This window comes from Stegodyphus dumicola, chromosome X1 (genome assembly GCF_044657685.1).
Source record: "Stegodyphus dumicola isolate Sdum_Otavi_A_Nest chromosome X1, ASM4465768v1".
In the NCBI taxonomy this organism is placed as follows: Eukaryota; Metazoa; Arthropoda; class Arachnida; order Araneae; family Eresidae; genus Stegodyphus; species Stegodyphus dumicola.
The window spans coordinates 237,112,458-237,400,815 of NC_140780.1; the positions used below are offsets into that span (position 1 = coordinate 237,112,458).

Consider the following 288,358-nt stretch of genomic DNA (forward strand, 5'->3'; position numbering starts at 1 on the left):
TCTTGTAGTCATCGATGGAATCTTTTCGCTCCTAAGATCTTGAGGCAAGTCTTTACGAATATCAGGATCGCAGTACTGTTCATCTGATGATGTTAACTCCAAAGGATACAAACGCTTGGTTGGTCGCAAAATTTCTCCAAGCTTAGTCTTGACCTTAGCTAAACGCACATGTCCATCCCGAGATTTGAAAATCTCGGTTACCTTCGCCAATAACCAGTCTGTTCGCTTCTTATTATCATCGGACACTAAAACAAGATCTCCTACTTTCAGAGGTTGTGAGGCTTTTACATGTTCATAGTTTTGCCGTAAATGTCCAAGATATTCGATTCGAAATCTTTTGCGTAGATTTTGTAAAAGTTTTTGTCGATAAATAAGCCTTTTGTTTAAAGATTTCGCATCTATATTATCCAGATCAGGAACTCCAATTTGTCGAATCTCATGGAGAAACATGGAAGGTGTGATCGGAGATAAATCTTCAACATCTTCCGAGACATACGTCAATGGACGATTATTCATTATTGCTTCCCAGTCACACAAAATTATTATAATTTCTTCATGATTCAGAGATGATCGTCCTAAAACTTTGCGAAGGATTCTTTTAAGGACTCATATTAATCGCTCCCACCATCCTCCCCACCAAGGAGCTGATGGCGGAAGAAATTTCCATGTGATCCTGTGGATACTAGCATGTTCTAAGATTTTATCCCAATTTAAGCTTTTGAATAATATATCACTTCCTTTGAAATTCGTTCCATTGTCGGAGTAGAGGGTGTGGGGTCTTCCACGTCTAGCAATGAAACGTCTCAGCGCTTGCAGAAAACTTTCAGTTGATAGCGAGAAAATCAATTCCAAATATACTGCGCTAAAAACAACACAGGTAAAAATCACAATTCATTATTTTTGATTTCCCTTCAATATCAACGGTCTAGTCAAGTCAACACCTGCAATCTCAAAGACTGCTGCTTCTCTTACTCGGTCTTCAGGGAGAGGAGCAATGAGTGTTTTCGAAGAACTAGTATCGAACTTCTGACATACAACACAGCTTCTTATGACTTTCTTGACAGTCTTTCGTGTTTTCAAAATCCAATATTGTTCTCGTAAAGCGGATATTAAAAATTGTACTCCTGCATGATTGTTCATTTCATGTTTATCTCTAATTAATTTTGCTACAATAGGATGATCTGAAGGAAGAATAATAGGAAATCGAAAATTTTCGGTATCATCTCTTCTCAGAATTCTGGTTTTAACCCGAAGGATTCCGTTAGAATCAATCATTAGTTGAAGTACATGTAATCTTTCGTCATCTAATTCAGAAAATGATTCACTCTGCACTAATCTCAAAAGAGTTAATTCGGCTCCTTTAATTTCCTCCGCTGTGATTGTTCCAAACGTTCTTTCATTAGGATTTAGTCTGACATTTTTAAAGAAACGGAAGATCCAAGATATTATCTTTAGAATGGTATTGTGCGAAGAAATCTTATCAAAATTAACTTCAGTCATAGCATTCGAATTAACTGCAGAAATTATGGTCTTCTTTCTTTCAGCATTTATAATGTAAAAATTCGGTACAATTTCAGAGGTAGGCCATTTTTCTGGATCATTTCTCAACCAGTGGGGACCCTCCCACCATTTCGATTTGACTAAAGTTTCCGGACTGCATCCTCGGGAAAGGATGTCCGCTGGATTTTGCGTTTCAGGAATATAATTCCAGTCGTTTGGATTACTTAGAGTATGGATTTCTTTCACTCTATTGTGAACGAAAACGGCCCAGTTTTTCCTTCTTTTTGATCCAAAATAATGCATTCATGGAATCACTCCAATAATAAATAGGCAAGGTTTCTAGTCTCAAATCTTCCTTAACACGATGTGCCAGTCTAGCGCCAATCGTACAAGCTACGAGCTCTAATCGTGGTATGGAAATCGGCTTGATAGGAGCCACTCTGGATCGAGCTGAGATGATCTGACATGTAACGGAATTTTCATTACAGCTTCGCATAAATATGCACATGGCATAAGCAGATTTACTCGCGTCACAAAACACGTGTAAAGATAAATCGGAAATTCTTGCGAAGTCAGCAAATATTCTTCTGGGTATGGCTATTTTTTTCCAAATTGTGCAATTTATTTTTCCAACTTTCGAATTTGTCAAATGCTTTTAGGTAAATTGTTATCCCAGGAAATATTCTGTTTCCAGCATTCTTGAAGCATTAGCTTTGGAATCTGAGTAACAGGAGCTGTAAACCCAATCGGGTCGAAAATCCTGTGTACTATTATGTGGTAGGTAATGACAATTTTCGGTATTTTTATCTTCAACAGATTCTATAATACCTTCTTCAGCCCATTCGTTAAAAATATTTTCATATTCATTAAGACAGTTTTTTGACTGAAGATTAACGTCTGTGTCATACGTTTTACCAAATATTGATTCAATGAAGGTCTATCGAGAAGATGTTCAAAACTCTAATTGTAAATATAGGATTTCGGTTTTTCTTAGTATATAAAGATGTTGTTAAAACTTCAAGTATAGGAATATATTTGTTAAAATTTATTGAATTCTGATTGCAAAGTCAAAGACTTTCAAGTTTACTTCGATACAGAAGTTACAATATTATAGGTTGATGTTGTTTGGAAACATATAAGCAAACAATGTCACAAAACGTTTGGCGAAAATTATGGCCAAATGTCGTCAAGCAAAATTCTGTCGAAAAAAGTGAAAATATTGTCAATCCAATCACTAACCGCTTTCAGTTACCGAAAAGCATTTCTCCTAATAATGGTGATAATGCTCTAGAGAATACTGGAGCTCGTCTCCTGTACTTCTCGTTTTTTATTTATATAACCGAACTTCTATCCGGTGACACTGAAGCCGTAAATAAGATAAACGCGAGCACTTTTTTTTTCATGAAACTGAACCATAATTTCAGCAGAATGTTCTTCTAATCTCGAAGCATTTTATTTTAATAATAAGTATGACTTAAAAATACATCCTAATTTTAAAACACGTCTTTCTTACTCGGAAAAACAAATCCTTGGATAGAAGCTCAAAAGCTTAACTCCAGAAAAGCCTTCATTCAAAAACTGAAACTTTACTTTCCGGGAAGGGCAATAAATTTTATACTATATATTTTATAGTAGTTTTCCCAATAGTGTTAATTAGAGTGGCTGAATCTCATAGAAACTGAGCCAATAACCGTCTGTTTAGGAAACGAATTTTGGGAATATGTTGAATAGTGAATTTGGCCTCTACTGTCAGCATATTGTTTTAATGGCCGGTGCTTTATTTAATAACCTTGCGCCACTATAAGGGCAGAAAGCCGTCGCTATTTCATTATGGAAGCACCTAGTAGGTGGCCACCGTTACCTCCTATGAAGGTACGGACATTTACAACCATGCCTTCTCCAGGATCCGAATTCGGGCCCATCCTTACTGTAGCATCTGATTTCGAGAGTATCAGTACTCTTATACCCGAGAACCTCTGTGAGCGAGAGTAGAGTAGAATGTAGTGTAACTGCGTAAATAGTGCATCGCTGCTGTCTTATGAGTTAGTTAGAAATAAATGTTTGTGCCGTGAACTAGTCTGTTTTGGTTGCGTCATGCATTTCACTGAACCCACACCGCTAGACACAACAAGTTGGCGACGAGGCTGTGTGAGAAGAAAATCGTTCCTGACTCGGCGCACTCGGTTACATGCGTAAGTAGTAGCAAAACTGAAACTTGGATTTAGGGAATTCCCCGAAAACTGCAAAAGGTAGGAAAGTTATTTGATTTTAATTTGAAAGGATGGAGAAGTTAATTGAAGAATTGATAAAGCAGAATGAAGCTTTAATGGCCACATTCCAAGAGAAATCGGAACAAAAATAAGACAAAAGTTCTGTTTCTTTTGATAAGTTCGATGAAACGGTAGAAAATTTTGATTCGTTCATAGAACGATTTGAGGCTTTTTTGGACATTCAAAATGTTCCAGAGGCAAAACGTGGGAAAGTTCTGATCTCAAGCTTGAATGCGAAATTGTATAATTTATTGAAAAATTTACTCTCTCCGGATAATCCTTCAGATAAAAATTTTACCGAACTAAAAAAGGTTCTTAAGGATAATTAAATCCTAAAGCTTTAATAATACCTAGTCGGCACATGTTTATTAATAGAAAACAGCATGAGGGGGAATCAATTAGTAGTTATGTCACTGAATTACGCTCGTTAGCGATTCCTTGTGAATATAAAGATTACATGCTAAATATAATGTTAAGGGATGTTTTCCTTAGCGGTCTACGAGATCTTAATATCTTAGATCGATTATTTCAGGAAGATGATATCGATTTAGAGAAAACATTAAAGATAGCCTTGGCGATGGAAAAGGCGGTTAAGGGTGCAAATGAGATTATAGGAAATTCCGTAGAACTGAAGGTACTTAAAACCAAGAAAAATGAGTCCAAACCGCGGAAACAAAACTTTGTTGCTAAGAATAATAAAGGTAAAAATGAAACTAGTTCGCGTTGCTTAGGAGCAAATCACAATAAAAACAACTGTAGATTTGCAACAAGTGAATGCCGCTTTTGTAAAAAAATTGGAAATATCGAAAAGGCGTGTTATTTGTCTAAAAAAATCGACAGGTTAAACAAAAGAAAGTTGAGGCAAATGATGATTATGATTCGAAAAATGAGGTCCCCATCTATGGAACTCCAGAACGCGCATGTTAAGAGAGGAAGAGCCAAAAAGACCGCCAATAATGGTTCAAGTTAAAATTGAAAACAAACCAGTTAGCATGGAACTTGATACTGGGGGAACAGTTTCGGTAATGTCTATAAATAAATTTAGAAAAATTTCCAATAAAAAGATTCAGCCTACAAATTTAGTTTTTAAAACTTACAGGGGTGATAAAGAAATGAAAGACACCGAATATGACAACCTGGTCCAGCAATGTTATTCTTAAAAAGAGAAATTAGAACTCGAATTGATTTAGTTGTTCCGAATCTTAAACGAAGAGTGGAAGAACGCATCCGAAGGAATACTTATGATTTCAAAGACAGAAATTTTGAGATCGGAGAAAAGGTTGCTATTCGGGATTATAAATCGGCAAATTCCCGCTGGAAACTTGGCAGAGTGACAAATAAGGATGGAGCGCTGCATTATACCATTGACGTTCAAGGAACTTTACTGCGCCGGCACGTCGATCAGATCAGATCAGATCAGTAGGGAGCGAGGTTCCGTCTGCACCGATAATCTATGAACCTCATATGGCTGCTACTTCAGATGGAAATGTGAAGCCACAGGCTCCCGACAAGGTCATTGAACAAAGAAGTGAAGCTGTGCAAACTTCAGCCGGACTTGAAACATCGTCAGTTCCAAGGAAAACTGAGCCAGTCATTCCAGTGAATCCTGATAAAGAGTTGCAGCAACCTCAGCCAGGACTTAGACGATCTTCGCGCATCCGCAAAGCTCCTCAGAGATTAAATCTCTAAATAAGTGGGGAGGGATGTAGCATTTGATTTCGAGAGTATCAGTACTCTTATACCCGAAAACCTCTGTGAGCGAGAGTAGAGTAGAATGTAATGTAACTGCGTAAATAGCGCATCGCTGCTGTCTTATGAGTTAGTTAGAAATAAATGTTTGTGCCGTGAACTAGTCTGTTTTGGTTGCGTCATGCATTTCACTGAACCCACACCGCTAGACAATTACGGCAGTCAGGGTCGCTAACCACTATACCGCCTAGTCGGCCATAGTAAACATATTTTACCTTCAACTGAATGTCAAAAGTTTGCGTAATCAGCGAACTTGAATCAAAGTAATTTAATTTTGTTGGACCAACTTACTAAAGTATATAAAGTGAAAACTGGGTCTAGTTTCTTGAGCGACCTATTTATTAGCCCAAGAAATAGGATCGTCGATAAAAAGTTGCATCTCATTTCAGAACGGATATTAGCAAAAAACGTCTGAAGGAAGCCATTTACATCTCAACTCTACTGTTCCAGTCATGTGATAAGAAAATCTCTTTTTTTGTTGCAGAAAATGCGAAAGCAAAACAAACCGAAAAGCAGCAACAGTAGAAGCAAGTCGATTGTCTGTGTTGTGTAGGATGCGCGCGCTTTAGAATTTCATAGTTGGTTCAGTAATGTTTAGCAATTGATGCAGTTTCTAGCTCTGATCCTTAGCGCCGAGGCGATGATTATGAATATGAGATAGATTTTTAATATCAGATTATAATTTTCTACCGGGATTATGCTTTATGTGAATGTTTTTAAGTTCCTGTTTGTGGTGTAGTGTATTCTACTGTTAACCGCGTCAAAATATGTGTGTAAAGTGAATTATTTTTATGGTAAGTTAATCATTTATTTTTAATTCAGGTATTTTTTCCATTTACTAATACTGTGAAATTTCTAATTTGAGACATTTTTAATATTTTACCAAGTTGTCATTTCTAATGCTTTCAGTTTGGATCTTTTATTAGATATTAGTTGCTCATAGACTAAAGTGACCACATTTTCATTGAGACAAAGCGGGACAAATGGAATGAAATGAGAATTGTAATTTAGTTATGAAAGCAGACCAATAATTTAAAAAAAATGTATTTTATTGTATATATTCATTTACTTATCTATAAATATACAAAAATATATTTATTATTAACTATTGGTAACTATAAAAATATTTGTAAAAAACTATAATTTGAATATTATGTTTTTTAATTCAATAAAAATTTTATTAAAAAAAATTTATGGTTTTCTTTCACGGTCATATTTTTATTCGAGTGAACACTTTGCGATAGATTCAGATCATTTATTAAAATGTAGAGAAATTTCTTACATGAATTGATCAAATTATATTTTATGCTTATTTTTAAGTTTTTAATGTTCAACTGCATTTTTTTTAAGCTGTCCATATTTTATTGATACTAGAAAAAACACGCTTTATTGCTGCATTTCTTCCTGGAAGGGAGAACGCGTGTTCTACAATTTTAAAAATATTTTCATAAGCAATATTATTCTGTTTAAAATGAAGGAATAACTCCATCCATTTTTTTGTCTGTTTCCACATTTGCAGACAATGAACATTTAATTTTTTCTTCAGTAACGTATATTTTTAAAAATTACACCTCATCAAAAAGATCATTTTCGCAAATATTATTTTTCGGAAAATGGTTACTAATATATTAAAAAGATTTTTTCACATATTCCCATAAAATCTCCATTTTTAATGTCACCCAATGAAACTTTTTAATATCCTCGAATTGAACTGTCTGTTCTTCAAGATATTCCAAGCAGTTATTATAAAAATTTCAGACTTCTTTCGGAAAATCAGGTTGTTTAACGGCACCTTGTTCTTCCAACCTAGTGATGTCCTTTCGAATAACTAAAGGAACGTAATCATTATCAATTCTTTCTCGCAATTTTGTTTTTAAATTATTGATTTCGTTTGACACTTCCATAATTGGAATTTTGTCCCCTTCAATAATTTTCACAGCATTGTGAAATGATGTAGCTTGGTTGTGGATGAACTGATGCCAAATTTGTGATGTGTCATTTTCAATAAAGAGCTGCAATATTCTTGGACATTTATCTTGTGATAAAAAGTATGATTTTAATGGTTCGTATATTTAAAAAATATTTTCTACAGCTAAAAGAGCTAGCCATCGTGTTTTGCTGTAACCAATAATTCTTTTATATTCGATTTCTGCACTTCCACAAAAATCCTTCAAACTTTCAACACACACAGTGTATATATATATATAAATACGAATAAATTTTTGCATTAATATTTTCAAGATCCACTAGAAGTAAGTCAGGTGCTGTTTGAATAGTACTGTGTAGAATGTGCGCTGCACAACCTACCCCAATAGTTGATTGGTTCAACTGTTCGTTAAGTTTCATAAAAACGTTATTGATGCCTCTTCTAGCTTTTCCACCAAAATTTGCATTAGTGTTATCCCAACAATAGGCAATACTTTTATTGTTCAAATTATTATTTTTTTAAATAGTACTTATTGAATCAAAAATTATTTGTGAAGTTTCACCCGGCAATGAAACAAAATCTAATATTCTAATTTTAATTCCGGTTTCTGGACCAAAAAGTCAAACAGTTGTGGGGAATAATATTAAATCTTTGTGGTTGGAAGCATCATAATATATGGATATAAATGTGCATTTATCTAATTCTTTCTGCAATTGTGAAAAAGAATATAGGGAAAAAACATTACAAATAATTGCTTCGGTTTGTCCTTGCACATGCAAATTTTTTGTCGTACGATGATCATTTGTGACATACAATCAATTGATCTGAAACTTTGATTGTGGTTTATGGTGTGGAAAGCAAATAACCCTTCAGCTAATGCTTGCTGTTCCTCCGTTAATAATACATATTGCTTGACAAGACGTAATGTTAATGATCGAACACCACCGAGTAAATCTAACTTGTTACATCACCTAATTTAGTTAACTCTGCATGCATTTTATGTGTTTATTTCTTTATATTCACTATAATAATTAATAAATAATAGGTAATATATTTTTACAGTACATTTAAAATAAGAAAAGCATATGTTTTCTAAAAAGCGGGACTGTCCCGCCAAAATCGGGATGTGTGGTCACTTTATCATAGACATATAGTTATTTAATTGCTGGTGCACATATTCAAATAGATAGTAATGAACAGTAAAATAAAAACATCAAATTTTGCAAAAGTGTATATCGCAATAAAAGGATTCGTATAATTTAGTGCTGAAATGTATAAATAACATTTTGTATAAAATAATACTTTTCACCAAAATTTTCGTCTGTAATTTTGAAATATTTTCATCTTATTTTAGTATATCTTGTATAGTGAGGTATTGTAATTGGACTAGAGTACATAATTTTGTGATATACGTGATCATATTTTGATTTAGGAAAGCAGTAGTTAAATATTTATTATTTATTTGAAATAACTGTTTCTTTTTAATTATATTGGGCAGTCATTTCTTTTAAGAAGTATGATAGCTTAGGTTTAAATTCAAAATTTATGTATATTGTCCTGTAAATGTGTAATTACACTGGATCAATTCTTAACTTTTGTATATTCAGAAAGCAAAATTTGAGGTAGTTGCCATTGAAAATATACTTCTAACGTTGACACAACAATTTATTTAGTTGTAATATTATTTATGTGATTATTTCTTCCCCCCCCCCAATTGTAAAGCATTAAAAAAGTCTAAAATTTAATTTATTTCAGTGTCAGCAAATGTACTTTTTTTTTTTTTTTTTAAATATATAGGTAGTTTTTCTTTAAAAATAGGCTAAGTAAATAATTGGTAATGGCAAAGTATGTAGGTTGTATCTGTGTTTGGAGATCTGTTATCATGCTAGATATTTCAAAGGAATAAAAAATTCCCATTGTACTAACCCATGCTTACTTGGAATAAAAATCCCAATTAAAATTTTTATTCAGTTTTGTAATCAAAATTTTGATGTGCAGAAAATTTTTATTGATGGAATTTATTTCATATCCATATTTGTGCTTTACTTTTTATCTAGCAATAGAAAATTATAGATATTAATTCATTAATGATATATTATGTAATTACAAGTTCTTCCCTCCCCCAGCACACGCATTAGAAGAACCACGTTTCAAATTTTTTTATTCTAATTTTGGTCAGAAATGCTTAAACTTCAGGAAAGACTTGATCTAAAAAACTTAATAAAGAAAATGACTGTCTATGATGAGAAACATCTAAGAAAGGAAGCCCCGTGAAAGCATTTACAATAGCACCGATACCACAACATTTGTAGGAATTGTGAAGAATTTCAAATGGCAAGCAGTTTGAGACAGAAAAATTTTAGCTTCTAGTATTGTTTATTGCTTTAGTTTGAAGAACTAAACTTTGGTTGTTACTATCTCACTGCTAACTGTCATAATCTCTTCACATGATGCTGTCAAATGCACATCTCTCTTTTACTCTACTTTTTGGTAAAATTTGGTACCCCTTTTGAAACAACAGCATTCTGTAATATCTCCAGAAGAAAACCAGTTAATGAGGTTAGTGTTATTGATGGAATATCATTCTCAAGAATTGTAGAAAAAAGGATGATGATTGTAGGAGATTGATGAATTATCTATCTCATAATGAGATAAAGAATGAACAGTGGTAAAAGTAATCTCTATAGAAAGTGTATTAGTTAAAATAAAAATTATTAATATATATTAAATAAATTATTATTATTGTATTAAAGCAAATTATACAAGTATATAGTGATAATCATGTGTTATTCAAAGATGATGCAGTAGTAGTCATTTTAAATCCTAAATTGAATTTTTATCATTTATTAAACAAAAAATTAAAAAAATATTACCTGTATAAATGATAAACAGATTTCGGAATGGTTAGAGAAACAAAGGATATGCCTTTACCCACATTTTGCAGCAATTCCTCTTTTTGTTTAATGGACTTCGAAACATACTTTCGCTTTGTAGATCCTTTACATATTAGTAAATATATATCGGAAATTCTATTTGACATAATTGAAAGTTCAAGCTTACTTTTATAAAATTGCTCTAACAGTCTGCAAAAAATAATAAGCCGGATCCAATTTGAAGATTAAGGAACAATGCAATCTGCAACATTAACTGAAATAGATAATTTTAGCTTAGCTTATACCGTTTGTTATACATTAAACGCTCATGCATAAACGTATTATGTGCATGCGCACACACATGTTTGCAGCCGTAAAGGTCTTGCGCGCATGCGTCAAAGCGATGCATGCGCAGAAAGTTTGTAGCTTTGAGGTTCGGATTATAGATCATTCCAGATTATGGGTGTCCGAATTAACGTCTTTTGACTGTATAATGTTTCATGGTTGTACAAATGAGAACATGTACAGTAAATTTGGCTTCTGTTGTTAGTTTTGTTTCCTTTAAAGTATCCCCAAAATGTTATAGATGCGCAACTGAGACCATAGGGTTGCGGCACTGGTAGCTGATGAGTACATTGTCATAAAATAGCTTCAGATGTTGTTTGCACATGCTTTATAATGATCACTTACTTGAGAACTAACTTTTTGTACCATTTTCCTTTCCATTGTTTAAACCTGAAATTAGTGCATCAAATTTTTCACACACCATAAGAATGCTTTCATGAGGATGAACTAAAATTTGCCTCTAAAGGTTAATCCTTTATTTGGCACGCTTGCTCATATGTGTTCATCATTTTCCAATTAAAAGGGGGGACGGTAAATTAATTTTGCTTAGGAGAATCACAAGAAACTATGACCTACTGCAAGTAGATAGTATGCTTACAACAGCGATGGAAAGCGGTAAAAGTGACCTAATAATTCGCAATGTAGAGCTAACTCAATTCAAGCTCCTTCCCTTTCTTGCAAAAACCTGACTACACTCAAATGGTGCATCATTTCAAAGGAAGTAAAATGATATTCCTTTTAATGCATTTGAATGTTAGCTAAAATATGCTTAAAATATTGATTTATAAAATTTGAGGTGACTAACATATAGTGCCTGTAGTACACAGATGGGATACAGCTGGTATGCATTAATAGCTGTGTTTACATTCTGAGGGTGATGTGAATTTCGTTACAACTCATTTACATTCATAGCAAGAGTGTTCAAAATAACAAAGGTGATTTATATCATCTTGTTGATAAGAAAAATGGCCCACCAGTGGGCGAGCCGATAAAGTTGTTGAACACTGGTAGTTCAGTCTGGGATTTAGATCCTGGTGAATGGGCTGGCTGCATGGGCATTTTCATGGCTTTCCCCATGTGTGACATCTTTAAGATCCAGTTTCGCTTAGAAAGGTCCTCCACAAAGTCATCCCTTCCCTTAGGCAGATAGCTCTTGTGTGCTTAGCCGTAATCAACTAAATTATAAGAAAAATGAATACATTTCAAAATTAAAAATATCACTTAGGTATAAATACTCAGTTATGATAAAGCATTAAGGTCAACAGTTTAAAAACATTACCTTTATTATTGGTTTCTTCAGAGAAACTGCCCACCAGCGGCTGAGCGGTAAAGTCGTTGAACACTGGTAGTTCGGTCCGTGGTTCGAATCCCGCGAATGGGCTGGCTGCATGGGCGTTTTCATGGTTTTCCCCATGTGCAACATGTATACGAGCCAGTTTCCCTTAGAAAGTCCTCCACGAAGGCATCCCTCCCCTTAGGCAGATAGCCGTAATTAAGTAAACCAAACCAAACCTCAAAGAAACTATCTTATTTTTGTACTATACATGAAACTGTTAGGTGAATTATTTACTTAAATCATAGAAAACTATCTGGCGAAAAGCAGTGGTTTAAAGTTTCCATGAAGGTAGCTCATCCTACTGAGAATTAAACAAGCATCAAAAATATCCATTTCAGTTAATTATTATTTACTTGGCTATTATCAGCTTATACTAGTTATATGTGATAATTTAAATGGTACATCATGAGTTATAATATATATAACTCTAGGACTCATTTTAAAATCATGTGATAATTCAAATGGATTGTAACTTAAGGTCCTCCAATATCCATAGAAGTAAATTGTAAGAAACTTTGGCTACATTGCAGCCTGAAAGCAGTTAAGTTTAATGCTGCAAATAAAACCAAAAATGTCTATGAATTCTTCTTTGAATAATGTTTCTCTATTATTACTTCTTGTATGAATAATGTTTATTTAATTACTTCTATTGATCTGATGGAAATTATCTCTGAATCCTGAAATTTGATCTGGTTTTGAATACTGGAAAATGGTCATGTGGGAGTTTTCGTAGTTTCTCCCATGCATAACACAAATACAAAACAGTTTCAGTTAGAAAGTCTTCCATGAAAATATCTCTTTCCTTAGGCAGACAGTCCTAGTGTGCTTTGTGAAATTCAACTAAACAAACAATACTTCCATGAATAATGCTTCTTTACTTTCATCTTCTTTTATAGTTAAAAGATTCATAGAAAGGAAAAATTCAAAATTCAGAGTCATAATTCATCCATTTATTCAGAATTTTAAAATACCCATGCTTTGAAGTGTATTAATATTCTTGTAGTGTATTAGCATATATGGTTGTTCCAGATGTGCTGATTCACTAGGTATAGTTTGATATTTGACTTTTGGCAGTGTTTCAGAAACTGTACTTTTTTTATTGGTATTGTGTGGTTGCTAACAGTGATGGATTTTTGAATCAAATAATTGAATCCTTCATTTTAAGCAGTCTTACAGTTTTAGGTAAGAATGAAATCTGGCTTCTAAATCAGACATGAATTTAAATGAGTCCCTTGTGCTACTGAATATATCAAGAGATTTTTACAGAAAAGTTGCATTATCTATTTCACTGCTATGCTAAAAATAAGGAATAATCTTCCAATGTTCAATGGTGTAATTTTTTCTCCTCCTAGTCTGTAGACTAAGAAAAGTATATACACAAATACATATACTATATATTACACAGCAGACCATAATTTTTTTAGCAGTTACAGTATCAGTGATTTGTTATGTGTAAAACAGCAGGGAACAAGTATAAGAATTTTATCGAGACCTTAAGAGAATTTCAGAAGGCAATAGAAATTACACCCTAGAAATGGCACACATAAGAATGATTACATTAATTTCTCATAAATTTCTGTGTAACAGTTTTAAATCCATCATTCTCAGAAGGTCCGTAATTTTATTTTTAGTGACATGTGGCCAAGAATACTGTGAGAATTTTCTTTTCTTTTCTTTTTTTTAATGTGTTTTAGTGTTCCCATGGTATTTCAGTAAACTTTGTTAATACTTTGTATTTCAAATGTAAGTAGTTTTGTAGTTCTTTCTGCAAAGAACGAGTATATAACTAGTTGAAAATAAGTTTAGTGCTGTTGCAAAATTTAATTTTTTGTGTTAAACTATATTTTTCTCAATAAATTAGTTTTTTAAAAATAAAATTCAGATAGGTATAATAAAAGTGAATTTCACATTTGCATTGTAATAGTATTCAAGCTCATCGTTTTCGTTCTCGATTTCTTTGAAAGTTTATTCCTTCCTTTTTTTTGTGTTCTGTTATGTAAATAATTAAATACGCATAAAATTGTTTTTTAACAACTTCAGTAATATGTACTAAAAAGTTAAATTTTGTTTAACCTAACATTACATTCTTGGTCACATACGATTAAAAAATAAAATCTTTGAATGACTATTTTAAATTGCAGCCGAAATGGCCTGATTGTCTTTTCTCACAGTATGCTTGGGATTGTAAACTTTTAAAACCTCTGCCAAAAAAAGTTGTAAAAACGGTATTGCCAGAATACAGTTTTTATATGGAAGTCCTAGGATTTTTTTGGTATCCATAGAAACTAATTTCCACGGAGATAATGTGATAGCGGGAAAATGAAGTGCTTTCAGTTGAAGTTCTCTCTTGCAGTGAAGTTCTTTTCACGATATAGTAGGGGTGGCAATGCTGAAAATGAATTAATATTTTTTTTGTTATTCTGGTGTAAATGAGGAAAGGTTTTTGTCAAAGACGCATTTTTATGCAGTGAAATGTTTAAATAAAAAGTGTGCAATAATGGAAGAAAATCAAGTGATTTTTGAAAAATTACCAAACATCGATAATTGTGTTAAAGATTCAGGATAAACTTATTTTAGAAGGTATTTTTCTGCTCTATGCGGTAGTTACCGGGTAATGCAATATTCAAATTTAAAATCAAATAAATCTTTACTAGCAACTTCTGGTGGTTTGTTACAAACTTAAAATGATAACTTAAACGGTATTTACGTATTACCGAAATCACCTTGAGGCAATTTGGCGAATTTTTATAGATTGAAAGATAAATTTACTTATCGGGAGCAAGCTGGCGATTTTCGTGAATTCTTTTAAAAACATTGAATCGTAATTTGTTTATCGTAAATGAGCAGATATTATCAAAAGAAAACACACTTTGCTAATTTAAAATGTTAATTTTAGTTATTAAGTAAGGACTTTATAATACATGAAAAAATAAAACACTGACTAATACTAACTAAGGACTGGCTGTCCTCTAAATCTTTCTATAATGTTTTATTCTGTTCTTCTTAACATTGATTTGTTTTCGCTTAAAAAAAAAAAAAAAAAAAAAGATCGGAAAATTCTAGAAACTCGGCGTTACGCACCGACTATCCACTAAACGTATTTCATCCTTATTTCCTACAGCGATTTTGTGACAAAATACTGTGTTCCTATAGATATATTACCTAAGTTTCTACCATTGCTGTCAAGTTCCAAAGTTATATATTTTAAAATTGAGTTTAAGGGAAAAAAAAATGTTGGTATTAAGTGTGTGAATTTTTTAGAAGATATAAAAGGTTTAATATATATATATATATATATATAAAAAAGAATTGAAAGGTTTCAGATTTTAAATTACGTCCAAAAGGGCGTTTTTTTAACGTTTTGTGTGTTACCTTTATTTATTAAATATCATGTTCTTTGCACTTAAACCATAAAATTTAGTTCAATAGCAGTGTCGCAAAATAATTTTTAAATGGGCATATCTTTAGAATTTCCGATACACAGTTCGACAGTTCCGCGCGCTGGAGAAAAAAAGTCCCCTGCCCCCCGTAGAGTGTTCTCGTTGCTCGTTTTGAAATCCTTGAGTTTGTTAATCAAAAATTCGTTAAAGTTTTACAAAATATGAAATCGATAATAAAACTAATTTCAAATTTGGGCTTTCACATGCCCATATTCGCAGTAGAATTACGTCATTCAAAATTCGATGGCTCTATGTACCGTTGTTTTATAACAATGCGATAAATATACATACATTTATGCAGAATTTTCATTTTTAATTTCTTCAAATATAATGCAGGACTGTAAAATTTGGTGGCAACAGTTTGAAAAGTGAAACGGACATTTATAGTGATTCAACGCAAAATCGCAAAACGAAAACAATAGCTCTTCAGGGACAAAGCCCCTTTAGACTAAAAATTACAATTTCTCTATAAAAACTGTTGGAGGCCTTCATAAAGGATTTTCTAAGGGAAACGGCCTCGTATACACATTACACATGGGAAAACCACGAAAACGACCATGCAACCAGCCCGTTTGCTGGATTCGAATCTCGGTCCGAACTACCAGTGTTCAGCGAATTTACCGATCTGTTGCTGGTGAACCACATTTTTATTAATAATTCCAGTACCTTAACAACTAAGTATTATATTTTAGACTGATATTTATTTCAAATAATTGTAACATATTTAATTAATCATTAAATTGTGTAACTTTAATTAAAAACAAACAAATAACGAAAACTCTTAAGTTTTCTGAGAAATTTTCCAAGTGGAATGAAACTTGAGAATAAATAATGACAACTTAGTCTGTTTGTGTTATTTATTAAATTTTCATGTGACGTGTTATTTATTAAATTTTCATGTGGCGCATAAATTTGATGCCGTTTCGATTCTGAAGTTTGAAGACTTGGAGAGAAATTGCTAAGATTTATCTTCATCGCGGATTGTATGCTCATCGTGAGTTCGGGTTATTTTAACTTTCAACTGCGAAAAAAGCAGTTCACCTGTAAATGTATTCCCAAATAAGCTATTCTTCTTAGTGCAAAAATCCATAACTGAACTTACTTATTTTTTGACATGTGCGTGCAAAAGGTAATATAATCTGTATCTGCAAATCTCTTAGTGATTGATATCACACTGTATAATAATTAGCTCCTTTTATAGATTTTCTGATACCCCGTTCATGTTCGTTTTTAATGGTAATAAAAATAATGTAAATTCGGACTTCAAATAACTGAAATCTTGAAATCAAATCAACAATTACATAATTAAAATGTGATCACGGTGCGCATGCTACCAGTTTGAGACCACTGGGTGTAAATCAAAACTGCCTGTTAATGAAAATAAATAATGATTGTTTCACTTCTGTATTAAAAAAATTACAAGGTAATTTTAAAATCATTTGGAGAAACAAAATAACACACACTGGTATCCAAAGTTAAGATTACAAACCCAAAACGTGATATCTCTGAAAATAATTTGTTTGTTATAATTTATTTCTTTACATGCCCGATACTTTGAAACAGCCGATAATAGGGTAACAAAATAAAGAGGAGACAAATGTTTCACGATATGCAAATGGAACCCAAAATGGCTAAAACATGACCTTTTATTCGCAGAATAGTCCTATTAATAATGAATGTGGCCTTGCGCAACTTGGCATGCCTCACAACGGGTGTACATACTGTGAATAAACTGTTGGTCATAGCTTGGGACAACATATCCCATTCTTCTAGAGGCCAAGATTTTAAGAGAGGCTTGAGAGGTCTTCGGAGGGTGTTGGCGTCATGCAGTGTTTCCTAGAGCATCCCATACCTGATATGTAGGATTAAGTTTCGGCGACTTAGCTGGCCGAGCCATAGGGCGAATATCTCTTTCCTTCAAAAAAGGGTCGACTGGGTTGAACTCTGTGTGATCTCATATTATCATTCATTAAAATGAAAATCCCTCCAGTAGTTCCATAGGAAAGCATCACGTTAGATTCAAGAATTTCATCTCTATGACGCCGTGCGGTCATAGGGCTCTCGTCGAAGACATGAAGTGGTATTCGTCTGTTCAGTATGATGCCTCCGTTTCCGCCGAAGTGACTGATTTTCGTCATGTTGGAGGAATGATGGTGGATTCCAGGTTTTCTCCATATGGACTCATCGAGAATCATCCAGACTCTTGATTAATCACTAAAGAGGACATGACCCCAGTTGTGTTGTCTCGAAGAATGATATGCCTTAACCCACAAAAGACAAGCTCTCTTCTGTGATCTGTTGAGAGGGAACGTTGATAGTTGAGAGTAAAGGACGTGTTTTACTAAGCATCGGCATGGAGTTTGTTGGAAAATTGTTGTTCCAGACACTACGAGATGCCGAGAGTGCTGTTTGGCCTACATCTCTCTGTGCCGTCGTCATTTAATGTCACGTTTTGCTCCTTTGCAGTTGCTGTAATTCTTGGACGACCTTGGCCTGTCGTACTGGTTTTGGCATCCATAGTTTGAAATAGGTACTGTAACATGTATTCATCATTCGTGACACTTGTAACTTTCGAACGAACTCAACCTGCTACCGATGGTTCTGATTTCAGTTCATCATTTGAATGATTGCGAAAACGTATTTTAGCTGTCACTCTTATGATTCCCCTCCCCCAAGAAATACCTATAGACGAATTTCTCATATTTGGAAACTGGTCACTTTCATATTTTCTTAAAAATTATGCCCCTTTAAACTTTTAACAACTACTGGATGCATACATTACATTTAACGTTCTCCAAATTACATATAGCATCAAATTTTAAAATATTAATAATATGTATTTTGAATTGTTCCGAAGTATGTGTTTTTATTTTTTATTTTGGACACCATTGTAGTTCCATAGTGAAATAGATGAGCAATCAAAAATTTGATCATTTAATTGTTTAATAGGGTACACTGGGTTTCAAAAGCTAAGCACACAATGCGGATTAGAAGTTTTCGAAAACGTAGTTGAGTCTGAGCGACTGGACATCGCTGCTGATGTAGATGGCAATATGCAAATATCGTGTGTATTATCACGATTGACTGTCCGAATCATCTTTGAAGACGCCAACATTAAAGATTTCAAAAGGTTCATTTAAATACTGATACGAAATATTTATACCTTGCTAGTACAATTTTCGGTGATATTTTTGTTTCTATGGCTGAAAGAAGACGAATATAAAGCGACCTTTACAACTGTTACATCCATGACTGCGCTTAGTAAGACACTTGGGAAGACAGTGATGTGTTCCGAAGGCTTTATATTAAGGGACTGCGCCCGAGAACCTAGTGTTTTTATTTCACTGATCGCCCAATCCAGAATGTCAATATTAAAGTGGAATTTTTAACATCTCAATTGGACTGTTTCAGGTTGGTGCAAGATCCTGCTCACGGAGCATGGTAGATTTGTCCTGGAGTTATGATAAACGTGTAAGGGTTTGGGGACAGCAAGACACGGGAAATCGGTCTAGAACATCGTCGAACATGACGCATTCAGAGGTGTAACAAGACACACGGAATCGGGCATAGAGCGTCGTCGCACTCAGCTGCACATCTTTAAAGAGGGTTCTGTGACGGCTGTAAGATATCGGGATGAAGTCCTACATGGCATTGTGAAACTCTTTGCTGCAGCAGTTAGTCCTGATTTCTTCCGTTTGGATTACTATACTGCCCATCCGCGTCGAGCCACCATGGTTAACGTGTATCTGGAGAACATTTCTCGTATGAGTGGCCGCTATATTTTCCTAGCTTTAATCCCATTGACAATCTTAGTTATGCCCTCGAGCGTGCTTACTCTGCAGATAAACTTCTTTCAGACAGTTGGAAACTACCCTAATTGAGGAATGGGCATTGTTTGCATCTGCGGTGGTTGATCACCTCATTGAAAGCATGGATAATCGCCGCAAAGTTTGCTTTAAGGTCTGGGATAGTCACATACCGTATTAACATAAGTTTTTGCTTGTTTCTTTTTAGCTTTAAACATTCATTTTGAAAAATGTTTCATAACAATTTGTACAAAAGCGTTATTTAATCTAAATCCGATGTTTGCCAGCTGCTTAATATCAGAATATTGCATTTGAAATGAAATGTATGGAAATTGCAAAGAAAAATTATCACATCAGTTTTGCAATAAATCTTTCTTTAATATGGTAACTTCTGTCAGGAAGACAAACTTTGTCTTGATTTCATTCTGAAGGATTATTGATCAAGTCACCAGATTATTGATCAGTTCACTAGATTATTGATCAAATCGTGTCAAATTGCACGCCATTTTTCTGAAAGTGCACTTTTCAGTTCATATAGTTTAGGAGAGCTATCTTGCACCCTGCTGTTGAACGGCCGAAGGAATCTCACACATGCGCACTCAGCTTCAAGTACAGATTAGTAAGCTGGCTCATCTCTTTGAGAGATATCTTTTGTTTTTAAGTATTCTTTACCAGAAATGCTCGATGCCAACGAGCACTTTTATTCACTAAAAAAAAAATTCTGAGCCAACAGTACCCGTAAACAGCTTTACGACGTGGAGTTCCGAGATTTTGGTCACACATATGTGATTGGTTACAGAATCGTCATCAAAGACATGCAACTGTTCGACCATTTTTAATGATTACATCCCAGATTGTTAAACCGCTTCTGTGGAAACTTGTCTTTCATGAACAAGGAAGGGCAGGTGTCTTGTTCTTCACTCTGTCCAGATCAAAGCACGTCCAGAATGTCATTTCTAGCTATATCTGAACTTGTCAGTGCATGGTCCCATTCCTCTCAGCTGTATTGAACTTGAAGACGACATTGCCTTAAAAGGACATCCTTGGATGATGAAGTGAGTGGGACACAAATCAAAAATGGTTTTCTCGCCATAATGTCCATTTTCATGAATCCTTCATGTAAAAGTGGAATGGCTGATTCGAATTTCCCATGAGAGCCTAAAGTTCTAAACCAACGCACGGCTTTTTGCATCACGGTTTCTTAGAGCCGAAAATCATCTTTAGATGCAATCGCGCAGTTAGCTGGCCTTGACTAGGCTGTTTACTAGCTTAAAAATAGGCTCCAAGCTCTTGATATATATTTGAGTGATATTCAAATCTTACGTGACCTCCATTTGTATTTGCTCCCCTCCTTGTAGTCTTATCAATTTACCGCCTTTTTTGTCCGCGTAAAGATGCATCTGAATCAACTAATGAATACTGTTCATTTTAGAAACTACAGTAACTGTAAACAATTCTACAGACCATAATTCCAACATGGGTCCGTTACACAACACGTGTTCTGTCACCTAATTTACAAGTTACATGCGTTAACCTATGCACAGAAGTGCAGTTTTGCATTCATTTGCAGTTAACTAACACTAATAATAACCCCGTTATATTGGTGGAAAACTTTAAGCATTGAACATATCTTTTTGATATTATTCTTTGATTTTGACGTCAGTACATTTTAACAGAAAATATAAAAATCAGTTGAAAGTAAAAATGCTGATTATATTTTATGGGAGTAACCCCCTCACCCATCCAAAAAAAAAAAAAAAATTGTGCTTTCAAATTCAACCAATCATTATCTTTCCTCGTGTGTAAAAGTTAGTTAATACCGGTCTAATTTCGGAAATATTGGTAATTTCACATTATTTTTAAAACTAAGACATTCAATAAATGAAGCTCATTAATGTCAGTCCTTCAAAATTCTGTTTACGTCAGTATTTAAAGAAATAAAGCATGTAACCACCTTTTCCCAATACACTGCGTGTCGTAACTTATTAGGTTAAACTCAGTTTTGCTTACCTAAAATTTATTTAAGCTTTTAAGTCAGAAAGATTAATTTTCATCGCGCCTTCATTTACAATCTGAGAACAAACACTCAATGAATACTGTAGTATCACAAAATAAAACAATTAAAATTTATTATAGTTTTCAAATTGAAATACGAAAAAACCTTAACACAAATTCATTTCCGCTTCTTGTGGGGAATAACAGATAACATGTAAAATCTAATTATGAAAAAAATCATGTAATTCTGATTATCTACAGTTCAGAATTTATCCTCTCTCGATAAATTTCGCGAAGTATGCAACAGCAAAAAGGAAAACGCACCAAATCGGGGATTTCACTCTTTTATGGGGTGCAAGCAGAAGAGTTTCTTTTAGGTTACGAGCGACGTCTAGCCTCCTTTCTTAGATTCTTACTGATTCTTACTGTATTAAAAACTCTTCTTATTTACATATTCTGGTGAAGTAGACGAAACAGAAGGAATATTGAGCTGATTTCAGTGTGAGCAAAAACGTGTATAAATAAAGTAAAAACTTCAACTCTGCGATATGAGAAACGCACTTTTAATTTTGCCGATTGCGCGACTAGAAAAAGGAGGCAGAAAACTATCTTCCTCCCCTTACAAATGTACAGGTATATATTTACATCTTTGTGTATCAAAGGTAGGCAAAGGGATATTGCATGCAAAAACAAGTGAAATGTGTACATTTAAGAATGAATTTTTGAATGATTTTATACATACTTTCTACGTTTTAGAAAACCATGAAAGCGCCAGTGCTGTCAAAAAATGTCCTTCGAAGGATTGTTTTAAAGCGATAGAATATTCTTAGTTTCACTATGCAGCTTCAGTAACTGAATAACTGGTAGAATGGGCTGATCGCATTTACGTTTTTATTCCTCATTTGTAACACAAAGACGCTTAGCTCTAATCTTTCTCTAAATTCACAGCTCATCATGGATTTTGTCAGCAAGTTCCGTAAATTTCAGAAGCCGGAATCTTCATTTATACTAGAGCAAACTAACCTGTGAATAGTGATATGCGAAATAAAATTAAAGTATAACAAAACAATAAAAATATTTATTCAAATTAATAATAATCTGAAACAAATACACACAATACTTACGCAAAATTTTATCGACTTATTGTATTAGAAAACCGGGGAAAATATTGATGGTACTTTATTGCGGGTCACCTGAATTATTATATTCCACCATAAATAATCTGTGTTCGTATGTTGTAAAGTCGTTAGATATTTTGAAGCCGGAACGTGAAAAATAAGCTATGCCATCACCGAGATTTGAACTTCGGACGTTTCGATTGTCAGCTGAACATGCTTTCCACAAGGCATGCGGTAAGGAAGTGGGAAAAAATCTTATATTCACCTTCACTTAAAGGGCGACTGGGAAGGCCGGGACCCAATAATCAACCCTAATGGGGACGAATTACCGTCCATTACCTTTCGGTTCGGTCGCCTGGTGTAGAATCATGATGATTTTTTTTAAATTTAGAAACATGGAAAATGAGTTACGTCCTTGTAGGAATTCGAATTCCGGGCCTTCAGTCTGCTAGCTGGACGTGCTTTCCAGTTGCTCCACGAAAATACGCTTTAAGGAGGGAGAACACCTTACTGTTTAAAAAAGTAAAACTATTTTTATAGTTTTTTAAGCGACCTAAAAGTGCATAACCGTACATATTATTGTGTCAGTTAAATAATTTTTTTTTTCTTTACAGATTTAAAGACATGTACTGACATTCAGGATGCAGTCAAATAAGTCTATCTCGGATATTGAAGGTAAGTTAAGAGTTTTTTTTAATAAATATCTCATGATACTGAAGGTAGACTAAGATTGTGTGCATCGCCTTAATAATAAAATATAGGCTGGTTTTTCGCAATAAAGTGTTTTGTTGTTCAACTTGTTTATTCTAAGTACAGGGTGGTATAGAAACTTTCCCGATATATGAACTCCAAGCGGCGTATCGATTCAGCCAGTCGAAATGAAATTTCAGATATTGTTATCTCAAGGTATACTCTCGATATTGTAATGATTTGAAACAAAAGAGCCCTTACGGTTGTGGTAACAGTGAAAAGTTTCGGAATTTGCGAGTGGCAGCACCCAATTTTCTCCTACGGAAAAAAACATGAATGGCTTTGGAACGATACACAATATGATGGAAACTGCCGGCATAAAACATTTGCAAAGAAGAAAATTGTAAAGGCTAACAACACAGAGAGAATGTGCATAGACACAGTTTGCGTAGTTCACAGGGGCAGACAGTAGAAGCACCAATTACAGAACACCATGTGCAAAGCATTGTTAGTGAAAAACCTTTAATAAGCAGTATGGGAAGCTTCTTTCTTCAATCAGGTGTCCAAATGTGGTAACAAGATGGCACTCACAGGGAAACGAGGTAAATTGATAAAGCTGTTTTATCTGAACTGGGAAATTTCTGCCGAAGCAGTGCGAGTTTATCGGCGAAGTCATAAGCTAAGACGAAGCAGTAAAAACTGTACGTAATTTGGTAAAAAAAAAAAATTGAAGAAATTGTATGCACATGTGATAGACCACGATTCGGACGATCATGTGTTTCTTTTGAAGTTGCTGCGGAAGTGCATAATACGATTACTGCAGAGCTGTTGCATACTGCAACACTTCAGGTCTGTTGCCCGCAGTCTGAATGTGCCGAAAACATCAGTTTTCAAGCTTCTGCGCTTTGTTCGGATGTTTTCTTATCGATTCCGGCGCGTCCATTTGTCACAACCCGGAGACGAGCAAGAGCATATAGACTTTGCGAATTTTTCCATAAGATATGACGAAGATAGCAGGTGGTCGCTGTGGATATTATGGGCGGATGAGGCTCATTTTTACTGCAAACGTAAACTCCCAGAACTTCATTCACTGGCCTGACGAAAATCATAACGATGTGACACTAGTGCCTTTACACGCAGCTAAAGTGACTGCGCGGTGCGGTATCGCAAGCACATTCGTTCTTGGTCCATACTTCTTTGAAGAGGCTACTTCCACAGGTAAGACAACTTGCTGCATCACGAGTGCTCTGTACACAACAGTTTCAGAATTACGTAATTCGAGAATTGCAGCAACGCAATGTCGCTAATGACATTGTATGGATGCAAGATGGTGCTCCTTCACACGGCGCCACATGTGTTCAGCAAGTTCTGCAACCGCACTTTGGAGATATTATTCATCTCCCATAACTTTGCAGTTTGATTGTGATCCTCCGACCTCACTCCGATGGATTATTGGCTTCTGGGGTCATCTGAAATCTAGGATGTACACACGAAATCCACGAGGTATGCCAGACTTGAAAGATGCTGCGATAAAACGTGAGGTTATACAGATTCCTCTTGCTGTTTTACGTTCTTCATTGTTGTCAACCATCTCCCGCATGCAGTGCGTTATCATCTGCAAAGGTGGGCACGTTGAAAACTTGCAATTCCAAGTTTTTTTTTTTTTTTCACTCTCCTGTCCTGTTATGTGTTGTCATTGGTCCTTTACAATGCTCGTTGCAAATGTTTTGCGCCGCTAGTTTTTATCATATGTGTATCGTTCCAACGCTTTTTAGGGTTTTTTAATGAGCTGATCAATTGCGCAGGAAAGAAATGGGTGTTACTATTCGAAAATTTCGAAATTTTTTCATTGTCGCCGTAACCGTGAGTGCTCAATTGTTTTAAATCATCACAATCTCGAGTGCATACTTTTAAACAGCAATATCTGAAATTTCATTTCTCCGCTCAACCAATAGGATAGACCGCTGAAGGTTCATAAAACAGGGAAGTTTTTTCATGACCACCGTGTATAAAAGATCTGAAATTCCGTATTTCATAATAAACCCAAGTCTGTAATTATTTTTAATGATGAAGGAAGATTTATTTGTCTTCAGAAAAGTTTGTTGTCCATTAATTAATCTTTTTGATAAAAGTTTTCTTCACGTTTAAAAACTTCTGTCATTTCATTTAGTTTTCTTGGATAATAATCTCTGTTTTTTTCTAAAATCCTGAATAGCTGGCTGTCCCAGTTTAGGGTACTTGGCTGGTAATGCCTAATCTGCTTTTAAAGTACTGTATATCATGTCGGCATCCCAACAAAATATCCCATTACAAAATGGCCTAAATAAAAGCCTTGTGAACTGGATGCTGCGAACAATTTTTGAATTTTATTATCTAAATATATGCAGGCGATATAAAAGCCTGCCACGGCTTATGTCGATAATGACATCTTGCTCGCAAATGCGTTAGAAAAAATATAGACGCTCAAATTTTATATTGTACACATATTTTAATATACTGTCTTACTAAATAGGCGTATTTACTAAAATAAGTTTCACAACTGTTTGTCAAGTAGGTTGTCGTAGTTATAACTTTCACATGCAGGTTACCGCGGCATTCAAAAGTTTGGTATGCTCTGGGCTTATGTTCTGAATTATAATTGTTATATAGAAAATATTTTTATTTTTAGATGCTAAAGCTTTATGCGAATTTTGTCGATTGATATAAAAACTCAGTATTCGCCTAAAAAGTTTTTAGAATTGAAACTAGAAGTAGGGTATTTATATATTTAGGCTCATCTGTTAAGGGCTATTGTGTCGCAGGTCATTTTGTCGGGGCTATTTTGGCGTGTCACGTATCGTGTCGTGGGCTGCATAAACTCACAAAACAGATACTTAGCACTTGCTAGCATGATAAATTTGCTAGTTATTTTATCATTATTATTATTTCTTTAAATTCCTACTGATGGCTGTTGATTAATTTAAGCTGAATAAAACAGCATGCAAAACTAGGTTCTGCATTTTTACAACAAAGATAAGGAGAAAATGCTGAAAATATCTAAATAGAAAAATACTGCTCTTCCTCCCGCTCCCCTCCCCCCAAAAAAGGAAAATTGATAGATGCTTTTTTTTTTACATTATGTCCTGCCTATCTAGTTCTGTTTTTTAAAGAATGCATTTGATTTTTTATGACATTTCAAATCCAACTGCTTGCTTTCGTACTGGGTAAATTGAAAATTCCTAATATTGAGATGACCTAGATAATTTAAAAATACAAACACTTATTGTCCCTGGAGCTCTTTATTTAAAAGCCTTTAACCACAGCTGCCGTCTCTTCCCAGTTTTCATGACATCTCTCGGTCTCCTGGTAGATCACTGAATTACCTGGTTTTTAATTTTTAGCTTTTACTAAGTAAAATGTTTCCCAGGACTTAATGAAATTTATTGAATCAATGAAACTTTAATTGTGCAAATCCCGTTCCCCACTCCTAGGGGGTTTTAGCATAATTTCTCGTATCAAATTTTCTTTGATCCGAATTGTCTTAATCTACAACTGACATTTATTCAAGCAATATTTAATCTGTTAATATTTGTGTTTAGCTTTGTTTTTCACCAATATATGGTAAGTTATTCAATTTATCCACGCAGTAGTATGTATATTAATTATTGCCCACCAGCGACCGAGCGGTAAAATCGCTGAACACTGGTAGTTCTGACCGCAGTTCGAATCCAGGCGAATGGGCTGGCTGCATGAGCGTTTTCGTGGTTTTTCCTCATGTGCAACGTGTACAAACCAGTTTCCCTCAGAATGTGCCCCACCGAAAGCATCCTTCCCTTTAGGCAGGTAGCTCTAGTGTGCTTGCTTTGCCGTAATAAACTGAACCAAACCAAGCCAAACATTGTTACTTTTATTTTATCATATTAAAAAAAATTTTGATACATAAAAGCTTTCCTTTCCTACTCAAGTTTTTCTCGTTATTGCAAAGTGAAATTAAATGTGCGTGTGAGGTAAATGTGAGTCGATATGGATTTCTTTTGAAATGCTCGAGAAGCTTCCGGAAACTTTTGGTTTTCATATTTCAAGGTTGGCAGCTAAGCTTTAATTCTTATTTTTGAAATGAGGCTGTGTTTAAACTGTGGAAGAATATTTAAAACGGAATGTTTTACAGCTTTTTTTCTTTGGAAGATAAATTGTGTTGTCAAACTCGTCTGTTGTTTGAGTAGTTTTTCTTATCACATTTTCTCTTACTCTGATAAATTGTTGGATGACTTGCTTTCCTTGTACCAAACCAGTTACACACTTGGCCTCTGATTATATAATTTTAAATTCAGTGTGTGATGTTTTACGTTTTTACACTGACGTTATGTCGTTCTTTTCATCGGGAAAAGAGAAAATTTTTCTGAATGCGCTAAAAATATTGGCAGACACCATAGCTGCGGTTAAAAAATTATTAATTGAAAGAAAACCATTGCATCTAAATAAAGAGGAGGGCTATCTGCTCAACGTATTAGTGAAGTGGTATTATTATGCCGTTTCAGAGAGACGTTATTTGATCGGTAAACGGACGAAACGCCTGTCTGCAGCGATTATGTATGACTAAGATATAAATTCTAACATGAGTTTTAAAAAGTGTAAGCAAATTCCTTCAGTTCAGAAAAGCTGAAGACGTTATAAGCTACAGATTTAAAGAAGTTAGAATTTAAAAATAATAGAGATACGATGATTATGTTAAGATATTCAGAATAAATTTTGTTGGGGGAATTATTTTCCGATATATTCGTTGGCAATTCTACGATATTTAGTTCAATCGATGAGCGTGGATATGGGCGAAAAATATTTAAAAAATCATTCCGATGTTAAGTAATCGCAATAATAATAAAAGTCTGCATCGAACTTAAAATCGCATTGTGGTGCGCATGGAACCACCCAACAATCCTGATCAATCCACGGACCGAATTTCGTAACTCTGTCCCTAACCATCTGTCCGCTATGCGATGCACACACAGGCAGAGAGATAACTCTTTCTTTCGTCATTGTAAGGTACTAAGCGTTTCAGATTTGCCTTTTGTTCTGTACTGCCAACACCTTCTTAAACAGAGAGGGTGTTGGTATTACGCTCTGTTCGGTTGTTAGTTTTTAATTTCGTGGGCTTTGCTTTCTGTTGAAACTCTCATTCAGACGAAAATTTTACTGCACTGTAATTTTAAAATTCTACTTACGTCTTAATTTTTGGAATTATAGTTTCAAATTTTAATTCTTAACAGCCCCGGAAATCTCGCTTTTAATTTGGTTATGTCCCCCATTCTAGTCTTAAAAACAGTAAAATGCTTCTTATAAATCTTTCTGTAGGGCATTATTCCAGAATGAATGGCAGTTGTATGGTTCCTATATAATGCAGGTGATTTACGCAATAGTATCAAACCGAAACTTTTATCAGCCAAATACAGCGATATTATGCCTTTCTATCGAGAAATAAAGCAACTTTACCGTTTCTTAATTTATCACAGAAGCATAATCTTTTTTTCTTCTAACCTTAGGACCAAAATTCAAACATAATATTTTATTTGGAAAATATTGGTTGTTCCAAGCACTTACAGACGTTAAAAGGGTGTTGGATGAATTTACGCTGAATTCGTAATTATTTTGACCGATTCCTGACTTTTTCTTTGTATCTGCTGAATAGTCTGACTTTTCTTTATATCTACTGATGACTTTTAAAGATCTCTCACCTACCAATATTCGCTGCCAGATTGTTATTGAAGGCGATCTCGTGAGTCACACTGAAACGGTGATCATTTGAGGCCCTCTAGCGTCAAAATTCCTGTCTATTTTATATCATAGTTAGAATACACAATAAATAATTGCTGCATAAAAGACTAATAGCTTATTTAAAATTATCGTACGTGTAAAGCCATGTAAATATGCTTCCAAAAAAGGGATGTTGGCCTTTAGTGGTTAATGCTTGCCTTCGCTTTGTAAACATATAATGTGCTAGTTGTAAAAATTGAAACAAGCTTCTGTTACACTTCTTGCTTTAATTCAGCTCGATTATTATGTGATTATGCTATTATGGGCTGCAAATGAAAAGAAAGTTAAAAAATCGCGACTACCTCTTCATTGGGGAAAAAAATCTTCTCCCAGCTCTTTATCGTCATCATCATCTATGTTATATCCAAAATTTTATCGTATACATATATGTGTGCATTTATATGAATAGAAAAATTTGATAAATCAGCGAACATTGGTTTGAATATGCTAAATTCGTAGGTAACTAATATAAACTTTTCTCCCTTTAAATTTACTGCTCGTGCTATCAGCACACAGTTGATAAGATCTGCGAACAGTAATAACTGAGTTCCCACCTTGGAGTTTTCATGATTTTCTCTCATTCGAGGCAATTTTTCTTAGAAAGTATTCCATAAAGGCATCTTTCCTAAGGTAGATAGCCTTCCATTTTGCCATAATCTGTTAACCCACTTTAACATACTGATCAATTTATTATTTATTTTACTCCTCTTAAAATGAAATAGTATATTCAAATTCTTCAATAATTCTTGAAAAAAACTAAATTTCTTGAAATTTACTCCATATTAATTTCTTAGTTTCTGAATGTGTGATGTTATTGTATTTACGGGAAGATTGCAGTGTGAATATAAATATGCCACAAAATGTATTCTGATCACTTTTTACATCTAGACAGTGTATCCTGAAATGTGCCTTACAAGGAAACCGATTTACAATTCACTCGAATCAAGGAATGCATAATTCTTTCAATGATGGGGAGACTTCTCCGTAGTCGAATTAGAAAAAATTATGCTTTACTACAGATTTCGTAACGTATTATTGTTTCTTTGTTATGAATAAAGGTTAGACCTGTAAATATTCCTTTTATTTAAAACTAGGCTTGAAAATTTCCGCACAAATTAAGAACCCTTCTGTATTAACAAATCTAAAATAGAAATTGTAAAAAGTTTAAATTGTAAATATTTTATTTTTTAAAATAAAAAAGTCAGGAACATGCAGTTACAGTAGGAACACTAGGAAGTAAAACTCTAAAAAATGATGAATTTAATAACTAACAAATATTTTTTTTATTCTTTAAAGAGTCGTACTGAAAGGATACAGCAGTAGAAGTTGTGAAAGTTCTTCTTAACATGATTTCATCGGGTAACTTTGTACAATCTTTCTTATCAACTAGCGGGCAAGCCCGCCTATCATTGTTCGTTTTTAAGAGTTCGTTTATTCCCATATTAAAATTCGCCGGTATTCGAAAGTAAGACCGAAATACCAGTGTTCAGCGGATTTGCGCGGGCTGCGCCAGCTTTATTCACTTATGCATCTAGAAGATACAGCATACACGATACACATGCGTAAAATCACGAAAACACCCATGGAGCCAGCCCGTTCGCCGGGATTCGAAAGTTGGACCGAGCTACCAGTGTTCAGAGGTTTTGCGCGGGCTAAGCCCGCTTTATTCAGATATGTATCCAGAGCATACTGCATATCAATTACACCAGGGTTTTTCAAACTATGGGTCGCAACCCCCAAGGGTGTCGTGGGGCCTGCAGCAGGGGGTCGCCAAAAATTTTAACAGTTTTGATATTTCTTTAACTTATTATAGTATTTTTACAATTGCCAAATATTTTTACACAATGTATCTGAAAATGGATAAAGATAAGACAATACAGACAAAGGAAAAAACGAGAATGTTTCGACGCATTCTTTTTATAATATAAACATTCATTTTCCTTGCTTTGCACGTGACGCTGTCATTTCGTCTCTTACTTATTGAAAATTTTCACATTGTTCTATGTCTTAAAATTAGAAATTAAAGTTAATGACCTAAAACTGCAATAGTATATTACAGTACATGTGAAAAAATTGACAGTTTTCTCGCGCGTGTGTCGGATTTGCACAATACTTATGGGGTCCCACAAAATTTTTGTAAATATTATGTGGTCCTGGGGGTCGCGAAAAAAATCTCAGTGATAAAAAAAGGGGTCGTGACTGAAAAAAGTTTAAGAAACCTTGAATTACACTGTCATCGATATTTTTAGGGAAAATGAATATTTAGGGTGGTTAAGATTAAGTGTTTAAGGTTAATGAATGGTGCTACCCTTTCCACGTAATAATAATTATGATTTTGTAGTTTAACTTTTCACTGAGAATCATAAAATGACAAAATCATTCATAAGCACGATCCGTGTAATTCAATTTCTTCAGACACGTTAAATTTATCAGGAAAAACTCATCTGCAGGTAATTTGTGCAATAATATATATTTTCGTTTTCATCATCAGATGAACTTCTTGCAGTTTTCTCTTTGTGGCTTTTAAAAATAAGAACAACTATTTGTTTTATATGCTAACTACTTATCTTACGGTTCTTCCAATTCTTCCATGAGCTTTCTTTTAATTAGATGTACTAGTCAAAGTAGTACTTTATTTAGCCTTTTTCTAGGTAACTCTTTTTTTTTTTTCTTTCTCTAATAACCAATGTACTGTATTCTGCCTAAATATTTGATATTGTCTGTAATTAGTTTGAAATGTTTCTTCTCCTTTGAATGTAAATTTTTTTACATAACTTTTTTTAATTAATAACAGCGTAGCATTTCCTAATGTACAACTAAACAAAACGTAAATTGTAATATAAATAATAATATGTTTATGTAAACAAAGTATTTATTTAAAAATTATCTAAAAGTATTACAAGTTTTACACAGATAAATTCCATCAGGTTAAAATGCTATCGATTATGCTTTATATCCATTATAAGGATTTAAATCTATATTATTATATTAAGCTTCATTTCATGCAAAATTATCCAGTAAAATCCAAATTAATTATGCTTTTATTATGTGGTGCTTGTTTATATTATTACTTAATCCTTAGAATCAAAGAACGAGATGAGATATTTAGTTCGTGCATTTTAAAGAAAAACTATTTTACATAGTTAAATGAGCCAAAATAATTCACTTATAGAAATTGTATTAAAACGGCCAAAGTATCTATTTTAAAATACAGTACAACCAGTTTAAAGAATTCCGGTTTGAGAAGTTTTCCCACTTAAGAAATTTTATTTCAGTCCTAAATATTTTGTACTGTTTTGACAATGTTACATTTTCTGACGTGAAACGTTTTGTCTTGGAAGGTTTTCGGGCTTAAGAAGTTAGCACTTATCTTTTGGGAAAGAGATTTTTTTCTTTATTTTTTTAAGAAATTGGTATTGAAAGACTGTGTTTTCCCAGTCGTAATTAGAAACGGAAGTCATCAATATTATTTTTAGAACAGCGATGTAATTTTTCTACTATTGTCAGTGCTTCGCTTCTCGACTGACCGCATATTATTCGCTGTTGTCATATTGATTAACGAGATTTCTGGTTCAATCATCCATCTTTTACAATAATGGAGTATTGGAAAAGAGGAAATCTCAGAATAGGGGGGAATGCTATTACTCTGCTTTTCTGTCTTTTTATATACATATAAAATTATCGCTCATGGTTGGGTATTAGATATTTTTTAAATTAATTAATTAATATGTTTTAATTAAGAAATAAAAGTTTTCATAATGAGATATTTGAAGGAAAACACGTTAAAAGTTTATAAAAAAATGCAGGTAATTTTGTTCCATTTTCCATAATAAGTAAAATTTAAGATATTCTAAGATAATTAATTGGAAATTTAAAGAATTTAATTCTAAAATAGTAGTTTAAACCATAATTTTGAAAAAATGATATTCCTGTTTAAGAATTTTTTTTTAATGTATGTCCCTTGGAAAACTTTTTATCGAGTCCTGATGTATTAAAATTTTTTTTTTTGAAATTATAAATAGTAGAAAATTAAGCCATCTACAGAGGCTGTTCGCACATTTTTTAGACGATTTTGGTAAGCGGTAATAAAAACTCGTTTGCTGCAAAAGAAGTAATTGCAATTGTACTATGTTTTTAAAAGTCAAAATTATCGTCTGTGGCTTGAAAGTTTTGTTTTTATTCAAAATGGCGAATTTAACAAAGCAGTGGTTCGAAGGCTACATTTGCGCTCTTTCCGAAGAGAAATATGCATACATCGTTATCCAAAAACGATGTGCTAAAGCGTCGATAGGTAATATCATCAACAAGAAAGGAAAATAACGTCAAATTGGAGCCTCAAGTGGGATAAAAATTCCAAACAAGTATCCAAGGAAAAAACGGACATCTTCGACTATTGCAAAGGTACGTTGTTTAATGTTAAAAGAAAATCCCCCTAGTCAAAGGACAGTTGCAAAATCATTAAAATGCTCGGTGTCCACTGTAAACAAAATGATAAACGTTGATTTAAATCTTAAGAAAGCGAATTCTATATGAGAAACACTTATCCAAAGAAAAATGGAAAACAATTGTCACAATTGATGAAGCATGAGTGTATTTAAATGATTGTAACATAAAAAGAGCCATTTATTATCATAAAAGGGGAGGAAAAAATTTAAGTACATGGTTCAAAGAATCGAAAGAAAGTTTTTCTAAGGGATTCATGATTGTTGCTGGTTTTTCTTATAATGACAAGTTAAAAATAAAGGGAGTGCAAAAAAATGTCAAGATTAACTCCAAATACTATCAGGAACATATTTTGTCGCCAATTTTTCTGAATGAAATACCATCGCTTTACCCGCAGTGCCATCAATCTGTGAGACTCCATCAGGACAAAGTTAGCAGTCACACATCAAAATCCACTGTAAATTTCCTAAAAGAAATGGAACAAAAACTAGTATAAAGGCCATGCCCTTCACTGATATCCCTACTAAATCTCCCGATGTGTCACCTATGGATTTTTGTGCTTTCGGACTTTTAAAAACTGCGTTATCCAAACTTTGTCCCAAAACCCTAACAGGACTCTGTAAAACTGTTCGGGAGGAATGGGATAGAATACCTCTTCTGCCACTTCAAAAGGCATTATTAACCTGGAAATTGCGGTGTCGAAAGATAGTTCAGAATAAGGGATGTCAAATAGAACATTTAAAACACAAGAATTTTATGTAATTTAGTTTTGTGAATACAATATACATCGTCTAAAAAATGTGTGAACAGCCTCTGTACATATTTAGTTTTTAAGAAAGTTGAAGTTGCCATATTTACAAAATCGCTTCTCATGCTAAACCAAAATTGTTGAAATGGATAAAATCTCTGCAGTTTTCCCAGAAAGATGTACTATTGGATGCATTACTAGATTCAAAACTCTCCTGATTTTCGTGTTTTTTGCTTAATGACAAAATATTTTTAGTAACCAAATATCCACAGTCTCTCGCCAAACTACACGCAAAAAAAAAAAAAAAAAAAAAAAAAAATTGCTAATGATTCTGTATGTTTAAAAGTACACAATGTTAAAAATGATTAACGGTAAAATCGATGTAAAATAGTTAACAATATGTAAATATGTTTGGCGATGTTGCAGAGTTTCTCACTTTCTGAAATTTAAAAATATTGCCAAATTTTGTCAAAACTCATACCATGGCAGTCAGTAGCTTCATATTTAATACTTTTTCCTGGATTATCTGTAGGGATTTGTCAGCCAGTTTTAAATGATAACGCTTTTTTTGAATTTACAGAATTAGATATAATTTTTATCCAAAGCACTCTGGAGTTGGTTTGGTTGTATTGGTTCAAATAAGTCTGTATTTGTATAAATGCCAGGTTAATTGTGAAAATTTTCTCTTTAAAATACAATATGTAAATGTATTTAATTATTCCAGATTGCATTCGGGATCTGCAAAGATGCTTCTCTGCCGAAGATACTTTAATTGATCATAAACTTGCAGCACTTCTTCGTTTCGAAGAGAAACTAGATTTAGTGCTACAATATGGATTAAAAGGTAATATTTTTGGTATTAATATGTGTGTGATATAGAAGTAGCGCATATTTTGTCATTCAATTATGATTTAATTTCAGTTGTTCATTTATTATTGAATCATTTATTATTAGACTGTAATGGTAAAATATTAGCGTATGTAAATTTAGTACGAAATTATATGCATCCATAGAGCGCTCGAAAAGTGTAGGTAAAGGCTTTATTTTCTCAAATATTAGTCATAGACTTGTACTTAAGGTTACTAAGCTTCAAAATGAGGTGGAGGATTTTATTGAAAGCAGTTTCATCACCGGGGATAGAGAGATGTTATAAATGTGAAATTTAGCTTTTGATGTGCTTCCTGCAGCTTGGAGCTGTCAACCTGTCGGTCGCGAAGCATCCATCTATAAGGTAATGAAAATCTTTCTTGCATTTCATGGTCGTCAGAAGCGTGCATGTTGCCATCAGCAGGAAACTCTCTTTGCCAACATTCCTGCAGATGTACACTGCTAAAAAAAGGGGGGGGGGACAGTACTATATCTCCCGTTCTACTGGGCCGATTGACAAAATTCAAACTACGTTTTTCATGTCTCGAAAGGGCGACTTAGGATATATATTAGATTTATATGTAGCACTATTCTAACATAGGTATTTTGACACAAATCGCACTTTTTCTGAAATAACATACCAATTTTTTTCCATATTTCGATTCTGCGACTCAAATTATGCCAGAATGCCAAGTTTTGTAAAATTCGTACGAGTAGTTTTTAAAATATTAGCTCTCAAAATTTTAGCTCCTCAGTGTTAATTGAATTTGGCAAATATTTATTAATATATCTTTTTTTATTAAACGTTTTTGATTTTTCCTTTCACATTTCGAAATTTAGGTTCATTCCAAATAAAATGTACCCATTTTTTGTGTTTTATTTTTTTAATTTCTATTTTTAAATAATTTTTATAAATTTTTCGAAAAAAATTTTGAATTATAACCTATAAAATTTTTGTCATCATCTTAAGGTAGGTGTATTTCTAAGCATACCTGCAAAAAATTAAACTTTTTTATTCAAAATTTTCTAAGATATACACGAATTTACATATTTTCGCGTTTTGAAATTTGGCATCTTTTTTTTTTTGAGTGATAATAACGCCAAATGTGGTTTATGGATTTTTGTTACAGTGAATTGCCACAGCTATTTTTTAACCTTAAATTTCAAATAAAATTTTACGGAGAATTAATTATATGAATTTTTTTCCCTCAATGATGCGTAATAAATATTTATTAATACTATGTGAAAAGCTATTTTTTTAAATTATAGATGATATTATTCAAATTTTTAACTATTTTTTTTTTAAATTTCTCTCTTTCTTCCTTTTTGTTTTTAAAAAAATATTTGTAAGAGCAAATTTTTACCTTCGGCGTTTTATCGTCTGCTACTTTACTTTAACTTCGTTTAAATCGAATTGTCAAAAACTGAGAACTTTCGTTTGATGTTTACTTGAATTTTATGACATTAACTGCATAATTTATTTCTAAACAAGCTGTTGCTTATAAAGTGGCTGAAAAAGCGGCTGATACTATCATCCATATTTTTAAAGCACAGTATATTTTTATAGAAACATAAGATTTAAAATAATCATTTTTATAAAAGTCAAATTATGATATAAACATACAACCCTCTAGAAACCGAATTAATGGAAGTTCAATGGTTATGTAGAAATGATCTGCAGCTACTTAATGGCTGGATAAGTCAGCAGGTTCTGTGGACTAGTAAGAATAATTATATAAACGACACCCAACATTCTGGATTCAATTAACAACGAGGGTGCGATGTTTATTAAATGAATTTAAGAAGTTTTTAAACATAAAAAATCAACTCATTTTTTATCCTAAAATGTATTTTTGTGCGTAGCGTATTTTCATTATATCCTTAAAATTCTAATTTAGAATGTAATTGTCAAGAACTGAATCCTAATCATCAGTAATATAATAAGTAATTATTACAGTTATTAATAAATCCTTCTTATAAAGTAACTGCAAATATTTCAAAAAACTTTCTGTCTGAATGCAAATATTTCTAATTTTATATTAATCAAGATTGCACACGATATTATTTTTTTGCACTTCAGTTCTATAGTAGAAGTTATAAATCAGTTATATTTAATTAAGGAATGACCATCTAAGTCTAGAAACAGTGTACCGTAGCAGCAATTCAATTATTGGCGCCTTATCTTTCATGTTACTCCCGATTGACCAGCTACTTGATTTTTAATGAGTATTCGGGTTTTGCTAGTAACTTCACTTGGAAATCGCGCTTTAACTAGGTTAGTTTGTTATTTGAACATAGAAAGAACATGGAAGCTATTTCGTTAAGATGCTTTCATAGAGAACCTTTGTAAAGAGAACTTAGAAAACTACGAAAACCAATCATGCAGCCTGGGTTAGACTTCGCAACAAACAATTAGTATTTAATAATCTTAAAACGCTAGGCAACTGGTGAGGCTACAATTAAATCTCCAGTTTAATATTTTATTTGTAAATATTTAAAATATTGTTGCATTCTTAGACACAAAAAGAAGAATTTAAGATTTGTTTATGAGCTAAAGAAGGAACGTTCTCGGAAGATTAAAGAAGTGTTTAAATCCTGTGATATTAGGTTTGTCTTACAAGCTCCGGATCAAAACGATTCTGCAATTGCCCGAGTAGTTGACTTGTAAATGGCTGTGAATTAAGCAGATGACTTTTAATCTTACGTTATTCAGTCAGAAAACGTATTCAAAATGTTTTGTATTTGCATGACAACGCATCTTTTCATTATTCAATAACCAATCGGAGAACCGCTTGTGTTCCGATAATAAGTATGTGTACTCAATCGTCCTGCATGTTCTTCAAATTTGTCTTCTTGTGATTTTTTTTTCTCTCCCAAAAACTAAAGTTGCTTCTCAAAGGAAAGTTTTTTGACATTGAAGAGACAAAAGGAGTATGACATCTACTTTAAGAGGCATGTCAAAAACAGATCTCTACAAACCTTTTCTTCCATTACATGTTGTGCATTCAGACAAAAAGTTGCATCAGCGTAAATTCTATAATCTATTTTTATTACACTCTGATTACTTTATTAACATACAGTGAATATATACTAAAACTTTTACTTCAGCTTCAGTAATTCGGAATTTTTGACGGAATTGTTGTCGGAACTAGGACTTAAAAGATAAGTCAAATTAAATATTTGGATAACCCAATAAATTCAAGGTCGAAGTTTCAATATTTTATTTTGGGAGGGAGGGGACATTTTTTCAGTTTTGGTCCATTATCCAAGTATATTTGCTTTGATTCTTTATTTTTTCCATAAAAGCGAAAATTTTACGCATGGTATACATATAACGCAAAGCTTCAAATTAAAATTTAGTAATATACAGGGTGGTTATAACTAAAGTTCCACATTGAAACGGTCATAAAAGGAAAACTACTGGATCAAATGTTATCAAACTTGGTAATCGTGTAAAGGAGGTCATGGGAATTTATTTTCCCCGAAAAAAATGAAGTTTGAAACCTCACCACCAGGGGGAAATGGCGCTGTATTCAATATTGTTAAACGAAATATGGTTCGGAATCTAACTTAACCTTTTGTTACACGGGTTTAATATGTTGTATACCCTTAAGAAACTTTGAAGTAAGCAACTTACCATTTAAAGGCGTTAAATTCGATAAAAGTCGAGTGCGCCATCCGTGTAAGTGAGAAATTCGTCCGTGAAAATTACGAATTAGTGATTAGAAAATGTGAGATCGCAAATCACTCGCACAAGTGCGTACAATCTGGAAATCGTTTTCTGACAGATCGCTAATTTGTAATTTTTTAAGCCTGAATTCGGTCCTAAAACATGAAGATACTGATTCAAAACGCTTTTATCGATTTGGGCAAAAGAAATCCCTCATGTTATCTACCTAGTTCCATTGCATTCTCCTAATGCATTCGATTGCATAGCAGTCATTCCACACCGTTTGGTATAGAATGACAGCTAGTTTCATAACTGAACAATTTTTCTCTGAAGAGCAGTCAACAGCTGGACCACTGTGATTGCAGCTCACTTAGAGTCAATGTTAAAATGTTTCGTGATATATGAACTGCGGTAACGTGGCATTTTAGATACTACGATTTTTATGCAGGGCTGGGCCCCACCTCATATGTGTCGCACAGTTGCTCAGGCAACATTTCACGAATGAACGTTTTATAGGCCGACACCCCCCTCTTCCCACCAGACCTCAACCTCTGTCACTTTTGGCTATGGGGTTATCTCAAAAGCACTGTTTATGGTGATAACCTAAACAAAATGAAAAGTGTGATACACCGACATGTCCGTAATATTCCTCCTGATATGCTAAGAGCTTCTGTTGAGAATGAAATAACAGGATTTAACTTGTTTTCGGAAAATGCTGGACGCTACATTGAACATGCTTTGTAACACGTTTCGGAAACTATTAAACACATTTTAAACAGATGTTTTCATGTCTTATTTCATTTAACAATATTGAATACAGTCATTTTCCCCCTGGTGGTGAGTTTTTGAACTCTTTTTTTTTTTTTTTTTTTTTTTTTTTTTGTGCCCTCGAAAAATAAATTCCCATAACCTCCTTTACACGATTCCCAAGTTTGATAACATTTGGTCCGGTAGTTTTCCTTTTATGACCATTTCAAAGTGGAACTGTAATTATAACCACCATGTAAATTAAACTTTAAAAGTTCGACAGTTTGGTTCAAGTCTCAGCTTAAAAATGTATATAAATATAATTTTTATATTAATCCTCTTAGAAAGCATGTTTTAAGAAGCTAATTTTTCTCTTGCGTTATAGATTGTATAAAAAAACATGATCTTTAATATGATTTAGATTGTTTCAGCCGATATAAGAATCGGGTCACTCGCTGGTACAGAATAAACACTGCTGGACTGTTTTATTTCTTTGTCATTTAGCAAAAATCTTTTAATTAAAATATTTATCCTTTAGACTTCGCTTTAAACTTTATTTATAGTTAAAATGACTAGAAAATGAAAAGCTGTCTTCAGCTGAAACACAATTCATGTAATTGATATTTTAAAAAAATTGACAAGAATGCAAAATTTATGGAAGGTCTAGCAATCGAAAAATCTTAATTTTCTTGTGCGAGCACTGAAAATAACTGTAGAAGGAAAGAAGAAAATTAGGGAGAAAAGTAAGCAAAAATTTGCAGGGAAATTTGTCTGTCAGACATACCAAGATGTTTCAAAAAGTTGGATGCTTTTGAATATACTTTCAGGATACTTCAAAGAACTCAAGTGTTCACAGAGAAAACACTTGAACGTGTACACCAGCAAATACCATCAATTGAGCATGTGTTAACAGAAAAGGTGGTGTATGGTGGTGTATTTAATTATGGCAAAGCACACGAGGGCTATCTGCCTAAAGGGAGGGATGCCTTTCGTGGAGGACTTTCTAAGGGAAACTGGCTCGTATACACGTTACACATGGGGAAAACCACGAAAACGCCCATGCAGCCAGCCCGTTCGCGGGATTCGAACCTCAGATCGAACTACCAGTGTTCAGCGTCTTTACCGCTCGGCCGCTGGTGGGCGCTGTTAACAGAAAAGACAAAAACGATATCATTGCAGATTAAAGTGAAGAGCGACTGGTTTTAGACTATATGGTTGTATAAATTTAAATTACGTTATAGAACATCATATCGTATCATAAATGGAGAATCTAATGATTTCTCAGTCGAATTATTTGAAAATTCAAGAGTTTATCCAGTGATGTATGTGGATGTCACCTAAAAATGTTTTTTTTTTTTCCTCCTGAAGAAACAGCGGCCGAGCGGTAAAGCCGCTGAACACTGGTAGTTTGGCCCGAGGTTTGAATCTCGCGAACGGGCTGGTTGCATGGACGTTTTCGTGATTTTCCCTATGTGTAACGTGTATATGAGCTAGTTTCCCTTAGAAAGCCCTCCACGAAGGCATGCCTCCCCTTAGGCAGACAGCCCTAGTGTGCTTTGTCATAATTAAATAAACCAAAACTTCTTGATGAAACTAACCTTTCCTTTCATCTCATACCTTCAAAATGCTTAGCCTGTATAGACGGATAAAGGCTCTGACCAAATACTGATGAAATGGATTGATTTGAATTATTAAGTTATGGCAAAGCAGGGCTATCTGCCTAAAAGGACCTCCGTGAAGAACGTTCTAAGGGAAACCGGCTGGCATACACATTACACATAAGAAAATCGATGAAAACGCCCATGCAACAAGCCCGTTTACCGGGATTCGAACCCCGGAGTGAACTACCAGTGTTCAGCGGCTTTACCGCCCGGCCGTTTGTGGGCCTTTATGAAATGGAAGGCGATAACTTTATTTAAAATGATTGTCAGAAATATCAAGATATTTCGAAAAGTTGGATGCTTTTTAATATACTTGCAGAATGCCTAAAGAAAAAGAGCAAGAATGAAGCAGAATGCCTGAAGAAAAAGAGAAGAAAAAATAAATTTTTGCGTAAAATTTAGTATTTGTATTTTTTTTTTAATTTGAAACTTTTTAATCTTATGATAATTGATCCTTGCGATTTCAAAAATAAAATATTTGACTAAAATATGAATAAATAGCATTTTAAGAAACCAAATGTAGGATAAAATTGTGTAAAGCAATGGGCACAATGATAAAACTGTTTAAAGCAGTGTATGCAAGTAATCCTAAGTTAAAATGTCGGTCATACATCTCTCTTATTTATATATATCATTTCTGAACGGAACATTGAAAGGCGTGTTAACTTTGCTTTACTGTATTTTCTCTTTTAATGTATGCAGTTTTCAAACGCATCGTAGTCTGGGTTACAAAGTATTCTTCCAAAAGAAACGCAATCCTAATAAATAAAATCAAATTCTGGAAAATTTATATTAATAAATATATTTAAAATGCTCAGTTCGAATGAATAAATAGAAAATTTTAAAATAATTATGTAAAGAGACAATGCAACACTAAAAATTAAAATAAAAGTCTAAAAATTTAAAAATTACCTAAAATAGTAACTTTGACTAAAAATATAGTATAAAGAAAACTTTAAAAAAAAAAAAAAATAAACGATGCACCTTTGATTTAAACTACGCAGTTTGTATGAGTAAATAGACATTTTTAAAACAGTTATTCGAAAGAAACCATGCAACTTAAACAATTAAAATAAAATTCGAAAAAGAAAAAAATTGCTTAAAATTAATAAAAATTATAATTAAAAATATAATATAAAGAACATTATTTGAAAGAAGGAACGATTGTCTTTTTTTTTCCTTTCACGCACTATGCAAAAATGGAAATGAAAATAGGTTGCCACATATTAAGAAGTTCGCCAAGTGAGCTAATTTTAGCGCAGACTGAATAAAAAGCGCCAATATAAATTGTTGAATTTCTCCGTAAATTTCGCACCAAATTTAACAAAATTTAATATTTAGGCATAATTTGAGTCGTAGAATCGAAATATGGAAAAAAAAAAAAAAAAATTGGTATGTTATTTCAGAAAAAGTCTGATTTCATGTCAAAATAACTATGTTAGTGTAGAGCTATATATAAATCTAATATATATCCTAAGTCGCGCTTTTGAGACATGAAGAACGCAATTTGAATTTTGTCAATCGGCCCAGTAGTACGAGAGATATAGAACTGTCCCCCCCTTTTTTTTAAGCAGTGTACAATGTACTATCGATAAAACTCGTTGGTCTTGGACTCGAAGAAATCCATGAGATCATGCCGCAGGTCTGCTTCATTGTTGAAGGACTTCCTACGAAGCTGGTTGTCCAGGGAATAGAACAGGTGGTAATTTGCAGGCTGTAGGTTATGCGAACACAGTATCTCCCAGACAAATCTCTAAATGGTATTCCTGGTCGGCTCATTCTACTGCAGTGTATGTTGCATGTGTTGAAATTGCGGCGAGGTCCTCAGTTATGGTGTGGCCTTGGTGTTAGTAACTCATAGTGCTCCACTTGGCGACTACTCCAGCAGATACAGAATATGATCTTCCTTAGTTGCAGAAGCAATCTTGAGGTGGGAGGTACAGGGTCACGTCGTGAATACAAGTGTCTAGAACGCTTAGGAGTGTCCAACTGGACCCACTTTTTGTCATTCCTGAGCACTCGACCAAATATTGGTGTGTTGCGGTGTGGACCCTCTCCCCCTGGTGATGAATGTGATATATTTATGCATGAAATGTGAGTTATAGAATTTCGATTAGCCTATAAAATGACTAGTTGACTAGTTCAAGTTTAGTTGATATTTTAACACTTATTCCCGTGACTATCAGGAATTCGATCCACAAGCGATCCCCTAACTAAAATTAGTCTTGGGAAAATACAAACTGAATTATTTGAGATATTTATTGCTTGAGATACGTATTCCGTCGCTTTAAAAGTTGGCACGGAACTTTGCAAGAATTGTCCCTCGAATGGGATTTTGAGTTAATAGTTGCTTATGTTAATTTACATATAGTAAACATATAATTGCACTTGCAAAACGGAATTGGCGTTCAGCAGGTTGTAAAAATATTATCGAAAGAATTTCCATTCATCAGAAGAAAACACCATTCTGTATTTTCAGTAACACATATTTGTTCTCCTGAAAAAGTAGTGCAAAACGGGTCTTAACATGGCGGTATAATTAAAATTAGAAAAGCAATGATAATTTAACATTTTAAACTGCAAGAAAAAGAAAATCATTGTGAAAAAAACTTCTTTTAAAGGGGAAACTTAGTTTGTCACCACTTTGAAATCAAAGAGCTGCTAAGGATGATATACTTCACTTTCTAACTTATAAATAGAATGTTTCAGCAGAAAATAATTTATTAGTAGATAAAAATGTAAGAACCGCATATAATTGAAATTGACAAATTTGATGGGAAAAAAGACACGAAATCCTCAGTCATTTTTCTCGATCTACATGGGAATTTTCAGGTGGAAGACACTAATGTCCAGTGCTCTGATTAATTATAGAGTGAATATTCAGAGTCGAATATGTAAGTGTACACTTGCGTGTCTATGGAGCTGCAATTGTGGAGGTGATATAAGTACGTGAGGGATCTTCGGCGATTTGTGGGCTCGTACTCGTTCATGACATTCGCCGTGTTTCTCTCAACTGATCAATTTTATATGGTATTGAGTAAAATGAGTAGCCATGAACGGTTACAGCCGAAAACATCGCGGCAAAAACATCGCAGACGAAAACGTCGCGGAGAAAACAACGCAAAGAGAAAACGTCGTGCTACAAAACATCGTGGGAGAAAACATCGCAAAGAGAAAACATCGCAGTTCTAAAACATCGTGGTACAAAACATCGACTTCGAAAATAAAGCGGTTCAAAAACTTCGCAGTTTAAAAACATCGTCGTCGAAAATATCGTGATAAAAAATAAAGTATCTACAAATCATCGCATGACGATAACATCGCAGACGTACTTTTTTCAGGTTTTAATAATTGTAAATGGATATTCCCGTAATGATTTGTGAGCGCAAGATGGAAAGAAGGATAATTTTTACTTTCATATTTTTTATTAATCAATAAATTTTTTGCTGAGAAAATAAAAAGGAAACTTAAGCATAGAAAATTAATGCAACTTATAGCACTTAATAGAATTTTAAACCGACATAGTTAACTAACAAAGGCCATTAATAAATCGTTTTTTATAAAGTTTTTACTGGTAATTTTTCATGAAAACTATAATCTATAAGTTGCATTTAATTTTCTATGCTTAAGTTTCCTTCTTACTTTTTCAGCAAAAATTTATTAGTTAATAAAAAAATGTGAAAGTAAAAATTCTCCTTCTTAACATCTTGCGCTCACAAATCATTATGGGAATATCCATTTACAATTATTAAAACCTGAAAAAAGTATGTCTGCGATGTTATCGTCATGCGATGATTTGTAGATACTTTATTTTTTACCACGATATTTTCGACGACGATGTTTTTAAACTGCGAAGTTTTTGAACCGCTTTATTTTCGACGGCGATATTTTGTACCGCGATGATTTAGAACTGCGATGTTTTCGCCCACGATGTTTTGTAGCACGACGTTTTCGCCTTGCGTTGTTTTCTCCGCGACGTTTTCGTACGCGATGTTTTTGCCGCGATGTTATCGGCGGACACCGCCATGAACATATGGATGACACAGTGAGATTGAGATTTGTCAGTAGATTTGAGGCAGGCTAATCACAAGCGCAGGTAGATAGAGAGCTCAACGTAACGCCCAGTGTCGTCTGCAGTTTGTGCAAACATTTTCAGGATATTGGATCCATATTAAGAAGACCTTGAAAGGTCGACAAAAATGCACAGCGATGAATAGGGATCGTTATTTGGCACTTTTCAGCATAGCGACACAGGACTGCTACAGCTTTACAGCTCTGGTGTGAGCTGTATGCTGGCACTCGAACCCGAGTTTTATGATGTACAGTTGCCCAAAGGTTTCCTGAGATACAGCTGTATGCTAGAAGACCCGCTGTTTGCGTCTCGTTCACTGCAGCACACAAGAGAGCGCATTAAGCATGATGTTGATAGCATGCTCCTTAGACCAGACCTTCAATGGAGTACCATGCTTTTTGTCGATGAGTCGAGATTCAGCCTGGGCATTTGTTCTCGACATACTTGTATTTGGAGAATTCCTGGAACTTGATACCATCCCTCACTCATTAGGGAAAAGGATGATTACGGTGGTGGAGGTATAATGGTTTGGGTAGGAATTATGTTGGATGGCCGTATACCACTACATGTGTTTGATAAAGGCTTCTTGACTGCTACAAAGTGTAGAGAGAACTTCAGAGTCCTGTGTTCAACTTTTCAGGGGTGCAGTTAGTCCTGGGTTCCTGTCAATGGATGACTGTGTTTTGCCATATAAGGCTGAGATGGTCAACGATTATCTGGAAAGTGAGGATATTTGCCACATGGATTGGCCAGTGAGATTTCCAGACCTTAACTCTATAGAGACTTGACACTCTTTGGAGGGCAGATTTTTCATCTGCAACCCCCCCTCCGAGAACAATCCTGGAGTTGTAAACTGCCTTGATGCAGGAGTGGGATCGACTGCCACAGGAATTCCTCAACTGCCTTCTGTCTTATATGCCTCATACTGCGTGACCTTTCTGGCTGTGAGAAGGGACCCATACCCCATATTAAGTTCATTTTCAGTTTGATTATCACAACACCGATTTTGGACGTTCCTTGCAATGTAAGCTCTACTGATAATTATGCATATGTTACTGTGAAAGACCGAAATTGGAGAATGTCGACATTCACCAGTGAATGTCAACACGTACTAAATAAGTCGGTTAAAGACCGGATATTTGGTTATATTCTTGTACATTCGGACCATCACCGGTGTATGTCGACAATCACAGATATACTGTAGTGGAGGTTGAAAAGAGAAGTCGAGTTCAACAGAGGGGCGACTGTCTGTCGCAAAATCCTTTGTTCTGCTTTGATTGAAGTTATGTAGCATGTATTTGTTATACTCTGGAACACTGTTTGTCAGTCTTATGCGAGGTTTGATGGTACGTGCAACGTTTTCCTAAATTTTATTTTTTTAATCCGATATCCTAATTTATGTTGAATGGATACTGCAGTGAATCGTAAACTTTTCTGTGAAAAGTTAAATGCATTAATTGCGAGTAAACGAGAAGACAGATGTTTTTATTTTTCAAACACATCTCTCCTCACCGGTATTGATTACTCCTTATGAAGCTATGTTTGGCATTAAACTAAGAAGAGGTATAGCATCGTCTTTTTTGCCTTGCGATTAAATCGCAAATATTGAAACCAAAGAACAACTCGAAGAAATTGCTAATACTTTTGAAACTGAAGAACAGCTTGAAAAAACTGTTAATACTTTTGAAGAAAATTTTAGCAGTGGCCATACCAAAAACCATATTAAAAAAAAAAAAAATTAAGAGGGCCTGCAACCTACCACATCTTCATATCAAGCCGTGACTGAACAACACGAGTTAATTTCTATAAAAAGATCAGCCGCGAAAGAGAATCTTCTACTGCAAGCAACGAAAATGTTATGAACCTCAAAAAAACTTTCACAAATTGGTGATACCATACAAATACAAGTTCCTGATGTTGACCGCGGATGTGCAGATGGCCGAAATGTGTTGGCAGTTGTTGCTGGAATAAGACTCCGGCTTTTATAAACTAGCAAATAAAAATGACATCTTCAAGCAGCTTTATACCCATAATCAATTCGTAATTTGTAAAGAAAAGTTACTTTCCATAGATAAGATTCCTTCTCAAGTAATGTCGCTGAGAGAAGCAGTTGCAGCTAATTCGAGAAGTAGATGGCAAGGCTATACATGCTATCACTGCAAAAAGTTCCACAACTAAGTTGTAAAAGCAAGGGACTCTTGTGTAATTCAAAACGTCGTAAAAGTTTATGTTGCAATAAATAAGATTTCAATCACATAATTAAGTTTTTTGTATTATTTTCTTCTCATTTAGAATGTATTGTTTATGTTCAAAAGTTCATTTACATGTGCTGTTACTTAAGCTTTTCATATTTTGACATATAAGTTATAAATGAAAAAGTAAAAAAAAAAAAAAAAGTTATTTATTGGCTAAATTTAAAACTAAATGCTTAACGTTTATCCAAGCACAACCGCCGTCATTATAAGAAGTCAAATAATATCGAGAAGCCCTTTTCGCATTAGAATCAAAAGCTGCTTGTCACATAGTGAAAACGCCTCTATAGAGTTACGAACAACTCTTCTCACCAGGGATTGGTTACTCCTCTTAGCAGGACAGGCGAAAGCATTATGTCACCCTTGAAGTTTTATAGCCCCTGAAACACGGAGAACAAAATGCAAATTTCCGACGTATTCAGCATTCACCATTAGTGCATGGTGAATATCGACATTTGCCGGTGTAAGTCAGAAATAAGAATATTTGGCAAATATTTTGGACATGCACCAAGCGACTATGTGAATGTCAACATTCTCCAAATCTTGGTCTTTCACAGTAACACAGACGTAAAATGACTTTTGAATAGTACATCTCTTTCACTGTTATAAATGTACATTCATATTAAATTACATTAAAATTTATCCATGCTTTTCAGAAGTTCGACATAATGTGCAAATTCTCCTGATTTTGCACACATGTGTATTTTGTGCTGATTGTTATTATACTTAAAGTGATGGTCACAATCTTATCAGTGAAAGAATATTTAATAATAATGAAAGTAATCATCACAGTCTCATTAATGAAATAATATTTAATAGTAAGGGAATTGATTAAAATCAAAAAGTGGTCATGCTTGAGTGTGTGAGTGTTGTTTGATTTATGCTGCAGTTTCAAGTATAATACAGTCAAAAATCGTTAATCCGGACACCCATAATCCGGAATGATCTATAATCCGGACCACAAAGCTGCAAACTTTATGCGCATGCTTCAACGCATAATGCGTTCACGCATGCGCATAGGCGTGTACGCAAGCGCGTAATACTTGTACGCATGCACGTTTAATGTATAACGGACGGTATAAGCTAAGCCAAAATTATCTTATTATCTATTTCAGTTAATGTTACAGATTGCGTTGTTCCTTAATCTTTGAATTGGATCCGGCTTATTATTTTTTGCAGATTATTAGAGCAATTTTATAAAAGTAAGCTTGAACTTTCGATTATGTCAATTAGAATTTCCGATGCTGGAGCTGCCAAAGGATCTACAAAGCCAAAGTATATTTCGATGTCCATCAAACAAAAAGTGGAATTGCTGCAAAAAATGGATAAAAGCATATCCCTTGTTTCTCTAACCATTCCGAAATCTGTTTATCAATTTCACGCTGCTCTGCGGGGGGGGGGGGAGGAACGTTGCGGTGCGCAATGAACTGGAAGTTGATTTGTCAGCACTATCCTTATCTTCAGGGTAGATGCTTTTATTTTATTCAGCTTATAATTCCTTACTAAATGTAGTATTTCATCTCGATGTATTAAGTCTTTGATATGATTTAAATCAAATTCCTCGTCATTATAAATATCACGAGTACACATCAAATAGTTTTCTGGTTGCAATTTTCTAATTTCGACTATGCGTAATGTATGCTTTACGCATGCGCACGTTGAAAGAAATGTTTAATAATAAAGTAAACAAATAAATATTAAGTTTTTTTTTGTAAATTTGGTACCCTTTAGATCATAATTGCTCTTTATGTCATAAATTACCGTTTCATATTTTTAATTTTATAATTTCTGCATGCCATCTTACCAGATTAATACTGATGATCTATAATCCAGAATCGCCGAAGCCCCAACGAGTCCGGATTAAAGATTTTTGACTGTACCAGGTATTGATGAAATTGTGGCTGGAAAAAATATAACGCATTGAAATGCTGGGGGGGGGAATCTTTTTTTAAAAAAAAACGAGGAAATAGTAAATTTAAGCCAATATTCTTGCAGAAAAGCCGGGTCTTCTCGGTCTGAGGAAGTCATTTTGGGATTATGTATGCACTTGTTTTTCTGTGTCTAAGAGAGCACATGATGGTATTCAGCATGTGAAAGCTATGCCAGAGGTAAGAGCTCAAATTGACTTTTTTTTAATACATTAATGTTATAATGGAACTCTGACCTTTGTGAATGAAATAAATGTTAAAATTGGTATTTTAGTTGAAAACTTCTTTGGGGAAAGGACGGGCATTTGTTAGATTTTGTGTAATGCAGAGATGTCTTGCTGATACGCTGCAAAGTTGTTTCATAGATCATAAAATCACTAGGTAAGCTGCTTTTCCCCCTATATTACTTTAAACCTAAAAAGAATTTAAGTGTGATTTTTTTTTTTTTAATTTCCATTTATGTGTGATTTTATTTTAATTTTAGTTTACTGTAATTAGCTGAGTTAGCATTTCTGGAAAATTGCTGATCCATGCATAATTTTTTATTATTGTGATTTTTTTTATCTGTTAAAGGAAGTAAATAAGCTTCATAGTTAATTTTTAGAATTTGAGAAATCAAAATTATATCAGCCAGTATCAAAGCTTCATGCAGTGTTTTACTCATCTTCTGTTAACACTGATTTATATAATTTTCTTCTTCGATGTTTCAAAGCTTTATTATAATTTGCTCAAGCAAACCAACAAATTGTTAATAAATTAAAAGAATTCTAACATCAAATTTTAGAAAATGGCCTTATATTTTTCATATTTGAAATAGCTTTATTTATACTGATGCGCATCTTAAATGTAACCAAATATTTCTGTTTTTATTAGTTACAGGTAGTGATAGAAGTATTTTTAGGTCTTTGTATGAAAATCTCTTTCTTATTTTGCACAACTTTTGATTCATTTTGTGTATTATACATTATTGCAAGATTTATGTGTTATCTTTTGGATGAATAAACTTAATTTATTTTTAATTTTCATTCAGATATTTTGATACTTTAAAATTTTATTTATTGCAGAGAGTTTTATTATAATAAATCTATCCCGGCTCAGACAAAGCTTTGGTCACCATTAATCAAATCTCTGTATGATTTGAATGAACTTAACTTTGATATACCTCAGAATTCAGAATTTGATCTCCCTTCATTTGCCCGGTAAGTGTTGTATTTGAATCAATAAATTGTAATTTACTGTTTTATCTTGTTAGAAAAAGTTTGAAATTCATCCTCATTGGCCTATATCTTAACAATCATGTATTTTTATTATTTTCCAGGAAACCATTTCTTTCTTCAGAAGATCATATAATGCCAAACAGAAAACTCAGTTCTTCCTCTCTTTCTTCTGAGGTTGGTTACTTGCATGCGTATTTTAGCTATATGTTTTTTAGTACTCACAACTGTATTTTGAGACCATTTTGAATGATCTGTTATCTTCATATTTTTGTTTCAAATATGTACAGCTGCCTCGTGAGTCATCAGTTAATGACTTTAAGAAAGACCAAGACAGAAGTTCTGAAACATGTGATGCTACTTCACAGGTTAATGCATTTTTTTATATTTATTGGATAAAATTATTGTTATGTTTAAGTTGATACATGTTAAGCACTGATTCATGAAATAAGGTGTGGGAGGGAGAGGGAGTTTGAATTCATTTTGGAAAAATTTATTATGTACTGTTTTGTTTCAAAGTTGTGTTTAGTATGTAGTTTGGTATTTAATTTTATTTATTCAGATAAGCATATAAATAAATCTGAGTCATTGCAGTACATAGTTATTTTTTTTAAATTTATCTATTCAAAAATTTAAGTTTATTGATATCCAATTTGGTGTACATTCTAATCTCTTTTTTTAGCAATCATAAATGTTTTAACTCCATCTTTAACAGTATTATCTGCTGTATTATGTTAAAAAAGATACCCTTTTTAATTTTTATTGTATATGTTACCGCTAAAGTGCGAAAATCACTTGTTCTGCAGATTAGCTAGGGTGATCTATTAAAGTTCGGAAAACTGTTTCATTTCTCAAATTACCTAGGTAATTGGCACATTACCTACTAGGCACTCGTGAAAGGGGAAATAAGATCTTTGCTGGAACAATAGCAACATTTCTGTATGCTTAAAACAGCCGCCATTTACACTTTTAAATTGTTGATCGGACAGGGTTTCAGAAAATGTTACTGCAAATCTAAATGTACCACAAAGAGGTGTGCTTCTCGTAAAATCCATTTGCTGTGTAATTCAGAGTGTCACCAATCTTTAGATTGCCCTAATAATTGAGGATAATTTTATCACATGTTTTGAAAACTCATTTCCTTAATTGTAATGGTATTTTAAACTATTTATTCTTTGTATTATAGTTTTTTAATTCATTGATGATTGATTCTAGCTACTAATTTGTTGATTGATTATATTAACCTGATTTTTTAGATATCGAAAAATAAATAAATAACATTATGTTAATTTAAGCGCACAGAAACATTGCCGTTATTCCAGCAAAGATCTTATTTTCAGTTTAACGAGCATCTAATAGGCAATGTGCAGATTAGCGAGAGTGCCTAGTAGGTAATGTGCGAAGTGGAGGGAGAGGGAAAGGAAATGAAAGAAACATACTTTTGAATTTTAATGATACGGAAGCCATTAATGTGCACATTACCTAGGTAAAATGCAGAAAACTCTTGATTCTGCACTTTAACTGAGCAAATCAGTTAAATTTGCATATTAGTTAGGTAATGTGCACATTAACGACTTTCTCACTTTAGCGGTAACATATATATATATAAATGCGTTTTTGATTATGCCCTTGGTCTTCACTTTGTTAATATCATTTTGCTGTCTAATTTTATGTTAATATATAGTCTATATATGTAAACTTTGACATTTTATTCTTATATATAATACCTTTCTGATGCTTAAGAATGCCTTTTCTGATGAAATATATAATTAGTTATTTTTAAAGAAAAGTAAAGTTTTCTTTTCTTCAGTATTTTCAGTTTTTACTGCAGCATGTAGTTTAAATAAGCAAATTCATTATTTTAGGTTGAAATAGAAATGAAAAGGCTTTCAAAATTAAATGATGAACTTGTGGAACAAAACCAGTCTTTAAAACGAGAAATGCATATACTTTCAAGAGAAAATTCGAAATTGGAAGATGATGTTCAAAATTTAAAGTTAAAATGTCAGTTTCTACAAAATGAGTTAAGTGCTGCTGTGAATGAGGGTTATGAGCATATTTCAGAGGTAAAATATTTCATTGAAATATTTTGTGTTTTTTAATTTGCACTTATTTTCTGAAACTGGAAGCTGTTTATAAATTTCCCCACAGCTATACAAAAATTCATTTCACTACTCTCTTAAATTAGGCTTGTAAACATCTTGACTTCCCTGTAAAGAAAACCTGAAAATCATTAGCACGCAAGTAATTGCTTGGTCTCTTTTTAGAAAGAAGAGGCTTCAATAATCTGCCGCAATTATATCACCGCAGAAATCACCTGCATAATAGAAAACAAATATCTTAGTGTTTATATCGCTTTCTCAATAATCTTAGTGTGTTAAAATTAATATCTTAGTAGTTATATCACTTTCACAATAGTCGACTAAAAGTGATCCGCGGGTTTGCATCATATTCTGTACTTCTACATTTGGAACAAAAACAGGTGCTACCATAAATAACATCGGCCACCAACGCTTCAATTTCAATAAATTGATTAGGGTTACATCTATATATAATTTTAATTCTACTAATACATATAACATGCATATACATATCTCTTGCTGCATATACATATCTCTACTAATACATATACATATCTCTTGCTGAGCCAAAAGAAAAATCTGACAGCCTTTCTTTTCTAATTGATTTTCATTTTAAGCAGTTTATAAGGGACTGTATACATTAACTTCTTTCTGAGCCATTATCACATAAAATGCACATTATATTCTTGAATTTTGTTTTATCAACACAGCTAGCATATGCACTGCAAGTGAATAATAGCACTGATGGTCTTGCTCCTGACATCGAAGAATTACACTGCGTTTGCATGGCATCAGCATTACCTGTTTCTGAAAGAATTTTACTTTCCTTAGGAAAATAAGCCATGATAATGTGCTTTCTCACAGAAACATTTCCTGGTTCTAACATTTTTTTCATTGCACTCTGGAGAAAAATCATTTGAAACTACGTTAATTTTGTTTAATAATTTCAACTCGCTCATTTACTGAAAACCTTTTAAAATTAGGACAATATTGCAATGTGGGATTTTGATTAGTTTTATACAAAATACATGTATGATTTTTTACTTCTACTACGTATACAGTTGAAACATTTATGTAATGAAAGTTACTATATTTAGTAACATAATTTCCCTTGCTTCTTTAATTATCGTTACCTGCAGATGATTTTGCAAAAAGAGATACTGGTTTCTGCTTACATTTTGATGATAAATAAATATCACATTCATGACCTAAAGCTTGAGGTTCGGAACATATTGCTCCCTGTTTAATTGCTGTATGGGACTTTAATTTATGGTCCAGTTCATGGAATATCTTATTTAAAACCTTAAGATCACACAATGATTTAAAATCTTTTACCCTTCTTAACTGATAATAATATTCAAAAAATTCACTTAACCTTGATATACATTGTATAAATTTCTGAGATGACTTTTTTTGCACAGAATGAAAATAATTTAATCACACTTGAGGGGTTGGCTGAAATTCCGTTAAAATCATAGACTTGAGTTTATTGTAATCATTAATACACTCTTGTTTCACATATACCATTAAATTAGTGACCTACTTTCTGAAAACATTTAGTAGGCTTCCCTGCTTATAAATCTTCAGATACTTTTTTTGTCATAAAAGCTGTTTCAAACCATTGGAAATAAGAGATGAAAGGATTCTGCTTTAGTAGGTCCTGAAATTGTTAATGTTTTTACCCTTTTAATTAAATTTTCTGTATTTCAATTTGAGGGGTCCATCTCAGCATTTAAATTTTGTGGCAAGTATTAGGTATACTACTTCACCTCTAACTGAGATAGTTTTATTTTATCTAATTTCATTTTCTGATTTTTGTCATTCAGTTTCTATTTTCTTTACTCTAGAATATTATCAATAACATTTGGCATAAATAACTTCTAAACTTTCTATTTAAAGTTTTCAAAGTAACTACTTTCACTCCATTTGAAATTATTTAACCTAACTTCTCTGCCACAAGTGCCAGTTTGTCTTTTTTTATGACTTAAATTAATTAAGGCTTATCCTCATTAATATGAGTAAATAAATAAATAAAATAACAACCCTGAACTAATGATTTGAACATAATGAGTTAAAAAAAGATATATCAAACTTAATATAGACACTGTCTACCCAAATTATCAAGTAACATCTCGATACACAGCTCAATGCCAAACACCTCACTGCACAACACTAATAAACAGGATTTAACACTAAACTTAGGTTTCATACAATCCTTACTAGTATTTAAAAGTCTTTAGATTTTTTGGAAACAGTTTTTAGTCCTTAAAAGTCTTAAAATTTTGGCCAAAATCTACAAAAGATCCTTAATTTTACTCATCTGAGATTTCTATCTATTTTTTTATGACTGCCATTATGAGTGTAAAATAACATTTAGGAGAAATATTTTTTGGTGATGCATTAATAAATATGTATTTGATGGGTAAATGTTTGAATTCTTTACTACTACATAATGTAAATGATGAAAATTCGAGTTTTAGATATGAAGTCCTGCCTCAGTTGAGACATAAGCATTTCAAAATAATTTCTTTTGCGAATGAATATTTCATAAAATATTACATCAAAAACTATGTTTCCCTTTTTGGGATATGAAATTTTTTAGTATGTGGTGCTAAATTTGGCGACTTACCAACATTTTGATGATTTCAAGATCAGTGTGTATTTAAATTTTTTTTTCAGAGATATAAGAAATAACATTAATATAAAACATTTTTAATATTTTCTCCTGCCATATTTTAAAGTGAAATAACTTACCATTCTGGTGACTTATGAACATTTTGATTCTGAAAAATAAATAAGTGCTATTAAACGCAGTTTCCGAAACTCTTCGTTGGGGGGGAAAAAACAGAAATACTATTTTAATTATTTAAAAATTAATTTCAGTTGTCTTTTATATTTTTTCATAGTAAAATATTTTCCCACATCTAATTGTTTCAGAATATTGAAATGTGTATCAGTTTTCTCTTGAAAATTCAGTTTAAACTTTTCCTTTCTGATTTTTTCTTTTCAAAAATCTTCTGATTTTTTGCACTTACAGAGTTGGCTGGGATAATTTTTCTGTCGGATTTTAGAGATTGCTACTTGGAAGGATTTGAAGGCAAGATTTGAGATCTACAATTTTCAGAAACATCTGACGAAATGGTATTAACATGTGTCTTCATAGTATTAACATGTAATGGGTGATTTAATAGGAAATTTGTGATGAACTTCTTATCTTTTTGAGAATTTTTGGGAAAACATGAAAACAAAACTATTTCAGTTTTTGTCATTTTCATCCCAGAAGTTTTTCTTTTAACATGTTTATCTTCCCTTAATTTCATATTTTTCCACTAGACACAAACATTGATGCAATCAAAAAAAAGCAAAGAAATTTGAAACTGATAACTTATTAAGATGTATCATATATGTCTCAGTGCCAGCTTTAAATTCTAAAAATTTTGCCATCCATAAGTTCTGTTGGTCTGGGCATCACAAATTCTGAAAATTCTGTCACACTGGTTCTAGCTCCAGCTCTGACTTTATATTATTTCATATTTATTCTCAATTCTGATATATTAAAGAAATAAAATTAGCAGTTTCTTCTGTTATTTTAAAGGACTGCTTGTACTTAGAATGTAACAGAAATCTTTAATCAAATCTGAAAATATCTGCAGTGATCCCACTGCAGATATTTATATGACAAATCACTAACATTTCCTCATCTTTAGTTATGGTTTATACTGAATGTGATTAAAAAAAGAATGCCATATTAACTTAGATATTACAAGCATGTCAAGCAATTTCGTGTCCTACTTAAATTTTAACCATCTTCAAGACCTCTAAATGCTAATCCTAATTCACGTGGTAACTTTTTAGTTGATGTTATTCAACTCTTTTGTTGTTTATCATCTGACTGTTGCTATAAATCAGTATCATTTTTGTAATCTTTTGTATAAAATACAAATAGATCCTATTAAAAGTAGTCAAAGTTGTGTAATACATAGATTTCAATTTGTTTGAAATAACAAGCTTTTCTTAATTTATAGGTTTTTCAATTTGATTCCAATGTTGAAAATATTTGCAAGTGTAACAATATACACACTTGTTTATTTTGAAAAATAAATAGGTTGATATATACTTTTTTTGGAACACAGAAAAAGGTAAGAGGATGAAGATAAAAGAATGATTTCATAATGGTGTTTTCCACTACTCTTGCATGAATGGAATATGCATCCTAATATTCTAAACAAAGATGATTTTAAGGGTTAATAATTTTCAATGAAAATTGGAAAAACTTCTGTAAAAAATATGAAAAACATAAAAAGCATTCATAAAGTTCATAAAATACATTTTTCATTCATTTGAAGTTTCTCTATTACCATATAAAATAATATTAAGTGTATAGCAAATTAGATGGGATAAAAAATTCGTTCATTATATCTGAGGGTTCATTAGAAGCTGGGTTTGCTATAGCATTGGATTGTATATAGTTACCATATATTGAATTATTTTTATGATCTGTTTAAATTCTTTGAGTAGCATGACTGCTTTTTATCTGCTTATGAATATTTTTGAAGTGTGTGTAATGTATACCAAGTGACCAAAATACTCACTACTAATGTTTACCAAGGTATACTAATATATATCAATTATATAACTAATAACTAATATATTACTTAGGTATACTAATATATACGTTGGTATATATTATATACCAGGTATTTTAGTAACTTCGTTACATATTAGGTTATAATTTAAGATACAGTACAAAGTTTGTAATCCAGATTCCATTATCCAGAATGATCTATAATCCAGACCTCAAAGCCACAAACTTACGCATGCACGTAATACGCTTATGCATGCGTCCACTACACTTGCGTGTAAAGCCAGTAAAGCGCTTACACATGCGCGCTTCCGATAGTGAAGAAAGTGACAGAGAGGTTATTGAAAACGACAAAATTTTGATTGACAAGTTAGTCGGTATTCTCAACACTGCAATTACAGGATTTGAACAGTGGAATTTTGTAACTGAGGAAGAAATTATGTCTGTTTATAGAAGAGAGAATTAAAGAGAAAGTATTAGCACAAAAAAACAAAGCAACTTAAACAACTTACATTGAAAGAAATGTTTAATAAAGTAAACAAATAAATATTGAGCTTTTTTTTTTTTTTTTTTTTTGTAAATTTTGATACCCTTTAGATCATAATTGCTCTTTATTTCATAAATTACAGTTTCATATTTTTAATTGTATAATTTCTGCATGTCATCTTACCAAATTTAAATTGATGATCTATAATCTGGAAAAACTCCTAATCCGGAATCGCGAAGTCCCAACGAGTCCAGATTACGGACTTTGTACTGTATTTTGCTTTCTTAATTATAAAAATTTAGCTAATAGAAGCTGTTTAAATACAGATCTTCGTGAGCACATCCAAAAGTTAGGCCACTCACAGTCTTAACATAGTATACTGAACTATCTAAATATTTTCTCTTAATTTTTTTCTTGCTACAGGTTCAGTTTGTCAAGCAAACTATTCCTGAAGCTGTGGAAGAGGATGTGTGTACAGTATTCCATAGTGATAGTCCTTCTTCTACAAATTGCTGTACTTTAGATGAGTTAGAAAGACCTCATTTTTATGACAAAAAGAGCGTTTGTGAGTTAGTATCTCACAGTTGTCTAGAAGGTAAAATTACATCTTTGCAGGATCAGAATAGTGAAACAGAACAAAAATCTGCCATCTGCTGTTATTCTAGCTGTAGATGTTTGGAACATATAGATCACAGATCATTTCAAATGCATAAGGAAAATAATTTTGTTTCGTCAGTCGTTCCAAAGGCAGGTGATGCTGAGTCAGATCTAGGTGTTTCATCTTTACTTCCTACTGAGAGATCAGATGTTGATTCTGAAACACTATTGAAGTATAAAATTGACTCTTTTGACACTTTTAAAAATGAAAAAGATACTTGTCAGTCAGCAGATTCAAAGGTGAATAGCTTATTAATGGAAATGAAAGCATTTGTTGACACTCTCATAAATCTTTTAGAGACATGTGATAAAACAACTACTGTCTCTCACCTTTCACACTTAAAAACTAAGAGAGATTCTCTGGAAACTCAATTTTCAACTGCATTTCAAAGATTTAAAGAATATGAAGATAAAAACATTTTTATTGAGAAGTATACACATTGTATCACAAATCTGGCCATGAAACAAGATAATATAATAAATTCCTTACAAGAAAGAGTCAGTTCTGCAATGAAGGGAAATACAAATTTGTATTCCACAATATGTGCATTAAAAGATTTGTTGCATTCTTATGGTTTCCTAAGAATTATTGATGCAAAAAGTGCTAAATTTCAAAACCAAAGTCTATCATTTAGTGTTCCTCCTTCACACCATCCTGAATCTGTAGTGAATAGTATAATCTGTGATAATGTAGATTTTGACTTTGCATCAAATGACTCTGAAGTATCAGTATTGCAAATTTTTAAAACAACTTTGTCAAAATTAACTGATCTGAGTACTCAAGTTATGGAACTACAGTTAGGATTAGATTCAACTCAGGAGTTGAATAATAATTTGATATGTAGGGTAAAAGACCAGGAAGTGCATCTAAAAGGGATTACAAAAGAGCTCGAAGAAGCTCAGCATCTTGTGTCTATGATGAAAGAGCAGCATCAAAAATTGCAGTCATCTGAAGGATTTCTGAAATATGATCTACAAGAAAAAAGGAAATTATTAACGAGGTTGAAACATCAGTTAGAAACTACTAGAGAGGACTGGAATCGTGTGAGATTAAAAAACTCAGAATCTGAAGCAGAATGGCAAAGCTTAAGAAAAGAATTTGTTGAGAGACACAAGCAGTCAAGTGAAGAAAGTGGGTTTGTTGATGACAGAGGAACTGATGAGCACAATAATGATGTAAGTAATTCTGTTCCTGAATGCAGCATTTCAGATACTCAGTGTAGCCAAAATAATTCTGATGATGAAAGTAAAGTTTCAGGTACTGAACCCGTAAAAAAGAGCCGATTGGAAATATTAGAAGAAGAGTGCCAACGCCTTTATTCTAGTCTTTTGCAGGGCTCTAAAAGAAGGCAAGATATTGACAGCCGGCTTGAGTCTATGTGTAAAGCAGTTAGTAAGCTTTCAACAGATGAAACTGATCGAAATGAAAGCTTATCTGATATTCTTCCTGATGCGAGTCAGAGTGAAGAAATTTTAATAGATAATACTAGTGAAGAAAATTGCAATGATTATGCTAGTAATGACCATTCATCTTCTGAAATTGGAAGCTTAAATTCTGACTGCAGTTCCTGTGTGCCTGTGACAAACACAGCAGCAGTTTCAACAGAGGCCTGTTCTTCATTTGACTTTTCTGCAGGAACTATCTGTAGCCCTTTCATTCCAAGTGACCTTTCTGTAGTATCTGAATGTCAATCTAAGGAATCTTATGAAAGTGATATTCCAGTATGTGTACCTGAATCCTCTTCACTAGGACCGCACGATTCTGGTTATGAAGACCTGATTGAACCTAGTCAGTTATTAGAGATTGTTAATGAAAATAGTGAGATAAAATGCACAACTTTGTCCCAAGTAGATTCTCTTTTGATCAAGAAAAAAGATTTAGAAGAAAGCTTGAAATGCATGGAATTGCAGAAGGAAACATTTTCTGGTGGAAATAGGTCAGTTTTATTGGGTATATAAGAAATCTTATTTTTTTGCTTTTTTAAAATTGATTTCTAACTTATTTTAGTTTGAATAAACTTAAACTAATATTTTAGTTACAATTTTAAGCATAGTTATTTTTTTTTCTAACTAACGGAAGTTAAGAATAGTATAATAAATTTTACTTGGGGGAATAGTAAGTAAGATATTCAAGATTGTTTAAATTAATGACAAAATAAATTATGAAAGAACATGAAAAGGATTTCTTAGATATGTTTCATATGTATTTTTAAATTTTTTATGGACCCACCAGCGGCCGAGTGGTAAAGTCGCTGAACACTTGTAGTTCGGTCCGAGGTTCAAAGCCCGCGAATGGGCTGGCTGCATGGGTGTTTTCGTGGTTTTCTCCATGTGTAACGTTTATACGAGCCAGTTTCACTTAGAAAGTTCTCCACGAAGGCATTCCTCCCCTTAGGCAGATAGGCCTCAAGGCTTTGCCATAATCACACACACACAGTTTTTTATGGTTACCTTTTACTGCTATATATTATTCTGGATGTGATTAATGTTTTCATTCTATTTACGAAGAAACTTAGTAGTTTGCTTTTGAGCCATTAGTAAGTAGTCTGTAACTTTTGTATCTGTTGAATAATGTTGATCTGCAAACATCTTTCTCAGTGGGCAGTGTCAAATCTGGGTTGTAAGGAGGACCTGGAACAAATGTAAATTTCAGGCTCATTGTTTTCATAATTTTTTTTCTGCCATGTAGCCCTTACATTGTCTCCATTTATGCATGGATATACAGAAGTATTACTTATGTGCTCTTTAATGTTTAAAAATACTTTTTTATATTAATTCCCTTTCAGGTTGGCAGAAATTCCCTAAAGCAGTGAAAAATGTTATTAGTGATCATTGCTTTGTATGTAACTCTGGGTTAGTGCTCATCTAATAATATTCTAATAATAATTGTTAATGCAACTGGTTCTATTATTTTCATAATGAATCTTACTCTCGTCTTGTAAATTTTAATTTTGTCTCCGGGTTGAACCTTACTTTTGTTTTGTCTTACTTTTCTCTTTTATATTTACTTTTCTACTTTTATACTTCTTTTATATATTTTTTTACTGTACTTTAACTTGTGTTATGCTTTTTCTTGTCTTGCTATTGTTTAAAATTGAATTGCATTTTCTCACCTTGTGTGAAGCATAAAATGTGTAAAAGTGTGATGTGATCAAAAATGTAATAAAAAGCATAAGTGTGTGATTATGAGAATTTTTTAAGCATTTGATTCACATATTTTATGTTACATAAGCTATGCATCCCCCTCCCCTTTTATGTTGGAGGATCCAACGAACTTGATACTTTTGTGAAAAAATTATGTTCGCTAACTATTACTGTGTTATTCTTAAAAAAAAGTTTTTTTTTAAAATTATTCTCTGCTTTTTTTATAAATGCTGAGCAGACTATCTCAGAAAATTTTTATTTGGATAATACAAAAATTTTTGCTTTTCCTAAAGTTTGTTGTTTGCACCCAAATGTCATTTGGCCGCATGATAGTTTTGCACAGTAAAGGTACTCAAAACTGGCAAATGGATGTGGCAGGATAATGTAATCTGTTGGCCATCTAGGTCTCCAGAAATTACACCCATTAATTTCTTCGTATCAAGTTATGTCAGAATTAATGTATTCTGAGTGATAAACATTGTGTACAAATCGAAATTTGGATAGTTTAGATAGTAATAACAGATTCACAATCAGTTATGGATTATGCTTTGACTGAAACTGAATATTGTTTACATGAGTTTTGAGCAGCAAAAGTGTCACATGTAGTGGATTGGTAGATGTGCAGTTAAAAAAGAAGGCTTTTTTTTAAATTACAGTAATGATATCTTTAAACTTAGTGTTTCAGTTGCTTATAGTTTTTACTATTAATTTTTATATCTCTTAAGAACTTTTGGGGTGTTTTGTATTTTAGTTTATAAATTAATCTTAATTTATTGCTGTAGGGAAGACCTTACTGCATGCATTGAAACTCTTCGGGATGAGAAAAAAATTCTGCAGAACAAAGTTCAAGAATTGGAAAAGAAAACACTAATTATCAGTACAGAATTAGATCAAACTACTCATCAACTGATTCTAAGCAAAGCTGCTAAAGAGCATGAAGTTGCAGCCTTACAGTTTCAACTTAATACTGAAGCTTTAAAGTATGAAAGAGCTTTAAAGGTATATTTTTATTTGTTAATTTATTTTCTAGTATTTTAGAACATTGGCATAAAAAAAGTAAAATAAAAAAGTTTTTCAGTCTACTTTGCAATTAGAATTGTAGTTCTTGCAACTGTTTTGGGAACCAGAATTTTGGTTAATTACCAAATTTGACAGCATATAAGACGCACTTTTTTTCCTAAATTTGGTCTCAAAAAGTTACCTGCGTCTTATACGTGAAGGACACAGGTTAACTTTCAATACTGAATGTTATTTATAGCCCGGATTAAGGTCTAGACACACATAACTTTTTCTACATCTGCCATAATTATTTTGCGCATGCGTGAAATATATGTTGCCAAAAAGCACCAAAGCTCGAAGCTGATGCCAAAGTTCGAACAGGTTCAACGATCACATTACGTCTATGGAGCCTTTCCTTCTTTACATAGACTTTCTTTGACTCAGCTGACACGTGTCGGTATCGGTGCTACACTGTATAAACGTGTCGGTATCAGTGCTTAAAACTATTTGTTTAAAAAAAATATCCTTGAAAATATGACTACAGGAAACAAGAGATTAAGCTATACAATTCAGTATAAACTAGGAGTTGTAAACTATGCCAAAGTGCATGGAAACAGAGCAGCAGCAAGGCATTTCGGTCCTCCACCTACCAAAAAAATGATACGTACTTGGCGACTGCAAGAAAATCAACTGAAGACTGCTAAAAAACAAAAGCATAACCTTCGATGCCCAGCTTCATCTTGGCCTGAACTTGAAAATGCCGTAAAAATGTGGGTGATAGATAAGAGGAAATCTAGGATAAGTGTTTCAATCAAAATGATAATTAATGAGGCCAAAGGATTTGCAGAAAAACATGGGAATCAGAACTTTTCAGGGTCTGAGGGATGGTGCTATAGGTTCATGAAAAGGCAAGGCTTATCAATGCGCACAAAAACAACTATTGCACAGAAAATGCCAGCAGATTATGAAGAAAAAATACTAGCATTTCATAGGCTTGTTACAAATACACGCAAGAAAACTTCTTTTGAGCTTGGTCAAATACGAAATATGGATGAAATTCCACTCACATTTGATGTACCATCCAACAAGACTGTGAGTATTAAAGGGTCTAAATCAATAACCATAAAAACAACAGGTCATGAAAAAACTCGATATACGGTAGTTCTAACATGTTGTGCTGATGGCACAAAACTACCGCCGTTTTTCATATTCAAAAGAAAAACTTATCCTATAGAAAAACTTTCAACGGGTGTAATTGCCATTTGTTAATTTTCCTTAATAAAAATATGTTTGGTAATTGCATTCAATGATTGTTTATTTGGCTTTTACGAAACGTGAGAACTAAAAGAAACCACATTTTAAGTTATTGTAAACTATTGAAACTTTTTTCCCTTGTGTGTGGCCTTCTAAATAAGGGTGCGTCTTATATGCTGTCAAATATGGTAATAGTTTGTTAATATTTCAGTGCAACCAATATGTGCTACAGAATTTTGTTTCAGCTGCATACAATAGATAGGAGTATATTGTTTACAATGATTTGAAATACTGTTAAGATACAAGATTTTGAAAATACTTTTCTATTATTATTAAGATTTTAATAGCTATTTTATTTTTAGCCTAATTAAATATACTTCTCCAACCTTTCCTAAGAAATTTCCAGTACTGTGAAACAAACCATCTGAGATTGTATGCATTATTTGCATCACTTCTTATAACAAAATGACCAATTCACATGTGGTGTGGTTGGTGATCCCAACCAAATTGTTTCATTGCACAGAGACAACAGACTATCATCTTGGCAAGCCTGCCTCATGTTAGCACATATGCATGGACGAATAGCACCTGAAGAAATCAATATGTGGTTAAGCATGTAATGGAGGGCATAAGAATAGCAATAATAACAACACAGCCTGAATTAATTCCTCCTGCACTGCAATTTGTATATTGTATTTTTATATACATTCTGTGTTTGTAATTATCTTCTCTGTTTTCATCAGCATGTTGTAAATAACATGTATTTACTCTTATTGATCTTCAGGCCATTCTGAAATTGATTATTCTGCCCAACAGGGCTGAAATGGGTTGATAAGCTACCACCCCAGTGGATCAACTGATTATTTCCGAGAAAATTATGAAGTGATATTACTTTGATACTGTTGGGTAGGCCTGTGTCAGCAGGAACTTTATCCCGCAATTACAGGCACCTCAGATACCACGATAAGGAAAAATCTCACATGGGTAACCTCAGATGTGAAGTGATATTGAACTTTAGCAACATTTATGCTGTCTTAGCCAACCTTCTCCTCAGAAGACCAAAATGACCTGGAACTATGGATGTTTGTTTTACTGTATGTTAGACATGGACAAAGTGTGGCTCTCTGACACCTTAACTCTGGCTCATGAGCTGCTTGCAACCCTTTGCTGTCTGAAATGTGACTTGTTTTGAATAAATATAGTTAAATTTTTTAATACAAATGGAATCTGAAATAGTAATCATGCAATGCCACGTTTCTTTATTAATCGCTAATTTCTGATATTATGTACATAAAAATTTGATAGATTTCAAACTGTCCACTGCTGGCTTATTGTCAGAGCAACAAATATGAAACATTATGAATAAGAGTGAAGCATATATTTATCATAGAGATTACAATGTTATAAATACTGAAAAATGAGACTGCATTTCATTGGTCATGATTACTGTAGGTTTTATATTTGTCTAATATAATTTTCAAATGCTGAAAGATATCTATTTACTGGAAATGATGAATTGATAAATTTGGTAATTTAAAATCATATAACTGGAATAGAAATAGATTTATAGAGCAGATAAAGTCAGCATTAAGCCTAGATTTTTCTGTGTGCCTTGAATGAAATGCATTCAAATATGTGATAAAGGTAGCGTTATTATAGTTGCTGTTTTTTATTATTCAGAGTATTTTACTTTCTCTTTGTTTGAATTATCTGATTATATTAATTTTACTATACTTAAGCTGTATCGTAGAGTGATGTGCAAAAATTAAAGATGAGGCTAAGAAAGCATAAGGGCAGAACAAGGCAAAAGAATGGACCAAAAGACCAACCAGGAGATAGACCTGGGATTGTACAGTGGGCATGCATATATATGGCACATGACTTGGAGGAGTTTCGGAAGGCATGCCCCACACAGGTAGTGTTCACTCAGCAATCCGCTGAAAGCCATTACACAATGTCTTATGATTTCAGTGACAGCGAATTGCTACTACAGTGTGGTATGGCCAATAGGAAATCCAGAAAACATCATCAGGATGTGTTTACCATGGAGGTAGGAAAGGAAGGAGGGGCCAACCAACATTAGAAGTGAAGCACTGCTTTGAAGCTTGGGTCACCAGATGGGGTGTTCTTTGTTTACATTCAGAAGCTCACTTGACAGGGTTCTGATAATATTTCGACACACGACAGTTCCATACAAATCGAAAAAGGGACACTTTCGCATGAAAGAAACATTCATAGTGTGATGGATAATAGCAATTTGTATAGTTTAGTGACATTTACGCAAAAATCACATCTTGGTCATTTTTCGATAACTAACAACAGCGATTTTGATTATGAATTTGTTTTATAAAATTCTAAGCTATTGAACTACAAAAATATAGATTTTAACAATAATGTTATGCTTGAAGAATGAAAAATACCTTATGGTACCTTTAAAATTGTATACGTCTTTCGATACCCTTCATAGAGTATTCGCTACTTTTATTTTATGTTCCAAACGCCAAAATGTTTTAAATAAATAATTTTTTTCACATCCATATATTATTGTAACATGTGCCTTTTAAAATTTTTTACACTAGAGGCTTTACTGCTGCTCATTTTAAACTCATCGTTTTAATTTTATATATCTGAAAAATAATCACTTTGGGCTTACACGTTTTACTTATTTGGATTAATTAAAAATAAAATTACCATCAAATGCTGCAATCCGTCATTCAAATTATATTCATATATATTTTTTATGTAAAACTTCGGGTGTATGCTAAATTAGTGTAAATTACTTTACTCGAAAAATATAGTGAATGCACAGAAATTAAAGATTTGCACATGCCGGAAATGAAAAATAGGAAATATGCATGTGCTTGCAAAAAGCATATATCTGCCTTTAACAAAATACATAAATATTGATTAAATTATTTATAAATGTATTTGAAATGAAGAATTTATTCATTTATAAACAACTGTGAAAGTACTGTGAAGAAATCTAATTATTAAATGTATCTAATTTATAATGATTATAAATGTTATCTAAATATATAATAACCTTAATATTGAAATCCTGTTGACAAATACGTTATAAAACTATTTAAGCAAGAATTGTTTGTATTGGAAAGCAATCTGTTAAAAGGTATTGTAAAGCAAATGTTATGAGATGCGCGCTTAAGAACGTAATAAAGAGTTTTGGAATATGTGTTGTTGAAATGAAGGGTAAAAAAAAAATCTGATAAGTATAATTAAAAGAATTATTCCGCTTACATTTTATAATAACTCAGTTACAAGTTTTAAATAAAACTTTTAAAAAAAAAAAACTTATTTTATTCCCTTTCAGAAATGTTCAGAGAAAGTCGAGTACTATTTAATACCTATTTAATTATTAGGAATTAGCGAAATACTTATTTAAAGTATTTCACTAATTCCTAATAATTCTCTAATTTAAAATGAACCGAATAGAGCATTAATTATAAATTGACTTACATTTTTCTATATAAAAGATGCCTCAGAAGCCAAAAAATCATGTCATATTTAAGAAAGTATTTTAGGAAGAAGCTCTATAAATAGAAAAGAAATAATGCATAATTTTAATATTAATAATACAATAAACTTTGATCTTAATTTTTGTACCTTAACTGAATAAAATCGAATTACCTTAATTTTTTTCTAATGTAATTAACGAAAACTTGTGAAAATATTTCATTCAAATTAAACCATTCTGAGAAAACTGTCCTGTGAAAAGTATAGCATTTAATTCCGTTCAGAATGAAATGTTGTTTCAAAAATATGTTGTTTTCATATACTTAGAACTCTGAAGTGTTGTAGAAAAAGAAAATATATACATTTATTTATATGTATATTTACGACGTAATTACAAAATATTTACATCCGAACGCGTCAAATCCCATTGAACTCAATGGTAAATGACCCAATGTTTTGGTCACCACGTAGGAATCGCCGGTGGTTCAGAGCAGGATACAGGAGAAACTTGTTTAGGGCTACTCCATCTTACTTCCTACCTCCATGGTGTTTACCAAAGGGCGAGTCATTGGGAAGCTGGAAGAATATCGAAGTGGGATAAGTATAGAGGAGGCGTTTTTAATAATTTACAGCATTGTTTCACAAGCCTGAAGAATGTTTCAAATGGCAGGGACAGCTATCCCATCTTTCAGCTATGATCGTCCGCTAGCAACAGCGGTGGTGGATGACCAGTATATTGTCCTTCTGCTGAAAAGAGATAGGCGGCAAACAGTGCCGAGATACAAGGCACATGCAGCAGATTACTGACATCTGATGTGTTTTAACATGGTCAGGAGGATGCACAATTGTTTTTTATATGTGTCATGACTAGTGTGATGTGTGTCATTATCACCTACTCATCAGAGATGCCAATGCTGGAAACACATGAAATGGAATGGGACTGAGTGCTGAGTATGGAGACAGCAATGTAGTCTTGCAAGCGATTTCGGCCATATACCCATCTGGAGAGGGAAGGGAGCACGCAGTCACACGTCCAACATAATCAAAAGGAACCGTTTTGGAAGTGAGAGAGTTCTGGTTTGGGCTGGTATCAGGCTTAGTACTGACCTCAACATCTCCGGAGGAGTTTAAGTCGCTGGTGTCCGCTATCGGACTGATGTTCTTTTGCCTCATGTGTGTTTGTTTAGAGGTGCAAGGCGGTCAAGACTTCCTCTACATGAACAGTAATGTTACACCTCATCGTACAGTAGCTGTCATAGAACTCAGGGAGAGAGAAAGTACACTCATGTCCATAAATTAAGGATAATGCAAAATCAGGCAGAGGAAGAGTTAGAAGCAAAACAAATTTGATTTATTTGTAAAGCTTATTTATTAAACAAAAGGTAAAGAGGTAAAAATGATGCTATATATTTGATATTATTAAAAAATTTAGCGATTTTTTTCTCCCTGGAGCAAATTACAAAAAAAAAAAAAAAAAAAAAAAAACAATATTACATGGTTGGTATGATTGTTAATACATTGTATGTCTCCCAGATGATGCAATACAGTCCGTACAACGCCTAGGCATGCTGAGTATCAAATTATCGATCTGATCTTGGGGGATATTACACCACTCTAAAAGCAATGCTCTCCGAAGTTCCGGTAGACATATAGGAGGAGGTTGACGGGCTGCAACTCGTCGCCCAAGTATGTCCCACATGTGCTCTACTGGATTCAAGTCCGGTGAGAATGCTGGCCAGTCCATAGGGGTGATATCCTCCGATTGAACGCATTCGCTTACGATGTTTGCACGGTGAGGACGGGCGTTGTCATCCATAAACACAAATTGTGCGCCCATGGTGCCCCGAAGCAAACGTACATGTTGTTCCAGAATGACGTCCCGATAAATTTGGCTTGTCATGGTTCCAATTTGAACATGCAGGTCAGTTCTGGAACCCAGAATAATTCCACCCCAAACGAGCACTCCTGCACCACCGTAACAGTGTCGTTCAATGATGTTTTCTTGGTGGTAACGGGTACCTGGAGCTCTCCATATGAAAGTCCGGCGAGAATCAGACTGCAAGCTAAACCCGGACTCGTCGGAAAACATCACACAAGCCCACTGTTGCGCTGTCCACAATGCATGCTCTCTACTCCAGGCTAACCGCAGGCAACAGTGAGTTGCAGTAAGTGGAACGCATCTGACAGGTCTACGAGCATATAGACCAATCTGCCCTAAGCGTCTGTACATGGTCTGCCTAGAAATTGTCATACCAGTGGCTGAAGAAAGCTGAGAAGACAAGTCTGAGGCTGTGCTTTGCCTGTTACTTTTGGCAGTAACTGCCAAATACCGGTCCTCATTCGGCATTGTAACTCTGAGGCGACCTGTGCTGTAACGTCTACTCACATTACCATCATCTTGGAATCGTTGCCAAAGCCTGGAGATGACACTCTGGGCAATTCCAAGTTCGTCTGATACTCACAGCTGGGTACGCCCACATTCCAGACTGCTGATAATTCTACCACGTAAAAAATCATCCAAATGCGTCCTTTGTGTCATAACTATTCGGTTATTGCACTGAAATGCTTAAAAAGCGCCTGTGAACAATTATACTTCTTTGCCTGTATTCCTCATATATCACTATCTTACACTCTCGTCATTGTGACGTACCATTGGTGTCATCTGGTTACTTCCTGAAATTTGCATATGATTCTTGAAGATGTGTGTAGTGATTTTACAGGTGATATATTAGTTTTAGAGTTCGATTTCCGCGTGACTCCGAATTATCCTTAATTTATGGACATGAGTGTATTTTTATGCATGGATTGGCATGCAAGGTCACCGGACCTAAATCTGATAGAGCACATGTGGGACCTTCTTGGAAGATACTTGGCAGCAGGTGATAAGATTCCGACAACTATTCTGCAGCTGAAATTGATGCTTAAAGAAGAATGAGCCATGATGCTTCAACAGCTGTTGTCAGCCTCATTTTTAGCATGGCCTACTGAGTGGTCGAGCGGTAAAATCGCTGAACACTGGTAGTTCTGACCTGAGTTCATTTTTAGGCGAAAGGGCTGTCTGCGTGGGCATTTTCATGGTTTTCCTCATGTGTAATGCATATACCAGCCAGTTTCGCATCCATGAAGTTATCCCTTCCCTTAGGCAGATAGCCCTGTTCCTCCGCTAAAGCATTCCTCCCATTACACAGATGTCCTGGTGTGCTTTGCTATAATCAACTAAACGAAATCTTAGCATGAACAGCCATTGTAATTTCTGCATTGCTATCAGGAGTGACTCCTCCTAAAGACTGGATTTTCATTACCAGATACCTGTCAAACAGATGTTTCTGTCTTATGTCTAGTTGTGATTGGAGCTATCTTTCCAGTAAAGTCTCTTTTTTATCTTTTTTATATTTGGTTTGGGTTTTAATCTGTTATCCCATATTTTCACATTTTGGGGATCTTATTGTATGATTTGGGTCGATGTAGAACACTTCTGGATGACGTTACATTCGAAAGCCCGTCTCGTCGCTAAATTTTGCACATCTGTGTATACCTAAGAAAAATTTATATTTAGTATTTAATTAAAGTATATAATGACATTTGACTTAAAGACTTTATCTTCTGATGTTTTACTGGTATGGTTATGCTGCTTTCACTGACTTCTGATTTCCTTCGTTTTAAGGAAAAGTCTTTTTATACTGTTTCCTGATCCATTAACATAGCTTTTATATCTAGCAATTCAGTAACCAAAATGATGGGCTAGAAAGTATGAAGCAGAAGATTAATGATCAAGAACAGCTTATAATTTCATTAGAGGAAGCTTTAACGGAAATAAAGCTTGAACGAGAAAATGAGAAAGAGCAGCAATGGAATGAGGTAATATGTTTCAGAAACTTCATATTTTTTTTAAGTTCATACTGGTAAAAGAAAGAACTGCTGAAACATCCAGGAAATTCAATACCTCAATGATATTTCCTGATCATTCAGTCTGTGATGATCATTAGACAAGTCGCACATAATTGTGATATTGAATAGTCATCTGAAACAGAAAAAATACGGGGATTTCACAACTTAAAGTATTAATATTCATTTCAATGATGCGAAAAGTGTAAATATAAAATTTAACACCAGCTTATATGAAAGTAAATTAAAATTTGATGCAGCAAAGAAAAAATGTGTTGTACATTGTCTTCACCCATGCTGGAGGATTTTGGATTCTATAAGTAAAAAGCAAAGACATTGCCTCTGCAAGTAACTTTTACTATTAAAACATGATGTTTTTAATGGCAAAACAAATTGCAGCTGGCTGTAGTTCATGGAGATTTCGTGGGAGCTGTTGGGAAAAAATCATATCAAGTTTGCATACGCAGTATTACATTGAATCTCCACTTGTAATGATTTGTCTATGAAAGTTTCAGAGAAGATTGAATTTCTTGATTATTTGCAGTTTGTTTCTTTTACTTTTAATACAAAAATCACTTTGAAAAGTCTTTAGAATTTGTAATAAAATAGGTAAATATCAAAATAATTCCTTCTGCATTTTATTGAAATATTTGCAATGCAACTTCTTATACTTTCAGGTTTTCGGTTAGATGTTACTATGAAAAAATGCTAGTACTTGGAAGTACCAAGAACTTGTGCCCCTGCAGCATTTAGAAAGTGAAATAGCTATTCTTTCTGAGATAGCTATTGCATTATCATGATGTAGTAGTATTGAGCATAATCCAGTTTCTGGTTGAGTAATTTTTTGTAACACATTAGGCGAGAATTTTGTGATGCACCTCTTGACAGTTTGTTTTCTTATAGAAAAGGAAGGGCGTGCTGTTTTTTTTTTTTTTTTTTTTTTTTTTTTTTTTTTTTTTTTTTTTACCTTGATAGGAGGATATTCAAGTCGAAAACCTGTATGGCAGACAGTTATTTCGTTTTGGGATTCTGTTGATGGAACTAAAATTCACATGTTATGAAGTTAAAAATCACTTTTTAGCATCCTTCTTCAAATCTTTGAAGCATTCCCCCCTCCCAACCTTTCTATTCAAGCCTATTTTTGTTTCACTGCTAGGGCATCAGGAATCCAGTGAATGCAAAGTCTTCTGATGTTGAACTTTTTGCGAAGAATTTTTCTAATTCTTTTTATCCGTGTATTTAAAGTGTCTTGACTTGAATGATAAATTATGTGATTGTCTTTAAACATCTTACCGCAGGCATGATATTTCAGCCAGTCCATAGAGACTCGGCCACAATGATCTTCAGCCAGTAAATACACTCTTTAACAAAAAAAAATCGACGCACCAAGAAGGAATCATCCGATTGCTTTGAAATTTCATATGCATAAATGTTTTGACAAAATATACAATGATTAAAATTTGGTGTCCAATGAATGAATAGTGTGGTCTCCAGCGCATCAGAACTGTGCATCTAGCAGATATATATAAGAAGCTCTTGTTAAACTGTTGTTAAAAATTTCTCTTGCATTGCAATTTAGGATACCTTTCAAACTATAGCAGTTATAGTTTGAAAGAGGTCGTATCATTGGATTGAAAGAGGCAGGTTGAGTGAATCGGAGAATCGCTCGTCATATGGGTCGAAGTAATGCAGGAATTAGAAGATGCTGGCAAGAATGGGTGGACAATGGCAGATTTCAGTGTCATGGATGTAGCAGTTGACCTAAGGCCACAAGAGATCAGGAAGACAGAGTGATTGTCAGATCAGCTGTCACAGCGCCTGATTCATTGCTATCAAGCATCAGATGTACGACCCGCACACGAGTGTCTACCATGAACATTCACAGAAGGCTGATAGAGCGAAATCTACACTCGTACCGATTGTTACACCACCTGCTACTCACGCCTGCACACTGTCGAGCAAGATTACAGTGGTGCTTGGCTCTATCAGGTTGGAATGATGCTGACTGGGGACATATAGTCTTTAGCGACGAATCCCACTTCCAACTATGTCGTGAGAATCATCGAAGACCTGTCTGGAGATGCCTGGAGCGGCATGTCGATCTTGCTTTCTACACAGGCCCTCATTCAGGAGATATGGTCTGGGGTGCTATTTCCCTTGATAGCCGGACTTCTTTGGTCGACATTAGAGGCACACTTACAGCACAGGGGTACGTCAATGACATTCTGAGACCTATTTTGCTACCGTTCCTTTTGCAATACCCTGGCCTTTTTTTTCAGCAAGATAATACCAGACCATATACGGCACATGTTGCTACAAACTGTCTTACAACTTGTCAAACACTTCCTTGGCCCACTAGAGCTCTCTCCCATCAAACATGTTTGGGATATGATTGAAAAGCGACTGCATCTACGAGGGAATGATGATGATCTAGCCTGACAATTAGAGCAAATTTGGCAAGAAATAGTGCAGGAGACCATCTGGAAGCTTTATCAGTTTATGCCACGCCATGTGGCAGCTTGCATCCTGGCTAGAGTTGGGTTAGCACCTTATTGATATCGTCGCTTTGTAATTATGTAACTCTGAAATAAATCATTCAATTGTTCTGAAATTTTAATCATTTTCTATTCTATAATCATATCTATAATCTTCCTATCCACCAATTTTTGTCTCCATCGTACAACTCCTTCTTGGTTCGTCGATTTTTTTTTTTTTTTTGTTTTAGAGTGTATATTGTTGCTTTGAACTACTTGTAAATTGTGGCTTGGAAAGGAAATAAATAACACAAAAACACCATGTAGATGTTTTGCGAAATTCATAATTTCCATAATCCTACTTTAAATTCATGATGCACAAGTGTTCAAAATTTAGCTCCCTAGTTTTTCAGAATTTTGTGTTAACTGGACAAAGATGAAAAAAACTGCAGTTGGAAGTGAGTATACAGCGCTATCAAGTGTTTCATTTGAATGAAACACAAGGGGTTTTATATGGCAGGTATTCTAGGCAGAGTGATTTCAAAACTTCCAGAGTTACCCAAGTATCAGTACTTAGTTTAAAGCTTTGTCTTTAATAATGTTATATTTTATAAATATTCAGATAATGTGATTGGGTTTGCTTATAAAAACGTTCGCAGTAGTAGTGCTTTTTGAATGTGTAAGGTTGATAATAGCCTATCTTGTTTTTTGATAATTACTACTTTTATATACTTGTCTTTTTGATAAAAGTCTTGTTTAAGTTATCACTTTTCTAATGCAGTATGTTAGGAGTGAATATAAGGATGTATTAGGATGCATGAATGCTACATAAAGAGTGAAAGATTTCTAAAATTCTAAAATTGATTTTTTTCATTAAATTAAATTTTCACTTAACTACTAAAATTGTTTCATTTTTTCATTGCTTCAATTTGTATTTGAGGAATCTAATTTATTTTTTATTAGTGATTTGTTTGAGGTGTCATTTTTGTGTCTGTTTTAATTAATAGTTACTTAAATCAGTTAACTTTTCATCCATTATAATCTTCATCTGTATAATCTTAGTTTAGTTGTACATTTTACTAATTTTATAGCTTCAAGAACTTCATGTTGCTCTAGCAGCACAAGAAGAAGAATGCTTTTCTTTAAGTGAAGACCTAGAAAAAGTAATATATTTCACAATTTCATTTCATAGTTTTTAACTATTTTCTTAAAATACATACATAAATATGTATATATAATATGCATTTTTAGGTTATTTAAGAAATATCATCTGACTAAATATTATTTGAATGATTGGATAGAATATGAAAATAGCACTTTTTAAATTGGATCCATGGTTGCAATTTAAAAATTGAATGGAATGAGGTAATTATGACTTTTACTAAAAATGCACAAAATTCGAATTTTAATTCCTGTCTTCTGCAAAAAAATTCCAATTATTAAGATGTCCTCATCTTGGGAGAGTAAGACATACCATAATATACAAAACTGGAATCTGAAAAAAAGTTCACCAAAATTGTGTGACTTATGCCACTTCATGGCAGCTGAAAATCACAAAGGAATTTTTGTGATTTTTCTCAGGTGTAATTTAAATATGTGCCAATTTCCATTCATAAATTCATTAGTGTTCTGTTTAGATTGGGCAGTTAGTGCTATTTTGCTGTGGGTGCCGTTATTTTCAAACTGTAAGAATGTTTGATTCTGATTAAAATGACGTCATTATATTCATTAAAAAAATAAAGAATATATGGCGGTTGAAATGTTAATTTTTAGTATTTATAAGAATTTATATTAGAGGTAAATCATTAAATATATTTATTAAACATAAGATCAAGTGCACATTTATGAGATCATACAATATGCATTGTAATTCATTGGAGCTAAATGCATATTTTCAGTGCTTAACCTTTGTTGAAGATGAAAGAAAGAAAAATGATATTCTGCTGTCTCAGTTTGAAGAATTCAAGGCATACAGTCGAAGAGATAAAAGTGTCTTGGAAGCAGAATTTATAAATTTGCAAAATGATTCTAGGCAGCTTCGTAAAAGGCTTATCAAGCTATTGAAGTGAGATTTAATAAATTTCTTTTTGTATACTTTTATATTCGATAATTAAGTGAAATTATAGTAAAAACATGTTGAAATGGTGTACCTTTGCATGCCTTTCTCTTTTTTATTGATATGATTAAACAAAATCTTGGGTGTTGAAAAAAGATATTTTAAAAATTTACTAAGTAACTATAAGGAAAATATCATCGAATTTTCACGAGAAAATGTGCAAAAACATATTTATTAAATGTGTTGCTCCATTTTTTTCACTTGATTAGCAGCCTTTCGTGGCTCACTGATTGAGATACGCAAGATTTACAAGCTGTGCTCTGCTAAGACAGTTTGAAACCTAAGAACCACGTTCTTCCAGGTCCTTTAATTTTCACCATCTTCATTTTCTGAGTGAAAAACAAGTTTTTGAGGAACTGCAGGAGGATTTCAGGGACCCTTTCAAAACTGTCACCCTAAGCCTGAGGCTTTTAGCCTTAGTGTTAACCTGACAGTTTAAAAGGATAATTTACTCTATATTTTCGCTTTATATAAGCCAATCCGTGTATCAGCCAAAAGTGCCTTTTTTTTTTGGTCTCAGAACTTCAAATTCAAAACTCATATGTAAGACGTAAGGGGGCCGGATGTTCCTGTAACATTCAATTATATCGCCAAGAGGGCAAAAATGTTGCTGAGCAGGTAAAATAGATGGAATATTTTCCAGTTAATTCGCTGTAAAGTAAACGCCAATGACGATTTTATCTCTGGTAACCGAGCACATTTATTCCATTTATTTATTGTCTTTTATGCGATCTGTGATTTGTGTGCTAGTGTTATTTTCTGTGCCTTTTTGCGTTTTGTCTGAGAGATGATCAGGAAGAGAAATTCTTGTACAGCAAATTTCAAACTGCAGATGATCACATTTGTTGAAAATTATAATAACAGTGTGGTAGCTTGACATTTATCCATAAATCAAAAACAAATTCATGAGTGAAGAAATCCAGGTGCAAATTTTGCCAACATCGGGTACTTGGTTTGGTGACTATGCAGCAAACCAGCATTATAAACAATTTTGAAAATAAAACAGTTCATTTTCATGAAACGAGAACTCATGTAATTTAAAATTACAAAATATAAAGTAAAGAAAAAAATGTACAAAATATAAAGTAAAGAAATAAAGTTTCTGTATAAGTGTGTGTCACATGTGAAGATATTATAATTTTCTTTTAGCTTTATCTCATGGGTAAGTCATGGTTTATCTTTTATCCAGCACACCAAAATCAAATCTTAATAGTCTCGTCCTTTAAGTTATTGCATACAGAACAGCCACAGTCATAATCAAATCTAAGTTATCTCTTTTCAGGTTATTGAAGTAGCAGTTTAAAAAAAATAGTTAAACTGACTACATCACTAAGTTTTTTTAATGATAAGCCTGTTGTTTATTGCTTGTTATTGTTTTTTTTTTTTTTTTTTTTTTTTTTTTTAGCTCATTTGCACTCCACAAATACAAAAATATGATTCTTTAGTGTATAACGGGGTAGATTAGAAGTTTTTTCCCCTTCTTTTTTAAAGCTTTTTGAATATGGAGTGCATTTTACAACCAGGAAATCTGGTACTCATTCAGATTCTCCTTCTGTTTCTGTTTTTAGCTTTTGTATTCCTATAAATGATTTTTTTTAAATTTGTGTCTGCTTTTACCATTTTATATTACAAATAATTTTTTTAATGTATTAATTCATTAGAGAAAAAGATGTGTTGTGGAAAAGGATTGATCATTTATCCCATTTACAAAAAATCAAAATTGATGATCGCTGGATGGATGATCGAGAAGCCACAAATTGTTTAGGATGCAATAATCACTTTTCATTTTTACTGAGAAAGGTATGCAAAATTATTTATATTATTCAAAACATGAGTAGCAATTGTGAAATATTTTTTCTATTAGCGTAAGAATAATTATTTAGTGGGAATAATAAATGAAAATAATTATACAGAATTGTCTATTCATTTGCTTTTTCTTTAGCTGTTGTCTTTTAATTCTATTATCTGATATTTTTCATTAAAAGAATTAAAGTGTGCGTATTAGAACCATTTTATTTGTATTTACTTTATCCTTATTGATCCAGTAATTCATCATAATTTAATTTTCATTCATAATAATTTTATTTAGCAAAAATTTGAATGCAAATATTGCTCTTGTATTTTATCTTAAATACAACAAAAGTTACATTCAGGGTCCTGAAAGTAAGATTCAGGGTTAGTCATTAATTAGCTCTCTTTCTTTTTACTTTGGGGTAGTGTAATTAATTTTTAGGAGCTTTTTTGAGTTGTTCTTTAGATTAGCAAAACAAATTGGTATATATTTGATAGTGAAAGGATGTTAGTTGAGTACATTTTTTTCAACAAAAATAGCAATAGTTTTGCTATTCCAGCTGAAGTTCATGAACTGAGCGATGAAGTAGGTGATAACTAATCAGAAATTCCGAGATATATCAGACAGCTGTGGTTATATGTGAAGATAATTAAAGCAGATAACAAACATAATTATATCAATTTTTCTAGTTCTGAGAAAAGGCAGGAAAATGACAAAAAAAAAAAAAAAAAAAATATGCCACAATACACAGAGTTGCTTCTAATGGAAAAATCTATCATTAAAAGTGAAATTGAAAAATTGAAATTTGAAAAGGCTTTGCAGTTAATAGATTTAAAAACTACTCACAAAATATATCGTTTAGTCATTAAAATCAATTAATTGTGCTAGAAGTCTACCCTACAAACACATTTTCAATATTTTCGCTTAAGCTATAAAAGTTTTCAGAGACTCTGAATATTCTTAGATTACTGTACCGTAATTACTGAATGAACATGATTATTAAATGAAGAAAGATGTGTCAAAACTACCCTTGTCCATTAGTAGGTGTTTCTTATAATAATCAAATCATGTATTTACTTTCAAGATAGTTCTAAAGCCAGTCGACAAATGAAATGGCAAATTATTTAATATAAAACCCTATTTCTTAGACTGTTAATGAACATTCAACAGTCATGAATTTTTGGCAGAATTCATCAGTCAAAATGTTTAATGTTATGTACAGAGCCAGAAGAAGAAGAAAGCAAGTGAGGTACTAGTTCTTCAGCTGAAGCAAGTGAGGCACTTGCCGCAGATGAATAACTAAAAGGGATGTCATATTAAATAGAAAAATTTTGAAATCCATTTTAAAACAGAAATTATGATCTTTAGCTTTTAACTTTGGAACACATCATGAAGTATTAAAATAATTTTGTGTTGTAAACTATCCAGAGGAATTATGAGAAAAATTAATAACAGTAATTTATTTTCTAAAGTTTTAAGCTTTTACAGTGCTGGACATTAAACAGCATTAATTATGCATGTCTGTTATTGAGCCAGTTACAGAGTAAAATTTTATTTTTGTTCATGCGCATTTTAGTAACTGTGGGAATTGTCAACAGCTGTGTATATTTTTTTATTTATTTCCTGCACTTCCACACTAACCAACATTCTTAGTTATCCATTCATCTTCAGTTCAGTATACAGCAGATTATATGAGTCTTTTTTTTTTTTTTTTTTTTTTTTTTTTTTTTTTTTTTGTTACTGGAAACGAAAGAAATCAAATTAATGGTTTTCAACTAATTGTTTAAATTCAAAAAATCAAGTCAGTTAAATTTTAAACTCCCCGAAACCGAAATTTTAAAGATTTAATTTTAGTGCAGGTTTGATCAAGCTGCCACATTTTATCAAATTGTCCTGTGATTGTTTCAACAAATACTTCCACATCTCATTATGTTTTAACATGCTGCAAGAACTCATGAAAAATAGAGACAATAAATTAAAATAAAAATTCTGTTATATTATTTTCGAGGAAAATTACAATGAAAGTAATATTTGTTACAGACTGACTGTTTGCATTCTGTGCAATAGTTTATTGTTGCTTAAATTTAATTTTTTGTAGACTTTAAAGGTAGTTTCCTTCTTCCCTTTGTTTCAATTGATTCATGTTAAGGATGATTTTGGACATTTTATTGTTTTCTTTAGCAATATAAACCATGCATGGGTGATGGATTGCCATCCAATAATGCAAAAATGGAGTGTTTTAAAATATCATTTGTATCTTAAGCATTCAGTCTTTTCTATTCTGCATTCAGATATCACTGAAAACTGTTCCTGTATTGAAATACTTATCTCATTTAAAGGATAAATAACAATATCTAAAATCTGATTTATTTTATTTTAAAATTTAATGAACTGCAGTGCCTAAAATGAAGAATTTAAATGAGAAACCTGCTAATTCTTGTTTGTTTTGCTAACTCTTTTCTTGTACTGGACTGCAAACAGTATTTAGGTGTTTTTTTATTATTATATTCTTTCTATGACATTTATAGTTCAATGTAACTTCTATCTTTTGCTAATTTTCATGAAACATCATGGTACCTAAATTACCATATTTGCCGGCATATAAGATGCACCCCTTTTTTTTATACACATTTTTTGAAGGATAAAACTTTATTACTGACCATTATAATGAATTTACAGTATTTTAAATATAAAGTAATATAAATACAAAGTGTTACATTCCGGAAATACCCAATCTACCTGGGAAAGAACACTTTTTAATCTTCTTTGTCAAAACCCAGACACTCATCTCCAGAGCTAAATGAAGAGTCACTTAAAACCTCTTCTAAATCAGCCTCTGAGTCCTCATATAACAAATTGCCCTCTGTACTATCCAGTGCATTACTAATGCCACACTTCTTAAATGATTTAACCACTGTCTCTGTTTTTACTTCATTCCATGAAGCTTTGACAAGGATAAAAATTGCGTAACTTCGAATAGAGGAAATTTGCAGAAATGAATGTTCTGAGTATCAATATATAAGACACAGTATCGACATATAATACACACCCCATTTTTCAGACCTATTTTCAAAGAAAAAAGTGTGTCTTATACGCTGGCAGATTCGGTAATTAATTGATGAACATTTTTTAAATTAACAATAAACAGCACAATAATTTCTAAAGCAATGTACCACAATATTTTGATGTTAGTAAATATTATTACACTTAGAATTTTATTTCCAAACTTCATTAAAAAAACAGCCAAATGACTATTTTATAATGTGTGATATCAGTATTGTGGTTCACATTATAAAATTAACAAGATTCCATATTACAGTTGATAATACCATACACTTTTATTTGTATTTCAGGAGTTACTTAAATGATGCAAAAAAAAAAAAAAAAAAAAAAGAGTTTTCTTCATGCATACTGATAGGCAATTAAAATGTTACTGCCTTCAGCAGTCACCAAGCCATGAGCAACTTGTACAATGACTCATAGCAACCCTGTTAGTTAGCTATGGAAAAGCTATCTTTTGTGAAATGTAACTGCAAGATGATTTCTGTTGTAAGATATTATACATTTTTATCATAACAAATGAATGCATTTTAAGTGCATAACAAATGAATGCATCTGAAGCTGGTAAATCTAGTAAACAGATATGTGACCATCTTTTATATCAAGATGTCCTGGTGGTATTGTTATTTATATATTGCTTAAAATATTAGTGAATATATATGGTTGTGTTTCATTTTATGCTCCATTTTAAAGTAAAACTTTCATTTTTGCCTTTGTGCTAAAATATTTGTTATATTTTGCATATTTATTACATTATAAAAGTAGACTTGTTTTCTAGCACCACTGCCGTCTCTGTGGAAGAATTTTCTGTCATTCTTGCTCTAATAACTGGTTACTAACACCATCTAGCAGGTATTATTTTTAGCTTTATGAAAGGTTTTAAATTTCCGATGTTTATAAAAAATGACTATGATCCAACTCCATACTGAAAATTTTTTTCCCTAATAGGAAACAAATACGGACCTGTAATGAATGTTTCGTACAACATGCAGAAATGAAAAAAGATTTAAATAATAGTAGTGAGGTACTTTGCATTGGAGAAGGCAGTGAGGATGAAGCTGTTGATGATGTCGACGTCTCAGTAAACCCAAATATTAGCAGCACCTTTAATTCCGGTAAAGGTCCTTGTTACTAATTAAAATTGTTGTTAGTGACAATGATAATGATGTAATTATTAGGTTGTTGGTGTTCAGCTATTTTGCTCATGTATTGTGTAGTCACACAACAGGTTTCTCAATGAAATTCAGACATGATGATAAAATTTTTAAAATATTAATGAATTAAAAACTGTGGAAAATATCATTAAAATCTTACAGGTGTGGCATCTGATTTGGGGAAAAAAGAATAGTTTGAACTGGGTTAGGGCAATTTGTGTGCACTTCTGTATGAAGTAAAGAGTGAATTCATAAGGGATTTTAATAAAAATTTTGAGGTATTTTAATTTTTTGGTTACTAGTGTTAACAACGGTTCTAGGAAAAAAGCCCACAGGCATAATGCTCACAGAATAATGCTCACAGGTATAAATGCTCACAGGAAAAAAGCCCACACAGAAATATGCCCACATAGAAAAAAGCTCACATGGAAAAATGCTCACTTAGAAATATGCTCACATGGAAAGAAGCCCACTGATAAATAATTCACAGAGAAATATCCTTACATTAATGAGTTAATAATTAATTGATTTGAACGTAACCATTGATTACGTTCAAATCAATTAATTATTAACGTTCTTGATCCTACTTGAATTTTCTAAAGAAAAATTATTTAAATTACCAAAACATTTATGGTATATATTTCAAAAACTTTGTAACTTATGTGTAGATTCAGTTTCTATATAAGATTAACAAATGGGCCATTTTGAACTAAGAAAAGGAGGGGAGAAAGGAAGTAAATATGAAACAGAATTATACAGTGAAAAATTATCCCAATTTTAATTGTTAAAAAAGTAATAAATATAAGTTACACATTTTATAATATAAACATTTAGAAGAATAATGAATAATGAATGAGAATTTAGAATGATTATTTTATTTAAATTACGTAAAATATTTATAATTTTATCATCAATTTCATCATAATTTCTTACATGATTCACGATTACCAAATGCAAGTTTTTGTGTTTTCTTTTTTTTTACTTCAGTACATCCTGTATTTACATTAGCTAATAACAAACGTTGAGAGGCTAAATCTTTTTTCTGCCTATCAAATAAAAAGCAGACACCGGGATGGCTACAATTAAATAATGAATTTAGTGCGTTATGAGAGCCTTTGCAACAATTTGTGGTTTTAGGAGATTTCTCGAAGGCTGCTTCATAATGTTCAACTGATAAGTATCATCAAAGTGCCTAAAAATGTTAATTTTATTTCTAAAATCATAAATTTCTGCAGAAATTTTACAACTTTTGTGGTTCCAAATTTGAATAACTACATTCAAACAGCAATTTCTATCGATTCACATCAAAAATGGAGTGAAGAAACAATAATTATTGGCAGTTACAGGAAAAAAATGTCATACAGAGGCAGTGGTATAAAATATTATAGTACATGTAAAATTTTACTACAGTTTTCATGCTTTTATTTTCCGCCCCTGAAAAGAACATATTTCATGTGAGCTTTTTTCCCTGTGAGCATATTTCTAAGTGAGCATTTTTCCATGTGAGCTTTTTTCTACGTGGGCATATTTCCTTGTGGGCTTTTTTCCTGTGAGCTTTTATACCTGTGAGCATTATTCTGTGAGCATTTTTCCTGTGAGCTTTTTCTCTGTGGGCATTTTTCCAGTCACCATTAACAACTTAAAAAGGCAAATATTACTAAGTGCACAGTCTCAGGAACAACAGCTGTCATTCACTTGTGCAAGCCTTTACAATGATTGTTTTATGTTTCATAGTTTTATCCAGTATATTGCATGAAATATTTTGTTTTTGCATTACCATTCTTTTTCAAAGAGTAACTTTTTTTTTATAAATTAAATGCAATTTCGGTATTGTATAGTATCTTGCAAGACATAGTAATCTCTGAGTTCAAAAGTAAGCAAGATCACAAAAAAAACGAATGAATAAAGTATTAATTACCAGGCTTCTGAAACAGCTTTATTTTATTCCACTTTCTTGATAGGACATGGTAGGTTCTATAAGCAGGACCATAGTGATCATGAAATGAATCTTGGTGATTATGTAGTATGCTAAGTTATAGGCGCATCTAATTGCAAGCACTTGTCTTAAACAGAAAATCTGATGTAGACACCACTACTTCCTTGTACGGCCTATTAAATTATGCACATTTTTGTTGCACTTCATTTAAAATTATTTCCTCAAATTACTCTAACTTAATCAACCAGTCTCTTAAGGCAAGTTGAAAATGACATCAGAAATTGCAAATTTTGAAATTAGATATTCTGGTCAATTTTTGTCATTTGGAAGTCAAACTTCTAATTTTATTTTTTAATAATGAGTATAAAACTTTTCCAAATATAAGTATGGGAACCGGAAGACTGCATTAAAAGTTAGATTTTGTTATTTGTCGATAATCGATTTATTTTTTTGAATTTGCCAAAACATGAATATTTTCATCATATAAAACAGTTCTGTAATTGGAAGTATATGACTACCACCAATGATTGTGAAAATAGTGGCTGGGTAAGGACTTAAAAGCCGGGTAGGAGGTTGGATGTATATGTATATATATATGGTATATGTTTAGTTCTGCAAACTGCTGTAAAAAAGGGAGATGCACAACTAGATGTTATAGCAGCCTCATTTAAAATTTCAATGTCTATGGCTAATCATTTTTGAATAATGCAGGGCTCATACATACATATGTACACACATACCCTTTTGAATCCATTTTAGTATCTATTTTGGAAAATCCAACCTTTATTCTGTCCATCTATTAAGATGTCGTGCCAAAAAAAAAATCCAAATAGAAATGGTCAAAATTTATATTTTGTTGAAATATGATACTCAAAATTTTTCAAGATTGAAATACTTTCTTTACTTCGTACAAGGAAATAAAAATATAGGTCTTTAAATCTCTATGATTTGTCAGTTACAGAAAAGAAGAAAATATTTAAGACCTTTTTTAGTACTATAAATATATTTAATATTTTAATTTACTGTACATGCACAAAAACTAAGCAAGTAGCATTCTCAGTGGTAAGATGATACCTTATAGAAGAGGAGGAGTGAAAAAAGTACCCCCCCTGAGGCTACTTGAGATGCTACTACTAGTACTAGATGGGATGCCATGGTAGAAGGCTATGTGATGGAAGCTGGCTCGGGTTCATGAGAAAGATATGAAAATTCAGTGCAGCTGCCAGAAATTTGACATAGTATGAATGGCTTTGTTCACTGGTCTTGATTGGTGGGCTGGAAGGTGGATAGAGGGAGATGTGGCTGAGGGGAATGGAGGAGAGGGAAAAGAATATGAAATTGACAAGTATAACAAGGTAGAGGAGGAAAAGTGGAACATTGTAGTATATGGCAAAACTAAGTTCTATATTTAGAAAGGTGAAGACTTGTTTGTAGAGATATTAGGATTTTTGATGCTGAGAGATGTGAAAAATGAGCAATGCCTTCGTAGAAACTTGAACCATGGACATCAAACGTGCTGAGCGTGCTGATCATTACACCATGAAAGTATGCTAAGAAGGCGGCCGAAATACCTTATAATTGTCTATGGCAAAACTGAGTTCTAAATTTACGTTGTAATAATGTAGTTGAAAACTCTGCAGTACATTAAATTGTATGCTTGATTTCCATTAGCTGTGGAGTTAAATCTGTGGCCGTTTTTTTCTGGATGTGTTTTCATGAGCATGTAATGCTGTAACTTAAAACATCATGTTTCAGAATAAGTTACGTAGGTACTTAGTTGCTGACTCAATTTTGTGCTTAGTCTTTGAGCAAGAAGATTTTATTCTTGATTATAGTATTTGTTTACTAATACTTGTTTCTTCTATCAGATTCTGCTCTTGACATCTGTTTGTTAACAAGTTATTAAAATGATGTATGGCCTGTGAATATTTTTGAAAGCCTGCTTTGAAAAGTACATATCAATGTTTAGTGCTTTACTAGTATCCCGATATTTTAGTCAACATCTATCTCAATAAAAATCAGACATGATGATGAAATTTTTAAAACGTTAAACAAAAACTGATTCTCAGCTTAGTGATCATAAATTTTCATTAAGACAAGGCAGCTATTTTCTTTACTGGAGAAAAAAAAGCTTCATATACAAGGCCTGTTTGCTAGGGAACATTTGTGTGTGTTCCTTGGGCTTGTTTACATCAGCCCAGTTGTGTTTGGCAAGAGTATGCCAAGCTGCATTGGCAAATGTGTTTGGTATCACATGGATGCATGGAACAGACGATATTGGAGCAAAGTTGTGTTCACATATGAATCCAGGTATTCTGCGCTGTGGCTTGATCATGTTACATGCTCAGGAATGGAAAAGAACATTATGCAAGAGCAGATTATAATGGAATCAATGTTATGTTCACAAATGAATCCAGGTATTTTACATGGGTCCATGATGCTTAACAAGCAACCATTTAGCTGACGAGACACTTAGCGAACAGGTATATTTAGCCGACATGAACGGTTAGCCAACACAGACATTTGACAAACAGGGCACTTAGCTGACATGGACATTTAGCTGACAGGGCGTTTTACTGACACAAACATTTAGCAATTAGCTGATAAGACACTTTAGCCAACAGCACGTTTAGTTGGCAACACAGACTAAAAAAAAAACGTTTTAGTAAAATTTATCCATATTTATCTAGAAAAAGGGCTGTTTTCCAGGGTACCCAACGAGAAAATTTATGAGTAAGTATCATATTTTTGACTTAAAGAATCTGTATATTTTAAAATTAAACTATAAAGTAATCTTATTTTTGCATAGATTTTTTAAATAAATTTCAAGAGTAATCAAACATAGATCTCTACAGTTTGGTTTGGTATATTTGATTATGATAAGAACTGGTGGGCTAAAGGAAGAGATGCCTTCATGAAGGACTTTCTAGGGAAAACTGGCTCATATACACATTATGCATGGGGAAAGCCAGGAAAACATCCATGCAGCCAGCACGTCCACTGGGATTTGAATGCGGGAATAAACTACCAGTGTTCAGTGATTTTACTGCTCGGTGGGTTCTGCTTTGTATTTCAGAAGAGGGATAGAAAATTCCAGCAGGTTCTGTAGGTAATGTGACTACTCAAGAACCTCTAGCTTAAAGCTAGTAATATAACATTTTGATATATTTCTAGTGTTATATATGTTTGTATATTCATATCACACATTCTATAAATATATTGGAAGTTAAGTATTTTATGATATATTGAAATAATTGATAGTAAATAAGTGAATTCCTAGTAGATCATAGAGAAAATGTAAAAAGAGTCGGAAAGAAAGCTGTGTTATTTTAAGTGTACCAGTTAAAACAATAACTAATGAATCTTAAAAGAAAATTCAAGAAATAAGGCAACTTGAAAATTTTAATTTCATTGGTTATATGTTGCTTTGTTTCTCTTCAAGTGTTAGACTTCGATGAAACAAATAAAGGCACTACATTTAAGTAAATTTAAATGTGATCATTAGGTATGTGTTCGTTTTTGGTTGTAAGCTGTTTCTAATAAATCCAAAATACTTTGATAGCAGAAACAGTCTGCATTGAATATTTCCAACTTGGCAAAACTTCTGACATCTCTCTTCAGGTTTTGATATATATGATGGTGCTAATGAAAGAATTATAATTCAGTGTATTTTTATGATGCATTATGTAGATGATATTTTTGTGGTATTTATTGTTTAGATATTTTCCAAGTCCTTGCAAGTATACAACGGTGGTACTCCCACCATTTATTATATTTAAGTATCGAAGTGTGTAAGTATAGTACTTTTTAAATATTTTGTGAATAGTGGCAGATGTGCTACCAAAGGCTGATATCTTGTTTGTGTAATAATTAATTTTTAAGGTGCTTTCTCTCTATATATGTATATTTATCTGCTTGAGGACATATCCCTATTAGTACTTTTGTATTCCATCAATCTTGCTTTAAAATGTAATATAACTTCTTGATATTTTCTTTCAGGAATACCTTCAGATATTGCAAATAGCAATATTTCACTTCCTGTAAAAGAAATTGCAACTTTTAAGCGAAGTACATGCATATCTCGTTTTGCCAGTGCTCCAGATCTGCTATCAGTTTTTAAATATGAAGAGAATTTATTAAACATGTACTTGCTTCCTAAACCTGTCAATATTTCAGCAAATTCTAGTGAGAGGTAATTTCTTTCCTTTATTTTTAAAACTGTAGAAAGATAAATTTCATCCATTTTAAACTGAATAAGTTTCTCCCGTACATTTATTAATGAAATGTTATAAAAATAAAAATTCTTTTAGCTAGAAGTAAAAACACTAAATCTGGAGTAGCCTAATGTGTCCAACATTTATTTGTTTTATTGGCAACTATGATATGAGCTCAGTGACTTACTCGAGGCATATATGCAATAATTCCAAAAAGAAGTCTTGATATGTTTAAGATGTAATTACACTTATTTTTATCAAGCATTTTACTCCTTTGTTTTTATGTATTGTTCCAAATATAGTTTTCTATTTCTGGAATGTGTCTTGGAACTGGTTTAGTGGAATAACACATGTTCCTTCGAGTTCTGTAATACAAAACTGATGTCATTTTGTGATAGATTGCAGTTCTTGGTACAAACAGAAATTTTCAGATAACAAACATCTGAAATAACCCTAGCTGAAGATCAGGCTGGCTGCAAGGCTAGGGTTATTTCAGATGTGAGGCATGGATTTCACCAAAGGAAATTAGGTATAAGAAAAGCTTATAATCCTTTCTAAGATGAAAACCCACTTTACCAGATGATTTTGGCCATATGTGTAAGAGGTCATCTTAGAGTGGTGAGGTTTAGTAGTACTTTATGTTCTTTGAAAAATTTGTCACTTTCAGAAGTGATCATCTTAGGGAGGTGATTACCATGACAGAGTTTACAGTGTGCATAATATGCTCTGATAAATTTGCGAAAATCGAATGAAGAGCGGAAATCAAAAGTATTCATGCAATAAATAAGTAAATGATTTGTAATTTAATGGAGGATGTAAAAATAAATTATTAGAATAAGTTTTCTCAGGAAAAACAGTAAGCCAGTAAAATGTTTCTTAGTTTTAGTGTCATTAATTGTTTTGAAATTGTATAATATTCCACTCTGGAACAAGGGAGTTTACTATAAACAAAAGTTTCATTTTTTGTAAAAGTAAGAACAAATAGAGTAGGTCTAATTTTCATGATTATTTTCTTATTTCTTTCAAAAACATAATATCCCAAAGGATACAGTCAACAGGTCGTCCTGTTTATATGACTCTGATACTGACAGCTGATCAGCATATTGTCACAAAGTGTCTCAAAGCCTTCATAGCTTGCTGGTGTGCACTCCTTAATGCTATCTTGTATGGGGACTGACACTTCTTAGTGCTTTCTTCTCTGTAGTTTAAACTCAGAATTACTGCATCAATATGCCGTGTTTCTCATATTTTACAAGAGTTCTTTCATAAACTTGAATTAAAATAAGAAATATAATATTAAAAATTAAAGTTTGCTTGTAAGAATCATTAGAAAATTTTAATTTCTTATGGCCTACTGTTGGTAGTTAACATGTATAAGGCAGTTATGGGAACAAATGAAATTAGCTAATCCTTCCTCACATAGATTTGATACAACATGAGCACATCCAGATCATGTGAAAATCCAACTATGCTGCTTGAATAGCATGTAAAGGTAAAATATTTCAAAAAAGGTAAAATAATTTTTCCTATAATGCTTTCTGACATTTTATTGAAAGTATTACTACTTCAAATGTTAAAGGACTAACTCTCTAAGCCACTGATGGAAGGCCAGTGATTCATCTCATGGTTTAGTTTAACTTAACATAGCATATCTCAAACTTTTTTTCCAAGTGTGACCACTCTGATAAATTAGAATATTCTGCATACTACCTTCTTTTTCTCTTTGAAAGCATAGCATCTGTTACTATTAATATACTTATATTTTTAAAACATAGTTCATTACAGTTTATTTAATGTTTTCTCAATAATTCAGTTAATAAAAAAAAGTTTATATGTGTTTTTAATAATTCAAGGCTATTAGCATTTAGACAACCTTTATCTTATTAACTACAAATTAAATGTTGGTATTCATCATAATTAAATGAGCATGCAATTTCTTGTTTAGCTGTTCTGTGTTTGGATGTATGCTGGTAAGCTAATGAATGGAACAAAGGAGTTTAATATAACTCTCTGGATTATTTCAGAAGTCTGAGATCAACAAATACATCAAGCTCATTTCCGCACATCTTTTATTTATTTATTTATTTATTTTTTGAGCTGGCGATGAAAACTTTTTCTTCCAAAGATATGCAGAGGTAAATTGAGTTATAATTTTAAAGCACAATTGCACAGTATATTACATTTTGTTTTCACTGGTAAAGAGGACAGCAGTGCCAGATTTGCAGGGAATAAAGGTGAAACCCACAGTTGTAGTGTTTAAAGTCCCTCTTTTGAAGCTAAGACTTGAGTGGAAAGTCTGTTGATAGAGTAACTGTAATAAATTTTATAAAATATTAGTCTTGGGGGAACATGATAGACTATTGCCAGGTGTAATTTGCAAACTCTGAGATTATCTTTCAGATGTAGTGTTGTTTCAGCTATGCTATTAAATTTTATTTTTTGTCTTTTCTGGAAATCTAGGAGGACTATAGGGACTTCAGAGACCACAGTTTTAGAAATGCTGACTTAACAGATAAAGAGAATGATTGAACTGATGTGTAGTAATGGTGCAGTATCCTGGTTTTGAATCTTCATTACTTAGGCATCTTTTGTCACACTGTCTTTCTCAAACAGCTCATGATATATTGCTTTTCTGATACAGTTCTTTACTGGAAGCTTTGGAGCTGAATTTGCTAAAGGTGGAAGAGAAAACGTTTTGTACTGTATGAAATGTACTTATTAATTGATATGGCTTTGCCAGTGAGGTGTCTCTTGAAAGCTACAGTTGAAACTTCTCTTTTATTATAGTGTTATTTTACATTAATTTAACTCTTTAATATTCATAATTTAGTGTTATATATGCAGATCGATTTAGCATATATTCTTAGGATATATGAGACCTAAATTCTAAATATGTTATCACAGAATGGATCAGCCCTACCATAGATACTTTGTCCTGATGAGAGAGATATTAAGTAATGATAACTTTCATTATATTCATTCAGCCCTCAATAAATTTGTTCCACAATTTGTGGGCCACCGGTAGCTAAGCAGTGACACCCGTGAAGACTAGTAGCTTGACCCAAATTCAAATCTAGGCAGAGTTGGCTGCATAGGAGTCTTAAGAGTTTTTGTTATGTGTAACTTGAATACAAGCCAGTTTATTGGAGGCCGTCTACAAAGGCATCTCTCCATTTAGGCAAAGCTCACAAGGACTTTGCCATAATTTGAATAATAATTATTTCTACGATTTTCTCTAGAAAAACAGTAACTACTCTGTAACTGTTTGCTGACGTAATTTGTAAACATACACATGCAAACACACACACACAGTCAGAGTGTGATAGGCAAGAGAAAATATATTCCACTATGAAAAGCATTAAGGGGCTGAGCCAGGATTTGACTTTCTCTGTATGTATTAGAAAGGTTTTTCATATATCATCTCCAAGGATATAAATTTAATTAAAGGGATGAATTATTGAAATAAATTTTAGTATTGTAAAGTTATTAAAATTTCTATTACAATAAAAATTTTTGATTTTTTTTAAAACTATAAAGAAATAATATTTTGAACTGTAAAAATTCTAAAAAGTAAAATTAAAAATCAAAATATTGAAAAGGTAGCTATTGTCAATGAATATAGATTGACTTTTCAAGGGTAACAAACCAATCCACTATCAGTTAACAATAACCAAATGTGTGTTTTGTCTTTTTTCCTAGTAAGGATGAAATTAGTAATTTGCTAGAGTTAAATCATAAGCTACAAGCAAAACTTAAAAATTAGAAAGATATTAGTCTGCTTGAACCAAAAGACTTGTCATAAACCAAAACTAAAAGAAAAATTAGTGAGAAATTCTTAACTTAAGGTTCTTGTTAACAGCAGAATTAAACTAGTAAAACGACATCCTCACTTTAGAAAAAAACATTCCGTGACACTCTCACAGTATTATAAAAACAATAAAAAATTACCAAAACTTGTAAAAATTAATACATACAGAAGAAATTAGAAAGCAGTAGCAAAATGTTCAAATGAATATGTAGTCATTTAATACCAATTAATGCATTCTGTTAGATCCAAATGCAAAATAAAATAAATGTAAAGCTTTTAAATACAAATTTATACATTCTTTTGTATTAATATGTTGCATCAAAAGTAGGGATTTAAGGTTCAGTGCCAGAAAGGAAATTAAGATTATCTTACTTGTTTAAAAAATTTGAAACAAAATGGCTGAGCTGGTGAAATAATCTTACTGTTAGCTCAAGTTGTCATCAGAGACTAGTTTCTTATTGAAAAAAAATTTTTTAACAAACGGAAAAAATTAATTTCTTCCTGGCCAATGGTCTAAAAAGCGTACAGAAGAAGGAGGTATCTTCACTGATAAAGGGCTATTAATCAAACTAAGAATATGAAATAGGCCCATGAGCCAGTAAAAGAATAGAATGTCAGGAAAAAAAAACTTGTGTTTTACATTTTATGCAAAAATTAATTAGAAAATTTACGAATCTTCAACTAATAGACATCCAACTTATTCCACCTCCCTTAATATTTGTTTTATGGCAGGAAAAATGATCCAGAAAAAAAATTTTTTTTTTACTTGAATATAGCTGCTGAATATTTCTTACTTTAGCAGTTTGGACAAGTTTATGACATTAAGCAAATGCCCTATCCATAACTAATAGCTTAGATTTAAAAAATCATTTAAGTCACATTTGATCATGAATGTTAATTAGAAAGCTCAAGTAACCAGAATATTTTAGAATTTTAGATTTTTTTACTGCATAAAATTATGCAAATCGGACACTTGCAAAAGTTATAAAGGCATGTTACATGAAATCCTGCTTATAACATCTAATATGTGAATATAATTATGTGGCTGAGTTTTAGAAGATGATTTTCTATTATGAGATTTAGGTGGACTTATAATTGAGTTGGCTGAATTTGCAAAATTTTGTAGTTTCAGTCTAGAGTTTTACAGATTAATTTCAAAAATTGTGAAATTTTTTAAAGTATTAGTCATTGTATCTTGCATATTGAATATATATCTTATGTTTATTTTCAGTTGCTAATTTTTTTTTTCCTGTTCCAGGTCAATGAATTTAAAAGCAAAAGAAATTCCATATGTCAGATTGGAAAGGAAAGATTCTACTGTATCAACAGAGAAGCCAAATAATATTTGCTGTGAGAAAAATGAGAATGGGCAAAATAATGAATTGTTGTATGAAGAGTAAGCTACCAAAATTTGAATTTTGATAACGTACTTTACCAGAAAAATATGTGGAGTTTTTTATGGTTTAAGACAAATAGTAGTATGTCCACTTTTAGTATTATTGTGAGTATTAGTGTATGATATGAATAATGGTAATGTGTAGTGCGTATTTGTCATTATTACTTGAAACTTTTCTCTGTAATATATACAGGATGTCTCATAAGCCTGTAAATATTTTTAAAATTCATAAAAATTTAAGGAACTGGTAGAATTAAATGTGGTTTGCAAAAAAGTTATTCTCATGAAGGGGAATTTTTTTTGGTAAAGAAAAATAAATAGTTAAAATTTTCATCGATAGAGGTACAGATGCTGTAACAAGAAATATGTAAATCAGTGGTCTATAGCAGGTTTTATGATTAATGGCTTATTTCTGATTTTCCTCCTACTTGTTCCTACATAAAGTTTTAATTTTGATACATCATTGGATAAAGCCTTATTAGTAAAGCTGTTATACCTTAGCCAAAAATCGCTGACTGAAGCTTTACGAAGGTTGCAGACACGGAAGGGATGGAAGAATGGTTCAGATCCAATCATTCTTGCTGGTCTGACTTCCTGATATGATGTTTCAAAGAAAGAAGTTTGTGTGATCGCCTTCATAGTAGTGCACCAAGTTTATCAGATGTCTGTACTTACGATTTAGCTTTGCAGATTAACACTGTAAAGGGAACAGTCAATGAATGTAGTAAGTAGTGCATGAGAAGAGGCACAGAACACTGGTATACGAAAGAGATCAGTATTCCTCATCCTTTACGGTGTTTTAAAATTATTCCCTTACAAGTTTCAATCTGTTCACCAGCTCTTATCAAATGACAAAGCTAAGTGATATGAATTTGCCAGTTGGGCTTTGCCGAACATTGATGACAATCTACAATAGCTTCTCAGTACCTTGTGCACACATTAGGCTCATTTTTCATTGCATGGAACAGTCAATACCCATAACTCTAGAATCTGGACAAAGGAGAACCAATTTGCCTATACTGAGGAGCCTCTTACATTCACTGCATGTAACTGTTTGGTGTGGTTTTACTATGTCCATTATTGTGAGCCCTTTTTACTTTGAAGAGCACTGTGCAAAAGCTGGCTGAAAGATCTGCTGAATTACTGGAAAACGCTACTTGCAACTGCTGCAGGAGAAAGTGATACGGATTTTACTGGAACATAATATCCTTGACACAATGATGTTAATGCAAGATGGGGGCATCTCCTCATATCACAACTGAAATGAAGACGTTCCTAAGAACTTTCACCGAAGAGCAATTAATTAGCTGTCACTGTAGAAATAAGTGCCCCCCTCATTTGACAAACTTAGCACCACTGGATTTTTGGCTTTGGGGTTATGTCAAGTCCAGAGTGTACTGCAATAGCCCATCTTATTTGGTGCAGTTATAATAACTATGCAGTGCACACAGAAAGGAAAATGTAATAAGAAATATCATAATGTAGATTTGTAGCCAGAAATGACAAATTTTAGAGAACTTATGAACTTTCTGTTTAATTATCTGTTAAAATGGTATTATGCATGCTGCTACTTTCAAGTACTTGTATATTAGCTGCTATCTCATGATACTTTGGAAAAAGCTCTTCCCCTGACTCATTCCTGTGAGTGTCTGGCAACAATAGAAGCTATTATGAATTCTTCTAGAAGAGGAGTTTGTTTATTTTTCTTTTTCTTTTGTGAATGTTCTTTCTCTTTTAGGTGTTATAAGGGAGGGTGGAGATTACTCCTTTTTTAAAATTTAATATCAAATAGAACAAGTGCACATTTGTGTTCATTAATTTTTTGGTAATCCTTTTCTCGTGAAAAATTCTCACAAGAACATTGGCTCATCTTATATTAATTTTTAGTGCATTTTGCATCATGCATTTACTAAAGCAGAAGCAATCCATTATTTCTTGGCATATAGTACTTGTAGTAAAATCATGAATGTTCTAATCCTCATCCATTGAAAATTGTAATGATAGAATATATATGATGGAAATGTAATGTCAACAATAGCTGGCAGAGTGGTAGAATAATTATAATAATAATATAGTTTTGAGAGATCATTTGCCTTTGTATTTATCATAGTTCATATGGGCACAGACACAAACTATGAAGAGTAATATTCTAATGCAATTTTGGAATGCAAATCCCAAATGGCATTGGTCAGAAATTTAAAAAAGAACTTTTTATCCATTAGCTGACATTGGAAATGTATTTTATTTCCAAATGGCACCAGTAGATTTTTCACAGTATATCAGTAGCTACCCCATATATCAGCAGGTGTAAAATTTTCTATAGAAAACTTATTTATTTAAAAAATGTATCTGTTATTGAACTGTATATATTTCAGTTGTATTGTTATGTTTCATCAGGATCATTGCCAGAGTCTAAGCAACTGCACGATGGACGAATTTAGGACACCCAAAGTTTGCATAAGACAGCAAAAAGCTTAGTCCCAGCCCTGTATATGATTTGACATTTTAGGTGTCAAATATTGATAGGATGAAAATGCTTTTTCTTTTGTGTACGTTCATGATTCTCGAATATCAACACATTGGTGACTTTGTGAGTTAAAAGAAATTGTTATTGTATTTAATGTTCAATACATAGTTATTAATTCAGAAGTCAAACAACAAAAATCAGCGTTATATTTTCAAAATTTTCACAGGACTAGTTTCGATGGTTTTACCGAACCACCATTCTCAGCTGCAAAACTGCAAATGAACAAGATAGAAAATAATGATTAGATAAGATAAGAAAACATGGACAAGAATAAGCAAGTGGCGCCATCTGTTGGTGAAACTAGAACTAAAACATAATTTCTTTAAAGGCCGAAGGCAAAGATGGATTGGAATTAGGATCGTTAACTGGAACAGAAAGATTTTTTTGAATGTGAAATGCCTCTAGAAAATCCAGTTCTCCAATGGAAGATGTTTTTTCAATAATTTTGGCAGCAGAAAAATTGAAAGTGTGATTTTTGGACCAACAATGTTGAGCAACAGAAGACTTCTGTGTTTCCTTTTTTCTAACATATGCCTCATGTTCCTTGACCCGAAAATTTAAGGCTCTCCTAGTTTGGCCAATGTAAATCAAACCACACTGGCAAGGAATCCTATAAATACCCCAAGAATTCATATCCGGAATGGGGTCCTTGAGTATGGAACTCGGAATTTTATTGCTGGGACAACAAACAACCCGAAAGTTAAATTTCTGCAAAATATGTGCAACTTTATAGCTAATTGATCGAAAGAAGGGAATGACAACAGAATTTTTATAATCCCCTAAAACAAGAGTGTGCCTTTTAGTGTGTTGAGATGAGAATTTTTTTAACTGCTTGATTAATAATGTTGGGTGAAAAGCCCCTGTCAATAGCTACTGCTTTTAAATAATTTAGTTCTTCATCAAGGGCTAGTTTGGAGGAGCAAACTTGAAGAGCACGGAAAACATAGGAATAAAATGAAGCCAACTTTTGTTTAGTCGGATGACGTGATTTAAAGTGTGGTGGAAGGCAAACCGATAAAGGTATACGGTAAACCATAGTACTGAAGTTGGATGTGTAACGTGTGAGCAGAATGTCGAGAAACAGAACAGTATTGCAAGTCTCAAGTTGAAAAGTGAACTGAATATCAGGATCAATAGAATTCATTGTTGAAAAACTTTATTACCTTTAAACAGGATAAAAGTATCGTCTACGTAGCGGAGCCATGCCGGGAAGTTTAAAGTTTCAAACAATTTTGACTCATAATAATGCATGTAGACAGATATCAGCCAGGATGAGGGGCTGATATCTGTCTGAGGGGGCTTTCCCTGTGCGATTAGCCATGGGAAGCCCCCTCAGTCCCATCCTGGCTGATATCTACATGCATTATTATGAGTCAAAATTGTTTGAAACTTTAAACTTCCCGGCATGGCTCCGCTACGTAGACGATACTTTTATCCTGTTTAAAGGTAATAAAGTTTTTCAACAATGAATTCTATTGATCCTGATATTCAGTTCACTTTTCAACTTGAGACTTGCAATACTGTTCTGTTTCTCGACATTCTGGTCACACGTTACACATCCAACTTCAGTGCTATGGTTTACCGTATACCTTTATCGGTTTACCTTCCACCACACTTTAAATCACGTCATCCGACTAAACAAAAGTTGGCTTTATTTTATTCATATGTTTTCCATGCTGTTCAAGTTTGCTCCTCCAAACTAGCCCTTGATGAAGAACTACATTATTTAAAAGCAATAGCTATTGACAGGGGCTTTTCACCCAACATTATTAATCAAGCAGTTAAAAAATTCTCATCTCAACACACTAAAAGGCACACTCTTGTTTTAGGAGATTATAAAAATTCTGTTGTCATTCCCTTCTTTCGATCAATTAGCTATAAAGTTGCACATATTTTGCAGAAATTTAACTTTCGGGTTGTTTGTTGTCCCAGCAATAAAATTCCGAGTTCCATACTCAAGGACCCCATTCCGGATATGAATTCTTGGGGTATTTATAGGATTCCTTGCCAGTGTGGTTTGATTTACATTGGCCAAACTAGGAGAGCCTTAAATTTTCGGGTCAAGGAACATGAGGCATATGTTAGAAAAAAGGAAACACAGAAGTCTTCTGTTGCTCAACATTGTTGGTCCGAAAATCACACTTTCAATTTTTCTGCTGCAAAAATTATTGAAAAAACATCTTCCATTGGAAAACTGGATTTTCTATAGGCATTTCACATTCAAGAAAATCTTTCTGTTCTAGTTAACGATTCTAATTCCAATCCATCTTTGCCTTCGGCCTTTAAAGAAATTATGTTTTAATTCTAGTTTCACCAACAGATGGTGCCACTTGCTTATTTCTTGTCCAGGATTTCTTATCTTATCTAATCATTATTTCCTATCTTGTTCATTTGCAGTTTTGCAGCTGAGGATGGTGGTTCGGTAAAACCATCGAAACTAGTCCTGTGAAAATTTTGAAAATATAACACCGATTTTTGTTATTTGACTTCTGAATTAGTATTTATTCGGCGTGTTATTGTGTCTTAAACATAGTTATTACTTTTTACCCATAAATAATAGTAAAAAAGCATTTTATGAGAAAAACAAAAACATACAATACGGTCAGTATTAAATTTTTACAGCCAGTTGGTAGTGTTCAGCTGTGGCTTTCAAAATTTATTTGAAATAGTCTTTCTCTTTTGTTTGCTTGATATTCCTTTGAATAAATTCAGAGAGATAGGTCAAAACATGATGCTGTGCTTTTCTTCAAAATTCCACGAAATTTGGTCAGTTATAACTTTATAGAATGTAAATATTTGTATTCTGTAATGTTGGCCAAAATATATTTTTTAAAAAAATCCATTACTTTGTCTCATCAGCCTGTAAACTCTGTAACAGTATTTACAATTCATTATAGAAAAATGCACTTGTCAGTAGTAAGCAAAATGGGAATTAAATGTTAATCTTGTAAATCTATTTGTATTGTACCAGCATGCGTGGGTTAGCAGTTGCTGTGTGAATACTCGAAAATATGCCAATTCTATTGAATGCTGAAACCCTGGGTGTGGATAATCAGAAAATACTAGATTTTAAACAATTGTTCTTCATTAAAAAAAAGTTTTTGCAGATATTGTTCTTTAATATCATATTTCATGTCTTTCAGGAATCTTTTAAATGATACTATTTTGGTAGAAGACATTATAGCATCTGAATATGGTATAAAAGGGAAATTATTAATTGGTGCTTGTGAGAAATCAGTTATTCCCATCTTATGTGAGAGATGTCCAATTGAACTACAGTGGTCTATTTCATCCGATTCTGGGGTATGTATATTTCAGAAGAAAAATATAATTTCAATATGTGTTATTCTACTGCATATTAGAAAATCTTTTATTGTAATATTTATATATTGGTAAGTTTTTAATGAAAGTTTTTGTGCCGAGTACATTTAAAAAATTTCATGGAAAATTTATAATTTAGAACCATTTGAGTTATTATATCTATATAGATGATGTAGAATTAATAACTTGATTCTACATCATCTATAGATTGTTTGTCTTATTGTTTTAATATTTACACAGAAACAACTATCATTTATAAATGAATTAATAAAACACCAGATGTTTGTGTCGCTATCCTTATTATTTGGTCCTTCAATTAGCATTCTGAATGTTAGCAATTGGATATGAAATAGATGAATGACAGTCTTTCACAGGAAATAGCTATTTTAAGCCATTCTTTTAAAAAAATCTCCTTTACTTCTACAAATGTTTGAAATGGAAAAAAAAAAAAAAAAAAAAAAAATCATGCTTTCACTTGCTACTGAAATGGCTTCCATATTTTTATGATTTTAAGGTGGTTAGCTGTGTAGCTGTTTTATTTCATTCTTATCAAACCAATTTGAGATGTAGTATGCTTTATGAACGTAATACAGAAATCTTTATACACAAGCATATGGGGGTAAATATCAGGAAATGTTTTCTATACTATTGAGTGCCCACAAACCTAGAGATTGCTCAGATTTATTTAAGTTTATTTATTCTTTAGAATGACTATTTAAGACCATTACAGTGTAAAAGACTTCACCAATATTCTTCACAGTTAGAACCAAGCAGTGAGGATTGTAAGTTTGTTTTGAAAATACCCATGCTAAGTGTTTTCTGCAGTTGGAAAGCAAGATGTATGACAATTTCCATTGCTAAATTTGAGTTTTTAACTATCGAAATTCGAATTTGGATGCTCTCAAAGCTATCATGTATGATTCTGAATGCACTCTCACTAAGTAATCAGTAATTTGTGTTTTGCTTATTTTGGCCATAAATATTTGATTTGTAAAGCTAAGAATGAACTCTTCCTCTTGAAAATGAGATCTCTGCTGATATTTAGTTTAATGTTACTTGCTTTGAAATGTTTTTATATTTTTGGCTTAATCCTGGTGTCTTCTGAAGTTTTAACATTTAAGCACAATGCTCTTTTTTTTCCAGTTGGTAGCCAGATTTGTTACTGTTTCTGTTACCATAAATGTAGCCTTTTTATTAATTGAACACTCTTGATAACCATGCCTTTTTGCAAGAAACTGAGCTCTGATATTTTCATTAAAACTGTATGAAAAGCTATTTATTTACTTGTGACCACAGTAGAGGTAACAGACAATATTTAACCTTATTCATCATGGGCAGTTTTCACACCACACTGAAAATGTACTAGGTGCAAAGGGAAGCCCTCCTTTTATTTAGTATGAGAGATCTCAAGCTGTATAGGTGTATCTTAAAAAATGAGCGTATTTATTCAAATGGACATGATTGCATTACTATTTACAAAATTTTGAAAAGTTAAGATATTAATTTTGTGTGAAAGCAATATAGAAATGGTCAATTAAATTTGTACAGCATCTTCTGTGAATTATTATGAATCCACATCTAGAAATGCAGTTATGCCAAGAATTGTACCAGTTATGTGTCATTAGATAAAAGTTTTGATTACGGAATGCATTGCTTTGATACAAGCGTAGTTCTGCATGAATTTCTATAATATTTGATATTTGTCATATGTAATACATATTATGCTTCATTTAAAGATTTCCACAAATATTAAGATTTTAATGTTTATGCCGTGAGTGACTAAGGTACATTGCAGATAGAGGGCTTGAATCATTCCAATACCCAAAAATCTAGGCATATCAAACCAAGGGCCATTGGTGCACAGCTGTGTGGCATTTGCAGTGTGGCATATGTAGTTTCATGGCATACTCTTCATTCATTCAGTAATGAGAATTCTTTATGATCTATGTAATTGCCATGCCAGAGATGCTTCCAAGGAGTGCGTCCAGTGTTTTCTGCACTGTCTGCTTTCAAATGAAAAACTATCTCCAGCACAATCTGTTTGCCTAGATGATTTAAGTATACTAACTGAGCAATGTTGTTTTAATATGCCTAGAGGCTGGAATATTTGAATGACTTAATGTGGTTCTCTGTCTTGAGCAATGGTATTGCTATTTTAAGCCTGAATGCAATGATGATAAGCAGGCACATACATTAACACCTCGGTGCATGTGGAAATTCTTAGCATGCACAGTATTCACATGACAATATTGTGAACTGTGACAGCAATTCTACTATAATCATGTTCTATCAAAGTAATAGATAATGTTTATTTGACACAAGCACAAGTGCTGTCCTTCCTAAGGACAAAGTGCAAATGGCCATTTGCCAAGTGATAAAGTGCAAGGGCTATCTGCCTAAGGCAAGGGATGCCTTCATAGATGATTTTATAAGAGAAACTGGCTCTTGTCCACATTTATACATGGAGAAAACTGCAAAAACTCCCAAAACTGGGACAATCGATTTATATCTGCTGACATATAGCTAGTAATCAAAGGGCTTTTATGCATTTCTAGATCTCATTTTATATTATTACTGACATGAAGCTGTTGAAGTATTTTTTGTTTTCTATAAATTGAAAATAGTGCATATATTTGTAGAAGGATTTTTTTTATTGTTATGGTATTTAGCTTACTTCGTTCAAATTAACTAGCAGTCTCTTATAAATGAAATGTATAAACTAGTAATTTTTCTCATTTCACAGTTTTCATGTTTATTTAAATTTATTGATTGTTTATATTTTTATTTGCATAATTTCTAAGCATTGTATATGCAATATTTCTGAATAATTATTAATTTGGTATATTTTATGTTTTAAGACTTTTTTTGTCTGTATCTTTTAAATATAGGTAGTTTTCATATCACTTGTACATGAAGTTGAAAACTCAGATGCTACGCCTACTGTACTATTTTCTAGTGAAAATGAAACAAAAAGTAGGATGCAGTTGTCTCTTCCAGGTTTATATTCCTTTTATTTGGATAATACATCTAGGTAATTGTCATTTTATTTCTTAAGTCTCCTGAATTGGAGGAAAATTTCACATAATGTTTGTGAGACTTGCAATTCTCAAAGTGTACAGTTATAAAATGAGTGAAATGAAAATTTATATTACTTGATAAATTTGAATGACTAATTGTTTCACAGACAACTTCAATATGGATTTGTAGGTCCATTCCGGTGAACTGCCCTACATATGTATGCAGTCACACTGAGACAGTGATAATCTGTTAATGAAAGGGAACAATAAATTAGGTTTTTTTTAATTTAAAATAAAAAGTGTAAAAAAATACAATTTATATGAAAAACAACATGGAGTCCAGATGCAAAAACCTAGTGCAAATATATTATTTTCGCAAATCATATCAAAATCATTACATCTTTATATGATTTTTTTCAATTGCATATTTTTTTTATTTATTTATTTTATAAACTTATTATGCAAGTATAAAATAAATTACTCTCTATAAAGAAAAATGCTACTAATTTAAGAAGATTAAAGTGAAAAACATCTGGTTTACATCATTCGTAGGTAAATATATGAAGTTATATCAAAATAAATTGAAAATTACTTTTATGTGTGAAATTTTTACTATAGTGAAGTTATTCCTAAAAAATATTTTTCATGTGTTAATTTTCATTCAAAAGAAAGTAACAACATTAAAAGAATTAACAACACTGATAAAGAAAAAGTGTCGGCAGCAACTGAATTCAAGCTAAGGCTTCTCATTGCATACTACCAATCAATATACTGACACTTACGAGAGAGAGGGGAATTTCCATAATACAATATTATTATGAACTTAAACATAGATTTTTCTCACTTATTTTTTAGAGATGCCTTCTTTTCCTTCACAGTTTTATTTTAACCTTCCAGCACGTGTGCTTGGCAATTTTACATGAGCACACACGTGTCGTATTTTTTACGACATCCATTATTTTACTGTTTTTGGCATGAAAAACTATATAAATGAGTGAATATTGATAACAAATTTGCTAAGAAATAAAATATTAATCTTATTATTGCAAAATACAAATGATATCACATTCATATATAAGTAAATTATTTTTAAGTTCTTATGTTGGTGTATATGAGTCAGTTCCCCTTAGAAAGTCCTCCACGAAGGCATTCCTTCCCTTAGGCAGATAGTCCTCGTGTGCTTTGCCATAACTCAACACAATCTTATGTTAGTGAGATGGAAATGCAATGATGTATTTCATTATAGAAAATTTTAAATTTATTATTTAATAATTATATTCTAAAATCGAAGCTAATTTTAATATTCATCAAAGACAAGTATAGACAATAAAAAAGAAACACCTTAATAGGAAAAAAAGTAAGTTTAGCATTACTTATTTCTGCAAGGGAATTTATTTCTTACTGGTTACAAAAACACACTTTAAATTAACTTTAATGTTTTTATTTATTTCTAAAAATAGAAATAAAAGAAAATAAGGAACGGAAATCACTATTGTTTTCCCATCCAAAGGTTTCCTTTTCTTCATCAGGTAATTCTTGAAGGATCCGAGCAAAATCAGCTGATTGCACATATTTTTTTGCCATGAAAACCGATATAAAATTTACAGAGCCAAATATTCAAAATAGAATAATACACTGCAATTAATAACAGAAAATTACAAAATACTTGAGAAAAAAAATATTTTCCGAATTTTAAAACATGACCACGCTAGTGTCGTAACTTTTATAAAAAAGCTTCCACATAGCACAAAAGCCCATTAAAAAAAAGTCAAATGGCTTCCTGTTGGCACATTCCATGATGTGGGGAAGGGTAGAAAGGGGGAATAGAAATGACCTTCAGATGTCTCAGCTTCGATATGCAAAAAATGTGCATTAAAAACTGAATTTGTCGTAATAAATTTTGCACATACGCACATGCTGGAAGGTTAGGATCCTTTACTCAAAATTTAGGTGAATCCTTGAGGTTATGTTCTTCTCTGAGTTGTTATATAATTCATATAAAATATAGAAAGTACCTACATATTTCTGTAGATTTTATCTGCTGTTTCCAATTTTTCTAATAATGCTTGCATGTATTACTACAATAAATGTATATTATATAATTATGTTTCTTAATTAATTCTAGTGGGGGCTTTTTAAAAAAAAATTTTGCCGAATGGCATTTTCTGAATCTGAGTGTTGGAATTTCTTCCTTTTTTCGTCTACCTCATCTTTATCCTACAGTAGTTGGAATTGCATTTTTTTAAAATTTATTTATTATTACTTATTTTTCTCAACTAATTAAAACCAGTCCAGTCCCACTTTTCTTGCATAGAAGGTGAAAAGTCGTTATCTTGCAGGAGAAAAAATCCTTTTCTCAAAGTAATTCTAGAAATTTGCTGTCAAACTGATAACAGAAAGTAAATGAATGATTACAATAAAAGATGGTTTATCTAGCTGGGCTTTTTGTGCAAAAGTTAATCGTTTTTCTGTAATCCAATAAGATTATGTAATGCTATTTGTCAGTCACATTAAACTGTAATCGCTGTTTTGGATGTAAGTAGAGCTTTAAATCTAAAAAGTTTTTATTTTGAAAACAGTAGTAAATTTTAGAAAACTTTAAACTATTTTAATTTAGTTTCTTTATATAAATATTGTAAACTGTTAGAATGAGTTATTCACATTTTATTTAACTTTTATAGTTTTTCATTTTTGTAATTATTCTTATTTCTTTCAGAATGAATTCAGTGATGATACATTATACCTTTATAGCCAAATATGCAGATACATGTGATTAATTACTTCCAGGTGTTTTGGTTCATATTTAGTTGTGAAACATCATAATTCATTCACTGTATTGTAATACTAGTCTATTTTATATGACTTTTGTATTTAGTGGTTTCATTTGTATTTATGTATTTACACAGATAAAAAAGTGCCTTTCAAATCTGTATATAAGTTAATAAATTTTTTTTATTTATATTATATTTTAGCTGTGATTTCTCAGATTTTAAAAAGTGTCTCAATATTTTATGCTAGGAAAGTTTAAGAAGTTAAAGTAGTATAACAGAATACGAATCATATAATCATTTACCTTAATCTTTTACAATGTGGAAGATTTATAGCCATCCATAACCATGTCAGAATCATTATTCATGGTTTCCATGTAACTAGAAAAATTGTGCTGAATTGGACATAAATCTTGCACTTCACACCATCTAAAAAGAGACAAGTATCTTGTAGTAATGAAAAATATTTCTGAAACTAGATATTTTAAAAACCCTGAAATTATTCTTACTGGTTATTCTAAATTTTAAAATTATATAAAAATTTAATTAGATGAATAGATTGTAAAGTTTTACCCTGTGAGCACATGTGTGGGGTCTATTTGCCACCACCTTCATAAAAAGAAATACTCTTAAACCATGATTCACTGTCACTTCATTTTTTTCAGTAGTTATCATCAAAGTCATGTTTTTTATTTCAGATCAAACTTCAAGTTTATTTTTTTGCTAAATAATAACTTTAAATATTATGGGGTCATATTTACCCCATATATCCTTGTGTTAAGTTTAATTTTTTCAACCCTTGTGCAGAATTTTTCATTAGATTTTCCTATCTTCATTTTTTGTATTCTACAAATTAAATGTAGTCATTTTCAAATTTAAAATGTGTAAAAATGTTATAATTTATCAGAAAGCAGAAATATTTGATAACATTTTATGAAATATTAACAAATTTTTCTAATATATTTATTGAATTTATTTTTCCTAAATTTCGGAATTTTTTTATTATTAAATTTTACAGAATTCTGTATTAATTAGATTGAAAATACAGTCAAAAGTCGTTAATTCGGACACCCATAATCCGGACCTCAAAGCTACAAACTTTCTGCGCATGCGTCGCTTTGACGCATGCGCGTAAGACATTTACATCTGTGCATATGTGTGTGCGCATGCACATAATACATTTACGCATGCGCGTTTAGCTTAGCTTATACCATCCGTTATACATTAAAGTTATCTAATTCAGTTAATGTTGCAGATTGCATTGTTCCTTAATCTTCGAATTGGATCCGGCTTATTATTTTTTGCAGACTCTTAGAGCAATTTTATGAAAGTAAGCTTGAACTTTCAATTATGTCAAATAGAATTTCCGATATATATTTACTAATATGTAAAGGATCTACAAAGCGAAAGTATGTTTCGAAGTCCATTAAACAAAAAGTGGAATTGCTGCAAAAAATGGATAAAGGCATATCCTTTGTTTCTCTAACCATTTCGAAACCTGTTTATCAATTTCATGCTGCTCTGCGGTGGGGGGGAAGGGGGAAATGCCGTGGCACGCAATGAATTGGAAGTTGATCTGTCAGCACTATCCTTATCTTCAGGACAGATGTTTTTATTTTATTTGGCTTATAATTCCTTACTAAATGTAGAATTTCATCTCGATGTACTCCGTCTTTGATATGATTTAAATCAAATTCCTCATCATTATAATTCGCTTCCAATAGTGAAGAGGTTATTGAAACAAAGAAATTTCGTTTGACAAATTAGTCGGTATTCTCGACACAGCAATTATAGGACTTGAAACAGAGGAACTTTGTAACTGAAGAAGAAATTATGTCTGTTTAGAGAATTAAAGAGAAAGTATTATCAGATAAAACAAAGCAAGTTAAACAACTTACATTGAAAGAAATGTTTAACCCCCTTCGCGCCGGGTAACGCAAACAGGCGCTTATCGCGGAGGCCGGCAGTGTCTTACGCGAGCGTCTGTCCAGGGCCGGGCATTTTCCTACTAAGCCTAAATCCATGAAATTTCCGAAGTATCAACACACTGTTTAATAATGCTCTATAGGGTATTTAAACGGCTTATGCTTTATAGATATTTTTATACTATATACTTTAATTACCTTATTTCTTGTTTAAATGCATATTTTACACATTTTATTTTCATTACTCACCATTTTACGACTTTTAACATTATACATCTGAAAACTAAATATATTACTTAAAATTCTCTTTTCGTATGAAAAAAATTTGAAAACAGGGATCTACACACAGTCCTATGTTACGTTCCTTGCACTCGTAATAACTCATTTGCTGTTTTGGAGGATTTTTCCAGGAATTTGAACAAACGAAGCATCGTCACTTATTTTTCTTATCAGTCTCTTTTGAACAAAGTTTTGGAAAATGTCTTTCAGTTAATTTTTCAGAATCAATACCAGAATTTCAGAATCAATATCTGAAATATTTTGCATCATTTCTGCTATTTCATGCTCTGTTAAACATTTTCAACGCTTCGACATCGCAATGGTAAAAACAGAAAGAATTCACATCTAACAAGATATAATTATTTTCCAAAAACTGAACTGCAAACCAAAATACCCAACGCTTTAGCACAAAAAAAAAAAAAAAAAAAAAAAAAAAAAAAAAAACTTCTCTACTTACAATAAACAACTACCACGTGCGAATAAAGTGGGATTTAAAGAGACGTCATAAATCACGCCATTCGGAAACATTTATTTCCCCGTTTGTTTATATAATCAAAAACACGTGTATGTGAGTCATGCTTCTCTCATTTCGAGTAGAAGGTCTAATGTACATGTATCTGAAATCATATGCACATACAGTGCCATCTTGTGGCAGAAATTATAGTTTTAAAAACGTTCCAGGAGACTGGCACAAATACGTGACAGTCGACGCTCAGCGTGAAAACGCTCTGGCACGCCTGCGTGTCGGTCGGGAGGTGAGCACGTAGACGTGACAGTCGGCGCGAAAGGGTTAATAAAGTAAACAAATAAATATTAAGCTTTTTTTTTTTATATAAATTTTGATATCCTTTAGATCATAATTGTTCTTTATTTCATAAATTACGGTTTCATATTTTTAATTTTATAATTTCTACATGCCATCTTACCAGATTTAAACTGATGATCTATAATCCGGAAAAATCGATAATCCGGAATCGCCGAAGTCCCAATGAGTCCGGATTAACGACTTTTGACTGTATTATAAGATTACATGAAAAGAAAGTAATGAGTAATTTATGTATAAAAAAAAGATAATGATTATAATAATATTCAAATGATGATTATAAAATATTATATTATTATAAATATTATTCTAAAATAATAGCGTTCTGATGCAGAAAAATAATAAAACTATCATTTAATTAATTTTTTTTTCATTTAAAAATAATTTACATATATTTTTGTATTAAATATTGTAAATATGATTTGAGCAATTTCATATTTATATTGATATTTGTGGATAGTTATTTGAGAATATAGAATGTAGAAAAGTAGATTATATGTTAGATGTACTCTACAAAACATATTTCAGGCAATAATAATTTGAGAAAAAGATATAATAATGGTGGAATTAGAAATGCTTCATAAGTACGAGAATGGAGCACACATCCTCACGGATTAAAAATGAAGGATAAGTTCTTGCAAATTCTGAATATTCTAGAAATTTTACATATTACATATTCAAGCATGACTAAAATTTTAGTTTATCATGATATTTATTGGTTTTATATTGATAAATGTTGTAACAGAAAATATCAAATTGGTATCTACCAAACATACTAGAATTCCAAATAGAATAAATGTATATGTAATAAAAGTAGATACTGCTGGTAGGAGATGGAAAATATGTAAAATATTTTTGGTTCACCGTAAAACAGTTTGTGCTAAATATTTTTACTTAACTAATATAATTATGCATATAAACTAATAAACATACCTTCTAGCAGCAGTTAGGTCAGTTAAATTCTTAGTGAGCCAGACATTTTCAATGAGTAGAGCCCCTATATATAAACACAATACATTATGTATGTATAATTAAAATAATTTTTTATTATGCATGTTTTTAATGCTTCTGAAATTTTAAAAGCAAGTATTTAGATTTTACATTTTAAGGTTTTTATAGCTACACAAAAGTCATTTTAAATGCTCTAAGTAAATTGGAAGTTAGTGGATGAGATTATGTTTAAATAGAAATTTGTATTTCTCTATAGAAGTGAATTAAGTTTTAAGATTTGATTCAATCATATTTATTGAATACTGATCTGTATCTCCTCAATATGGATTGGATTGGATTATTCAGTTATGGCAAAGCACACGAGGACTATCTGCCTAAAGGGAGGGATGCCTTCGTGGAGGACTTTCTAATGGAAACTGGTTCGTATACACGTTACACATGGGCAAAACTACGAAAACGCTCATGCAGCCAGCCTGTTTGCGGGATTTGAACCTCAAACCGAACTACCAGTGTTCGGCGTCTTTACCGCTCGATATGGATTGAAATATATTTTAAGAAAATGAGTATTAGCATTTTGTTTATAGTCAATTTTTAATTATGTAGTGTTAAATTTATAATTTTCAAAGCATTTAATCTTTTGCACAAATTAAAATAATAGACTAATATTTACTAAAATAAAATAGTTTGGTTTCTTTTTGAGTTCATGTAGTTTTCTTTTTAATCACTCATAATTTTCACTGTAGTAAAATTTATATCTGGTCAAGTGTGTATGTAAATGCCATGTGTATATTTGCAGTTATATAACTACATTATGTAGTAATAGGATTAGTGGGCTTCTATAAATCTGTAAGTAATTTTGTGAAGCAATACTTTAATTAATCTATATAAATTCTCATGATTAGAAGTTTTGATTCCTTTTTTTGGGGGGGGGAAGTTTTATTGGATAAAAAGCTCAATCTACCAATCTACTTATTTGTCAAAGAGTAGAGAAGGGAGAGAATACCTAAACAGCAGTTTAATTTTTTTCAGAAAGCAAGTGGTCGAAGAACACTTTGATTGTGGCATATGCCAAATATATTTTGAAGTGGATTTCCTTCCTCGAACTTCTATTAAATCAAAAGCAGGATTTACAGACTACATAATTTTCAATTCATACTGAAAATAATTAAAGCCTTAATATTCAGTGGATTTCAGATTAATCACCCCCAGAATTATCTGTGGTTACTCACTCAGTGCGATTTTCAGATTTGTGAAGCAAAATGTTCATGAAGTGAATCATTCAGCAAATTTAATGCATTTTTTTTTTTAAGCCTAGTAGCAAATAGAGAGAAATTACGAAGTCTCTAGTTGCTACTAGGTGTAAACACAGCCACCAGTGTCTACCTAATTGAGACTGTTGAATATTGGTAGTTTTGTCTTGGTCACATTAATAGTTTGTTCCTGAAAACCCTACATAAAAGTCATCCCTCTGTAGATGAATACATCTGATATGTTTCAATATGTGTTTGAGTAATCATTGTGCAGAAAATGCAATAGTAATATCTAATGGGAGGTTTAAAAAATTAACTTTTGTCAACAACTAAAGAAAGTAATATGTTTTTTGTTCTATCAAATAGTCTGCCAGTTGCAACTTAGCTCATTCAGGAAAGTAATATAGTTCTTTAAGAAAATTCATCTTTTGAAATCATTTGGATCATTCCTTTTGTATGAAGGCAGCTTAATTTTGGCAGGATATGAATATTATTTAATATTGCTCAAACTTTGCTACATCGCTCAAATTTCGCTCAGGGTAAAAGATAAAATTTTTATCTTCTGTTAAAAACCTTTCTGTAAAATGAATAAATTGCTGATGCATGATGCTTGTAAAAAGATTCAACTTTCAAGTGTTTTCAAAACACTGAAGCGGATGTAAAGTTACTTGACACTCTTTTTATTGTCAGGTTTGAATATTTTAACTGAAACATACATTGCATCTTCTAATTGGATATTGTTTATTTCATTCACTAGTATATGCTTTAGAAAATATTCATATTTTTTGGGCTCACAGCTGATTTGATGCATAACTATGTGAGGGACATCTGTGAATAATATAAATAGGCAGTGACACTTACTTATCATTGTATTACTGACTTTAGGGTAAAAACAGAAATTTTATGCTACTATAGTAGTTTATCCTGATTAATATAATATATGCAGTGAGTACTATGATAGATGCAGGCCTAAACTGAAATTACTCAGCTAGACCAGGGCTAAATTTCTAAAATTAGAAGTGCTAGAGCCCTGTGGAATGCCCTCAGGAAAGAGGAGCAAAAATAAATGGTAGAATCATAAAATAATTACTTACTTATTGATTAAAATAATTAAAACTCAATAAAATGTAAAGAGATAAATAATTATTGGGTGAGAAGCACACCAGTGTAAAACTCAAAATTACACAAAACAGAAATCTTATTTTTGCATAGATTTTAAACAAAACTATCAATTTCGAGAACTATCAGACACAAGTTTTTCTTTAGCAAAGGGAATTCTACTGCTTAAGTCAAAATAACATGTTGTGCCTAATTTTAAGATAAAAATTTAACAAATTATTAAATTAATGATAGAGATAAATAATAAAATACTGGACCTTGTCTTATTTGGGGCTCTGGCTGAAATTATAATTTCACTAAAATACCTAAGAAATAGGAGAGAATTTTTGCTTCAACATAACTCTTTTAATTACAGAAAGAATGAAACATTTATTTTTAGTGGAAAAAGTCAGTAAATAGCTCAGCTGAATTCGAATTCAATCTGTTGGTTCATAGAAATTTTTAAGCATTTCGGTAAATGGGCCAGGCGATCGATCTACTTAAACCTAGCCCAGATCTTGAAAAATCATGAACAATAGAAAATCGGAAATATAATAAAATGCAAAAAAATGATAAATTAAGCTTTTCTGTCAGACTCGGACTTCTCAAAATATAAAAATATAGTAATCTCCTTAAGCAGGAAAACATATTCTAGCAGATTTAGTTCACGCTAACAAATGGAAGGAAAAAATGCATCCCTCTAAAGTTTACAATATCAAATCACTTCTATCAAGGTGAATAAATATTCTGTTTGTAAAGAAATCAATCGAAAGTTATGATACTAAAGTTATATCAAATCATAAATTGAGTTTGTTAAAATAATAACAAAAACTCCAAATGAATCGCGCCATATGTTATTCAGTAAGCTAAAAGGTAAAGAGTAACCGTCATTGCTTTTACTGACATGTGATTTCCATACTTAATTTCATTTACTATCGCCAAATGTCTCTGGCATCAGGGCATTCTATCATGTGCAGTATTCACGCCTACCGGTCCAAACGCTACAGACGTATATCTGACGCGCCAGAGATATGTTTTTTTCCTCTGTAGATAGACTGGCGCAAGCACCACGGACATGCTGAGATTATTATTCGGAGATATGTTTTCTCGTGCAGACGGGGCTTACGTTTTAGTCGTTCAGAAAATTTTCCACTACTTTTGCACAACTTCATCCGCTGAAAACTGTTCAGAGCAGAATGTGTTCTCCAAAATATTATTACCATTCCAGAATTTTCCAGACTTCTTTTTCACTGTTTTGAGAATCAGGAAAACAGTTTAAATACACAGCGCGAATGCTTTCTGTTGCAGTTCAAACATTCATTTCTTTCTGAAACTTATAATACAGTAGATGGTGCAAATGAAAGTTTTTGTTTTTGATTTTGAAAAAAATTCTATTACGCAAATTTGACATCATCCAACTAAAAGGAATCACCGTCACCTATTAATCGGTCTGCCAATGGCCATGAAATAATCATTGATGTTGCTGTATGGCTACGTTCCCCCCTCCCTGTGAGAAAGGCCATGAAATGTTGCAACCATCTAGTGGGTGCCGGGCCAGCTTTTTTTTAACGGTATTTTTGATTTACTAGTATTATTTTATTTTCATAGAAAACATATTCATGAAAAATATTTTTAATGCGTAAAATCTTTTGTACTAACAGTTCGTATACAATATATATATATACACACACACCGCCCTTTAAAAATTAAAGAACTGCATGTTTTTCAAAGTTCACCATTAGAAAAATGTCAATAACGTTTAAATTCCCAGTTTATATGCTTGATAGTAACGTAGTTTAAGAAAATATATGCAAAAACAATAGCTACCACTTTTATTTTATAGAAATGAATACTTATATGAGTTCGAGAAACACTGCAAAAATTGTAATTTATGTTCCCGAGTGTTGATCTTCAGTTGTTATTACAGTTTTGTGCATAATATCCAGAAGAGTCTGTCAATATCCAGGAGAAGTCATTTGCCCGATTTATTGATGTGACGGGCGATCGGATGGATGGAAATGGAGATGTCACAAGCTGGTGCTGCTAGACGTCTCAATATCTCTCGTAGCGTGGTCCACCGACTATGGAATCAGTTTGAATCCGAGGATTCTATGTCTAGAAGACATATTCCATGAAGACTAGAGTGACAACAACTGCGGAAGACCGTTATTTAGCTCTTTCGGCCCGAAGGAGGAGTAACATTACTGTGCCTCAGCTCATGTGAGATCAATTAGTGGCAACAGGAACAAGAATCTCAGCTACTACAGTTCGCAGACGCCTGCACAATACAGGTCTGTATGCAAGATGACGAGTTATTTGTGTCCTCTTGACCCGAGGGCACAGATGTGCCCGTTTATGTTGGGCAAGAGAACACGTCTCCTGGACCAGTCAACAATGGGCATCTGTTCTCTTCACAGACAAGACCAGGTTCACACTAGAGGGTGATTCAGGTTGTCAACTAACCTCGAGGCAACAACGCACCAGATACAATCTATCCCACATTGTGGAAAGACACAGTTACAGAGGTGGTAGAATAATGGTTTGGGCTGGGATCTCTCTCGGTGATCATTCTGGCCTGCATGTGTTCCGTGGAGGAAATTTGACCGGTGTGAGATATCGAGACGAGATGCTTGATCAATATGCCCACCCATATGCCGCTGCTATTGGTCCTGGATTTCTTCTGATAGACGACCGCACCGATCTCGGGTTGCTGAAGAATATCTTGAGGGCCACGGTATGGAGCGGATGAAATGGCCAGGTACATCCCCAGAGCTGAATCCGATACAGCATCTTTGGGATTACCTTGGGAGGCAGGTTGCTGCTTTAAGTCCTCCTCCAAGGTCACTAGATGAGCTTGAACAAGGATTACTCCGTGTCTGGTCGGTGCTTCCCATTTCACTGACCGACAACTTAATTGACAGCATGGAAGGTCGCTGCCGCCAATGTATTGCAGCTAAGGGTGGACTATTCCTTATTAGAACCCATTTTTGTAATGTTACCACCCTATTTTTCCTCAAAAAACTGTGATATACTCTTTCTCCAAGACTGGATTTCTCTGAGAAGAGTGCAATTTTTTGTTGTAATTCATGTTTGCGTTGAACTTTGAAACATTCTATGTCGCATTCATTATAGAACTGTTTAGTGAACATGTCCTGTAAATTTCCTGTTTCTGTGTTGCTTCATTCTCAAATTAGACGCAAAAAATATGTTGTTCCTTAACTTTTGGAGGGCAGTGTATATATAAAAAAAGAAAAGCAAAAAAGAAGTGTTTTGTTCTAATTTTATTGTGCTTTCCTACACATTTATTTACGAATTGCTACGCGATATTTATCATAAAAATGGTAAAAATATAAAATATTGCTATTGGAAATCTATTGAATAAAAAGAAAGAGTAAGGTAATAGGAAGACATGCGACCCAAAGAGATTTGAGAAGTGCTTCTCCTACTGTATCGCCCGCGAGATTATGTGCATATAAATGGGATGCACGCGAGTCGCCAATTTATATGCTTTGCAGCAAAGTACGGATCCTCGGGTTTTACTGTCTGATTGAGATTTGATAAGTCGTTTCTTTAAGTTTTCATACGGCTTATCATCAGGGGAGATTAACAATAATATCATCTTCGGCCGTAAATATATCGGCATAAACTGCTGCCGCATAATTAAATTTAGTGATTTCACAAGTAATTTTAGACAAAGAAATTGCGCTTCTAATCTAAGAAACGATAATGCTGGACTGGTTTCCAGAAAGGCAGTGGTTTAACCCGTATGTATGCAGAGCCGTAGCTAAGGTTTTCAACGCCTGGGGACAAATGGAGATTTTGTGCCCCTTGCTGTGTGTCAAGAATGGAAAACATTTCATTCTAAAATTTGTAACATCAATTTGGCGCCCTCCGGATGCTACGCCCGGGGACAAATGTTCCCCCTTGCCCCACCCTAGCTACGCCCACTGTACGTGCACGATCTGATTTTCACTGCTGCTTTCTTTAGTGAGCGGCATGATGAAATGTATATACTAGAGAAATACAGATAATACAGCAAAAGTGAATACGCGAAACAAAACGCAGTATAATTATTAAAAAACAATACACAGTGTTGCCCTATACATGCGTATTCAATTAGCGAAACCAGAGCATCCGTGACAGAAAAATTGCAACTCGTGAGTTGTAATTTATCGGGTTTGAAATAGTTGATTAAAAATACACTTAGTGCAAATGCAGAAAGGGTAATGAAAGTAAAAAAAAAAAAAAAAAAAAAAAAAAAAAAACTACCTTACTGACAGTAACAAGTGAGAAAAATACGCTTATACAGTCCAGCATATAATCATATTATGCCTTTATAGAATCTTTGCAGATTTCCCGCGAACGTGCGTTTGAAACACTGTGTCACACACACGCTGCGCACACACATATGGAGAGCAGCCAGAAAAATCACAAAAATATTTGAAATATCTGTGGCTTTTATCAACTTAGTATCACTGTTATTGATTTTTTAAGCTTGTAATTAATAAATTGACGACATATCCTCTGAATGCACGTGAGTGAACATCATGGACGACGTGTGGTGGCATTTCACTTATGAGTCACTACTGTGCACTATCGAGTACATCACAATAGTGTATTAGATCAATGCACACGTCGTTACAATGGAAAAGAACTAATTCGCTTAACTAATTAAATGTTCACAACATAACATTTATACTTAGCAAAATGCAATAACATTTATACTTAGCAAAATGCAATAACATTTATACTTAGCAAAATGCAATACACTACTGAGATACAAAAACGGTTGCAGTTACATACAGTTCATACATACAGTTTCTTTACAGTTAAAGTTGCAGTTTTAGCTATATGAAATAATGCAGTTAAACAAACAGTTAAAAAGTGAATAACCGTTCAAAAGTCCAGTTAGGGTTAAACCGCCTCAAAAGGATAGGCCACAAGTATTTTGTGCCCGTCACATTTAAAGATATGCGACTCAAAGAGATCTGAGGTGTGCTTCTCCTACAGTATCGCCAGCGAGATTACGCTTACGCGCATATAAATGGGATGACGCGAGTTGCCAAGTTAATACGCTTTGCAGCTCTAAAAGCAATTAATTATGAATTTTGTAAATTATAGTAACCTGGTAGAAAGAGTTTTCATCTTTTCAATAATTTACTGATACAGAACAGCTGATACTTACCTATATATGTTCTAGCAATGCTGAATGAGATATCTTTAGCCGCTACATTAAGCAGGTGTGAAAACTTTTCTACAAAACCAGTTATATGCTTTATACTCGTTTCAACCTTTAAACAGGCATCCTTCAGATCAGGATTTTGCTTTGCATTTTCTATGCTTGAAATTATACTTCTGTGAAGAGCTGAGAGAACTTCATACCTTGTTTTTGAGAAGCTTCTGACAACATCCATTGACAATACACTTGTAGTACCTTCCCATATTGGTAACACCTAATAAATTACATTTCTATTATAAAAGTAACATTAATAAAAATACATTTATTATAAAAGTACCCAGCCAAATACGTAAAAAGAAGAGAAACATATTCTAATGCATTTTATATTATCTGGTAAATTAGCCTCTTTGGCATGCAATCATTTGGATATGGTTAATTATCTTATTCATAGTTAGGTTAGAAATGCAAAAGTAGTCATACGAAAACGAGCTGAAGTCGCGAAATCATATCATTGTCGCAAGAAAAAACAGTCTATTAACAAATGATAAGGAACGTTTATTGTATTTCGTCTCTTTGTGGTCACAGAATTTTTCGCTAGATTTTCTCACACTGCTAAATGGCTCGTTCCCTTATTATTCTGAAGCTTGATTTTTGATTGGCCTGCATATCTCTTGGCGAAAATTACGCTATATTTACAATACACTCCATCCTTAATTTTAGACCAAGCCCGCTAAGAGTATTCAACTAAAAATGTATATTTAAATTTTCTGTTTACACTTTCATTGCCAAATGAAGAACTTGAAAGCACGTACTTGGCTATTGAAGCTCAAATATTTTCAAGATAACGAAGCTTTTTTCCTCCGGTTAATTTCCGATGTACAAAATCTGATACATCATAATTTTTCATCTTGGAGAAAGATCTTAATTTCGGATAAAGTGTTTTGAATTAGAAGCAAAAATGCTTTTGGAAGTAGATCTTTGCGGATGAGTTGCATTTTTAGTTTGCTGCTGAGATTTTGCATTCTCGAATTGTCGCCAATCATCGCTTAGCGACTTATTTGCTTGCAATTCATTTTTCATTTCAGCTTAGTGACAATTTAATAAATAATTTAAGAAGTAATGTTGCCTCTTCTCAATCATTTTAAAATTAGGGTTCCACACAGCTTTCCTGATTATGACACACTGTATGGGTTACTCAGTTATAAAATTAATAGTGATTAACCCCCCATTTGTCAAGCCTAGAGGTTTTGGTATTCGAATGACTCCAGAGGCTCTGTTTTGAAGCATGCTATGCCTTTTGAAGATTCAGAACTCATGCAGTCAGCGAAGAAAATAGGTCAATACCGTATTTATTGAAGGAAATTCTGAGCAAGTATAGTATTTATTTTCTATGGCAGAAATATTATCAAATATGATTCAAACTATAGTCTATGCTTGCTTCAAATCAATATATTCTGTAACCGAGATGTTCAAGTGAAAAATATGAGTATTAATGCATTTCTGAACCTCTGTTCCTAATAATTAAATATTATATAACTTTGCAGTTGACCATTTCATTCTGTTTCCCTTTATTGCAGAGGTAGATTTAATAACATCTTTAATTTTCAGTTAGAAGGAGCTGTAATCAGTTTAACTCGATTGGTCATTTCCACTTTACCAGAAATAAAGCGAACAGTATCGGTCTGGATGTCTCATTATCAAAAAAAAGGGGGCATTAGTTGACTATATAAAAAGTTAAAAAGCTAGATTTAATTTTATAGAAATGTCCTACCTAGTCTTGAATCTGCTTTCACATCGGAAGTACATATTTAGGGTAAATATTCAAGAAAATAAAACTTTAGCCTCTTTTCAATACGTTACATTATTCCTTTTCAGTAGATTTCACTTTTTTCTACAAAACAGGTATATTCTAGAATATTGGCTGAAATGAATGCATACGTCTAATACTGACAATTTATCTATGATAGTTCTTCATTTAAATTTTTGAATAAAATTAGGAGCTTACCTGGCAATCTCGAAATATTACTGGTAGGCGACTATCTTCCATGTACCCTTGTCCTCCAAATACTTCTAAGCCTTCAGAAACCACAGAAACTGCCTACGAATGAGTACAAGAAGTTTATTAAAAAGTAACTCATACAATATGGTGCAAAATTTTAATTCACGGAATTTATCAAACAGTTTTTAGGACTTACAGATAAAGCAATAATGATAAAAGACGTAACAAATAAAAAATAATGATAAAAACGTAGTTTCAAGCTCACAGATATCGACACATGAAATCTTATAAAAATATCTGTACGCTTTAGAAAAAATAAGACCAGAAGAAATTATTGTGAGAGACCAAATTTAATGAAAAATATTTAATAATTTAATGTTTTTCTTCTGTAATTCGTACCACCTAAGGAATTATCAAACTTAATTCTAGAAGAGATATTTTGTATTTGAGAACAGTAATATACCAAGCATAAATACTGTTGCATATTAATTTTTCTACATAAATTCTATTAGACATGAAAAAAAAATAAATTAGTTATACTGTAATTAATTATACTTAATTATATACATATTTGAATTTAATAAACTTTCTCGTAAAAAGCAAATTAAAAGTTAATGAAATTTTATTGCAAACAAATAAATGATTAATTATTGCTGCGAACTAATCTACAATATCATTTAAATTTTGAGAGCATATGTAAATCAAGGGCAATGATCAAAATCCATGAATAAATATATAATTCCAAAAAAATTTTTAATCCTAAAATATTTTATAAAAATGCATAAGTTAATAATTGTTGAGAAGGCAGAAGACAGACTTATCAAGGGGAAGTTACCTCGAAACCTAACTCTTCAATTATTCAATTCGTGTTTCGTCATCCATGTAGGCAAGGCTAAAAGTTAAATTCAAAACCAAAAGTAAAACCAAATGCTGTGAATTACTAAAAAGAAATTTAAACAAGTGGAATTTTGAGAAATTAGCAAGTAAATGACTAGAATTAAAATAAAAAAGGTCAATTAAGAGTAGAAAACCAAATTTAGAAACTCTTGCCTACAGAAAACTTCCCCGACACGAATTATGTGTGTGTGTGTGTGTGATTATGGCAAAGCCTCGAGGGCTATCTGCCTAAGGGGAGGGATGCCTTCGTGGAGGACTTTCTAAGGGAAACTGGCTCGTATACACGTTACACATGGAGAAAACCACGAAAACGCTCATGCAGCCAGCCCGTTCGCGGGATTCGAACCTCGGACCGAACTATCAGTGTCCAGGGACTTTACCGCTCGGCCGCTGGTGGGCCCGAATTATGCATATATATATATATATATTGAAGGATCTAAAATTCACTTAGTTCAACTAGATACTATCTATAAAAATACATGTAATTAGAGAACAAAACCACCATTGATTCAAATGCAAATATTTACCTGCTTGGCAGTGTACATTTTCAGTACTGGAGACATTAAGCGCAGTAACAATAACTCATCTACAGTAGCAACACCCAATTCGGATTTTCCAAGCAGGATAGCAACCTAATAATTTAAGTCAAATGGGAATTAATTTTCATTTCACAAATTCACTTGTGGTAAATAAAAAAACGAAATCCAGCTACTGCACACTGAAGTCCTGTAGTTATTAAGAAATTCTGAATTTTATGCTAGATATGCTGTTTCAGATTTAATGAAGTGACTGCAGAAATCACTTTTTACTCAGTTGTTTGAGTAGCTTCTTTTCAATTTAATAGCAGACAGAAGTACAGGGGGACCAAAATATCGCAATGGGCAAAACTGGTGTCACCCCACTTTACTAACCATCTATGGAAGTGCTTCCTGACGGGGCACGCTAACGTTGTTTACATTGCAGCATTCTTAATAGTTATATATTAATGGTGCATAATTTGCATTACAGACAATATTGACTAAGATATACTTTACAGTTGGATGGATCAATACAATAATTACAATGGATAAATACAGTAAGTTATTTACAGATGTATATGTTACCGTGAAAGACCGAAATTAAAAAATGTCGACTTTCACCGGAGAATGTCAACATTCACCAAATACGTCGGTGAAAGATCGAATATTTCTTTACATTCTTGTACATTCGGACCCTCACCAGTGTATGTCGACAATAACAGATATGCTCTGGTGTAGGTCGAAAAGAGATGAGTATATGTACACGCTGCCATTCCAAAAGGAAGTGTTCCACAAATAAATGCAGTTGTAAAAGCAAGGGCCTCTTGTGCAATTCAAAGTGTCATAATAGTTTAAGTTGTTGCAATAAATAAGATTTGAATCACATAATTTGGTAAGTTTATAACTTCTATTATTTTCCTTTCTCATTTTGAATGCACTGTGTGTTTTAAGTTCTTATATTCTTAAGTTCTTATTCTGAGTTTCAAGTGCGTTTTTTCGCGAATGAATTACGGAGAAGGAAATATAATATTCTTATATGTTCAACATTCCCCATTAGTACATGGTGAATGTCGACATTCACCGATTAAGTCAGAAATAAAAGTATTTCGAAAATATTTCGGACATACACCAAGCGACTATGTGAATGTTGACATTCACCGGATTTCGGTGTTTCTCCGTAACATATGTACACATTTCTTTTGTGTTTCCGTTTGGAATTTGTTGGTGGGGAGGGGGATTATGGTACGTGGTTCGTTGTTTGTTTGGTTTTTTGTTACACGGTTCGCAGTTTATAAGTTCATTCATAGTACAGTTCATAGTTCAGCATATAGTTTATGAATTCATTTCATGGTACATAGTGTTGAGTACGTAGTACTGGTGTATCTATCACACATTGCACAGTATGAAGTAAGAAAGCGGAAACAACTACAATCATCCATGCCTTTTCAGAAATTTAAAACCCTTTAAAATATTGGGATATAGCAAAGCACACGAGGGCTACCTTCTTAAAGAGTGGAATGCCTTCGTGGAGGGTTTTTTAAGGGTAGAGCGACCAATGCCTAAGTAGAGATACCAGGTTTTCATCAGTGAACTTACCCTCTTGGCTACAGGCTGGCATCAAATAAACGAAACAGTCTATCATTTCTCTTAATAATGGGATATATGTGTGTATGTGTTTGGTTATTTATTATGCAAATAATTAAAAATCTAATCATAATAAATTACAATGGTATTTAAGTGCTAGGATGCTCAAAGTTTGAAGTGAACAGCATATTGCTAATATTCTTTCCCCCTTATCTTTTTTGGACATCGAGAAGCAAAACTACGAAAGCAACAGGAATACATTATTTTAGTTTTATAGAGTTTTACAGTATATAAACACCAGAACGTTTGGACGAAACTCAAAATTTCTAAAAACTGTTGCGAAAACAATATAGCGAAGCATCACCGGCGTTTTTTTACGACTACAGTGTGCAGTTCTTGCATACGAAATGTATGTATACAGGAATCACAGGGAAAACAAATTTTACTCTACGGTCAAAAAATTAAAAGGCAAAGATCTGATAGCTGTAAACCAGATCCTCTTCTGAAATAATAAATAATACAACCATGTACCTTTAGCAATAACAGTAATGAACCTCTGATTTCTACTTCCATTCTAGACAAAACCTGCATATGCAATGGAAAATTTGCTATAGTTTGACCAAAAGCAACTCTCCGTTGGCTGTAATCTCGAGCCAGCATTAAAATCCTAACAAAAGTACGCAATAATTTAGCAACAAGGTATATGAGCACAAAAAAAAAAAAAAAAAAAAAAAAAAAAAAAAAAAAAAAAATCAATAAAAAATTAACAAAACGAAATATATAAAATCATGCATATATTTTATTAGATTTTTTAACTAATGAATGCATTCTTATTGACAAATCTTAAGTCTATTCTGATATTTTACTTTCCGCTTCTATACCGGTTTTTACAGAGTATATAATAATTAATATAAATATAAAAAACTACACAACCCTTTTCTCTAAATCAGAATTAAATAAAACTAACTAGAAATGTATTATATGTTGAAATAAAACAAGCAACCCGAGTTAGAAAAAGTAAATCTATTAATTTTTTTTATATTTACAACAGTTTTATAAATGTATTACATACCCTATAACAGTGGAAATGCGTTCCGTGTTCCAGGAGTCATCGTTGTTTTTACCAAGCATATCGACTCCTTTCATTGCAGGACTTCAGAGATAAGCTGTTTAACATGATTCTGTTAAGGCAGCTAACTACATATGCATCTGACCATAAAAGTAAAGTAAGATCCCATCCTTTAGAAGCCTCAGATCCCAAAGCAAATTTCGGAGACAGCAGATTATAGAAGCAAAAGATATTACAAAGATACAGCTGATATTTTCTTAAACACACAGTGAATATATCAGTGTTATTAGCAGGAACCGATTAAGATAATCTCGGGTCCTAGCACACGCTCCTTTCGGGGAGTCCCCAAAGGTAATTTTTCTTGCTTTTATGTAGGATTATGAAGAATTATACATTGATTCTGGGCACCCTTTCATCTGCGGCTCTAGGGTTTGTAGACTCAGGTGGTAACTAGGACCTGGTTATTATCTGGTGGTAATTAGGACCTCATGTGCTTAGGAATACCATCGTAGAAATCTCAAGCTTTGAAAGAAAATCTTCGAGTCTTTATTTAATTTTTATTTTTTATAAAACCTTTCTTCTTCCACAGCATTTAGCAACTTACAACTACATGACATAAATTAAACTTTCAATGCAAAATAGGCAAACAAAGAAATTTTCACTTATCTTTTCTTTTTCTGTATTCCTCCATCCTGATGAGGCAAAACCGCTCGAAACTAGGATACTTCAAAACTTCCAGCTTTTTCCTTCGATTTCGATGGTCCCCACCGTCTGTACCAATCCTCTTCCTCTTTTGCCGCTTGTTGATGACCCTGGGGATCTTCCTTGACGGCTGTGGGTTCTGGAATTGAACTTTCCTCTTGACTTCTTCAGGAGCCATTCGTTGTTTAGGATCTTTCCACCTTCGTTTTGACCTTCTTGTTTGCTGGGCTGGTACGACTCCTGTGTCGGCTGATCGTTTATCCTTTGTAATTCTTCATTCTGAACCTCCTTAGGCCTCCCTTGTGTTCGTTGCCGCCGAGAAACGTAGACTCTGTTTCGTTGACTTGGAGCCTCGTTGTAGTGCTCGTTTCATTGGCACATCCTCAGCTGGCCTTTTCCTCTTTACCGCCGGTATCGGTCTTGTTCGTGAATTCACTGTTTTGGCAGGTTCCTTTATAGGTCTTGTTTGCCTCTTTTTCGATGAACCTTGACCTTCTGCTGGTTGGATCTGCTAAGCCGGTGATTCGTCGGGTTTCTCAGTCTGCTTCCTTTTTTATGTTGGGGGATTCCAGCTCAGCATCTGACTTAGTGGGATTTTTTGTTCACTTCCAGGACCCTGCAATAAATCTTGTAAAACTTGAAAATCAGTACGATTATAATAAGGTTTCAGCTGGTCAATATTTGCAATTACTTGCTGGCCATTCTCCGCCTTTAAATAAAAAGTAGCTTCTTTTATTCTTTCCACTATATACGGCCCTTCAAACCTGGGCTCGAATTTGGCTACCCTGTTTTCGGGCGCGGATGATAAGGCATGATTTAATTTTAGAACTTTCTGACCCACCATATATTCCATTTCAATTCTATTTCTGCTGATTTTTGTATCCGAAAACTTTAGCTTTACCGATCTTTCTGCTATCGGGCTTTTCACCTTTCCCAGTCTGTCGATAAGCGCTCTGCTGACCTTCAGGTTTTTTTCTGCGGAGGAAAACTTTAAAGTTGGCGAAACTGATCTGCACGTTCTCCGCATTTCTTCTGCTCTAGAACTTTACCGCTAGCTGGAACAAGTTTTCTAATGTTTGCGAGAAAAGTTTTGAGTTGACGGGAGTAGGCGCGGTAAAATGACCTCAATAAGCTCGCTATCGGGCCTCTTCCCGTTTAGTAGCTGAAAATTTTTAATTTTTCTTAAAATAAACTCCGTTAAATCATCAAAACTAGCTTGATACTTGCTAAACAGTTCCGCTTCTAGCTTCGAACGATCTTTCACAACTGGATATGCTTTTAACAATGCTGCCTTGAAATTTTCCCAGTTGTAAGTCTCCGAACCTGGATCCCCCAACAAGAATTAGCCAATTCATTTGTACCAGCTGAGAGCTTGACCTTTTAGGTACGTCGTAGATATCGTGATTTTCTGTAGCTGGTTTACTGGATACAGGGTGAAATGCAGGTCCAGCTAGCTTCAGGAAAATCATCACAGAGTCTTTTCCGTCGAATGTTGGCCCACCAGCGGCCGAGCGGTAAAGACGCTGAACACTGGTAATTCGGTCTGAGGTTCGAATCCCGCGAACGGGCTGGCTGCATGGGCGTTTTCGTGGTTTTCCCCATCTGTAACGTGTATACGAGCCAGTTTCCCTTAGAAAGTTCTCCACGAAGGTATCCCTCCCTTTAGGCAGATAGCCCTCGTGTGCTTTGCCATAATTAAATAATCCAATCCAATCCAATCCGTCGAATGTTGCCGCTGGCTTCATTGCGTCTCTCATAGTTTCGACTATAAATCCGAATCCTTCCCTCGGATTTTTTGGCGTCTGAGGGACCTAAAAGGTCGGAGGGCTCAGTGAAAACTTTTCGTTTTCGAACGGCATAGTTCGCCACAATTATTCGGGCGCCAATGTAAGATTCCAACCTTTAAGTTACAGGTAAAAATGACGAACGTTAAGAATTGTTAAGCGAATAATCGCTTAGTTCAAAAACCTAGAAACGTCAACGTACGAAGGGTTAATTACCTTTTATTATTCAAAATAAATTTAACAGTTGACTCCATCTCGGAGTTTACAGCCTCCACTTGGGCTTGAACTTAGGAACAGTAAGAAATAAACCTTAACTAAAGAAGATATAGCCGAAGCTATCAAGATTCTATGAGAGTTGGCCCCTTAAAGCTAACTAACGGCGAAGCTTTCAAGGACCTAAAGTACGGCCGATCGTAAAAATAGCTTAGAGAGAGAGTAGCTTAAAAGGCGAACGCGCGCTGCTCAGAATCTCTGGCTCTCTAACGAAGTCAGTCGAACTTCAACTTTAAATACTTGTTCTTCCTTCATTTGCATTTAACGCGAATCTAAAAACACGTTCTGGCCGGAAATTGTAAGCTGAAATTAAGAAACGACAGGAAAGGAGCTTAAACTAAACATTAACTGTTAAAAACTTAGGATAAACCTTATAATGTAAAACTCAAGAAATATGTTTTAAGGAAGATATGTGTGCAAGTGGTGAACAGAAACAAGTATCCTAGACCACAAAAATCTTCAGAGCAGGCATGCTGCAAAAACCTCCCGATAAGTTTTCAGTATTTTTACTATTTTGCTGCCTTTATTGTATGATTATCCTTAATACTGTATAATTATCCTTAATTATTCTGTATAATTATTCTTAATACCAAAATGCATTTGTCATACAGGCTTGTATAACGTACATATTGTTGTCCTTCTAATCACTGCCATTAATTTTCCATTAAGTGTTCTGGACATGGGCATGGATAGAAAATTCTCAGAAGGAGAACTAGATTAAAGATAAATTATTACATAAATAAATTTGCGTGTGTTTTTTTTTAATCTAAGGAGAAGTAACAAACAAACTATAGAATACATTATTACATCAATACAAAAACACATTTATTGTACGCAGTGGTGACTTTTAGGGGCTCGTAGAAACTCTTGCTTATTGCAAAAATGAATAACTGTCTCTATTATAAGCAACTTTTTGAAGAGCTTCATGTCCTAAAATGAAATTTTTGACGTATCGAATTAGAAAAAAGCAAGAGGAATGAAATGCTTAGAAAACTTTCGGAAGGATGAAAAAAAAAATCACTTACGAATCTCCCCATTTTGGTGTGTGTGTTTGTGTGTTGGTTGGGGTGATGAGCAAGTCTTACGTATTATTTATGTTTCATCAATGTGAAAAACCTTATTATTCTGTAACTTTCAGAAAACAGGGAAAATCCGTCAGAGGAGTGAATCAAGTGTTACTAACATTTTTGAAAACTTCAGGGAAGTTCTTCTGAAGGCAAGGTACTTTCAATTTTTAAAAATGCAAGGTTAAAATATTTCTGCAATTCTAATTTGTAAATATAACTTTTGCATACATAATTTTATTAAAAATTATACTGAACACGCCTTTCCCTGAATTCTTCTATAATTTATGACCCCTTATTCGTTTTTGTCTGGAGCTAGAAAATCAATGAATGGCTCGCGGGATTTCGCAGTGCCCTTTGTTAAATTTGTCTCAACTCCTTTTTCCCCACCCAACTAGAATGTACTGTCATTGAATGTAACGCGCTTGTGTAATTAATGGTTTATGTTAGTACGGATTTTCTGAAAACTATTTAAAAAGTTGCTTACAAGGGTACCTCGAATTTAATTCGCTCTCGTTCACGGTTAGTATCTCGAAACCCAGTTTTACATTTTTTCATTAGGGAAATCACTCAGTTCCTAGATTTATAAGATTTTTGGGAAAAAATGAAAACAACTTAGAAATTATTAATTTTATGTATAAAATCATTGGTTTTACATGGCGTTATGAAAATATTATTAAAATAAAAATAATTAGCATACTACTGACTGGCTTTATATTTTGGATTTGCTGCTATATGTTGCTTCTTTTAGTATGTTTGCAGAAGGAGATTAAAAAGAAATTAACCAGCGATAATTCAACCACTCATCTTTTAATACTTTTCTAAACTGATTAAGGATTTTGCCGCTGATAATACTGGTAGCCCTCGAAATAATGGCTTGACCTGGATGCCAAATATTAATCAGCTCTTCAAATTCGCTTCAGTGCTTCTCCGAAGGTTGCTCATGGTGAGCTCTCCGACGAAGACGAGAAAGTCTAAAGCCGACGACATTCTACAGATGGATGTTAGCGCCCCTTTGGAGTCGCCTTCCGTCAAGGAAAGCTGTGTGGGTTTACCACCTGTAGTTATTGTTGAAAATTACGATAATAATTATTGGACTGACCTACTTAAGGAATTGGAAGCTAAAATTGCCTCGATGCAGATAGCTATGATAGAATGCCAAATGTTACGCCCGGTTACGGATGCTGACACGACGACCGAACCACTACGTAAGGCTCTACAAGCGCTCAAGGCCCAGGCTGCTGATGTTAGAGGTAAATGTAATCTTCCTTGTACTTCAGGCATTGGTTCCCAAAATGTACTTACTGTAAAAAGTAAAAGTAGTGAGGCTAAGGCTAAACGCAAATTAACTAATAATCATAGCAATACTGATGATAAAGGATTTAAGCTCCCTGCTAAAACTGCAAAACAGCAAAGAGTAGAAAAATCATCTCCTATTATTGAATCTACTAATAAATTTAATTTATTAAACGAAAGTAGTAAGGATAATGTTGAAAATTATAGTAATGATACCCCCAGTCAGCAGGCAGTACAGCAGCAGCTGACGAATAACCAGTCTTGGATTGTCCCTCCCATTATGGTTAGTCCTGGTAAGCTTAAACATGAGGAATTTCTAAAAAATTTATCGCTAATGACTGAAGCAAAATTTCTTGGAAAAGTTAATGGTGAACTGTTAAAAATTCTACCATGGGCTGCAGAAGACCACAGAATACTTAGTGCATTATTTCAGGAGAAAAAGATCGAACACTATGTAACAAATGCTAATTACGTTCGACCTATTAAAGTAGTGTTTAGAGGCTTATCCTATATTATTAAGACTGAAGACATAGCCAGTGTATTAGCCGCTAAAGGTTTTGCTATAAGTAAAGTAACGCAATTAACTAGACGTAGAACGAAAGCCCCTATGCCACTTTTCTTAGTACAGATTATGAAAAATGAAGTATCTGACCAAATTTTCTATGTCACGGATTTGTTATTGTTTGCTGTTACGGTGAAGTACGTATCCAAGAATCAGGTGCTACAGTGCTATAATTGCCAGAAGTGGCACTATTCTTCGGAGAACTGGTTCTTCACCCCAAGATGTGTGAAATGTTCTCTTGAACACAAGACGATGGATTGCCCAATTAAAGGAAAAATTGACGAACCCAAATGCAGTAACTGCCAAAAAATCATGTTGCATCGTATCGTGGATGCGAGAAATTCCCCAAAAATAGAAATAACTTGCAGAAGAAAGCACAGTGAAAAGTGGAATCTCCTTCGCAAATATGGTGAAAAGTCAAACTCAAAAATCTAGCTATGAATCTAAGGTTCAATCCTCTAGCTCGGCTACTGATGCACTGATTCAACCTGTTAAGAAAAATATTCATGCAAATAAGGCATCCAGTTCCTCACAGGAGAATAATCAATGCTCAGAATTTTTAAGCTTTGTTAAGAATGTAACTGAATTTAATGATATTTTTTGAATTGACAAAATAAGAACTATGAACAATGTATTTAAAGCTTTTATGCCTAAACTAAGAGAGTTAACTGATCCAGTAGATAAATGTTCATATTGTTTGAGATAATTAATGAAATCAACAACGCATCTATGTAGTCAAGTATACCCTTATTGCAATAACAGCAAGGAAAGTTTTAAAAGTTAAATGTAAATTGTTGTTCACCTTCAGTCAAAGTCTGTGTTTTGCCAGTATTATTATTATGAATTTTAATTATCTTTTCACTTATTTTGTTTCTTATCTTCACTTATCAAATGTTTAGGCCATATATTACTCCATCCCATGATTCTTTTACTGCAAAATATATTTTAATTTACTTTACATGTATTCTTATGCTTATTTCAATTTATCCCCGCCCACCCACCAGTGCCTGATTTGCAAGTAGATGCACTTCCTTTACAGGACTCTTATTGGACAAACTTACCAGTAGCTTTTGAGGTATCGACTTAGGAGGAGTAACTAACTCGTAGTATAGTACTTTCACGAGATTTTACATCTCATCTATGGACTTTTTCCACGTTATGGTAGGAAATAAATGTTGTTTTCCCACGTGCGCTACACAGGATGTGGCCTTTTTGGCCCGGGAGGCTGCTAACAAGTGTTTCCAACACCTGGAGTCTTCAATTCTTCTCAAGAGTTTCTTTATGTCACTTGTTTTAACTGCGCCCTTTTTGTTGCTAACCTCCTAATTCTCTGAAGCATTTTCTTTTCTTTTCTTCATTCCTTCTTAATCGTGGCCAGCTCAACGTTACGTTCTTTTACTAACTCCTCTGTACCTGCTTTATTAACTTCCAAATGTATGGTATTTATTACCAAGGAAACAACAGCATATACAATGTTGGTCTCGCTTTCAAGTCTTTCAAAGCAGGTGTTTGGGAACAGTTGGATCATAGCTTTTTTCCCTAGGCTGATTTAAGCGTTATCATACAAAACATCTTCTTATGCCTAATTAATAAGACGCAAACACTGAGGAGCATTTAAAATGTTCTTCAAGAATTCTTTGAAGGTTAATTTTGTGTGAGTGTAGTAACTTCGAAGCATCTTTGTATTAAGCTTTAGTATTAAGCAGCTTTAGTATTAAGAAAACAGCTTTAGTATTAAGCCTTTCGGAATTGGCAGTCATATTTTAGTTCATTGGCATTTAGTCTCCTAATGATGATGCAGTATTATGCAAATCTTCTAACTGCAGTGGATGAGCATTACATACCATAAGGAGAACCTTCTCGGATAGAGTTTTCTTTTAAAGGTATCGTTTTACGCTGGGAGAGAAGACTTCTGTCATCCATTCAGAGAAGAATTACCTACTTACCCAAGCGGTCCTTTTAGCTCACCATTAACATCAGGTTTGTGCTTATTAACTATAACTGTTACATATACGTAGGCATTTTAATGAACTAAATGAAAAACGTATTTTTATTAAACTTACCGAAAATATTTTTCAAATCCATGCTGTAATATTGAAAAGTACGTATTACATGTCAGAAATACAGCAAAGGTTCAATATTCAAGAAAATTTTGAATCTAGAGACCAAAATGGGGTGCGAAAAACGTTAATATCTCGAGAATAATACGGCCATTATAGAATAAAAAAAAGAGTTCGTACCTGGTAAAGTTCGCATACTAATTGGTTTGTAAATTGAGGTACTTGTACTTTGTTTTGATGGAACTAGTGTAATGTTACGAATGTTTCAGGAACTGCAATTAAACTTGTACAAATATCGCCTAATATTGCAATTTCGCACTGCGTAACTCATCGTCTGCAATTAACATAAGACTATTCGATGAAAACGCGTCAATGAAATGAATCATTTTGAAGTATTTCTTGCTAAATGACACGTTTTTTTTATCAGCAAACCGTCTACAATCAGCAAGAATGAAATAAAAGTGGTAAAAGTCTAGGTGTCAAAATATTAAAATTCGGCCGTGTATTTGGACTATGATGGGCAGCCGTAGAGTTTATGAACGGTTCGTGGTGTGTGGAGAAACAATTCATCTTTAGTCAAACACTTTTCATCGAACAGCAAATATAAGAAATTTTAAACACATTCCTAAATTAAATATTTTTAAAAGACATGACGGCCGATATCCAACAGGAATTATCATACCTGGTATTTTGACATTTCTTTTAATTTTAAAGTTTTTTAAAAAATATTTTCTTGTCTATGCTAATTGTTTGAATTTTTTGTTTTTGCCAAAGGAAAACATTGTATTCTTAAAATTTTCATAGCGCGCCACTAACTGTACGTGAACATTACATGCATGAATAAAAAAAAAATTCACTAGGTTTTCCACATACACTTACCCGCTAACGTTCCCACTCCTAGATTTTCATTCCTAATATGTGGTAATCCTAATTATGTACGAAGTGACTAAACGAAGGGAAACTGTAGTGAATAGAAAAACAAATATTATTATTTGTTTTTTAAAATTGCCAAAATTTTCTTGGCGGATGTGACTTCAAAATAAATTTACCTCTTTTATTTCAGAATCTACCAAATGAGTCAGTCATCTTCCCCGAAAATAAAGCAGTTATTTGGATTGACGCTGTCCGAATGAAAAATATAGTATCAGCCAGTCACCGGTGACTGACATGAAGCTTAACTTTTTCTAACATTTTAACTTTCCTCCAATAGGAAATTTTATAAAATATTTTTTTTTTCTGGAAAAGAACAGGTGCGTCTTCTTAGCGTCTTTTTAAATTTATATATATATAAAATTAAAAAAAAAAAAAAAAAAAAAAAAACTGGGCAACAGGAATTACTATTTTTATTTCAGTCACATAGCAAAATCCTTCGTAATTACTTCTGTATACAGCTTTGCACATGAACAAGACGAACTGCACGATAATCGTGTCTCCTCTGATTCTGCCCTTGCATGCTGAGCATTAAATAACGAAACAAATATTTTATATAAAAAAAAACTTCTTTCCCCTCTTTTTATTCCAGAACGTGTGAGATAAGACGAATTTTCCGTGTTTGCACTTTAGCTGGGAAAAGTGAATGTTCGAGGTAAACCTTTTACTAGTTTACATTGTACTGTACATTTAGTGTAAGTTTGTCATGCTCTTATTTTTGGGCTTCTTTCAAAGTTTCCTATGATAATATGTAAAGCATATAATATTAAGAGGCATCTTTTTAGAAACTGGAAGTAAGACTGAAAATGAAACAAACGGAATTTTAAAGGTTTTAGTTCAAGAGATATTAAATTTCGATCTTCCTCTGAAAAATAAAACTTACTTAAAAACGAAAAAAACTTAATGCGAATGTGCAGCAAATGTAAACGTTAAAACGCGAGACATACTCAAAATATATAATGCAAGAAAACTAGCTAGTCAGTAATAGTTTATGACGTTTGGAGAAGGATTTTCTTCACCATACTCATACCATATTAAGTTATGAATTTACCAACTTCAATGCATTAGTACTATTTTATTTTAAGGCACGAAAAATTTCGTTGTGATCAAAACTAGAATTCAACCAATGTCTGGTTCTGGTAATTCTCTATTTTTGACTGAAACCGTAATTCCAGCCTAAACGCACTAGATCTTCAAATAAGACAAACTCCGTTATACAACTGAGTTTTAAACAGTAACATAAAATATCAATGCGACATTTTATTTATCAGTTGATAAATCTGATATTGCTATTAGATACAAAGCGAAAAATTTATCTCTGTTTTAAGGATATGTAAAGGAAAGCTCTTGAATGGTAGAAGATATGAAAAATTTGCAAGTAAAAATAATGAAACCTTTTATTATTTTAAAGTAACATCAAACCGTGAATTATCGAAGAACAAAAATCGCTAGTGAGACAATAGTAATATTTTATATTTATAGTTAGTATTTTGAGAATAATTACTTAATATTGGTGGATTAGGATGCTGAAATTGCTTTTCTTTTTTAGAAAAATAACTCTCACTGGAGTTAAAATTTAGAAGCAAATTTTATGACTGCAATCAGCAATTGGTTACATTTGTATTATATAAATATTTCCTTAAGAGCAAAATTATTTATTAATTTGAAAGTTTATATTGCATATTGTATCTCATGCAAGCCTGCTCATGTACGCCCGATATTTGTCTGCATTACTGATTAATTAATGGGATAAAATAAATCTTTGGTACCTGTATGCATAATCACTTCACTTTCACAAAGGTGCAGAAGATTTATTTTATTTCCTGCTTAATTAATCAGTAATACAGACAAAAATATGACTTGCATAAGAACGCTCAGACATAAAAGTAACCGCACTCTTATGAAGGTGGCTGTTTTCATATTAGAAACTTATCACCATAAGGGTGCGGCAGCTTTATGTGGGGCACCTGTTTTGTTTTTTCGATTAGCAGCCGATCTGTATCAGGGGATGGGTATCCTTATGAATGCACTTCAAAGCAGAAAGATATATGGTTTTGTTTACATTAATTTTGTATTTCAATAGGAGTCACTGGGAAACAAAATATTAATGGCTACGCATTTAATTTATTTTTACGATTTAGAAATTTATTTTAATAGATGATTCAATAAATGTTTATACGCAGGTATTCCATATTACGTACAATTAAATAACGTAATTTTCTAAATAAACGCTATTTTTAAGTACTATGACATCACCTCCGTCTCTTATATTTTACACATTTTCTTTTCCTTTTGTAGGTTTCAAAGGAACTAACCATGTTGGAGCATTATTTGTGACTGGTTAACTTATGAAGGGCATCAGTTTGCACAATGTTTGCTCAGTTTTTACCTCTGAATTAATTGCTGTATATTATGCACTTTCCTTCATATCTAAGCTATGTCGGAGGAAGTTTGTTATTTATACGGACACGTTCAATGCACTGAACGTTTTAGAAAGCTTTTCCGACATCCAGAATTCTGTAATTGCTGAAGTTCTGAAATTAAACTTAAACTTGAAAAACCGTGTATATGAAATTCTTTACTTCTGAGCTCTCGCTCATATAGATATAAAAGGGAATGAGCTGTCAAACATCATAGCAAAGTCTGTTGTTGAAATGTCTATTTGGCTCATTCCTCCCAGAGATATTAACATTGCCATCAATCAGAAGATCCTGTTTAAGTGGCAGCGACTCTGGGGCAATGAGCTCCATAACAAGCTGAGAAATATTAAACTTAGATTAAAATATAGGCTAAATAGAATCAGGAAAGAGAAAGTTCTTTTAACTAGTCTCAGAATTGGCCGCTCTCGAATTACACATAATGACTTTCTAAAAGTTGAGAAGTGAACCTGTTTTTTCTGTTCTCTCGGTGCGTCTCAGTATAGTAGAGTGTCCTTATTTTAATGCACCTTGTGAGAAGTATTTTAACAATTGTGAGGTAACTGGTGATAGTCTAATCAGACAAGATTTTAATTTTTGTTTGAGAACTACTGGTTTTTATTATTTACTCTGAAATGTTTTTAATGTTTGGTTTAAATATTTCTAAAAGTTTACCATGCATCAGTTTTTACCTGCTTTAATTTCGAGATTCGTCTTGCATATTCATGCGTTTTTTCATCGCACATTATTCATCAGTGAACTATGTTACCTAGCTTTATAATTTTGATTTAATTCAGTGCTATTTTCTTACAACATTAGTCATTGCTCATCACCACATTATTTTAGACGATTTTAGAATTTAAGTCTTCCATTAAACAAGTTGTCAGACCGCGTGTTTGGCGCATGATGACCTTTGAGGTTATGCGCCACAAACTTATCAACCAATCACGCCTTTTCTTACTTTCCATGGAAATTTTGCTTTATTCTGATAGTTTGTTACAGTAATTTTTCATCGTTCCGCAATAAACAAACATAGCTATTATTTTAGACATGGCCCGGTGAAATCTTCAGCCTCGTTAATCCTACCTTCAACCTGGTAACCTGTAGTTCGATCTGTCTGCTTTATGAAGCCATAACATGTAAGTAGTGAAAAAGCAAAATATGCGATTAAATGTCCAATGCTTTCCAAAGCCACTGGTGAAATTGAGAAATAGTATATTTCTGCTGAAACTAATTCGCATGTTTCTTCTAAAGCATGCTCCATGAAATAGGATTAGTCTAAGCAATATGAAGCGCAGTCTGAAATGCGAATATGAATATTCGTTTCTAATAAGATTTATAAACTGTAATCGTTGCATTAAAAGCAGTTTCGTATCAATTGCATTGTTTTAAATAAATAATTCAATTTTCAATGTATGAATGTGGAAAAATATTTTTTTAATATCTTCGGTCCCGAATTGCAGAAAAATATAAATGCCTGCTTTATACGATAACTTTAATACATTTTAACGATAAATTTAACATATTTAAACGATGACACAATTGCGGACACTTATACTTTTGCGGATGATACCACGATCATATTTCATCAGCGCTACTTAAAGAATTATTGGAAGTATATGTATATATGCGTTATGTGAGAACAATAGTTCTTAAAAAAAAAAAAAAAAAAAAAAAAAAAAAAGAGCAGTATCTCCCGCTTTATCCGTGCATATCAAATGATCATCTGGACTTGGACTAAGCAGGAATGCTGCTATAGGATTATTTTAGAAAAAATATCTTTATTTACAAAAAGTCATTTCATATGAAACTGTCCGAAACAAGTGGTTATGTAGTGTATGATTTATTCTAGGATACTGGTGTTAGCAGTTCAAATCAAAGTCTGTCATACCCTACTGGACTGAAAAACGAGTTTCCGCTTTAGTTTGAAACAAATACAAAGTTGTAAGAAAGTTATTAAACTCTTTAAATTAATAGTAGGCATTACTTGTGATAAAGATGAATTTCCTCACTTGCGGGTATTTAAAATAACATAAAATAAAGTTAAGTCAAATTTAAGTAACATAGTCTGAGTACACACATAAAATAAGACTACTTAAGTAATCAACGGCGCGTATTTAAATCTCGGCTAGCAAGATGGCTAAAGTCGGAATAAAACTGCCAATAGTACGTCGAGGCGAGGCTGTCAGAAGCTTTAAAACATTCAGACTCTCGACTTAAAAACATGGCATCTAATTTGCATTCTGGTAAGTATTACAGAAAGAAGTTAAAGTAAAGAATAAAACCATAATAACTGTACTAAACCATAATCATAATACTGTAAGAAACCATAATAATTATAATACGGATAACTAACACAAAAATCCTAAAATATTTTTATATTTTGAAAATTTGTATAAGAATTCTTTCGATATACCAAATGTAACAAAATTATAAATATAGGCATTGATAAACCAGGAAAAAATCATTAAATGGCAATTAAGGGGTGGGGTGAATAAACCTTGAATTATTCTAATTTATTTATTAACCAACCTCTCAATACAAATTAAAAATGGCATCAAATATCGTAAATTTTAAAGTTTTAAATCTCTGTCAATTTTTGTCGCATGGGAGTCAAACTTTATAGGTGTGTGTGTTTTTCCTATAACGAATACAAAGTTTTTCTAAATATAAGTATAAGGAGCACGGAAACTTGTAAACAGTCAGGTTTCGTATTTTAAACAAAATTAAATTTTAAAAATTTAAACATGCAAAATGACGAATCTTTGCTTCATTTAAAACCTTTTTCTAACTGGAAGTAAGTGTCTACGACCAGCGGTTGCGAGAATAATGGCTAGGTAAGGACTTTTGTGAACAAGTGCATAGTACACTCAATTAGAGACACAAATTCTCATTAAAAATATCGGTTAAATCGAATGCCACGTTATTCATTTACATACACTTATATATATATATATATATTAAACTGGATAACATAGACAGACAGGGACATTTATTGTCTGTAAAGTATTAAATAAAAAAATTTTAAAAATCTGGAAGGTTTCAGATTTTACATCATTTTTTAACGCTTTGTGTGTTACCTTTATTTATTAAATATCATGTTCTCCGCATTTAAACCATAAAATTCAATTCAACAGCAATACCGCAAAATAATTTTAAAATGAGCATATCTTTAGAACTTCTGATACACAGCCTCGCGCGCTGGAGTTTTTTTTTTTTTTTTTTTTTTTTTTTTTTGGTACATTCCTCGCTTTGAAATCGTTGAGTTTGTTAATCAAAAATTCTTTATTGTCTGACAAAATACGAAATATATAATAAAACAAATTCCAAATTGGGGCTTCCAGATGCCCACATTCCACGTTATTCAAAATTTCATGGCTCTAGGTACCGTTGTTTTATCACAATGTGAGAAACATACATACATTTATGCAGATTCTTCATTATTTAATTTCTTTAAATATAATACGGGGCTGTAATACTTGGTGGCAACAGTTTGAAAAGTGAATCAACGAAGAAAGTGAATTGATGTAAAATGCCAAAATGTAATTAATAGCCTTTCTGGGCTAACGCTCTTTGGGCTAATAATTTCGGTATTTAGAGAAATTTTAACTTTATTTGATTAAGATTTTTATATTTAAAGATCCATTGTATTTTTCATGACTTTGATTCATTATCAGGTGTAACAAATAATTATTTAATCAAGTGTAGGCAAAATTATAATTTTAATTGTTATCATATGGTTAACCTTTATTATATATATATCGGAATGAAAAAGAAGATGGCGTATTAAATATTTGAAGATTAATGCTATTTTCTCCGAGTTACAGTATAAACTGGTAAAACGCAAATTCAAGAAAATTACAAAATGGTAATAAAAATGTTCACTTCACAGAGGAAAAAACATAAAAAACGGGAAATATGTACATGTTAAAAACAAAACAATAAAAAATTCAAAAATTCAAAAAAAATTGTTTTTTACTCCCCTTAATTTAGCGCTTCAAACATAGCTTGTCAAGGGAAATGCGTTTTGAAGCCTTAAACCAAATTGATTAATGAGTGACGAAAAACATGTTTCGTTCCCCTAAATTCCCCGAGACTTTAAATCGCTTTAAATTTATCTAGCTTTCTTTTCAATTTATTTAACCGAAGTCTCGTAAAATTTAGTTCTTTTCCCTACATGTCTTCGCACTGATAAAGTACAAACAATTATATACAATAGGGGGAAAAAAATTAAAGAAAGCCTAAAAAGGCTAAAGATGAACCAAGTACTATACGAAAATAAAAACAAAAATAAATTCTGTGTACCGAATTTAAGAATGAATTTAATTTCAAAATTAAATTGCACAGTCATAGTATATATATCCCAATACTAAGGGTCGGTTCATTTAAGTGAAGGAAAAGAGCCAACTTTTTGCGAAATACAAAATTCTGCCAAAAGAAAAAAAAAAAAATTAAGTTCTGGAGCGAATCTTGCACAAAAAGGGTAACAAATATATTTAAGTGAAAACAATGAAAGTATTGAAAAAATTAAACTTACCCTACTGCGAACGTACATGCCAGCAGTATGTATCAAGTGTTAAAAGTACAGATGCCTAATAGGTTGCCAGAACCTTGTAGTAAGGGAGACAAGGCATTGAAAAAATCTACAGCTAATGGCAAGGGACTTAAAAAAATATAAAGGCCGCTATTTCTTGTTGTGTAGCAATTGTAGCAAATTGCTCTTCCGGAAAAGAGGTTTGGGGTTGCGGGGGGGGCTTCTTTAGGAGGAGGTAACAAGTGTCAACAAGGCGTCGTTTTTAGATGCTTGTCTTTTCAGAGAAACCATCCAAGATTGCGAAGTTTTAAAGAATCGCATTTTAAAACTGGTCAAAAGCAGAGGAGGGGTTAAGAGCGTTTAATACCCCTTTCTCATGTCGATTTTTAATAACAGATGGCGCTACGAACGTTGAGCGATAAAGACTCAAATCTGTAAGACTACCTACAGCCTGGTTACTATGGCAATGACGCTTCCTTCCTCTGTACTTGTTTGGCGGGAAAGTGAGTAAGCCATAAAACACATCCCCTCAGTTGAACAAAAGACCTGCTGTCATTTCTTCCGTCTGTGACTCAGACTGCAGGGTATGTTTTGAACAGGAATAGAACTTTTTCACCTTTGTGTTGAATGAAAGATATCTGTGAGATACGTGCAGCAGTCGCTATTTCTTTTCGCAAAATTTGTTCATCACGCTTTTCAATGTTGCGTAATGTTTCATAATTTGCCGTTATTTTGCGGAAGAAAACAAATTTCATCGCGACATAAAAATTATATATAAATGATTGTATACTTGATGATATGTGTATACATATATAGCACGCACATAATATTCCATTTACTCATCCATCCATAATATTTCATAAATTACCATCCATAATATTCCATAAATATGTGTTAGCACTTTCCAGAGCTTTATATATATTTTTTACTTGTATTATAAAATCGTATAACACTCCTAACTATTATTTTTTTACTTCAAAAGTGGATAAATCATTATCAAATTTTTCTAGTACACGGAGAAATGGTCTATGTATCCACACACATAAACGTAGTAAAAGATACTATTGTTGATTGAATATCTTTTGGCAGCAATATCAAGATGCAACGAAAATTCGAAATCAATTAATAACATGCATTTTATTACAAAAACACTAGCAGGACGTATTATTTGCACAAAAAACTTAGTGTGGAAATAATTTGCGGCACATTATCTGAGATCCGCTTTGAATGAATACATAAAGTGTTATAATGAACAATCAGTTTTAATATTTCACTTGATACTGAAATGCATAAAATCAAATTGCGTTTCTATGTTTCAGGTTTATAAAATACAGCTGATAATTGAAGGGGTATCAGGTTTATAAAGTACAAGCTGATAATACATGATAAGAGGGAAGAAATTCCTAAATTACAAAATTGAATATTATATTTTAATAAAGTAAAATGATACATATTATAGATACATCCTAAAAAACGATAATATATATATATATTGTATATCGTTGTATACCGTATATATATATTATGTATTTATATGTATATCTACTCTTTTCCGGATGTAACTGTAATTACGTACTGTGCTGGTTTATCATCTTCCTGTAGCGATGCATTTGGATTTGCTGTGTATGAATCTGTTTCATTGAACAGGAACAAATAGGAAACAGAATATTGAAAATTGAATTTTTTTAAAGCATTAGTAACTTATATATATTAGATTGACTAAAAATAGTATATTCATGCATAACGTATAAATATGCGAAGTGAATACTTTTTGGCAATCACCTTTCTAGGATGATCATTTTTAAAAATAACCAGTACTGTTGATAAAATAAACACCGGTACGATCTATCTGCCTAAGGGAAAGGATGCCTTCGTGGAAGACTTTCTAAGGGAAATTGGCTCCTAGACACGTTACACAGGGTAAAACCACGAAAGCGCAACCAGTCCCTTCGCGGGATTCGAAACTCGGACCGAAATACTGGTGTTCAGCTACTTTACCGCTTCGTGCCTCATTTCAGAGCGGATTCGCTATATATGAAACAGAGTAATGTGCTGTTACCGTATTTAGCAGCCTGCCTTTTTCCTTGACCTACCATAAAAAAATAAAATAGCAAAATTATAACAGCGTCTCTAAAAAGATGCTTTGCTATATTCTCATTAAATCTTTATCATTCTGCGCTACTAAAAACGAAGTACGATTATTTCAAATTCAAAATTTTATAACATTACTTTACAGAAAGCGATCTCATGTCTTCTAAAAATAAAACCCAACATCTGTTTCTACTCAAGCGCTTACTTTCTAGACAAAGTAATTTCAGTGTAACGTACGTTCAGTTTTATCTAACTTCGAACGGAAAAAAAAAAAAAAAAAAAAAAACTATGTACATAACAGGCAAAGATATTAACAGCACATAAATTTAATCAATTATATTGGATTACCAGAGGAGAAAAAAATAATTCGATGAGATAATTCTCTGAGAATTCATAAACGCTAAATTAAGAATAAATTTTATAAAATGTTTACTAATGAATACATGTATTTGCATAGTAAGTTTGCTTTTTTAAAAAATTTTTCATCTTTATCACGTTTATCGGAGTGTCGTATTTAACTTCACAATTATGCTCCGAAATTTCATTGCTGTAGATTGGATTATTACCAATATATAATTCTACTAGTAACCAGAGCCAGTATTAGAGGTTTTTGCTGCTCACTACAATATCTGTGGCTCTTACTTCTGCCACGCGCTGCCAGTGGCTGAGTGGTTAAGAATATTGATTACTGGAAGTTCGACCTGGTTTCGGTTCGATCCCAGGCGAACCAGCTGGCTGCATGGTTTGTTTTCCTGTTGTGCAACATGAATACGACCCAGTTTCCTTCAGCAATTAGGCTCACCCGCGGCCGAGCGGTTAAATCGCTGAACACTGGTAGTTCCGACCTGGGTTCGAATCAAGGCGAACGGGCTGGCTACATTGGCGTTTTCATAATCTTCCCCGTGTGTAACGTGTATGGGGAGCTTTGCTATAAACTAAACTAAGCCTTCAGAAACTTCCTCCACGAAAGCATCTGCTATCTGCCACCTCGTGGCTTTGCTATATTCAAAGAGCCTAACCCAATTCTAGCACTCAGTTCCTCTCTAAATTCTAGCGGGCGAGCGCTAAAGTCGCCTATTACTGGTAGTTCAACCTCGGCACATTATCTGAGTTCAGCTTTGAATGAAAACAACATAAAGTGTTATAATGAACGATTAGTTTAAAGATTTCACTTGATACTGAAATGCATAAAATCAAATTGCGTTTCTACATATCAGATTTATAAAGTACAGCTGATAATTGTAGGAATATCAGGTTCATAAAGAACAGTTGATAAATACATGAGAAGTGGGAAGGAATTCATAAATTACAGAATTTAATGGTTGTAACGAAAATTTTAAGCACGAACGTTCTTCATAAAGTTATGAAAAAAAAGCAGTCAGTACCTTTAGTGCGGATAGTAATCACTACCAAAAATCTATGCTTTTCTGCCAATTTTTTGGTAGTTTTTCAAAACCTTCGGCTCGGAAACTTGGTGGCCCGAGTCCAAACACAGGTCAACCTCATTTCGGACGTCTTGTGCAGAAGTGAAGATAGGACCAGCAAGATGTAGCTGAAAGTCCGAACGTGCGATGTCGGGGTTATATGGTGGATGTGGTGAAAGATCCCTTTCGAGTCCGTACAGAGGCTAGCCGGTGAATGCAGACACGTATGGTATTATCTTGATGGAACGTTACCTTTCTGCGCCGGAACTCAATTCGACTCTTTTCCTTGATAGCAGCGTCAACATGCACTAGCATCTCGTTGTATCCTTTACTGTCAAGGGTTTTACCTTTTTCCATATACTATTTGTGATTAATACCACGGCAATCCCACCAAATACAAAAGAATGATCTTTTTGTTAGTCAAATTACGCTTTACGATGCTGCCGACGGACTCACGGGCGCAGATCAACTAAATTTTTGGCCTATGTTGTTGAAATAAATTTATTTTTCAACACAAGTGACTATCCAGATCACCAGATCCAAAGCATGATCTTTTCGTTAGTCAAATTACGCTTTGCGACGCTGCCGACAGGCTCACCGGGCGCAGACCAGCTCCCTTTTCGACCTATATTGTTTGTGTAAACTTGTCTAACTTTGAAAGAAAAAAAAAAAAAACTATGTATATAACACGCAAAGATATTACAGAACATAAATTTACTCAATTTTATTGGATTACCAAAGGAGGAAAAAATACTCAGATAACTCTCTTAGAATTCTTAAACGCTAAATTAAGAATAAATTTTATAAAATGTTTACTAATAAATACAAGTATTTTAAATAATAAATTTGTCCATCTCTACATATACCACGTTTATCGGAGTGTCGCATTTGACTTTACAATTAAGCTCCGAAATTTCCTTGCTGTAGATTGGATGATTACCAATATACTTACAATCCTACTAGTAACCAGGGCCACTATTAGGGATTTTTGCTACTCAGTACATTATCTGTGGCTCCTACCACACGCCACCAGTGGCCGAGTGGTTAAAACTACTGAATACTGGAAGTTCGAACTGGTTTGGGTTCGATGCCAGACGAATCAGCTGGTTGCATTGTTTGTTTTCACCGTGTGTAACATGAATACAAGCCAGTTCCCTTCAGCAATTAGGCCCTCCCGCGGTAGAGGAATTAAATCGCTGAACACTGGTAGTTTCGACCTGGATTCGAATAAAGGCTAACGGGCCGGCTGCATGGACGTTTTCATAATTTTCTGTATGTGTAACGTGTATGGGTTGTCAATTTCTCTAAGAAAGTTCAACATGAAGGCATCCTACTGTGCTTTGCCATAATAACCTAATCTAAGCCTTCAGAAAATGACTCCACGAAGGCCTGCCATCTTAAGAAGGTAACCCTCGTGGCTTTGCTACATTCAAAGAGCCTAACGCAGTTCTAGCAAGCGAGCCGCCGAACACTGGTAGTTCATCCGGAGTTCAAGCCTCGATAACGAGTTGGATGCATGACCGATTTTGGTGTTTTCCAAATTCACCTGCTTTGGCGTAATCAAACTCTATAATTCTAAACAAACTGACGTTCGGTTCGGCTCCAACGGCTCTAGCACCACGTTCCAAATTATAACTACAGTTCAACAAATAAATGTCTGGCGTATACATTCGAATAACCTAAGTAAAAAAAAAAAAAGGGGGGGGCTTTTTAATTTCTTCCACAACCAAGCATGCATACATGCACATAAAGCGAATAAAGAAAAACTTATGGAGTGCAATAGGGTTCTAATCCATAACATATTTAGTTAGTGATCGCCATCATTGGGAGCTATAAATATGCTATATTGACGGGAAGGAGAAAATTTTACTTCCTGAGTGAGCTAATTCAGAACTAGTCATTATTTCATCTGTCATCTTAAATTTAGGATGTCAAATTACGTGACTAACAAAAACCTAGTATTTATATGAAGCTTGATAAAAATCAAAGTTTTGAAGACGGTATATGTGATCATGTTCGGTTGATTACCATTATGATCAGCAAATAACAACAGCAATTTACTGATGTCTTTCTTATCTTTATATTCAGATGTAGTTTTCAGGGCAACTAGAGAAAATTTATTAATTACTTTTATTATTTTTGATACTTTATACGTACGAAGATACATACTTGTAGGAAGAGAGATATAAATATCATATTCGAACAAATAAAAACAAATCGTGACTTGAAGACCCTAGAGATACGGCTTCTGATTGCTTTTCAAATTTTTACCATATTAGTAACGATATAATCGAATAATCTTTCAAAGATTATTGTTTACCGATTTTAGGTAACAACTAGAAAACATTTTTTCGAACTTATCCTCAAACAAGTTTGCTATTGGTAATGAATACTGCTGTATCATGAATCAGGTACGGCGCTATGCATTTTGCTGACTTTGTACGCAATAAATTCTGTTGTCAAGTGCCCTTCCCACAAAATTCTAAAATTTTATTGCTTGATGCTTCGCTGAATTTTACAATTTTGCTGTACGTAAATTCTGCCGTACCGGCAGTGATCATGATTTCAAATTCCCCCTCCCCGAGATTTACTGTGTTATCTGAAAAACAGCTCACAAGTTGCTAAAAATAGCTATAAAACTGGTTCCACAGCTTTTAGCAACGGCCTCCCGTTGTGCGTTTGGAAACTCAGCTTTTGAAAGAAAAGGAAGGGGAATAATTTCTCTCTGACTACAGTATAGATGAGGTCCGTGACTTTGTTTGAGCTACTGCAGAATGTTCTGAAGTACACTTTTTTCTGTTTCGGCAACATTCATCTTGAGAATTCAACACTTGTTCATTAGCCCTTAGTAATTGACAGAAATGCTTTTAGAAAGTAGTGGGTTCATTGATACCAACAAAATGGTTGGTATCAATAAACTGGGGATACGTTAGTTTCAGTTGTTGGATTCAAATGAACCTTTCAAATACTAAAAAAGTCCTTTTGCATAATCGAATCCTTTTGCATAAAGAATTTCATCTGAGAATAATTTTTCTACTTAAAAATGAGTTTTGCAGTACTTTTTAAATACTACTTGTATTTTTATTTTCGAAAATTTTCATAAATATTGTAATTAATTATTTCCAATTTTAATAACTCGCAGAAAAAACACAATTTTCAAGAAATTTTTTTATTATGGTTATTCAAACTTATACTAATATACAGCATCTTTTATATTCCTTATACATTTGACACTGCATGCTTCAACCTGCATGTAAGTTTCTCTTCCTTAGTAACTCCTGACCCAGAGACGTCTCAATGAAAGCCAAATCATGCACAAAATTTTCACCTGAAAAGAAAAAAAAAAGAAAATGATAAAATATTTTTAACACCATATTCTCGACCCCCCCCCAAAAAAAAGAAATTGCAAGAAATACAAATTTCTAACAGAAAAATGCATTTTCAAGCAGCTGAAATTGTTTCACAAATTAATAATGCAGATAGCAAATGTAACATATGGCACTATTGCCACTCAGTGCAATCTCTGCATATCCTAAATTCTGCTGGCTGATGTCTTCGTAAGTTCTGAACATTTTTTTGCCTCTAAATTTTGCTGCTCAGTGCCCTCTGCTAAATTATAAAATTTTGACTACCACTGGTTGCACAGGCCCTGATCAAAGCAAAGAGGCAAGATGCTACCTGCTCTTGATAAACTGCCTTATAAATACCACAAATCTAAATAAATATCAGTTTTATTTCCAAAACAGAATTATCTCACAGCTAAAGCATTGCCTTTGCAGAAAATCTTCTAAATGGAAATAGAATTGCATCCACATTACATGTGCAGAATCCCAATAATTCATTATAAACAGTTCCAAACCATAGTTAGGCTTAGAACTCACAACAGTATTCTTCTTGGAAGTCTTCCTAAGGAAATGGTAGTATATTCAGGGAACATGTGGGCAAAATCATGACAGTATATCACAAGCCTAATTCTTGACCATACATACTAGAAAGATCACAGAAATTCCTCACAGGAAGCTAGATTCATATAACAAAATTTCATGCAACATATGGCATATGGGAAAAAGCAAGGACATTATAATCACTAGCATAGTTTATACCCAAATGAGTTGCAGATGGTGCACTATGTGCTCACAGCTGATTATCACTAATGCAGATATATATTTACTAATATTTAGAAGATGATGAAGTATAGCAAAATATACAAAACATTAGTCCTTAAATCCAACACATTTTCTGATTTTCATACCATCTAGAACAATAGATTTGACGTTAGGTACAATATCAGAATTTTGGGTACATGAAATGTGAAATGGTTTTTTATTTTTAGTCACTGTTTCTAGTAATTTGTTCGAAAGTAACAAATAAGCTGGTTTCAGTCTGTCAATGAAATGTTAACTTGTCTGTCCTTAATTAAGACTCGGAAATATTTATCATATTTTTTCACCACAAAAAAAATGGTCCCTCAATAAGCAAATTCAAGTGCCTTTTTCACACGATCAGTTCTCACAAACACATGAGAACATGATCTCAAGTCTTTATGCATAAATATTTTATGTTTGTTAGCAGTTGATAAACTGGTGCTGATCCATAAAAGACAGTAAATTTGTTACAAATGGTTCAGGTTTAGTTTTAGTGGTAGGTAGTCGAAAAACTCACATGGTAACCTTATTTGCATAAAATATACCATTTGAGCTACAGAGTGATTAGTATCAGGACATATTGCAACTCTGAATCCTAGAAGGATTTCTGTCCATCTGATGTTGCTGTGAGCCTTTATTGCATTTTTTTAAGTTCTGAGAAACTGCTCAATTTTCCCACTGCAATGTGGGTGGTATGGAGTGGAACGTAAAACTTTAGCACCACATACATTTGCAAGGCTCTTGAAAGGCTGCGACTCAAATTGTCTTCCTTGATCTGAGATTATGGAACTAGGCACAACAAATCTGCTAATCCAATGATTGTAAAATGCTTTGACAACCATTTCTCTTGTGATATCTGGTAAAGAAACTACTTCTCCCTAACAGGAAAAATGGTCAATAAATGTCAGATAATACGTCCTACCAGCAGATGGTGGTAATGGCCCAATCAGGTCAACTTGCACAATACTTAATCTAGCATGAGGTGCTTGGAACTCGGCTATTTTAGATTTTGTATGCCTGTTGACTTTGCTCCTTTGACAATTAACAGGACTTTAAGTCTATTCGTGAATTTCTTTCTTTATATTTGGAAAGATAAATTTTTCAGTCATCTCGTTGACAGTTGTCCTGATACCAGAGGAGCAAAATTATGAATTTGATGAAACATTTGTTGTCTAAATTGCTTTGAAATAAAAGGCCTGATACTGGTTGTTGAGCTGTCACATCTTAATGTTTTCCAAAATGCTAATGTAGATGATTTAAATTTCAGTGAAGCACTACCTGTCATTAAATGTTGCAATTCTTCATTATATTCTTGAGCATCTGCTACTGCTTCATAGCCAGTAACTGAGACTACTTCAACTGCAACTAAATTTTCTTTGGCATCAATATGCTGAATATCAGTTGAAAATTCCGATATATACTGAAGTTGGTGTTGTTGTCTGGGTTATGCCTTCCCATTCTTTTGCTTCTATGCATATGACAGTGGCTTGTGATCAGTAAGTATGATGAATTTGCGTCCTTCCGATACATGTTTAAAATGCTTGACAGAAAGATATATTCCTAAGAATTCTCTGTCATAGGTACTATAAACCTTCTGTGCATTATTTAATGTTTTAGAGTAGAACACAATAGGTTTTCAGTCTTGTTCTTGTTCTTCCAATTGCTGCAATACTGATCCTATAGGAAAGTCTGATGTATCTGCACACAAAGGGTAATCCATTGGGAAACACAAAAGGGCACCATTGACTAAATCAGATTTGCACTTCTCAAACTGGTGAATTCCTTCATCTGTGCAGGCCTACCAGCGGCAGAGCGGTAAAATCGCTGAACACTGGTAGTTCGGTCCGAGGTTCGAATCCCGCGAACGTACTGGCTGCATGGGCGTTTTCGTGGTTTTCCCCATGTGTAACGTGTATATGAGCCAGTTTCCCTTAGAAAGTCCTCCACGAAGGCATCCCTTCTCTTAGGCAGATAGCCCTAGTGTGCTTTGCCATAATTAAATACACTAAACACCTTCATCTGTGCATGGAACTTTACAATGATCTTTTTTTATCACCCTTTAACATTTCGTGTATGACTCCTTGAGTTTCTGCAGCATTTTTCAAAAAGCATCGATAAAATTTTATCATGCCCATAAATGAACAAAGCTCATGTATTGTCGGTAATTTACATTGCAGATTACTTCAACCTTTTCTGGCAGCGAACAGGAACCTTCTGTAGTTATGAGGTAACCCATAACTTATGTTTAATATGTAATACATAATGTAATATCCCACCACATTACCCATTTCCAATCCTCAGATGTCCAGTGTCTTTTCTCGACACCACTGAAAATGAAGTCTTGCATGTCGGCAGAACTGAGTGATTTTCTTACAGGCACCAAAACTATGCATTCCTATCCCTCTGCAATTCGCTGCGCATAGTTCTAGCTGAAATTTGTTGGGAAGAGCCTTGGTTGACGATTTGTGATAGTTGAATCCGTGTTCTGCCGTACAATTCATCGGAGATACCGCCGATCACTGTCTTTGAAAACTATGCTCGAACTGCAGTTACATTTTTTAGAGAAGGATTCGAAATCGATGCCCCCACTAAATGTGCACCAACAATAAGCCCCTTTTTCAAATGGTGAACGATCTGCCGCCTTTTTTCCCCATTTTACTTCATTCATCATGAAAAGCACTCTTACACCTTACTTATACTGGCATTTTAACCAAGTATAATCCACATCATAGAAAAAATTTGGATATTTCATCCCTAGCATGCATTCAGATGAAAATCTGAAAGGTTTCTTATTGATTGGCCAGTGTGTGTATTATTATATTATGCAACATGAGGCAGCATTAACATGTGGAGCTGGGAAGGCTTCTAATGATCACCTTTCTCTCTTGTGAGAGCAGGATGCACTGAAATTTGATGTCCTTATTTTTTAGAATGGTTATGAGTTTTGTAGACAAGTGGATCATCCACGTTCAAGATATAAGCAATCATCTTTCCACAATACTCAATTTTGTATGTCTTCTTCTCAAATATCATTGTATGGATGTCCTTCCAGCTGAATCAGGAGCAGTGACTTTGTGGAGGTTTTCCTTGGAGAAATGGACTTATATTGGAGTTACACATGATTCAAACCAAAATACTTCTTTACCGCAAGTATTTAAGTTCAGAGGTGTAACATGTTGTGCAGAAAATATTCTCAACAAGTTATCAGCTATGGATCAAAGCACACAAGAATACTTAGAAACAGAAGTGCATGAGGAAACATTCAGAAAAGAGATGACTTTAATTTGTAGTCAGACCTTGCTATGTCACAAAAACTAGTTTGGGCATTAAGCTTGAAGTTTTCAACTTTGTGCCGACTTGATATAAGAGTCGGCCAATCAGAGCATATACATAAAACCTATTGAGAGAGAAAGCTGTAGACACATACATGCATGCACAAATTTAGCTTCTCTAATTGGCTATGGCTTAGACCCTCTCTCGCAGGTGTGAATGGAACTCCCACATTTTGTGCCTTATGATTATGCGTCTATGACATTTATACCATCATGTGAACGGAGCCTTAGGATGGCATACTAAGAAGATGCACTGTCTTGTGGGGATAAGCAATTTATACTCCTAAGCCTAAAAAAAAAACTTGGAAAAAAAAGATCACGACTTAAATTTGTTGTCTAATTGCTCTAATTTGAGGCACATTATGAGAGGAAAGCAAAGGTAGTAATCAGAATTATTTAAAAAATTTTATCCTTATATTTTTCTTAAAAATTCTGTAAAATAATAAAATTTGTGGTTTTCCTCAAATAAATATATATGGAAAAAATAACAGCCACATAATCACAGATTTCATTTTGTTATATTTTATTAACAAAATTTAAATTATTAAAAATCTCTTTCATGAAGGGAACATAAAACATCATGAAAACAATGAAAAAGAAGCAATATTTAAAAAAGATAGTAGGCTTATTGATGAGGCTCCCATCAAAAGAATCAAACCCCAAAATATTTTCATTTGCTTCAGTGTCCCGACTTTAAATTTCACTGATTTCAATGAATATATTTTTAAAAAAATCTTTTATTTTCAAGTTCTTTCATGCAAAACGTCCAAATTTGGTACAAATCAAATTCATCCCCCTCTTTTTGATAGCTACAATATTATATTTAACAGTTTTAATAGCTATCAGTATGTAAACAACATAATGTAACACCATAAAAGAAAAACATAAATGATGACATTTTAATTTTGGCATAGAGAAATACATATTTACCCCAAAAGAGAGCTTGTATTTCTACCTTCTACGTCAGAGTCAATAACTGAAATGTCCAGATCAGAACTGAGAAGAAAAGAACCATAATTAGTTTAATTAAGATACAATAACACACCGACCAAGTATTAATTTGAGAGTCAAGCAACAAAAATCAGCATCATATTTTGAAATATTCACTATTTGAAAATATAACGCTGATTTTGGTTGCTTGACTTCTAAATTAATACATAATTAGTTAACCATAATTAAGTAACTGTAATATCATGCACAGCTAATATCTATTTTAAAAATAAACCAACTTACCTCAGGAAAGCCTGGTTTGTCTTAGGAACATTAGCTGTAACTTCTGGCGTAGAAAAGTCAAATTTTTCACTTCCGGACCTAAGAATGAAAGAAATAAACTGCTATAACATAATTAAAAAAAAAAAAAAACATGAATAAATAAATAACACATAACAAATTTAAGCATTAAGCTATGTATGACTACCACCCATCTCAGACAGTGCGACAGATATTGCTGTATACTGTTTCGCCATACCCTGTGTAGCTATTATATCATGCTGTATAACCACAGTTTAGAAAAATTACAAAATGTGTTATTTATATCTATCTAAAATGGTACATTACTACATGATTTGTAAGAATAAATTAGAGGGCTCTGCGAATGAAATTCCTTCCAATTAAAAAATGTAGGAATAAAGAAAATGCAGGAATTGCAAATGCAGAAATGAAAAAGGGGATTATATTTTTTGTACAGAATCCAGATGACATATTTTTCAACATTTTAGAAATTTCAATATTAATTTTAGGGGCATAAAATATTAGGCCCCTAAAAGCAGAATATAGTTTTTAAATGTTCAGATAATCTTCCTATGAGAAGAATTCCTTTGAGAAGTACACATCTGAACCACAATTAAAAAACATGTACAAGAACAGAGCTGAGGACTTCTGTTTGCAGAAAGTCTGTCACATAACATATGAAAAGTTTCTTATTGGTAGATTTTTGATCAGACGGATATTTTAATGTTATACAGAGAAAGCATTGACTCCCTTTATACTGGAGATAATTCAATTTGGACAATGGCAAAAAGGCTAAGCAAGCCTGAGCGTATTGGTCCCATTCTTGGCACTAGTTTGGTTTACGCTCAAAATACACAGCAGATATTTTCTAATTACCTGCATCCCAATATCAATTCAATTCAGCTTTTGGTGGAATTTAACATTTGTGACATATTTTTCAAAAACTACACTTCACAACATGCATACATGACAAATACACAGAACCATAAATAAACAAGCAATAATATATATTTATATATAAATTTTACTAAATGATCATAAAATGTTCCAACGCTAAAAGAAAGTTTTAACATCCAAGTAAATGACATAATAAAAAAAAGCAAGTTGAACAGCGAGCACATGAATAAATGTGCATACACCTGTTAAAATATACCATAGGTAACTGACAAAGCATTTCGTAGCAAACATATGACTATAAAATTTCCAATAATACATGTAATGATGGTGAATTCAATTTAGATCGCAAGAACATGCTCATACTTTTGAAAAGATTCAATTATTTCAGCAATTCCTTGTGAATTGGAATTTACCCTTTCAATATTTCCCAACAATTTAGTGTGAATGGAGGAATAAATTCTTATAACAGAATTGAACAATTATTAGCATCCCCTCATACACACACATACAAAAAAAAAAAAAAAAAAAAAAAAAAAAAAACTTACTTTGTAAAAAAATCATCCGGGCAATGATTCTCCTTTGACACAGATGCAGTTGTATCAATAATTTCTGACCTTCAATAAAAAAAATACGCATATTTTACTTCGGAATTAACTTACTACGAAATCATAAACACGGGGTAGTCGATATAAAGAATAAATTATTTCTCACCTTTCGAAAACATCCGCTTGTTCGGAATCTTCCACATCTCGGGAATTTAATTTCATATTTTTTTCTTGAGCTCGACGTTTACGCTGAATTCTGGATCTTTTATTAAAACCAGGATGTTTTTTCGGTCGTCCTTGATATTTTCGCATATTTTTTGCAAACTGACCACAGTACAAATAAATGTAAACAAAACGAGTGCGGAACAGCAATGCAATAGGGTTGCCGTAAACGTCATTCTGCTGACAGCTGACAATGTTTAGTGAAAACTGTGTATAAAGGAATATATGAAACGCTTCTAAATATTATTTAGAAAAAAATATGATTTATAACTGATATCAAAATCAATTACTTCGTGAATTTTTGCAGAAATAAGATTACAATGTTAAATTTTAACTCGTAGCGCCATCTATTGATGGCTTTCCAAACTACACATTAAAATTACGTATTTCAAACTAATTTTTTTAAAATATAATATTTAAGTAAATTTCATTTCAAACCTGATTCTAACATTGTGATTCGAAAACTGACCTATTGCTTTATATTTCTGCCAAATTGCACGCAACATAGTTTCTTAATTAGCGATTCTGCGTGTAAAAAAATTTTTAGTATTGTAATGCTGCTGTAGTAGACCACCTTAAAAAAGTCTCTATTCTTCACGCAATTGAGCTATAAAAAACGACTTAAGAAATCGAAACAAGCACTTTATTTTATTGAAGGAACTGAATTGGCAGAAATTCCATAGAATGCATAAAGAATGTAATTCTGATCATTTTAGCCAAATTCAAAGAGACATTTTATTGCACATACACAATAGTATATATATATATGATGTACCAGCTTTAGTCGTAGCTTAAATTATCAGACAATAAGTTAAAAAAAAAAAAAAAAAAAAAAAAAAAAAACAGGATCCATTTATTATTATTCAGTAGAAATAGCAGTTACAAAATCAGATATCCAGAGTAAATAAAAAGAATTACTAATAACTTTTTGTATGAATGTTTATGCATCGTGACATTTAAGAAAAAGCCCCGATTATTCTTTTGCGGGTCTTTTTATAGCCTCTGGAAAGGCGGAGCTTCCACGAAATGACGTCAGCCTCGTCAGCCAATCCAGTTCGCTTTGAATATCTCGAGAACATTCTATAACTGTACGTGTAGAAAAGGCGGGAAAAACAACTTGACTACGGGGCTGTAGATTTAATTCCACGTACTTTCAAATAAGAGACCGTCGCCATTAAAAATGAAATGAACATACAGTTAGAATTTTAAGTGTATTCTTGACTATGGAATTTTATTATTACATATATATATATATATATATATATATATATAATAATTTATTTACTAAACAAATATTGATTATATTATCTCCTAATATTAATTTTAGTAGAAGTATCTAAAAAGAGTGAACCCATAGGTAGGAGGTTTAATTCCGAAAATTGTTTTAAAGTAACTTGAATGTAAATTGTTAAAAATGTTTTACGGGGATTTGAAGTAAATCATGAATAACAAAACTTCGAACTTTGAAAAAGAAATTAAATTAAAAGCAAGTAAATATTGCTATTGATCGGAAATTAGTTGACTTTTCAAGGGGAACAAACCAACTCCCGTTCAATGAACAATAATTAATAAATACGAAGGTGTTTCGTCTTTTACTCAAGTAATAATGGTGATGCCAAACTGGCAAATTAAGTTAGGCCAAATAGTTCCGTGAAGTGATGGTATTTAGAACCAAAATATTTATTAATTGTCGTTCATTGAACGGGAATTGGCTTGTTCCCCTTGAAAAGTCAACTAATTTCCGATCAATAGCAATAATTACTTGCTTTTAATTTAATTTCTTTTTCAAAGTTTGAAATTTTGTTATTCATGATTTACTTCAAGTCCCCGTAAAACATTTTTAACAATTTACATTCAAGTCACTTTAAAACAATTTTCGGAATTAAACTTCCTACGTATGGGTTCACTCTTTTTAGATACTTCTACTAAAATTAATATTAGGAGATAATATAATCAATATTTCTTTAGTAAATAAATTATTATTATCTCACTTTGCAGCTATTGCGCAAGTATTAAAATAACTTGTTTCGAACTAAGTGAATTTAAGATCATACAGCATTTGATATATATATATTATATTTTATTACTTAACACATGTTAGGCTTAGCAACGGTCATTTGCTACTGGGCGAGGCGAATATATATTTCTTTCATTTCAAAACTTTTGTTGCTCTAATATTACAGATTTTAAGAACTAATTATTTTTATTTTTAGTATATGTTTTTTTTGATCAAATTTTCATTTATTATTTTTTCATATGTTGATTGTTTCTGTTTACATGTTTTGCTTTTTGGACTCGGCCCGCTTAAACAGAAAATAATTTTTATCAGATTTTTAAACTTTTTTCCTGTTTATGATTTTGATGCTATAATTTTGCAAAAAAACATTTTTACTGGCCTGTATAGTTTCAAATTTTCATATATTATTATATTTTTTTCATGCCTTAGACGCTTGCAATTACATGGATTTTTTTTGGGGGGGGGACTCGAAGTACTCAGAATAATAATAATAAAACAAATTTTTTTAAAAAAATTGAGCTTATTTATGATTTTGATGTTATAATTTTGCAATTTTTTGCACCACTTACTACGGTCTGTAGAGGTTGGACTAATAAAGACACAAATTACTTTGATTTATTTTCTGAGATTATTTGCAGTATTAAATTTTAATTCGTGTTTCTATTGGTTAGGGAACAGGTTGGTATAGATACTTCTTTTGTTGCACCTTTCAACATGCATATGGATTAGGCTTGAACTGTTATTTACTTTGTACTTATTCATTATATATATATATATATATATATATAACTTTTTTTCAGATACAAAATAAAGGTATGTATATTTAAATATCAAATCTGCATATATTAAGTGTTCACATAATTAAAATTCAATATATAACTATTAAACTGTGAAATCTTTTTAAAGATTCTTATTGATTTCTAAGCAATGCAAATATCTTTCTAACGGCGTCCTTTTCTTGAAACTTCTTTGCGTAGATATTAACTAAGAGAGATTTATACTATAGAAATAATATATATTGGATGATAAAAAATACAAATATGTCTAAATTTATTCTTACCTTCGCATATAAGAAATAGCTGACACTGCATTATGCAGACGCGTTATATTCAACATATGAGATATAACAGAAATACCAGCCCCTGTTTCAGACATCTATGAAACACATGAGAATGTATAAAGATACCATTATTTGAAAAAGGTAATCAAAAATAAATGATTTTCATATGTTATTAAAAAAAGGAAAAAAGGTGAAGAACTAATGAAGAACAATTAATGCTCATATTTTTAAAACAATATTTGATAAGCAGTTATATACATGCTAAAGTCACATAGATACACAATAGAAGTAACATAGTGTAAGAAAAAATTAGTTTAAATTAAAAAAAATTGAAAAATTAGCTGATTTTAAATTTGAGTACATTCCAAGCATATTTTTATTTCTGCGCATAGTTCTTCTTTATTTCTATATTTTAGTAATTAGGGGGCGGGGAGTCAGAGATTTTAGAACAAAAATTAGTACCATTTTTATTGTTTTAGCATTCATAAGGTAATGCATAATTTTTAAGTAACAAGTAATGTCCACTTTACATAAAATATGACAAAACATTGTAGTAAGTGTATCGTATGACTTCCATGGAAGCATGAAATGACGTTATGGAAACAATTTTGAATTATGTTAATATGTACACCACATGCAGATTTGCATAGAAACATGAATGACGTAATGATCACAATTTCGAATTATACACACCGCGTAGAGTCCCCGTAACTTAATTATGACGAATATATGAAAAGAAATCTAATTCTGAATACCTATAAAAAATGCCAGTTTTGGAAAGGTTTGTATTTAATAGAATTTTAAGCTCTTTCTTAGAAACATAATCTTTTGAAAATAATAGCAAAAGATGCAATCGTGTCTGTCCCAAAGAAAGTGTGGGAAAATATAATTTAAATAAATTTTTAAGTTAGGATTTTCGGAATTTATGAACAATCTATATAATCATATACAAAATAATTAATATTGATTATACTTTATACGCAATGGAGCCGTCCAAGAGTATTTCAGCTGTTGGTAGTTGTCTTGTTCCTAATTTGTTTTTCAGCCTTACCAGTTGCATATTGTTTAACTTTCCATCTTCATTTCGGGTTTCTAAGTAAAAGAGTGTCAATCCCTTTTTACCCTAGAACATAAATATATTGTACATTATAATAATGATAACAGAAATAACTTGAAAACACAGAAGACACTATTCACGTTTTAGAGTTTTTAGATAACACCCTCATAAAACGCAAATTTTTAAATTAATAATATTATTTACTTTGATATTAACACGTTTACCCACAAATATTAATATTATCCCTTTTGTCAACAAAAGGTTTTAACTAACACCACCATAAAACACCAATTTCTTAATTAATATTATTATTTACTTTGTCTACAAATATTAATATTATCCCCTTTTTTCCACAAAAATTATTACGCGGCTTTATTTTCGCAATTGTTGGTCGTATACATATACTTCCAGCGAAAAAAATTTTTTAAATGACGCAAATATCCATACTTTAACAATTTTTTTAAAAAAAAGTATTAATTTTATAAATATTATAAATTACTACATCGAATGAAAAACTAAAAAATGAAAATGCTCCTGAAGGACAACGAGTTCAAATTTTCAAATATATAACATGTTTAATAATTTCATGCACCTATTTTCAAGCTATGAAATTATGCATTTATTCTGAGAATTACTTAATTATGCATTTACAGTACTGAAATGCTCAAGTAATTGACTCTCATGCACGTAGAAGATGAGTCATTAAGTTATTTATATATATGCAATTATGTCTCCCAAACTAATTGAAACTTGCCGCTACTGGTCTTCCATGAAGTTCTAGTTTACAGTTTAACGTCCTTCACACATTATCATTTATTTTGCCAAGCAGATGTTCTAAAGCACGTCAGGTATTGTTCTATGTAGACTCTGTATGGCAGTTATGTCTTTATAACCAAATAATATTTTTGGCATCATTTATTATATTACTTGCTTCCTCAAAAAAAGTCGCAACCTACGTTTGAACATGCAATCATTGAGAAGGGATTAATTCGTTAAACATTTTGAAATTTTAAATTAAATTAAGCGATTAAGAAATTTAATTTAAATCAATTTAATTAAATAAATAAAACTAAAAATAAATAAATTAAATTAATAATAATCAATCAATAATTAAATTAAATTTTGAAATTTCAAAATTAATTTAATTTAATTTAAATTAAGAGGCAAATTTAAACAATGATATTTAAAGTTTATCCTGGCTGTATAAAGCTGTGTAAAGCTTATATCTGTTGTTAAATGCCATGCGCATTAAAAATTTGGAAGCGAAGGGAGAAAAAAGTGTTTTTCATTTCATTTTCATTTTAAACGAAAAAAAAAAAAAAAAAAACTTTTTTGTTAGATTCAAATATTAAAACAAGTCTATACAAAGTACCTCAATGCTTGTTTCACTTGGATGCTGTCTAGCTAATGTAAGCGCCATATTTGAATCTGCAGCAGAAGTAAACCATTTATATCCATACAAGTGGAAGAAGTCCTCATCTTTATCTTGAATAGCGATAGTTTCAGTTCCATTAGCTTCGAAAAAATAAATAAAGATTAAAGAAGTCACAAGTAAATTTTGTTTACGTTTTAAAATGCGTATAGCATTCAAGCTATTTTCTACTCTTGTTAGAAACTTTTATTTTAAAAAAAACTATATTTAAAAATATTAAAGCTATAATACAGCTTTATCTTCTATACCGCTACTAAGTATTAAAAACAACTATCATTACAATAAAATCCAGCGACATTCATTTGCACGAGTGTTTTACCTTTCTTTCTCAGCTTTCCTTTTTCGAATTTCTTTGACATTGTAGGATCTATTCTTTTTTAGCTATCATTAAAATGTGACTAGATCTACCTACGTGTGAATCCTTTCGAATTCTCGCACAGGTTTGAAGATGACCACAAACAGAGGAAGGGTGTAAAAGACCCTTTTATTGAAAACAATATGATTTGCAGACGGCACGAACTTACGTGCTTACAAACGCCGACCACTTGTCGTGAGAACTTAAAAGAAACGTAATACTAAATTTAAAGGTAAGAGAAGTGCAGGACTACTCAGTTCAATTTAATTTAAGAGGCTGACTGAGAACTTAACCGACAAGATAATAACTCGGCGGAAAAATGCGTAGCCGATAGTTATGGTTAACAACTGGAAGAATTAGCAACATGCGCTCACAATAGCGAAATCACGCTATGTTAAACATTTCGCTAAAGCAGTTTAAGTACTTTCGTTCACCCTAACTCATTTACATCTTGGCGAGAAAACGCGAGGGGAATAAAAGAAAACAGAAAGGACTCACAAATTAAAATAACTATTAATAGAAATAAATAAACCCCTACAACATTAATTGTAAAATTTTTCTTAAAATCTTCGTAAAGTATTGTATTGCTACTGAATTCAATTTAATTTTTTATTGAGTCAATTTAATAACTTCATTTTTATGAGCTTTATTTTTAGATAAGGAAGCGGTGAATTTTAAGTTTTCACAGAAGGCATGCTTTTTCACATCAAACTTTTAAAAATTACATAAATGAAGGAAAGCGTTATATTTATTCGAAATCTAGCTAAAAACTTTGCATATTGGTAGTATGAAGTACTGAACGGCTTATAAAATAATGAACTGCACGTAATATTAATTTTAAATTCAAGTATTTTTAGTGTGAAATGGAAATCTTTTCAGTTAAGTTCTACAAACAATTTATATCGGAGAATGGTAACTCAATTTTTCTTTGTTTATGCATATAACATTACGTATAATCAATTAATCAACCTTTGATTCATCTTATTGATGATAAAATTCGACTCCGGTGATACTGGTAAAATTAGTGATTCAGTCATTTTAAGTTTCTCTGTTACTTTAAAATAGCGATTTCAGGGTTATTTAAATAAAAGAAAAATGCAAGCTTTTTAAAGAGAAGATCTAGGAATATTTAACCGATTTCTTTGAAACTGACTATAAACTTACCGAAACAGGTTATGAAACACCTGAAGATTCTTAACGATTTTGCTACCGTGTAACCTAATCTAGGAATTTGAAAGTTTTAAAATCGAGATAAAATATCGTGGTATGTAAATTGCCAGACTTAAATACGCTGAAATTTAAGTTAATAATGCACTCGTCCTCAAAAAATAAGCAACAAACGTTAAAAAAAAAAGGTACAAATGTAAAACTTGAAGTTAAAACATACGATTAACATATGAGGTAGAGCTTGCATCTCCAAATGAAAATAGGCAACCAAAATTAGCATAAAACGAACCCCACAGTCACACCACAACGCCTTAAAAAGGGACATGCAGTACCTATGCGTTAGTGCGGAAGCGGAGATAGTTCCGTGTAATCCGAGATAGCCAAAGCGGAAAGCATGAGCCGAAACATGATTTGCACGATGAAATGTGTTGGAGAGCTGTTGGGATGTTGCAGGCTGGTGCAAGACAATCAGCTATTGTGAGAGAGCTGAATGTGCATGGTAGTATCGTCAAAAGGCTACGGAATCGTTGCCAAAAGGAACAAAACCTCTATATAAGCCGTGGGTCTGGATGCTGGAGCATTACCACAACGGCAAATGATCACTTTCTGTTGCTATGTGGATGACACCGTATAAAATTAACAGCACGACAGCTTGCTTCGTATCTTTCTGCAGCTGCAGGACGGCCCATATCCTGCCAAACTGTTGCGCATCAATTGCACGAAAGTGCACTCTACGCCCGACGACCTCTGGCTTGTGTTCCTTTATCCCCATCGCATGTCAGAGCGCTGTTGAATTGAGCCATTGAACATCGCAGTTGGACACCAGAGCAGTGGGGCCACACATTTTTACGGATGAGTCGCGATTTAACATCCAGAACTATTTCCGAAAGGGAGTTATATAGCGAGAGCCAGAGACACGGATTCGGGTGCCAAACATCATCGAAAGAGACCGTTACAGTGGAAATGAAAAGGCTTACTTGTATTGGCTGGGGTAGCAACGAACGACTGCACAGGCCTCTGCCACAGCTGTCCGATATAGCAACGAAATTACACACACTTTTGTGCGTTCTTTTATCGCTGCAATGCGTACCGACGCGATATTAATGGACGACAACGCCCGCCCACATACAGATCGATTTGGCGCGGAGTTATCTGGAGAGTGAAATCCTTCCACATCTGCCTGGCCTGCTAGGTCAGCGAACCTGAATATCATACAGCATGTGTGGAACATTTGGGAAGACGGATAGCAGGTTACAATGTGCCGCCAGGCACCCTTCACGAGCTCTAACATGCATTACTACAGGAATGGGTGCTACTGCCACAACAAGCCATCATCCACACTATTGCTAGTTTGCCTAGCGGTTGTCAAGCATGCATTTCAGGTAGAGGGTATCATACCCGTTATTACTGTGATGTTTGCATTGCACATTTCTTCCGATTCATTTGGCCTTTCGATGTGAGATGGTCGTAATACATATGTTTTTGTAAGTCTTTGTTTTACTGCTTGATATGTGTTCTAGCAATGCCACACACCAAACTTTTAGATCAATTTCACGCATATCCATTACATAGTTTTTGTTTAATTCCGTGTTTTGCGTGTGTTGCTTATTTTGGAGCAGAAGTGCACTTAAACACAATAAAAAGGACAATCAATCGTTTCTTGCCATAATTGCTCCTGCACATATTCTTGCATCGCCTGCGCGGTAGCAAATGTAAAAATTTTGAGATCATATATGTTCGTGAAAAATTTTAGCAAAATATATTTGAAACTTACCTTCAAAGGAATAAGTCACGTGATGTGAGAACCTGTGAATTGGGTCAACATTTTTCGTTTTAGAACTTCTATGTTTCGTTTTCCATGTGATGCATATTAGATTATTATTTGATTAATAGGTAAGTAGTTATATTTATCTGAAAGCGTGTTAATAGTTTTAAATCACCCTGTATAGCAAACACATACTCACCAACGTCTGATCCACCTCTTCGCTCAGTCATCCATTGTCCAGAAGTCCAAAATTTAGTAGGATCTCTGCATGTTAGGTAGTTATATGCCTTTTGGAATAACTCCCTCTTTTCACTAAGGGACTATAAAAAGGAAGGTTAAATAATAATAATAATAATAATAATAATAATAATAATAATAATAATAATAATAACGAACATTGCAATGATATATCTTACTCCCACATTTGTAAAATTTCTTCAATAGAATAAGTTTTAGACTAAATTAATTATAAAATTCACTCTGTTGTAAGACATTAGAAGAATGAATAAAATATTTTTATAAATAAGCTTGGTTAAGCTGTTAGAATACTTTTTTCTCTTACCTCTATCCCAAAAAATAAATAGTAAAATAAATAAATAAAGATTGCTTTTACTCAAAAAATTCTTTTTATTTACTTATTTATTCTTTAGAAAATAAAAGTAATATTGATGACAGAATTAATGATGATTAAATAATATTAATGATTTTTAAATCATAATTAATTAATGATTATTAAATTCACACACTTCGATAGTTTTAGCAGCTCCATCAGTCATAGCCACTGGACAGGAATACAAGCCAGATGATGGCGAATACAAATATAATTTACATATTTGATGCAGTCGACTAAAACATAAATACGAATAATTTAGCAATGAAAATCATGCAACAATATATAATAAAATAAAAATTCAAAGTATAGAAAAGGCTCTATATTACATAACAGGGCAGAAGGATAAAGTTAATACTTAAATACGTTAGCAGTATTAATTGTAAGTAAATTGACAATAAATTTGGTAAAATATAAACAAACCTCCAGTAATGAAGTTCACGTTTATAAGCAATAGCAATCAGACCTTCTTCTGCACTAATATCACGTTGCTTCTGCCAAGCACTGCAAGTTATTAATTCATCCACACGGACACCCCAAGCGTCTTGGGTACGTAAATATGGTAAATTTAGCTCACATTCCCAACCAAGATTGTCGATTTCATGTACAATCCTTGAGCCAAAGTTTTCAAGATCTTTACTGATTTCATTCTTTACCTAGTTATAAAATATTAAATGAAAGCGCAAAATAAATACGGTTTAAATTGCAATGCAACAAAAATACAGACCAGTATCTTGTTCTTCGTTGTATGTATTTGAATGGCCTGAGCTTAATGAAGACTTTTATCTATTTAATGAAACTTCCGTAAAAGACGCAGTTGTCAACTTGAAAGAATTTGTTTGAAAGGAGGGAACTTAGTAAAGGCAGAAATTACGTATGAAATCATGAAAATGAAAATAATAGAAACTCGAACTTCAATAACTAAAATCTTTAAATGTTTGTAACGTTGTATTTGCAGCAAATGCATAATTGAAATGTCTTCTTATACCGCATAAAATTACTTCGAGGGCCTCCAGTTTTTCATCTTTGATTTAGGGGAATTAAGTTACCTTCAAACAATTGCATTGGTGATATTACCAGCTATGCACTGGTATCTCCATTTTTGGAGATGTTTACATTTACTGGGTTCTTTTCGGTAGTGCTGCCTTTTTTTAGGTGACTACAATAATAATAAATAATAATTTAATAAATTTTTAGGTGACTGATAAATTTGAAATCAAATTTACACAGCCTTTAAAAATGTCAAAAAAAAAAAAGTATTTTACAGTATTATAATTGTTAATGAATTTATCACTCTACATTCAGCAAAGAAAATACACAAGAGTTAACTGCAGGAAAGAAAACATTATAGTAGAATATGAAATTATATGTTGTAAGCTACAGTAAAAGATACATAACACTATCAAACTAATAAAAATAGTTTATATATTTTTTATATATATACTTACTAACATAAGCAAAATATATTTTCTAAAACACTAAAAAAAGAAAATTGAAAAAGGGCATGAAAAATAATTTACCTCAGAAGGTACATGATAATCCAAAAATCGTCGTAATGGCAAATCTGAAAGAAAAGGGTTATCTAGCTTTGGTTTCTGCTGATAAAATTCTCCCTGCTTTGCTTGGCTAAAAGGAATCCAGTTTGGTTTAACATTTTCATTTATCTTCACATTTTTATTTGCTTCCGATAACGAACTGCACACACGTTGATTTAAGCAATTACACGTAGAAAAAGTCTCATCGCATGGAATTACAATGGGTTTACGTTGACTCAACACTTTGCGTAAGGAATAACGGTACATTTTTTAACTAGAAAACAAGACAAAAATTGAATCAAGACCCAACTATTTTGAGCAGACGACAATCACGAGGCATGCAGCGATAACGATATAAATTATCACACTGCAAAGGTGAAAAATGAGAAGCCCTTCTTACTTCCCGGTTGAAGCTCAGTTTCTAAAGTCTAAACGGCTGTGATACTTTTTCTTACTTTCATTGCGTTGACAACTACACTTTTCCTCACATTAAATGGTGTGCGTTACGTTGATAACTTGATCGAACGGTTAGCGGTTATAACGGTTAGCGCTGCTGGCTCTCGTAGTGTTGGAATCAGGTTCAAACGTGACCTTCGTGAATAGATGGCCTGGTCAGCTTCAAAGTCACGTGATTTGACGTCACGAAAGGAGTCTAAACATTCACCCTTCGCGCTTCTCTGTAGATACTGTAAACGAAGAATTCCTATGTTAGTTTGTGTGCTGTTCATTAACATTGCACTGTGTTTTTTCATTATTCATGTATTTTTTATTACTAAATTTGAGTTAAGTAATTTAAGTAAAGCAGTTATGCTGTTTTGATTAAGTTCACACTGGTAGTTAAGTTTACTTATTTCTTTAGAATTTGTTTATAAATATAGCTATCGACTTCTTTATAGAGCTAAAATGAATAAGTCTACTTTCATGCCTGCACGATGTTGCGTTTCAGTCTGCAAATCGAATTACGTTAAAAACCAGTGGATATATACAGAGATATTCAAGTTTCCAAAAGATACATTAAAACGGGATTTCTAGATAAAAAAAATTCCAAGTGAGCGTTGTAGGTGAGAAATATTTTTGAGAAGATGATATCATTTGGTACGATTATTTATCAAAAGATGAAGGCATTGCTGTTTGAGTTTGTAAAGGACACCCAAAATTATAAACAATGCTTATCCATGCATTTTTTTCTGATTGTCCAAAATACTTATCTGATAATCCGACATCTCCAAGGATGAGCACAGAGGAAAAAAGAGCCAATTCGGATAAACATATTTTTAATCAATTTTTGAAAAGACAAAATTGCATCTTTTGAGGATTTTTCTTCTTCATTATGGAATTAGCTAAACATTTCAGATGATTCAGATTTAATTTGACATAAAATGTGCTGATGGAAATTGTATTTTATTGCTCAGTTTTGATCTACAGCCTAAAGTTGGGAAATGTATCTAATTATCACTTCATATGAATACAGCAGTGTCTCTTGGACAAGAAGCTGTTGAAATGGGAGTATGTAAAATATATCAAATGGAAGTACTAAACTTACATTATGGACTGAATTTGAAAACATTTATAGCTATGCCAAAAGCATAGTAATTAAAAACATTAAAATCGAACTATGACTTACCACTATATAACTAGGAAGCATACGTTGAATAAAAATCATTTGAGAATCTTACTTGAGGAATAGAACATTTTATTTTGGAAAAAATTAAGATGTGTAATGAAAGCAAAATGGCTGGAAGGTGCTGGTATTTGCTTATTCGTTATTACATTATCCCACCAGCCACAGAGCGGTAAAATCGCTGAACACTGGTAGTTCCGACCTGGGTTTGAATCCTGGCGAAGGGGCTGGCTGCAAGGGCATTTTCGTGATTTTTCCCATGTATAACGTGTATATGAGCCAGTTTGCCTTAGAAAGTCCTCCGCGAAGGCATACCTCAGGCAAATATTCTAGTGTGTTTTGCTATAATAAACTAAATCAAGTCAAATCAAATCGTTATACATTAAGTAAGCTGCTTTTTATAGTTGCCTATGACAGTCAACTAATCTGCTTTCCATGCACTGACCATTTCTGAAAAATCCTAGGCCTGTTAAAGCTTGATGTATCAACGAACAATGAAGCTAATTACAAGTATGTAAAAGGTAAAGTTAAAAATTTACTGGGGCATTAGCAATTCGTGAATTTATATATTGATGAGGTTCGAGTGAAAAAAGGTTACATAGAAAGGTTAAAAAAATAATAATAATAATTGTCTTTCCTAAGAATCTTGAAAGTATTGAAGCATCATCTGTTCAGTCTTTTATGATTTCTTCTTTATTATCAGATTATAAAGATATCATTACATTAGTAATAATTCGCTTGCTGTAATGCAGCACAAAATTACGCTTTATTTAATTTATGTTGGCAAATTCCGAAGGGATTTAAGGAAATTTTAATTTTTCTGCGACTTTTGATCTCCATTTCTTTTTGTTAGATAATTACTGAAAGGAATAAAAAATACATTTGCATACTTTTTAAAAGCTTTGAAGTATTTATAGTTTTAAACCATTGGATATATTACTGATCGTTCATTCAAGTTATTCTTAAAATTAAAAACAGCAATAATTATTAATAAATAATTATATTGTGATAAGGTAATAAAAATCGTTTTTATGTCTTTTTATTGGTTAAATAGTGTTTATATTTTGTCGGTTAATTATTTATACTTTGGAATCTTTTCATTCCATTTTCCTTCACATCTGCGAAAATAAACCTGCAAAATTTGTGATCAGTGAAATCAACAGTAAATTTTGTAAATATATTTTTCGGAGTGTTTATTAAAGAATTTTATTTTAGTATTTAGTGGAAGAAAGAACAATCAAACTATAAAGATTTATTCATGTTAATAAATAGCAATCTTTATTTATTTCAAAACTTTGTTTTTCAGGAAATCTTAAAATGTCATTACTATGCAGTATAAAATAATTGTACAAAATATCGTAAAACATTGGCTAGAAAATTTAATAAATATTTCTTAAAATAATACCTCTGAAGCTATCAATCTTAACTATAAATGTATAAACGACCTTTTATATACGTTTATCCGCAAATCTCTGAAAATTTAATTACTATGCATTATTTAAAACACAAGAATCTACGTAGGTTGTTTTTTTTTTTTTCCAACCTTCGATCGCACAGTATGATGGCCAGGTATGCGGCGGTTGGTGTTGGTGTGCGTAGTAGGCGACTGCGCAGCTCCCCCTCCACACGCTCTGTCAGTGGTGTATTCAACACGCCATTTTCTGTTGAGTTGCAGTCACGTAAACATGGCTGTCGCTATTGATTCTTCCACCAAGTGTGAATTGCGAGCTGTTATTCGTTTCTTGCAGGCAGAAGGGAACAGTGCAGCGGAAATTCATCGAAAAATGAGTCGAGTGTATGTAAACAGCTTTATGAGTGATGGCGTTGTTCGTGAATGGTGTCGAAAATTTAAAGATGGCCGAACTGATGTGCATGACGAAGGGGGTCAAGGACGCAAGTCTGTCGCTACAGATGACGTTGTTCAACGAGTTAACCAAGCGGTTAAGCAAAATCGAAGTTTCATCATAAGTGAATTATCGATGAAATTTCCGGAAGTTTCAAGATCTTCCTTGTACTCTATCGTTACTGAACAGTCGCGCTACAGAAAAGTTTGCGCTCGCTGGGTCCCACAGATGTTGACTGACGACCACAAAACTCGCCGAATGGTTTAAGCGTTTGAGTTTCTTGACCGTTACAATACTGACGGAGAAGAGTTTTTGAAATCCATTGTGACAGGTGATGAGACATGGGTTCAATATGACTCGCCCGAAACGAAACGACAATCATAACTATGGATGCACACAAATTCTCCAAAGAGACCCACAAAATTCAAACGAACCTTTAACAACCGTAAGGTTATGGCAACTGTTTTTGGGACCAAAAAGGTGTGTTGCTTGTGGAGTTTATGCAGCTTGGAACAACAATTAATGCAGATTCATATTGTGAAATTTTGCGACGCTTACGGAGAGCTATTCAAAACAAACGAAGAGGCATGCTGACTTCTGGAATTGTTCTGGTCCTCACAGCGCTCGTGTAACCCAACGGCTCTTTCAGCAATTTCAATGGAACATTTTCGAACATCCACAATATAGTCCCGACCTAGCGCCGAGTGACTTTCATCTGTTCCCTGAACTGAAGCAGTGGCTTGGTGGGAAGCGCTTCCAAAATGACGTGGAGCTGAAAGAAACCGTCACAACTCACTTCCATTCATTGGCGGGGACATTTTATGAAGAGGGTATTGCAAAGCTTGTTCACAGATATGACAAATGCCTCAATCGTCAAGATGATTATGTAGAGAAATAACCTGTATTATACATTACTTTTGGTAATAAAATCTTCTTTGTATATTCACCCGTCTTTTCTTTATAGCTCATCGCAGGTTGAAAAAAAAAAAAATAGCCCTCGTAAACATTTAACGAAACGCGCATATTCAAAGCCGAAGCAAAGTCGCGGAAGACTCAGACGCTTTCCGTGACGTCACTCGTAGCTAACCAGGCCATGTTATATCCAGTTGGCCGTGGTTCAAATCCCGGAAAAAGCTTAGATGTTTGTAAGTGATAAATGTCTGTGAAGTGACTTGAAATACTGGCGGGACTACTACTAAATCTTCTCGAAAGCTTTAGCGTTAAGAAAGGTGTGTGTGTGTGGGGGGGAGATCTTCGGATCCGTCCACTGAAGTGTTGTTGATCAAGGTTGGAGCAAAACTCTTCCCCTTCTCCTGGCCGTAAAGGCGGTTGCCCCATGTCATGCATCCTGGGTAACATTCGCGGTCATAAGACAGCTAAGTGATTGATGGTTTCGGCCTTTTCCGGCGAATGCTTAATTAGCAGTGTGTCCTGTCGTTGGAGCAGAGAAAAAATATTTGCCAGTTTTTAAAATGCTTTACGTTATGATATATTTCTTTATTCTTAGTTTTTAGGACTGATTGTTTTCGATAATAAAAATTGTTTCGTAGAAAAATATCAAATTTTATTATGCATAATCTAGCGAAAATTCCTTCGAGTATTTAAAATTATACTTTTTTTAATCGTATCATTAAATTTGATAGCTAACAACGTTTTATGTAATTATGAAGTCTATCAGGACTGATAAAAACAGACACTAAAGACGAGTAATTCGACTCGGTGTTAAATACTACCGAACAGGCTGTCTGCATGCGTATTTTTGCGATTTTCCTCATGCATAACGTAAATACAATCAGTTTCTCTTAGAAAGTGCTCCGCAAAGGCATCATTCCGCTTAGAAAAGTAACTCTGGAGAGTTTTGCGATATTCAGTTAAATTTTAAAAGTACTGAGTAATAAAAGTAACTGTAATTATATTTCACAATATTTAAAGTGCAAGTCTTCCCTGCTAGACCTCTTACCATTAATTGGCCGAAATGTTTCCTTCTTTAGATGCACCTGTTTGGTTTGCATTCCAAGGACAGACTTGGTGGATATGGAAGCGTAAAATTATTAAACATTTCCGATGATTGGACTTTTGGCCGAAAAGCTAACTAAAAGTGGATGGCTGTCCCATTAAAAGAGTTGCAAGTCTTAAAACATATTAAATCTCTTTTTCTTTAACTTTTCCTTTTTTCTTTCCCTCTCAACTTGCTTGCATACTGTATGGAATTTAGAACTGCTAAGTTATTATAGCATTAAAGAATTAAAATAAAACCTGCTATAATTTGAAACAAATTTAAAAAAAACATTAATTTTACCGCGAACGATTTTTTGATTTAAAAGATACCTTAGAAAAGCTGAAAAGCTTCTTACATTTCAAAACACGTTTTAGTGTGAGCTTTCGTGAGTAGAAAAGAAATAACAAATAGTTTTTAATCTTAATAACACACACAAAACAGTTAATCTTTTATCAAATAAAATTAGATTACCCTAAAGTTCCTTTCTAAATTAATTAACGAAAACGTGTGAGAATATTTCATTCGATCTTAAAATATTCTGAGCACATGAAAAGTAATGATATGTAAATACTTCGTTTAAAAGACGGAATGTAGTGTGAAAAGTAACATCTCTCATTTTTAATACTGTAAAATATTGTATAAAAAGAAAATGCATGCATTTGCGCTTATGTTTATGATGGAATTAATTTATAAGTCTCCATACTAATTTCAACGTATATTGCTCAATCACAAAACACTAACTAAAGAAAATTAACTTGAACGTATATTGCTCAGTGATAAAAGACTTGGCTATCAAGGGGTATATATGGCTAGATACAAGCCAGAGTACAGTAGAAACTCTCTTTGGGTCTCTCCTATCCTTCCTTCTCCTATGAGATTTCCAGGCCGAGCAGTAAAGTCGCTAAACACTGGTAGTTCGGCCCGAGGTTTGAATCCCGCGAACGGGCTGGCTGCGCGGGCGTTTTCGTGGGTTTTCTCCATGTCTAACGTGTATAGGAGCCAGTTTCCCTTGGAAAATCCTCCACCGAGGCATCCCTTCCTTTAGGCAGGTTACCTCGAGTCTTTACAGTAATCACATAAGCCATACAAAATATAGGATTTCCCCCGGGCATTAAAAATAATAAAGACATTGTTAATATAAAAATAATAAAACACGTTTTTAAAAATATAGGTTTCCCGTTATTTAGAAAAAGCGGTGTAGTGACACATACTGTAAGCCGATATGGCATAAAAGAAGAAATGAATACTGTGCTTTAATACAAGCTAACTTGATAACACATACAAAGATAGAAGGAACTTTTCACAGCTTTTCCTCTTGATCTTCAAGTTATCCCATATGCTCCAAACTACCCGCGGATGTCCAATTTCCTCAATTCGCTGCTCATTTGACGACTGCTTGACAAACTCGATGTATTTAATTAACAATATTTTTATGCAAAGCTATAATTGAACATGATAGTTATTTGTAGGGAAAATAAACTGCATGCATGTCATTTTCCTACTTTATTGGGTTGATTGTTTTCCTGTATAAATTTTCACTTAATTAAAAGTAAAACACATAAATTTAATAAAATTGGAAGTAAGTTACTTACTTGTAATTTGCAACTGGGGGGTTTCATGAAGACTGAAGCAGAGAAAAACTTCAAATTTTATTTTGTGAAGCCACTATAAGGTATATTTAAATGTTATAACAGTTATTTTAAGTTAATGCATCCTTCCTATCTTATCTAGCTTCAACTTGCAATTCCCTACCAGAATTAGTTTTCAGAATCCCGTTAAATGCAAATGAGAAGGAGAATAGTATTTAAGTCAAGTTCCACTAACTTCGTGAGAGAGAGTTAGGATTCCCGAGTAGCGCGCGTTTGCCTTTGGGCTACGTCTCTCTAAGCTGTTTTTACGCTCGGCCATATTATGTGCCTTTTCATAGTTCGCTGGCTAATGAATAGGACAACTTGTTTAGAATTGTGTTAACTTCCGCTAAATCTCTTTAGTTAGTCATTAGTTGGTTCTTATTTCTTACATTTTAAGCCCAAGTGGAGGTTTTGCTGTACGCTCTAAGAAAGGGGCCGACTTAGTTTCAGTGAATAAAGGGTAATTAACCTTTCTTGAGTTTTACGTTTTCTGTTCTTGGACTTAAGCGATTATTCGCTTAGCAGTTCACTAAGTTCCTCGACACGTAATTTAACAGAATAAAAGTGAGGAACTCTATATTGAGCCCGAAGCATTTTAACGAACCATGTCGTTAGAAAGTGGGAAATTTACGCTGTCCCCCTCCTACCTTTCAAATCTCCGAGTCACCAGTAAACCCTGTGGAGAAATTTGGTTTCATAGTAGAAACCATGCAAGCAGCTATGAAGCCAGCCGCGACGTTTGATGGCAAAGTTTCAGTGATGACCTCTCTGGAACAGCTGGAGTTGCGTTTTACATTACATCCCATAAAGAAGATCTACACTACATCGCAGAAGATCACAATAGCAACGGCCAATTAATTAAATGGATAAATGTGTTCAGTCTCTCCATATTCACACTCATGACTCATTTTATAATTAACAACTATATTCCATTTCATACACTGATATGTAGCTATATTATCACCCAATTCTTCTGAATTTTCCGCTTTTATATGATCAAGAAAGACATCTAAGTCTTGACCTTCTCTGCATTAGAGAAAATCGACTCAGCTGAGAACAAACATATCTTTGACATTTGTCATTTTAGCATGAATAAATTCATTGTTAAGTTCACCGTTCCTTCGTTTTTCCAAAATTCGCGTCAGGCCGTGCTCCACTCGAATGTGCTGTAAAAGATCACTTTTTCTTTTAACACTTGAGAAATTTGGGCACAAAGTCTAACATGAGAAGTTTCATGTTGTTTCAAATGAATATTGCTGGTGAAGCTATTTGAGTAGCTAGCACATTTAAAGACAACTTCGTATGTTATCCTGTCTTCCTTAAATCCGTTTGACTTGTAAAAACTTCCAAACATTTATTACGACTTTTAAGATGGGACTTTCCAGATGATAAAATACATTAAATATTCTAGGGCATAAACTATATTTGAAAGTATTTTCATGAGATTTGAGATGTCTGTTCTTATCACTTGTTTTAGGGAAAACTTGTAAACATTCGCACAAGTTAAATTTCGGAGACGAATCTCTTCTTGAACTCTTAAATTGTCAATGCAAAGGAATCACTTGGAACACATACTGCAATGAAGTAGTGCTTTTCAGTATGAATTTTTATATGTCTAATTCAAAGCGCTATGTCGAACGAATGACATTGCACGTCCCACACAAGGAAAGAGTTTTCTGAGTGCAACAACATTGGAATTGTACAAAAACTTCAGAGCGAGAGATATAGGCAATTTCGTTCCTGACAGGATTTTGCGATATTTAGAGATCACTCACCAACTTGGAGTTTTCCTGAAAGATTTACGAAAACGCGTTTTGGTACCCCTACAAACGATTTTTTCAGAAGTTTCCAGAACCCCTGCTACGGAGTATAAATAAGGGTCGGAGAATTAGGGGGAGTTCAGTTGCGAACCAATTGGGAAATTTAGGGCTTACCTGAATCAGGAGTTGGATTTTACCCTGAGAATTATTTGAGAAATTTTACGGTTTACTTCGTGTGCCAAAGAGGAATTGCTTAATATATTCGTTCTCCTTGAGTTATTTCCAGCTGTTATTGCTATGCGTATGTTACTTTTTATTGCTGCTTATATTATGTGTTTATTTTCAGAACAAATTATTCATTTCTTCTTGCTTATCTGGAATTATTATTTAAAGAAACATAAACGATTCCGTAGCTCGTAGAAATGGTGGAAAAAATGATGCCATAATTATGGTTCCCTTTGAATGCCATTAACGAGGAAGATGGAAGACCAACTGAAAATCATTATGGACATTATGCTGTGAGTCGGGAAGAAACAGCAGATAATGTCGCTAAAGTCACATAAGTAGCTAAAGCTGCAGCAGTGAATGTAGTACGTATGTATGGGACATACGTCAGTGCTATTAACAAGAAAGTAGCCGCTGTAGAAGAAAAATTAGAAAGAAAGATGAAGTCTTTAAATCAAGAAATCGCCAACGTCACTGGAGAAATCTCTGCTGTGACCGAAAGACTGGAGAAAGAGATTCTCAGACTAGAACAGAAGAATCAACTTCACCTGTAAACAACGTACCATCTCAGCCGGCTTTGAACCTTCCTAATGCTCCTGCTTTGAATAACATTCTGGTTAAATTATCTCGTTCCGCAATTAAGCTCTCGCTAAATGAGGGGAAGTCATCATGGATCGTATACAAAGCACAGTTTCAGATGATTTCTTAGTCAAATCAATGGGGCCCTGTCACCAAAGCATTAAACCTAGCAGCTGCCTTCCTCTTTGCGAGGGAAGCCAACTGACGGCTTACAGACACTTCCAGCTGTAAAAAGATTTAGATGTCGACGTTTTAGTTAACGCGCTAGGATTGTGGTTTGGACAAACATTTCTCAAGGATTACAAACGACTGCATCTTAGGACTCGACAGCAGAAATCAGAAAAGACCGTTCAAGAACTAGCAACTGACACCGAGAAGTTGACGCTGCTAGCATTTTTGTATTGTGGCTGAGAAGTTAAAAACACATTCAGTTTCCAGTACTTTTTTTATACTATCAGAGATTCTGAACTACAGCAAGCACTTCGAGCAACAGACAAAGAATATCATCTATGCCATGTAAGCAGAGATTGCCCAGACCAGCAGAAGAGACATTCGTCCTGTAAGGAGTGTTAACAACGTAGGAGACACAATGCTGAAAGCGATGGCGAAATTGACGAAAATAGTGGATCCATTTCATCTTGGATGAAAACATGTAAGACGAAGTTGGGTAATGATAACAGTAAGATAAAATACTGGACTTGTAATAGAGAAGGACAAAAGAGTGTCGCACAGCTTCAGTTCAAAAGATGAAAAATATGCCGAAATAATAGCAAAGAAACTAAGTTCTTTAAATATCTTCTTTTCACCGCAGATATCAAAGACTGTGCATGGAAGGAAAAATCAATGGTGTTTCTTCCCCCATGGTAGTAGACATTGAATCAAACGTAACCATTCTGCAAGCTAATTTTATCTGGCCTTCCGAAGGCACCTTCTGTATAAGCCTCAGTCCTTAAATCCAAAACTGTGAATGGAGAGCAAATGCCTGTGCGTGGAAAAACGGTTGGGCTATACAGGGTGTTTCATAGATCATGGGACAAACTTGGAGGGGTTGTGGTACTAAAACATGCCTTTTTTATAGGAATGTAGAGTCTAAAGTGACAGGTTAAGGCAGGAACGCAAAAAAAAAAAACGACACGAGAGGAAAATGAGTTTATGTACAAAATCAACGCAAAGTGCTTCTTTGCAGCAATACAGTATTCACAATAAATGTTCAAAATTGCGACCACCAGCAGTAATACATGCTTGGTAACGTCGCAGAAGGGATTGACTAACATTTTGGAAAACGGCAGGCATTTCGTGCACGCTTGCAGCTGCAATGGATAGTCTTGCAACGAGGTCCTCCAGTGAGCCAACGGGAATCTCGTAAATGATGCTCTTCAGATGGCCCCATAAAAAATCCAAGCTGGATAAATCTGGCGAACGGGGTGGCTATCGAACGGGTCCACCACGGCCAATCCATCGGCCCGGGAATGTTCCATCCAAGTAATTGCGGAACCACACATGGTTATGGGCTGGTGCACCATCATGCTAGAACCACATGCGATCACGAACGACAGCCGGAACATCCTGCAGCAATTTCGTTAGCACCTCTTGCAGCAAAAATATGATAACATAAGCCGTTTGTACGTGCAGGTAAGAGGTATGGGCCTATGAAGTAGTCGCTAACAATACCCGCCCACACATTCACGGAGAAGCGGGTTTGGAATGCATGTGGACGTGTGCCGTGTGGATTATGAGTTACTCAGACGTGCATGTTGTGGCTATTGAAGATGCCGTCCTGTGAGAAAGTTGCCTCGTCTGTGAATAGCCTATCCGATGGGAAACGCGCCTGCGCCGCACACTGCTGCTAGAACCAATGACAGAAATGAACTCGAAGAAGGTAATCTGTCTCTTGCAAGGCTTGGACTCTCTGCAAATGGTATGGGTGCAAACCATTTTCATGCAATACTGTCCAAACGATGGAATGCATGCAGCGGGAAAAAGTGAGTGTTCGGTGTGTAGCACTGATTGTGTCACAGTTTGTTATTACGTTTTAAATAAAGGCTAATTTTCTGCTCCGGTGTTTACATTTGATTTAAACCACTGGTATTATATGAAAATTAATGTTTACGATGTTTTTATCCAAAGCATATATATAATGAAGTTTTTGATTAATTTCTTGGGATGATTTATTTTGTTGACTTTATTGCGCATTGCTGCCCAAAGATTGAGCTATGTTATAAAATAAAACAGTAAAATAATTGATCCACCTTTTTATGTAATCTTTATTTAATATTATTTATTTATTATTTAATGTCGTTTAATTTTATCGCAAACCTCAAAGTGACAGTTTTACAACTTTAAAATTTTAAGTTTAGCTCAGAAACTTTAAGCTTTGATTTATTCTTTACATTTAGTTCCCAGGCATTTCATACCGTCGCGAATTTCATGTGATCGCTAATTCGATTCGTTAGGGAATTGGGGCTTTAGTTATTTAAAGAAACATGAACTATCCTATAGCGCTCCACAGTATATAATGAAGTTTTCTTCTTTTAAAATCGGGAATATAGTAAGCAGACTGAAAGGTTAGGATCATGTTGAATACTGAAAAACCTGAAGTTTATAGAAGAGATCTTGACTGAATATATGGCAATGAAAGATGCAACAAACTGAAGCTGAGAGAGAAAATATCGTCATTTTTACGAACGATATGAAAGTATCGCCGGGTTACTACGGCTATAATTTCTCTATCTGGCTTACCTCAGTATCAAACACCGAGGTCTGTTGTTGTTCTGGCGAAAAGTTTGAGTAAATTCTTGAGTATATTCAACAGCTCAGTCGGACGCTTGCTTTCCCAAATGTACAGTTCTTTGAAGGTACCCAAAACATCCTGTATATCTGCTCTGAGCCTGCTTGAACATTTGCATTTAGTAGTATAATTTTTTTCTGTAATTATTAAATTAGACAGCGAGCTTTAGGTTAAATTTTTATCTCACTGATACAAACTTATGATGTTTTTGCTTAATCGATAATCCTTTTTGGATTTCTTTACTAATACAAGTCTTTCGTAAAAACAAAGTGGCGCAAAGCGGGGATACTTGTATATGTTGCAATAAATTTGGAAATTTACTTATTTAGATACTGTTAGAGTATGTCTCACAGGTGAATCTATATACGTCTAAGGAATACATCATGCCATAGGATTATATCTGTTTATCTTAACCAATAGACTGTTAAAGTTAATTTTGAAAAATTGTTACTTTATTTATTTTAGGATCAAAAGGTCAAGAAATACATGTTATTGGCATAAATCTATATTCTAAAATAAATTATAATGATATATTGTCTGTTCATCCACATAAGTTTCGAATCGCTGCAAATGGCATCGTTAAAAAGAAGATAGTCGTCTGTTATTCACGCAGGTATAAAGCATTTGTTCCTTTTCTATTATTAAATAAGGAAGAATCTTTGTATATCTGTGATATGGCAGTTTTTGTGGAAGATGAAATATTTACTCTTTAGTCATGGCCGAGAAGACTATTGCTTAGATAACGACGTGCGAAAATCATGATTAGTATACTTTGATGGTTAAAACATCATTTTAATTTTGACGGGAACAATTATTCAGAAATGCATTTTTGCTTAAATTGATACTAAACTAGGGATGCTAAACGCGCTCCGAAATTTACATATGTGCAGTTTGCATTTCTGATAATAATAAAGAAAGAAGGAAAAGCGAGAGTCGTGGTTTATTCAAGCACCACAGCGCATTCTCGCATCAAGCGAGAAAAAGTAATGCGTCAATCAATCAGTATCTTTTATGTCTGGCTGCCTCTATTTTCAACGCGACGTTGCCGGCTCAAGGACAAGTATGCCACATGGGCGCTTAACATGGAGATGTCTGGACTGGGTAACTGGGTAAATGGAAAGCTTTTGGGTCGGAAATGGAATGGAGGTCGGAAATGGAAAGCTTAAGCTTTCCATTTCCGACGTCACAAGGCAAAAGCTAGAAGATGGAAAAATGACCAGGAGAGACAATGACAAGGTGATAGAAATCTGGTGTGCTGTGTTATCATGAGAAGTGGGTAGTTAACCAGTTTGCCGTTAGGAAAATCTCAAACATTTCCTGCCATTTTTCGCATCCAAAGGTAAACTTTTTGTGATTAAAACTGGGCTCAGAGTATTTCTTTCCCCCTTTCACAACCTGTGAAAGCCTATTTAGAAGTTCTGTTCAAATCAGATTGAACAGCGTACCTGTCACACTGAAGGATGGTGAATAACGACCCCCTAAGGGGCAACATAAAACACAAAGACTGGTGTAGTCCTTAGAGCAGATATTTTTCCCTTTGCACTCAACCCCACTTCCACTTCCTGCACCCAACCCCAAATCTATTGCAATCTATTACAATGTAAATGTAATTTTTAATTGTCCAGAAAAAGCTTTATATAAAGTAAAAATAAGGGCATTAGCTAGTATTTGAAATGTTCTTGAATTTTGTTTTATTATTTTGATGGCCTGTAACAAAAGAGAAGATTTGAATCGTTAAGAATTGAAAAGATAGCATTCAAATCCCTTTGTTCGTTAATAGAAAGGGAGAAAGCTGTTGTGGATCTCATAAGATATGTTGAGGGGGTAGCTATTCGAAGAAAGTGTCCCCATCCTTTACTTTCCTGAAACAGCCCCGCTGTCATCCTAATGCGACACCGCTGAGAAGATAAGTAACCCATCAATCACCCCTTTTGATTTTCGACTCATTCTGTGGGGGTTGGAAAAAGGTCGCTGCGTCGTATGTGTCTCGGGGGTTACGGTTCAGCCTAAATTTCACCCCGACGAGAGTCTGCCGACGCTAACGGATGACGATGCCTTTCCTGTGAACGTATCTCTCTCGGGGCAAACGGTGAACTGGTTAACAAAATACATAATACAATTAAATACAAAAAACAATTTTACTTAAGGTACATTTACAATAAATCATAAATACATGATAAAACATATGAAAGAATATATACAGTAATTACAGGGAAAATTCAATTGATACGCTGCATATTAGGTCTGAAAATTTGAGTCGCGGGGGAGGTAAGCCGCGAGTTGTCGGAGTATACAGTCCTCAACTAGTATAACGTAATCGAATACGTTAAAGAGCTTGAGGTGCTGGCAGTTTAATGCTTTTCTACCGTTTCTAGCTTCAGATCTCTGTGCAACGTATTATTTGAGAAGTAGAAATGAGTAGTAATTATTATCCTCATATAGTTGTTTCACAGAACCTGCAGTTTGCTCAGATCTCTATTTATGACTGCCGCCCGGGCTAGGGTGGCGTACGAAAATAATTGGACAAATGATTGCAGTATAAATATGACTCTTCCTAAGCAGATTTAATTTGGATGATTTGGCAATTAATGGTGAAAGATGTGTGCTTGCAGCTAGCGTCTTACTTCTTTACTTTATTAATATGGTCTGACCAAGTAAATTTACTGTTTAGAACGACCCCATAAATAAATAGTTTTACTTACCACCGGGACTTCCACGTCGAAGATTTTTAATTTATTCTGTAGTGGCTTTTTTTTTTCTTAATGGCTTTTTTCGATTAGTTGTGATTAGTTGTGATTTCTGCGCGTTAATGGCAATGCGCCACTTCATGTACCAGTGCTCTATTGCAGGTATAGCATTCTGTAATTTGCGGATAACGTTGTCGGCATTTAATGATTTGACTGCTAATGCCGTATCATCGGCGTAGTATCCCAGAGAAGAATTTAAATCAGTATAAATTTTCGAAAAGTCTCCAACATGGAATAAGTATAAAACTGGCCCAAGAACTGACCCTTGGGCTACTCCAGCATTTAGCATTTTGAGGTTGGACTTGTCGCTCCGAAATGTGACCAAAAAATTTATGAATGAATAAATTATCAAAATCAAGTCATGGTTAAAGTCCAATGAGATGAGCTTGAATATAAGCCCATCATGCCAGACGCGTTCGAAAGCTTTCTCCACTTCCAGCATGAGTAAGGCAACGCCTTGATTGTTGTGCAGTGCTGCTCCAACGAATTCTGTTAGTCTGACTAATTGATTAGCGGCAGTGAGTTTCTTCCTAAATCCGAATTGTTCGGGATGCAGTTTCTCCATGTAGGGCTCCATTCTTTGGAGAATTACTCTTTCAAATAGCTTTCCGAATCCAGGGAGGAGGCTTATTGGTCTAACAGCCCTGCGGTTTAGTGATATCTTTTCCCGGTTTGGATAATAAGACAACTTTTGCAGTTTACCACCTGATGGAAAAGTAATTATTTTCTAAACATGCATTCAGAACGCTAGTGAATTTTGTTATAATTTTAAGTGGTAAGTTCTTGAGTGCAACATTTGTGACTTCATTGAAACCCGGGGCTTTCCTGTTTTTCATTATTCGAATAATTTTCTATATTTCTCTTGATGTAGTATTCTGTCTTGTTTTTAGCTCCAGGATCGATAATCAATTCTTTAATAAAATATCTGACATCATATGAAAAGGTGAGTTCACATGGGTCTAAGTTCATCATGAACTGATTTTCAAGGTTTGCAGCCATAACTGCAACTTTGTTGGTGAGAGCAATATTATTGTTTCCGTAGATGGGTTTATTACATTGCTGCTTTCTTTTAAGATTTTTAGTAAAAGTGCAGAAAGTATTATCATGTTCATTAAAGCTGGAAAACTTCTCGTTACATTTTTCTACTCTGTACGTATTAATACAGCTATTGATTTCTCTCCTAAATTTATTCATGTTTCTTTTAATATTGGGATCCCATGAAATGTTAAATCTCATGTGAAGTTTATTTCTCTGTTTGATTTTTTTCTCTAATAAAAAGAGGAAATCTGTCTGTGTTCTGATCCCAAAGACTTTTTGTGGTGGCAAAGTTGTAAGCACTGAGTATGCTGTTAGTTAAATTATCAATTGCATAGTCAATATCATTAATAGATTTCAAGTTTTTAAGTAGAATATCATTGTAGGCACTCTATTTTGTACACTTTTTGTACGCTACTTTTATTCGTACCTAATGTTGCAATTATAGGTAAATGATCTGAAGTCATCTCGACTTTCACCTCAAAATACATTGGAATTGAAGTGGTTGTGAGAAATACGTCAAGTATGTCTCCTCTTCTGGAGTTATCTGGAATATATACATGTATTATATGGGTACATAAAAATAAATGGGATAGTTGTTTAAAAATTCTAAGAGAATTTCACCATTGTGATTTGTCCTCCGACATCCCCATTCAGTATTCTTAGCGTTTAGGTCACCAGCCAATATAATATACTTGTTATTTGGAAGAAAGTCAGTCAAAATAGTTTCATCTAGAATATTGTTTGGCAGGTTATACACTGCTACAAAATAAACGACTCCATAAAGGGGGAGCAAAACAGATACAGTTACAGACTCGTGACCATTTCTCGGATCCTCTTTTATTAGGCAGGATTGCAAGGAGTTCTTCACGAAAATTGCGACCCTCCTACCTCTGTGACTCAATCTGTTGCAGCGATAACTTCTCCAGCTTGCGATTTTAATATTGATGCTCGGACTCGCAAACGTCTTTGTTATAAGTGGACTATCAATATCGTACACTAGTAAAAGGTTTTGTAGTTCCTGAATTTTGTTATGCATGCTGTATGCATTCTACGCCATAATCTGTATTGGAGCCCTATTAGTTGTGTTTGGATTCACTATCATTATTATTTTGTGGCGTGATTTTTGATTCGTTTTATGTAGTTCTCTAACCTGTTGTGTGAGCTGGAGAAAACCAGCACTCTTAATGACTGTAACCAATTCAGCCAAATCTAAGAAAGCCTTTTTCTCCCCGTTTGCAGTTTCGGAATAAATTTCGGACGATAGCGTTTGGACGTATGATTTTCTTTCGATTATTCTGTTTGAAAATGTTTTTGGTTTTCCTTGTTATTCATGCCTGGGCAGCCATTTATGTAGTGGTTATTACCGCATTTGATACATTTTGATTCATAATTACAACAGGCTTGCGTGTGGTTAAAACCTTGATATCGAAAGCCCTGTATCGGACCTTGTCGACCTTTATATTGGATAATTTTAACTACAAGATCACACAAGTATTTTTCGTGATATATTTGCTTCGATGCCTCTGTTTTGGGTATTTTTCAGCACTAGTATTGCTTTATTCTTTGAGAGCTTTTACAATGTCTAATGAGGTTAACAAAAATGCACAGAAATTACTTTCAATATCAGAAAGTTCACCTTTGTTTTCTCTAACTTGCTCGAATTCATAAATTTTCGCATTATAAATTTCTACGAGCCTCTCCATGGTTAAGCATTAACGAGAGAAAATCCAGCGCCCAAAAGTGGAGTCCTGCACCCCGGAATGGAGCCCTGGCTAGTAAAGCTGCTATCACATACGATATTTGTCGCCGAAGCATAATGTTAGAGGGAACAATCCTGGGAAGTGAGCTTCCGCGAAATCGGGTTACCATCTTCAACAGGATGAAAGACGAACAAGAATCAGTTATCGCTCAGATTGGCGAAAGTGACGTTTCCTTTCATGTGACGATTGCTTTTCCGTGTTGTATTTTGTGTCGCTCACACTCTTTTCATTTTAAACTTTATTGTTAGTTATTAAAAATAATAGAAAGGCAATGGCTATTAAGTAAATCACTTTTATCTCGACTCTGGCGATTCTAAAAGCTAAAGAGAAAAAAACGTGCAAAGAGAAGTGCTATTCTTTCCAATGATCTGTTGTATATATTCGATTTTATTATTGTAAATAGTTATTTTTGTATCCATATTATTTATTTAATAACTTTTATGCACATGATATAATGCCATTTACTGATATTTGTTTTTTGATGAATGAAAAAATTTTATTTTATCCCCAAAGTGTTAACTATTTCATAAAGCCTACTTGGTAAATTTTTTTGTTTAAATTCCGAAGTATAGTTACAAATGCAAAGGTTGTGTGGAGGTGGGTGAATTTTAACGACTAGTCTAATGCACAAAATGCATTTCAATTATTTTTCAACTGTGTATTCCATATCCATGATAATGTGCAAAGAACTGAGGACTACAGTTGCTGACAATTAAATAAGCGTTATATGAATTAGAAGTAACTTCAAATAAACTTTTTGGCAATATGTATATATATATATATATATATATAGATAGATACACACACATCTAATAAGTCATATATTTACCTACAGATACCGATAGAGATGCGATGGTTTAGAATTTGTTTATGTATGTTTATTAGTATTAATGCAATGAATAAGAGTTTTATTTATGAATATATATACAAACGTTTTTCATCATTCATAATAATAAATTCATAAATTTCCAATGTTTCAATATGTAGCATTTATAATAAAAATATAGTTCTTAATGTGTTTATAATCTAAAAAGCCTTTCATTAATAACATGAAAATAATAGCATACAAATTTAATGTGTGTCCTCATTATTAAATAATCTATATTTTAATAAATATACATAATCGCTTATTATGCAATTTCAATTGAAAAGTAATAAAAGTAATTACTTTAGCAGAAATAGCTAATTACTTTAGCAGAAAAATAAAGTCGCGCATATACAAACTTATTTAAAAAAATTGTTCCCCTTAATAAAAAAAAAATTATATTATATAACAATAACATTCTTTTCACACGATCAGCCGAAATACGACAAATTTGGCGAACTTTTTGCGACGAATAATTTGTAAACCAATCATCAGAAATAGCACGTCATAAAATATTGTGTACTCTGAAATTTCCCCGATTATAAGTTTAATGAATATATAAACATTTAAAAATGACTTAGACAGACTACAACAAAACAGCAATATACATACGGCCTTTTCCGTATTTCTTTAATTAAATCAGCATCTATTTCCACCGTCCATGATTTCATAGAGCCATCTCCATATTGAAAATTACCCGTGATCCTTCAGAAGCAGAACTTTCGTCTGATTGGTTGAACGTACTAGGAACACGTCTCCAGACCTTTTCCGGCCTTAAATTCTAAGTACAGGGAGTGAGTTGGAGAAAAGAATAAGGAAATATGATATTAGTTGTAAGCTCTACTAAAGGCGACTCTTAACAAAATGGAATGTTCTTGGATGAAGAAACTAGTTGAATCTATGCCAAACCTCTTGAAAAGCAGAATTTTAGTTATAGGATAGCCAACGAAATATTGAATGCCTTGCTATTTTCATGTTTTCGTTAAAATACAAACGGATTGCTTAAAATGTCCGAATGCTCATGTGAATTCATTTTCAGAACTTTTCGAATTTTTTCTTTCTTTTTTTTCCAACCAAAAATACATTGAAAAACTTATTTCAAAACAAGTATGATTTTAAATAGATGACCAATAATATAAAGTCAAAAGAAATATAAAGTCACTTCGCTTATATTTAGTAACTGGTATTTGCAAATAAATTTGAAAAGCACAGGTTTTCGAAAACAAATGTGAGCCACAGAACGAAAAAACAGAACAACGTTTCTGCTCTCCATCTTGGAATTCTTTAATAAAAACAAAAGGACACTAAATAAATGAAACAGTCGATATTTGAGCTAACTTCAATAATGGCAACGTTTACTATTGTTAAACGATAAGGTAATTTATGCGCCGGAAATTTAAATGATTTATAACCCTTTTCTTCGTTCTAGTGAAGTATAATGAAAACGAGAGTCGTAGCTAGGGTTTTCAGCGCCCAGGGACAACTGAAGATTTCGCGCCCCCTACTGCTAGCCAAGGATGGAAAACATTTAATTCTAAAATATCGTAACATCAGTTTGGCGCCCCTTGGATTCTGCGCCAGGGAACAGATGCCCCCCTCTAGCTACGCCCCTGATGAAAACTAGGTATTATATTGAAGAAATCATACAAGGAGCAGTAGTGGACTAATTTCTATTGCATCTGTAGTTTGTAATCATTGGATTGGAACAATTGGTTAAAGTTCCCGGGCGCTAGCCATTATAGGCAATGGCCATTACTAAAGCCAAAAGCAGTGGTCATTTTATTAGGGAAGTACCTAATAGGTGAGCCACCGCTGCTTCCTATGAAGGAACAGACAACTTACATTCATTTCTCCTCCGCGGTTCGAACCCGGGCATTCGGTCGTAAGGGACATCAGAGTCGCTAATAAAGTAAAAGTAGTGTAATCAAAAAAGCAATATTTGGGGTTTATTATTAAATCGTTAAATATTTTTATGAAATAGTACTAGCTGAACTCATTTATTTTATTTATTTACTCCTTTTTATTTATTTAAGTATTTATTTATTTTATTTTTAATTTTTATATTTTTATTTATTTACTTATTTAATTCTTTATTCTTATTTTTTGTTTTATTTTTGTAATAATTATTTTAGGCGGTTGGCCTCGCAACCGGCTGATTGTTAAAATTGCATGAGAAGCATATTTTAAAGTTCTTCACATAAGAAAATGGCATCGAACTGATCTGTTAAATGTCAACATGTTGTAGGGGTGTGGATATTTTGTTAATGTTAAATTAACATTGCTTTCGAGTCCGTTGCGTAGAATATATTCAATGTTCACAGTAAGCGTGCGGTTAAAGTTTATTATCCACATTCTGTTGCAGTAAGGAAACACCATAAAGTTTATTGATATCTTCAGGTAGGCATAGTCATAACAGAAAATGGCGGCTATCAGGAAGAAGCTTGTAATTGTAGGTGATGGTGCCTGCGGCAAGACTTGCTTGCTCATCGTTTTCAGTAAGGATCAGTTTCCTGAAGTATATGTTCCCACAGTTTTTGAAAACTATGTAGCTGATATTGAAGTGGATTTAAAACAGGTAAGAATAAGTAACAGATAATTATGGTGAAACCAATACAGTGGAACGTTAGAGTTGACTTTCGGATAATAAGCGGGCTAACTCTTTTTATTTATTTATCCATTTAGTTAAGCTATTTCAGAATAGATTTTGCTGAGGAACATTTAAAATTTCAAACTGTTTTATTACCGGTATGTTGTGAGAACTTAAATTGTCGTAGACTTAAACGTTCTCATTTAGCTTCTACTCTTTTTATCAGGTTGGAAGTTTAAAGCATTACTACTCATGTTTATTTTCATTTTATCATTTGCCTTACCTCTTCTGATTGATACTTTCAACAGATCTGTAATTCCCCTCCCCCCATTTTACCGGCTATGGGTTGGGTATATTAATATTTTAACAATTTTGAGGTGGTGTTCTTGTTTTCTTCATTTTCAAAGAAGTAGTTTAAAAATGTTTTTTAAAAGAAGTGTAGTTGAAGATTATATGTGTGTGCCTGAAAGTGCTAATTATATTTTGGATGTTTAAAGTTGAGAATGGTTTATCATTAATAATGGTTCCTTTGTTTAAAAGTATTACTAAACAGGAATTGATGTTTAAGAATTATAGTTTTTGTGAAAATGTGTATGTATATGAAAAGTGTTAACTTTAGTGTAGTGCATGCCTGAAATTTTTTTCAGTAGTTCTCTAAAAGGGATCTTTAAAAATGAGTTAAAGAAAATCATTTGTGATTAGTTTATTTTATAAAAAGGTGTACTGATCTTAGTAAAGTGCAGCAGCTCTTGTTATACTTTACTAAAAGTTTGACATATGTTTACTATAGACATGAATAATATATCTTTTTAAATATCTTCTGCGGGTTATTTAAAACTGAATGCTTTCTAACAACTTTAAAATTTAGTAATGCAGTTTTATATGATAGCTTTCAAATTCAGTCATCTAAATAGCTATAATTTGTATTTTTCTCTACTCTGTAGTAAAAACATTGATAGTTACATTTATCCATTTATTTATATTTTACATAAGATTACATTTGTAAGAGACAGCATTCATGTCCCATTTAGCTAGCTTCGATGTAAGTTCCACCGAAAGTGTTTCGGCTAGGAACCCATCAATGGTAGGATGAAAAATTTGTTTCTTGGGAAAAATTTTCCTTACACTTTGTGAAGATGTGATAATCCCACTATGTGTGCTGTCCCAGAACAACACATAGGAGAAGTGGCAGAGCCTTGTAAATGTATTTGAAACAGGAGAGTGACCTCTGTGCGGGAGAATGGACATTTATGATGGTATAGACAAAAGCCTCTACCGCCTATCATTAAAACTTAAATTGCCCACTAATGGGCAGTAGAGACCAGGTTGACTATGTCTGCTTTAAATTTTGTTGAATGTTGCTTTATTATTTGGTTATTTTAAATATTGATAACTCTTATATGTTTGTATTTTCCATTTTTTAAAAATCTTTATTGCTTATAACTTTATTGCTGAATGTTTCAAGGTGTTCCCTTTTTCCATCTCTTATTTTCAGCATAACTAAAAGGGTAATAAGAATTGATGTTGATTTTGATTATGATATTTGCCAGGAAATTAAAATGGTTTTGGCAATTTTACATCTTTGCCATTCCTTTTATGTAACAGTAATGGAAGTGATACTTCTCTTCTATTTGTTGCCTTTTATTTATTGTACTTTGTCAGGAACAACAGATACAGTCATAATTGATGTCTGCAGAATTTTGTATTTGGCTCAATATATTTTTTATGGAAAATAGCAGCAAAATTATTACTTAAAAAGTGGATCATCCAATTGAAACATTTCATGTAACTAAACAAGAAGCCTGCAGTAAAACAATAAAACTTTATAGTAGCTAGTAAAACTTAAGATTTTTGGTATAACAAATCATTTTTATAAGAAATTTTGATTTGTAGACTTGCAGCTAATAATTTGAGTAGTAAGAATTTTACAGCTTATTTTATGTGCATAAAGTTTATTTCCGTAAACATAATTTATACAGCAATTAAGACCACTTATCTGAGTACGTTTCAGTTGGCTGTATTTTTATGAATTTTATCAGTGAAATTGCATGAAATTCAGGTTATGTTAGTTTTCTTTTCAAAAGTGTTTTGGCAGCTCTTCAAAAATGATTCTAATTATAATATGTGATCTTACAAGGAGTGTGGCAGTTATTCTTAATCATTCATAGTTTAAAAAATAAAGCTTTAAAAAAAGCAGATTTATTAAATTTTTTATCTGTGACTGGCTTTGTAAAATAATTTTTCACATTATTATCATCAGACTGTGTAAGCAGCTGAAAATATCACTATATTTGTGCTGTTTAGTCAATAAAATATAATGTTTTGTTCATAGAAACATACATAAATACCTAAAAGGGAGATCAAGGTACAACAGAATATGATTTAAAAGTCATTTCTATGATATCTTCATTAGACAATAACATTTACACCATAAAAAAATTGTAGAGTTTGTAAAAAAGGTTAAAAACATTTCTCCTAGAAGTTTACTCAGGGTTTCTTTTGATGTAAAATCATTATTCACCAATGTTCCAGTGGAAGGTGCATTAAGATGTCTAGAAACCAGACTTTGCGAATTTCATTTCTCTTGCATTGAAATTGGTGAGCTAATTTCTCTCACTCAACTAACTCTGTTTGAAACAAACACATTTTGTTTTCCAAAATAAATATTACAAGCAAACTGAGGGATTAGCCATAGGAAGCCCCCTCAGTGTCACCTTGGGTGATATCTACATGCATTATTATGAGTCAAAATTGTTTGATACTTTAAACTTCCCAGTATGGTTCCACTACGTAGACGATACTTTTATCCTGTTTGAAGGTAATAAAGATGATTTAAATAAAGTTCTTTTAACAATGAATTCCATTGATCCTGCTATTCAGTTCACTTTTGAACTCGAGACTTGCAATTCTCTTTCGTTTCTTGACATTCTAGTCACACGTAACACATCCAACTTCAGTGCTACGGTTTACCATAAACCTTCATCGATATGCCTTTCACCACACTTCAAATCATGTCATCCAACTAAACAAAAGTTAGCTTTATTTTATTCCTATGTTTTCTGTGCTCTTCAAGTTTGCTCCTCCAAATTATCCCTTGATAAAGAACTAAATTATTTAAAAGCAATAGCTATTGACAGGGGCTTTTCACCCAACATTATTAATCAAGTTGTTAAAACATTCGCATCTCAACACACCAAAAGGCACACTCTTGTTTTAGGAGATATAAAAGTTCTGTTGTCATTCCCTTCTTTCCATCAATTAGCTGTAAACTTGCACGTATTTTGAAGAAATTTAACTTTCGGGTCGTTTATTCTCCCATCAATAAAATTCAGAGTTCCATACTCAAGGACCCCATTCTGGATATGAATTCCTGGGATATTTACAGGATTCCTTGCCAGTGTGGCTTAATTTACATTGGCCAAACTAAAAGAGCCTTAAAGTTCTGTGTTAAGGAACATGAGGCATATGTTAGAAAAAAGGAAACCCAGAAGTCTTCTGTTGCCCAATATTGTTGGTCCGAAAATCACACTTTCAATTTTTCTGCTGCCAAAATTATTCAAAAAAAAATCTTCCATTGATAAACTGGATTTTCTAGAGGCATTTCATATTCAAAAAAATCTTTCTGTTCTAGTTAACGACCCTAATTCCAATCCATCTTTGCCTTCAGCCTTTAAAGAAATTATGTTTTAGTTCTGGTTTCATCAGCAAATGGCACTAGTGGCTTGTATCCTGTCCAGGCTTTCTTATCTAATCATTATATCTTATCTCCTTCATTTGCGCTTTTGCAGCTGAGGATTATGGTTCGGTAAAACCCTCAAAACTAGTCCAGTGAAATTTTGAAAATATACCGCTGATTTTTGTTGTTTGACTTCTAAATTAATCTTAATTAATCTAATCTTAATTAGTCTAAATTAATGTTTGTTAATTTATCTTGATTTCGTATCATATCTGGTTAAAAATTAGGTTATTGTAGTACTTGGTTTCTGAAATGCTTACATTGCACTGAATTGTGCAGATTGATTTCTTTATTCATATCTGCACCAGTATGGGTTAATTGAAGCAGCTTTTGAAATAAGTCATATTTTAGTAGTATGAAATTTGTCTTTAGTAACAATAAACTAACAATAAACTATACGGTAATGAATATTTATATCTAGCATTGGTTGCAATTATTAAAGGATTAATCATAAACTGAGAATAAAATTACTGATATTGTCAAAAATCCAATGAAACTGAGTAAGTAGTTAATAGTGTCAGTGTTATTGACTAATCAAAAAAGGATATAACCTTGCTACCAAGTAACATAAAGATTATTGCACCTGTACTGTCTGACATATTAAAGGGAATAGTGTAGATATTAAAGAACTTATTGTGATAAAGATCTAAATATATTATATATAAATATAAATCCTTTCTAGAATCCGAAATCTTTGTTCAGGGACAAAATTTGTGTCATTGGAGCTGAAACCAAGGTTGAAAATATATCCCGACTGATGGATTATAAGAACAGGCTGGTTCATGTAGTTGTTTCAATCACCAAATAATAATAAAATAAGTGAAAACAGACTAATGTCTGCTAGAGAATTTGCTAGAGGAGGATCATGAATGTTCTAATATACCCTGAGTGAATTGCTTTGTAACTGTCTCTGTGTGAGGAGACCAAAGATCTATCTCCCACTGACTCAAGCTGCAAAAAGTATCAAAATAAAATTTTTGCATAAAGTATTGTAATTGGAGCATTATTGGCTGGGGACTGAAATTTCTTCACTGAAAAGTGTAAATTTGTCATAGAAACTGATTCTCAGCATGTTACTGAAGTGAGGCAAACTCTAGTAGTCCTAACATCATCGTTCAGTAGTGAGAGCAGTTCACATATAAGCAGTATTCTGGATTTTTCACTCTCTGAAATCCACAATCTCAGGATTTGGAAATATAGGTTCATTGTCTTTCAAATTGGAAGAGAAACACATAGATGTAATGATTAAAAGTAGATGAAAAAAGAAAACTTAGTTTGGTATAAATTTCAAATAAAATTAGCGATTTCAAGGGCAGTCTTACACAAAAAATGGTAGTTTTTCTGTTCCTGAAGAAGAAGGACCTGTATCTGATTGTTCTCGAAATCTATAGAATTTTATTCAAAATCTATACCAAACTAAAGTGACTTTTTTGCCTAACTTAAAATAATTAGCTTTCTGCAAATTTTGTTTTAGCCCTGTTAGTGTTATTGACATAAAATTCTCTTTAGAAGGGTGTCTTACGTATTCATTACACATGAGGCCCACCAGCGGCCGAGCGGTAAAGTCGCTGAACACTGGTAGTTCGGTCCGAGGTTCGAATCCCGCGAACGGGCTGGCTGCATGGGTGTTTTCGTGGTTTTCCCCATGTGTAACGTGCATACGAGCCAGTTTCCCTTAGAAAGCCCTCCACGAAAGGCATCCCTCCCCTTAGGCAGATAGCCCTCGTGTGCTTTGCCATAATTAAATACACCAACACCATTACACATGAAAATTTCTGCCAACATTAAATGTTTTTTTGGGTTTGATATATAACGAAAGAAGAGGAATGGTACGAAGTGAGAGAGTCTGTTTTTAATTGTAGCTAAGACTATACTGTTTATTCATGACATTTTGAGGAACTTTGAAATATCAGGGCTAAATGCTGAGGGTTAAAATGAATGCATTCAAAGATTACGTAAATTTAAAACTTAAGGCTTTGGTTGAGAAAATACCTGTCTAGACCCTATTGATGAATATTTTAAACATAATTTATTAAAGAGCTGGGCTCTTTCTCAAAATTCTTAGCATTCCATGAACCATTCTCTTTCTGCTAGTAGTTCATTTTCAGCATCTATTAGTATGAATACTGAAGGGTTAACTCAAAAGCCATATGTGTGTAATGTTTATATGTAAATGACTTTTGGCCATACTGAACTTTCAGTCTTTAGCAAAGAAAAATATAAAGACTGCAAATCCATAACATTAACCCCTCCCCCCCCCCCGAAATGAAAAAGCAAGCTAAACATAGCAGTTATTTTTTAAATGATGAGAAACCTGAAAGGTAAGTAACTTTGGAAAAAAGATGCAATGAAACATGTTAATTTTGAATAAATTAGAAACAGATATACTTTTTTTGCTTTGTGAATGCAATTGTTTAAAATATGTGTTTGTGTATTCATGTATGTCGTATTAATATTCTGAATTATTTCAAATTATGTTAGATTTTTAATGCTTGATAGCTTTCAGTATTTTTGAAGTAAAGTTTCAGTCACCATTTGTTATCAGGTGGCATTGGTACAGAGGTAGTGTAATCAGACTGAGCTACTAAAAGTTATTTTTTAAATGCAGCTGGTGAAAACTTTAACTTGAACTTTTTAAGTGAATAATAATTAATGCTCATTTTGGCTCCGCTTTATTGCTAGCAGAGTATATTGAACGCAAAGGAATGAAGGAGATAGAATGTCTTTATATTCACTAGATTAGAATCAGATTGAATATATGCGGGGATGTTTAATCCAATTCTAATTTACTGAGTCTAAAGACCATGTATGTGGGGCATAGAATTGCAAACTCCTAGCAAATTCTTTGCGGGAGCTTTAAAATGTAACTTAGTGTTTGCACACATTGTTACTGCAGGTAATTCAAGACACTTGCTTCAAAAGCATGAAAAAGGGTTGCAAAGCTTGCATTTTGGTCAAGGGTTGAAATGTATCGTGTTAAAATGCAGAGTTGGCAGAAAAAGCCGAATATCAAAATATTGGTTTCTCAGTTAATAACTGAAGTTGTGTGTTATTACATTTAAAAAATAACATTCCTGTTTTGGAGATATACTAGGTATGGTAATATATCTATATATATGTCAGTATGTAAATTTATTTTTTAATTATTGGTGTTGCCTTTTTTTCTGGTTGTTCCTTTAGTCCCCTCTGCCCCAGCATGCAGTAACAGTACAGATAAAAAAACAAGATTGATATTGAAAGGTAGTTGCATTATAGGCCCTTATCTTGGTGCATACAGTAAAAATATATTTAAAAGTAACTGAAGTATGTTTCATTGACATTTCTGAATTTTGTATGAAGGAGAATCAAGCACTTTTAACATTTGAGCAGCTTGGGTTTTTGAATCTGTCATGAGGGCAGGTATGTATTAGATAAATTTGTATACATTCATTCATTAAGATGGCATTTACATCATTAATGAAAGTAGAAAAACAGAATATTTTAAATTATAAGCTAATATATACCAAGTCACAAAAAATCTCGTAACTAGATAAAGCTGGTCATGCTGCTCAGAGGGTAAATGTGGTATAGGTCTTCCAAAAAAAGTTTCTCTGGATTTTAAATTTTTTTATTAATATATCATAGAAATTATTGATTTTTTCCTGGAAATTTAACTTCCATTATGAAACTATCGGTACTATCATATTATCTTCCCAGCTGTCCTGCAGAGTCTGCAATCGTTGGTGACTAATTTTTTGCAAACATTGCACATGTAAAAAAAGCAGTTATTTTAAAAAATGGCGACACTCTGAGATTAGTGTATAAAGCAGCAGCAAATTGATGAATTTAAAAACACAAGAAACATACATAATGAAACAATAAAAATTACATAAAGCAAACATCCATAACAAAACACTCAAAATTTCATAAAAACAGTAACAAATTGACTAAACTAAAAACACAGCAAATACCCATAATAAAAAACTTTGTTTTCTCAGTCTTCTGTCCATGTGCAAAGTGATCTATTTTAACTTTTAAAAAATACTACAGAACTGAAGAATTCTTGGTATTGCAGAACAAACTAGCACTGCTCTCCATATATAGATCCACCTGATTTAACATTAAAAAAAAAGAAAAAAAAAAAAAAGTCTGAGAATTGCACTTATTCAGCAAAAAACTGTTATTACAATAACCTAAGAACAGTTTGTAAACTACTTTTCAAGCTGCAAGTTTTCTGTAATGTAACCTCTGAGATAAATAAAAGCTATCCAAATGCAATTTATTACTTTAACAATAATAATAATGAAAATTAATCTAGACAATATTTCTATTTTAACAGCCAGTATAACCCTTGAATTCCAAAATCAGCACACATTTAATTGGTTGCCTCCTTCAATGACATATCGCTTTGCCCAATGATTCTTGTTACGGTTGGGGGAATATATGCAGTAGTATCAAACCATCTCTGACCATTTATTTTCAATTTAATAGACGCAAAATACTGTTACTGCATGCTGTTGAAAACCTGTTCGCTCAAATTTTTCAGTTCTTTTGCCACTTCATTACCATAAATACCTTTTTCTATCCCTTTCATGTATTGCAACTTAATATATCTATGAATGAATCATATACGCGAAATATAGTATGTATTGTTAAAAATGTCCATCAAGATTCTTTTGCTTTTGTGACTTGAGATCACCAAAAAGTGTTTTTAATTTTTAGTAACAGAAAAGCCATGTGTTTTTCTAATAATCTAACTCTGCCTTGTATGCATTAAAAAGTTAAAATTATTTTTAGCAATGAAAATGTTAAAAATTCATAGCATTATTGTTTGTTTATTGATTCAGCATCAACTGTTAGCATGTTTGCACATATTTGCAACGTGTAAACCAAATGTGCAGCATAACAACCTTCCAAAATATTCATTTTCTTGCAGTTTTTATTTGTAAAGCTTATTTTCCCTTTTTCTCTAATAAAACTTATTAAGTTGGTGGTGTAATTATCACAAAACTTTATTAGTTTCTTAGTCATATAAGTTTTTCCATAATTGACAAGATATGATTAACCAGTATTTCAGAAAATTCTCGTACCATAAAAATATCTTACTTAACTTCACCTTTAAATTATGCATCGGGCATATTTTCATCACGTATATCATTGGATACTTTGTTCTTGCAGAGTAATTTTTTTAAAAAAGAAATATAATCCATAGATATACAATCTTGAATGATTCTGTTTTATGAAAGGCTGTTGATCCTCTTCATGCCACAAGAGCTTTTTCAATTTAGTGCATTCTGGTGATGTCATCTAAGAAGTTGCTTAAGCTATTTCTTTGTCTTCTTTTATTGCAGTATGCTGCATAATATTCAAATGACAATCATAATGTAGCAGAAAATGAGGAAATACAATCCTGCTCAAAAAGTAAGCAACATGGGCCAAACACTGAATAAAACAAAAACTGTATAATGGATATGCGTCAGATTGATCCAAGAGGTTAATGTGGCATTACTAGAGCACACAGCAAAAAGTAAAGCAAAGGCATGCAAAAACATATATTATGACTATCACATCTCAAATGAACAAATGGGTAAGAAGGATGTGCAGTGGAAATATCACGTGAATAACTGGTACGGTACCCTTTAATTGAAATGCATGGTTGACAATGGTGAGGCAAGTTGACAGTAGTGTCGCTGATTGCTTGTTGTGGCAGTAGTGCCCATTCCTGTAGTAATCCACATTCCTGTAGTAATGCACATTGGAGATTGTGGAAGGTGTCGTCCCATTGTGTACTATACATGCTGTTTGGGATTCAAGTCTGGTGATCTACCAGGCCACAGCAGATTTGAAAAGGTTTCACTCGCAGATAACCTTTGCATCTCTCGAGCTTAATGCTAGTGAACATTATTGTTCATAAATATCGCGTCAGTACTCATTGCAGCAATGCGCAAAAGGGTGTAGAATTCCGTCGCAATATCGGACATTTATGATGGAACCACCAGAAATCACTTAGAGGTCAGTGCAGCCGTTTGTTGCTGAGAAGTAAGCCTCCTTCTCTGTAATGGTCTCTTTTGACAATGTTTGGCATCCGGTAACGTGCTTCTGGCTCTCGCCATATCATTGCCCATTGTGAAATGTCCTGGCTATTAAATCAAAACTCATTTGTAAAGAGTATGTGATTTCCACCTGGGATATTCATAGGCCCAATTCCACTGTGCTCTGACATGCGACTGGGACAAATCGCCGGTCATTGTGCGTACAGTCCACTGTCATGCAGTCGATGTAATACAGTTTGGCAGGATATGGGCCGTCCTGCAGCAGCAGAGATGTGATGCCAACTGTCATGCTGTTAATGATTTACGGCATCTTGCACATAGCAACAGCAAAGCGCAAAAGTGATCGTCTACTGTTATGGTAATACTCCAGCATACCGACCCACATCTTCTATAGGGGTTTTGATCTCTGTGGTTATGATGTACATTCAACTCTGTTTGTATCAGCTGATTGTCTTGCGCCAGCTTGCAACATCCCGACAGCCGTCTTAACAAATTTCATCATGCAAATGGTGTTTTCAGGTCGTGCTTTTCGCTTTTTCTGACTCAGATTACATTGAACTATCACTGCTTTCAAGGCATAGATTTGACATGTCCCTTTTTAACTTTTTGAAAACCATAATGTCCCAGACTTCCTTTCATTCAAATTACCACAACTGGCCGAAATTCCAGTGTTGTTTCTTTCCTCCCGTAAGGTATGCAGTAGCAAGTGCAGTTTCCCCAAATACATTGTATCAGTTTATTGCAGACAGCTTGTCCTAAAAGGATTTATTTGTGGTTTCTTAACATTATTTGTTAGTAGAAAGGATGTCATTTGAAATCTTCACTCTTTGTACGTTAATGGATGGAGAGGGGAGGAAATTTGTGTGACTCTTGGAAACCATTTCGGGTGGTTTGGGTTTTTTTAACATATGTTTTACTATACTATATTTTAACATATTAGTGAAGGCTTTGGTATTTAAACAGTTAAGGCGTTGTGGTATGGCTGCAGGATTGCATTTTGTGCTAATTTTGATTGTCTATTTGCATTCAACAATGCAATACCTAACTCGTGGGTAAATTGTATGTTTTAATTCTTCTTTTTACATTCGAACCCTTTTTTAGCATTTGTTGCTTATCTTAAGCACGAGTGTGTTATTAGGTACTAGTGTGATAGTTTTTTATGTATTTATGATTTATGGAATATCAAGCATTTAACATACGTAATTTTTAAAATTGTCAGCAAAGATCAGTTTAATTGAAGCACAGAGAGAGTATTGGTGAAAGCTAAAGTGGTATCATAAACTCAACTGGATTTTAAAAAATTAATAGTCTGGTAGGTAACTTAGCAAATGTCTCGAAACATTAGATGATTTAAAATATATTTGTGAAAGGATTATGTATGTAATTAAGATTTTTTCTGGTGTAAGATAGTAGAGAGGAATTTAGTATAGCAAGTTACCTTGATGTATTTCTGTTAATTGGGCTGTATTTTTTGCCAGACAAACATTAGTGCTAAATATAACTAGGTACTGGCAACCGTAATGATATATAAAGTTTTATGAAAAGAAGGACTTGTACTAAATCCAGAATAAATGCAAAAAGTAAAGACAAACACAAAATTACAAGGAAGGTTTAACCAGATTATTTTTTATTACTCAGGAGGCATAAAGCTGCCAATTTCACGTGATATTGCTGAAAGCTTTTGCATCTTTTGATTCATTTTGCTGCCACATGAATTTGATAAGGTAAGAATCTAGATGGTGGCAGCGGGTGCTCTGCTGATATTTATTTTACCATTTTTCACATGGTATCCTGTACCAGAATCAGTAATGTGTTTGTGGTTAACTTACTGGTGTTTGTATCTAGCAGCTGCTGATTCATCCACTTAAACAATTAAAAATTTTGGAGTAAAAATTTCTGAAATGACGTTTATTCATCCTGCATATTTGAAAACTCATTTAACAGTTATGCATAACGGGATTGAAACAGGCTACATTTGGTAATATTTGGTGATCCCATTAACAGAAATGTGTTTTTCTTTATATTTAAAAGTTGACTTCAGTTATGTTAATTTTTTATGCATACTTATTCTGTAAGACAAAGAAAACTTTATCAGTATTTTTGTTCGGCAATGATTAACAGGGTTCATAGCGGTCCTTATAAGTGCTTATAAGTCCTTATATTTGAAAATAAAATATAAAGACCCTTATAGGTGATTGCTTTTTTTTAAAGCCCTTATTTTTTTGTTTTTAAGTGCTTATTTTTTGCTTTTAGTGCTTTTTTTTTAATGAACGCACTATTTTTCTCCGTACCAAAGCTGAAACTAAATAAACAACTTTTCTTCCTAATATGGAATGTCAGATGGTGAATCATACTCCCGGAAATAGCTTTTCTTCTTTCTCTGTTCTTTCTTTTCTTCTTTCTTAACATAACCTTTGGTGTGCACGAAGAGTACAGACAGGTGCCCGTCATTCTATTGGTCAAAGAATTGCGAAAGCAGTAGAAAATTCCGGTACGTTCGGCATTCTTTTCCTCCCACCCAAATACTACGCACATTTGAATTTCTATCAAGATCTTAATAATTTGCATTCTCGTTCCGCTTGGTCAGTTCATATTCGTGTTTATTATGATCGTTATGCTTATATTATGAGCATATGTATGAATGTTTATAATAACATAGTTGCAGTAACTGCTGAAGTATAGTAAACTTTTAAAAATGTTTGTGTTTTAACACAGATTAGCTTTCTAAGGAATAATATTCGGAATGGCTTAAATAAAGGGAAAGTAATCGAATAGTAAAAATAATTTTTTTTTTTTTTGGCCAATACATTATACAGTATGAAGATTGGGAGGTTCTCCCCTTTCTCCTCAAAATCTCGAATATTGAAACTGTTACAGTTCGCTGTAAAACAAGCAACGGACTTTTTTTTTTTTTTGTCACTTTCCAATCTGGATTGAATAGGACTAAAAATTCTGCGGTCTACCAACCCAAGCAAAGAATGATTCTATTCAATTCCGGAAATTTAACGCTGTTCAGAATTTAGATTTAAATTATTTAAATATCAATATGAGTGGAAAAATAAATTTTATTTATTATTAGGTTCCAAGCGAATACAATAAATATGCCTTATTATTTATTTTCTCTATTTTGAACTGAAATTTCATAATTAAATCTTGTAATATAGTTTAGTTCTGCATAGTTTTTTTCCCCTCTCATTGTAAACTAGTTCTGTAAATTGAACTGTTATTTAAAATTAAAAAAAAAAAAAATAAAAGTAATTATTTTCCATGGTTGAGGTAATGCTTATTCTCTCTTAATTAATACTGCATTTCTCATATTTTAAATTACAAGTCTAATTTTTAAGGTTATGCAGTTGTGTATAATGTAATTAGACAAGTGCTTATTTTTTTTTTTTTCTTAAAATGTGCTTGAAAGGTGCTTATTTTTTTAACTAAAATGTGGCTATGAACCCTGATTAATTTATACATGTGCTATAATTACATCTAAATAGATGGAAATTTTTTTAGGTTGAATTAGCTCTGTGGGATACTGCTGGTCAAGAAGATTATGATAGGCTTCGACCTCTCTCGTATCCTGACACAGATGTCATTCTTATGTGCTTCAGCATAGATAGCCCGGACTCTTTAGAAAATATCATGGAAAAATGGAATCCCGAAGTACGGCATTTCTGCCCAAATGTGCCGATTGTACTTGTTGGAAACAAGAAAGATTTGCGGCAAGATCCTGCTACTATAAAAGAGTTGGCGAAAATGAAACAAGAGCCAGTTAAACCTGAAGAAGGCCGGGCAATGGCTGAGAAAATTAATGCTTTTGGATACCTAGAGTGCTCAGCAAAAACCAAAGAAGGTGTTAGAGAAGTTTTTGAAATGGCAACACGAGCTGCTTTGCAGGTCAAGAAAAAAAAGAAAAAGAAATGTGTTATTTTGTAATTACATTAGCACTAGCTTCTTTGCTTCAATATAACCAAATATTTCTTGGTGATTTTTCAGTGACCTATTAATGTTTGATGTAATTTCTCTCACTACTTACATTTTTTACTGTTTTGTAAACCATTCCACTCTGAAAGCCATTTGAAAAATACATATTCAATAGCTCTTTAATACAAAAATATATTAATTATTGCAATTTTATGTAAGTCATTTTAATTTACTATTTTTCTAAATGTTTGTGTGGTAAATACAGGTTATCAACGTGTGATGTTCCAGTTGCCTCTTTTTATAAGTTACTGTGTTTGTTGATATTCATTAAATGGCTCCATTATTTAACATCTTATTTTGATATGCTGTTCTTGTCAATCTTGTGTTGAGGCAACTGGGTAATTGTACAGATTTTTTCCAATATTTGTGATCATAATTAAAACATTAAAGCAAAATGTTTTTCTTCTGATTCATGTGTATGAAATTTATCAAAAGCGACACTTTTTGTTACTGGTTACTGCCACTTGCATTACAAGTAATAAATAGTTATAATTTTATTGACTCTTGTGTGTAAAAAGTGCTATTGTGCTGAAGAATGTTTTGCAGAAACAACGATTTACACGTGGTTAATATTTTATTATGGCAAGATTTTGATCTCTGTTCAAGATAAATTCTTGTTTGAAGTTTAATTTGTTAAACATTTTACTGAATATGTAATATAATATTTTTAATATTTGCTAGTTGAGTATTTTTATAGTTTTGTATTTAAGAAATTTCTTATATTAAGATAATTTTCTTTTTTTAATTTCTTGACGTTTTTTATGAATCATCACATCAAAGAAAAAAAAATTTATTTCATTTTTACATAGAAAAAAATATTTACAATCAAGATGAACCGTTATTTTCATATTACGTACATGATTTTATTAATACAAGATGATCACAGTGAAAAGCTTTTTTCATAGTATTTAGTGGTTTTTATTAATAAAAAGAGTATAAAAGTACTTAACTTTTAATTTCTTTGTGGTTTTTATTTTACTGTAATATTGTACAATTTCTATAAACTGAGCTTGTTCTCATTTTCTTTATGAAAGTTTTTAAAAATATCTGCTAATTTAAAACTTTGTTATGAAAACTAATCTGGCTGATTGATATTGCGGGAATAAGTGAATTATTCAGTTTCACTTTGAGATATCCTATTGCAGTTAGTTGCATTATTGCCTTTAACTTGATGTACATTCTCGGAAAGTTGTTTTTCTTACAAAACCAAATCAAGAATTTTTTTATATACTTATTGCATTTGGAATATACTCAGGATCTAGCCAGTCATATGGGAAAGCTTGTGCTCTGTTTCTTAACTTTATTTGTCTGCTGATTTCAGCCAGTTCTTCTCTAAACCTGCAATGATAAGTTAATGAAATTTGAAGTATTAACCAACTTTAAAATTATATGAATATCCATTAATAAGGTACTTGAGTGTTTAAGACATTATTTGTCGATTATAACAGCTTTGTATGGCAATTCATAGTGTATAGTACACATTTTATTTGATACACATATACAGAAGAAATTGAACACAATTTTGTATTTATTTAATACAGTTTGTAAGCAAGTTATTTAAAATATGTGAGTCTACCCTAAATTATTGCAACATATACAATATAACACGTAGTAACCTAACCAAATTTCTGCAGGCCACAAGACTGTTCTTTCCCCTGCGATGTACAGTCCCATTACACAGCCATTGTCATAAATTCATTTGGATGGTAAAATATATTTTGTTTGGGGAAAGATCGATTAATGGAACATTTAAAATGGTAACTATAGCAATGAAAAATATTTTTTTTTACTAGCTGAAGAAACACTGAATATGTATGTGAACTGTATAACTGCTTCTCACTAAGGCTGCTATTAATTGGCAAGTACCGCCAGTCTTAAAATTCTAAATTTATTCTTTGAAATTATTTTAGAAATTCTTTTGAATTGAATTAAAACATTAAGTATGAGTGTATGCCAGATTAGGCATTCATGCTGTACAGGGTGTCTCGAATTAAAGTATACCTAAGCCAAATCCAAATGCATGCTAATTTGATTTGTATTGGTATAATTAGGGGCACTCTGTCTTTTTGTAGTAATGTGATATGTGCTACAATGCAGTATTTTACATGTACACTAATAAAAACAGTGCTATACTGAAATTCAATCTGGGTATACTCTTATTTGGGACATCTTGGTAAAACAGTGGCACATATAATCTGCATAGGAAACATGGAAATGGGTCAGACTTGAATTCAAAAATTAATATTTAATGCTGCATTAAGATTCAATCTATCTAGAAGTCAAAACTATTATCACTATTTCTTTTCATGTAGTTATAAAGAGAATACATGTCTAGTACAAATGAATTTTTTATGGCATCCTAAGATGCAGGATGCTGGAATCAAAGCAGATTTATATAGTGATTTCTTTATTGCAAAATACAAAAATTACAATTGCGTACCAATTGATAAATAATAGTTTTACATGTTAAGTGAAAAGGAATACATGTAGGCCATAAATTCATCCATTCATTAGTTAGTTTTAGTTTTGGGTAGAATATTCTTATATCTTAATTTTTCTTATATTTCATGCTGCGTTAATATATCCAATTTTACCATTCATATTTAACATCAAAACTATCTATTACAAAAAACAATATTTTTTTATATTATAAAATAGGAGCAAATAAATATTTTCGTATGGTCGGTTCTCCTGAATAACATTACTGAAAATTTAAATTGTATATATATGTATGGACACAATGCATAGAACTTCATGTATAGATTCCACTGCTAGAAAAAAAAAAAAAAAAAAAACTGCATTAAGAGCCTCATGAATGTTTTCTTGCAACTGCTGAATCATAAAGCATTTGGTATTGTACCACCATCTTTGGGAAATAGGAGCATTTGATATTGGCACGAATGATGCGAGAATACTTGAAGTGAAAGGGTACATTTTATGAGTAGAATTTCACAGTATGCTGCATAGAAAATGTATAAAGAATAGGAATTAGTGACGGCGTAATAGGTGGAGAACTGAGACAGATGATTAGTATGTTTCCATTATTATAATACACTGCCCCCAAAAGTTAAGGAACAGCATGTTTTTCAAAGCTCATCATTACAAAAATGATGGTAACATTTAAATTTACAGTTTATATGCATGATAGTGACAAAGTTTAAGAAAATGTGTGCAAAAACCCATGAAAGTTATAACATAGCAGTCTCGCATACTTGTATCTCATACGATTTAAGTATTTAAAAAAATTTTAAACTTTGGCATCAGTAAAGATGAAAAAACCTTAGTCTAAATTTGCATGACTTTAATTTTATCATTTTTGTAACGTTCTGTAGTGCTGCACAACACAAAGTTATCAGATATTGTTAAATTGAGAAACTTAATTTTGTATAATATAAAGCTTAAGCAATATTAAACGAGAAAATTTCTCTGGCAAATGAACATCATGTATAATTTTATTTCTGCTATTAAGTCCACAAATGATGTCATAATCTCTTTTTGCATATAAGTATTCCATGGGATGTAAAAAGCTGGTAAATATCTTTATTTGTGATAATAAGGAAACTAATGAATAACAAAAAAAAAAAAAAAAAAGCTGCCCTGTATTTGGAGCAGTTATGGCTGTAACTATTAAATCATTGATTCAATATTTTTCATAGTTTGATGTATGTTGATAATGTAGTTTAGAGCATTCTGTCATTGTGTTGAGTGCAATCAACACAGAAAAATGGGTAGATGAACATTAAAGAAATATGCAGTACTTATAAACCCAATATTAGAAATGAGCTAAAATATACTTGTAATTTCCATCAAGCATGAAGATGTATAGAAACAAGTTTAAGAATGTCTTGGCATAAGCATGTGTTGAAGGTATGCACGGGAATAATTTACATCATAATTAGCATAGAATTTATGTACTGATAGCTGAGGATAATCTTTGTCATGATGGTTTGTGCAGTGTATGTAAATTTTCCATCATATGCCTTATTTGCATGAGTACTTGTATGCACAGTGCTCATTTTGGACAAACGTGAATTCATCCACATGCTAAACAGAAACATTTTTCTCCATAATGATTTGGTCTGGCATAACCATATCAAAAGGCAAACTTATTCCATTTTACTGAAAGATGTCTTGTTAGAGTTGTTGCAGGATGTACCATTAACTATCTATATTGTTTGTGATTTCAGCACAATAAGGTGCTAGTACATTTTAACATGATGGTGCAGAACTACTCGAATGCAAATTTAGAGAGCAATCAGTCTGTTGTTTGATTACAACGATTGCTATATTTGTAGTGTTTAGATTTTATTTTAAAGAAATGCATCTGAGATGTAAGGTTTTCACTGTTTCCACTCTGTTAGATTTTTTTATTGTCACTCCTGTTTGCGAGACTAGATATTCAGGGTGCAAAATGAATCATTTTCATGTATATTATGATCGGCAGGCATACTTTTAAATATTGTAATATACATAAACATATTGATTTATTTCACATACTAGCTTCCAAATTTATGTGAACGGAGCATAGGAGATATAAAATTTGTAGATACTGAGTAAAGTATTCAGCAAGCAAGTGCACTTGGCCTAGATGCAGTGTCCACCATTTCAGCAGAAAGCTAAATTTTGCTGTGTTTTCTTTTGTATAGTTTTAAATTTTGTATTGCATTTGAATATGATGATGTTTATTCAAGGTAGAATGCAGCACTTTTCATTCAGCAATGTGTCTTAGAAAGTAAAATTAAGCAATAAATCTAAGCCAATTTTCAGACTTGAAAATACTCTTACAAGTAACTTCTCACCAATATATGCCAGATACTACAGTCAAAAGTCGTTAATTCGGACACCCATAATCCGGAATGATCTATAATCCGGACCAAAAGCTACAAACTTTCTGCGCATGCGTCGTGTTTATGCATGCGTGTAAGACCTTTACGGCTGCGAATATGCGTGTGCGCATGCGCATAATACGTTTTCGCATGCGCGTTTAATGTATAACGGATGGTATAAGCTAAGCTAAAATTACCTAATTCAGTTAATGTTGCAGATTGCGTTGTTCCTTAATCTTCGAATTGGATCCGGCTTATTATTTTTTGCAGACTGTTAGAGCAATTTTATAAAAGTAAGCTTGAGCTTTCGATTATGTCAAATAGAATTTCCGATATATATTTACTTATATGTAAGGGATCTACAAAGCGAAAGTATGTTTCGAAGTCCATTAAACAGAAAGTGGAATTACTGCAAAAAATGGATGAAGGCATATACTTTGATTCTCTAATCATTCCGAAATCTGTTTATCAATTTCACGCTGCTCTGCGGGGGGGGGACGACACGGCGCGCAATGAATTGGAAGTTGATCTGTCAGCACTATCCTTATCTTCAGCGCAGATGTTTTTATTTTATTTGGCTTATAATTCCTTACCAAATGTAGTATTTCATCTCGATATGCTCCGTCTTTGATATTATTTAAAACAAGTTCCTCGTCGTTATAATTCGCTTCCGATAGCGAAGAAAGTGACAGGTTATTGAAAACGAAAAAATTTCGATTGACAAATTAGTCGGTATTCTCGACAGAGCAATTATAGGACTTGAACAGCGGAACTGAACAAGAAATTATGTCTGTTTATAGAATTAAAGAGAATGTATTATCACATAAAAAACGAAGCAACTTAAACAACTTACATTGAAAGAAATATTTAATAAAGTAAACAAATAAATATTAAGCTTTTTTTTTTTTGTAAATTTTGATACCCTTTAGATCATAATTGTTCTTTATTTCATAAATTACGGTTTCATATTTTAAATTTTATAATTTCTGCATTCCATCTTACCAGATTTAAACTTATGACCTATAATCCGGAAAAATCGATAATCCGAAGTCCCGACGAGTCCGGATTAACGACTTTTGACTGTATATTAATAATCTGCTGAAGTGGGATATATGCAGTCTTGTGTTTTACAACAGCTAGTTTTAATTAATGATGTTCAACTGCTGTAATTAAGTCAAAGGTAAATTTTATGAAAAACATGGTTCTACATATATCATGTTTCTGTGCCTTTCAAATCAAATCTTTGTTGCAGGTGGGCGGTATAATTGCAGTTAATACGGAAGGATGCCTTTCAACTTGTTACCTATTTATGTTATTGCGAATTATTAGGTAAACGAAAACATTATTGAAAGCTCTGTAAAGTAATGCTACATCATTCTCAGAGGTCTAGACTCCATTGCTACCATGTGTGTATATCACAGATACAAGTAGCTACTGCTAATGATTGGCAGCAGTTTTAACTAGTTTTAGATATCTGAGTATTTTAAAGTAGCTTCCAGTCTCGTCTGTTGTAGCAATGCAGGATAGTCATAAACAACTCCCCCCGATGTATGAACCCTTTTTTGGGGCATATCCACTCAATCAATCGAAATTTTAAATATAGTTATTTGGAGGTATGCGCTCAAAATTATTTAAAACAATAAGAGTTCTCTTCGTTATGGTTACAGTGAAAATTTTCGGAAGCCTATTCTTTTTACTGCATTGAAAAACCATAAATGACGCTGGAACGATTGCCGGACAAAATTTATGATGAAAATTGCCAGGATAAAACATTTAAAAGAACCAATAATGCAAAAGATGAGAATGAATATTATTGGAATGATAAGTTTTCAACATGCCCACTTTCGCAGACGATAAAGGATGCTGGAGATTATCGACAATTGTGACCGTAACGTGGCTGGAGAAATCTGCTTAACTTCACGTTTTATGGCATCTTTAAGGCCTGATAAATCTCGTGGAATTGATATGTGCATCTTAGATTTCAGATAACCCCAGAACCAGAAACCCATCGGTGGGAGGTCGAGGGATCGTGGTGGCCACGAAACTGCAGATTTAGAGATGACTTATTTCTAAAGTGCTCTTGGAGCACTTGCCAAACACATGTGGAAGAGCACTGGGTACATCCAGACTGCGCGCAACACTTCCTTGCAGTATGCAATAGACCATTTTATAATCATATGCACTTCAGCAACTTCAATAGGAATACATGGTCATCCAGATTGTGGTCCATTAAATGTGCATCTCTTTTCTTCAGATTTTGTTACCGAATTACGTACAGTTTTTATCCATCATATGCCTCGTCTTAGATTATGATTTCGCCAATAAACTCGGTATTCCTTCGGCAGCATTTCCCCCGTTCATATAAAACAGTTTTATCAATTCAGCTCTTTGTTTTCCTGTAAATGTTATCTTGCTAGCATGTTCGAACATCTGATTGAAGAAAACAATCTTCCCACATTGCTTATTAAAGTTTTCCACAAGCAGTGCTTTGCACGTAATGCTCTGTGGTTTGTGCTTCTACTGCCTATCCCTGTGAATGATGCAAAAGTGCATCATATGCACCTCCTCTTTGTGTTGTCATTGGTCTTGTACAGTCCTCTTCGTTGCAAATGTTTTTGCGCCGGCAATTTTCGTCATATGTGCATCTTTTGAACGCCATTTATGGTTTTTCAATGCGCTGATCAATTTGCGTAAGAAAAAAGTGGGTGTTGCCTTTCGAAATTTTTTCACTGTAATTGTAACCATGAGAGCTAAGACATCTGTCTGCATACCTTCAAATAACAATATCAGAAGGGGTCCTGTTGGTGGAGATACGGGACTCCTTCTTTTGAGCTATGGGGACACTTGTGCCCAGGTGGGGTGAAGGAAGCCTGCAATTCTTACCAGGGGTTCGCATTATTGGGAAGCTAGAAGAAAGTCAAAGTGAGAAAGTGTGGTGGAGGAGTATCTAATTACTCACAGTACCGTTTCATGAGCCTATGGAGCATTTCTCAAATGGCTGGAACGGCTGTCTGAACCTTCGTTAATGGTCTTCGACTACCAACAAGGGTGGCAAACTGCCGACACATTGTCCGTCAGGCACGAACAGACAGGTGGCAGATAGCGGGTGAAATCACAATGCATAGGCAAGAGACAATTGGAATTTTGATACTTCGTTTCGCCATGACCAGGTTGTTACGTATATACATATATATATGTACATGCCCGACGACCAGTACGGTATGTGCCATTAACGCCTATCATCGGAGACACTGGTTTCTCTGGTGCTGAGAACACAAAAACTGGAGACAACAAGAGGAGTCGAGTGCTCTTCACGAATGACAGCCAATTTAGTTTGACGAGCGATTCTGGACGTATACACATCAGGAGAGAGAAAGAAACACGCTATGACCCTCCAACCAAAAGGGACCGTTTTTGAGGTGCCGTATTTCTTGTTTGGAGGGTATCATGCTTAGTAGCTGTACTGACCTCCACATTTTCGACAGATGTTCAGCCACTGGTGTCCGTCTACGTACCGAGCTTCTGTTCCCTCACTTGCGTCTGTTTAAAGATGCTGTGGGTCTAGACTACCAATTCATGGACGACAATGCTACAGCTTATCATACAGTAACTACTTCAGAGCTCTTGGAGAGTGGAGATATTCAACGCATGGTTTGCCTGCAAAGGACTTAAATCGCACAGACCTAAATCACAGAACATATATCCCATAGAACATACAAGGTATCTTTCCAGAAGATGCTTGGCAGCACGTGACCAGCCGCTAGCAACGATTCCTCAGCTGAAGCTGGCGGTACAAGAGGAAAGGGCTCGGTGCCTCAACAGTTCCTTGAGAATTTTATCCCGAGCAGGGACTTTGTAATTCCTCCATCGTCGTCAGCGCTGACCATATCCTTTTCTAAAAACTGGATTTTTCTTGTCAGTCGTTTGTCAGGCGGACGTTTCTGTCTTTTCTCCAGTTGTGCTCGGAGCTACCTTTCCAAAAAATTGTTTTTTTATTCCGTGTTTAGAAGGTTTTGCTCAATCGTCCCATATTTTCATACCTTGGAGATCTTGTATAATGATTTTTGTTACAGTCGAAACACCTGTAGAGATATTGGGTTAATTTAAGTAGGAGATGTGAAAAATGTGCAATACCCTAGCGAACCTGGACCTCTCGAATACGCGTTGGGTGTTCTACCGTTACACCACGATGGCATGCAGAAAGGAGGAAGAAACCCCCATTTTAAAGAGTTACTGGGGATTAGTGGACCCAATCCCCAAATCCTGGTGGTGAAGATTCAACATCCACCACCTTTTAGTTCAGGTGCTACTGTAGAGACATTTTCAGCAGGAGATGTGAAAAATGTGCAGTGCCGTCACCAGGACTCGAACCTGGACCTCTCGAATACGTGTCGAGTGTGCTACCGTTACACCACGAAGGCATGCAGAAAGGAGGGAGAAAATACCTTATACACCATGTTATCCTAAAATTTTGTCCACCAGTCTAATATAAGTTAATTTTTTACCTTTACATGTTTTTTTAACTGCCTTTAGATTAACTGTGATTTTGTGGTTTTCCCCATGTGTAACTTGTTTATTAGCCGTTTTACGTTAGGAAGACCTCCACGAAGGCATCTCGCCCGTTAGACTGATGGCCCTCGAGTACTTTACTTAAATCAAATAAACCAAACCGTGATTTTGCATTTACTGTGTACGTAATCCCCAGTTTTACACCGGTTAATCGGAAACCCATTATGTATATTATTTGGTAATATTAAAAGAAATACGCGTATACTTACTCTTTCGCTGCTTGAACACATGTGGGATGAAACATGTACTGGGATTCAAAATCACCTAGTGATTTCGTGGCTCTTGTACTGAGAAGTTTTGTTATAACCATGATATCTAACGTAGTTTGTTTATTTGGAATTGCATTCAGTATGTCATTCTCTGTCAGAGGTGTCTGTAAAATAATAGAAAAGCAAAGTTATTAAATAGCATCGTAATATCAAATATCGTCATACGAAATGAATCTAATTTGTCACACATGCAAAAAAGTGAGTTTTATTCATAACATTGTAGTCATTATTATTTTTTTTTTATTATTTATTTTTTTTTAAGTAGGAGACGTGAAAAATGTTCAATTCCCTGGCCGGGATCCGAATCCTACACCTCTCGAATACGCATCGAGTGTGCTTCCAATTACAACTCGAAGGCATGCGGAAAGGAGGAAGAAAATACCTTATATCTTTTAATGGAAGTTGTGATTTCACAGCTTTTTGGATGAAAAGTGTAGTATGTATAATGGAATAGTTCCGAGTATTTCAGTCTTTCATTGCATTAAAGTTGATTAATTAATTATATTTTTTCATTTCATGAAACACAATTTTGATAATATGCTGAAATGAACTGAATTGTTTAATTACGGTATAAGTTATTTTCGCCCTCTTTTACGAACGCCTTCGGGGTGTAACTGTATAGCACATTCGACACGTATTATGGAGGTCGGGAGTTCGAATTCAAACGAGATCACTGCACATGTTTCGAATTCCAGCAAGGTAATTGCACATTTCTCGCATTCCTGCGAGAATGATAACTCTATCAAAGCGCATTACAGTTAGCTGCCATAAAGGAGATATGCCATTGTGGAGGATTTTCGTAGGGAAATTGGTTCATGGGCACACCCGATACCTATTCAGTTACCAGAAACAAAACACTGGGGAAACTATTTGTGGCTTTAATCACATTGCCCAGCAGTGAGATATACTCGTATTTGTAAAGTCATTAGGATTTTTGTTTCAGGAGACTTGAAAATGTGCACTTCCGTTGCCGGGATTCGAACACTGTACCTCTCGAGTGCCTCGAGTACGCTTCCACTTACACCACGGAGGCATGTGGAAAGGAGGGAGAAAATGCCTTATATACTCTCCATTTTAAAGGGCGACTGGGGATTAAAGAATGCAATCGCCAAATCCTGGTGGTGACGAATTATCGTCCACCACCTTTCAGTTTTGTTGTCACTTGTAGACTCAATCGGATTTTTCATGCAGGAGACGTGAAAAATGGGGAGTTCGCTCCCCGGTACTCGAACCCTGGACCTCTCGAATACGCGTCATATGTGTGCTTCCAATTACACCACGAAAACCTGTGGAAAGGAGGGAGAAAATACCTTATACATTGATCAATGGTCTTAGCTGCTGCTAAAATCGTCAATGTTATATTTGAATGGTTAAATTTTTGTTAAATTTTCTGTATCACTATAATCAATCTTATGTTTTTTTGTGCTTTTTTAAATAGTTTTTGTAATATGTTATTATTTCAAATAGACGGATACAATAATTTTAATACATTCGTCGGGAATAGCTAATAAATGCCCTTCGGTCATTTAATTGTACAGGACGAAAACGTTGTCTAGGGTGCATCAGAGGGGGCGATCAAATTACAACCTGGAAAGAGGTTCCATTCAAATTTTGATGGAGAATACCACGTTGAACGGATCCGAGGTTCTTTCACCTGTTTTCCTCTACCACCAAACCCTTTCTATAATACTTTTATCTCTCTAACATTTTAAGTGCTCTTTTACCACGCAAACACTTTGCACTTACAAACATCCAAGCCTTCGTTGGGATTCGATCCCGAACCACCGATGCGGCAATCAGCATCGTTAATCCCCATACCGACCAATGCAGCGTTTTTATTATATCTTTCTTTCTTTCTTTTTTTTTTTTTTATATTTTTTATTATCATTTTTCTAAAAGTAAATGCTTACTTGCAAGAAATTGAAAATTTTAAATCCTTAGTACATAAACAGTGCACTTTTAAAATAAATGTATCGCAAGTTCAGTATTTTCCAGCATTCACCCCTTCTCTTGGAATCATAATATTTTAGCAGAAATGAAAGTGTTTTGTACGTAATCATTAATAGGTAAATAATACTATTTTAAAGTAAGTTAAATATATATTCAATATTTCTCATTCTTCTTTCTCTGAAATTCCAGTATTCCACAAGAAATGGAGATGAACAGGCCTTTTTATATGTAAATGTATTTTTGAATTACTTTTATATTTAATTAAAAGTCGTAACTTTACTTTACACGTATGACATATTCTTGAACAATTCTTGTTAGAAATAAATTTTATTAGCTAAATTGAATTAAAATATATATATGTATTTTTATCAATTATTGTTCATTGAGCGGGAGTTGGTTTGTTCCCCTTGAAAAGTCAACTAATTTCCGATCAATGACAATGATTACATGTTTTAATTTTTCCTTTTACAATTGAAATATTATTCTTCGTGATGATTTAACTCCAGTTCCCGTTAAAACATTATTAACATTTTGCTTTCAAATTACTTCAAAACATCTTTCAAAATATAACTTACCAGTATGGAGGCACACTATTAAAATAATTCTACTTTAATTAAACTTAGGAGATAATATAATCAATTAATCAATACTGTTTAAGAAATAAATTATTATTAACTAACTTTGCAGCAATTGCGCAAGTAATAATAACTTGTATTCGCACTAAATGGATTTAAGATCATACAAGGCGAGCTTACTACAATTTTTATATTTTATATATATATATATGTATATTCGTATTGTAAAGGATGTTCTCCTGCCTTATCGCGTGCTTTCGTAGTGTAACTGTAATCACATTGATGCGGTATTCGAATCCCGGAGAGGTCATTGCTGAATTTTCATCTTGTTCCTACAAATATCGTATGACTACAAGACGTGTACGATAATTTGTCACAATCTGGATTTGTTAACTAAGGCCCCTCCTCCCCATTCACCGTTTATATGAGAGAGAATATTAGGAGTTTTCTTCTTTCTTACTGTGTATCTTCGTGGTACAAATGGCTACACATTCCGCTAGCAATTAGAAGGTCCTGAGTTCGAATCCCACAGAGAGCATCGCTGATTATTCTTATATTTCAAGCTCTTAAAAACATAATAGACTCTATAATATGACACTTTCAGTGGGAATCGCAATTTCACTTTGATTTGTCATTTTTACATTATTAATAAGTAAGTTATGGTAGTATTTATTATCTGTTTTCGTCCTATTTATATGTTGCATATAAACAGGACGAAAACAAACAAATAAATACTGGCTACTACTCTCCCAAAAGCAAACAAATAAATACTGGCTACTACTCTCCCCAAAACAAACAAATAAATACTGGCTACTTATTTATTTGTTTGTTTTTGGGAGAGTAGTGCGTGCATGTGCGTTTACAGGTATCGTATTAATTTGTAAAGGTACTTCAGTATGAACAGATAGTTTAATCTGAATTTTTTGTGCGAGAGGTAGGAGACGTTTTCAGTAAATTTGAGGTAAAGTGTCATTTATTTTTCTCTTAGTACAGCTATCAGAGAAAAATTTGATTTCTTTATTAACTTTATAAGAGAAGCAGAGTAATAATTTTTATGTTGATATTCCATTTTATATAAATAATGTTTTTAGTTAGTACAAGGGTTAAAAGGTTGTGAAAGACTTCTGTTGGTATAAATTGTTCAATTAATGGTCTCTAACGAAAATGAACAAAAGTCACGATATATTTATGATTTTCATTTTTCATGCTTTAAAGCCACCATACGAAATAATGATCAGGAGAGATTGATTGCCAATCCTAATCCGAGGACGAGGGTTCAAATGTCTTAAAAAAAGGGGGCTTAATTTGGGTCATTAGAATGTGTAAATCTGATTGCTCCTACTTGGTCGTATCGGACGTAAAACTCCGTCGACCTAAGATCTCGTATTCCCTTGGCCGAGACGCATACCACTTAAGAGGGCGGGAGAGACGATGCTAAAAAAAGAGGACCGGTAACCGCAATGGAGCAGAAACGTAAGAGATAAACTAGTCTGGTATGTATATACTAAAGTACTTGGTGAGAATGAGCTTAATATGTTTATTAGATAATGTTACTGAATTACTCGTATGTAGGATGCTTTGAGGATATGTCGATCTTTCTCCATATATGCGACGTATCCATGTCAATATTTACGTGGCCTTTATTTTCGAAATCGTTGGTCGTGTAATATACATCCAGTTACAAAAGTTGCAGAATCATTAGGGTTTTTGGTACTGGAGACAGGAAAAATGTGCAATGCCCTTCCCCGGGATTCGAACTCCTGGAAAAAAAATTAATTAACAAGTTGTTCAGTGTTATCCGGAGGTTTCTTGCTTTTGTTAATGTTTTTGCCTCATTTTATCCCTAATGGTTTTATTTCTAAAGACATTAAATTTAATATAAATGTTCGAGTTGTTATCATTTTTAATTGCTCAGTGATAAAGTTGTTAAGCCTATAAAGGTAAAGCCCATTTTTTTAAGCATGTAAGTCCCTCTTGAAAAATATTTAATGCTACAGGTTTTACAAGAAATCATATAGACACAGTTAAAGATTTTTCAGAGGTTTTGTTTATATATATATATGCAAAGAGAAAAATATGTAATTCAGCTTTATAATTTAATTTAGTAATATTTTCTTAATTCCTTCTTAATTTTTATTTGTGTATATCCTCTCTCTATTAAAAAAATAACATTTCTTTTATTTAAAAGAAATAACAATTCTTTCATTTCTTTATCTATGGCACATGGCTTGCGTAACGCTGATGACGTAGTTAAATCGGAAACTAAACTTTGAAAACTGTAATATTTCTACCCTAAACTAAAACCTTTCTCTTAACAGACTATCATATTGGATAAATGCGTACTTTTAGCTTCAACTTCGATTGTAACTCTGTTGCTGCTTGGACGTCATTTCGCTGTGCTTTGTTCCTGTTGCAATTGTATTAAAAATGTAAATGTTCTGAAAGGAGGCACGATTAGAGTGCCAAGTGAACTGTGGCTCTAAATGTGAATTTAAATAAAAATGGAATTAAAAATCTGCCTTCGACTGCCAAGTTTCTTAATCATTACGAATTCTACGTTCTAAGTATCAAGTAGCTACGCCATCGGTTCCAAGTCTCGGTTTTCTCACTTCAGTTCTTCTGAATTTTGCTTTTATCACACACATACACACACACACATATATATATATATACAAAAAATAATTAAAAAACTAAAACGCAGTATAAAATTTTAAAGCTAAAATATAGTCTTTTTAACTATTAAAAATAATTTAAGCACTGAATATAATTTATTATTATATTTATAACGATTAACTTCTGTATTAGTTTAACTGCATAGAATGATATGTATTTAATATTGAGTAAATCTGAAGATTTATATTGGAATTGGTGCCTTTTGTTGTGCAATAAAGGTAAATAATTATTATCAGTGAAAGGTTAAAAAAATTAATTATTACAGAGTTACTGAGAAAATGCTTTTACTTGTAGAGTCATTAGGTTATTTAGAAGAAGGAGACATGAAAAATGAGCAGTGTCCTCGCCAGGATTCGAACCTGTACCTCTCGAATAGGCGCCGAGTGTGCTACCGTTACACCACGAAGGCATGCAGAAAGGAGGGCGAAAATACCTTACAAACTTATTAGTTTTTTGTTATCTTTATTAATGAAATATTCACTTGTGAAGAGAGCCAGAATGTATCTGCTACCTATTTATGACAGTTTGCTTCCTCGTTTAAAACACAGAATTCCAACTGTTATCACTGTCGAGTAAATGAGAGTAAACCTTTGATACTACCTATTAGACGCGATGGTGACAGTGCCGAATAAGGATGCACTGGAATTATTATTATTATTTTTTAGATTATTTATATTATTCATATAGCGTAAGATCGTCACCTTTTTGTATTAGGAATACATTCAATAAAAATCCATATTCTTATTTTGCAAAACGAAGAGCAGTAACATACAAAACTTTAATGCTTTTATTTTCCATTAGAAATCCTTTTATGCTCTAATGCATTAACAGGAAACGTTACTTACTTTGTCTCGTGGAGGATCTGCACAAAGTATGCCTGGATAATTTGGTGTAAAGGCATAATCATCATACTGCTGAAAATTTGCTGCTGCATGCCCTAAGCTACACGTACTGATAATAGACGCTAATGTATCAACCACTTCTTCAGTATCGGTGAACCTATTGTTTTCGTCTCCAGGGACACCCTACAAATTTTAAAAGGTAAGTCATTTCCTTTATTCTGGTGGACGAATGAAAAATTTTTATTGCATAAATATATTTCCTAATATATTAGTATAAAAGCATAAGTCAAAATGTTAGATATTTTTTGCATAAGAAAGTGTCAGCTAAGAAACCGAATTTAAGGAATTAAATATACATTAAATAATAGTGCTAATATAAATAGATTGCTTTAAGTAGTATGCATATTTTGAACATGCTATTCATTTTGAAGATTGTGTTCCTTTAACAATATTTGTTTCTTTAACAATAAACATTGACAAAAAATATGCCAAGTTAAACAAAGATAAATAGGCAATAAAAGCAAGAGCTTCATTATTACTGATAACTATATATATTTTGGATATCCTGAAAATAATACATTAAATGTACTGAGAAAGAAAGTAAAAATAATAATATGAAAAAGAAATCTGAAAGTACGCCCAAAAGGACTTTTTTTTAACGTTTTGTGTGTTACCTTTATTTATTAAATATCATGTTCTTCTCTCTTAAACCATAGAATTAAATTCAGCAGCAACTTCACAAAATATTTAAAAGAGCATATCTTTAGAATTGGATTATATTCAAAATTGGATGGCTCTAGGTATCGTTATTTTATCACAATGCGAGAAACATGCATGCATTTATGCAGATTCTTCTTTATTTAACTTCTTTGAATATAATACAGGGCTTTAATATTTGGTGGTAACAATTTGAAAAGTGAAACGCCGTTTATGGTGAAACGCCACAAAATGCCAAAACGAAATTAAAAGCCCTTCTGGGCAAATTGGCCCTTTGGGCCGAGCACCCCTGCCCGATACCGAGCGCTTCTCAAACTGCCCCCTCCAAAAGAAAGAGTCTTTGTCAGCGGTAAGCGAGCGAATGCACATATTGGATTTCTTTTAAGTTTTTCAAAGCCCCCAAATTTCTGATTTCAGTAAATGATTCGAATTACATTTTTTACTGTTCTCCAGACCTCAGACAGTTCTTCGTGACTTTGTCTCAGTTAGTTTCTCAGTATTTTGTTACTCTTGTCTACTTCCTTTTCCTCTGAGGCTTTTGCAGCCAACTTTACTTACTTTTATTCCCAATTTGTTCTATTTAGCGATTTTGCATTAACCACTTTTTAGTATGTTTAACGGATTTTCCTTTCACCTCCTCAAGTCAACAGATGATAAAATATGTTTTTAAAATTTTATTTCTTTCATGTTATTCAAACACGAAGCAGACTATATTTATGATGAAGAAGGCTATGTATAAATACTTAACCATTTTAACTAAAAGTGCTATGTCTGCAAGAAAATAAACTGGCTTAAAACTGTCTTTTTTTTATTATTAAGCCAACAGCATAGACATGATGATTTAAAGATACCCTGAGACCTTCGATTAAGAAGAAAGAATGTTATGGAGTTTCGTTTTGAGCTGTGTAATGTTACTAAGTTTGTTGAACTGTAACGTTTTTAAATTGCCATTAGTAGACTAGGTTTATATAACATGGCCGAACTAGCGTCTGTATTATGCAAGAGCTTCATTCCGATCTCATATTTATTATTCACCTTCAGAAATTTAAGAAACCAGCTCACGTCCCGTGGAACTCTGCATTTGAGTTGTCTGCAGATTGGTTGGTTGGTTTATTTTATTACGAGAAAGCACTTGATGGATACGTGCCTAAGGTAAAGGATGCCTCCGTGGAGGACTTTCTAAGGAAAACTGGCTAGTATACATAAGAAAAGCCACGAAAACGCCCATGCAGCCAGACCCTTCGTTGGCAGTCGAATCCCGGACCGAACTTCCAGTCTTAGCGACTTTACCGCTCGGCCGGTGGTGTCTCTGTCTGAAAAAGGTTCATAGTTTTAGGAAAAAGAAAAGTCTGAAAGATATCTGAAAGAAGTTTGAAAAAGGTCTATAGTTAATGTTCCTCTATATTATGTTTTACATTATGTTTGACATTGGGTTATTTAATTATGTTTGACATTGGGTTATTTAATTATGTTTGACATTGGGTTATTTAATTATGTTTGACATAATAGCTATATCCGTATGCAAGATGCCTGCATTAAGAATTTGCTAAGTGAAATTGACTCGTACATGCGTAACACATAAGAAAACCTCATGCAAAAAGAAGAAGGAAATAAAATGCAAATAAAAGAAGGAAGTGTTTGCAATTGTGAAAGAAAGTTTTATTACCAAGCCAATCAGATGAACTTAAACTGTGAAATACAAAAACTAAAACCTTCTTATCGACCCCAGAAAAATAAGATTAAAGGTACTTTTGTTTTATAATGTAAATGCGATCTTATTTGTGGAACTTATGGTGGATATATGAAAGAGATTGATGATAAACTGGAACAATACTTCAAATTACAGACTTTGAAGACCACTTAATGTATTATTTGTGTGATATTCCACATGACATGGAATCTTTTCAGCTGATCTACAGCTAACATTATTGATATTACTGAAGCAGTTTTTTTTTTATCAAATAGTGTTACTTTTATGTAAATGAAATTGTTTTTCAACTGAATGAAAAAGTTTTCCTCCCATGAGAAAATACTGTGCCAGGTGAGAAAAATAGGCCATATTAAGACTTAGTGAATAATAATAAAATATATTTATTCCAGGTTCGTCATAACTAGGGACTTATTTAATTTTTTGTTAAAGTAACGTACAGAAAGGATGGGAATTTTTAGAGTTTAAATTAGTTTAGTTCCATGCTTCTATTAAAACTGGTTGATGGCAATGAAAAAAAAATCATGTTTGGATTTATCAGGGTGAAATCTAAATGAAACACACAAAAAAATTTTCAAATGCAGAATAGTGTTACACATATAGGAATGGATTTAACACATTCGTGCTCGACTGGTTTCGTCAACAAATAATAGTAATGCTAACTAGTTTTCTGTAAAAAGCCCACGAAGCCTTCCCACTGTAGATACATAACTCTCGTGTGTTTCGCTGTAATTAGTTAATCGGTCAGCTTTGCATTTGAAAACGTAACTGATTCCATTCTTAATCTTCATTGCTAATAGTTTGAGTCCTGGTGACTTAAAAACGGTTGGAAGCACAAACTAGAGAATTTTACAAAATATTTCTGTATATACACATACATACAAAAGAGTTTACTCTGGCTTTTGATACGAGAACTTTTATTTCCAAAAATACATACCATTAAGCCGCAACCACCAAGCTTCCTGTCTTTGACTAGTTCTGCTCTCCACTGCTGAAGCTCGTAGTCGTTGATTATTTTGTCGTCAGTATCTAAAAGAAACCAGTTTTTTTAAAATGAATTGAAAGATACTCTCAGTGCTAACATTTTCATAATGCAGTAGTTTTCAATATACAATCCACTTCCGGTATAAGAAAACTGAAGGCGAATTAAAATTTTTTTCCATGTAGTTTAAATTAGTTTATGCTATATTTTAATGTGTAAACTGTAGTGAAGTACAAACGTTTTAATTGAACGATTTTTTGTTGACGTTTGCTTAGCTGTACTGTTTGTCATTATAAGCATTTCTCGCTTCTGCAAACTAATTAAGCAAAAATTTTTTACATACTTTTAACGTAATCCTTCGCTTCTAGGATCAACTCCCATTGATTGTTGAGGCAACAGAAAAAGGTCATTTTCTTCTCTACTGTTTCTGTTATTTTCAGGAGAACACATTCGAATCAAAATTTCTACGTCTGGAAGTTCACGCGATGATTTCACTGCTCTAATTTGACAAAATCTTCATTCAAGGAAAATATTAGCTTCAGATTTCTGTTTCAGTTCAGAATTACTTGGCTTTATATCCCAGCTTACTGGAAACGATTTTTAGTACTAGGGAAAAGATATTCGAATCCTCCAACCTTCGCGCTTTTCTCGTCTTTCGAATCTTAGATTGAAACCGTGAAAACGTTTTAACTCAGAATTTTGTAAAGATTAACTATATTGACGTTTAAAAGAAACATTCATTAGAAAAAGAACGCGACTATTGGAATTTCAGTGGTATTTAGGTCATTAAAACCGCTTCGTGGTGTTACACTATTTCAGCATCTACCACTTTCTAACAAAATCTACCCGAATTTTCAAATAACCGGTACGTTTCGCATTCTCCAAAAATCATAAAATTTACTCTTGAATTTTTGAACATAGATAATCTGCTAGTAATAAATGGATGTTTCTAGATGCCCATGCCATCGTAAATAAACGCTGACTTAAATTGTCTATCATCTCAACTACTCTGTTAAGGCTATTGGATTTTGTACTGTTAAAAACTGAAACTTGAGCAGTTACTCAAATCTTTTTTATCAGATTATTCGGTTAAAATTAACCTGAATGGCTAAAAATGAATGTTTTTCATTAAATGCAGATTTAAAGCTCTGTTTCATGGGGAAAAAAAAAAAAAAAAAAAAAAAAAAGCCTTTTAATGTTAAGTCAGTTTTTTTCCTTCTCCCTTCTTTTCCTGATTTGAAGGATTCAAAAACATTTTAGGATTAATATTCCAGAAAAATTTCGGATTTTTCTCCCTTCTAGTAATTGCAATAAAGCTCCGCAGACATTTTAATGTATGAGGGATTAACAGTGCTTTAAAATGGCACTAATAAAACAGTGCTTTTTCGTTATAATAAAAGATGTAGGGATAAAATTAAACCTGCATTATAAAGCATTGTGTGTTTTTCTGATAATTTACGGCTATCCAATAAAAAAAATAGAAACATTAGATACTGATACATATGCATTTATCAGTGAATTTAAATCATTTTGTGTGTATTTCACTCAAACATTAGATAAGTTGAAAGGTAAGAAAAATAGAACAGGACAAAATACAACACAGTACACAAGAATTAAATACATGCTACTAATATGCGTATATGAAATTCAGAATCTTATCGCGTACATTTAATTTGTATATGCATTTAATCACTTATCACATATGAAATGCAGATATATCATATTTCATATAATTATTATTTTCTTCTCCTTTTTTGAAATTATAAATTTTTTCGCTTATTTTTGTTTCTGTAAAATTAACATTTTGATTACGGGTAACTACATAATGTAAATGAAATCTTTTTTTTAAGTGTCAAGCATTTGTATCAAGGTGAAGGAAAAACTTTGACATATGAAAATAACTGTTTTATTGTTAGGTCTGTTATTCAGAACGGCGCTATTTACACATGGTTTTAGGTAACTGATATTTATTATCCGAAACTGCGGTATATCGAGAAGCATTTAACTGAAGAGTGCGGTAGGAAAGGTACTGAAGTAACTGGGGAGTATGGTAGCAGTATTAATAATTATTATTACAACAAACGGCCATAGAGTCTGGTAAGTCATTAGGTTATATTGATGCAGGAAACATGGAAAATGTGCAGTTCCCTCAATGTACAATGAGATTCAAACTCCGCATCTCCCGATTACGTGTCGGACGTGCTTCCAATTACACCATGAAGATACCCGGAAAAGGAGGGAGAAAATACATTATGTATTCCCCTATTTAAAGGGAGACTGTGTTCCAGTAGCCAAATCCTGGTGGTAAGGATTAATCACCCACCACCTTTTTGTTCAGGCGTCACTGTAGAATCGTTAGGTTTTATTGATGCAGGAAACATGGAAAATGGGCAATGCCCTCGCCGGGATTCGAACTCCAGCCCTTCCGATTATGGGACCTCCATTTACACCACGAAGACATACGGAGAGGAGAGCGAAAATACCTTATAAGGTCTAAGCGCATAACAGCCGAAGACCAGAACATTTTTTATTCGTCCCTGTGGAGTCAATTGAATTCCAAATAGTGCGAATAAATTCAATAGCAAACTTAAGCCAATTTTTTTCGCCTTTGTTTGTCTATGGGCAGAAAATGATGAAACTGTTGATTAAGCTTTAAAACAATAGATGATGCTTCGTCAAGGACTTCAGATAAGAGAGGATTTTTTTTAATAGTAAATACAACGCGTCGAATCTAGCTTTATAGAAGTTTCTTGAGCGAAACGGTTGCTTAGAGTAAGAGCAATTTTGTTACCTTTAGTTTAAAAAGACAAGAATACGTATCAATATAGCTCATTGGACAAATGTTTACTTTTTTATATCTGAAATTTGACCATCTTTGCTCTGTAATCAAGGTTAAATCGGCGTATATTTTAACATTACTGCAACCAAATTTTTATTTTTATTTTTTTTAATCACCTAATATTTCTCATATCCGAGTTTTTAAAATTAAAGAGTAGACCTCAAAGCAAATAATAATAATAATAATAATAATAATAATAATCTTTCACTTTCAGCGAAAATGGAGCGCGTATAACATGGATCTTAACTTACCGTAAAACCGATGAACGATCTTAGAGACGTATTTTCGTATGGTTAGGTATATCAACATGGCATCATCTCTGTAAGGATAGTGAGGTAACACATCACTTTGTACCTGAAACAGAAATAGTTCAGCTGTTAAACAATGATACGTTATAGTCAGTTGAACACGTTTTAAAATTCCAATTTTCGCCTCTTTCTTATATCTATCATATGTTGTATTTTAACGGAATTTAGGGCAAGTATTCAAGAAGTGTTATTGAATATCTCCATATCTTTTAACCGCACTGAAATTACCATATTCATATAGAATGACTGAAAATCTCGACATGAAAATCTGGTAAAGAGTGATGAAAGTACATTACATTTCAGGAAAAAAAGTAATTCCTTAAGGCGATAGTATAAAATTTATTAATGAATAAAGCAATAGCAATGATCTTCCAAGTAAAAAATCTTAAATCATGTAGATTTGAATACCTATTTCCTACCGTAAGCCACAAGCAATCTTTTGGCAGTGTTCATAGTGTAGAATGTTGCACTTATTATCTCATGTCTGGAATAAGTTTAATAATCTATAAATATAGGAATCTAGCCGTTTTAAGTTGCTAAATTAAAAAAAAAAAGTGATGTTATCTTACCCCACGAGATTTTATTTCATTTGGCACTATACCATGGACATTCAGCTTCCACTCAGATATTCTGAAAATACAAAATAAGAACATTATTTAATATTTCACGCACTTCTACATAATTATTTTATTATTATAGCGATTTTTGTCCGAATCATAAATTTTAAAGCATGTTCGGAAACATTCTGCCTCACAGCAATTCAAAACAGTTACGAAAACCGACAAAAGACGTCTTCATGTAATGACATAAAAAAGTTAAGTTCCATTAGCTAATTAAACTTCGATTCATAACATTAAATGAAGTTTGGTACCGTGTTTTATCTCAGAAATGTCACGAGAAGACTTCGTAACAGTGCACCGCCATAAATTGCCGCCATCTTTACGCAAAATCACTCATTCATCGCCGAAATAGGAAAGTTCACAAGGATAACCCAACGTAAAGTTGTTCGTACTCTTAAGAAGATCAGTTTTTAAAGATCACTGTGATCCAATGTATATTCGATGTACATTGTTGCGTTATTTTCTTCCTTCACGTTCGTACGGGGTTTGTAGATTTGGAGTGAATAACGACGACACTTGATGAAGTATCGAAACACACTTTATTTAGCCAATATTAATCAGGACAGCTCCAAATCACGTTTAAAGTCGTCGAAGAGCTACTATAGACAAGCTGTAACAATCAGCGACACAGCCTTCAGGAAATCAGGCTATAACGGTGAAGACAGCTTCACGGCAAAGCACCGGATTACAGCTCCCGACTCTCCTCGGTTGTTATCGGAACTCCACGTACTCTCGAAGTTCTCCACGCTACAACCCGCGATGCATTCGACGATATACAAGAGTACAGCTCTCGACTCAGCACACTCTAAGACAAAACTCGACGATGCACTAACTCGCGATACACTAAAAGACTCTCTCGGTGCACTCGACGACCAACTCGGAGCTAAACTTCGAGACACTCGCTCAATAACTGACTATCAGCTCTTTAGACGAATCACTAACTGACTCTCCGCGTGCCAGCAGGGTTTATATAGCTTTTGCCTTTTGTTCGAAAACATTCTGGGCTAATCCGGTAAGAATTCGTTCCAGAAGGTTCCCCATCCGTCCATGGCACGTCGCCAAATGTGGTAACCCTGCCTTCCCTTGTCATTTTCTGGCAACCCTAAACCTGCTTTGCGGGAAAGTTATCTTACCGTACCCATACGTTTCGTAACAATATATTGCTGTCTATTAAAATTGCAACAGGAAACATACATGAAAAGACATACAATCGAAGAGGTTTTGAACGGCAGTCTGAGATACTGCACTCCAGGCAGCTATAATATGTTTCCAGAGTTTACCTGTTGCAGATGGAGGAGACCAAATAGTGAACGTGCTGGCCAAAGCAGATTCGTAACCTGCTTAAGTCGGGGATGTAGTGGAAGTTCAGTGCGAAATACAGTGACGTATTTTCCTGTTGGAGGCACCGGCCTTATTACGTCTGTAATGCAACACTAGCTGGTCAGAGTGCCAGATATGCATTCTACACCCGAGCAGGACATCCATCCAGTTGCACCCCATACCACAATTCCTGGTGCCGGGCCGGTATATGGAGATACGTAAAAAAAGATTGCAATAAACCCTTTCTACGGTGACGTCATATGCATACACGATTATTGCTATGTTTCATGCAGATTGCAATGAGATTGATCTGAGAAAACGGAAGTCATGCTTCTATACATGTTTTTCAAAGCACCGTTGTAGTAGCAGTCGCCTATACTATTCCATTAAAGATTGACACCGGACTGTCACCGGACGAATAGTCCTTTATCTTGTAGAAACATTAGGTTTTTCTAAAGCTGGAGAGATGAAAAATGAGCAATACTCTAGCCGGGACTGGAACCACGGACCTCTCGGATACGCGCCGAGTGTGCCGACAACTACACTACGAAGGCGGGAGAAATACCTTATATAATGCCCCCTTTTAAAGGGCGACTTGGGGAAACAATCGCCAAATCTTGGTGATGGAGAATCATCGTCCACTACCTTTTTTATTTCGGGCACCACTGTAGAGTAACTTAGAATTTTTAAATTTCAGGAAACTGAAGAAATGAGCAATGCCCTCGCCGGGCCTCGAACCACGGACCGCTCGAATACGCGCCAAGTGTGCTGATCACTACACCACGAAGGCATTCTAAGAAGGCGGGAGAAATACCTTGCAATCTTCAAGATGACGTTTCACAGTACATGCAGACAGATTTTTACTGGACCTCATACCGTATGCTATATGTTAGGGCGAGTGACGTGAACTGTACAGTTCGTACAGGCCATTCGTGCAATGTATTTGCCTTCATTGTGGGGCTGGTGCGTCGAAATCGTTGTGAGCCTACGTTTATATGTCGTTCAATTCATCCTTCGTGGGGCCATTGGTTCTATATTCACATTGAAGTGCTCGGATTTCGACCAACGCAAACTGGAATATGATAATCCGCAGACGCGATAATATGATATGATAATCCGCATTCATCGTACGCTTTTATTCTAACGCGCGTTTTTCTCGCAAGTAATGTGTAAATTTTATAAGGTATCAGCTAATACGAATAACCACGTAGATGACGGAATGAAAATTGTCTGTATACTGGTAGTAGGCCAATCACAAACGCAGGTAGCTACAGAGTTCAAGGAAACGCTCACTATCATCTGCAATTTGTGGAAACAGTTTCAGAAAAACAGATCCATATCGAGAAAACCAGCGCAAGACCGACCAAGATTCACAACGAAGAATGAGGATCGTTATTCGGCATTTTCAGCTTTGTGACACAGGGCTACTACAGCTTCACTACTCTCACCTGAGCTGTATGCTGCCACTGGAACCCGAGTTTCACGGTCTACAGTTGGCCGAAGGCTTCATGAGGTAACGCTGTATGCCAGAAGACACGCATTTTGCGTCCCCCTCACTGCAGCACACAAGAGAGTGCGTTTAGCATCGCGCAAGCAACATGTGCCTCGGACCAGATTTCAGTGGAGCACCGTGCTTCTTACAGATTAGTCGAGATTCAGCCTGCACTCATATGTTTGGCTTACCCGTACCTGAGAGTGCCTGAAACCCGATACCATCCCTTCCCTCATGAAGGAAAAGGATCATTACGGTGGTGGAGGTTTAATGATTTGGGCAGCCACACACCCCTGCATTTTGTTGGACAGCAGCACACCCCTGCATTGGTTTGACAAAGTCTGCCTGCCTGCTATGAAGAAGAGATCTTAGAGCCCTATGTTCGAATTTTCAGGGGCGCAGTTGATACTGGGTTTCTGTTAATGGAAGACAACGGCCGCCCATATAGGGTTCAGCTGGTCAACGATTATCCGGGAAGTAAGGATATTCGCCACATGGTTGGCCAGCCAGTTCTCCTGACCTTAACTCTATACAGCATATATGGGATGCTCTTGGGAAGGTAATTTCATCTCACCACCCCTCTCCTAGAACCACATCTGAGTTGAAAAATGCCTTGCTGCAGTAGTGGGATCGACTGCCACAGGTACACATCAACTACCTCCTGCCCAGTCTGCCGTAATGCTGCGCGACCCGACTGGCTGTGAAAGTGGGCTATACTTTATATTAGACTTATTCGATATCACAACATGGGTTTTGGACATTCCAGGACTATGTGCTTTACTGATAATCATGCATACCTAAAATGACTTTTGAACAGTACATCTCATTCTCTTTTATAAATATATATATCGAAATCAAATTGTATTAACCATCTGCCCATTAGTTTTTCACAAATTCGACATAATGGGCAAATTCTTCTAATTTTGCACACGAGTGTACATTTTTACGCACAATCTTTGTGACTTTGGAGACATAGACATTTGCGTTATCTAGTTTTTATACAGCTTGTGATTTTAAGTTATTTATAAGGTTCTCTAATTGTTTTAGGTATTGTTCTAAAGAAATTTATCTAGTGACTAAAAATTAGTTAGTCATATTATCTAGATTTTTATTTAGTAATATTTTTATCAGCTAGAGCAGGGCTTCTTAAACTTTTTTCAGTCGCGACCCCTTTTTATCCCTGAGATTTTTTCGCGACCCCAGGACCACATAATAATTATGAAAATTTTGTGGAACCCCATAAACATTGCGCAAATCCCAGAAATATTAAAACTGCTAAAATTTTTGGTGACCCCTGCTGCAGGTCCCGCGACCCCCATGGGGGTCGCGACCGACAGTTTAAGAAACTCTGTGCTAGAATCATTCAGAGGTCGTATATTTTTCTTTCTTTTTTCTTGCCAGTAGTTTTAAATTCTACATTAAGTAGTTATATAATTTTTCTTAATTTTAACGCTAAATATTCACTTTTGGAAAGAGGTTAATCTCCAAAAATTTCTACGTGAATCTTTTTTTTTTTCTTTTTGCCTTGGAGTTCAAAAGAGTACCTTCCGGAAAATAAATATTCAGATAACGTTCTAAATAATTCACTTATGTAATAAAACTTCATACATCTACATTACTTACTTTTAACTTCTCGATATATTGAAGAATTTTCGATTATATTTCAAGAAAAAAAGAAAAAAATTAAGAAAAACAACATGGGAGAGACAAGGCTTGGAAATTTTAGCAAATTATTGGTTCATCCCATAAATAACGCGTTTTTTTTAATACTTCCTTTTATTTTTAAAAATTAAGTTAAAGTTCTTCTTCAACCGAAAATATATTCTCCTTTATTTTTCTGCTAGTTCCTTAACTATTCGGGGTTTTGTTCACAGGGTTTGCAGCGTTATATATTTGAGTATAGTTCATTGCTGGCCATTCATAATGGTGCAACATGCAGAACATAATATCAACGTTATGATCTACTGAATAAATAACATATAGTACAAGGGTGATCTAATCAAAATTAAAGCCTCATTCAACTTGCGGAACACGAAGTATTCCGCAAGTTTTATATAGTCGCCACTGCTGGCAATAATTACTGCGAACAGCTCCGGACAGAAAGAAAGAGACTTTGGATATGTGCTTGGAGTACGTAAGTCCACGCTTCCTCACATTCCTCTGCGAATAATGTGGAATGGCAAGTGCAGACACAGCCTGTTATGCAACAGATCCTAATTCTTAATCTAGGGATCTTTATGTTACAATAGGATCATGGGCATAACATGCTTGTCCTTTCGTTCGGTGGTGGTGCAATTGCTCCCGTCGGTCGGTGTGTCTCAAATACAAGCCCTTTTCTTGGAAAGACTATAAGTAGTTTCCGTGAGCCATGATTCTTCCTCATTCAATCTCAAAAACTTGCTTGAAGAAAACACATAAACACAGTACTTAAAAAAAGTGTGGCAACAATTAAATTTATCGCATAGTAACGAGTTGCCATAGTAACGATAAGCCCGGAACAACAATAATTATATGTTTGATCTTTGAGTTTGTATCACCATGATACGTTTCTTTCCTGTACTTAGATATTTTTAACTGGCGAATAAATAAATATTTAAATATCAACGGAGTCAGTTTTGAACACTTATACCGACTTCTCGAAATAGCTTACTCTTCTGGCCTTTGATAGTACTTCTAGCGGGCGTTACTAGAGGAGAAGATCTGCATTGCTCTTCCATGCTAATCATTTGCATATCATATCGAGGTCTACGCTTGGTGCAAAATTCAAGCCCGCGGGATGCTTTTTTAAATTCCTACTATTAGCTCACACTCTCCCTATATTTGCTCAAATTTTCAGTCGTTAATAAAATACTTTTTATTCGTCCACTCAAGTTTAAATACATTTTTTTAAACTTGTAGTGGATGACACTTGATGTTAATACAGTTTTTCCCATATTAAAAATTTGCTAAATTTGTAATTAAATTTTTTTTTATTTAAATTTATTTATTTATTTATTTATTTGTATTTAAAAAATTTTTTTTTTGTATTTAAAAAATTTTTCTTTGTTGACCTAAGTAGGAATAGACGTAAAAAAAAATTTTTTTTATATTACTTGTTTTCATGATGCTGCATTTTTATTGTAAACAGTGTAAGTATACTGTTTGTGTATATATGTAAGCAGTTTACATACCATACATTACGGAACCTTACCCTTTTTTGATGAGTTCAAACATTCCTTTTCGGCCAAGGGTCATAGTTTTATCCACCCAACCACCTGGTGAAATAAGTTTGTCCAGACCCCGCCTAAAGAGAATAAAAGAAAATAAGGTATTAACTTAACAATTTGGAAATTATCCCATGTAACTTTAAAGCGTATAACTTTTAATAATTGTTTTAATAATAATTTCTGAGAACATGTATTAAATATAGGTAGAAATAACTATTAATAGTCTTCTCTAAGAAGTCCGACACAGTCTCTTACCCAACCGAGACCACCAAATACAAATATTCCCGACCATCAAACCATTTTAATTTCGGTATCAGCTTAACATATGTGCAACTGCTATACAAAACAGCAAAGCTTTTTCTACGTGGTAAACGGAATTTCATATATTTCTGAAGCAAATGTTCCTATTTCAGTGCTTAATTTAATTGATGTCATTTTTCACATTATATATTTTAAATGATTTATTATATTTCTGAACAGTTTAAACTAACATTTCCATTCCTTAAATATGCAGCATGCAAAGTATGATAAGTCAGCATTCAAATAGCGCAGTGGCAGTTTCTTAAAAGTTTAATCATTTTAGTTAAAAGACAAAGTAGATGGTCCTGCTCCTCAAAAATTGGATAATTAAACAAATTAATGTATTTTCCAGCGTTTTCATTCATTCCAGATGTCTAGACAGGACAGTAACTGTCGTTTAGTTATCTGTTTCATATTCTATTAATACGGCATCTGGAAGCAGATTGTTTTGTTTAAATAATTAAGTTAATGAAAATATAATCATACTTTTAAGTTACTTTAGTGGATGTTCCCATTTTAAGGACTTAAAAGGATTTAGATAAGAAATTGTGTAGTGTTTAACTCGGACAATGAATGCTCATAATGTGTCACTTGCAAGATTATAATGCGATGTTAGCACATGAACTAAGATTAAGTGTTTTTAAATTAGATTTTGAATAATATATTTTTATACTTACGAATTGATAGCCAAGAGGAAAAGGAAATGTGGTGCTAAGAGTTTATACAGGGGATGTGATGGGGACAAATTCCTGTGCGTACATATCACAACGCCTTCCATTAATAAATGAGTGAAACCTAAATAATAAAACAAATGGCTAAAATAAATACAACACATTAACTAAAGGAAACAATTTTAATTTGTATTTTCTTTGGCTGTTAAATGCAAATTAGTTAAAAGATAAATAAAATTGACACTTTAAGTATGCAGTGTGTTTTAGAAAGATTGCATGCACTAACGGTTGGTCCTGGGTCCATGCTTGCAGACTGAGAAATGAATTCAAGAAAACAGGCTTCCATAATACGATAATTTTGGTCACGCGATACCTTTTAGTAAAAACATATGAAATTTAATTTTATCCTGGCTGAGTCAGAAAAGAAGGGTCATTGATGAAAATTTTTTTCATTGCCAAATATGCGAAACAGAAAGCCACATAGCATTAATTAAAGGTGACGAGGGAATTACTTGAACAATCGCTTACAAATTATGAAATATACCAAGATAATGTGAAAAAACAACCACGTAAATACAATGCGGAATGCAAATTTATAAGAGGCCCACCAGCGGCCGAGCGGTAAAATCACTGAAAACTGGTAGTTCGGTCCGAGGTTCGAATCCCGCGAAAGGGCTGGCTACATGGGCGTTTCCGTGGTTTTCCCCATGTGTAACGTGTATACGAGCCAGTTTTTCTTAGAAAGTCCTCCACGAAGGCATCCCTCCCCTTCGGCAGATAGCCCTAATCGGCTTTGACGTATTCTCAATACACCACCACCACAGCACCACCATGCAAATTTATAAGAAATAACCTGTGCGACTGGAAAACACAAATGAGTTTTAATTCCTCTGTGTAGAAATGTTAAAATTCAAAGATATTTACATACATCATACAATTCAGTTTCTGTTATACGTGTTTTGACTGTGTTTATTTGATTATGTCAAGATTAGGGATTCCTTCGTGGAGGATTTTCTAAGGGAAAATTTTAAGTGATTTCTAAGGGATTTTCTAAGGGCTTGTATACATGCTACAATTGGGGAAAATCACGAAAACGCCAATGCAATCAACCTGTTCAACGGGATTCGAAACCCAGACCAAACTACGAGTATTCAGCGATTTTCCGTTCGGCCGCTGGTGGGATTTTGTTATATGGTAGTCAAAAAGTTTTGTATTTTATTTTTCATAACGAGTACAAAATTTTCCTAAATGTAAGTTTAGAGACCGGAGGAACGCGTAAAGATTTAAGATTTCGCAATTTTTCCAAAACTACTCTTATTATTTTTAAAATTTAAATTGCTAAAGTATGGATATTTGCGTTATTCATGATATTTTTGTGATAGGAGTATATGTATACCACCAGCAATTGCGGAAATAAAGCCGGATAAGATATTTGTGAACAAAATTTAATAAATAATATTATTAATTAAACAATTTTTGTTTTATGAGGATATTAATTAAAATTTTAAAATGTGAAGAGTGTGTTCAGTGTTTTCAAGTTTTCTGTTATCAGTATTATAATATGCAAAATATTTAAGTTCTAGAGTAAAAAGTATTGACATTCTTTTACTTAGAAATCAGAGATGCGGATGGAAAGTTAAATAATATGCAACTAATAAGGCTGAAAAACAAATTAGGAACACAGCAACTATTAACTGCTGAAATACTCTTGGATGACTCCATCACATGTAAAGCATAACTAATATTAATTATTATGTATATGATTACATAGGGTGTTCATAAAGTCAGGAAATCCTGATTTATTTAAGTTTAAAAATGGAGAATCATGAATCTTTGCGTCATTTAAAAGAATTTTGCAATCCGAAGTATCTACGAACTATATCAACAAAGTCTATATTTCTATTTTTACGAAAATGAAGGCTCGGTAAGCACTTTTGTGGACATGCTGTATGCGTGTGTATGCATATATATATATATATATATATATATATACCATAATTTACTGCGTAGGAGGCATCAGCTTGCAGTCGTGAGGAAGAAGTTGATACGAAACCAAGTTCAGCCAATTATCATCTTTATTTCAAGCACACTAGAATGATTCCTCGTAGACAATATAACTCTATAATCATACACTCTGTAATTACGATAATTTCATATATACGCTGGTTAACGGTGGCGACATCATTTTAGACGGACAAGCATAGAAAATATGTTAGCAATGGCAGAAGCTAAGGAAAGGAATGGAAGAATGACGTAGTTTATTGTGCCAAGAGAGTATTTATAGTAAGTGTGATGTAATTGCAGAGACAAGCTATGATTGGTTAATTTGATGTTATTATATAATCATGGAAGGATCTCGAATTTGGGAGAACAGTTGAATTTAGAGCGAGAGTACCAAATATAGAATCATTAATTTTGAGGTCGCCAATTATTTTTAAAGCAGCTATCGTATATCTTACATATAATACAAAAAAGTGATGTTTTTAGCACATGGCCTCCCACTTCCGGTTGATCGTTTGGTAAATAAATCTAATTTATAAATTTCTATGGCTCATTGTGTTAAAAACTACACATTTTTTACTATTCTATTCCAACATACAATGGATAATGATAACTATATATGCTCATGTACACATTCTTTCTCATGCTTAATTTGAAAATATTGCATCGATCGTAGCGTATCCTCTAGTCATCGGAGTGTTTTGGATTCAGAAATCAATCACTAAATCACAAAGGTTTTAAAAGCAGCACATCTTTAGAATTCCCGATAGGGTGTTATGCGTTGCCATACATTTCTTTTTCAGTCATTTCTCAGTTTACATTATTAGCGTTCCCTTTTCTTAATAAGATTACCAACATTTTTATTTGTTATTTTAGCTTTTTTAGCATAACTTTTTTAGCACTTAAGCCTCACGAAAATTTAGCAACAAAAGCACAAAATCTTTAAAATCGCAGTATCTTTAGAATTCCCAGTTGAGTGTTAACTGCTGCCCTACTTATATATCCGCTATATTATTTATATTTGCTATATTATTCCTTTAAAAATAATACTACATAACAGTAACATTCGTTGGCAACATCCTTTTACTTAAAAAACACAAAATCGACACAAAATTGAAACGAACACATAACTGAGGATTGAAGCTAATACATTTAACTGCTTCTTCATAATCAGTTTATTCTCGTTGCATTTTGTGTAATACCAAAAGGTATTTAATGTAATATGTTGTTCTTAATCGCGTACGTATTTAAAATTCCATACATGAGAAGTTTTGTATATATGTTTTTTAACGGAAGTCTAATATGTATTTTAACTCATAATATGCTTTTTAACGAAAGTCTGTTCTCAAGTAAAGTATCACATCCGGCTAATTAATTTTAGGCAAAATCTAATTATGTTGTTCCCATTGAATGCACAAAAGTCCTTAAATACTGAAATTGAAAAGTTTTGGATTATATTTTGATATATGTTTTCATTAAATCTATTATGGGCTTCAAGTAAAGTACCACTTCCGGTTGCCCATTTCTACCCTAAATCTAATCAGCTCTTTATATGAGTGTAGAAAGCTTAAATACGCAAAACAGAAAATTTTGGTAGTTTTATACAAGAGTTACCATGGACGAAAAGATAGTGACACACATATAGACGCACAAATAGAGAGATAACATTGTCAAAACAGCCAAAGCGAGTTGTGCGGACCTTGTTTCCTGCTTAATCACTGGAAACTTACTATTGAATTTTTGAACAGAAAACTTTACTTTTCTTACGTTATATAGGTTGGACAGGTAAAACAATGTTTTCAGAACAGACAGAATTTGATAGACAGAGCCAGATAATGCAATCGCCCTCCACCTAAAGCGATATGACGCCGTAGGTAATAGTTCGTTTCATTTTTTTGAATTCTTTTGTTTATTCTGTGCTTTTACACTTTGCTGTATCTAGTTACTGTTTTATTTTTTTTTTCCTCTCTTACTTTAGTGTATCAAATTCTAGCTTCCCTAGAAAGGTTATAACATTTCTGCCCTTTTTGTATCATTTCTATTAAATTTACTGCACATTTTAGTACGCCCTTTATTTCACGGAATGGTTTGTAATTATTTTATTTAATAGTTATTTTAGCTTATATACTCTATATTTCTCAACCGCCGGTCCGCAAAAAATATTTGCCGATCCCCGAAATATCAAGCTATCTGTCCAAAAATTGCGCTAGTGGGCCGAATTATTAAACTTACTGGTCCGCGAGAACGTACCGAAATATTTTACCGGTCTTTGGAATAAAATCCAGCTGAGAAACACTGCCTTATAGCGTATACATATATACCGTTTCCACATAGTCCATACGCAGCCTTTTCACAATCTAATCTAACGCCAAAGATTCCCATTTTGGTGGATTTTTTTTTTTTTTAAAGTCAATTTTGTAAATATATGAAATCTAACTTTTTATACTTTGCCCTGGTTTCTTTAAGAAAATTTTATATTCATGTAACAAATAAAACGTAACAAGTTTGTTCTCGTACTTGACACAGATGTTACACCTTAAATTTGTTGATCATATTCAGGGATCGTACGAAAATTGAAGAATAAAATGCTTGCATTTGTCCGTAACTAAGAATAAAATACGATTTAAAAAAAAGTTCGCCGGTGTTAACAAATTAATTAAGCATTTCTGTGTGGATTATCGTGAAATATATTGATCAATACAACTCCCCACCCCCGTAGAGACACTAGGATTTGTTTGGAAGCAGGAGAGATGAAAAAGGAACAGTGCCTTCACCGGGACTCGAACCTCTGACCTCTCGAATACACGCTGAGTGTACTGACCACTGCACTAAGAAGGGATGCTAAAAGGGCGGGAGGAATACCTTATACCCCCTTAAAGAGATCTTATCTACAGAGAATCATGAAATTCGTGTTGTAGGGAAACACCGGTAAGCTTTAGTATTCGCACATGAACGTAGCAATAGTTCATAGCAATAGTTGTACCAATTAAGTTTTTAAAATATGTCTACTTCAATAAATTTTTTGTATGATTATTTCATAACAACTTCAAGGCAATTAAATTTCATGAGAATATTGATAGCATATTTTTAGCTTTATAACTTATAAATTAATTGTGGGAAAATTCTTTCCGCCTACCAGCTGTATTTAAGGAATATTGCACACTAAAGAGGTTATCACACAGTCCCTGATAGACGGGACTTTTCTGAGATATACGATTCTGGTAGCACTGGATTAAACGGGAGGATTCCTAGAAAAAAAGAGCCCCCGCCTGAAGCGAAGTCCCGCCAAGCTACGGAAACAATGTTACGGCTACGTGGGATTTTTTTTCAAACCTCACCGAAAATGTCTCGGCTGAACCTCTGTCCCGTGTAGAGACAACTAATCAGACGAAAGTTCTGCTTCTGAAGCATCACGTCATCCCAGTCTGAGAGATAATCGATTACTGTTTGGCGTTCAAGTCATTGTAGTAAGTAAAAATGGTAACCTAGCTACGTGGGTTTCCTGGAATTGTGCGGGTTCTGAGAGTTGTCCCTTTCGACGTCAAGTCTCGCGTAGCCGAAACATAATGTGATTGGGACCTAAGTAAACCACAAAAGAATATCACCAAACGACACTGAAAAGGAAAATACCAATCTCGAATTATTCTGTGAAGACATTAGGTATTTTTTAGGAGCAGAAGAGATGAAAAATTAGCAAATGCCTTCGCCGGGAATCGAACCACGGACTCTGGAATACCGACCCAGCGTGCAGAACCACTACACCACGAAGGCACGCTAGGAAGTCGAGAGAAATACCTTATATACTCTCCCTTTTTAAAGGGCGACTGGGGTTTTTAGGGGACCTAATCGCCAAATCCTGTGTAAGGAGAATCATCATCCAACACCCTTTTAGTTCGGGCGCCACTTTAGAGACATTAGGTATTTTTTGGAAGCAAACAAGATTTAAAATGATCAATCACCTTCGCCGGGAATCGAACCACAGACCTCTGGAATACCGGCCTAGCGTGCAAAACCACTACACCACGAAAGTACGCTAGGAAGGCGGAAGAAATACCTTATAATTCTAATTTATTTATTAACCGGCCCTTCAAAGCAAGTTGGTGTCAAATATTCTAAATTTTGAAGTTAAACAATCCGATCAATTTTTGACCTATGTGAATCAATCTTTTTCTTTTTTTTTCCGATAATAAGTATAAAATGTTCTTAAATATGGAACAGAAGTCCGTATAAAAGTTAAATTTTATAACTTTTATTAAAATTAAATTTTGAAAATTTAGGGATGACAAAACATGAATCTCTTCGTCATTTAAAACATTTTTGTATCTGAAAGTATATGCTTACGATCAACGATTGCAAAAAGAAACACTGCGTAAGGACTTGTGGGGACACAGTGTGTGTGTATATATACGAGCACATACATATGTAATACATATGGGTTAGAACTATAATAGTTGCAAACTGTTTATTTGCGAATCACACAAAAGAGATACTTCTGTGAAACGTTAATTGTCTTTATACGTTATTGTTAGTTTATTTATGCTTCTTTGCTAACGGTATGGAAGCTCCACTATATACAGGGTATCCTAAAAGTAAGCACCTAAAATTTTTGTGAAATCGGGAAGCTTCCTAAAAACTCAAGTTTATTCATGTTTAACATGTTTAGAATGTGCTAAAAGTGTATTAAAAATATTATTTTTGAATGTACAGGATGTTCCAAAAGCTGATGTTACCTAACAGGTTTTTAATTTCCATTTGTTCAACAAATTATGCGCAACTTTGGATAACCTTCTGCATGAATAGAATGTAGTAACTAAATGTGATAAATCTTTTTTTATAAGCGTTGAACGCAAGACTGAGAACTGTTGTCTTAAGCATTTTGAGTCAAAAGCATCACCTTCCTAACCGAAGTGATTGGTTCAATTGTAGAATTTGTTCAGTTTTATTATTTATTATTAGTTTTATTATTATCCTTGACCATCCTTTTCTTATCTTGTTACATACGGATCCAGTTCTTTTCAATTTTTCAGTAGTTCGAATCGTTGTGTCTCTAGGTTAAAGTTGATTAAATTTTCTTTGAAATTTTTCTCTTACTTCGTTCAGTTTTATTCCTCTGATATGGTTAAGTTAGGTTAATTGATTAGGGAAAAGCAACCCGAGAGCTATCTGCCTGGGAGGAGTGATGTCTTCGTGGAGGATACTTTAAGGGAAACTGGATCTACGTTACAAATGGGAAATTAACACGGAAAAGAAATCATGCAGACAGCCCATTCGCCGGTTTCTATCCAAGGTCGAACTACCAGTGTTTAGAGACGTTAGCGCTCGGCTGCTGGTGGGACCCTCTAATACGGGATGTGAAGAAGAAGTTTCGTTACTCTGAATTTATTATTTAAGAATTCTGCAAATGAATAAAAACAAAATAAAAATTCTATTGAGTTCGTAACACCCGATACATACGAAAATATAATTTAATGAAATTTAGTTCATTTTCAACATGATAAACATTAAGACTTGAGTTTTTTTAAAAAGTGTCTGATTTCACAAAATAGGTACTTACTTTTGGGTCACCCTGTATGTTGCTGTGATTATTCTACTGCTGGTTCGAATGAAACGGCGTGTTGTCTAAAGAGTCTGTGGAATGCCTCGAAGTGATCCCTCATCTTAAGAATCTTATACTCACAGAGTCTAAGGATTATTAGTTATATCAAAAATTGTTTTTTTTCCAAACTAACAGAATACGGTTATCAAGGGTTACACGTACTATTAATTCTATCCGGTTACAAGAGCAGTCTTGACACAATTTAGCAAAGCAATCAGCAAGAGTTTGCGCTACATAAATCCAGGCCCTGTGTTACAAAATGCTGGGAAAATTCTGCAGAAAATGTAACAGCTTCTTTTGCAATAGTGGTCATAGGTTAATTTCATTTTCGGAAATTGTTGCTGCTTCTTTTGCAATAGTTTTCAAAAATGAAAAGTAATACTGCGCACTAAAAATGCCAGTCTGCCCTTGAGGTTTACCATCAACTTCGCTGTTCTTATTTCCAAATACCGTGGCTACAACCATTTTAGAGCATTAACATACACTGAAATTCCTACACATAAAATGTTACATTGTAATCCATCTATCGTGAGACAGATAGTTTGTAACATTAACATGTGGTATAAACAGAAGAACTGGTTCCGTTTTGTGGTGCGCACACATCTGGGTTGCCCCTGTTAAAGTTCCAACCCGCGTATATATGCGCTCATAAACAGTTACTTTCAGAATTGCTAAAGTATTTTACATATCTACGTAAGAAAATAAGTAAAAATACATAAACATATTCTGTAAATCTAAATATTATTTAAACAGTCAAACTAATAGATATATTTGGATATATACATGTATTTACCTAGGTACGGTGGTAGAAAGTACCTTGATAGAAAATGGCTAATGTTCAGTTTGCAAATTTTGAGAAAAAGTCATAATTTGGAATTTGAATCACACGTGGAAAACTCATATTTCTCCAAGACTTTATTTTCTCCTATGCTTGAACAATATATTGGTTTGCTATATTAACACATATCACTAAAATATTTTTATAAAACTTCTTTTTATTTGAATGCACATATCATATTGGTCTCTTGAAAGTAGGTTGAACTTGGACTTCTGTGCATTTATCTTTACCAATGTGATGAAATTCATTATTGTGATTTGATTTTTCGAAATTTTGATTTGACTTTCGAATTTCAGTCTTTTGTGTATAAAGTCTGCAGTTCGTATATTCTGAGCATTAGATATTTTCTCAGCTAGTTACATATATTGTACACGTATATGTATGCATGTACATTACAAATTAAAATGCTCGTGATTGTGGTAAAAACCATTAAAACGTAGATGAAGAAATTTAACTGATCTACGCTTTCAGGCTAAAAATTCTAATTTTAAACCTTCCAAGCATATTAATGCTAGCAACTGGATTTAACTTTATGGTATTGTTCTGATATTGGACATAAAGTGTTGTTTAAGTATGTATAATAGGAATTATGGATTTATTCTTAAGCCAACACCTTAATTTTAAGGCAATACATATGAGGAATAAATAGTTATACCTAAATGTGTGCATGACTGATGATAGCTAGCATCTGCGTTGCTGTAGAATATTTTTGCCATAAGCCACGTATGTGGAGGATCATTAGGCAAAAACACCTAGGAAATAAAAAGAAAATATAGAAAGAGACAATAAAAACAGAGAGATAATAATTCATGAAGCATTCTTATCAGTTTTTTCTTAATTTGGTAAAGTACAAAACATTAATTTGTATCGCGACTTAATTATGATCATCAAGTTCAAAATTATGAAATTTCATTATCTTTGAAATAAAACTATTGCTAATGAAAACAATACGAATAAAAATAGAAAAAATTTTAAACCTAGGAGCACAAAATAAGATACCATATGTGAAGAAAGATATGAAGATTTAGTAAAATTAAATCTTATACTCAAACAATACATAATACCTAACATAAAATCTAAAAATCGCTATTCCGGCAATACTTTGTTTATTCAAAGTAAAATATCTTATATTAATGTATCATTAAAACCCACGCTGTTTTAAATTTGAAAACATTATACGTCTCACATTAGTCATATTTTGCATTTTAAATCTGAAAATGTATAATCGTATTTGTATCAATTGCATAAACGTTTTTATAGTTCTCCTTACTATTATTTTGTGCTGAAGAATTTTCACTTTTAATTAGTGGCAGGAAAAGGTTTCGCATCTGCGTAACAGTTTTAAATGTATCCCCAATAAACTGGAGGACATGTTCAAAAATTTGTTCAAATATTACCTCGTTAACTTGTGCTGAAAGTCGAACTTGGATCAAGAACGAAACCAACCGAATTATCGGCGAATTCTCTAGCACTGAATTATCTACATACTATTCTGACATTCAACATACTCATGTTCATAGATATAATTACGTAAAGCTTCAACTGTTCTAACGAAATCTCTTTGTAAAGAAGCTCTTGCGAATAAATAGCTATATTGCATTCACATAAGCTTAAAGTGTTCATATATTTAAAATTACATATTCTAGTCTAAACTAATATCAAAGTACTTAAATTTTTATTATATTGTCACCTTAAACACTTTAAAAGTGTCGATTCATCTCCCAGTATTCTTAGAAGACTGCGTGTGACTTTCACTCTCGTCTGATAGCTGACTACAAGCATCACAACTAAAGTTTAAAATAAAACTATCATTCACACGTCGACCTGATGATTATTATGTAAACTAAAAGTTTAACAGAAACTAAGGTTTTGCCGGGTAACCGAAACCATAAGTTCAAAAGATATTAAATGTAAAGTCACAAATTAAAATGTTTGAGGTAAATCTTGGCTCGTCCTTAAATAAAAATAAAACTATCATTAACACGTCGACATAATGATTATGTAAACTAAAAGTTTAACAGAAACTAAGTTTTTCGGGTAACCGAAACCGCAAGTTCAAAAGGAATCAAATGCTAAGTTACAAATTAAAATGCTCGAGTTAAACCTCGGCTCGTCCTTGAATACATGCTCGCGAAGATATATCGACTAGCGGAAATTTGCGCCGCTAAATTAAATTGTGATATCACGAAAACTGAAACAGATTTACGGCGAGAATAGGCTGCCAAGTGCTCGCTGATGCACTTAAAAACTCGATTTATATTTTAACTAATTTGCGTTCTGCATTCTGGTGGAAGTAGATGAACGTAGAAATTTACAACAGAAACTGAAATAATAAAATAACTTGGATAATTATAAAAAAACCTTTGAAGATGCTTAATCCGCATAGTTGATCATTTCCGGCAATTTATGAAAAATTGCTCACAATCAAAATCCTGGAGTTACTTTACTTAGAGGGCAAGTATAGTACTCAGAAGGTCCTGCATCAACTAAATGTTCCACGAAACTGATTCAGAAAATAGTACCGGCCATTGAAATAAAAGGATTCCTTTTCAGTCTGTTTTGATTGAAACCGCGGGAGTCACTGCATTTTGTTGAAATTTGATACCCTTAGTTGCGTTATTTACTCGCAGTTGAGCCGCACAATCGGGATAGTAGTAAGCGACTCTGTCGTATCGAAGGGCTAGCGTTTGAATCCCGAAGAAGGTACTGATGTTTGTAAATGTATAGTCTTTGTGCAGCATGGAGGCACTCAAAATATACGGCGAGCCGAAGGTCCTCTCGAGAAGTTAGTGGTAGGGGAAGAGGGTGTGGGAGACCCTCGGAACCGTTCCCCCGGGGTGCTCTCTATCAAAATTGAAGATGAAACTGAGCAAAGTCGTACTGTTACCTGTACGGTACCCAAGGCCAACGGCAGGTGCAATCTTGCCTCCTTGCCACGATGCATTTCGTGGGCTTGTTTTGATATCAGGCAAGCGAGATTAGTCATAACAACAACAACTTGCAATGGAGAAGGCTTTCAAACATCACCAGGGTAAAAATGTACTATATTTTAAAGTAGAAGAGTCATGATGTGTCAAAATGTGGAAAATTTGTAATTCTATGTCTCATGTTAACAATTCGCCTTAAAGGACGATGCTTTTTATATACAAAAATAGTATAAATGTCATTTTTAATTTAAGGCGAACTTTCCAATATATGTAAATACCATGGCTATTTATTCTTAGAAAATGAGATAATAAGTTAATAAAGCCTGACATAATTAACTGGTTCGTATTTATTTTTTACGAAAAAATGATATTTCTAAAAACATTAGCAAAATTAACACCAGAAGGTACTGAAAACACAAATATATTGATTGAAACAATGACGGCCTCTGACACTAGAATTACCAATCCATTAAAATTTTCTCATTTGTTTAAATAGGTGCAAATTAATCGTGGGTAATTCTAGTGTTAATCGCTTGAAGTTTCATATGTCTTACCGGATTGTTTGGACTTTTTTCTTGTAAGAGTTGAATTGCAATTGGCATCAGCTCTTTATGCCTGTTGAGGTAGAACAGAGCAAAAGGTGCGCATAGCTACAAAGAAAAATACCACGATGAGAAAATTAGCATTGAAAAATATAAAAATATAAAGAGAATTTTTTATTTTAAACTTACAAGTCTAAGCAAACAAAATAAATGAAGATTAAATAATTAACGCGATTTAATAATTATAAAATGCTGCGAATATTTATTCAACCTAACAAAATCCCAGTAAACAGTAAACAATGTTAGACGTGCTTCTAATATTTAGAAAAACTTCCTCTAAAATCCAGCTCTCCAAACTTTGTCTAAGTCGATATTTAGTTATGCTAGAACCCATGAAAGATATCTGCGTTAGGCAACGACACCATCCTGAAAAGCTTTTCGTGAGAATCTAACTTCTCATTTGGCTAATTGGCTGAAGCTTACTCCACCCCATGGCAAAATCACGAAAACGTAGAAACCGTAAACGCATTTCCTTAGAAACAGAACATTCAAAGATACTAAATAATCTTTAGTGGGTTTGACTGATCGGCAATTATGGTGTATACAGGGTGTTTCGTAGATCATGGGACAAACTTGGAGGGGTGGTGGAGCGTACTAAAACATGCATTTTATGTACAAAATGTGTTTATGTACAAAATCAACGCAAAGTGCTTCTTTGCAGCAATACAGTATTCACAATAAATGTTCAAAAAAGGGAACACTAACAATAATAGGAACTACAGCTGTGATTGGCTAGCAATGCAGCGGTAGAGGGCGGTAGTGAGCCGGACAAACCACGATCCGATGCATCAGAGGATCATTCGTAACTCTGATGTCGAGTGTGATGGGTGAGTTTACGCACAGGTAAAAAGCTGACATGCATCTCATGTATGGTGCTGCTAATGGGAACGGCAGAGCAGCGCTACGGTTGTACCAGGAACGGTTTCCGAATAGGCGTATGCCGAAGCACACAATGTTCGGAAGGTTGCATCGGTCTCTGCGTGAAAACGGGTCATTTGAAGCCACCTCTGGCACTAGGAGTGGAAGCAGAAGCACACGACAACCTCGCATTGAAGAATTCATCTTGAACATTGTGCATGAATCACCTCAGACAAGTACAAGAGCTATTGCACGTCGTCTGCAGCTGAGTCATTCCCTCGTTTGGAGAGTATTGCATGAAAATGGTTTGCACCCATACCATTTGCAGAGAGTCCAAGCCTTGCAAGAGACAGATTATCCTCTTCGAGTTCATTTCTGTCATTGGTTCTTGTAGCAGTGTGCGGCGCAGGCGGATTTCCCATCGGATGTGCTATTGACGGACGATGCAACTTTCTCACAGGATGACATCTCCCATAGCCACAACATGCACCTGTCGGCAACTCATAAGCCACACGGCACACGTCCACATGCATTCCAAACCTGCTACTCCGGGAATGTGTGGGCGGGTATTGTTAACGACTACCTCATAGGCCCATACCTCTTACCTGCACGTGCCAGTGGCTTATGTTATCATATTTTTTTGCAAGAGGTGCTAATGGAATTGCTGCAGGATGTTCCGGCTGTCGTTCGGGATCGCATGTGGTTCCAGCATGATGGTGCACCAGCCCATAACCACGTACGGATCCGTAATTACTTGGATGGGACATTTCCGGGCCGATGAATTGGCCGTGGTGGACCCGTTCGACCGTTCGCCAGATTTATCCAGCTTGGAATGTTTTATGGGGCCATCTGAAGTGCATCATTTACGAGACTCCCGTTGACTCACTGGAGGACCTCGTTGCAAGACTATCCATTGCGGCTGCAAGCGTGCGCGAAATTTGCGTACATGCTGCACTTTCCTTTCGTTAAGTTAACTTCGTTGTTAAATTTACCTTTTGAAGTGATATTGTTTTAACTTTTAATGGACACTGTTTTAAATGCTGTGGTATTATACTGTAAACATTATTGTAGAGCACGAAATTTTTAAAAGATGTTGCAGTATATGGTTAAGTATGTGGTTAATACTTGCAAGAGTTCTCATTTAATTACTACGAAAACATTGTTTAGAAAAGGATATTTTATATTCGTAAGGTTACATTAATGCATTCGTAAGGTTCACCATCCAAGTTAAAGAAATTTCATATATTTTATGTGTCGAGTTACAAGCTTCTGAATTTACTTTTCCGTAAATTTTGATAAATGTTTTTTTTTTTTTTTTTCCTTTTTAAATATTTATAAAATGTTGCATTTTCAGGATTCCAAAGCGTAATCATGCGAATTATAAAAATGTCCCACCATGATACGCTTCTCATAGCATTTAATCTTTTGTAGGTACAATTATTATCTCAAACATTGCTTAGAATTTACAGTGCTAGAAAAGGAATTTAAATTACACAATGCTCAGAGTAATTTTTCGCGTAACACTTTTTTTTTCTTTTTTCAAATCGTCAAGAAGTATTTTAAATAGACCGTTCTGATCATTCCTTATGCTAATTAGATTATAGAGTGAAAGATGCTGAAAGAGGAGCTTCGAGGATGGATTTTAGAGTTTGATCTGTTACTCTTATCACCTCGGTTGCTTCATTTTTTATTTCATAATTTTACTTTCGTTTTCGATTGCATTTTGAAATATGTTGAGACCTTAAATTACAATCTTAAAGCTTATATATTAAAACGTTATGAAGTAAAAACTCATTAGCCCATTTAAGGATATTATTGGTTTTCATTTATTTATTCTCATAAATGCTTTGAACAGCGTTTAGTCTTACATGCATGGAAATTATGTGTATATTTCTGTTAAACTCTTCTTTTATTAATCTTAGTAAAAATCTTATACAAAATGAGAAAAAAAATTAAACGCTGAGATTTTTATGATTTATTTCTTGCTATTTTCATAAGGAACGAAAATTTTGTATCAGTTAGATACATTTAAGATGACATTTGAATAGATAAATGCAAGAAATTACCTAATACTTGGATCTGATAGTTCACAATTATCTATACTTAACAACTTTCTACATCTACTATATAAATATCAGAAAATATATATAAATATCAGAAATATCACATGTGTATTTCCTTAAATACTAAACAACAGAGAAGAATAAAATTATTTTATATCAACTGCATAATATCACACAAATAATAACGTTCATACTTCAATTTAAAAATTAAAGAACCAAGAAATATCTTACTAATCGACCGTCTTTACAATTTATGCCTTTAAGGATTCCTAAGTCGACTATGAAGATTTTCTTTGCTGCTATAGCATCCTCTAGCTTAAAATCTTCTAAAAACGGTTCTACCATTTCGGATGTGACTCCAAAACTATGAAGAAATATTAGAAAACAAATTCATACACATGGGGTAACATTCCTTCCAAAAATTGAAAGATTCAGTGATTCAATTTAGTTTTCATGTGCTTAGTATGGTACTTACGTATTAACGCAACCACCTTAGTAAAAATCGCCAAATTTTCAGGAGGTGCCAAACTCTGGCAACCACACGCATAACCATTCTTCCGATAATCCCGCTCATAACGATCCTTCAGTTAAGCAATGCCGCCACTTTCTTATGCTTTATTTATTGTTATATTCCAAGTTTCGATGGTTTTTATAAACAAATCGCGGTATTTATTAAAGTCTTAAAATATGTCTTAAGATGTGAGCTTGTGAAATTTGCCAGCAACGGAGGAAACTGCGGCAAAACTTCTACAGGAATACAGAATTTGGCTTAAAAATTTCTAAAGAGAATAAGGAGGAAATATGTTTCATTCATAGGCACTGTAGCCGAAGATTGCATGAAGCCGAGTCCCAGCAATTCTCTGATATTTTCTTAAGCGAAAATAGATCACTGTGTACTTTGGTAGACGAACAGCGAGAAAAAAATGACAGGAAGTTTTGAAGAAGAATGCGTTTTTATTTTTTACTGCATCACGTAATCCTTATTTAATTAATTCAAATTTCTGTTTTAAATTGCTAAGGTATGTTTTGTTTTCCTATGTTAATAACATTTACCGACTTACGATAAATATCAATAGCTTGGGAATCTTTCTAAAAAAAGAGCGAAAACCACTAAACGTGCATCCGATAACTAACTTTTACGTTTTCATCTGTAAAATATCGCCAAATTGCGTCAATGAGGTTGCGTTAATGCGTAAGCACCTTTAGTATTTTCATTGAAAATACAAATAAGTTAAAGTATCCAGAAACATAAGATCTATGTATCTGCAGTATATGTATGATTGGTACTTTTCCGTTTCGCCGGCGCAAATCTCGCCAAGCAGACTTTGTTGGCGACAACATACAGAATACAAATATAAAATGTTAACAAATGTTAGTTCTAAGAATTTTTTATTTTGAAGGCATAAACACTTTAATATAGTTTATAATTTTGTAAAAAGTCAACAAATAAAGACAATAAATTTGTAATTTAAGAATTTACTATGCTATCATGGTTCAACATCCTGATTCGCCGGTTCGTATCACGTGACCTTAAGTGATCTCATCTCACGTAAACTACGCTACAAAAATATAATTCTCTCAGTAATTATCTATATTAATTTCAAGTTAAATCTTAATTTGGAATACAAGTTTAAATGCAAGAATTATTTCAATTCGCACGAATAGCTTACTCAGAAATTATGTAAAACCGTAGTGCTTTACTTCGCTAGTGCATTCTCAATATAATTGTGAATTTAACCCTTGATTTTGCCTTTTCTATATTTTCGCCTTCGGGTGAGCGGTGTGATTGCATCCTAATTGACTCAATTGCCGCGAGTGGTCTTAGGGCATAAAATTCAATTATCTTTGTAAATATTCTATGTAATTGTATGCCAGTATTGAAAGAAACAATCAATCTGGTAAGAAATGGCTGCGACTTGTTTTGAAAATGAGGCGTAAAAAATTACCAGCGAAGATATTCCGTTTGGCATCAGTTGTACCATTATTAGCGACTTTATCGTTTGCGCCGACAAAACGGAAAAGTACCAATCACCTCTGGTCATAAACACATACTTTCAAAAACGTTTTAAATGCAGCAAATATTCGTGTTTTGACATTTTTAAAATAAAAAAATCCTTTCTGTAAACATTACGAAATCTAACGTTTTATACATACCCTATCCCTTTCTTTACTTATATTTAGGAAAATTTTAAACTCATTAGTTAGAAATCATATTCAGTGCAGTACACAAGCAGAAGAACGAAATGTTTGCTTTTCTACCCAACTAAAAATATAAGTTTGGAAAACGAAGTTTCCGATATTACCAGATGAAGTAACTAACATTTCTGCGCAGATTGCGGTAAAAAGTGTTGATCAATACATATGTTTCACAAAAATACATATTATTCCACAGAATCTTACAGAATTCGTGTTTTGGGAAACACTGGCAGACTTTAGTATTGGCACATTACCCAACTAATAACATTATTTGCATGTATTAAAAATTTAAAATATTTCTAGTTTAAATTATTTTTTGTATGGTTATTTGATTATTATTATTTTAAAGCAATATTTATTTGATTATTGATTATTATTTTAAAGCATTGATTATTATTTTAAAGCATTGATTATTATTTTAAAGCATTGATTATTATTTTAAAGCACTGATTATTATTTTATTGATTATTTAAAAGTTCATCAGAGTATTAACAAAGTATTTTTAGGGGTTGAAAACTGATAAATTTTGGCATCCCGTTTGTAACAAAATTATAAATTAAGAATGTTAGTAGTAAACCACAAAGGATGTCATTAAATAGCATTTAAGGAGGAAAAATCAGTTTCGAATTATTCTAAATTATTTATCAACAACCTCGTTAAGGTAAGTTTAAAATAACATCAAATATTCCAAGTATTGTATATCTAGGTGAATTTTCATTATATGGAAATCAAACATTTTGCTTTTTTATTTTTTATAATGAGTGTAAAGTTTTCTATATATAAATATATGAACATGAGGACCGTACGAAAAGTTATATTTCATCATTTTTATAAAACAAGTTTTTTTTTGGTATATATAAAATGTCAAACATGAATATTCCCGTAACTTAAAACATTTTAACCTTTTAACTGTCATGCCCGAGATTATCTCGGGCACAGCACTGGTGTTCGAAAATGTCACGCCCGAGTATTTCTCGGGGTAATTTTTTTTTTGAGTGCATCGTATTGTCATACCCGAATATATATCGGGAGATGTTTATTTCGGCTACATTTGGTTTTTCCAATAAAAAAATTTGACAATTTGTGTACCCAATCATCAAAATAACTTGACAGTTAAAGGGTTAATAATTGGAAGTATATGTGCTACCTTTGCTTGTGAAAGTAAAGGCCCGCTAAAGCTTTTTGTGGACACGGTGCGTATACCTATTATTTGTATCTCTCTCTCTTTCTCTCTCACTATGTATATACTGATGTAAAATGAAATTACAACACCAAGAAGGAGTTTTGTTATATAAAATAAATTTGGAAAGCATGTTTGCTCATCTGAAAAATGACGTCTATTCAAGTTTCGCTCTAAGCGACGCTAGTAGAGCCACTATGAACGCTAGTAACGTAGAAGCACCATGAACGCTAGAACGCTAATAGCGCCACTATGCTAAAGTTTGGCGCTAGTAGCACCACTATAACCATGCAAATCCCGTTTGCTTTAAATACGTGATATAAAGTTCGGATGCTTTATTTATCTTTCGGACTGGGCGTTGTGAACGAGATTTCAGTGATGAAATCCTTTAAGGAGACGAAGAAGGCAGTATGAGTAGCTTACTGAGTTTGAAAATGACCGTGTAAGGTGAATTTTCTTTTCCAGATATAGTAGAAAGTCTTGACAGGGATGTATCCACTGTGTATTTGTCTTGGCAGCAGTAGTCATGGGAAGGTACCACCACTCAAAGAGAAGACTGCCATATTCGCAGCATGTCTGGCGGGTGTCCCATTGCATCTGCAGAAAACATTCGATTTTTTGCTGGCCACAGAGTGGCATAGCGAACTTTGACAAATTGATTACTTAAGGCGTCTGGCCTCGGGCAGCCCTTTAGAGACCAAACCACTAACTCCAAATCACCGCCATCTGCGACTTCGGTGGCGTCAAGCTAGGTTTCATTAGAAGGCAGATTAATCTGATCTGTGGTGCTCTCAAATAATAGCCAGCCGTTTCTGTCTTGGCATCAGTGATAGATATATGTTTGTTAGCAAAAAGCCAGCTTGGAACGAAGCTGTTTGCGGCTTAGACACATTGGATCTACACCAGGAGTTATGATATGGGGAGCTGTTTCTCATCACAGGAGAAGCACTCTCGTTGGTACCCTACACATCTTGACAAAACGATTGTACATCTGACTGGTAAATCTACCGGTTGTACTGCCATTCTTGAACAATATTTCAGGGGATATTTTCCAACGGGATAACGCTCGTCCCAGTACCGCTGCTACCACCCAGTGAGCGAGATACCCTATCTTTCTCCCATCGAATATCTATGGGACATGATTAGACAACAAATCCAGTGTCATCCACTATCAGCACAGATATTTGTTTATTTTACTGAGCAAGTGTAACTGGCATGGAACTCCCTCCCACAAAATGACATACGGCATCTGTACGACACAATGCATGTGCGTTTGCATGCTTGCTTTCAACATCATGTCGACTATAGCGATTACTAATGCACCCCCATTTCACATTTGGAATGGCTCTTCTCGCGCATACTTTAACCTTTCATCTTGACAAATTAATCAAACAAATATGTTACATAGATAAATACTTTGCCTTCATTTCATTTCCTTAAACTGATTTCTTCTTGATGTTGGGATTTTTCCATTAATGTGTATTAAGGGATAAACAGGTATACAGAGAAATGGAGAGGAAGCAATGATACAAAATGAAGCTGCAATCCCGTCGATACGTACCAGATTAATTAAAGGATGATATTAAATGAAAAAGGGATTACTGATTTTTTTCAACAGTAAATTATTTGAATTTAAAGGATGTTTCTCACACATTCATAAAATAACTATTCCTCCAAAGCATTGCAGTATAACTCTATTTCAGATTTATCACAAAGCATTATGCTCTCAAATAAAGAAACTTTCAGCTGCTATATTTTAATTAGCTATTATTAATTAATTTCTTACTGATTAAGAGAAATCTCAGTTTAATTTGCACAAAGGTTTTCAAACGATGTTCTGTTAGTTTTCTTCAGGTACGTTCATTTCCGAGCCCAAACATGGTTGTATCCAAATTCATAAAATCAGGTAATTTTCTTAAACAGATATACCATGTTAACCTTTTATAAGTTAAAGTTTTGATCAAGTATTTTATGAAATCATAGATTCATGAATCTGTTCCTGGCAGGTTTCTGACTCATTCAAGACAAATGCTGCACATTTTCTGCTAAAATCTTACACAAAAGGATATGACATTTTTTTTGCCGCTGAACTAGAAGAAAGGTATTTTCTGCTTATCGAATAAAGTTCATTTAGTCTATCTACACGCGGAGTAGCGTTGTAGATCATGTCGTTTTTCCTTCAGATGTTATTTTGTCATGCCAGCGCTCCTTACCACTTTGATAGCCATCACTTATATCTTAAACCGAGTTAGAAGGTCCTTTAAGAATGGTAAGGAACACAGATTTCATAACTTAACAGAAATACTTGGAACCTGAGATATTTGGCGTAATAATTGTCTTACTAGATACATTGTTTGAGTTTCCATCCTTTCTCTATGGTATTCATCACTTTGTTTTTTATATGGAAATTTTAGTCATGTCGTATATAAAATGGTAGCTCAAACCAATACTTTTGTAAACGTTTTAGTGCATAAACTGAAGAGGGATGATTAGCGAGAAATTCCTTTTAGTTTGTTAGATCTTTCCATTACAGTTAGCAGGAAATTAAAAGAAAAGCAGGTAAGTTGCAGGATTGCTCAGCGACAGAAACACTGAGAGACATTGCTCAGAGACTTACAGATCGAGAGACTCCGACTTCGACCGATGCTGAAAGGGAAGGAGAAAAGTTCCATTTTTCTCATATTAGAGGAATTTGAAACACAGGGTCAATTATTTCAGTACAATATTTCTAAAGAAACAATTGAATATAATTTAGATTCAATATAATTTCATCTAAACTGAATATAATTTAGATCATCCGAAACGGAAGAAACAATTACGTGAGAATGATATCATAGCAGTTATACTATTGAAATTTAATATGTTGTAACATTTATTCTAAATTTCTAACCAGTTACTTATTACTATTTTTTCTGTCTTCTTTCATTCAGGTTTGTTAAGATCAAGTATTCTCTGGAGAAAGAGAAAATTAGCTAATGCGAAAAGGTGGTTAGAGGCATATATGAATACTATACATTAGAGAAATATTATTCTGAGCACTTCTATTCCTCATCTTCTCTGTCGGCTGAAGTTGATTATCATTTAACTGAAGTTCTAAATAAAGGGTTCAAGTGATAAGTGCTATATTCTGAATTTATAGTGGTTCATAATAAGGTGTAGCATACCTGACTTTGAGCTAGTAATTAACTATAAATTTAAGAAGATTTATAGTAATTAGATTTGTCTAAGATTATCGAAGATTTGTCTAAGAAACTTGATTTATTGATAAGAAGTCTGATTTGAAACTAAACTCATATCTAAGAAGTTTAGTTTCACAAGTTTCTGAGCATCGAAAGTCGTGGCAAATGTTTTTAGTTTAGTTATACTAATTAAATTGTTTTGTATTTAATTTGGTTACCGCGCAGTGTAATTTATTGACACTGTAAAAAAGCCTTATTTCAGTAGGCCTTTAACTGCAAGATTTAACAGTTCTTTTAAGCTGTCCATCCATACGGTATAAATATTATTATTATTTTTTAAAACATGTACTGAATAGAAGGGTACGCACGACAGTTTTTAGTAATAGTTGATTATGCTTGCTAAATTTTATTCACTTACTTTTCAGGTATTTCTGTGCAAAGTTTTATTAAAACTGGATTAACCCCTTGCACCCTCTGAAGACCAAACCACCGATCTTCATTCCAATATTCTAAGCACGCGGGTTCCCCAAGGCTAAATTTATATATTCTCTTGAGGTCGCACAAAGACTCCCATTTGTCTGTCGTCCATCTGATAAGTTTAGTGTCCAGTGTGAAACGACCTTTACATTTCACGATGTCCCACTATATCATAAATAGAAGATTAAGGAATTATTTAAGAATAAAATATCGCAAAATAAATTTAAATATTCACAAGACAAAATGCATGTAAAAAATATTTTTCGAAGAACTAAAATTCAATAATAAGGTAAAGTAAATAAATTAAAGGTAAATAACTGAAAAAACTTACTTTGTAATCCTCCGAGAACTGTTCATCTTCAGGTAGTTGTTTAATCTATGAAGACAAAACGCAAGATATGAGGAAAATATAAAACTTTAAATATTTGAAGAGTGCTTAAAACACAGGTAAAGAGTAGCAAGGGAAAAATATCAGAACTGTCCTAACTATATCTTTATAATTCGTCAATTCATCGCACACATAAACGAAGTTAAACATTTCTTTATCTAAAAATATCTTCACCATACGTTTAAGCTTTTGAAAATTATTCATAAGTATGTAGTCCACTATTAGCTCGATACTAGTGAACGCTACTAGTTTCATCAAAGGCTCGATTTCCCTTAGGATGGGCTAGATGTAAGGAAATTCAATGATTTTTTTCTATTGTCTACGTAATTACAAACTTATTTTCCCTCTATGAAGGAAGTCATGTTATTAGCATATTAACCTGCCGTGTTTTATTACAATTAACGATTTACCTAACTATGTACTGCATAAAAATGTGCACCATTTTCAAATGCTAACACACCTTACACATTTCAAAAAGCAGTATTTAAAAACTCATACATCTCTAAAAGCAGTTTTACTATCTCTCAAACGCATCTCCATGTACGGTAAAGCTAAATCTGGCTAAAGAATAAAGTACCAAGAATATTTTTATTATTGCTTATTAACTATTAATTTAAAATTCAACAATAATTTTTGCAGTTGGGATTAAAACATTTGTAGAACAGTAACTGAGAGCTGTAAATAATTTTTTTGAATTTAGTTTATCTACTGCAAACGTTTTTCATTTAGTACAACGCTTTGGAAATGTCAATTTCCTAAATTAATTTTATTAACTGAAGATATTTTTTCAGCAAGTATTTTGAAAAGATAGAAGTTATAATCACTTTAGTTTTATTTCGCACTTTAGCGCCATATTTTGCAAAACATACTAAAAAATGCGTCTTAGACTGGATCCTGAAATAATTATCTGTAGAATAAATTTACCATAAACTTATCTACAGTACCCATATCATCATTACCAAAAGACAGCAAGTGTTATTTACTTTTCACTCCTTCATTAAAATATTACCCTTGTATCACGAGGATTACTGAACTGAATTTTGAGCTAATATGTGTAAGAAAACCGCAAGAAAAACCAAGCAACTTGAGCATGCCCGAAGATTTGAAATTTGATGTTTAGGTTTTTCTGGGCATCGAATAGGTTAGGCTTATTGATTAAGGCAAAGCAAATCAAGGGCTCTCGACTATCGAGAGGGATTTTTTTTCCCAATGGCATATTGTGAACAATTACAAATGTAACCCAGTCCATTAATCTATACAAGGCCGGATGTGGTGGTATCTTTATTATGGAGGCACCTAATAGGTGGGCAACCATAGCCTTTCCTATAAAGGGACGGACGATTTACAACCATGTCTTCTCCGGGATTCGAACCCAGGCCCTTCGGCATCGCAGTCAGCTTTCCTGACCACTATACCGACTAGGCGGCTCGAGAGGGATGTCTTCGTGGAGAATTTTTTAAGTGAAATTGGCTCATATCCGCATTACACATGCAGAAACCACGAAACCTCCCGGGAAATTTCGTCGGCTTGAACTGTCACTATTCAGCGACTCCTGAAAGTGGGCGGGATATTGGATAGAGCAAGTGATAAACATGCAATTTTTGGAATGCACGGTTACGGTTATGTTCAATACAAATCAGTACGTACCCGCAAGAAAACTGTGAGTGCGTTATATTATACCACCAATACACTTTCGAAAATAGCTTGGAAATTGAACCTGTGCGTTATTTCATTTATGCTTTTTTAAAAATCTGGATAATGTGTCACTTTCAGTATTATGATACTAATGCTAGATTTTTAGCATTTATGCTTGCTAAAAATCCGGATTATGTGCCATCTTCATTATTGTGATCCTAAGATTTATACATCATCTTCATTATTGTGATACAAAGATTTAGGATTCTAGATGAAAAATGAAAATGTTATAAACATTAGAAATAAAAACATTATATTTATGAGCTCTTACTTTTCCATAAATTCCTTTAGCGTTTTAAATAACAGCAATTAATTTTGAAGACAATATTTTTTCTTTTGCACATTTTAATATTTTTAAAGCACAAGTAAACATTTCAAAGTGGAAAGCTGTATATTATATTACTCAAAATTTATCGATAGCTTTCAAAATGAAACAAAATATAATGTTACACCATGAACGCATTGTTTTCTCTGACATTTTTTATACCTTTTTTTTTTAAATTTCGAAACGACGTGTGATAAAAATATCTAGGTCTTCCTCCTCCTTTTGTTACTGGAAATGAAAACTTTTACCAACAGAATAGATAATTTGCTCACTGGATATTTTAAAGAACGGAAATTTCTTTGCCGTAAGTTATTTCATAACATTATGGTGAACATTTATGCGAAAAGAAAGAAAAAAAAATATCTAAAATAATTACAAACTTTAAAAATTTATCATTTGTTTAGATTTGCTAGTACCAAAACAAAGTCTGATGGAAAATAAATTTTCCAGCTTTAAACACGTTACTATAAATACAGAAAAACACACTTAACGAAGTTTATTTTTCGAATGCTTCTGAATTTATAATAGGAAAATTCAGAAATCGATAGGATTAGGGGGGGGAACAGTTTTTCGATATCCATGGCATTTTAATAAGTTTCAGCTCCTTAGCTACTATTATAACTGATATGCATAAAAGCACACTGTGATTGTGAAATCCAAAGAATTCTAATGCAAGCAAAAACCAAATGAATAAATAAATTAAACACTTCAAATTAAAAGCGGTCTCTAACAGACGAATCTGCAGTTTAATTCTTATCGAAACTTTCAATGCGATACATCTCTGAAAAAATTAAAATGTGAAACGATCCGTAAATGGCGGAGCTTAATATTCTGGTTTCCCAAATAACTTTTATTTCTGAAGTTCCGTTTTGCTGTATTTATGAAAGTAGTAAAATAAGATACTAAATATCATACAATCTATTAGATCAGGACTGCAAAATTTGTTAGTCTCTGACAAACTGAAATTCATTTTCATAAACAGGAGTATGAACTCATCGTTACCAAAGTTAGTATTAAATCAGCATTTATGGAAAAAATGCCGAAAATTTGTTGGATTAAAAAATCTTCTGAAAGTTTTAGAATTTCAGTTCTTGCTCTTAGTTATTATTATAATATCTTTCTTTATCTTTTGATATATGTTGAAAAGGGCATAGAATAACTGCAATTCCATTAACCTAAAAGAACTGGTATTTCCAACTGCTAAAGATTAAAACCTGAAGGTTACTTTCGAAGGTCGACCTATCTTCTGTTTCATATTTTTATCTTCATGGTTAGTGAACATGCGTTGTACACGGTAAAAATTGAAGATAAAAGCAGATACTAAATAATTACTATTTTCGCCTTTCACAGGGAAGGAGGAAGCGCAAATAATAACAAGTCGAGTGCCAGATCGTAATTATGTGTAGTTCTTAACAATTCTTATCTCCTTTCTTTCCTTTGCTGCTGTGGGGCATCGTTTTTCCCTTAGAAAGTCTTCCCCAAAGTAGCTAATGCTCTTAATGTTTCGAATTTATCTATACATGTCCCTCAGGTGCAATGTAAGACAGGATCTAATATAGCTCTCTTAAGCACGGAATCAATACTTCGTTCACTCAGTCAATTAGTGTTTAAGTGCCTGTAATATGTGGATATTTTAAGCTATAGATAATTATAATATTATATGGAGACAAATCTAATAATTTAACCGTTTGAAAATCTAAAATTTTCAGAAACGGAAATTTTTAAAGTGTAAGTAAAATTAGTTTAAATATTGGTTTGAATCAAATATTGCCTGAAAAGGAAGATTTTTGGGTAGAAGTTTTAAGATACGTGATATAATGTGCGATTTACAAGTTATTGACCGTTGTAAAACTTGAGTTGATGGTTGAGAAATTCATCTCTCTGTAACAGCTGATGTATCATGAAAAGTTATCGAAAATGTAACAAAAGAACAGCTGTTTCACCGAATTTACTGTCAGTTCATGCTTGGATAACTGTAAGTTTATACCACCGCCCGTGAACTAAATCACATTCGGGGACTGGTATCAAACCAGAAACAGTCACTCGAGATGACTTTAAACACACCTGCTGGGCCCAGGGTCCCACATCCCCGAGACACCAACCATTTTTGGCTGCAACCGCTGAACGCTCAACGAACAGCAAACCCACCGCTAAACACGGACCAGTCAAGACCACCGTCCCGGCTGGACCGAGACCACGGTGGGGTGGGTGATGACAACTTGGAGCGATGACTGGCCGTTAATTTGGCTACCTGCCAGCACTACGCGGGATGCCCCTCTCCTTAGGCTTTACATGGAATTCCAAGGACAGCAGTGACCGGACTCTCAATGGTCCAATTTGATATTTGGCTACCAATACCCTGGTTAATGAGGACTTACACCTCCCGGCCCATGAAGAGCAAGTATAAACCTACCCCATGGATCATCGGGAACCGCCAAGTTCATAAATTTTATACCCCCGTGGCCGAGACTGTCTAGGTACAGATCCTAGCCAGTACAGAGTACTCTACGTCAACCCCCGGGGGGATGCTTGGATAAAAAAAAATTCGCAAAAGACTTACAATGTACTGAATTTTCTGCGTTATTTGTTCTCTACCGTAATACAAGCATCTATTCATAGTCCCCGCAAGAACCAGATTTTTTATTAGAGGAAACTCAATGGCTAACATTAAGCAATCTCAGATACTTTAGTAGCACAGTTACAATAGTTACATCATATATTTCGAAAAGGTTAAAACCCATTTTAATAAACTGGTCAACAAGGTGACAAGAAAAAACAATCCTTAATGAAATGCATATGATTAATGAACGATAATGATCACGAAAAGGCTTTGGCCGTAGATGATCCTGTCTGTGATAGGTTAAAATAAGAAACAGATTTCAGAATTACAGTGTAATTATAGGACCAAACATATGACCAAAATTTCCACTATATGACCAAAACATTTCCAGACACTTGCTATTATATATACATTATAAGACTATTGCTATTATATATACATTATTAAGACTATGGTCTGCGCTTTGCAGACCATAATCAAAATAATCTCCATTTTTCTGGAAAGACCTCCCACTAGATTTTAGAAATGATGCTGCCAAATTTCTTTTTTATTCTTTCACAAGAATAAGTTAAGTAAGGTATGTTATCAGTGAACATATTGACTTCATTCGCGACCGTTATTGAAGCTCAGGAAGAATTTCTGGAACAGCATTGACATAAAGATTATGTGAAGATAGCCGAGTTTTTAAACATCCATTGTAACAAATGTTTCCTGCGTGAACCGTATTTTATGAACCGGATATAATTTTATTGACATAATAAACGGTTTTAGCTGAACTGTTGACATAAAGATGGGAGAAAAAAAAATAATAATAATAATCTTCGCAATATCTCCGTGTTAATATGTCTGTACCTCGGAACCAGGAGACCAGAAACCTGAAAAGAGACTCTGGCCCACAAATGGAAAGATTTCGGGTCAAATACCTTAAAAACATAAAAGTTGGCTACTGTTCGGAAGACTGAAACTTTTGTAAACGTGCTTGCACCTTTATGAAGATCAGTATAAATGCAGTCTTCATAAAAGTGCGAGTGTCTTAATACCGGAGCATCTCTAGGCAAGTCTAATTTTAGTTTACATTACTAATTAGTTAACTAAAAATGAGATGAAATAAATCCAAAGCACAATTATGCAGAATCATTTCACTTGCACAAAGGCACAAACGCCTTTGTGAAAAACGGTGAATTTGCATAAAGATACCCACTACTTCATGCAAAATTTTGAGTTAGCATAAAGAGGCACACACCTTTATGAAAGACCGCTGGTTTGCCATAAAGATGCCGATGATTTTGTATTGATTGCAGAATGCCGCAGGTTTATTTCTTGAAAAAGGACCCACGTATTTCCTTAATTAATTTACTGATAATCGTTCAATATACACTTCTGTTAAAAATAAGCAACAAAGGCAAAACACGGAATAAAACAAAACTATTTAATGGATATGCGTGAAATTGATCCTGGGGGTGGTGCGGAATTACTAGGCCACATAGCAAACAAGGCATAAACAAACACATACATTATGACCATCAACATCGCGAAAGACCTAATGAGTCGGAAGAATGTGCAATGGAAACATTGCGCTAATTACGGGTACAATACCCTCTAGCTGAAATGCATGCTTGACAACGCATGGCAAGATGGCAATAGCGTCGTTGATCGCTTGTTGTGGCAATAGCGCCCATTCCTGTAATAATGCACTTCGGAGCTCGTGGAGAATGCCAGGCGACCCAATGCGGCCTACTGTCCGTCTTTCCAATATCTCCCCAACATGTCCCATGGGATTCAGGTCTGGTGATTTAGGCACCAGACCTGAATCCTATACGGCAGATGTGGGATGGTTTCACTCTCCATATACCACTCGAGCTCTATGCGAGCGAGCATTACCATCCATAAATATCTCGTAGGTACGCATTGCAGTGATAAAGGACACAGAAGAAGCTGCGTAATTTCTTCGCGACATCGAACGTCTGTGACGGAATCATCGGGAATCACGTAGAGGTGGGCACGACCGTTCGTTGTTATGCCAGTTCATACAAGTAAGCCTCCTCCTCTGTAATGGTCTGTTTCGAGGATGTTCGGTCACCGATAGCTTGTCCTTGACTCTTGCCGTATCATCGCCCTTAGGAAATCGTTCTGGATGTCAAATCGAGACTTACTCGTAAAGAGTACGTGGCCCTACTGCTCTGGTGTCCAACTGCCATGTCCACGGGCCCAATTCAACCACGCTTTGCCTTACGATGGGAACCAAGGAATACAAACAACAGCTCATCGGGCGTACAAGTCCACCTTGATGCAGTCAACGCGTCACAGTTTGTTGGGATATGGGCCTTGCAGTAGCAGAGAGATAAGACGCCAGCTGTCGTGCTATTAATGATCTACGGCGTCTTGCATATAACAACAGGAAGCGATCGTCTGACGTTGTGGTAATCTTCCAGCGTACAGACACACGTCTTCTACAGGGGTTCTGATCCCTTTGGCAACGATTCTATAGCTTATTGATGACACTACGATACACATTCAGCTCTCCCGCAACATCGGATTATTTGTACCAGCTTGCAACATCCCGATAGCCCTCCAACGCATTTCATTGTCCAAACAGTGTCTTCAGCTCAGGCTTTCCACTTTGATTTTCTCTGCTTACCGCTGGTTGCAAACTAAGGTATAAGTCCTGCATGTTCCTTTTTAAGGCGTTGTTGCGGGACTATGGGGTTCGTTTTATGCTAACTTTGTTTGCCTATTTGCATTCGATGATGCAACCTCTATCTCATAAATGTTGATTGTATGTTTTAACTCCCCTTTTTTACATTCATGCCTTTTCTTTTCACGATTGTTGCTTATTTTGTTTTAGCATGAGTGTAGTAATCCAATTAAATTTTGCTATAAAAATAAGATGAGAAAAGTCTTTATGTAATTTTTTCATCATTAATCTGCCTGTTTCGGATCTAGAATGAATGTAGATTTTAAATTAGTACAATTTATTGTAAAATATCTTTAATATTCTATCTAATGTTCAATTTGTTATACAATTTAATATAATGGTCCAAATATCCCATCTGATTTTCTTTTGGTCATTAATTGGCATCTTGATTTTAGACAGAAGAAAAGTACTAAAACTTGTCTAAAATTACTTGGAAGTCAAGAAATTAATTCAAAACTCTCAGTTTGCAGTTTCTTAATATTACAGGAAATGTTTTAATTATTACTGGGGGAAAAAGTCACATTTTAATAAGGAAAGCTTTATTGAAGAATAGGCATTAGGCCAATCTTAATTTGGCACAGATTTTGAATAAAACATTCGATTTTGAGGGCGATCAGACTTGGATCTCCTTCTTCAGAAGCAAAAACGTTTTACTTGGTAAAATTTGAAGTTGTGTAAATGCAAGCGTAAATGTCGATTTTAGGGATAGTAAATGAATTTCATTACGTAAAGTACGAAGTTTTGTAATTCTGTGAATGAAAATTTGACATTCATTCTTAGCATTTTACTTATTTACTTTGCAAATGACATTCATAGCACCATATTATTGACGTATAAAATATCTTCCAGAATTCTTCATTCAAATACTAAACATGCATAGGTCTTTAGCACAATATAACAATATGTTAACCAAAAAACTTAATTAGGCTTATCTAGGCAAAATTTCATAGCATCAGGATGGATCCAAAGCTCCCCCGCTGAGTACTTCAGTTATGAAAACTATTTCCTACTAACATTGTCTTTCCTACACGGTATGTGTAAAAACTTAAATTTCATATAGTTTTAATAAAATGGTATCCCGTTGTCTAAGTTATCATAATCCAAAAGTCTGCCTGCCAGGATATTTGCTGCAGCTGTATAAGTTGTACGGCAGGTACATGTAATATTGATGACAAATGGTCTTTGAATTGCTTAGTTAGATTTTAGCTTACGTTTCTACCCTCCAATGGTGTTGAACAGCCTTAATATGCATAAGTTATGATTTTTTTCAGCGATAGCTGTGCAGAAAATTTTCTGGAGTTTCGGATTTATGCTGCACTTGACCTAATGTCTCTACAGAATAATTCGAGATTGATGTTTTCCTTTTCAATGTCGTTTGGTGATATTCTTTTGTGGTTTACTTAGATCCCAATCACACTATGTTTCGGCTACGCGGGACTTGACGTCGAAAGGGACAATTCTCAGAATCCGCACAATTCCAAGAAACCCACGTAGCTAGGTTACCATTTTCACTTACTACAAAGACTTGAACGCCAAACAATAATCGAGTATCTCTCAGACTGGGATGACGTGATGCTTCAGAAGCAGAAATTTCGTCTGATTGGTTGTCTCTACACGAGACAGAGGGCCAGCCGAGACATTTTCGTTGAGGTTTGAAAAAAATCCCGCGTAGCCGCAGCATCATTTTCGTAGCTAGGCGGGACTTCGTTTTAGGCGGGTTCTTTTTTCTAGGAATATTCTCGCTTAAACCAGTGCTACCAGATTCTCGTTGCTCAGAACAGTCCCGTCTAGCAGGGACTGTAGCCATATGTGACGATAAGTACGAAGTTTAATTAGGCAGACTCTTTAGAATTGCCCGAAGTTTGTAAGCAATTGTTAGCGTGTGATTCTTATGTCCATTACATGTGCTGTTCAAGTAAGAAATGGACTGCATGTCAGTCCGAGCTAATTGAGTATCCTGACGATTTAAATTTTATGTCTGTTTATTTATTTTCTGGGCTCACTTGTGAGTTTGATTTCTTTTTTAGGCATTATGAGTGTAATGGATTTTGTGAAGATGTAAAGCTTGATTTGACTGCAGTTATCATAGAACAGCTTACTTGTGTCGTTGATATAACGCTTCAGCTCGTCTCTTGGCCTTCCTCTGATTATGAATGCCGTATCATTGGTGTACGCATGACAGAAGTGTGCCTAATCCATTCTGCATTGATAATATCTTTGAACGTTAGGTTCTACAAGATAGTTCCTTCTCATGAACACTGTGAGCAACTTCTATCCTGTGTTCTGCTGTGGCAGCCGGTATCATTCATTATTAGGCGTTATCTGTTTCTCGGGTAATTTTCTAAGATGAATGTAGTTGAAACAAAATTCTTATTTGTTTGTCTAAGATGTTTATTTAATTAAAATGAAGTTAATTAAAAATATTTTAATGTCTTTTTCCTATTTTATCCCTGAAAGTTTTCATTTGAAGCTCCCGAATATCTTATACAATTGTAAAATAAATGCAAGAGAAACTTAGATAATTGTACAATTAATACTAGAGGTCCCTCGAGAAAATTTAATGAAGAAGGGTATTTACCAAACTCAAACTTGCCGATAAAACTACAATTAAAGAAACGTGTTTGGTTCATTCCAAAGAACATGTTTTCACTGCTCCGCATACCGAGTCGGGGGTTTTACATGACTACAGCACGTTTCTCGACTAATCATCGGTTAGGCCTTTGAAACCCACAATTTATGACTCTTTCAGAGAAGTAAGAAGCTTTCTGATAAACGAGCTTTCGAATACAAATACAAATCCACTGAAATTTTGTTTTAACCGAACAAAGTTTTCTAGTCCCTTTTCTGACGTTTAGCAGATATATCAAATTTGGAGCAACAGTTAGCATCTCCTAAGTGTTCCCATTGAACACTTATCAGGTTCAATTGTTCCGTCTTACCTTCTTCGGGAACATGCAAGGACCTGACTCGGAACAGAGAGCTTACTAAAGCTATGTTCAAAACTGTGGGAAGTAGACAGGATACACAAGAAGGGTATACAAAACCCTTTATTTTTCTCTATTTACAATAACTTCCGTACTTCGGAAATACACAGACCCGCTACTTGGGGTCAAAACGTAAAAGTATAAAAATAAAACTAAACTCTAATTTAACTTTAAAATAATAAACGTGGAAGATTGGCCTTATATTAACAGGAAGCCGTATGTAGTACAGAGAACTGTGAACACTACAATACGTTAAAAAATTATCAAGAGGATTAAAACCTCTAGCCTGGAAGGCAACCAGCAACTGAGTAAACTTCTAAGGTAAGCGGCCTGCTTCGACTAACTGCTTCCTCTCTGTCGCTTGGCAAAAAGCCACAACTTAAATACTTGGCGTTCGACAGACAAACTTTGCATAAATACTTTAACGCTTATAATTCTGGCCGGAAGTAGAAAATAAGAAGTGATAGTAAAGATTTAAAATAAAATAAACGTTAGTAAAACTTAAGATCCTTACACACTAGTATCATTTACATTGATCGAGCATCAAAAGAAAGAAAGAAATATTTTTAACTGCATTGAAAATTGTCAGTACTACGCTAAAATCATTATGCATTTCATTGTGGATTCTCACTGCTCATAGGAAACGTTTATAAAAAGCGGAAGGTGCTGCCTTTGCAATACTGATTTGAGCCATGCTCCCGATAAAAGTAGTTTAGATGTATTACTTTTGATCATATATCTACACTTATCTTTTTAAATGAGTATTGACATTTGAATTCGAAAATTTTCCGAAGGAAAATGTTATCGGTTATCGGCAAATGTTATCTTTGATATTCAGCAAGTCACTTGAGCAATGATCTAAAATTATAAGGTATTTCTCCCACTTCCCTAGCGTGCCTTCGTGGTGTAGTGGTTCTGTACACTGGGCCGGTATTCCAGAGGTCTGTGGTTCGATTCTTGGCGAAGGCGTTTGCTATTTTTCATCTCGTCTGCTTTCAAAAAAATACCTAATGTCTCTACAAGTGGTGCCCGAACTAAAAGGGTTGTGGATGATGATTCCCCGCACCCAGATCCCCTAAAACCTAAAACCCAGGTCCCCTAAAACCCTAAAACCACTAGGTCCCCTAAAACTCTAGTCGCCCTTTAAAAAGGGGAGTATACAAGGTATTTCTCCCACTTCCCTAGCGAGCCTTCGTGGTGTAGTGGTTCTGTACACTGGGCCGGTATTCCAGAGGTCCGTGGTTCGATTCCCGGAGAAGGCGGTTGCATATCTTTCATCTTTTCTGCTTCCAATTAACCTAATGACTCTACAAAATAATCTACAAAATAACAAAAAGTTTAAATAATAAAAGCAAACAGTTTTGGGGAAAAAGTAATTTTTTAAAGTATTCCTTAGAAAAAAATTAGCAAAAACTAAGGGGATGAGAATTAAATTACAAAGAGTTTCATACAAATAAAGATTTGATGTTCAATACTGAAGGAAACAATAATAAAGTTTTGAAGATAAAACTGTTTTCCTGTTCATAAAAGCAAAATATAAGATGCCTAAATGGGAAATATCTGGTGATGACCACCTTTGAAAGTGATTGTTTCTGAGAACGCAATTAAGTATCGGCCGTGGATGGTCGTCTTAGAGAATACATTTCTAAATTTTTCAGCGACCTCACAGAAGAGAGATAAAATACTAAAAAGAAAAATTCTAATCAGTTTATTTTTGACTTACACCGTTTTCGTATTGTAATAGTTCACGAAACCCGTTTCGAATTCAGCTCGTGTAGTCTGATGGCCTCGGAAATTTCATTTTCACAACGCATTTGAAGTCTTAATATATGACCTCGGAATTGCGCAACACGTGCGGATTGTATTCCGGAGAATTTTAAAGCCAAGAATTAACGATAACTTTAAAGGATTGTTGACTTGTTTGAATAAAGCTGGGAATACTGAAAAGAGTTTAATCTGGTAAAGTAAATGATGAAAGGTGAATTTTTACTGCTAAAGGCAAACAACATTACTTTGACGAACTTTCAAGAATATACAGTGGCTTCCAGAAATGTTCGTACACTTATGATTTTCTTTGAAACAGGGCTCTATCCATTAATTAAAAGTAAACTTTCTGAATGAGATTTTAATAACAAGATCTATAATCTATTCGTAACAAAATTACATGGAATATTTTTAAAATACAGCGAAACTTTATTTTTAAGAAATTAATAATAAAAAAGTGACAAACATTTTATCTCACAAAAGTCTTCGTACACTTCAAAAAAAATCTTGACATATTAGTAAATATTTTCATTTTTCGTTAAATTAATATTAGTAGGATATCCTTTAGCATCCACAACAGCTTTTAAACGTCTGGGAATAGATTTTACTAGTTTTTCTTGTAATTTCTGTATCAATGTTCATCCATGCTTCCATCATGGCTGTTTTGAGTTCGCTTTTCGTTTTGATATCGTGTTTTCGTACTCTAACCTCCAGCTCTTTCCAAATGCGTTCTATGGGGTTTAAATCTGGCGAGTGAGGTGGTGTTTTCAAAACCTGTGGACAATTATAGAGACACTACAGGCGAACGCTGAGAGCCGTATGCTTAGGATCGTTATCATGATTAAAAATAAAGTTGTTTCCAATACCCAAATTTTGGGCTGATAATTTTAAATTGTCTCTTAAAATATTTAAATAAAGATAATGATTCATTATGCCATCAATAAATACGAAATTACCTAGTCCTGATGCTATCATGCCCCCCTCCCCACACACACACAAGAACACCTCCACCGCCGTGCTTTACTGTTCCAACTAAGTTCTTAGAATGAAGTTCCTCATTTTTTCTTCTCCATACAGTTATTCGACCATCGGAACCAAAAATGTTAAATTTGCTTTTGTCAGCAAATAGTAAATTATTTCAGTTTATAAAGTCCTCCACGAAGGCATCCCTCCCCTTAGGCAGATAACCCTAGTGTGCTTTGCCATAATTAAATACACCAACACCATTATTCCAGCACGTTTCGGGTGTATTTATCATTGATTTTGAGAATGAAAGCCTAAGCTTTCTGTTTTTCTCACTAACAAAATTTTTTTTTACAGGCAGAACGCCCATATAATCCAGCTTCTCTGAGAACTCGTCGAACAGTTTAAGGTGAAATTGAAGTAGAAAACTTTGCATTAAATTCTGAAGAAACTTTTATAATACTCAAACGTGGGTTTTTCACAAATTTTCTAATAATAAATCTCTCATCATGTTTAGTTAACTTTCTCGGTCGACCTTTTCTTACCTTGTTTTTAATCCGATTTTCTTCTTTAAAGCGTTTTATCGCATACTGCACTAAATTAACTAATTTAGCGACATTTCGAATTGATTTACCACTACTATGGTGAAAAATTATCAATTTTCGAATGCTGCTTGTAATTTCTTTACGACTGCGACCCATTTTTCAATAATAAATAGAATATTATGAAGTAAACAATAAAAAATTAAAGCAAACGATTTTTTAAATGCCACCACAATGCAAAAATTGAAAAAAGCGGCAAACGATAATTCTAACTTTGATTTTATCCAAAAATATTTCAGTGTACGAAGACTTTTGTGAGATAAAATGTTTATCATTCTTTTATTATTAATTTCTTAAAAATAAGGTTTCGCTATATTTTAAAAAATATTTCATGTAATTTTGTTACGAATAGATTATAGATCTTATTATTAAAATGTCATTCAGAAAGTTTACTTTTAATTAATGGATAGAGCGCTTTCAATGAAAATCATAAGTGTACGAACACTTTTGGGAGCCGCTGTATTATTGCCAGTTGTGAAAGGAATTTAAATGATGAGATGAGGAATTTAAACATGGGATGAATGAACTGAAATTATGGTTTTTCAAAATTATTTACTTAAAAGTTTTTTCTTCATTAATAATCATATTAAACATACAACATGAAAAACATGATACTTAAAATAAATGAAAATGTCTTCATTAATAATCATATTAAACATACAACATGAAACACATGATATTTAAAATAAATGAAAAATGTTACGGGAATGAAAAAAAGGTAATTTTAGAAGTTGAAGATATTTAACTATGTGCAAAAAGTAAATACTAAAAATAATCCCTATGGTCTAGAAATGTAAAACGTACTTTCAATACGTCAAGTATGCAAACTTTATAATACACGCTGTCTTTTTCTAGTTTTGTGCCATATTTTTGTCAAATTCCTATCCTAAAATTAATAAATATAAAACTTTTTAGTTCTTATGAGCAATATATTACAGTATTTCGTCGCGTATTTTTTTCACTTAGCTTTTTAGCCCCAGGTTCTGAAAAATTGTAAAATATTCGAGTAATTTTCCCTTTCCTCAGTGTTTCCAGGGAATGAGCTACTCTAAATTTTAAAATGGATTCGTCGACGTCGTGATTGTTCTCGTCGTATTATGAAGACTTGAGGCTTAAGGAGTAACAGAGGCCTGACAGTAAGAAACGAGCGAGATTTATGTTATTAGGATTTAGAAATGAAGATGATATCTTATTAGATATTTTAATATTTATATTACTAAGTATTCTTATTGGAATGCATGTTTCTTTTAAAGAAATAATATTAGGATAATTACCCGTATTTACCCATGATTGCTTTTCATTTCTTATGTACTTATTGCACCTGCGTCCTTTTGAAATTAAATTATTCGCGTAAATTTCCCCTCTAAATTTTCGAATAACAAAATTAGTAAAAAAAAGGGGGGATGGAAAATACACAGGGAAATACGCTAGTTTAAAAGTAGACAAATATGCAGGCTTAGTTTGGTGTAGATTATGAAGAAGACTTTATCATAAAATAGTAATGATAGAAATGAATGATGAAAAACTAAGATATTAGAATTATAAAAAAACGTTAGGAAGGAATGAATTGGAATTAATGTCATTAACTGAAAAGGGTAAACATTTTGTGAGCACGAAACGTATCAAGATATTCTAATTCACCAACTGAAAAACCTTTATGGATCATTTTTGTAAAACCAAAATTAAAGTTGTGATTAATTATCCAGCTATGATTAGCTACCGAAGATTTGTTTGTTTCTCCCTTACGAACATAAATTTGAGATCGACGTGATTTCTTCTTGATATTAGCAGGTGTAGATACATCTCTTTCCTGATCGAGAAATAAGGCAACTGAAAATAATAAAGCAGCTCCTTTCGCTGTTGGACTCAACAGCGACCGAGCGGTAAAGTCACTGAACACTGATAGTTCGACCTGGGATCGAACCCCGTTGAACAGGCTAGATGCGTGGTTAGTTTGCATGATTTTCTCCATGTGTAACGTGGATACGAGACAGTTTCCCTTAAAAACTCCGTCACGAAGGCATGTTCCATAGGAGACAGCCCTCGAGTTCGTTTGCCTTTATCAAACAACCTAACCTTTGTTGTATCTGTAGTATTGTAGTAAAATATTTGTAGTTTAGTATTTTTTAAATACTCTGGCCATGAGCTCGCAGATTCAGAAATTTTCTTCAGTTGGTTACAATTCATTACATTCATACAGCTGGTTGGTTATTGACAAGTTTGCTCACAAGATGGGAGAATAATTTACTTGCAATGATTGGGAGAAAATTATAATTTATGATGACTTATGATTTTTGATGTTTCTGGTAGTTTGACAAACCTTTGGGAAAACGCTATGTTTAATTTTGTTTTTCAATTCAATAAAGAATGTAGATACTTGAAGTTATTTTCGGAACAGAGGTTTATTTCCCAGTTTACTGTTTTTGCATGCAATATATAGATATCGTACTTTTCATTGTTTGTGTAATCAGTCATGGCAAAACACACAAGGGTTCTCTACATAAAAAGTAATGCTTTCGTGGAAGATTTTTCTGCAATTTATAGAAGATAAAAACACGAAAAACTCCCATGCGATCATCCTGTTCGCTGTATCGAAATGTTTTCATTGTAAAACATATGTTTGCCTTTGAAGAATGATATAATTACAATAAAATCAGTTCAAAAGATATGAGATGACTCATTTTTTGGATTCACAGATTCAGTATAATTTTCATCGCCATTTTCGGGTGACAGAGGGAGAATTTCTTGTAGTATGGCCTTAAACATTAATTAACTCTGCATTAGAATTGAGATTCTTGAAATACGACGTCAGAAGTCGCGTAACTTAGAAGTGCCTATATTCTGTTATTATTATCCACTATATTGTTATATTCTCTAATTTGCTCTCTGTTCTGAATAACTGTTACAGTTGCTGTTCTGAAGAATTGTTACAGTTGCTGATTTATTACTCAAATTTCTTGCTTTTATTCTCTGTAAAGGAAACTTATCAAATTATTAAACAAAACCTTCCAACAAGTATATCTATCACAGTTCTCAACTCTAGAGTTCGTGTGGAAAGGATTTATTGGGCATTTTCAAGCTTTTCTCTCCTCTACAGTTGTATTTGTGTACCTCGAATACTTAACAGATAGTAAGGATAAAAAATCAACTATGTTAAAATTCGAAGTGAAAGCACCATGCTAACAGTAACAGGAGAAAATGTGGAAAGTTATAATGAGTGTTCTAGTCAACACTTACGTATTTTAATGTAAGCTTTAAAAAATGAGCGTTTGAAAGACAGTCGTGTTACTAGATATTTTACCTGTCGTTTATTGAACGCGTTAGAATTTCATTTGTCTTCTGCAGGTTTCCTCAACTGGTATATCGCAAAATTTCCAATTGATAAAAAAAATTTTTTTCTTTAATTTCCAACTTTGGAATTGTTAAACTTAGAATTACTAAAATGAAGTTAGAAAAATATGAAATATTTTTACATTTCTAAGATGACCTCTTACCAATACACCTCTAATATGATTTGGATATTTGGCTGTCAACCATATCACATTTTAACATGGAAAACACCAAACATAGTTTTCGGTTTCGGTTTTAGTTGATTATGGCAAAGCACATTAGGGCTATCTGCTTAAGGGAAGGGATGCCTTCGGGGAGGACTTTTCTATGGGAAACTAGCTCGTATACACGCTACACATGGAGAAAACAACGAAAACGCCCATGCAGCTAGACTGTTCGCCTCGAAAACAAAATAAAATTTTGTTTTCGAGGCGTTAATGTTTCGAGGCGTTAATGTTTTTTTTCGAGGCGTTAATGTTTTCGAGGCGTTAATGTCTTCGAGGCGTTTGTTGTTGTTCGTTAAATGTTCTTAATGTGAGTGTCAGTATAATAATATTAGAACTTAAATCTCAGTGTTGGCAATCGCTGCTCTAGAGTGCGACGTTAAGCTAGAAAGATTGAATTTACGGGTCTGCTGTACACAGAGAATAATCCGGAAAAGTTATGAAAAATGAAGGAATAAATTCGACTTCTTTAAGCATTTAAATATATGAGAGACGACAAACTAGCAGTCAGCTTCGAATTGAAGTCGTTGTAAAGGAAGCTCAGAAACGTGCTGCAGTTTTGATTTCCCGGTGGAATGATTAATACCTGGAATCAGAAGAACTGTATCGTCTTCCGCATCTCTGCATTTCCTGGAATAATGGTGAGATTGCTTTAAACACAGCTTGAGATCCACACCTTAACGGATGGATGCGACGAATCACAAGTAATGAAGAAAAGCAGAAATATCTTCCATTCAGGAAACAAACGCAAAAACAGTTTGCAGAAAATGATAGGGTCTGTTGATTTTGCGTGAGTCTAATTATCATACATTTAAGTGAATACAGATAGAAAAGCTGAGATTATCGAGAGGTAGTTTCTAGAAAATCCCCCCTTTCATCCTTTTCACCTTGAAAGTGAAGAACCGGATTTTTTTTTTATGACGTTTAATTAGGACTCTCTAACAATTACGTAAGGATAAAGGAAACACATGGCGTATTCCTGACTACGTTCCTTAACGTCTTACAGGTCAGACGTTGCGATGAGCTTTTGGTATGTACAATAAATCATTGAAAAATACAGGGATATAAATTACAGATGTACCCTTTTCGACACTGTTGGTTTAAAACAGGGATTCCCAACCCTTTTCTTGCATCGACCAATTTTAAAAGAATGATTTTCTTCATTGATCCGCTTAGAGTTTTCTTTATACAGCATACAACATAATCATAATGAAAATGATTGCACATAGGTAACTTAAAGACAGCAGTTAGACTAAGAATGTGAGCGAAAGTTTTGAAAAAAAAATGGTTTATTAGATTTAAGTTTGTTTTTGTATTATTATTTCTTATGATTTTCTTGTGATTCATAAACAAGTTTTCAGAAACAAAATCACAAATTTTAATTGCACAAAAGTTCGGTTTTAATCAATGTGATGGGTTTTTTTTGGCACATTGATCCAACTGCTTTTTAACATTTGGTAAAAAATTACTTAACTCAGTTCTTAAGGCAGCTCGTTCAAAAATATTAAATCTGTTTCTTGTTTTTCGAACTAAATTATTGACTTGCCTGCTTCTAAGTAAGAAAAGGAAAAGGCCAGCGACGCAATACAGTTTTATAAATAACTAACTTGTTATCTATTGAAAGTACACTGTTTCGAGAAATTAAAATACTAGTATTGGTTCGGTAACAGCTTTTAATTTTGAGTGATTTTCGGTTGACATTTTAAATTCAAGAATTTAGGGTACTCATGTGTTCTGATAAAATTTTTGCTTTAACATCATTTTCAGTTCAATGAACTCCTTTGGAAGCATAATCTTAAGGTCAAACATATAGCAGTTCAGAGGTTCTATGATTGGCATATTCAAATTTTCGATAACCAGCATTAAAAATATTCTTTTAAATTTTATTTTTTTCCATAATGGGCAAGTTAATTAAATTATCAAATAATAGAATTTATTTCAATACATTGTAGATATAAACAAGTCAGTTTTAGAACGAAGATAATCGCTGTACCTTCAATGAGTTTGATGAGTTTCAATGAGACCCATATGTTTGTCAATTCCCAGAAAAAATTCTATTGCGGTATGAAAAATATCTATTAAAAAATTATATATAATTCTATTGCGGTATGAAAAATATCTATATTATGTCGATAAAATCTTGGTACGTATTCGGCTTTTGACACCTTGATTATCATTGACTATCTTCAAAATTTCATTAACCCTTAGAAGCCGATACCGCCTCTTTTGGGAACTTTGGTTTAAAAGGTCGTACGAATAATGTAAAACTTTTCTATATTACAAAATTGTAATAATTTTAAATTTAACGAGTTAATAATAAATGATGAACAACTGCAAATTCATTTCATCCCGACAAAATACTCATATAAACAGTGAGCTTAGATTCATAAGCTTTGAAATTCATTTACCTTTTTTAATATCTGCTCTCCAGGTTACTGAAATATGAGAAATAGTATTTTTTGTTTGCGACAAATTTTCTGTCATATACACTTTAGTTTTTTTTTTTTTTTTTGTAACTTCCGCTTAATGATCAGATATGAATAGACGGATGTCTAATTTCAGCAAAACACTCTTCCGGGATTCCTTTAACTAAATAAAATTTGAAAACAATGTTAAAAAAGTTATGGTAATGTACGTCAATTCAGTTTTTTTCAGATAATACTATATTTCCTGAATAAACAAATTCGGACCTTTTTGGATAATAGCCCTTTTCTACTTCATTATACTTATGTGTAACTGAAGACCTGTTTTATGGTAGTCTCACTCCTTCGCACATTCTTTCAAACTAAAACTGATATATTTTAAATTCGTTTAAGAAACATTATCATTGTTTTTTATAAATTGATGCTCATCATCTTATTTTACGGGAAAATAAAATTAGGAAAATAATAAAAAAAAAAAAAAAAAAAAAAAAAAAAAAAAAAAAAAAAAATTCAAAAACAACCTAAAAAGATGAACTCCATATCTATGCGATAAATGTGAAGAAGTCAATAACATGTAGAATGAGAGAACATTCAGCATGTTCCTTTTGCCAAGATTTGTAGTGTATGTGTTTTAAAACATATGGAATGATAAAAAACATGATGCTTTAATTTGCTTTTTTTTAAACTCGGTTTATATATGAGCTGAATACCTTGTAAGATTCCAACCTGGATACCTTTAAGTTACAGTTAAGGTGAGGAGCCTTAAGAACGGATAAGCGAATAATCTCTTGAGTTCGTGAGATGGAGAACAAAACGTGAGAAGGGTTAAATACCCTTTATTATTCCAACTAAAGTTCACGGAATACTCCTTCTTGGAATTTTACAATAAAGCTTCCACTCGGGCTTGAACTCAGGAAACTAAGAAATTAAACTTAACTAAACTAACTAAAAAGATATAGCCGAAGCTATCAAGATTCTAACAGAGTTGGCCCCTTAAAGCTAATTAACGGCGAAGCTATCAAGGGCCTAAAGTACGGCCGATCATAGAAATAACTTTGAAGAGAGTATAGCTGAAAGGCTAACGCACGCTGCATAGAATCTATGGCTCTCTCACGAAGTCAGTAGAACTTCACAGTTAAATACTTCTTCTCATTCAAACGCAATTCTGAAAATACGTTCTGGCCGGAAGTTGTAAGCTGAAATTCAGGAAGACAGGAAAGTAACTTTTAACTAAAAATTAACTGTTAGAAAAAGTAACATAAACCTTACGATATATTAAGCGAATAAATCTCACCATGTGCTACATTAAAATTAAAAAAGGAGAGAAAGAAATGCAAGATTGTTTTTAAATATGGAAACACTATGCAAAGGTTGTTAAAGAGAAAATGGTCCTATTTTAAATTTATTATTCATTTATTGAATAATAATATCAGATCAAATAACTTTTAAACAAGTTATTCAGCAAACAAGCTCTTAAGTGCTCATACAATTAAACGGCACTCCTTGAGCATTAAGAATGTGTGTTATATTACGTTAATTCATCTCACTATATTTATGTTATGTTACATTAATTCATCTCATTATAGTCCTGTTAGATTTTAAATACTGTGTTCGTATGTTTGAAAACATTAGTAATATATACTGCTTTAACTTTTCTGAACGGTAAATAAAATTTATTTATATAATTTTAGAGTTATAATTCTTGAAAAATAATCTCCTATATAAAATTAGATTCAGCATCAATCTTGTGTTATCACTCACAAGTGGAATTCTTTTATTCTAAAGAAACTTTGATTTTGAAAATTAACAAAGTAAATCTTTGTAGGCATTTAAGAGATCTATTTTTATTTTATACTATTCTAATTAGCATGTGATACGAAAATAAAATCTATGTAAAGCAAATATGCAGCGAAATCGATACTGAATTTTTTAATTTAATTAAAGTTGAGTAATATTAAAACTGAAAGAAATCATCAGACGAGACATAAAGGATGACTTAAATGCATTCGCAGGAAATAATCGGCACCCCCCCCCCGCATCCCAGGCTCATTTGCAGCGTCAAGAAGAAAGGAATCGTGACGATTGAGGTGAAGAAAGGAATCGTGACGATTGAGGTCAAATTGATCTTATGTGATACTACAGTGACAGTATTGACTGAATTTGTGCATTAGTCAAAGTGGATGGTTTGAAGAAATCCTATTAAATTCTATCTGAATTCTTCAAGTCATACAGTATATTTTGTATAGTACGTCAGTCAACTATAACTTAAGGAGGTTAGCAAGGAACACAAATTTCGTGAAATGTATTACCTTTCTACTGTTTAAAAAAAGCGATTCTCAATAACCACAGAGTTTATGATACTAAGACTAAATTATTTCTGCAAGTATATAATAAAACATTCATGTATAGGAATTCATACACACTACTTTAAGCACAATTTTTAAAATCTGTTTGGACAGAGTAAAGACCCAGGTTAAATGCTGACTTTTATTTCGTTCAGCATGTGAATAATGTTTAGATTTTGCAGAGGTAGCTGTAGTACGTTCATACATGGTACCTTACGTAGTACAGCTTGAAAAATCAAGATCAGATTAATAATTAATTGCTACTACCATTCGAAATATATTTTACGTGAAAGCAAATCGACAATACTGTGTCCGAATTTAAAATATGGGACTTGAAAGCATAAGAGAAAGATACGATTCTATAGCAGCCAATTATTTTCATACAATATCTATACGTAAGGACTGCTAATTGACCAGTTTGTTTCTCACTACAGCGTGAGAAAGCTATGCTTTAGAAAAACACCTAGAGCAAAAAGACAAGGCTAAATAAAGAGATACGTGACGTGCATACTACTATTTATTAGTTCTTCGAAACTACCTAATACTTTTAAAATTCGAAATGAAAGTGGTATGTGTACAAGTCACAAGTTGCTCTTACTATACAAAACTGAAGTTTGTAAGTTCCCCTTTAGTACATTCTTAATGTACTGAAGATTTTTAATTCTTAATGGTCTGGACAAAATTATTAAGCACGAAATCTTGCCTTGGGGGTTAATATTCATAAAGATGCGTTTTATTTACGCTGTAAAAGTAAGAACGTTATACCCAGTCATTAATGTAGTAAAAGAATGAGTAACGTTCAATTGTTGAAGTTCTCTCTGCATAAGTTCTTAATGACTGAGTTGAAACATTATGTATTTCTTAATAAGTTCTTGTTATGAAAAGTGTCTTAGGATTTAGGCATAAGAACTCTGCACAGTAAAAGTCTTTCATGAAAGGGCACATATTATTTCTGTAGACAGTTTTTGTTGTTAATGGACTCATGGCAAGCAACATAAACGGCAAAAACTAAGAAAAAAAACCTAAGACGTTGTTAATATTTAGATATAAAAATTCCTCTTCTTAGAATTCTATTATTTAACTAAGCAAAAAATGGTGGGTATGATATATGCAATTTGATTGTTATAAAAAACAGAGAGACCCCCAGAACATGACGTTAGAATTATATCCCCCTTCCCTCGAGACCACAGTCTAATTGATAAAGAATCTGTAAATATTGTAAATAAAGAAAACTAATATGTCCCCTTTCTCTGAATAACATCTCCCAGTGGACAAGTGAATAAAACAACTGAGCACTGATAGTTCGTCCTGTGTTTAAAAGTTTTTTTAAATGCATAGTCGTTTTTGTAATTTTTCGCATGTGTACTACAAATATGAGAATTTTTTCTTAGTCCTCTGCACGTAATTAAGCCTATATTACTTTGCATTACCTGACAGCTTGAAATAACTAAATATGGATTAGCATAAATTAGGCAGCATTAAAAATACGTAACATTGCACAACAGCATATATTGAAGAAAAAAGGAATATTGCACAACAGCATATTTTTTCATTATAAGATAAAAATTGTTTTAATAATAGGCCGTATAAGATTAAATATGTGTAAATAGTATAAAGTATTGTATAAAAGTATGGATGATTCAAATCCTTCTAATATATAATATTAAACGTCTCCTATGTCACATATATTAATTTTATAGGTAAGAATGATAAAATGTGTCCAATAAAATACTCCTTTAAATGATACTGAAAATGCAATCTTAAGTCCATTGATTATGATATTCTTTCATTATACAAAGGAATTACATGCATTTAAAATTTTTTCCTTTATATTTTTTTCCAGTAATGAAATATTACTCACTACATGGGGCTTTGAAATATATGGATAACACACTGGTGAACAATACTGCATTTCTGAATGGAAATAATTTTATCAGCATTTCTGCAGCATGCAGTCTATATTAACTAAAATTCGCAGGATGAAAAAGACTTCTGATGAAACTAAAAATCTACATCTATTTTGCATAATGATTTATTCAAACGTAGCTCTGAAAGCAGTTGTATTCAAAATTATAGGTATAACCTTAAATTAAATTTTAGAGTTAATTAATTAAATAGAATAGCCTTTATCCAAATAAATGAGACAGTAAAAAAGAGTTTAAACACATAGCTGTCTCTTGTTGGGTCATCAAAAACTTCGTAGGCAAATTATACTGATTTAAGACATATGCTACTACTTTCAGGTGCTTTAAATGAGCACGATATGATTAATTAGACGAATACCTTGCAGAACATGAAATAAAAAAAGCAATGCTGTAATAAAATATTTTTACCTGTACTGGACCTCCTTCTATATGCATTTCATACTGGTATATACGTCTGTAATATTTGAGTTCTGTTCGCCTTTGTTCTTGGTGTTCATCTTCTTGCGGCAAACAACAATCGTATTCCCGAATTATATAATGACGCTCTGGCTGAATCCATCGATGGACAGGAAATACGTGTTCAGTGCTGTGTACTTTATCTTCCACAATTATTCGCTCTAAGAACCAGCTGTGGCCCAAACCAAAGGAATCCCGCCAGAATTCAACCTAAAACACAAAGAAATAAGTTTATGCTTAGCTTGAATTTCCATATCATTAGAATCCAAAACTGAATGTTTAGATAGCGTAAATGTTCTTTCATTACGATATGACATTCCTTGCAATTTAGAATTAAGCTATTAGGTTCCTAGTCGTCAGATACAACTCTTTTTGCAGTCGAAATTGCATATTGAAAAATCATTATATAATTTCAATGAATTCTTAAAAATCACATGCAAATAAATCGTAATTTATCATCAAGTACTTCCAGAATTAATGTAGCTTGGGAAAATCATGTTGCAAAGACTTGTGTCAGTTTCACGTCACGGAATTAATATTAGGAAAAACAATTCATTTCAAAGAGTCGGAAGAAATAATGAGAACTTTTTTTAAACTTTTATAATTCTTTAAAAAAAAATATTGATTGCAGTTGATGGTAAAACGATAGATAACGAATTTCTCTTAGCGATAAACTCTAAAGGGATATCGATCATTCAAAAAACAGCGTGCAGTTCAGCTGCGCTCACTTCTTTTTGGGAAATATATCAGTATTTTATATTATGTGAACGTACTATCTCGTTTCTGAAAGCAGCTTAAGCAGAAAATTCTTAATGCAGTAATGCGGAAACAATGAAAGTTCATAGGGCGAAATACAAAAGATTCTAGATACTATTACTCCGGAATGAAATATTGTATTGTAGCGCTTTGCATTTTCCCCAAGATAATACTGGGTTAAAACATAATATTCGGTAATATTCATGTCTCAAGTACCATATAATTAATGCTAGATTAGTAAATGTTGCTGCAGTTAGCTAATTTCTTTTCATATTTTTAAGTTATTTTAGTTTTTCATATTATTTACCTAAGTTCACCAAGCAATCTTATATAAAAAAATGCTTTTAAACCATTCGCAGTAAAGCAGAACCACTGCTAGGTAGTAAACATGTTAACCTCCTCTCAGTGACGGTGTCGATAAGACTGCTGAAAAATGGTAGTTTTCATTAAATTAGGATATTGACAAATGGGTTGTTTGCATGTGTGTTTTTGTGGTTTTCCCTCATCTAACCCGAAATGCGTGGAAGTTTCCGTTAGAAAGTCCTTCTCAACGGCATCCTTTTCGTAAAGAGATCGAACCCCACCAGCGGCCGAGTGGTAAAATCGCTGAACTCCGGTAGTTCCAACCTGAGTTCAATTCCAGGCGAATGGGCTGGTTGCACGGGCGTGTTCATGGTTTTCTTCATGTGTATACAAGCTAGTTTCCCTTAGAAACTCCTCCACGAAGGCATTTCTCGCGTTAGGCAGATAGTCCTCATGAACTTACCGAATTCGACTAAATAAACGAGCAAACATGATTACTTTGTTTAAGCGATTTCTTCATATACCTTTTCATTTTCAGGAAGCACTATCATCGGAAATTCTTTTTAAATACTGTCTAATAGCATTTTCATTGCGTGTAGCATCTCATGCAGTTTTTACGGGGCAGGGGAATTAAAAATTCTGCATGGCATAGTTGGTAAATGATGAAGCGCTTATTTCTCGCTGAATGAACGAATATAAAAATTGACTTTTCAATAGCATTACCGTAATTTTGTTGAAGAAAAAAATATATTTCTAAAAGCTTGATTTATTTTTATACATATCCAGTAAATTGTGATTTTTATTAAAATTTTACTAATTTCCTTAACGCAATAAAAATAAAATTAGTTTTGATTGTTTTCAGACGCTTATTTTACGGATAATTTTAAATAACAAGTTATTTAAATAATAGCTACAAATTAAATATTGAAAACTACCCTGAACCCAAATTAGTTTCTTTATAATAATGTTTAACGTACATTTACAAAGAAATTTCTCACCAGATCATTGCATTTGCAGATAAAATAATAACTTATACTTAGAAAGGTACGCTATCATGATAATACTTCATTGCAGTTAGAGGTTTAAGTTTTGTTATGAATTTAGATGAACCCTTTATATAACATGCATTAAACTTTTCAAGATTTGATTTAGCTTAAGTAAGAATTTTTCTAAATTATACCTCTTCAGATAAAAATACTGAAGAGCAATGAGTGTATCCCCTTCCCGGGAAAAAAAAAAAACTTTTACCTTGGAAGGAAGTCCAAACCCTTGTCCAGAGCATGCAAAAAAGGTACACGTTGCTCCTCTTTCGTGATCATTTTTCAGTGTACGGTTGAGTTTTATAGTATTTGTGGAATGTCCTTTCTCATCATGAATGATCATCCAGATGTTGGCATCAGTACCGGCACGTTTACGGTCACCGGTTGTCACATGAATTGTCAGTTCTCTATCAGTTTCGTCATGACGTAAATGAGACCAAACACGACCCATGGTTGAATTATACAAGAGGTTTTGAGCATTGATGTGTGAATACTTTTTATATTATTTAAGATAACCAAAATATCTTGGGTTGAAAATTACAAACCTTGACAACATCTGAAGATGGAACGAAGAAAAAAAAGTTTTGATAGATAAAAAAAAATCAGACAAGACTTACATACAATTCACTTCAGAAGTTGAAGACTAAATACAATAATTTCACTTGATGCTGAAACAGAAAATTTCATTTGATGTCACCCTCAAACGCTTCGAAAAAATGTGATAGAAACTTTAGTTGCATATGCTTTCTTTTGCAATAAATTCAGTACTGCAAAATTCTCTCAAATTTAATCATAGCATTTTTGATGAATAGCGATATAAAAAGCACACACTAAAATTCACATTACTAGACACAAATTATTACACCTGAAGCTATTACGCTTCGCAGTTATTAATTAAAGATCACACATTCTCTTTCCGCACCAAAATTTCTTTAAGCACTTGAAAAAAATTGCAGAATATAATGCATATTAACTGACTTTTTGTGGAGGCAAAGCTTGCGAGTGTAGTTTCCTTGCATTACAAAGAAATTTAACAAATATCCGTTGCGTAATTCCAACGTAACCGCGCAAAAGATGCGAGCGGAACTAGATCAACTTATGAGTGTTAACAATGCAAGCGAGATATTGCTGGGTTAATCCAAAACTTTGTCACATGTTGTTCGTAACAGAAATGTTCTGCTTGAACTTGAAGGTTTCATAACAAAAATTCTTTGTTACCGTTGCGAAGTCTCTTAACCTGATGCGCGTTCACAACCGGTCGCATCTCCTAGCAAAAAACCTTTAGGATTAAATTCCCTAGCAGGATGTTAGAACAACGGGTTTCCATGGTGTGCGATTTCTCGCCAACGAAAAAAGGTCGCCAAATATTAGTGGTATTACTTTTCCTCTCGGATGGTCATTTCCCATTGTTCTTGCAACATAATTTCCTCTTCCATTAAGAGTGCAGTTGTAAAACTGGGAGAAAGTTTTTCCAGGATTGTCTCATTAAATGAAATGGAAAAGGATGTGGAGTAGTAAAGTAATTTCAGGGTTTGTCATAGAGGCGGATTTAAGGGTCACAACCGCAAGCATCCCAGCTTTCTAAGAAAGCCCAAAAGCGCTAATAAATTTTTGAAGAATAGTAATCTTTTGTTGTATGATGACTGACCCACACAAAATCAGGTGCTTGAATTCATAAAGCCGCTTCTAATCTGTTAAATATATTTTCATACCTAACAACAGAAATAAATAAATAAATAAACCTCGCAAAACCCCTTCCCTCACAAACAGACAGAAAGATGAAACAAGAAATTTGACATAGCTGTAGACAATATAATGATTTTTAGTATTCAGAATTGGTTTTTCAACGCGATAAAACAATCTGTTTTTAAAAATGTTTTAGTTGTCCAAAAGGAGGCAAAGTGTGAAAAATACTGATATATCAACCAAGTTAGCAACAACTATTTCAGTAACCAAATATTTCAGTAAGATAAATATCTCAGTTATTGTTTCTACTTGTTAGAAACTTCGGGAAGGTAACAGAAGGCTGAAATCTCCTTTCTTTGAGTCCCTTGAATGTTCGACCTAACTGATCAGTATGTTGTTCATCAAGAAACTAGATAGAAACTCGGAGAGGTTTTAATGTTAAAATTACAAAGAAATAACCAGCTGGAATCCGCATACTATATTATGATACCGGTTAATTGAGTAATGCAAAGAATCGAGGGTTATCTGCTTATGGAAATGGATGCCTTTATGAAGGATTTTTAGGGAACTGTTTCGCATCCACATTATACATGGAGAAACTCACAAAAACTCCTTTGCAGCCAGTCCGTTCGTCGGGCTTCAAACCCGTCTGTCAGCCACCAGTGATTTTACCCTTCGACCATATCATGATAGAGATGGGAACTTGGTGTCGTACAACTACGTCAGGCTGTAGCACTGTAGAGACATTAGGTATTTTTTTAAAGCAGGATAGATGAAAAATGAGCAATGCCCTCGCCGGGACTCGAACCACGGACCTCTCGAATACGCTCCAAGCGTGCTGACCGAAGGCATGCTAAGAAGGCGGGAGAAATACTTGATATACTTTACCTTTTAAAGGACGACTGAGGATTAGGTGACCCAATCGACAAATCCTGGGGGTGGAGAATCATCATCCACCACCTTTTTTAGTTCGGGCGCCACTGTAGAGACATTAGGTTATTTCGAAAGCAGGAGAAATGAAAAATGAGCAATGCTCTCGTCGGGACTCGAACCACGGACCTCTCGAATACGCGCCGAGCGTCCTGACCACTACACTTCGAAGGCATGCTAAGAAGGCAGGAGAAATACCTTATAGCACTAAATAAAAAAATATATATTTATGCTTATTTTTTAATAAATGTCATTATAAATAAATGTTAGTATTTCTAGGCATTCTCAAAACACTAGATCGTGATTAACTTTTTTTCCCGCATTGACCACCGTGTTTCGAATTTATGGAATTCTTTATAGAAGGCCTAGGAATTGTAAAGCCTCTGGATTAAAGAAAGCCTCAGGATTTCCGGATGAAAGCAATGAGCAGTACGCAGAATTATTTTTTAAAAGGATTTAATTGAGTTTTTTTATGATTTACCTAATTTGGTACAAAAAAATTTTTTTGTTGTTTTTGAAATTACTAGTTTTCAGGTTTTCCTCCGGTAAATATGACACTTTACTTAACTTCTAAAACTATGTTTGTCTACGGAACGCTATGTCTGGCAGGGTCTGAATAAGGCTAATGAATTAGAGAAGTAATTCGTCGGATTCGATTAGATTGGATTATTTAATTACGGCAAAGCACACGAGGGCTATCTGCCTAAAGGGAGGGATGCCTTCGTGGAGGACTTTCTAAGGGAAACTGGCTCGTATACACGTTACATATAGGGAAAACACGAAAGCGCCCATGCAGCCAGCCCGTTCGCGGGATTCGAACCTCAGACCGAACTACCAGTGTTCAGAGTCTTTACCGCTCGGCCACTGGTGGGCCTAGTAATTCGTCGGAATATTTAAGACAACGAAATGCTTTGCCTTCAGACTGGAAAAGAAAACGATTGCACTAATATGGTTCAGATGCTGGCACAGAAATATAAAAGCCTGGTACATTTAATATTTGTTTAGACCAAATTTAGCTTTCAAGACAGCAAAAACCTATTTCTGCACAGAAAGTATTAAATTTGGACTTCGGTTTTGTGTAAGTTATGCTAGTATTTAAATGCAAAAACTCGACCGGTGTTTTAGGCCCATTTTTCTTTGCAAGTATTCTAAGGTTACTTCGTAGGATTCAGATCTAATGGGTAATTCAGTAATATCTTACAATAGAACCTTGACCTATCGTTCTCGCACCGACTAATTTTCTGTATGCTTTATTCACCATTTTTGATCCTCGAATAAAGTTCTTATAAAAATAACGTAATTTATTCCGCATTGAACAGTCCCCGAGGTTCTCTATTATCGTATTAATTGTTTGTAAATAACGCTCCCCGAGCAGCATTTATTGCATGAATCGTTTAGGAAAAAAAGGTTGAACGAAGTAAGAATTTATTATTTGCAGAATAAATTAGGCAAAATGTCGATCTTGGGACCAATATTTTATATTCCCTATGTGAATGATTTCCCTAATTGTAATAAGAATATAAACTCGCTAATTGCCTGCTACGCTAATGACACCGCAATAATATCTAAGTCCAGGAATCCAAATCCTGCTCTGGTCAAAATTTAAGAAAAATCCCCCAGCGCTGACGCAGCAAGTGCAAAATTTGCATCCAACCTGAGAAATTGAAAATTCTCCCAATCAGGAAATTCCGCAAAAACGACGCTATTAAGAAAGAACTAACGCTCTTAGGAACCCAAGTTCCTAGAGTCAATACTGTTAATTATTTGGGGGTTATCTTAAATAAGGATTTCACCTGGTTCAACCACATGACTAAAGTGTGTGGAAAGGCTTATAGCATGATGTTCAGGCTTTTCCAGCTGTGTAGAAGTGATAGACCTACATTAAATCTGAAGAGGAGACTCTACCTCTAGATCATAAGACCTATTGTCACGTATGGTCACCTGGGCTAACGCCGGTGATAAGGACATTAAAAAACTTCAGGTTCTCCAAAGAAAGCTCTAAGTATCATCACAAACGCTCTCTATATCATTCAAAATAGAAGCCTGCATTCAGATCTCAAGGTGTAATCCATTAAAGAAACCATCACCAGGGTAAATGAAAATTTCTTCAACAGATTAATAAGGAACAAACCTGCAAACTTCGCTGGCATCCTGGCCTATGAGATTCTGGAGGAGTCATAGGTCAGGATGCTGCCCATTTGTTTCACTCAAACCCAAGTGACCACAATAACCAATTACAACACAATACTTCTGTGCGCTGACAATTTTCTGTTGAAAATTGTATTTCTTCAAATTTACGACTCTGAAAGACTATCTCTCGTCTCCATCACATGGAACATAATTTTCTGTGCATTTTAAGTGGTTGGTGTATATAGTTTGCAAATAATCCCCACATCTCAGGATTCGACGAAGGAACCCACTTGACCAGCTCCCAAGCCTCCGGTCTACTTTCAAGATACAAAGGAATACTTCTCCGAAAACTTCACCTCATCTACAGGATATATTTAATTGCGGATTTCACAAAGGTCAGGCCCTAAACGGTAATCTCTAAGGTACTGGTAGGAGCAGAGAAAAATGTCTCCTGCTGTATGCCAGCATACTCACGGAAATATCAAAGTATTGGCAAAATGGAAACGCTTTTTACGCAGTAACGCTTCTCACATGCCCTCAGCTCCGCTTCCACGTTCTTAGCGTAATTTCTAAATGTTACTTCGTTATAAATTTATTTCTACTAGTGTTTGTTAATTTATTCCTGTTGTTTTTAGTAGTTCATTTTTCTCAGTTTTTATTATTTATTAGTTTTGCTTCTACTTAATTTACAAGATCATAGCTCAACCGAACAAGCAAGTGTTAACTACTAAAAATAGTAAGATAGGAAGTAGCTTGAATTTCTGGAGAGAAATATGTGAACATTACAAAACGACTTAAACTGTCTTCTTGCAAATTAAACACGGCAATTTAGAAAGAATCATCAGGTTTCAAATTTTATAAATTTTAAAAATAATATTCCAGAATTATAACTAATATTTTAATGTAAAGGTAAAATATCAGACTTTGGCTTGCAAAAGCTGCTCAATATAACTTCCTTTAGTTATACGAATAATGTCAAGGCTATAGGAAAATTTCCGGCCAAACGAGATCTAATGTGTCAATGGTAACTGCTTCTAAAGCAGCAGAAATCATTCAAGTTCTTTTAGGTTTGACGGCTTTAGCCGCACAAACACCCGCTCTTTCACATATCACGAAAGGAAGAATTCACAAGGATTGGGGGGGGGATGGCATTATCTGAAGACCTAAGGCTTGCTTCAGACTAAGGCTTTATGGCTTAAACCCTTAAGTCCGTTCACACCTGTGCATCAGGATTTAAGCCAGTGCCATTGAGAGAAGGTATGCCGTCTCTCGCTTTTGGTTTCAACTACTTGGAGCTTTTACCAATCAATCAAGTATGCCATAGGCCATTCACATTTTTAAATCAAAAGATGTACTTTGGGTACATCTATCACCTGGAGGTGTAAAAACTTTCAGCATTAAGTACTGGCAAGGTCTGGTCGTAGGAGCAAAGAATATCTCTTCAAATTTTCTATTCATCAGAAATCAAATGGTCGCATTCAGCCTCTACTACATTTAGATAGAAGTTTTTATGGAGAAGCAATCGACGATTGAGAGCACTTTACGAAGAGTAAGAAACAACTTAAGTTTTCAATCAATGAGAGAAGGTAAAGTTGCCCATGCGTAAGTTTACAGTGGATTCAGTAAAATCACCGAATGAAATCGTGTTCGCTTCCCTGTGATTGGCTGGTTTTTATATCGAGTTTTCAAAAAGTCCAAAATTTAAAACATTTAGCCAAAATCATTAAACCAGTTTTCGTGACGTAGCAAGGTTTGATTGTCTAGCAAAATAGTTCGGCTTCGTCCTCTGATGATCAAAACGCCCTAATTTGAACTGAGCCTAAGAAGCCAGCTGTTTAAACCCAAATCACCTTGTCAATTGCATCCGATTAACAATATGCAAACGAGAATAAGCAAAGCGATTTCTGCTGTTCAAACGCCATTTTCGATTTTCTCAAAAAGAACATTTTAATGTCAAACTAGAGTTCTCTACCGTTTATATACCACGGGGTGGTCAAACTTCGGGTCGGTCAGCCTGTTCAAATTCAGTAAATTTCGGCAGCTGCAACTAGCTTTTCCGAAAGCCACAAGTTCATATTTACATCTTTTTAAAAGTAGTGAAAAATATTTCAAATGGAATGAAACGACTGATTCTACACAGTCATTCAATGAAGGGTCATCCACACTACGGTTTAGCTGAGCTAACGGTGTCAGTTCCATGTGTCGACTAGCTTTGCTATATCTGTAGCTCAGATTTTTGAACTCGCTGCGCTATAGGGAAAAATTGGTTTTGGAGATGGGTCGTCTCAGTTGCTTCCCGTAGCTCAGACAAACCCCAGTCTGAACGGCCCTTGACAGTTTGCGTTGAGGGTTTTATGATGCGTCAAAGACAACGAGGTATTTTGGGATGTGTTTCTTTATTTTAATTTCAGCGTGATAGGGTAAAAAAGACTCTCTTTCAGTTTTTGAATACTCTGATTCTTTCGCGATACACTCTTGTAAATGTTGATCTATCACAGGTTTGTATTGTATAAAAGATGCTGTGCACTTTAAAGCGAAAACGTAATGTTTGTTTTCTATCTAAATAAAATCTAGTATATTCGAGTTTGGCAAAACTTTGCACAATTCACTTTGAACCAAAAAATCACTGTCTGCGTGAGATTCTGAAAATCTACCCTCGTTCCCCTAAACGAAGCCACTTCACTCTGCATAAAGCCCAGGCAACGTCGGCTACTTGAACTAGTAATTAATATATTGCAGATTATCAAAGTAATAATTTGCTTCGATATATAATGAGTGATTCAAAAACAATTGGCAAAAGTCCAAAGACAGATAGAAAAGACCACAATAAGCAGATTTTGGGTAAAAGTATTATCTCTTTAATATCATATATAAATATATCTCTTTAATATTAAATATATATCAAATATATCTCAAAATATATTTCTTTAATATTATTAAGTCATATTATTTATACACTTACTGAGAAGATGAGTTATTTTCATTGGTAACTCTTCTTTGGTAACTGATAATTATGTCTAGAACTGCTATCTAATGCTGTGGGTTGTAATATTAGAAAAAAAAGAAAGCTAGAGAAAATTATATTCCTTTCCAATAATATTTTAGATTTTAAGTAAATTAAACTGAAGTAAAATTTATTTCTGTTCCAACTTTTCTGAAAAAGTATTAGCATAATTTTAAATATAATTTTAAATAAACTAACTTGAAATATTAAAAATAACGATAACAAAATCGGATGATTTACATCTTCCGGTTTGCATTGAAGAAATTTTTACTGAACGTTCTATTAGCAGTTTATTTTCTTAGTCATTTTTGGCCGTTATGGTATCAGTTCAATACATTGTCATCCTATAAATTCATACAGATTCTCTGCTCTGTTGCCATATTTTCTATTCACTAAACCGTGGGTATTTCGAAAGTGAAAGACTGATGTCATGCATATACAGGATTACTCAGCAACTTCTGATAACCCCTTAAGTGCGGAAAGCACGCAAAATATGTTCAAGGCTAAAATAATAAGATTTAAATTATTGACTTCACTGGTGAGTACTTTCGGTTGGTAATGTACTCGAAATCCCTTTCTTGTATGTATATGCTTCATTTCTATTAAGCATGGTTCTGTATACAGTAGTCTCATAATTCACCTAGTCAAGCCAATTAGAAATTTTAGAAAAGTATATATGGACCATTTGAATATATTTTCGCACTCCTGTTAGATATATGAGAGGGAACATTTAAATATAGAAAAATTAGATACTCTTAATAATAACTCTTACTAAACAAGCTTGATAGTAATGTAAATAACTGTTTTATTAAATTACAGTAATTCTAAGGAAACATTTGGAAACCGATATTATCTCTGCCTCCTTTCAAATACTACTTGGGTATTTTTTGCCAATGAAATGAGAGTGCTGAATATCATAGGAGAGTAACCATTTAAGAAGTCATAACAATTTTATTGATTTTGACAGACTAAACAAAATAACATGTACGCTTATAAAAATTCATGAAATATGATTGCATATATATCACATTCTTTCAGCACCTCTTGCCATCAGTTAGTAGTCAATTAAAATTTTAAAACGTCCATTGGTTTACTGCAGATATAAAGCTACATAAATCTGCAGCAAATTAATCTTCATATATATATGACTTCTGCCAAATATCAGCACATATCAAATAATCATAATTTTTAAATGGCCATTACTTTTGTGTGTGTGTGTGTGTGAAAAATATTCTAATTGACTTTTCTTTATATTTTGCACTTAAAAAGATTTCGTTGAGTTTGTAATATAGCATGTAAATAATTTTAAGTCATAAATAACTGTATCCTCTACCGCTTAATCCAGCTCAGTAGTGTTAAAAAAATCGCGAATTATAATTCGCAGGAATGCTAGGACGCCAAGTTTGACGTCGAAATATCAAAGGATGGAAAGTGAGGGGAGTGGTGAATACTAGCGGATCAAGGACCTTAACCTGCTCACCTGTTTGCGCCAAAGGGCCTCCGTCAACTTTCCACAGCCTTGAGCAACGTACGTCATCAGCAGCGTCTCTTAAGTAAGGTTTTTCACCGATTTCAAAAACGTAAATTCCCTGCTTAAAAACTGCTTGATGTCCACAACCACTTGACTGAATCCGATGGAAGAATGGCAAGGAGAAATTTATCTAGACAAAATGCACATTATTTGGTAACATAACTTGTTCGTTAGAAAGTATAAATTGATCTGACATTGAATTAATGAACTAGAGTTACAGATATCTCAATTACCATTTGTGTTCTAGACATAAATTCAAATAATATAAAAAGTTATAAAACCGCTTTGCTATGATTTTAATTTACTTAGAATTGCATCGAAAATTTAATAAAGATTTACTCACTGGCAGTCGTATTTTGGAAAGCTGACCTTATACATGGATGTTTTTTAATCCATGTGTAAGTCCACGTTTATGAATCTAAATCATATTTAGATGTATAACGTAGACGTTATATATTAGACGTTATTAGATGTATAATTAATTAGTTAATTCAGATTTTCATTTTGTTTTAGCTCTTCCTTTGTAAAATGGTTAATTAATTTTACTTACGAAAAACCTTAATTTGGTAGCTGCAGCATTGCACATTCTTAAATGATTGTCTACTTACATGAGTTACTAAACAAAATTCATATGCAAAAGTAAATTGTAGCAGCCAGTAGCTAAATGATTTTACCGATAACTGAGCTCAGAAAAATATTTATAATTTTCTTATTCCAATATTTCGATTTGTAAATCATCTCAGTATTCTTAAACATATTAAATATGAATTTCGATTAAATTTATAAACTAAGTCATAATGGTTTCTTTAAAGTTTTTTATAATTTATTATATATAATTTTTAAGTATAAATAAATTAATCCTTGCTACCGAGGGTGAATTTCTTGTTGCAATACAAACTATTCGAAAAAATACTACTCTCTTTTACAGATAAGGAAGAAAATTATTGTCACTTAAATGCTAACACTAAGCTTTAAGAAACTGTATACGTGACAGCCTTACCGATGGCTTTGAGGGGTTTGGGAAAAACGACTGTTAAGCAGTGCACAGAGGAAAATAATTTTGAGCTTACATTTTGATAGTAGGCAGGTAAACGTACGTAGTATATAGAGAATGAAAAAAAATTCAAAGTACTCATTTCAAAAAGTTCTGCAAGGGGATATTTTTTCAAGATGGTTTTAAACATTACATGAATATTCTTGAGGCAATGAAATTTTGATTGCTGAGAAAAAAATAATTAATCTCCAAACGTGCCACTCGATGACTTATTGCAATGATATACCGTACCGTTATCAAAATACACAAATTACGAATATTTATAACTTATTCTTAACAAAAGAAAACACTGCGAGGGAAAAATTATGATTTCAAATCGTAATGACTTTTTAAGCAAGTGACTTTTTTTTTTTTTTTTTTTGCTTCAGAATGATAACTTGTGCTAAAAGCTCTTACAAGGTCAAGACATTAAAGTCTTTAATACTAATTCAGTATCTTCAAGCGCATTAGGGGTTCATGCATATGATTTCAAAGTTTTAAGTAATTTTTTAGTCGGGATTTGGTTCTTTGGATAGCAAGAAGTAAAAAGAAGGAAAACCAAACTACAATAAACAGACAGTTAAGGATGTGGCCGCAACTTTACAGAAAAGCAGCCTTCGCAGTTCTACTGGAAGCCAATAGTACATAAAATGTTTCAGGGCTTTAGGGGAACTTCGTAAGCATGTTATGCAAAGTTTAAAAAAATTCTGAAATGTTTTCCTCAGGAAATTATCTGTTGTTTTCAGCAGCTGTTTCTTTTGACAAAAGTACATGAGAAAAATTTCCCTCCAATTATTTGCTGGAATGGAAGTAAATAACGGTTGGCCTTGTAGCATTTTTATACAGAAAGCCTATTTTTATTTCCATGGTATTATAAACGCGCAAAACTTCAGAAATGACACGAGCGAAATAAAATATATATACAGTAAAATATGCTCTGCAAGAGATACCTGTTAATTTCTTGTTGGTACATTAATCGTTGGTCCTAAGCCCGTCTCCATCACTTCAGTCACCTTAGCCGATCAGTATATTTGATGTCCCGTATAAATTAAACATATAACTAAAAGCGAAATAACCTTTATTTAGTTGCCTCTTGTGAGAAAAACTTAGCCAGCTCTCTTCAAAATCGGCTTCCTAGGAAGCTGCCTATGTCGCCTATTCCTGGAACCAGCCCTTAGTTACAGCAGTCTCTTGCGAGAAACTTGATACTGAGAAGACAGTTACACATGTTCCATCAATGTTCAGAGGTACACATGTTTTATGTTAAACCATATGAGTTCAATTTTTCAGATGCCTTCAGTGTCTTATAATTTTCGTGCAGGGTGATGCTTCTTCCTAAACGTTTACTTTAGGTTTGCTTTGGAGATGTAAATATAACTATCGGATATTTTCCGTTGCTCTTTCGCCTTACATGAAACCTCAAGCTAATTGTCTCTGAAGTCATTTAAACTATGCCATCGTAAAAAAAAGCAAACATTATGCATGATATTTGAGGCTTTTCAAAAGAAAAACTCGGATCTGTTAGAGAACATGAAATTTTATAAATTGAGTTTATTGCAGCAAATGTAGGAACACTGAAAATCTTCTGATTAAGTGTTTTGATTTTCTGCACTGTTCTTCATTATAGTCAAGC

General features: G+C 33.5%; 5 protein-coding genes across 7 annotated transcripts; 3 read left to right on the plus strand and 2 right to left on the minus strand.

Moving 5' to 3' along the window:
- The first annotated feature begins 6,057 nt into the window (after positions 1-6,057).
- On the plus strand, positions 6,058-104,779 carry LOC118199294 (uncharacterized). Of its 2 annotated transcripts, XM_035371110.2 has the most exons (22): positions 6,058-6,313; positions 22,974-23,034; positions 34,752-34,871; positions 49,292-49,404; positions 49,499-49,605; positions 50,289-50,423; positions 50,543-50,615; positions 50,729-50,806; positions 52,304-52,504; positions 58,012-60,182; positions 62,172-62,388; positions 70,831-70,971; positions 74,564-74,635; positions 75,371-75,537; positions 77,250-77,388; positions 81,219-81,292; positions 81,389-81,555; positions 87,530-87,722; positions 92,811-92,948; positions 98,619-98,778; positions 101,685-101,827; positions 104,530-104,779. In XM_035371110.2, the coding sequence occupies exons 2-22, from the start codon at positions 23,001-23,003 to the stop codon at positions 104,588-104,590; spliced, it is 4,704 nt and encodes a 1,567-aa protein (XP_035227001.2). In that variant the 5' UTR covers positions 6,058-6,313; positions 22,974-23,000; the 3' UTR covers positions 104,591-104,779. The 2 variants fall into 2 exon arrangements, with proteins under 2 accessions (XP_035227001.2, XP_035227002.2); XM_035371111.2 differs by lacking the exon at positions 70,831-70,971.
- LOC118200659 (acyl-CoA dehydrogenase family member 11-like) lies at positions 101,781-163,190 on the minus strand. 2 transcript variants are annotated; one of them, XM_085807207.1, is made up of 14 exons: positions 162,645-163,178; positions 161,548-161,780; positions 161,261-161,360; positions 160,714-160,834; positions 157,168-157,310; positions 155,712-155,861; positions 154,739-154,833; positions 121,616-121,751; positions 119,510-119,614; positions 118,092-118,184; positions 116,093-116,360; positions 108,542-108,605; positions 104,887-105,010; positions 101,781-102,060 (listed from the first exon to the last, which is right to left on the minus strand). In XM_085807207.1, the coding sequence occupies exons 1-13, from the start codon at positions 162,924-162,926 to the stop codon at positions 104,896-104,898; spliced, it is 1,905 nt and encodes a 634-aa protein (XP_085663333.1). In that variant the 5' UTR covers positions 162,927-163,178; the 3' UTR covers positions 101,781-102,060; positions 104,887-104,895. The 2 variants fall into 2 exon arrangements, with proteins under 2 accessions (XP_085663333.1, XP_085663334.1); XM_085807208.1 differs by lacking the exons at positions 101,781-102,060; positions 104,887-105,010; positions 108,542-108,605; ... (2 more) ...; positions 119,510-119,614; positions 121,616-121,751 and adding exons at positions 144,444-144,618; positions 149,698-149,763; positions 150,001-150,078; positions 151,440-151,508 and having other exon boundaries at positions 162,645-163,190.
- A 2,775-nt stretch (positions 163,191-165,965) lies between these two features.
- Positions 165,966-166,391, plus strand: LOC118200664 (protein GVQW3-like). Its single transcript, XM_035372624.2, has one exon. The coding sequence runs from the start codon at positions 165,966-165,968 to the stop codon at positions 166,389-166,391; it is 426 nt and encodes a 141-aa protein (XP_035228515.2).
- A 17,322-nt stretch (positions 166,392-183,713) lies between these two features.
- Positions 183,714-198,258, plus strand: LOC118200661 (ras-like GTP-binding protein Rho1). Its single transcript, XM_035372623.2, has 2 exons — positions 183,714-184,091; positions 197,379-198,258. Exons 1-2 carry the CDS (start codon positions 183,936-183,938, stop codon positions 197,799-197,801), a joined length of 579 nt encoding a protein of 192 aa, XP_035228514.1. The 5' UTR covers positions 183,714-183,935; the 3' UTR covers positions 197,802-198,258.
- LOC118200660 (allene oxide synthase-lipoxygenase protein-like) lies at positions 197,425-277,689 on the minus strand. The gene is made up of 15 exons (XM_035372622.2): positions 276,620-277,689; positions 274,265-274,522; positions 249,965-250,009; positions 249,575-249,798; positions 242,833-242,965; positions 239,633-239,728; positions 236,807-236,903; positions 227,723-227,840; positions 226,730-226,822; positions 220,677-220,737; positions 220,051-220,153; positions 216,916-217,007; positions 213,557-213,736; positions 207,454-207,617; positions 197,425-199,187 (listed from the first exon to the last, which is right to left on the minus strand). Exons 1-15 carry the CDS (start codon positions 276,860-276,862, stop codon positions 199,073-199,075), a joined length of 2,022 nt encoding a protein of 673 aa, XP_035228513.1. The 5' UTR covers positions 276,863-277,689; the 3' UTR covers positions 197,425-199,072.
- Positions 277,690-288,358: the final 10,669 nt, after the last annotated feature.

Coding starts and splice junctions, on each gene's coding strand:
- LOC118200659 (XM_085807207.1), bottom strand. CDS start 162,926: ATGTACCGTTATTCCTTACGCAAAGTGTTGAGTCAACGTAAACCCATT. Junction 161,361..161,547: donor CGTGAACTTCATTACTGGAG/GTTTGTTTATAT, acceptor TTTATGTTTTAG/TCGACTGCATCAAATATGTA. Junction 157,311..160,713: donor AAGAGGTGGATCAGACGTTG/GTGAGTATGTGT, acceptor ATTTTTTCGAAG/CTAATGGAACTGAAACTATC.
- LOC118200661 (XM_035372623.2), top strand. CDS start 183,936: ATGGCGGCTATCAGGAAGAAGCTTGTAATTGTAGGTGATGGTGCCTGC. Junction 184,092..197,378: donor TTGAAGTGGATTTAAAACAG/GTAAGAATAAGT, acceptor AAATTTTTTTAG/GTTGAATTAGCTCTGTGGGA.
- LOC118199294 (XM_035371110.2), top strand. CDS start 23,001: ATGCAGTCAAATAAGTCTATCTCGGATATTGAAG. Junction 49,606..50,288: donor ATAGATCATAAAATCACTAG/GTAAGCTGCTTT, acceptor TATTTATTGCAG/AGAGTTTTATTATAATAAAT. Junction 70,972..74,563: donor AAGAGCAGCAATGGAATGAG/GTAATATGTTTC, acceptor CTAATTTTATAG/CTTCAAGAACTTCATGTTGC.
- LOC118200660 (XM_035372622.2), bottom strand. CDS start 276,862: ATGGGTCGTGTTTGGTCTCATTTACGTCATGACGAAACTGATAGAGAA. Junction 220,154..220,676: donor ATGAAATAAAATCTCGTGGG/GTAAGATAACAT, acceptor TTTCTGTTTCAG/GTACAAAGTGATGTGTTACC. Junction 217,008..220,050: donor GATCGTTCATCGGTTTTACG/GTAAGTTAAGAT, acceptor GGTTTCTTTTAG/ATACTGACGACAAAATAATC.
- LOC118200664 (XM_035372624.2), top strand. CDS start 165,966: ATGGCTGTCGCTATTGATTCTTCCACCAAGTGTGAATTGCGAGCTGTT.